This window comes from Anser cygnoides, chromosome 9, assembly GCF_040182565.1.
Source record: "Anser cygnoides isolate HZ-2024a breed goose chromosome 9, Taihu_goose_T2T_genome, whole genome shotgun sequence".
NCBI lineage: Eukaryota > Metazoa > Chordata > Aves > Anseriformes > Anatidae > Anser > Anser cygnoides.
The window spans coordinates 10654969-10937540 of NC_089881.1; the positions used below are offsets into that span (position 1 = coordinate 10654969).

General features: G+C 50.5%; 3 protein-coding genes across 21 annotated transcripts; 2 read left to right on the forward strand and 1 right to left on the reverse strand.

Moving 5' to 3' along the window:
- Positions 1 to 322: 322 nt before the first annotated feature.
- On the forward strand, positions 323 to 52607 carry EPHB1 (EPH receptor B1). Of its 2 annotated transcripts, XM_067002784.1 has the most exons (17): positions 329 to 622; positions 19466 to 19530; positions 21938 to 22619; positions 30709 to 30864; positions 33678 to 34013; positions 35907 to 36088; positions 36234 to 36396; positions 38610 to 38718; positions 38914 to 38978; positions 41190 to 41312; positions 42319 to 42566; positions 42670 to 42885; positions 44548 to 44697; positions 45173 to 45366; positions 45457 to 45612; positions 45701 to 47014; positions 52261 to 52607. In XM_067002784.1, the coding sequence occupies exons 1-16, from the start codon at positions 565 to 567 to the stop codon at positions 45807 to 45809; spliced, it is 3012 nt and encodes a 1003-aa protein (XP_066858885.1). In that variant the 5' UTR covers positions 329 to 564; the 3' UTR covers positions 45810 to 47014; positions 52261 to 52607. The 2 variants fall into 2 exon arrangements, with proteins under 2 accessions (XP_066858886.1, XP_066858885.1); XM_067002785.1 differs by lacking the exons at positions 33678 to 34013; positions 35907 to 36088; positions 36234 to 36396; ... (8 more) ...; positions 45701 to 47014; positions 52261 to 52607 and adding an exon at positions 31300 to 33645 and having other exon boundaries at positions 323 to 622.
- Positions 52608 to 64372: 11765 nt separating this feature from the next.
- LOC106039279 (uncharacterized) lies at positions 64373 to 196580 on the forward strand. Of its 9 annotated transcripts, XM_067002787.1 has the most exons (8): positions 64373 to 64683; positions 96920 to 97111; positions 97833 to 98013; positions 102883 to 102986; positions 118836 to 118966; positions 119799 to 119889; positions 120883 to 121033; positions 121652 to 123668. In XM_067002787.1, the coding sequence occupies exons 3-7, from the start codon at positions 97837 to 97839 to the stop codon at positions 120998 to 121000; spliced, it is 621 nt and encodes a 206-aa protein (XP_066858888.1). In that variant the 5' UTR covers positions 64373 to 64683; positions 96920 to 97111; positions 97833 to 97836; the 3' UTR covers positions 121001 to 121033; positions 121652 to 123668. The 9 variants fall into 9 exon arrangements, 2 of the variants coding, with proteins under 2 accessions (XP_066858888.1, XP_066858887.1); XM_067002786.1 differs by having other exon boundaries at positions 120883 to 123668; XR_007168483.2 differs by lacking the exons at positions 64373 to 64683; positions 96920 to 97111; positions 97833 to 98013; ... (3 more) ...; positions 120883 to 121033; positions 121652 to 123668 and adding exons at positions 177462 to 179482; positions 179914 to 182004; positions 192230 to 192301; ... (1 more) ...; positions 193222 to 193349; positions 195118 to 196580.
- A 25158-nt stretch (positions 196581 to 221738) lies between these two features.
- LOC125184459 (nucleolar protein 58-like) lies at positions 221739 to 276936 on the reverse strand. Of its 10 annotated transcripts, XM_067002215.1 has the most exons (7): positions 276628 to 276936; positions 241236 to 241372; positions 237851 to 237954; positions 235031 to 235242; positions 232518 to 234619; positions 226668 to 226776; positions 221739 to 225658 (listed from the first exon to the last, which is right to left on the reverse strand). In XM_067002215.1, exon 7 carries the CDS (start codon positions 223133 to 223135, stop codon positions 222539 to 222541), a length of 597 nt encoding a protein of 198 aa, XP_066858316.1. In that variant the 5' UTR covers positions 223136 to 225658; positions 226668 to 226776; positions 232518 to 234619; positions 235031 to 235242; positions 237851 to 237954; positions 241236 to 241372; positions 276628 to 276936; the 3' UTR covers positions 221739 to 222538. The 10 variants fall into 10 exon arrangements, with proteins under 10 accessions (XP_066858316.1, XP_066858310.1, XP_066858308.1 ...); XM_067002209.1 differs by having other exon boundaries at positions 221739 to 226776; XM_067002207.1 differs by having other exon boundaries at positions 221739 to 229921.
- Between the last annotated feature and the right edge of the window lie 5636 nt (positions 276937 to 282572).

A 282572-nucleotide genomic window follows, 5' to 3' on the forward strand; every position in this document is an offset into this window, starting at 1 on the left:
CCCGCCTGGCCCGGCGTGGGTTGGGGCCGCCTCCAGTACCGCACGCTCCCCGAAAGTGACGTCACGCCCAAGTGACGTCACGCCCCTCTCGTGACGTCACGCCCCCTCTCGTGACGCCACCCCCCCCCCCCCTCGGTGACGCAGCGCCGCCGTCACTCCCTCCCCGCCCGCGGCCCCGCCTCCGACCGCCGGGGGGCGCCCTCGGCCTTCGGACGGCCGCGGCGGGGGCGTGGCCGGCGGGCGGCGGGCGGGGCGCGGCGATTGGCGGGCGGGCGGCGGGGGCGGGGCCGGCGGGCGGGCGGCGGGGGCGTGCGGCGGCGGCGTGGCCGCGCGTCCCACTCGCGGCTGCGATGTGAGCCGGGCGGGCGGCGCGGTCCCGCGGCTCGGCTCGGCGCGGCCCGGCCCGGCCCGGACCGGCGCGGCCCGGCTCGGCTCGGCTCGGCCCGGCTGCCTCCCGCCGCCCATGCCCGCCCGCCGCCGGCGGCGCCCGACGCCTGCGGAGCCCCGCGCGGTGCCCGCGGAAGGCCGAGGCGGAGCGGCGGGGGACGCCGGCCCGGGGGGGCGATGGCTGCGGGTCTGGTGGCGCTGCTCTGCCTGGCCGCCGCCGCGGCCGCCGTGGAAGGTGAGGCTGGGGGCGACGCGGGGGGACGGGGGTCGGGGCGGCCGCTGTCCCGCTGCCGGCCGGGGGGGGTGGCGGGGAAGCTCCGGTGCCCCGTTTCCCCCAGTAATCAGGGAGCAGCCGCCGGGATGCTCGGCGCTGAGCCCCCTCTCCGCCGTCGCCGTGCTCGGTGCGGGGAAAAAAAAAAAAGCCCTGAGAAAGCCCCCCCCCCCGGCTTCTGGCCGTCCCGGGGGGGACGAGCCGCCCGCCGTGCCCCCCGCAACCTGTTGAGGAGCGCCGCGGGTCCCGCGGAGCGCAGCCCGGCAGCGGCAGGGCGGCCGCGCTCGGTCCCTGCCTCCCGAGCCTCGTTACCCGGCCCCGGGACGTGCCCCCGGCGCTGCCAGCAGCTTGCCCTCCGTGCGGCTCGCGGGCTGGCGGCCCCCGGCTCGCCCGCTTGTGCCCGAGCATCCTCGCAGCGTGGCAGCGCTTTGCCACGCGTGGCTCCGCCGGCCGCGTTCCGCCGGGCGCCCGGCTGCTCGCCCTTCGCCTTTCGGGTGCTCCCGCTTCGCGTTTCGGATGCTCCCGGGAGCGAAGCGGTGCCAGGAGCCAGCGCTCTGCCTCTCCGTGCCCCGCGATCGCTCGGGGAGCGCCGGCGTGCTGGGCGTCAGCTGAACCCGCTGCGATCGCCCGGAGTGCGGCAGGCTGGCGGCACGCCTCGTAACTCTGTGGCTGCAGGAGTTTTGGGGTGTCGGCGGGTCAGCCGAGAGACAGAGCCGGCCCTGCTTCGTCTGCCTACCTGCTCGCCTGCCCGTCGGCTTCCTTGTGCACGGAGCGAGCCCGGAGAGCTGGCGTAGCTCTACTTTGGCTGCTCCGTGCGCTTATCTGCTGCCTGCCTGCCTGCCCGGAGAGGACCGGGGACGAGGGTTTGGTGCCAGGGTGATGTCCTAGAGCTGGTTCCTGCAGCCTGTGAGCCCCGTGGGCATCCTCCCCTCCTTGGCTCGGGGCATGCACATCTGGTGCTCGCGTCAGTCGGGCTTCCCCTGCTTCCACCTAACGCTGCCGCGGTGAGCAGGGCGAGAGCCACCTCTACGGGGTCTGTTCCTGCTGCTGTGCCCAGAGCAGAGCCAGAGCTAAGTCTCGAGATGTTGCAAGCCCTGGTCTTCTGTGCCGGCCCGTAGCCGTCCCTTTATTTATTTATTTTTTGCATAATCTGGAAAAAGGAAACCTAAGGGGAAGAACTGGAGTGCTGGCATGACGAGTGAGCCCAGATCTCATCAGCCTGGAGGGAGAGCGTTTTGTTAAGTCATGGGAAACGGGCCCTCGCCCGCAGATGCCTGTGCTGCTTTTTTTGACTAATTGCTGGTATCACTGACTCATTATTCCTCGTCTCGGTTGCCTTCCTGTTTCCCGCGTGCTTCGAGACTCGGGGATGTAGGCGATGGGAGGACGAAGTTTCGGCGGCCCTCCGTCACTTCCCACCAAACGCTCCGGGCACACAGCAAACCCATCTCGCTGGCACTGCTCCTGCGGCTGAATTTCATCTTGCTTTTCTTCCTTAAGATGCAGGTCTTTTTTTTTTTTTTCTTGCCTTAATTAAGGCTTTGAATTTCAATTTCCCTGAATGCAGCGCAGCCTGCTGAAAGTTGAATAACTTACAGTGCTCTGGTGGCCTGTTAGAGGTGAAAACAAGCGCCGCTAGTGATGGAAAGATCAGAAAAGCAGCGCTGGAGGGGGAAGCCTGTGAGCTGGGCTGCCGTCACTGGTATTTCTGTGCTGCTGAAGATGCTCTTGGAGCAGCTCGTGCAAAGAAAGGCCACGGAGGAGCTGTAGAAGGGCAGGTGCGGAGGATATGGGGTCTGGGCTACGCTGTTTCTGCCCGCGCTGCAGTTGGTACCCAGCTGAACTCAGGAGCTGCAGACTCGTGGGGTGCCCTCAGGAGGATGCTGCAGCGCTCCGTCCTCTCTAAACACATGCAGCGGCAGAGTGGTCACTTAACAGCGCGGCGAGGCTGAGTAAATAGTTGGGGTGGGGGAATGTTTTCCCCAAGTATTCATTAGGATTTGAAAGCACACTTCAATTTAACCTTGCTTGCTTTCTGCAAATATTCAAGCCATCGAGCTTTACACGCATGAATACTTGCACAAGGAAAACGTTAAGCTGGGATGTTTGCTGCGGTGTGGAGTGGCACGTTCTGGGCTGCGGCGCTGGAAACCCAGAGCCTGTGCGGCGGGGCTGATGCAGGGACCTTGTGCTGTAGGAACTGGGGTGCCTGCGGAGCTGTAGCTGCCAGCCATGGCTTGTTTTTTGGGGTGTCTTCTATCACCAGGCGTTTTTCCAGCAAGTCGCATGATGAGAAATGGTGAGAAAAATGGGATGTGCATTTGTAAAAGCCAAAAGCCCTGCGCTTAATCTATTTATTTCTCGTAACTTTTGAATTATTAAAGTGCGTTCAGCGGAGATTAACTCGCTCTGCTCAATATTTATTATTGTTTCATTTCAGTGGAAGTTGGGACTCATAGAGCTGTGATAAATGGCCTGAAAGATTCTGCAGTTTCCTTACAGTGAATCTCAATATCCCTTTGCTGAAAAAGCTAAACTGTAATTTCCTACAGTAATGCCGCTTAGTGAATTATAACCATGTGTGTCGGGGTGTGTGTGTCTGCTTTTCCTCCCAGCCCTTTGCTGGGGGAATACCACTGACCCCAGAAAACCTCGCAAAACCTGGCACCCGCTGGTGTGGCAGTCAGAGCGTGGTCCCTGCTCCGCAGGATGGGTGGCAGCCGTGCCCTGTGAGCATCCCCGGCCAGGTCCAAAGGGAGAAACCCAGCCCGCTTATAGCGAGTGTCGTCCCTCCTCTGAATAATTGAAGAGCCTTCCTGTTGAATATTTAATTACAATAATATTTGGTTAGCAGGGATTGTTGGTCTCCTTTTGTGCAACTGAGAGTTGTTGTGAGAAAACAACCAGTTAAAAAAAAAAAAAAACTGTTGTCTATGATCATTGACTTTATTTTTCTTTTTAACTAATCAGTTATTCAGTCGAAATTGGTTAATTAGCTCAATTTCATTAAGACTCTTTGGCATTTAAACTCGATGTTTCTAAATAATTATAGTTTTGCCCGCTAAACCTGCAGCGCGGTGTGACCTAATTGCTGTTACCGCGGCCTGCCTGTAATGAGTTGCTGCTGGGCCGGAGGAGATGACGGTTCAAAGGGAAGGGGCCCGCACCCCAGCACCGCTCCAGCAGGAGCAGGGGAGGTTTGGATTGGATATGGGGAAGAATTCCTTCGTGGAGAGGGTGTCCAAGCATTGGAATGGGCTTCTTGGGGAAGGGGTGGAGTCCCCATCCCTGGAGGCGGGGGGTGCAACGTGCGGATGTGGCCCTGAGGGATGTGCTTGAGCAAGGAGACTTGGAAGGTCCGCTTGATGGTTGGATTTGATGATCTTGAAGGTCTTTTCCAACCTAGATGGTTCTATGATCATATTGGTTCAGGACTGCTGCTTTGAGCTTCAGCCTAAAGGGAAGGAGCAGGGCTGGATTCGGGGATGCTCCTTGGGGGGATGCTCCCTCTGGCATCCCTGCATGTCTTCGGGGCGGGTGGGAGGCGATGATGGCAAGCTCCGTCCTTCCAAGAGAATGGTTTCGGATAACAATTGTGAATTGCTTGCATTCGTTAATAAGCAGGCGGATTCCTTTCAAGGGCTTTGCGAAGTAGAGGGGGGAAAAAAAGTATTAAGGTTTTTTATTTATTTACTTATATATTTTGACTTGGAAATAACTATGCTGAGTAATTAGGGACTAGGAAGGCCTCAGGTATGTGCTTGTTAGCGCAGTGAAAGAAGCGTTTAATATCTGGGGAGGCATTCAGGCAGCATCGCTGGTATTCAGAACTGATTAAGCTATAATTTATGTTGCAGCGAGGCAAGGTGGTTGCTGGGAATAGGCAAGAGGCTGCGGAAATCCTCGCTTTTAGGCCATTTCCTTGCATCTGAGGTGGGGGCTTTGTCACAACTTGAATTGTTTAATATTGCACTGCTGCTTTCTCCCAGTTATGGAGTCCTGCTCCTGTCAAAACCACACCACTGACGTCCCAGACGCCCAGGTTTTGGTTACTCAAACCCAACTAACTCTTCCTTGGGTTGCTTTGAGGTTTTGGTGTCTGTATCCAGCTCTGTTTCTGTTTATTTCCTTACTTGGGCCTCCATGCGTGAGTCGCGCCCCTCTGCCAGAAACACGTTTTGTGTCAGCCCCCTTCCTGTTGGTGCCAAATCCTGCACCTCAGGTGGAGGCATTAGGATGGGGAATGGTGAGGACTGAAGTTTTATAGAGTTTTTTATTATTTTATTTTTATTTTGCAGTCAGGTGCAGGGCTTTGATTACTGGAGGCCTCCACTTGCTTCAGCCAAGGCCTAGCCACAGGGGCTGAACTGACTCATTAACATCCTCGTGAGGGTCCTGTTGATGTGGGGATAATTGCTTTTTGTTCAAAAGAAGTTAAATCACCACAGAGGAGCTGGGAGGGTGTGAATTACATCTTCCTCAGGCAAATAAGGAGCCCAGCAGAAAAGTTGAAAAGGGAATGCTGGACTTGAGGTGGGGGAAAGGAAGAGGTGCAGGGTCTTGCCAGTTTGGCCACAGGAGGTTGCTGGGCATTTTTTATTTTTAATTTTCTCTTTCTAACCAGAACTGCTATTCATATCTTGGGCCAGGTGAGAGGCTGAGCAATTTGGAGGAGTTGGACGCTTGGGAAGTCCTCCTGGTATCTGGTGCTGGAGGACAGCCATGTGCCTGTGGAGGGACTTGAGCCCTGGTGTCCTAGAGACAGCCGTTGGGGAAGTGGGCTTCTGATGCCCTTGGCCTCACAACAAGACCTGGGCTCTTAGGTCCAGGAGGTTCCCTAAATCCACCTCTTATTGCTGTCTAACCTCGGGAGTGTCTCTTGGAGCTGGAGGAGATCAGGCGAACTTGAAGCAATAGCTTCAGTTCTGTAAGTCTGAAGCAGAGGAGGAAGTGCTGGAAGTCGGGCATATGGACAAAGGAGCAATGGGATATTTCCAGAGAGTTCTGTGAGGCATCAGCTGTGCTTTTAATTTGAAACAAATGTGTTTGAAATGAACAAAACTTAGCTTTTCAAGATTACCAGAACAGCTGGCTGTATTGCCAGAAGTACTTCATGCAATGTTTCCAAGCATTAGAAGACCTCTGCACTCGAGCTGCCTCATGCTGTGTACCCCGGTGCTGTGTGTGTTTTGCTCTCCCATGGTGTGCAGCAGCTCGGAGGAGCTGTGGCTACGTGGCTGCTCTGCCCCTGCATTAATTGTTTTTGAAGTGTCAGGGGTCTTGGTGTCCTTCATCCAGTGCTGGGAATAATGGGCTGCAGGCAGCCTTGGACTACAGAGCCACGGTGTCCCCTGAGCAAAACCCCACAGGCCTGGTGAAGCTGTCCATAAGCTTCATGCAGGTGAGTAAACTCTCTGGAGATGACGCTGGGGAGGTTTAGATTAGATGTGAGGAAGAATTTCTTCATGGAAGGGGCAGTCAGGCACTGGAACAGGCTGCCCAGGGAAGTGACAGTCCCCACCCCAGAGGTATTTATGAGATAGGTGGATGTGGTTTAGTGATGGGACCTGGCAGGTCGGGCTGATGGTTGGCCTTGGTGATCTTGAAGGTCTTTTCTGACCTGGATGATTCTGTGGTTCTGAGATGCGTGGCCTTTGCTGTCCAAGCCTTTCCACTTGAGATGAAGTTGTTCGTGTGGATTGGATCTAAGTCTTCTGAGCCCTTCAAGCTTTCAGCAGGGAAGCTGTGACATGCAGCGAGGTTACTCTTGCAGAGCCAACTCGATGCACGGTGGCTGGCACAGCCTCCTGTGTCCAGGAGTGAGTTGTCTTCTCTGGCAGGCTTGGTCCTCTAGCTTTGGTGCGTGCTGGCTGGTGGGATCTGCAAGATCACAAGCTAGTCATATTCTATCTCTGTCTAAAAATTGGCTTTTATTATCCCTCCGTGCACCACACCTGGGTTATTACCAAGGCAGGAGGCTGCTGAGCTGAAAGGCCGGCTCTCCAGCCTGCTGGAGGCTACAGAAAAGCACTCATTAACTTCAATAGCCTTCGGCAGAGGCCGGAGGAAAAGGGCTGCTTTGAGGAGGACACAACTGTGGGCACCCTCCTGCTCTGCCTTTGTGAGCCATGCCCGGCACGGAGGAGTGATGTATTGGGGCTGGACCTGGTGCATGGGGCTGGCCAGCCCCTGTTTGTGTGAATGGGGACAGAAAACCCGTGCTTTTACACTCATCTGCTTGCTTCTGGTCCAGCTGCTGCTGAGGAGCATCTTGTGTCTCCCTGGGCCGCGTCCTTGATCCCGCATTAAGCAGCAGCCGTGCTGCGGGGCTTTGATGCCTCCTGGTAGGGAGCAGCTGCCGCTCCTCAGCCAGCCCGGCTGCTCTCGGGCACGGGGCCGCTGCGATGGAGTGGGGATCTCTGGAGCACCACGGTGTTTGGGGCTGCCTCACGATGCTGCACCAGCAGCCCCAGAACTGGGGATGGACGTGCTCCAGGTGGTAGTGGTGAGCCGCTCACAAAGCGCGACCAAAATTTTCATCAATTCTTCCTTAAGTGTGTATAGATGATACAAGCAATGATGCTGCTGTGAAGCCTGGAAGGAGCAAGGGTGCTTTGTGTGGTGTTTTTTTCTTTGTCAAGCCATATCCCTTTTTTGTACAGGATTCTGGTTGTGGTAGGGAGATGTTCTGTCCCGGAGGGCTTCCTGCCCCATCTCCAGTCCGGCTGTGGTGTCAACCTACCTGTGTCAGCAATTCTGATGACCCCACACCAAATGTGACAGGGACGTGCTCCACCGGGCTGGCTTGGTTGCTTCCCTATGCTGTAGCTTGAATTGCCAGCCTGGTGGATTTCGGAGGCAGTTTACTGCAAAAGTGTGTTTTTATTTATTTATTTAAAGTATTGAAATGTTCAGGGAAACTGTGATGCCTTTGAAACACTTTAAGTATTCCTAATAGGTTACCTTGAAAGCTTCCTTAAGTCTTGAATGAATCAAAGTGCAAATGTTTATAATGTAACACCCACACAGAGTAGGAGAGGCATTTTATTAAGGCAGGAGAGTCAGAAAACAATAATAATAAAACATCTTTTATGAAGTTGGTGAGAAACTTATAAACCAGGTGAAGTTTTACAGCATATGAAGTTGATACAAGTTGTAAACTTGAATTCCCAGGCTGGTCCTCAGGTTTTGCTCTTTATTACCTGAGATAACATCTTCCACTTTTAATAGTTTGCTTCGGCAGAGTGAACGCAGTTTTATCTTCCTAAATGATAGGCTGATAGAGCCTTAAGTCAAACTCTCACCTATCCGAAAGTCTTCGGTCCTTCAGCAAGGAGGCTTCCCTGGGATGTGATCCAGCGGCTGGCAAGCCCTCAGTGCCTGTTTGGTGTCCCTGTCCCCAGTGCCTGTCCCGCAGGGCAGCGAGCGCCTGGATGCCACTGTAGGGATGGAGGTCTGGCTCAGGTTATTCCTCGTTAGGAAATATGTGATTACTGATGTAAAGCTTTCTAGCTAATTGCCAGATTATTCCCTTTAAAATGGGAAAGTAATTAGGGATGTTTTTTTTTAAATAAGCTTCCCACCCTTGGATCTGCTGGGATTAGTGTACGTGGGCGTGTAAATATTTAGTTTCCAATGACTCTTTTTCCCCTCCTTGAAGAAACAGCAATGATGAGCAATTGAAATGAGGCAGCAGCAATGCTTGGACACTTCCCACAGCATCCCAAATATAATTGAAATTAAAGATGACCCACAAAGGGAAAAGAAGTAAGGCTTCTGCTTGCGTGATGCACAAAGCAGGCTTACAGTCTGCCTTTCCACATAGGGATTTCATCCCACGGGGCGCTGGTGTGCTCGGTTCCTGGTGAGCATCCAGAATCAAAGGGGGAGGCAGCTGTGCGTGCTCGGGGACCTTCCTGGGGCTGTAGGGGATGGCTCTTCTGGCCACTTTATCTTGGGAGTGGGGCTTGGTCGGGACTTGTGCCCATGGGGAGCGTGGAGCCCGCTGCTGGCTCGGTGGGGCTCACCGGCTCGTCTTGGTGCCTGGAGCTCTCTTTGTAACACCTCAGCAATTCAGGCTTTTTGCAACAAGGCGCTCTCAAGCTTGGATTCCAAATGCTCTTTTGTTTTGAAACTTGTTTCAATGTTTGCTCTGCTTTCATAAAGCAAAACTGAAATACGGAGTTAGGTGCACAAATGGTTTTAATTGAATGGTCTGGTGGAGCTGCGGGTTAAAGGGATGGCTGAAAGCAGTCATGCACGCAGCTCTCCTAGCAGCCTGCATCCCTGGAGATGCCCAGAGCCCTTCCTGCAGCCAGCTGTAAGGATCAGAATTCACCTTCCCTTTCGGATTAAAAATGTAAAATACCCTGCCCTCACGGTGCCAGAAAGCCACCTGCAAGGCGCTGCTTGTGGCTCAGGCAAAATCCCCATCACCTGCGGGGTTTGGTCCTGCACCATGAGATGCTCACAGGGGCTTCAAATGCCGTGTGCACACCTCGGTTCTTTTTCTGGCAGGGGTTATTTATCGCAGGCATCAACCTGGGGCTGTCATTTGTCTGCCTTGTGTCTGTTCTTTTTTAGCAGTTGCAGCTGTGATTGGTAACTTTGGTCTTTTTGTTTCCTTGCTTGTGCTCTGGAAAGCCTTCAGAGGTTGTTTAAGAGGAAAGGGGCTGGGGACCGTGTAGCTTTTTGTGTTATTATTATTATATATTATTATAATTAAAACATATTTTTAGCAGCTGAAACCCAAGCCCGTCTGGGTATTTATACAGCAAGATGTTTTGGATGAGGAATAGGCCAAGACAGTCACGTGGCCGGGGCCAACATGAAACAAAAGAATCCATTTATTATCCAGGCAGGAAATTTGTTCTTCTGGATGCTGTAGCTGCAGACATAATGATTTCATTTCCTTTGGTTCGCCCAGATTAATGGCTTGCGCTCTTTTGTGTGCGTGCCTGTGTTATTTCTGAAACGCGGTCCCCCCCGGCCGGTGCCTGCGCGTGCGAACGCGCCGCGGCCATGTGTCCGTCGTCGCCTGTCCTCCGTCTGCCTGAGGGAGCGCGGAGCTCCTCAGCACGCAGGGCAGGGGGGCAGAAGCTCGCCTGGTGCCAGCAGAACCCATCAGCATCGTGGCCACCGCCAGGGCTGAGGCATTGGATCAGAAACACCGGTTCTGCCAACACCGGCGCGGAAGGGGCATTTGCGCGAAGCCTGGATGGTGGCAAGAGCTGCTACGTCCGTGGGAAGAGCTGCTACGTCCATCGTGTGGAAGGCGACAGCGGCGCCTCCTCTGCTTGACCACGCTCATGGGTGTAAGTAGCTGCTGTGAGCTGCTCTCCTGGAAACCTCCACCTCTGCGCAGCCCCAGGTGTCAGGAAGAGCCGCTCTTCCCAGCCACGACGAGGCGCAGGGATGCGGTCACGGTGCTTTGGTGCTGCTGTTCCATGGTGAGCACCTCCTGCCCGTCACGTCCCAGCTGTGAGGCGCTTGTCCCGCCGCCGCCCGCTCGGCTGGAACAGCGGGCAGGTTTTTGATGCAGGCGCTACGAGATTAGCGGCAGCTTTAATTGCTCCCTCTCTCTTTTTTGAGTGTTTGGCTTTTGAAAGCAATGTGACAGGCAAACAATGCCTCTGCATTGTTATCGCTCGAGCAGTCTTGGCGGGGGTTTGGCACGGAGCTTTTCATTTACTGCTTGAAGTACGGTTGCAACGCTGTTTGGATTGATCTGGGGTGACCTAGTGGGGTCTGAACGCCTGCGTGCGAGGAGGGGCCGGAGGCGGGACGCGTGGCTGGGAGAGGTTTGGGAAGCGCCCAGCCCTGCCTCCGTCCTCCCTTCGGCGTTCCCGTGCAATCCGCCCTAAACAGGGGCGCAGAGGGGTTCTGCCGCCCTCCTGGAGGAGGTTTCAGCCCAGCGAAAGCTCTCGCTGTGGGACAGCTCTCCTGGCCATCAGGGCGCATTTGCCATCGCCTGCGCTGCGTGCTGTGGTGCTAAATCATTCCGCTTTGGGGCTTCCATCTTTTGGGTGCTCATGTGTTATGATCCCGTCTCCCATTTGCCTGTGCGTGGCAGTGGCTGCTGGTCACACTGGTCCTCCCAGGGGCTTCCCCAACACGTCCCCCCCCCGCATCCCGCCCGGGTTGCCCAGGTGACAGAACCCGCCGGGATGTGACAGCTCCGTCGTGCAGGCGGTGATGAACAGTAATGAGGCCCGGAGCACAATGTGCACTTACGGTGATTTATTTCAGCGAGGAAACCACAATCAGGGAGGACGGGTCAGTGTCATCAGGAGAAGAGGTGGTATGGAGATGATCTCACGGGGAAGTTTATCATCAGCTGGCACCACGTTAAAAATGAGCGGTGTTAGCGTTGCGTGGAGCGGAGCCGAGCTGCTCTCGCGCGTGGCAGATTTTCAGGTTGCAGGAGGGCTGCAGGACTTGGGCAGCGAGTTTCCCATGGGCTCTTTGTGCAAAGCGAGGCCTGTCCGCCCGCGTTCAGCTGTGGTGTCACCGGGATCCAGCGGGATTCAAGCCCAAGCGGAGGCAGCAGCCCCGTGACCGCAGCGGGAGCTGCTTCCTGCCCCTTCTGGATGGGAAAGCCCTGCGGATGCTGGCGCCCGTGACCTTCCCGTTGGGACTGTCCCCATCGCACTGGGGGGTGCGATGACCTCGGTTTGGGAGAATTTGGGGATGCCCCTCGGGTGGTGGCTTCCGCACCCAGCCCAGAAGTGCGGAGTGGAAATGCCGTGCGGGGAAGCCCTGCTTTGTGGCCGCGCCGTTTCCTGCCGAAGCGTTTCGGCTAGGTGTTGGCCGCTGGTGACGGTGGCCGTGCGGGAGGAGAGGAGGCCGAGCTAGCCCGGGAAAAGGGGGGTGGTGCGTGGAAAATCCATCCCCCAGCGCGCCTTGGCGCGGCTCCCGGCGCGCAGATGGCTCTCCTCCCGCCTGCTCCGCTCCAGCCTTTTCCCAGCTTGCGCTCGTGCAGGCGGCTGGGCTGGAGGCAGGAGCGTGCGCGGCCGGCCGGGAGCCAAGCAGCGCCTCCTTCAGCTTCCTCCTCCTCCTCTTCTCCTCCCTGGGGCCGGCAGTCCGTGCTGTGTAACGCTCAGCACCAGCAGCCTTGCAGCTGAAGTTTTTCTCCCTCCCGCTGGAATGTATGTGGATTTGATTACAATATAACGCCCTGCGCTGACGGCTTTTTTTTCTTATTTGTGCTTCCCCTGTCTCTGCCCCTGTGCTCCTCTTCCATCCCCACTCTCCTCTGCTTTTACAGCAGGACCAGCAAACGCTGGCCGCACACCTCGTTAATCAACGAGCCAGCGCTGTCCCACAGCTTGTTTTTCCGCTGCAGAGACACCGGGAGAGCGTTTCTCCCTCCGCCCGTAAGCGTGCCCCAGCTGGGTTTTGTGGGGCCGGGCATTGCAGCCGGGGCCCCTCCGAGGTGCGATCCCTGCCCCGGGAAGGTTTGGCCGCAGGCAGCACCGGCGTGTGTGGCTCCTAGCGTGCCTACCCAGCCTGGCAGAGCCGGCACGGGGCAGCAGCAGCACCGGCGGGCGTCTGGAAATCTTGGCAAACTAACTTTGTCATTTACTCCACAGACCAGCTGTCGCGTACACGCGTACCTAGAGACCGCTCAAATTGATAGTAAAATGTTTCAGGAGAGGATGTGGGGCACAGCCAGGCGCTGTTTTGAAGAGATCTGGAGGGGAAAAAAAAAAAAAAAAAACCTGCAGAAATGTGGATTTTGAATGGGCTCCGTGTGCACCCTGGGGCTCCAGCGGCCGGGGGAAGCAGAACAAGTGTGAGATTCTCCCCCTCCTCCATCCTCAAGCTGGTTGTAATTTGGCATGGGGATGGTGTTGGACCCGAACGCTGCTGTTGCTGCTGTTCAGCAGCTGTGAAAGCAGGCGGCCGGCGCTCCCGAGGGCTGCAGCGCGTGGGTGCCTGTTGGGTGCTGCGTTAACCAGCCCGGCGTGAGTCCGGGTGTGGGAAGCACCACTGGCTCCTTCCCTGTGCGGGATGTATAGGTTAGGGCTCTGGTGACTCTGGTGGATGGCTTTTCCCCCAATCTGTGATGTCTGGAGGAAACGCCAAGGCCCCGGCTGCATCCTTGATTCGGGAGGAGGTGGGGCTGGGCGAAGGGAAGCTGCTCAGTGACCCCAGAGCCAACGAACGGCGCTCGTTTGCTGTTTGAGCGGCCCGTTGTGTTCGTAGCTCATGCAGAATCCCTCTGACATTTTAAACTAAGATCTAGTAAATAGGAGCTGGACGATGCCAGGTGCATCTCTTGTAGCGAGGGCTCCTTGACAGCGCGGCTGGCATTTCAGACTTAGGGCTCGGAGCTGCATGTTTCTGTAGCAAGCTTGTAGCTTTTCTGGAGAACATAGGCCAAGACAGTGACTCATCCCGAATCCCTACGGCAGCGGTGGCGCGTAGGGAAATGCAGGATAAATGTTTTGATCCTGAGAGCTTCCCTCATAGGCAGTGCTATCCTGGAGTAAGGCAAAATAAGTCCTCTGGGGAAGGAGAGTGGCAGGGAAAGGGGGACAGGTTTGGTGCATTGGTTCAGCAAAGTTTATTGTGCCAGTGCCTTTGTGCTCGTGGCTGTTGAGGTGGTTGTAGGCAGGACCGATGCCGTTCCACACGTGAGCAGACCCCAGCTGCTGGGGGAATCCCGCTGCGATCCCGTGGGTGCCCATCGAGGCATGAAGACCGCATGTCCTTTTAAATTATCCTAACAAGTGTAATTGCGGATGCTGCTGACGTTTATGGCTGCTCTGTCTTCTCAGCTGACTGACTGCGTTTGTAGGCTGCCATTTCCAAGGGAATCCCAGTTGATTAGGAGCCCGTGTCCACTGGGCCCATTAAGCTTCCACCACCTTTGTGTGTGAAATCTCAAACCATGCTCCTGTTGGCGTTCCTTGCTTTCTCACCGGATGGACAAAGGTCAGTCCCACTCTTCCCAAGCGCTCCCGGTCCTGCTCTGGGTGGGCTCGCTTGCTTCCCTTCCGGCTGGCTGGAGCATGCGTGGGCAGCTGAAGCTGGTACCTCGCTTTTGGGGAGCAGAAAACATAAACTTGTCGAGTTCGGGATCAAACCTCTGTGATTGCTGTGCTTGGGAAGTGCTCGACCAGCCCTGCCCAGGGAGGAGCTGGAGGAGCTGTAGGCTGTGTGTTCGGAGTGGTGCGTCCCTGATGATGGCCCAGCTTTGCCCACAGCTGCCTGCTGCTGTTGACCAGACCACAGCAACCTCTGTTGCTGGTTTATCTAAAACCAGAGAAAAGCAGCAGCTTGGTATCTTCCACCCGAGGGGCCAGCAAAGGCTTTCAGGCAGGCAGGGAGGCCAGTTCACGTGTGCCCTTGAGCTGCTGACCTTCAGCCTTGTCTGCTTGGGAGCGTGCCCCTGGGTGGCAGTGGTGCGGGTGGAGAAGAGATTGGGCTCAGCGCAGGCTCGAGCACTGCGGCTGGTGGCATGGAGACCCCTGCTGGGGCAGGGCCACGAGTGTCCCAAAGCTGTGCTGGAAGCTGGAGCAGCGAGTCACCGAGCACCACTCACCTCCCTGCTGTGTTTCCTATGGGACGTCTTCTGCAAAGCTCCCCCGAAGGATTTCACTTCTCCGCGAAGAAAAATCCTTTATGCAAGCCAGACCCTCCCACACCGTTTAGCTGGACCTCAGATGGGAGGGTGCCACTGGTATCGAGTGGTCCCACAGCTTTTGGGTTTATTGGAAGCCTCTGCCCATCCCTGGGCGGCCGAGTTCCTCTTCCCTGCCTTCCGGAGGCTGGAAGGGGAGGCTGCCAAGCGTGACATATGGTGATTTTGGGGGCAGACTGCGGAGTTCAGTGATGCTTGTTGGCAACCCAGCCTCGAGAAAGCAAAGATGAGGATTTAAATGCATAGTGACATTGTTCTGGAAGATGTTCTCCCGAAAGATAGCCTTGTCATTTTGCAGCCCTGAATCACTCCTCTGGCGCTGGAGCGGAGGCAGAGCTGAGCTCCCGGGACTCCCGGCTCTGTCCTGGTGGCCGGCGGCGTTCCTTGAAGCCCCGTCTCAGCCCGGGATGCTTTTTGGGTTGCTAAATGCATCTGTGCTGATCTGTAAATGCTGCCACGCGGTCCCATGGCGTGGACTATAGCGCGTGCACTTTGTGCGTCTGTGGCCTGTAGCTGTGAGTAGCACGGCCCCGGGAAGCTGCTTTGTCACTTCGCCGCTGTGGGGGCAACTGAGCTCCTCGCGCCGGGAGCGCTGGGCTGCCTGCAACACGCTGTCCTGAGACCCTCGGGGGCTGCTGCCTTGTATGAGCTCGGCGGATTAAAACTTGTTCCCAAATTTTATCGAATAGGCTTATAATTTGGAAAACGAGGTATTGAAAGCACTATCTTATTTCTCTTATCTTTGTATTTGCTTTGGTCTCCTTTGTCTTTTTTTCCCTGTGATGTGTGCTTTTTTGTAATTTTCTGCTGTTTCCTTCCCTCTCTCTTATCTCTCCCTCTGCAGTTCTCTCCCCTTTTTCTCTCTGTTTCTTTCTCCCTCTCCCTCCCCCCTGCAATTTATTTGCAGGCAGGTTGTCTCTTTGATTTACTGTATCTCTCCTCAGTGGGATTATGATAAATGGCTTGTACGGCCGCGGCTGAGCTGGCCCAGCGCCGCATGCTCGCATGGGGTCAGGCCCCTTTGGAGCACGAAAACCACGCAGAGGTGCGTGCGGGGCACTGCTGCCTGTGCAGGACCCATGCCGCCTCCTGCCCCGCCATTATTTCCCTAGGTTTGAAGAGCATGAAAAGGATCAAGAGGGGAGAAAAGCCCCCTACCACTGGGGAAGGTGATGCTGAGAGCAGTCACGGTGTCACCAAGTCAGTGGTCGCTCCTGTGTGCAGCTGCGGTAACGTCTTGCTGCGTCGACAGCCCCTCCTGCGGCCGTCCGAGGGAGGTTCAGGGTTGGCAAAGGGGACTTGCTCGTGGTGGGGAACTTTTGCGCTGCTGCCTAAATTACTGGCTCGTTCCGCACGTGCTAGGCGTTGGTGGGGCTTCGTGGAGGGCTTCTTGTCTGCTTTGCTGTGCCCCACTCGTGGGCTGGTTGTGCGCGCACGTACACCTGCGCTTCCAGAGGTGTGGGCGGGTGTTTCCTCGGGCACTCTCAGCTGCACCAACCAGCATGTTCCAGTGTGACACATCCTGATACGGGTAGCCTTTCCTTCTTGTAATTAGGGCATTCCATGCAGCTGTCACAGCAGGCGCAGCTTATTGATAAAGTTGTTTTATAGTTGCTGAGCAAAGCCCCCAAGCCTGAGCTTCGTTAAGTTGTCGTGTGCCCCACGTCCTCCTTGCGTGCTGAAATCCATGCCCTCGGTGGGGATCCTGGGGAGGGCTGGGGCAGAGCTTGATGCAGCTCATCACGAAGTGACACAGCACCTTTGCACTCAGCTGATGTATGTGCAAATCCATTTTCCAACACAAGTTTTGGTTTTTAGCTGCTCCAAGTCAGCCCACATGGGCTGGTAGCGTTGGCATAGCCGAGACGGCTTCATGGAGCTGCTCCTCTCCGACGGGTTCATCACAAAGACCCCGAGGCGCTGGTGTTCCCGTTCAAAATGATGGGCAGAGAAGGTTTCTGACTTGTTTTTGTTGTTTAGTGCGTCCTCTGCGATCTGAACTTGGTTTGTTATTCTGGGGATAATCCTTCATAATGAATCTGCGGGAGATTGATGGGGATAGCTCGTTATGCACTTCCAGAGCAGTTTCACTGTAATTCTGTAGCAGCAAAATGTACCATTAAAGGCAGAGAGCCATGGGAATGATGGGACATAATTAGTTGTTGCTGTAATATTTTTGATTGAAAGTGTATAGATACTGCAGGCGGCTCTTCGGAAGCTGGGGCTCTCAGGGAATGGTGGAGAGGAGCGGTGCTTCTCCGGTGGGAGAGGGCGATCCCGCTCTTCCCCTGCCCACCTCTCTGGCACCATCATTAAAATGGGGAAGTCCTCCTGACTCCGAGATGTTGTGGGTCAGACATGTGCCCAGCAGCTCGCACGTCTGGCTTGCTCCTGCTTTGCTTTTTCTGACTTGATGGAAGCCCGGGATATGTGGAAACCTTGCAGAGGGAAGCCGGGTGGCAGCGCGGGGTTTGTGCCCTTGGAGCATCGTGGCCCAAAGCAGGGGCTGCCATGGGGGTGGGGAGTGACCTGAAATTATTGGGGTGACCTTCTGGTGTGGGCTGGAGCCCCAGCTCTCTTTGTACATGGGGAAAGGCAAGAATTAAATTCAAGCACTTCCCCTGCCACCTGCGGGGCTTCTTTCCCACCGACATTAAGAGGCTTAATCCAGGTCGGGAGCGGTGATGAAAGCCATGACACAGCCTGGCTGAGCTCGCAGCCACGGCATCGTCTCTGTCAGCATTGGTTCGTGCTGGTCTTTGCAGTAAAGCTTCTTGGCTTTGTTTTCCTGTTGTTCCCTCTTTCTGCTGCTTCTTGTTCGCTCTGGGAGCAGGACTGCGTCCCCAAGCACCCGCTGAAGCGTGCAGCAGGGAGGGAAGTGCTCTGCAGCGCATCCAGCTGCTCCCTACTCCCACCCCCAAATTTCTCACTCCCCCCAGCTGCTCAAACAATGCCAGCCACCTGTCAGCTCCCCCCAGCCCCACCACAGCACCGCCTGGGCGCTGGTGCCACCGCGTGTGGCTCCGCCGAGGGTGTCCGGGACCTGGGACTGCGCCGGTGCTGCCGCAGATGGACCCGCTGCCACGCAGCGAGGATGTTCCTGCATGCTAATTGCTGGCATCTTTACTCGTTACGAGTGTAATTGTGAGTAGACGTTTGTTTTTGTATTGATAATTAGGGACTGGAACAGATGGTGGAGGCTTAGTTTAAAGTAATGTGTCCATTAAAGAAAATCTACTGTATACAGCTGAAGATTCTTCACTCGAAGAGAGCTTGGCTCCCCGCAACAAAGCTCGGCTTCTCCACAACGAGGGCTTCAGCCCTGACTGGAGGCTCAAGTCCTGGCCGGTGGGCACCTCTCCAGGGCGGTGGGCACCTCTCCATGCCCACGCAGCGAGCTCCCCCCTGGGCAGTGCCTGGAGCCCCCCGGGCACTCCTCGTACCGGGAGGACGGAGCCAGGCTCCTTGCGGTGGCGCCCAGGGACAGGCTGAGAGGCGCCGGGCACAGACCCAAGCAGAGGAAGTTCCCTCAGGACATGATGGAGCAGTTCTTCACTGCAGGTGATGGAGCACTGGAGCAGGCTGCCCGAAGAGGTTGTAAAGCCTCCTGGGAGGCCATGAAAAGCTTCTGGATGTGGTCCTGGGCACCCTGCTCCAGGCAGCCCTGCTTGAGCAGGGGTGCGACCAGAGGGGCCTGGAGGTCCCTTCCCACCTCAGCCCTGCTGTGGTTCGGTGATCGGCCTGGGGTTTCGGTGGGGCCAGGCTTTCCCAGAGGCTCAGAGACAGGCTTTGGGTTGCTCTTCTTGTCCCTCCTCCTCCTCCCCTCAGAGGAGGGCGTTGCGGAGAACCCCTGTGGGTAGACTTGCCCTCTGGAAAAGGGTCAAGATTCCTGGAAAAAAATAAATGTGGAGGAAAAGCCTAACTGGCGGTGTGTGAATTCAGATGGAAAGATAACTTGGTTTTCACGCCTTGTTTTCCATCAGTTAACTGTCCCCTCGTCCTCATGTATTAGTTTGCCCCGTGCTCTGGGCTGCTACCACAAGAAAGGAGCTTTACCCGTTTCCTGTGGTGTAAGGTAGGGGCATGGCAGTGGGATGAGGCAGGAGCTTTTTGGTAGGGAGGCAGCTCCTCTGGTGTTGGCTTTGGCTTCTTTTCAATTTATGTATTTCTCTTTATTTCTAGTCTCCTGCCGAGGGAGCTGCTGTGTGCCGTGTCGTGCTGTTCCTCCCAGTTTTCTTTCCAAAATTCAGAGCCTTTTGGGGGCTTTTGGATCGAGGAGCTGATGGGGAGGGAAGGGCTGAGTTTTTGGGAGGGGGTTGGGCTGTGCATCACCCCGGTGCTGAAATTCTTGCGAAGCAAGCACCCCGCTTATTTGAAGGGCCATGGCAAGGACTAACGAGCACTTAATGACCTGCACGGCTGTACTAACAGCAAGGGGAGAAATAATACTTGCATGGTGCTTGTCGGTGTGGGACACAGGTGCTTGGTGGGGACATGGATGGGAGCACAAATCTTCAGCAGTGCTAGAGGGAAGCTGTGGCCGAGGTGTGTTGGTTTTGGCCAAGACGAAGAGAAGCCGAGCCCCAAAAGGAGCCGCGCTGTCCTGCCTTGGCCGTGGAGGGACAGATGGGTCGATTCTGGGCACGGGCGGTGCGTTTCCTTCCTGTGCTTGGTTGAGATGTGGGAATCGAGCAAATTCATCTGCATGTCTGCTTGCTGAAAACAAATAAATAAAACCTGGAGGATTTTTTCCATCTGTTTCTGTATGTTGTTGCTCTCACTATTATTGTTGCTACTCTTTCTTGTGAAAGAACAAGAAAAAAAAAAGGCAGGGAAATGCCAGCTGTAGTACAGCTTTTAGATATTTCCCACCAAACCTGCCGTGGAAAGCCCCCAGCAGTGGAGCACTGCTCCAGCAGCCCTGTTTTTATTCACGTGTCTGAAATCACTCTGCCAAACCACAGCTGCGTGGAGCTGTCACGGGCCGATGTGGGAGTGTAATGTGGGATGTCCCAGGTGGTCCCGCGAAGCACACGGGTGCTGGGGGGCTTCTCCCTGCTTTTCCTGGTGCCTGCGGGTTGATGCAGACACGCACCTTGGGTTTTTGCAGGTGTGGATGATGACTCCTTTATCTTATTTTTTTTCTTGTGTTTTGCCAGAAACCCTGATGGACACGCGGACGGCGACGGCTGAGCTGGGCTGGACCGCCAACCCACCCTCGGGGGTAAGTCATCCTGTGTCCGACTGCGTGCGCTCCTTCTCCTGAGGCCAGGTTGGATCCAAGCCCGTCCCCTCCCTGCCCCGCTGTCTCCTCCATCCAGGCAGGTCCCCGTGCTCACTCCTCCCCATCCTCCTGCTCGTGCCTCCCCTCTCCCTGTACCACAAGGCTTGTAATTAGGAAACATTAGCAGGCTCAAAACAGCTTTCATACCTGGAACATCATCCATAATTGCACTCAGCAGTGCTCTTCCCTGGCTATTAATGTCACTTTTATGAAGTAATGAGGAACAAAACACCCTGAGGCACTTAAAACATCTTTTTTATATAATGCGAGTCTTTGAGGGATGGAAGCATAAAATAACCTGACTCACGTTCCCCTGACAGAGAAAGTGATAGACAAAGACAGGCGCAGACAGGGAGAGGAGCAGTGGGGTGGGTGGCAGGCTGGTACCCGCATGGCGCTGGCCTTGCGCTCCCCAAAATCCACAGCTGGAGAGCTGGGCTGTCGGGGTGCCAGGCGCCTTGTTGGGTGGGTTCAGAGCATCTCCGGGGGTTTCGGGGCTGCCCCGCTGCGCTGTGTACTCACTGGGGTTCGTTGGCCACACGGTCATCCCCTGTGAAGTTTGGACAGACCTGAAAGACCAGAAGGAGGTCTGCCCAGGGATGTGCAATGAAATATGTATGTGCAGACATGTAATGATAGAAGTAGGGATGTGTAATTAAATAACAGTACACAGCACCTTACCCTCTGTCCTCCTCCTCTAGGAGATTGAACAGGATGAGCATCCTTAGGCTGTCCCCTAAAAGAGTTTTCCAACCTATAAGACATTCTTATCACCTTTTTCCAAACGCTTTTTACATTTTCTCTTTGATGTGTGACAGGGGAAGCCCCACTGGGGGTGGTTCCTGGGTTTAACTGTTTTTTTTTTTCCTGAGTATTATTTTGCTTAACTGATTATTGGTCGAGCAAATGGTGCTTCTGGGTGCACCTCGCTGCTGGGGAAAATGTGAGCGTGCACGGAGCAGGTCCTGCTGGGGCGGGTAAGGAGCTGAGGGATTGTGTTGTGCCAGACAGCACCTCAATACGGAGCAGGTGAAAAGAAAAAACAAGAAGAGAGGTGGGAGAGAAGCAGCGGATGTCTGTGGGTCCTTCCTGCTCTGTGGGCGGCACAGGGCAATGGAGAAGATGGGAGTGGATTCCTGGCTGCTGCTGGGACCTCAGCTCTTCCTCCTGGCTCTTCCCATCCACCTCCCTGGGGAGATTTGTTCCCCGGCCCCTCCTGATGCCACCAGCTTCCCCGCTCCCCATCTGCTGGGGCTGGCTCTGCCCGGCCCCGCTGTCACCGGAGCGATACCCGGGGAGGGGTGGGAGAGTTTAAAGGGGAGAGGGCAAAACCTCATCACCGTGGGGCTGGTCTTGGTTCGCCAGCTCTTCTGGGAAGAGTCGACGCTCCGTGCTGCCCCTCCACACACAAACGCCCGCAGTTGCTGCCGCCGTGTTGCCCCCAGGAATTATGCACGTATCTGACGTGCTGCTTAAAGATTGCCGTATGAATAATGCCGTTACGAGGAGACTGTAAACATGGATTAGTGAAAATGAATGGATTACGAGGCTGTAAATCTGTCTGTGGGACTCTAATTCCATCATACACCATTCACAGTTTGCTGCTGTCCCTTAATTGAAATCGTAGCCTAGATTGTATTAATGCCCTTCTATAAATCGAACTGTGAATCTACATTCTCTGTCTGTTGCGGTGTGCTTTGGTGATGCTTTATTTAGAGAGTTGTTTTTGCTGGGGGAAGCAATCCTGTTGTGCCAAGAGCTTGAGGCTGGCCTTGCTTGTCAGCCCGTGTGTTGGCTCGGTCTCTGAAGACACGGCCTCGCGTATTGCTTCTCTTCAAGCCTGTCTGAATTTAAGAAGCGATTGGACTGTGCCCTTAGTCATATCGTCTGAATTTTTGGGTAGACCTGTGCGGTGCCAGGAGTTGGACTTGATGATCCTTATGGGTCCCTTCCAACTCGGGATATTCTATGATTCATTTCTCAAAGTGCTTTGACTGTCCGTCTTTCCATTTGTATGCCCTCCTAGCCTGCTGGGGCACCTGAGGCAATTTCCCCATGTGGAAATGACGTTTTAGCCTCAGCTGGGAGCGTGGGGCAGTGAGAAGGAGGTGAGGTTTCCCCCTGGTGCTGTTTCCCTGTGTACCTGGGCCTGCCTGTCTGTGACGGTGCTCCTGGCCCCCCCTCATCAGGTGCAGCCAGATGACCTCTGGAGGTCCCTCCTGACTGTCACCAGACTGATCTGGGGTCCTCCTTTCAGGCCTTCCCTGCCTTTGGGGTGACTGGTGCCTCCGGTGCCACCTCCAGCCCCACCGCCTCCCTCTCACGGCCTCTCCTTTCCTTTGTGCAGTGGGAAGAAGTGAGCGGCTACGACGAAAACCTGAACACCATCCGCACGTACCAGGTGTGCAACGTCTTCGAGCCCAACCAGAACAACTGGCTCCTCACCACCTTCATCAACCGGCGTGGTGCCCACCGCATCTACACCGAGATGCGCTTCACGGTGCGGGACTGCAGCAGCCTCCCCAACGTCCCCGGCTCCTGCAAGGAGACCTTCAACCTCTACTATTACGAGACAGACTCGGTCATTGCCACCAAGAAGTCCGCCTTCTGGACGGAGGCACCCTACCTCAAAGTGGACACCATTGCTGCTGACGAGAGCTTCTCCCAGGTGGACTTTGGTGGCAGGTTGATGAAGGTGAACACAGAAGTGAGAAGTTTCGGGCCCTTGACCCGCAATGGCTTTTACCTGGCTTTCCAGGACTACGGGGCTTGCATGTCTCTGCTCTCCGTCAGGGTCTTCTTCAAGAAGTGCCCGAGCGTGGTGCAGAACTTCGCCATCTTCCCAGAGACGATGACGGGGGCGGAGAGCACCTCTCTGGTGACTGCCCGCGGCACCTGCATCCCCAACGCCGAGGAGGTGGACGTGCCCATCAAACTGTACTGCAACGGGGACGGGGAGTGGATGGTCCCCATAGGCCGCTGCACCTGCAAGGCTGGCTACGAGCCGGAGAACAACGTGGCCTGCAAAGGTAGGGTTGGCCTTGGTTTGCAAGGTGCTTTGTGCTTCTGGAGCTTTGCTGATGTGATGTTCATCCCCAAACAAGCTGCTGTGGGTGATGTGAGTGGCCTGGAGCTGATTTCCAAACGGATCTGCCGTGAAAGCTCCTTTTGCTCTGGGGGAACCAGGGAGGAATCTGGGAGCTGTGGTGCCCAGATCTGCTTCCAGGTCCCTGAATGTTGAAAACATGCAGAGAGCACCTTCCTTTCTGTTCCTCCCACCCCAGCACCATTGAGACAGCTGGCATGCATCGCTTCTGCCCGTGCATCCGGAGCCCCCAGAGCTTTGTGGTGTCCTCTGGGGGTGCGGGTGCTCTTGATGCTGCTCTCGGTGCGCTGTGCTGGTGTGATGCTGCAGGGTACGTAGCCCCTGGCTGCACCCTGATGTCAGCCCCTGCTCACAGTGGGGGCACTGGGTCCTCTGGGGGGACTTATTTGTGCATGGAAACACATGGCAGAGCATGGAAGGAAAACCTTTGCTTAAAATAAGGTGGCGTGCTAGGTGTTGTCCTGGTCACCTTCAGAAGGCTGTTGGGCCACTTTCCCGGTGACGTGTGTTTTATTCTGGTGCCCCTGACCTACAGTCACTGATGTCCCTTTGCAGAAGCATGAATTTCCCCTCCTGTCCACGTCTGAATCTGTCTTGGTGGTATTTGCCCCATGATCTCTGCCATGAGAGCATGGGGCAGCAGTGCTTCGGAGCAGAGGCTGCTGTGCATCTCCTGCACGCTGCCATGACCCAGCGTGGAGCAAAAATGGTAAGAGCAGAGCAAAAACCCACAGCCCCAGGAATGATTGTAGCACACAGAACCCAATCTGCATTCTCCTGGTGCTCTCCAGAACTTGCAAAACTGGCTGCGTGTCTTGGACATGGGCTTGCAGCGTGACGGGGACAGGGGCACCCATTCGATGGACCCCTCTCTGCCACCGCCACAAGCGGGCTGGAAGCTGCGGCGATTTGCTGCCTTCAAAGGGCGATGCTCGCTGGCGGAGCCGCTTTCATCTCCTCGTTATTTCCTGAGCAAAGCTGCAGGAGCTAGGCAGCCGTCGCCGGCCTGACCGCCGTGCTGCTGCTCTGGTTCTGGGTATTAATTGGTTTTGTTGTGTTTTTTTTGCTGTTTTTCTGGGTTCCCCCAGCCATGCCGCTGGTGTGCAGCTGCTGGGTTATAAATATGGAAACGGTGCTCACTGCTTGTCATCTCCTTTTGCAGTTCTGATGAATATTTCCCAAATAGGGTTGGAAGATTTTTTTTCTATTAGCATCGCAAGCTGCCCTTTCAGTCTCCTCTCCTAAATTATGGTCGTGTTTCTGTACCTTGCTTGGAAGCAGGGGAGAGCAGAGGGTTTTTGCATGAGAAGGGCTGTAATCCCGTCCATTAATCCCGTCCATTGCCGGTGGGAATGCTTGGAAAGTTGGTTGTTCCTGCTGCTTTCCTGACCTTTCCTCATGGTTCATGCCCTGTGCTCCTGCTCTGCAGTGCCAGGGCTGAAGAAGAAACTTCTGCCACTGCTCCGCAGAGCTCCAGGCCGTTGTTTTGCCTTTGCATGGTGGGCATGCATCGTGTTATGGCTCCTTTGGGTGAAAATTCAGGCCACTGGCAGGTCTAAGGGGGTGGGAATGTCTGCTGTGGGCTGGCCAGCAGCATCCTGAAAAGCACCATGGTGTTCTGCGGGTGCAGCCTGCTCTCAAAGCTGGTGGCTCAGGCAGGTGGTTAAGCGGTCCCATCATGTGTGTGACCATGGTCACCCTTTTCTGGTGGTCTTGTGAGTGCTGTCAGGTGCTGGTGTGAGGCTGTCGCCGCAGCAGAGCTCCTTTTACAGCCCCGTGTGAGCACTTCCCAGTTATACTGTGGCAGGAGGTCTGATAAAGGCTTGGGCATCATGTGGGGCTGGCATGTCTGAAGATCTTGTTAGATGCTTGGGAGAAACAGCAGACCAATAAACCATCCATTCTCTCCATGAAGTCCAGTAAAAACAGCCCTAAAAGCCAGGGTTTCGCTCAGGTCTGTTGGAAAGCTGACCACGTTTGAGTAAAAATCTGGCCTTGGGTTGGACTCTGGCTTCTTGGTGGCTTTTGTGGACCCTTTGGTCACGAAACTCCTCCTCGTGTCCTCGTGGACCTTGGGGACCACGAGGGAAGATCTGCACCCACCGCTGCTGTTCTGAAACTTTGGTGGGCAGGGGACAGCAAATCATGAGGCTAAAGAAAAAGAATTTGCCTTTCTCAGCGGGCTTTGTTGCAGCCATGGGGTGATGCTGGTTAGTGATGGGCACCCACCACTTGCTCTGGGTCTCCTGCAGCAGGACCTGGGTCCTTCCATCACGACCGCTCCTCACGGGGCATGGTGCAGGATCGCACCCCAAGCGTCGGGCGAGCATCTCTGTCGGGTGGCGCCGCCGCCGCCGTGCTGGCTCCCAGGAGGCTGGCGCTCCTGACATCTGCTTGAAGCCTTCGTCAACCTGAGCAGCCGAGATGAGCCACTTAACGAGCCCGGGGGAATTGTCACAGAAAAATCCGTGGTATTTTAAGGTTGAGAAAATGGGCTTAATTCCTCAGGGAAAGAAAGAAAAAAAATAATAAAAGGGGAGGGTTGAATTGTTGAGCTCCATCGTCCTGATCTCATCCCTCCTGCCCCAGGAGTGGAGGCAGTGCTGTGGTGGGGCTGGCGGAGTGGATCGGCTCCAGGGGCTCGTTAATTGGAATTATCGTTGTATGTTGGGTGTTCGCAGTGATTGGGGTCCTTGTTTTCCCTGCGTTTTCCCCGCTGGATGGTGGGGCTCCGTGCCTGAAGGCCCAGGTGGGGCTGCCCCAGCTGCTCTGAGCCTTGGGTCGATGCGAAGCGGAGGCTGTTCCTGAGCCCAGAATGAATAATTCATTCGGCACGGTAGCCCACGCGCCGCTCAGGTGGATATTAAACCCATCCATCTCGCCAGCCCCGGCCCTCAGCCGTGCTTTATGGCCTGCCGCCTGGTCAAGGCGCAATGCATCACCGCGCTGGGAGGAGGAGGCCTTGGGCGCGAGCGCCCGGCGCGCTTCTTGATTCCTCCCAGAGGGAAATAATTAAACCCTCCCTCTGCTGGGGCTTGACTCTGAAACCTAATGATGGCAGGCGGCTGGGCAGAGGGGCTGCCTGCTTCTGCCCCGATGGGGAAGGGGCGATTCTGGCTTGAGTCTGGGGAGGTGGGGGAGCACCGTGGGGGCCAGCCGGTGGTGCGGGCAATTTTGCCTTTCCCCATGGCCAGCTCCATGGAGAAACCAGTGAAGGAAACGATCTGAAATGAAAGCAGCTTTGTGCCACGTTTTCACTCTGCGTTTCTAAAGGCAGAGAGAAGGGGTGAGAGCGCCGTTGTGCTGCTCCTCAAGCTTTTTTCAATCTTTTTTTTTTTTTTCCCCTCCCTCTGTTGGCAAATTCCTGTTTCTTTGTCTCCGCTTCGCCTTCCCTCCCGCCCCTCGCCGTGCCGGTGCCCCAGGAGGAAGGCTCCTTCGGGTGACGTGACGGCAGCTCTGTCCCGTGGGCAGATGGCTTTAGGGAGGGGGGCTGCAGAAGAGCCCTTTATTTTTTGCTCACCCCGCGTTGGCTGCGGCCGTCCCCCTTCCGCCGCTGGGTGGAACAGGCAGCACGGCTCTGCCAGCGCTGGGCAGGGATGTGCCGGAGGCACGGAGCTCTGGAAAGGGGGTGGATAATCATTTTTCTGAAGTTATGCCTTAATGAAGACATCTGTTAACAGCCGTACCCATTTCACAAGGAGAACATCCAGGAAAACCTTGTTAATTCTTTTTTTCCCCCTAATGAGCATGGTGGGTTTTAATGGAGGTGTTAATTGGAAGTTATTAGCCAAAGGGCTCCGCGGGTGGGTTCGGGCCCTTCCCGGCCCTGCGCGGACACCCAGAGGAGCCGGCTGCTGCTGGGGCAGGATCAGGCCACCGAGGGCTCGGGGCACCTGCCCGGTGCTTCGCTTTGCTGCATGTGGGCTCTTTATTTTATTTTTTCTTCCTCAAAGACTACCGTTTATATATTCCCTCCAATTTACAGCGAGGACTTTTGAGTATTGTATCGATTTTAGTCTTAAAAGAGGCAGAAAAAGCCCATGGATTTTTTTCAATGATTATATTTTTTTTTTTCCAAGGGTCTTTTCAAGAGCCTATTTACAAACAGGGGAATAAATCTGCCTCCGACACGCCGGCTTTGTTCCGCCAGGCTTACAGGCAGGCCTGGGAGCGAGCCCTGCAGCCCGGGCTCGGCCCCGCGGGAGCCGGGATTGTTCTCCTGCACAATGGCAGGGCGGCGAGGAAGCGCAGGGTCCGGCCCGTGTCCGGCACCGCATTGTTCCCCGACGATGTTTGCAAAAACGCCGAGCACCTGGCCAAGCCGCTGACTCATTCCCGGGAGCCTGAAAACCTTTCTGTGATTTTTTTTTTTCCTTCCCCCTTGGTTTGGTGCGTTGGGTTTCTGGTGGGATGCGCGGCGGGGCGATGCCTCTGCTGCACCCATGCCTGACGGTGATTTCGGTCACGTATGGTTATCGAAGTCAGCGTGTTTGTAGGGAGCCCCAGAGTGCAAGTGACGTTTCGCAGCTCGGAAAAGCTCCTGGAGCTGCCTACGTACGGAAAATCCCGGCGGTCTCGCACGGCCTCAATGCATGCACAGCAGGTGTTAAGGATGGGGGAGTCTTTTCTCCTCCTCCCCCCACGTGTTGATGCCCCGCTGGTGTAGGTGCTGTTTGCAGAAGGGCCCTTCCCAAAATCAGGCTGGGAGGGTGGCCGGGCAGCGTGCGGCGAGGCGCGGAGGGTGACTGCCTCGGCTCAGCCCGGCGGTGCTCACGAGCAGCTTTGCTCCTCTTCTTTTGTTGGTTTTGCTTTTTTCCCCCGTTCCTTCATTTCCTATTTCTATCTGGCAGTGGAGCCAAAGTGCCACAGGAAAGCACGCTTTCAGGGGATTTCTCCTGCAACCTTTCTGGCAAGCAGGGGGAGGAGGGTGCCTGCCGTGGGGTCCGGCCCCTCATGCCCATGGGGTTGTGCCCTGCCCGGGGTTTCCTCCCCAGCCGGATCCATCCCAGTGTGCTCACCCCGTTTAAAACCAGCAGCTGCTCTGTGTCCGTGTGTCCTGGCAGTACAAGCGTGGCCACGTGGCTGGAGCCCTCCACCGGCACCGTCCCGGGGTTGCCTCATCCATCACAGCATCAGCGTTAACGAGGAACCACTTCAGGCGTAATTAATAAGCACTTGATGTTGTCTAGATCGAGGGGCTACTGCCTGGCGTGAGCGGGTGGTGGAGAGAAAGGTGCTTAATGAGCTCCTGGCAGGAGAGGGAAAGGTTTCTAACCAGCGCGGAGGGTTTGTGCGGGGCACGGGGCTGCTCCAGGCACTGGTGGCACCACAAGGTGCTCCTGGCTTCCCCGTGGGGCGACGTCCAGCGGGTGCTTCCTGGGTGCCCCCCAGGGACCCCGATGGTCACAAGGCAGAAAGCGGACGCGTTCCCAACTGGTCCACGACTGCCTGCTCCCTGCCAGCACGCCTTCGGTGCCGCCTTTTGTCCCTAAGGAGATGTGACCTTGCTTGATGCAGCCCCCTGCATCCGAATTTGCTTTTTGTTTCTGCAGCGCCTGTTTCCCATAGTGTTTCTTAAGAGCCAAGCAGAAACAAGCTTGAGCAGGCAAAAAAGAGGCTCACAAAAGTGACCTGGAATTTTGTTTTATTCCCCTTGGCTGTTTTTGAGGGCAAAAGTGAATTTTCTTGCTTTCCGCCGAGCTGGCAGCCTTGTGGCATCATCTGCTTTCCTTTTTACGTGTTGAGCTTTGCTTTTTCTACATGAATAAACCATTGTGGGCCAGGCTCGGAAGCTGCTGACTTTAATTTATGTGTGTCCCACGGCAGATCTAAGCCTATTTCTCCAGAGGTGAAGGGCTGGCTTAATTAACTCGCTGTGTCAACGCGACGAGACCGGAGCTGCTTGTAATTATGTTGGGCGGGCGCTCAGCTCCCAGCCTTTGGTGCGTGTTTGGAAAATGGGGTGAATCGGGATGGTTTAAGGCAAACGGAGAGGGCTTTCTCCTTCTGTAGATTTCTCCAGCTTCTCCGCTCTGAGGACTTGGAGGTGGGGAGGCTCTGTGGTGGCGTGTCCCCATCGTGGTGGTACGCCAGGTATACAGGGCCGGCTGGTCCAGGAGAAGACCTCACCCTGGTCTGAGGTTGCGTCCACGCACCCCCAGGCCACTGCCTTGATTTGTCCCCTAAGGAACAGTCGGGACGGGATGAGCGTGATAAATGCCCTCAGATCACCTCGGGCGTAATCGTAGCATCCTCTAAATGTCATTTTTTCCTACAACGTACAATTCCAGGTGGGCGTTTATTTGCCTTTGTAGCGTCTTTCATCCTCACTTGTAGCCTCCGTGCAGTCCGCGCTTGGAGGTGGTGGCGCGAGGAGAAACGCCGCCTCGCTGCTAAAACACCCTTAAAACACCCTCGTTGGGGCTAATGGGAAAACCCCCGCTGGGAGATAGCCGGGCTGGTTTTGGAGCGGGGGGCCTGGGGGACGGGGAGGGCCCCAGGCTCAGCCTGGAGGACTTAGGCGAACCTGCTGTAATTACAGGAGAGCAGTGCTAATTGGTAATAGTAACAATTAAGGGCCACGTGCTTGCGGATTACAGGAATTTGCAGAGAAGTGAAGTGATAAAAGAAACCTGAGGATGCTGGCTTGCGGAGCGGACTTTGTTCCCTTATTTTGACAGGTGTCACTTGGCTTCCTTGTAATTAAAACCAAACAAAGCCCTCACACCGACCCACCCGCGTGCTTAAGCCAAGGCGTGTTTGTATTAAAGCCTTCCTCTTGTCATCCCCCCTCGCTCTCCTGTTGCCTGCCCTATGGATTCAGGTGGACATCCTCCGGTCCTCTCCATCCTTATCCTCGTAGGCGCCCAGCACGCTTCCCATGCTTTTCCAAGGGGAAGAAGGGCACGTGGGGACCACTGTGTATGGGGACAGCACGGGGAGGGGTGACATTCCAGCCCTTGGCCGCGGTGGCCTCTGCTTTGGCGTCCTGATGGTCACCTTCAAGGCTGGTGGCCCATGTGTTTGGCTGTCTGTGTGCATGAGCCTCTGGCTTGTGGACCCTGCGTGCTGCCACAGGAGGCCACACCTGTGGCACAGGCGCTGTGGGACGCAGGGGACGGTGGTGGGTCCCTCTGGGATGCTGCGTCCCCACGCTGTCAGGAAGATCTGGTCCTTAGTAAAGCACCAGTGCCGTGCCTCAGGCCGGGGGGAAGATCCCCTGAATAATAAAATCGTAAAATATTGTTTTGATTTATTCCTTTTTATCATCTTTTAATATCTGGAAAGGCTGCGCGAGCAAGAGGCCTTCATGAGTTTTGAATGACAGGTTAAAGGGCTCCAATAAAGATTAGATGGTCCACTATCTCCCAAGGAAATTGCATCAAAGTGGTTACTCCTGCTTGCTCCTATTAATTTCCTCTTCATGGCTGCTAGGAGATGCCTCATATCCTGATGCAGCAGACAGGGGCTAAGAGGCACTTCCCATTATCTCCATCATCGCCGTGTTTATGAGACACTTAGTGTGGTTCTTCGCCGCGCGGTGCCTTGGGGGTGGGGGCACCGTGGGGCAGAGCTGGGAGCAAGTGGACGTGGGGCCACCACCGTACAGGTGAGGGGGAGCCACCCTGGCTGGGTGGTGGCCTGGTCCCTCCGGTACAGCCACGGAAATTTGGGAGCTCCCTTCTGCAGCCTTGGGTCTTTTGGGTGTGCTTTTGGGGGTGTCAAGGGCGAAGGGGCATCAAGGGTGAAGGAGCATCCATTTGTCAGCACCTCCTTGGTGAGATCCACCATGGTGGGGTGGGACAGGGACAAGGGACCCCATCTGTGTCACTCCATCTTTACCCTCTAGCACACGGCAGTGAGGTGGCTGATTAACGAAGCCCCCTCCTGTTAAAGGCTCAGGGGGATGGTGGGGAGCAGGGACATCCACCACCACCCGGCAGAGCCCCAGCTCCTGGCTGTCCCATCCAAGCGTGGTGCCCAGCACAAACTCTCTGCTCTACTCTTTGCAGCCTGCCCGGCCGGGACCTTCAAGGCCAGCCAGGGTGCGGGGCTGTGCGCCCCGTGCCCCCCCAACAGCCGCTCCAGCGCCGAGGCGTCGCCGCTCTGCGCCTGCCGCAACGGCTACTACCGGGCCGACCTGGACCCGCCGGCGGCCGCCTGCACCAGTGAGTACTGGGGGGGGGAGGCATGGGGGGCCGGGCTTGAGTGTGTCTGCACTCGCTGTCTTGTTCCTTGTCTTGCGGAGGGAGTGTTTTGGGGTAGGGGAGAGGGGCTCTGCCTGGTGCCATGTGCCGTCAGGGGTATTTCTGGGGTGGTGGCTATGGGTTCAAGCCTGATTTTTGGTGAGGAAAGAGCCCAGGAAAGAAGAAAGGACTGCTGGTGCTCTTCAGCCCGCTGGGAGCGTGGGTCCTGGTCTCAGCGCCTCCTGAACTGCCCCCCCCAAAATTGCCACGGACCGAGGTCTTTAAGCCAGGAGCTTTAACACCAGGATGTTACGGAATACGACTAATGAAGATGCTCTCGCTTATCCTCATTTGCAAGACCTCGCCATTTGGCTACGAGCTGCTGTGGGGTGCTGACCATCTTCTCCTCTCCCACAGGGGTACATCCCTCGTACCGAGCCCCAAAGCCCCAGTTGCACGGGTCGGTGGTGACAGCGCTGTCCTCTCGCCCTGTGGCTGCCTGGCCACCTGGAGGTCAGCGTGGAGAATGGTTCAGAGGCCGAGGATTTCTCGTCTGCATCCCCCTTGTTTTATTATTTAGGGGGTGTAGCTGCGACTTCCCATGCTGTTTCTAATCCACAGCTCCTTAGAAGATCTGTTGTAGATGAGCTTAACCTACCGAAACCCTATTTTTGAGGGTGATGGGATGTTTCCCAGGCCGGCCACCCCACATCTTTCTCTGGAGCCTGCATGGGTTAGTGCCGTTGTGCTTGTGCCTGCCGGGATGCACCTGATGTCAAGGAGTCCCTGAGAATCCCCTCTAGAGCTGGAAATGTGTTTCCATGTTGTTGCAAATCGCTCGACCTGTAGGAGCAGAAGTCGGGAGGTACAACACCTGCGGATGAATCTGCTCCTTCATTATATCTCGTTACATCGCTGATTTACAGTATTACTTTGTGAAAGGATTACAGTATAAAAAAAAGTCCATTTACTGATTTTATTTTTCCTTCTCATTGAAGCTTAGTTTTCAAACAGGCTAATTTGAGCTGCCAGCTGTTCACTGACAAAGTTGTTCTGTGTCACAGGAGTAAATACTTCTCCATCTTTGTTTAATTTATTAGTTGAGCATTAATGGGAAATCCCCCCAGTAAAGCAGTGCCACAACCTCGATGGTACCTTGAACAGGGCGGCTCCTGCCAGAAACTCTTCCCCTGTTTCTTTTCTTTTTTTTTTTTTCCAAGAGCCCTTAAAGCTCAAAACATTGCAGCTGGAAGCTGCCACCTGTGTGAGCGCCGCGGCCCTGGGTGTGCCAGGAGGACTCACAGCTCGTGGAGGAGCGAACGGGCAGTGCGGGTTCTGGGGCTAAGCATGGATGACGGGGAGGTGTGCTGGCGGCACCTTGGTTTGGAAGAGAGCCACGCTGGGCAGGCAAGCAGTAATGCTGGGAGCACAAGAAGCTGGTGGCAGGAGCCTCCATGACCAGGGCAAAAGGCTTTTTCTCCTTTTTTCTTACCTGTTAAGGGTTAGGGTCGGGGGGCATTGCCTGGCCCTGTGATAACCATGGGAAAGCTCTGTTCAGGACATGCAAATCCCACCTCTCCTTATCCCAGCCATTTTCTGTTCTAATCCCATCATTAGAGCTGGTTCAAGACTGTGTCTCCTGGCGTGTTTCATGAAGCTGTCCTTGTGGCACGGCCCCGCTGTGTGTGATGGTGACCCCATCCCCAAGAATGCCCTGCAGCCGCACCTCGAGCCCACAAAATCCCTTGCTGGCAAGGATGCCACGCTGGCAGCTGCTCCCTGACAAGTGTCTTCAGCCCATTGGACGGGGAAAGAATTAAATGGATGGATTTTTGTTACTTGATTCTATTTTACTTGTTGCCCGTTGCCTCCCATTCCAGGGAATAATTCCTCCACATCCCCAGATTCCCCAACACACATGTGGGAGGTCCCCCAGGACATTTTTCCTCTTTCAACCTCTTCTCTAAGGTCAGATCCTCCATCATTTTTATTGCTCCCTCTGAACTCTTCCTGACATGGAGAAGTCCTTTTTTTCTTCCTTGGAAGTGTAGTGCTCACACCCGAGCCCTGCCAGCATGAGTAATTAATTGTTCTCTTGGCCTTAATGTAAGGCAGCAGACAGCTTTTGGGTTTTCAGAGGTGGACCCACCTGGATGACATAGCTGTGCACTGGCTTTCTCTCCCTGGTGTGGCTGGCACCTCCTTTGTTGCTCCCTATCAATCCCAGCCGCGTTTTGCCAACATACAAAATCAGTGCTGTATTTAATTCCCTTCTTCCGAAGCATCCGCCACAGCTCCCATCTCGGTACTACCTGCGGCGTTGATCAATGAACTCTCTCGTCTGACATCCCAGCTGCTAATAAAACACTCCGACGCTGTGGGTAAATACCCATGCTCCCAACCTGAAACACTGAACACCAATAACCATTTACTATTTTTGACTCTCTTCTCCCCTTGTTCCTGCGTTTCTGTGGGGTTCTGGCTAGGTGACATGTCAGAGTCCCAATCTGAACCCCAAGCCCCTTTCTTCTGCTGGAGGCGTGGGGGGGTGGGGATGGAGACAGGAGAAGATGGGTTTGGAGGTGAAGATAGGTGGAGGTGTGGATGGGGAAAGTCTGTGCCGTGTCCAAAGAGGTGGCAATGATGTCCCTCCTGAGCCAGGAGGCAGTGGGTAGGTGGCAGGGGGAGCTGTGGGGTGTCCTGCTTGGCACTGGAGTCCGCTGGGCTCCTGCCCAGCCCCAGAGCAGGCAACGTTTGGTGCGAGGACCTGTTTCAACTCCTCTCCTTCCCTACAGGCGTTCCCTCCGGCCCCCGCAACGTCATCTCCATCGTCAACGAGACCTCCATCATCCTGGAGTGGAACCCGCCGCGGGAGACGGGGGGCAGGGACGACGTCACCTACAACATCGTCTGCAAGAAGTGCCGCTCGGACCGGCGCGCCTGCTCCCGCTGCGACGACAACGTGGAGTTCGTGCCCCGGCAGCTGGGGCTGACAGAGACCCGCGTCTTCATCAGCAGCCTCTGGGCGCACACGCCGTACACCTTCGAGATCCAGGCGGTCAACGGGGTTTCCAACAAGAGCCCCTTCCCGCCCCAGCACGTCTCCGTGAACATCACCACCAACCAAGCCGGTGAGTCCCGGGGAGCTGGTTGCGATGCCAGGACCTGTGCCTGCTGTTTATCCCCCACTAGCTTTATGGGGGAGGAAGGGGCACTAGCCCTTTCGTGCACTGCTGTGGTGGGAGCAGGGGTGTGGGGTGAAACCTGGCCCTTCCCAGCGGGGGTGGGGACCTGGCTGTGCCAGGAGCACAGCAGGCAGAGGGGATGGGGAAGAAGAAGGGGATGGTAATTTCTGCTTTGCGCCGAGAGCGTAACGCAGGCAGCCTTTGTTAACCTGCTCCCTCAGGAGAGTGCAAGACAGAAACCTGGCGTAAATTTTTTAGTATCTTCCCTCCTGGGAACGCCGATCCTGTCAGGCTTTTGTGTTATGTTTGCGCCTGGCTGTCATTGGTGTCTTGTTAACCATGTGCAATCAAACCTGCTCCTTGCACCAAGACCTTTTCTTTTGGGGAGCGTTTTGGGGGAGTATTTTTGCTGCCCCTGGCTCCTCCATCCCTGCACGTCCCCTTCATCTTCCCAGCTGTGCTTTCCTGGAGCTGGTGTGGCTCTGCCTGCTGGTCTTCCCCATCTCCTTCTTCCTCTCTTCCTTCCTGTATTTGCCTTGTGAATGCTGGATATGAGCATGGAAATACATCCGTGGTTGGATGGGCTGTGTAATAACTGCAACGCCATGTGTTGCGTTTCATGCTCTACGGGCATTGTCAGTGTTTGTGAGACTGCAAACAAATAAATACCTGCATGGGGACATCCTGATCTGTGTACTTACTGATGCACCCCAAAACACCTCTCCTGCTGCTCCACCTGCACCTAAGCATCACTGTGCGACCCCTCCCCGCCGCTCTCGGCACTGATCCTGGCTCTGCAGTGGGCTTTTCCACCTGGTTTCCGAGTGGCCTCGTGTTTGCGCACGGCCGGATCCATGCAGGTTGGTTGGCGTTGGCTCGCCCCAGTTGGGCACTGGGCGTTTGCACAGCACCATCCCTGCCATAGACAGGCAAGAACGTGGCGGGGCTGTGAATGCAGCACTTAACAGCACAGCAATCAAGCAAAGTATTTAAATTCAGAAAATGAATGTCTTGGAGCAGAAGTGGAAAGATTTAAGGGGGAAAAAAAGGATTAAACATGCTGGATAAACAAAGGCAGCACCGGACTGTCAGCATCTCCTGCAGCATGGGGCAGGCGTGCCACTTGTTCGTATGTGCTGAGTGGGAGGGAGCGATTATCCTCCCTCCTTTGTCCTGAGTACGGCGAGGATGATGATGATGATGAGGGCAGAGAGGCTGGAATATGGAGCTGGCCCTGTGTGGCACAGCTGCAGCTCCGTTGGGCTTTGGGTACCTTTCCTAGAGACTTTTGGTAGGAAGAGGGGCATAATTAGGGCCATGCTGCCTGGCTCTGGCCCTTTCATGTGCATCTTGGAGGGCAGCAGGTCTGGGGTGGTTTGAGTCCGTGCTGCAAGTTTGGGCTTTGGAAATGGAGCTCCTTGGAGGCTGGGCACTGAGGCTGAGCGCTCCTGGAGAGCCCCTAAGAGCGGAGCCGGCAGTGAGCAGTGGATGCAGGCGCCACAGTCAGGTGTCCCCTGGTGTGCTGGGGTCATGTCCTTGACTGCCCCAAGTTACAGAGCATGCCCAGGGAGAAGGAGCACTGAGGATTTCCAGATCTCTAATTAAAAAGAGTAATTGGTTTAAATACCAGAATTCCCCTGCTGGCTCGCCGCTCGGGCTCTGTGTGAGCTGCTGCACTGCTGCTCTTCCCACCGCTAGACGGGGACCTTGTCCTGTGGGGCCAACAGCCGCAGGTGCAAGAACCAAGAGATCGGTGTAAATGAGAGATTTCACCCTCCCCTGGGGCCATGCAGGCTCAGTCCTACCCCTCGGCGTTAATTTTCCCCCCTCCCTTGGCAGCACCCTCCACCGTCCCCATCATGCACCAGGTGAGTGCCACCATGAGGAGCATCACGCTGTCCTGGCCGCAGCCGGAGCAGCCCAATGGCATCATCCTGGACTACGAGCTCCGCTACTACGAGAAGGTGAGCCGGATCTGCACGCCCGACGTCAGCAACACCGTGGGCTCGAGGCCAGCAACGGTAAGCTCAGGTGGAAACCTCACCATGGAGGATGGGCAGGGGAACAGCGGGTGCAGGGTGGGCTTACGGCATCGCCACGACCTTCCCGAAACGTCCATCGCCGCCCGCTCCGGCTGACCCCTTTGTCTCCCGACCCTACCCACAGGACCACAACGAATACAACTCCTCCATGGCCCGCAGCCAGACCAACACGGCCAGGATCGAGGGGCTGCGCCCCGGCATGGTCTACGTGGTGCAGGTGCGAGCGCGGACGGTGGCCGGCTACGGGAAGTACAGCGGGAAGATGTGCTTCCAGACGCTGACCGACGGTGAGCGAGTGGCCGGGGTCCAGGGGGTCGAAGGGGGGAGGAGGACAAGTTCCCAGCCGCAGCTTCAGGCTCTAATTGGATTAAATGAACTTGTCTCTGCAAACCTCTCCCCCAGTGGGCAGCGTGGCAAAAGCCAGGTGATTTACAGGGTTGTCCTATTAATTGCCAGCTGGAGGAGTAATCTGCTGTAAATCTATCTGTGTTTGCTCCCCTGCTATTTAGCTGTGGTTTTGTCTTTCCTGCATCCATCTGTGGTGTTGGGGCTGGGTGCTCTCCAACCCAGTCAGGTCCCCTCCCTGCTCTCATTTCTCCGTGTGTTTGAGTCGTCCCTCCTATAAATCAGTCCTTCCAGCCCTTTCATCAGTTTTATTGCTTTTCTCTGAATAATGTCAATAAAAGATGCAGAGAGCAGAACAGATGGATGGAAAAGAGCCATGCCTTCTCCTGCCCCGGGTCATCATCCATGGTGTGCTCAGCACGCTGTGGTGGGGAGGAGCAGAGGGGTGCAGGCCCCCCAAAAGGACATGAAGCTGTCCTGAGGTGTTCGGAGCCACATCTGTGTCCTTTCAGGCAAACCTTGAAGGCTCAGACCCATCTCTCCTGGGGTTCCTCACCCCAAGGTGGTACACTGGAGGAAAGGGCAAGTCACAACCTTCACGGTGTCTTCTGGCCTCCTCACTAGAGTCTTGCTGTCATTCCTCTTACCCCAGCCCTTCCCAGTGAGTGAACACCCAGAAATACTACATCCCTTTAGGCACTAATAACTCATGGGATGGCTGTTCATCACTCCTGGCTTTGTAACAAATGCAGGAGTCAGTGAGTGGAACAAGGCTGTTTTCTTGGTCCTTCTGCCCCTCCAGAGGCTGAAGCCCTTCCTCTGCTGCTGTCAGCCCAGCTGTGCTCCAGCTAGGTGACACCCGTGGGTCCCAGCCCACTGGTTCACCAACCTCTGCAGGCTGGTGAATGCCCAGCGCCAGGGCTACAAAACCGCAGTAGCACTGGCTGCGGGTCCCCAGGGACCCTTGAGAGAACCCGATCTTGAGGTCAGGCTGTGTGACAAACAACCGTTTAATATCTTTGTTAACGCAGTTAAAGTTGCCTTTGTGTTGGCCATGTCTTGGTCATGAGAACTGTGTCCTGCTGTGATGAAATGGGGTCTGCGGTTGGACTATCTTGGGGTGGGACAGTGCCTTGTAGGCACCCCATGACCCCAGCCCCAATCTCCACCCTGGCATCTCCCCCCAGAACTCATGGTTTTCCCAGTCCGGGGCCAGGTACCAGCCAGCTGCAGGATGCTCAGAGCAGGGCAAGCTTCTGGCAGCAGGGAGAAGAGGGAAAAGAACACAGGGGACTGAAAGGAAGGAAATGGTAATAACCCCCCAGTGCCTTCAACATCCAGGATTAGAGAAGTGAGAAGAAAAACCCTGCCTCAAATAAGCAATTAGTTGAAATTTAATAAGAATGGATATTGTAGATTATTAAATAATTGATTGTTAGAGGAGAATTTCTTCGGATTTGAGCAGCATGCAAGGGAAAAATCTAGCTGCTGGTGATTAACTGCAGAGCAGGAAAAATACAGATAAAAGGGTGTTAAATACTTCCTTCTAGAGTGAATTTTATTTAATCCCTGTTCGTGCCTTCTGGCATGAGTGACAGGGCAGGACTGTGCTGGTTAGGTATTACTCCACAGACCTAAATAGAAACAGGTCAAGCCTGCTTCTTGTTTACACCAACATCGTTTTGCTTTAATGTGGCCTGAAGTTAGGTATAAAAATCAAATGAAAGTGGCCTTGTCTTGAAAGAGGTTTGCAGCCATGTCTGATGCTCTCAGTTGTACCTCGTCTCTGGAGGGTCTCTTCACCGCCTGCTTTCCTGGAACGTTTAGGAGCTCTGTGAGACCCCATGTTAAATTTGGTCGAAATGACCAACGGGTCTAAATTTATTGAGTGAAGGCATGGCCAAAGCCACCTTGTAAACCTCTCCCCTTTGGGAAACGGGGCCTAAGCTCTGCTGGTTTGACTTCGTTCCTAGGACCTTCTCTTCCATATTTTTAACCCAAAGCACACATGAGCTGAGCGTGACAACCCCTAGCCACGCACCCACCTTGCTGACCACCCTTCCCATGGGAGCAGTCCCCATGGGGACATTTTGGGAGCTCTGCCCGTTCCCAAGAGCTGCGAGGGAGGGCTCACCTTGTCCTTTCTCTCCTGCAGATGACTACAAATCTGAGCTGAGGGAGCAGCTGCCGTTGATCGCGGGGTCCGCGGCGGCTGGGGTGGTCTTCATCGTCTCGCTGGTGGCCATCTCCATAGTCTGCAGCAGGTGAGAATGTGGAGGAGCAGCTGGAAGAGATTCGGTGCAGGAGGGGAGGGATGGGGAAATCACTCAGGATGCCATCAGCGAAGAAGGGAGCTGGAGGTGGTCACCATGGTGTGGGCGAAGGCACCGAGGCGCAGGCTGTCCGGCAGGGAGCAGTTCCCAGTGTTGCTCATGCAGTTTTCTGGTCTCTCCTCCCAGGAAGCGTGCGTACAGCAAGGAGGCGGTTTACAGCGATAAGTTACAGCACTACAGCACCGGGCGAGGTGAGCAGGGCAGGGGAGAAAGGTCAGGGTGGCTTTGTGGGGTTGTGGTACCTCTGGTGGAGAGGGAGAAGAGTAGCAGGGGGGCAATACACAGGGGATGGGGAGAGGATGCTATGAAGGCTCCCAAAGGCCAGAAGAGGCAAACTGATCGTAAAGGACCAAAGCAGCAGCTCCAGGTGGTAATTGTGACTCAGCTCTCAGCTCCTGCACAGACCTGGCACACCAGGCTTACAGCTCTGTGCATTGTGAGCACCAGCAAACCCCATTTACACCCTCCTGGAGAAGTCTCCCAGTTGGATTTGCTTTCTCTCAGAGGACTCGGTGCCTGGGACAAATGAGATTAGGCTATTAGAAATTAATTGATAGGAGCTGATGGGGAAATGTGCCCAGGTCTGTGAGCAGATGGCAGGGAGGTGCCCATGTGGGGTTATATAGGAAAAGGTTGTATATTGCATTTTAACTGTATCCTGGTTGGCAGCAGTCCCTCTGCATAGCCTTGGAGGGGTTTTGCTGTGCATGTGGGAGGAAATCTCCAGCATGGGGCTGGGTCCTTCTGAAATACAACCCACATAGGTGCACGGAGGCTGGGATCCAGCCTGGGAGAAAGCAGAGTAGCCAGTGCCAGAGCTGGGGCTCCCCTGGGGATTTGGGGTTGGCAGCTCCAGCATGGCAGGGCTCAAAACCAGGTAGAAAACTGGTGAAATGGGTCTTGGTATTTTGTTTTTAAAGTCGTGCGATGGGAGCACAGAAAAACTCGGTCAAGGTTAGCAAGCCTCCGGGCGCGTGGTTGTTGCACGTGCCCAAGCAAAACAGGTGGGAAATTTGTGGCGAGCGACTAATGGGGAGATGAGCTCAGCAGCGGAACAAACCCGCTCGTTTAACGGCACGGCAATTAGAGCATCCTCTTACAGCTCCGCGTGGGTCGCCCGAGGGGTGTCTGCGCTGGGGCTGGTAACTTCAGATTTAGAGGTGGTGAGAAGTGGGCTGCAATTTCTCGTGCCTTGTCCCTGCATGATGCTTTGAGATAGCCTACATGCAGAAGGTGCCCTGCAGCCTTCTGGTGTCTGAGGGTTGAAAAAACAACCTATGGCCTGAGGTGCCCGAGTCCCCACTCGTTTGGATGGGATGGGAAATGCGAGTGGGAGATTTGCGGGGGGAGCTCAACCTGGTGTTTGCTGAGCCCGGAGCACGTCAGAGGGTGTTTAAAAGCCAGCCCGCATTGAGAGCAGGCAGGAAACTTTGGCGTTATTTTCTCCTTTATTTATTCAATTTTTTGATCGGTGAGTCAGTCTTGGTTACGATCCTGTAAATCCCTTTGTAATCCTGGCTGGAGCATCAGCTGCTCTTGTAAAAAAATTTATGGGGCAGTTAAAGTGTACGAGACAGAGCCGTAAAGGGATTTATGAACTGGGAGATGCACAGATGGCTTCATTGCAGTCGTTGTCACCCGCCCCAGAGGCGCAGAGCTCCTGCCCCAAACGCCCCCGCTGTGGACCAGGCGATGCCATGAGCCACGTGTTCAGCAGCTTTAGTGATGCCCTGGCCAGTGCCAGTCCTCCACATATCCTCCAGCTTAACCTCAAGGACCAAGTGTGCCCCACACCGACATGCTTTTAGGGTCAGGATTTACAGTCACCATCCCCTGCCCTTCCTGGCTTGTGGTCCGGCCTGAAGGCAGTGCCCGTGTCTTCCTGCGGTGTGGCTGGATCCTGCTGCCGCCCAGCAGGGATGGATGAAAGGCCAGCAAAGCCGCGCTTTTATGGCTCCATACAGGTTTTTGATTATAATTGCTGCACTCTGTCAATTTAGTGGCAGCCACAAAACTATCAGAGGCCTTTTTGGGTAAATAAATATTTCTTAAATAATGCATCTAGCCTCATAAAGTTGCCAATTCCCTTGCCATAAAAACCGCTAATTGTAGTTGTGGTCTGTCAGTGTCCCTGTGAGCTGGATGCTCATCAGTGGCTTCTGCCCGCCTCATTCTCTCTCCTCTCCCCTTCTTCAGCCTCTGCTCCCTCCTTTAACCTTGCTGGAGGGGACAAAAGAGGAACATAGTTGGCTGTTGGAGGTGGTGTGGAAGAGCAAATAGCAGCTGATGTAATGGACATGGGGAGGGGAAAGTGTCAGAACAGTCTTCAGGTCTTGGCCATGGCACAATGACTTCTGGTTTTCTTTCTCTTTTGCCACTTCTCCTGTGTTTCTCATGACAAGGGTCTCCAGGGATGAAGATCTACATCGACCCCTTCACTTATGAGGACCCCAACGAGGCCGTCCGCGAGTTCGCCAAGGAGATCGACGTCTCCTTTGTGAAGATTGAAGAGGTCATTGGAGCAGGTGGGTCCCCACATGCCCATCTCCCTGCCCTCTCCACCCCTCCTGGGTGGACACCTGTGGACCTGGGGCAGTTTTCTGGGGGGTGAATGAATGGTTCTTTGTTGGGAAATGCAAAACCTTTAATGAGGCCTCGGGATATCAGCCTTTCGTGGATTTTTGGTGGATTAGGGGATATGAGGTTGATTTCTGCTCTGAAAGTAAGTTCCTCTGAGGTTGGGAAGAACTTTGTTAATGTATTTGCTGGGTGACCGTGGGATTTCCTAGTTTTCTTCCATGAGGTAACAAGAAAAAGCCAGATCTCTTTCCAGTCTGTGCCATATTCCCATACATATGTATATGTACACATGCATACACGTATCTGTAAGTCATCTGTGCTGCTTTTATTGCAATTTTTAAATGACTGTGTTGTACTTGTAGAAGAGAGTGTGAAGCTGGGGGAAAGCCACAAGGAAGCAGTGAGCTGTTTCAGTCAGGATCAAGTTCAGTGATGTATCAGCTGCCTTTTGCTGCTCATCAAGGCAAAGCAGCTGTAAGCCTGGCTTAAATGTAATCCCTCCACAGACAAATTTCACCTTGGCAAAGGAAAAGCTCTCCTGGTGGAAACGAGGGGGAGCCTTCTCTGCGTTTTAAATCAGAATGCAGCAATGAAAACAGACCAGTTATTTTCCATTCCTAGATAAATGATGTGCAAAAAGGTGGCCGCGATTATCGATGCTGGCACCTTGCACTTGAGGGAGCCCTTAAGTTCGTGCTCCACCAACGTTCTGTTGGGATTCACAAGGGCAGCCCCAGGCTCCACGGTGGTCGGTGATGGGCTCTGGCAGCCTGGAGAAGGCTGTAAGCCCAACCACTTCCTCAGCGCCTTTCAAAGAGGATGGGCACATAGACTTGTGAGCACCATTAGGTGTCAACTGGTTGGTGTTTTTCAGCCGCTTGGTTTGGAGCTCCAGGTACTGTTCTGTGCAGTTGCATATGGAGGTGGTAATGGATGGTCTTGCGCTTGCAGGGGAGTTTGGAGAAGTGTATAAAGGCCGCCTGAAGCTACCTGGCAAGCGGGAGATCTACGTGGCCATCAAAACGCTCAAAGCTGGCTACTCAGAGAAGCAGCGCCGGGATTTCCTAAGCGAGGCCAGCATCATGGGGCAGTTTGACCACCCCAACATCATCCGTCTGGAAGGGGTGGTGACCAAGAGCCGACCTGTCATGATCATCACAGAGTTCATGGAGAACGGGGCCTTGGACTCCTTCCTACGGGTAAGGCGACGTGGGGCTGTGCCAGCTGTTGGTCAGCCACAGGATTTGGGGTGCAGGCTCTGTTGCCCCATCCCAACCTCATGCTTGCTCTTTCCGATCACAGCAAAATGACGGGCAGTTCACGGTGATCCAGCTGGTGGGGATGCTCAGAGGAATTGCCGCTGGGATGAAGTACCTTGCAGAGATGAACTATGTCCACCGAGATCTGGCAGCCAGGAACATCCTGGTCAACAGCAACCTAGTGTGCAAAGTGTCAGACTTTGGGCTCTCGCGCTACCTGCAAGACGACACGTCCGACCCCACCTACACCAGCTCCTTGGTACGTACCTCGCTTCCTGCAGCAGCAACCCCACCAGCCTCCTGTTGAGGCTGATTTTCTAAAACTGGCAAGTTGATCTACCCAACGTTGGTCTACCCAACATCACCCGTGCTGCACTGAGCCTGCTGGGTGGGGGCTGTGTGCAGGGTGTACTCTCTGGAGCTCCTGGCAGGGATGCAAAGTCCTTTTTGTGGGTCTTGGTGGGGGGGTTCCCACCGGCTGGTTAAGGGCTGTGGTTCCCACCATGGTAGGGGATCAGCCCATCTTGCAAGGGCTTTGGGCTTGAGAGCAGCATGGGTGCTCAGAGGGGCTGGTCCACCCCTTGTCTCCTCTTGCTGCTTTCCTTCCATTGTCAGGGAAGGCTCTACTGCTCAGCTGCTGCCTTGTTTGGGAAGGCTGGCACTCTGACTTTCCTTGTTCTTATTCCCTTTTTCATCATCCTCTTTTTCTTCCTTTCTCTTCCTCCCTTTTATGAGTTTTCTGTCTCCCTCGTCTCCAAAGCACCTTTCTGTTCTGTCCTGACCGTGCGGTACGAAGGGGTTAGGTGGAACCAGGGAGACATCACTAGGCAGTGTCTGTAGCGCATAAACCCCTGCCAGCAGGCTGGCGAGGCTGTCAGCGGCATTATGGATGAGCAGACAAGAAGGCTGTGAGTGCCCTGTTGACCTGCTGGGCTCTCTAATTGATTAATCACTTGTTAAAAGAGCTAATAACCTTCCTAACTCTTTGCAAACAATTCATAATACAGGGGTATAATGCATGGCAGGGTCAGGCCTTGAAGAAGGAGAAGGGAGGCAGCGCCTCTTCTCCAGGCAGACATCAGGGCAGCAAGCAGGGGCGATGTGGGTTGGGTGCAAGAGTGAGGACGCACGTCCTACACCGACCCCTGCAAAGCAGTTTCTTGGGCTGTCAAGCTGTGCCCAGGCGTGCTTCGGTGTGATGTAGCTTCCAACAGGAGCCCCAAGGAGATGAGACTGTTAGGATTTCATCAAATGGAAGTAAACGGATCAAGTGAGTCACGCCACAGCCAGGGGGGTTAAAGCGAGCTGCGGGGTTTCTGGCTGGGCTCGGGTCTGCTCCTGCTCCCTGCCCAGACTCGTCCTGCGGCCATTGAGCAGAAACGCAGTAGGTTTTTTGTTTGAAGACCCCAGCAGTAGCTGCTGGGAAGAGGCCTGGAGTAGCCTTTTCCCACCTTTAGAGATAAAAGAGATTATCTCATCTGTGTTTTTATTTAATTTAGGCCATAATAGATCTCCTCGGCAGCTGGGAAATGATGCTGTGCCTGCGATTACATCACTCTGCCTCCCACAGCAGGTTTCTAGCTCTGGGGAAAAGGCAGGAAAAACAACCTAGCAGTTAATTTCTCCATTTGTAGTTATTCAAATCAAATTTTTGCCATTCAGCCTTAAAGAGCAGCTGATGCTTCATTGGAAAGGCTACGGAAAACAATTGTGCTCAACGATTTACAATGCAGTTCTGCCCCGAGCACATACCACGCGTTTCTGTGGGTTTTTTTTTTCCCCTCCGTCCCTTGGCTTTCTGCTTGAAGAGCTGGGCTGTGCTTGCCCAATAGTGCTTGACTGCAAGGCACTCGCTGGCATGAGCAGGATGTGTGCGCAGGCTGCTGAGGCCGGGGTGCTCACCAGCTCCTCTTCTTGGCAGGGTGGGAAGATCCCCGTGCGGTGGACAGCCCCAGAGGCCATCGCCTACCGCAAGTTCACGTCGGCCAGCGACGTCTGGAGCTATGGCATCGTCATGTGGGAGGTGATGTCGTTCGGGGAGAGGCCCTACTGGGACATGTCCAACCAAGATGTAAGTGCTGGGAGCTCACTGCCAAAAAAAAAAAAAAAGGGCAAGAAAAAAAAAAAGCCCTGCCCAAACGGAAACTGAGGGGTCAAGGCAGTGCTGGAGCTGTTCCAGACCCCGTCGCCTTGGTTTTTGAGATGAAACAGGCTGGCGAGCGAGAGGGATGGCGGGAGGGAAGCTGGGAAGAAAAGCCAGTGGGCTGGTAATTGGACTTCAGGAAGCTGCAGTGCCTTTGAAAATGTTCAGAGGGTTTATGAGCTGGGAAAGAGCTTTGGTAGTGCGACTGCCGTACTCCGATGCGATCCGCCGAGATAACGAGTGGCAGCGCTCTGCCGCGAGGAGCTGCGGCGCGCGGAGCATCAGAGCGGAGATTAACCTCCCGCGGCATCTCCTCCTGCCCGCTTTGCCGGCAATCACGGCCCGGCAGCGCTGCCCACGCTCCGCCGTCCCGCATCCTCACGCTCTGCCTTGCTCCCCGCAGGTCATCAATGCCATTGAGCAGGACTACCGGCTCCCGCCGCCCATGGACTGCCCGGCCGCCCTGCACCAGCTGATGCTGGACTGCTGGCAGAAGGACCGCAACACCCGGCCTCGCTTCACGGAGATCGTCAACACCCTTGACAAAATGATCCGCAACCCGGCAAGCCTCAAAACTGTGGCTACCATCACCGCTGTGTGAGTCCCCGAGCACGTGGCTTCCCTCCCTCCCTGGGGATGAATCTGGGAGTCCCGTCCTCACCCCGGTGCCTCTCTGTCCCCTTCCAGGCCTTCTCAGCCCCTCCTCGACCGCTCCATCCCCGATTTCACTGCCTTTACCTCAGTAGAAGACTGGCTGAGCGCCGTCAAGATGAGCCAGTACAGAGACAACTTCCTGAGCGCTGGCTTCACCTCCCTCCAGCTGGTCGCCCAGATGACATCTGAGTAAGTCCGGTGCCTCCATGTGGCAGCAGCTCGCGGGGCTGCTCAGCATGGCTGTCCATTGATGTCCGTCTGTCTGTCTGTCTTCCAGAGACCTCCTGAGAATAGGAGTGACTCTGGCTGGGCACCAGAAGAAGATCCTGAACAGCGTCCAGTCCATGCGAGTGCAGATGAGTCAGTCTCCGACCTCGATGGCGTGACGTCCCTCACTCAACGGGGAGGGGACGGGGAGGGCAGGCGGCGGAGGCGGGAGGGGAGGAACTGACGGAGCCGCGGTGCGACGGTCGGAGAGGGGCGGCCGAGGCCGGGGGCTGCACCTGCCGGCGAAGGATGCTCCTGGGACTGGCCTCGGCCTGGTGACTTCCGTTCCTCGCCTACAGAAGCACACTTACCGATGTCACGGGGAACGGCGTATAAATAAGTATAAATATGTACAAATAGTATATTTAAAAATGAAAAAAACAAAACCACACACAAAAAAACAGCCAACAATGAAGACAAACCAATGTATGTTGGGGAAATGAACCCAAATCCTAGAGACCAGACTCCACTCCCACCGCCAGTGAGCAGTAGTCAAAACTGAGGCGGAGGAAGGGACTTTTGGGGAAGGGAGAGGCACCAGATTGAGTTCCCCAACCGGAGAAGCTACCGGCAGCGACCGCCTTCCTTCCTTCTTGCTTCCTTTGCTCTCCCTCCCTGCCCCAGCCCCTCCTGCTGCCCCTGCTCCCTTCTCTGCTCACGGCCCGGTGGAGCCTCCCCAGCAGCCTCCATAGCTGCCCCCATCGTGTCCAGGTGTCGCTCTGCCAACTACCAAAGGACTTCGCTGACCACTGCAAGGGGGGGATCCGACTCAATCCAGTTAATGTCTTCATATTGAAGAAGAGATGTACCTTCAATAGAAAAACCTTGGTTTTTTTCTTTTGCTTGCATTTTTTTGCAAAAAGGAAAAACAACAAAAAAATCCATCATGGAAAATGGAAAGAGGTGTTCCCGTGTGTGTGTGTGTGTGTGTGTGCGCGCGTGTACCTTGTCAACCTACCGTGGACTCGCTGCTTGGAGGTCGCCACCCACCTGAAGGCAGTGGACGGCCGGGTCCCAGGCCTGGATCTGTGCCTGGAGCCGGCAGAGGCCCCAGCGAGGCCGGTGCTCAGCGCGGCACAGGCGGGACCAGGACGAGGATGAGGAGGATGCGAGGGGCCAGCGGGGACAGGACTGGAGGAGTCGCGGCGTGTGGGTACTGGGTTGTGGAGGAGGAGGAGGAGAGATGCTCTGGGGAAGAGACTGATGAGGCCTCCAGAGCCTCGGGGATCTGCAGAAGATGGCTACGGAGAACTTTATTTCCCCCATCTTGTGGACCTAAGGATTTTGATATTGGGTTACAGACTTGGGTTTCATGGCTTCAGAGGTAGGTCCATTTGTCTCGTGTACTTCTCTGTCTGTCCATCCTTCTGTATTTTTCTGCTTACTTCCTCGAAGCCTCTTCCAGTGAATAGTTCCGTGTTTAATTTGATTTTTTTTCCCGACCGCTGATCTCCTTTGCAAATTGATCTAGTTAAAATTACTAGACGCATGTCAGTGTTTACACAGAATATTGTAAGTCTGGGCAATCTAACTTCCCTCTGCGGACTGCGCAGAGAGTTTATAAAATGAATGAACTCTTAATAAGGCTTTTACTTAGGCGGCTATGTGCGAATTGTAATGATCCATCACTGCGGCTGGCAGCCGGAGCGGGGGCTCGCCGTGCCCCAAGGGCTGCGGGTCCCTGTCAGGGAGGTGTTGGGACTGCCTGGTACCTCCCAGCCCTACCCGGGTGCCTCAGGTGTCTGTAAGATGCCCTCCATCCTCCTGCCCTGCAGCACGTGTCTGTCCGTGCCGTGGGGGTGCCCCGTGTCCGTCTGTCCCTTGTCCATCCATGCTGCAGGGATACCCTGTGTCCACACGTGCCATCGGGATGCCTCGTAAGGTTTGCTCCCTACCCGTGCCACACGAGGGGACAAGCCCTCCCTCTGCCTGCTGCCAGCAGCGTGTGCCCGGGCTGCGAGCGGTGGGGCCATCGGGGTCCTCTCCCCTTGGGGTCCCCCCATGGGAGAGCCAGCCCTTGGGGAGTGGGGTGCGCGGCTTGGGGGGGACAGGGGCTGACACTGCCGGCAGGAGAGGGACCCACGTGTCGGGGTGCTCTTTACTCCGGGTTTTTCTTCCCAGTCATCTAAGGAAACGGCCCGCCGTGCTGCCGGAGAGCGGGAGCGAGCGAGCTGTAGGAATGAGCTTGTTTTGAATCGCTGAGCTCCCTCCGGAGAAAGAGGCAGAGAAAAACACCCCGTGTTTACAATGGCGGGGACTGCTCCTGGCCTGTCAGATAGACGATCGCCGGTACCTCTCGGGATCCTCGCGGCCCGAATCTGTATTCCGGGATGTTGTCGCACTGCATACAACATGCAGATGGAGCGAGCGCCGTGCATGCTAACGCGCTGCCTCGCCACGTTGGTATTCACCGCAGCTGATGGATCCTTTTTTTTTTTTTTTTTAAATCATTTCTCTTTTATTAGAAGGAAGCTAAAGGCATTTGAAGGGACAAATGGCAATGACACAGGGTAAATATCAAAACTCCCCCTTTGCGGCTGCTCTGCCCCGCTCAGTGTCCTTCTGCCGCCCGCCTGGGGCTGGAGGGACGACACGACGGCACCGCTGCCTGTACCTAACCTGCAGCCCCACGCATCCCACGTGCACCCCACGCCTCCTGGGCTGCGGTGGGGCAGGCCCTTCCCAGCAACGCTCTTCTCACTGGTCCTTGCTGCGATGGCAGCATCTGCCTTGGGCTGGAGCCGCTGCGGTGGCACCGGGGCCTGGAGATGTCCCCTGTGGTGTCACTTGAGAGCCGCGGCTCAACAAGGAGTCTGAGGATGGTATGATCAGTTCTTCCAGGGCTGAGGCACGGCTGGCGAAGGGGTGGCTGTCTATCGGATGCCCAAAGGTGGGCCACCTGGTCCCATGCCTTCAGAGACTTTAGGCACTTCTTTTTCTCTTCAGACGTAGCTGGATGCAAACAGGGCCTGAAGCATCACCGGCACCACCAGTGATGAGCAAGTCTGGCTGACAGTTGTTGCCTCTGGATTTAGAGGGGGTTGCAAGCAAGCAGCAGCATCGTCCATATCGTTCAAGAGGTCTCTTCCACCAGCGATGGATGGAGAAGCTGCCCAGATGCTCCCGTTGGGGCAGGAGCCTCTGCCTTGCTGTTGCTTTTTCTCTGGACCGAGGAGGAATGTGGATTCGGGTTAGGTGGATGCTTTGCAGACTGAGAGGGACTCTGCCAAATGGTTTCAGTGAGGAAAGAACCCCCCAGAAAACCCAAACCAGAAATGAAAGCTCCCATTTCACATCATCTGCTCTGTGTCGTGCTTGGTGTTCCTTTCCTCGATCCTAAATTGGAAGGGGTGTCTTGGAAATAATTTTTTTCCCTGAAGTTTCACTTTGCATAGGAAATAAAAGAGGGGGGAAAAAAAAAAAGGCGTTTCTCATCGAAACAAAGCGACTCCCCCACTGCACTGACCTTTCCTCGGGCCCAGGGTTCACCCAGCACACCCGGTGCTGGCTCTGGGGCTCCTTCATCGCTGGGTGCCACCGGGATGGATCCTGACCCCGGCCCTGCTCCTCACCCCTGCTGTCACAGCCGTGCTCTGGGGCTGTTGGCTCCTTCTGCGCATTCCTGCAGCAACTGCCAGGGGCCCGGGGGCGAGAGCCCCTCTGCAGTTTGGATGCTTTGTTCCCCCTCTGGAACTTGCTGCTCCTTTCCCAAAGCGCCATCCCCAGCATGCGGCGTGGGGAGGAGGCGCTCGCTCAATAGCGGTAATTAAAACAGCCGCCGAGGGGAGCCCAGCGTGTCCAGGGCAGGAGGGGGGACGAGGTGCGCGTGTTAATAGCAGCATTGTGTGCCTCTTTCGAGAAAAAAGGAGGAACGCGCTTTGTGCCATTTAATGACCTTCAAATTAGCAGTTCTTTGAAAGCACTTATGTATATTTAATTTTAAATGTTGCCGCAAGTCAGAGCGGGGCTGGCAATGAAAGCAGCAGGCGGCCAGTTTTTAACTAAGAGCAAGCCCAGAGTGTTATTTCCAAGCCCGTCAGCTTTTGGTGCTTGCCTTGCTCCTTTCCCCTGGAGAATACGGGGCTGCGGCCCCATCCCCCTGCACTGAGGAGCCTGGTCTGGAGGGATGGGGATGGACACATCGGTGTCTGTAAGGGGCTGAATCGAGCCTCTGAGGCATAAAGAACAGCCCGTATATTTGGGCTGCCCTCTGTTTGTGCTGAGAAAAAAAAAGAAAAAAGGATAAAACATCACGCAGTTTCTAAGGTGAGAAATGGATTTACAGAACCAGCAGTGGAGTTGCAAGCTCTCGGGGCTGCGTCGCGACTCCAAGGCCACCCTGCTGTCCCTGTGACACCCTGCTAAAATGCCGATGGGAAGGCAGGGCATTAGGTCAGGGTTTCACATCCACCTCGTGTGTTCATCCACGTGCTCTGCGTCCCCTTCTCTGGTGGAGTCCCCACGGCATGAGGAGCTGCAAGAGGTCATGTAACATCCCTGTCGGCATCGTCTGTTTTGGTGCCCCGTTTATGGATGCTCCTTCCAGGATGGATGCCTATCTTGGTACAGCTTGAGTGCCTCCAAAATGATGCTCCAAGAGATGGAAGGAGACCTTTCTAGGTGAGGCTCCTTTCTGTTTCGGAAGAGCCTGAAGGAGCCTGAAGCACCCTGAAGCACCCCAAGCAGTGATGGAGCAGAGGCACCTTCCCCATAGCCCACCTGTGCTGGTGGGACTGCCTTGGCACAGGGTCTCACCTCACTGCTCCTGGCCCCACGAATGGCTCTCCTCTGTGTGTGTCCCAGCCGAGCTCGCCCTCCTCCAAAACCCCTCGGCTGCCTTGTGCTGCTCTCCTGTTTCTCCTGCCCATGGGTTTTGACTCTGCATTCTTCTCTTTGGGGTTTCTGCTGGTTTGGGTCCATGTTTTATCTGACAGCAAGAGGAGGAGAAGCTGGTGGCGTGGCTGCGGATGGGGTCACCCCTCAGCACAGGAATGCTTGTGGAGGTTAATCCAAAGAAATCAGCTGTGTGAATTGTAAGTGGATTAGCTGAACGAGCTGGTTCCCAAAACAGGCGCGCCCTTCCAGGGCGGCCGCGGAAGTGGATTAGGCAAAAATCTGCTTACGGCCGCATTAACTCCGGATAAGCATTGGGGGGGATTAGTGCAGTTTGTGTTATCCACTTAAAAAATGAATTTGAGTGAACTTCTCTCCATGTTCCCGAACAAAGAAGCCTTGGTCGCCTCTTCGTTCCCATTTCTTCTCCCTTGTCCATCTGTCTGGCACGCACGCTGTCTTTGCCTGGGCACTTTCTTGGGGAGCAGCTTTCCCTGCTGCTTATTCCCAGGGTCTCGTTAGGCAATTGAACCCTCGTGCCAAGGTGGGGAGAGAGGGCAAGAAAATTATGGTCAACATCAGTGCAATTATCAACGCCAATTAACGCTGAGCAGGACTGGCAGCCGGAGATACAGCCCATGCCAGAGGCTGCCTTCTTCCCTGGGGATGGCTGGTGGGAACGGTGCGCTCCCTGCGAGTAGCACCTGGGAATAACAGAGGCGTTTGCACTCTGCTCGGTCACGGGCATCTCGGATGTGCAGCAGGCTTTTGAGTTTTCAGGCTGCCTGACCACCGGCGGCGCCCCGGGGCCAGTGTGCTGCTGGAGGCGATGCCGATGCTCGTGGCACCTCCCTTGCAGGGTGGGTTTTCCTCTCAAAAATGTGTGTGCAGCTGCATCTCTGAGCGTGGCACCAAAAATGGACCTTGGTACATAATAAATGCACAGCAATAACTTTTCCCCCAAACACTGCTTGCTTTTCTTTCTGTCTTCGCGACGTTCTTTCTGATAATCTCAGTTTCTCTTCCCCTTTCTTGCGTGCCCCCTTTTCCGCCAAGCACTAAATTACTAAATAGAAGTTTTATTACTACCTGGATTTGCTAGAAATGATTTTCATTCAGCAGAATGATGAATTTTAATAGGAGCAAAATGTCAGCCACAGCTGGAATTTTTTTTAAAAGCACCGGCACATTCACGCAGAGGAGCCCTGGAATAATTATGGCAGCGATCCCCGGTTATCGGCAGCCAAGCAAGGGGTGCAGCAGTCAATGGCATTGTTATTTAATGTAGTGGCTTTATGCTTCCGAGGTGCAATTCTGTATTAAAAACATCTTTGCCTCTCGGACGGGACTAAGAAATGGGATTTTGCTGCTGTGCAGTGCTTGGTGGTTGCTCTTTGGGTTTGTGAGCCTTTCCCTCAGCAGCAGAGAAAAGCGATGGTTTCTGTTACTTTGGAAGGAGCGGTTTTTGGTGCTTGACTGCTGGCTTCTGTGTTGGCCCCAGGGGTGCTTCTATTGCAGTGTGGGGAGGGGAAAAGCACCTTTTGGGGGGTCACTGTCTTTTCTTTGTTATTAGTTTTGGAAACGCAGCATACGGGCTTTGCCGAACCTGCTCCAAACCCGACTTCTGCGTGCCCGAGGCGCTCCCTGAATGGCATCGGGGCTGTGCTAAGCCCGCACCATGCAGCTCTGCACGGGGCAGGCTCCTTCTCACCCTCGTTCCCCACTCTTCCCTTGCAGGGGTACGGATGCACCGGCAGCACCGCCTGTCCCGCGCCCTCCGCCGCCCATGGGATGAGCTGGGACATCTCCGGAGCCCCGAGCTGGGCTGCGGGAGCCTCCGCTGCTGCAGCATGCCCCATGCCGGCTGGCAGCGCCCCGTCCTGTACATAACAGTGAGGTGTCTGTAACAGGTTTTCACCCATTGTAAGTTTTTTTTTTTAATTATCATTTTTTATTTCTTATTTTTTGCCCCCTCCCCAGTTTGTCGATTGTGTTGAACTTGTCGGAGTTTGTAACGGTAACTTTCAGAGAATATTGTACTAAAGAGAGAATTGCACTCAATAAAAATAATGAAATAAGCCTGATCCTTTCTCTTCTCCTTCCCAGAGGCGGTCTTACTGCTGCCGTGTTATCTGCAACTTGGCCATGAATATTCATTTGGGGAGCTGGCAGTGCTCCATCGCTCCTTGACTTACCTCGAATTTTGATGTATATCAGATTTGGCTCTCCGGTTTGTAAATGAAGTGACTTTATTCCCATTGATCCCTATCAGTGGCTGCTTGCTGAAAAAAAAAAAAAAAAAAAAAAAAAAGCTGCAAGAAGGAATTTTCTTGGCACGGGTTTTTACACACAGCACATTTCAAAACACTCATGTGCAGTCATTTGGGGAAGCCGTGCTGGAAGTGCTGACTTGGATGAAAGTGCCGGCTGCGTGGTGTGAGCACAGAGGCTCCTCGCTTCCCCAGGCGTGCCAGGGCCTGTCAAAGTCCAGTGCTCTGCTTGAACCTATACCTACAGGTGTATGTATTTATCGGGTTCAGAAAGAGGAGTTACTGCTGGGGCAGCGTATGAGCTGAGGGTTAGGATGTCCCATGCCCCTTGTTTTTAGGTGACATAGGTGGGGCTGGCACGTCCCTGAGGTCGCTGCTGCCCTGTAATTCTGCATATGAAGCCCCCAGCAAGGAGCCTGCATTTGGAGGGTTTCTCAAATCTGGTATCCAGAGCTCTGAGTCCTTGATACGTCCCTGGGGTCATTAAGAGCTGTTTTTTCTGACGGCTGCAGTTCCTGCAGGCAGGACTCTGCTGCCCCAGGCTCTGCCCACATAGATGCATGGCGAGGTTTTTCTCCCCAGCACCCTGACACGCAAAACCAGAGCCCGTGCCATAAAACCCAGCCCCCTGGCAGGTCTTCTGACATACGCGATGCAAATGGACAGAAGCAAACGGGCAGTGGCTGACCCAGGGCTGAGCTGAGCTCGTTTGTGTGCCCTTAATTGAATTGATATTTGATTTAATGGGCTAGTGGTGTGGTTTAAACGAGTGCTCACATTTCTTGGCTCCTCTGGGATTTGGGGCGCTGAGAGGGTATATCCCTTACACAGGTCACCTGAGGTTTACCCCTTAAGTAACCAAAAGACATTTACAGCCAGAGCTTAAAGTTCCCAGAGCAGCTTGTCTGGGAATATCCTTTTAATAGGGTCTGCAGGAGCCCTGCTGACAGCTTGATGGCTTAACAGGGCTCCGAAGGATGCGGGGGGAGCCCAGGCATCACCGCGGGGCTGGTCCCTGCCTCCCCATAGCTGCGGCGGCAATGGGGCCATACCATGGGCACCTGCACACTGCCTCGGATCCCCACCTTGCCCGGAGCAGCTCCTGCCTCCCAGCCCGAGTGAAATGTCATTTAGGGAGGCCACACAGAGGCCAAAAAAAGTTTTCCTGAGCTTTGAATACAGATATAGGCGGCTGTCACAGCCCGCATGGAGACGAACTCTCAAAATGAAAAATCTCCCCTTCATGGCTATCGGGTTTGAAAAATGGAAGCGGCGTGCTGGCTCTTATTACTCCGCAGCAGCTGTGAGAAATTTCAAGGAACTCCAGTGCTGTCAGACCGAGTAAGTCCTGGCTTACCCTGGTGTAAGCAGAAAGCGGGGCTGGGGCTCCCGTCGAGCGGGCGCAGGGAGGAGCAGCGGGGCCGTGGGGTGCCTCCAGGTCACCCGCAGGGTGCGTCGCTGGTGGCTGGTGGCAGGTGGGTGTCACGGCACAGGGGCACAGGGAGCAAGGGGCAGCCGGAGGATGTCAGCTACATGTGGGGAGGAGGCACTGCATTCGGTGGGAGACAGGCAGGAGTCCGTCTTCTCCCTGCCGTGCTTGGCAGTGAAAGACAGATAAAAGACAAGCCCAAGAGGACTGTAGGCTAAATTGTAATTGGAGCAATATGGTCCAATTATAAAGTTATGTGCCAGCCCGCATTAAACGGCAGCATCTGCTGGAGTTATCAGAGGTGCCTTGTTGCCTATTAAAAGCGATCGTTTTGCCCTGGAGGGCTGGAGAGCCAGAGCTGGGAGGGCTCGGCCGTGCCCAAAACCAAAAGGGCAAGGCCGCGTGCCCAAATCTCCTTGGTAGCTGCAGGGTTTTGGGGGCTGCTCTGGTGGGCTCCATCTCACAGCCATGTCACGGTGCTCCCAGATCTTCCCTCTCCTTGTGTGCATCCCCCTGCCAGGCTCCCCAGGGGGAGATGAGCACTGGTTGGCATTCAGCACAGTGCACACTGCGGGCAAGGCTGGGCCCGAGCTCAGAGCTGTCAGTCGGGTTCTGCTCAACAGATGTGTGTCCCGGCTGTCCTCCCAGCCCCAAAGCTTTCCGCGGTGCTTTTGGGAGAGGCCGAGAGCAGGAACCTCTGCCAGGGGGAGGGAACCGGTGACCAGCAGTCGTCCTGGTGCTATGGCAACTCGTTAAGCCCTGGGTGTTGATTTAATGTGTTCTGCCGTCCTCGGCCGCTTTACAAACCGCAGCCCCTGCGCTGAGTGGGAATTGCTCCCCTGAGCCCGGAGACCACCTCGGAGACTGCTGCAGCCTGGCTGTAAATTCCAGCCGCGCGCCGGCCTGCAGCTCGCCGGGAGCCCTGGTTGCTGTCAGCCCCGGTGGCAGTGGGGGGCTCACAGGGGAGCCATGCCCACGGCAGAGGGGAAGGGGTTGGAAATGCCCCTACCTCCTGCCCTCGTCTGTGGGGACAAAGCCTGCTGCGTGCTGAGCCCCAGACGGGCCCACCAGCTGCCCCAGCAGCAGTGCCACATGGCTTGGCCAAAGGTCTGCTCTTGCCCCTGTGCTGCTTTCCCTGGTGTAAAGCCAGGGTAGGCCTGCCCCATGCTCTGGCAGCTGTGGCCATCCCCTGACTTTGCTCTCATCTGATCTGTGGAGGACAAATCTCTTCCTGTGCTGGAGGGAAGTTTTAACTCTGTGCCCTGCTACGCTCGCTGCCACCTCGGCCTGCCTGACCCCCGGCTGTTCAGCCCCTTGCCCTCTTCCTACAGCTGGCGTTTATCCAAGTACAAACAGATCCCTGGGAGCCGCTGCCCAAGGCCTTCAGGAGAGAAGCGTGATTGTTGGGTGTCCTGCTTCTGTGGGTGTCCTGAAAGGTGGGGAGCTGGGGTCTCCCCGCTCTCACAGGCCTAAGTACCTGCCCCTTGTCTGAAAATGAGGCCCTTTAAGGTGCTGCCAGTTGGTCAACCAGCGTCACTGATTGCTTTTAGGACTGTTGGCTGTGAAAGCTCATTTTGTGCATTATTTGACATTTAACGCAAAGGTCTGCTCTGAATCTGAAGATCTCTGCCAGGCTCACGTGGCTAATGCACTGGATTTCATTGCAGTCCATAGCACAGAGGGTGGCTATAGCAAGGCCCGTGGCCTTGTTACCAGCTGCTTTGGTCCTCAAAGCTAAATTAACACTTGGCTGGACTCAATCAAGCCTGATGAGAGATTTGTAGGGCCTGGGGGCTGATGACAAGGAAGTTCAACTGCTCTGCCTCCTCAGTGGGTATCCCCACAGCACCAGGTGAGGGATCCTCCACCTGGCTCACGGCTGCAGGTTGTGCTGGGCCAAAATCCATTGCTGAAAAATCACCTGGAAAACGCTGGGCAAGTCTCAGCGAGGCTTCCTGAGTGTGCAGGACTGCAGGGCTCTTGATCAGCAGTACGGGGCTTCTCCCTGGCTGAGCTGTGGGAGCATCTCTTGCAGTGTGGTCCTGTGCTCTGCATGGCTCAGGGGAGCCTCTTCTGCTGTTTTTGGCCTTTGTGAAGAGCAGGCGAAGGTGCTAACAAGCTTGTAACGCCTGCGGGGACAGCCACAGCAAGCGGCAATGATTGCACGGATGAAATAAAAGTTGTGAGTTGTTTTGCAAATATTTCTGAAGCCTGTGATACAGCAGCAGAAGTAGGCGTAATTACACGTAAAAATGTATCTACTTTGTAGTCTTTTAATTATCCACTCAGGTGAACCATAATGTGAGGGGAAAAGCTTTAAATCTGTTCATTTCTAATAAAAAAAATGAGGCGGGAGAGTGTTATTTGAATGTAATTAAGAGAAGATCCAGTTGGATGGATGAGCTAGAGAGCAGGGATCTGTGCTGTACTCCAGAGCCCTCAGGCTCTGCTGCCTTCCCCATCTCCACTTGCATCCTTCCTCCTCACCGGAGGAAGCTGCTGGGGGGAGTGAACTAGAAACTGGGGAGAAAAAACTAGAAATGGTTCCCCTCTCCCTCCACTGCTCTGCTTGCTGAGCTACTGTCAGGTGAGTGCCTTTGAAAATAAGTTATTTCCATCGAGTCTGCTGTAGTGCGTAGCTTTCCGAGAGAGGAATGAGTGCTGAACTTTATTTTTTCTTATAATGGCTCCTCAGAGCCCCAGATAAGATGGAAACCTGGCTCTCTGGGGCTGTGTCTGCTACCAGTGTGGTATGCGTCCTGTAGCGCTTGCAAGTGGGTTGGGAAATCCACCTCCCAGGGAAGAAAGCTGAGGCACGAGGGAATAGGACGGATCTCCCAGGGGAGGGGATGTGGTCTGTCCCAGGGGTGCCGCAGGAGCTCATGCAACTCCCGCAGCTCGCCCTGCTCGCCTGGGAGCCAGCTAGCAAATCGGGAAGCCTGGGCTGTTTTTAGCAGCGCACATGCTTTCCCAGAAAGACAGAAGGCCTTGCTGCCTATCTGTTCTTCTTCTGTTATCATGAATGTCAAGCACTTTACAGACGGAGGCATTAAATGTCAGATCCTGTCCCTACAAGCCCTGCTTGTAATGCGAACGCTCAGACATGCTCTGTGGTCATCTCGTTCCCGTTTCCTTCCTCTGATAAGCGTTGTCCCCTGCGCTGCCGTGTTTGGAGACGAGGCCACAAAGCAGTGTTCTTTGTGCCGCTGTGGACGCTCACCCTGACATCCGCATCCTCTGTCCCAGATATTCGAAAACACTCAGGATCAGCTCTCTGCCTCTTCTTTAGAGACTCTGATGTGTGTTTTGGCATGGTGTTCAGATCCCAGAGACTCCGGTCTCTGCCCATGCTGCTCCCGTTGCCGCTCAGGCGGGAGGCTCGGCCTCCGCTTGGTGCTGAGCCACAGTGCGGGAGCCTCCCCCCAGGGCTCAGTGGCCCCAGCTCTGTCGCTGCTGCTCTGCGACCTCCGTGGGGCTTTGCCCTCGCGGTTCCCTCAGGCGAGCAAGACAAGGCATGCTGCATCTGGCGCCAGGCTGCAAACCGTCTCGTGGCTTCTCTCCTATTTTTCTGTCAGTTCTCAGCCTTTGCTGTAATTTTGGAGAATAACAGTGCTTTGGGTGATCTGTTTTTTTGCCCTTAAAGGGATAACAAGGCTTCCCTGCTTCTGTGTTATCACTTTCCCCTTGGTATATGCCCCTAGCTAGCCCTTCTTCTACACCTCCTGGTATGCTCGGTGAGAGCAGGCACCATGGCTGCTATAGCTCTCTGGTTGCTTGTCCTTGACGTAAAGCTTCTCTGTGGGAACAGGGGATGTGCCAACTCCACGTGCATTGGTGACATAAAATGCTGAAGTATATCCCTTTTGGTGCCTTTGAGATGGGATTTCTCCTTTGCACTCTGGCAATGACACACAGTAAAATAATACACAAAATACATATAATAAATTAAAGCAAATACTGCATGCTGAAGTCCTGAAATTTGGAACTTGCTGCATGTTCAGTACAGGCTAACAAGATGCATTTTAATAATTACAAACGAACCTGTGGCCAAAAGAGCCTTTACTGAGCACACCTGTAATGAATGCTGATGCGGCCGTTCCCCACAGAATGCTGATAATCACATTTGCTAGTGCATTAGGGCTGATTTAGGGGTAAACAATAGCTTCCACCTGAATTTGCTTTACAACCTATTGACTATAGTGGGTAGCTTTTCTTTTTCTGTTATTGAAATATTTGTAAATATTTTACCAGGCCTCCACACTGCAGTTGTTGTTTTTTTTTTTTTGTACTGTTTATTGTGAATTGACAACAATCGTGTTCACCCTCTGTATGACCCAAGGAGCTCACGCTTGTCCCCCCCCCTTTGTTGGAATAATTGCTCTTCCCACAGTGACTGCCGCGTGGTTTGTAAGCTTATTTCAGGCACAACTGTGGGGATTAGTGATAACACTGCCTATTGTACCAAGGTTCATACTATTTAAAATTGGAAGCAGAACAAAGGCAATTCAATTCCAGTCCCTCACTCTGTGGGTAAAATAGCATTTTCTGACACCGTCCAGGAAATGTACGGGAAGAGCTGAGTTTCTGCCTGTTGCCTGTCTCTCAGGGCCACAGCCAGGCTGTCCGTCCTGCAGGAGGGGGCGCCGGGCAGGCTGCTCCCCAAAAACTCCTTCGTGGGACATTCAAACAGGTGAGAGCCCTGGGCCACGCGGCCCTGCATCCCGTGTCTTCGCTCTTTGAATTTCTCTTCTTGGGATGCAAGGGTGAAGGAAAGATGTTGCTGTCTCCCCTCTGGTGGGTCTTTGGGTTAATTTTCCCCGCAGCATCTGGCCCCCCACGGTCCCCGTCCTGCCCCACGGCCCTGCCTGGGCAGAGGGAGCTCGGAGCACAGGGCGTGCGGGGGGTGGCGAGGAGCTCTGCACACACAAAAGCTGGAGCAGCCACCAGCAGCTGTAACCCTAGCAACAGTGTCTCAGGATTTGAATGTAATTATACCTCAAACGTGATAAACACTCCGAAGGACTCCTTATGTGGAGATCATACTAAACAAGTCTTTGAAATTACCCTCATCAAATATTGATAGAGGGAGAGTTTGGGGAAAAAAAAAAAAAGACCAAAAAAAAAAAGGAGAGAGAGAAAAGGCGAATTCTTGTTCTTGCCCACGGGCTGCAGGTTAATGGGAATCTGTTGGTTTATCACCGCAGCGCAAGCCCCGCCGATAGCTCCAGCTCACAACAAAATTAAAAGCGGGGGCGGGAGGATAAGAGAAATAAAAGCATCAGGTGAAGCAGCCGTATCGATTGACATTTTGTTTTATGTTCGGCATGCAGGAAAGCGATCCCAATAAACACCATTTATCTTTCCCAGCCGTGGCCAGCAGGATTTAATTGCTGCGCGAGGGAGCAGGGGCCTTGCTGGGGGGCTGCAGGGACTCGAACGTGGCAGCACGGAGGGCAGGGATCCCCCACCTGCGGCGTGGGGCCTGCGGGGAGAGCTTAAAACTTCCTTGAAATGTCGGCCCTGGAGATGTGGAGGGGGAGTAGAGGGGGGGGAAGAGCTCTTCACTCCGGCTTCACGAGTGGTGAGTGTCAGGAGAAAGGCGGCTAGGGAGAGCCAGCCCTGTCTGTGGCACTGCCAGTCACGAGGCGCTCAGCGGTCCTGCGGCTGCGTTCGGTGTGGTGAAAAGGCCAGCAGCAGCGTCCTCGGGGTGGCTGGCAGCACGAAATGCTTGCGTGCAGGCAGCAGCTGCCTGGGCTGAGAGAGGCCCAGGGTTGAGGGTGCGTTTGCCCCGTGTGCAGCGCTGTGGGTGCTCTGCGTTAGCTCCCTGCGCTTGCGGCTTTCTGTCGTTCGGTTTTTGCAGAGCAAACCCGAGCAGCAGTGAAAGAGGTGGCCGCTGGCACCGTGAAGGAAGTCACCTGTGGGGCAGCGGCCAGCTGCGGGCAGGGAGCACACGGGACGCTTCTTCTGGTGGCGGCACCGGCGCTCACGCCCTGGAGAACCGCACTTTGTCTGGGGCAAGCCTGGCTGAACCCGCGCTTAAAAGCACCTCGTATAGCACTGCTGGCAAACCTCTGAGCAATAAGAAAACCACCTTTCAGCTCCAGCCGCCCTGATCTGTAAAGTCCATCTGAAGCCTGAAGATGTGCTAGAATAGATGAAGGTTTTAGAGCGTGGGAACAACAACAAAAAAAGTGGCAGGCAGTCGAGACCCTGCTGTGTGCTGGTGCCCCTAGCTCTGTGCCACAGCAAACATGCAACCGGCTCTTTGCCGAAAACAGCTGGCAAATACAATACACAAACACGATGCCTTGTCAAGCACTGCCGGCTATTTTACGGGCTGCTTATAAACAGATGAAAACCTCTGTAATGCCAGTGCTGAGTATTAGTTACTGCTGATGTAGCTGGGAGAGGAAATGGGGGGGAAATGCATCTTTAAAGATTGGTGGCAGGACGCAGAGGGTGACTTTATGCAGCTCGATTTGGCTGTGAGGAACCGGTGGAAAGGAGAGGGTCTGCAGGCTCCTGGGTGCTTGGAGATGCTGCTGAACAGCGTGTGGTGTCGGAGGGAAAAGGACTGCGTGTTGTCTTCTGGAAAGTATTTTTATGGTTTAAAGAAAACTGTGCTAACCCTAAGGCTACTCTGCCTGCTGCAGAGCTTTTGTCTGAAGCAGTTTCCAACCCGAGAGCAGAGCAGGGTGGATCCTGTGTATTTGGTGATGGTGAGCAGCTCCTGTTGGCTGGACAACATTTTGTATTTGAAGCCCCTGAAGAAGGATCCTGATGATGTCTGCATCTCTCTGTTATCAGGGGGTTGAAAAAAAAATAATTTCTGTGGCTTCCTTTCCCAGTGAAAATTGCCATAAATTTCCCTTTCTGGAGCCTTCGGAAGGGAGGATGGAAGATTCCTTTGGGTTTCCTATGGAGCATCCCTGGAAAATGCTCCTGCCATCAGCAGAAGATGTCAACAGCTGCACAGATCCTTTAGAAGGGAGAGGCACAGCACCACGGAGCTAAGAGGTGCGAACGGGAGGGCAAGTGTGGACAAACAGCACCCAGGGTGTGTGCAAGGAGGAAATGCTGGTCTGGGTTAAAAATGATGCTTTGACTTTGTGGGAGAGCTGCCGCTGTGAGGTGGCTGAGCTGCTGTGAGTCGGGTAACAGAAATTAAAGGAATTCCTGGGCTGGGCCAGGCAAGCAATGGCTCCCAGGAACGCTCCCTGAGTTCATGCCCAGGTGGTTCCTTTAGAGGTTAATTCCTCCTGGCAGCACCTGGAAGGAGACCTGGAGTGATCAGAGGGAATTAGGCTCAGTACAAAGGGTCTTAGAGTTTGAGGGTTTCTTGGTCCTCATTTTTTAAACGTTGAAATTTGCTCCTATTCATTTCTTTAAAAAAGTAAAATAGAAATCCCAAGCTTGCCTCCCAGTGCAGAGGCACAAAGAGAGAACCGTTCCTAGAGTCAGTAGCAGGGTACGCCGCACTTCCTCCTGCTCCGAGGTGGCAGAATAAAGAGCTCCTGCAGTAATCTTTTTTCTAAGAGTTGCATTGTTAAAACCTTCCTTAGGGAAATCCAGGGAGCGTAATTGCTCTGGTCTGACTCTGCCCGCTGAGCCGCTTGAATTAAGTGGGTGTTTTGGCATCCTGAGCAGAGCCTTGTGGGAAGTGACCTTCGCCTTCCGCCGCTGCACTCTGCAACCTGCCGCTAATTAGGATGGAGAGAGCCCTCCTTTGTTTTCAAATACTAGTTTACCTCTGTCTTAGCTTTCTGCCGGGAGCTGACCGGTGTGACTCGGTGCATAATGAACGGGGCGCAGCAGATGGTAGTGCTCCAGCGCCGTGAAACACAACTTTTAACACCACAAAGCAGAATGGGAGGGAAAGGCCAGGCTTTGAACTGCTTGCGGAGTCTATTCGCAGCAAAGCTTCTCATTACCCGGAGCTGGAATTAATGTCTGAAACAGCGCTTTGTTTAAAAAAATTCTTTTCCACGGCTGCTTTCATTCAGTATTTGCAAACTTGGGAGGCCTGGATGAAGAGGCAATTCGGCGGATAGGCAAGGCTGAAGTCTGCGGAAAGACGTGCGCTGTCTGGGGCAGGTGCCAGGCTGTGCTGTGGCCCCGTGAGAGGGGGCTTTGGCTGCTGCCTGGCTTCCCTTTGCGGTCACCTCTCCCCTGTAAGGCTCTGAGACTGCCTCGGCATTAGGCACTGGTGAAAGGATGATGTGCGGGCTCTGCCTTTTAGAAAGCTCCTTGTTTCCAATCTGAAAAATAGGACAGAGAAGATGAAGTTTTCAAAGGTAAAGCTCAGTACCTCCCCTGCGGCAGAAGCCGGAATATTGAGCACTTAGAGGGTTTAAGCCAAATTTGCTCCTAAAGAGGATTAGTTAAACTGCGCTGAATTTCTATGTGAACGCCCTCATTCAAATGTAATCTGGTTTATCTTAATTTGCTTTGGAAATGAATTCAGTAAACCCAATTAACGTCACTTCAATTCTGAACGAGAGCATCCCCGTAGGGATTTACTAACTTTAAAGTAATCCACTTTAAGTTCACACCTTCAGCTAATATGTACAAACTTTACTCAGCACTCCTCGTCAGACAGCAGCTAGCCACATCTGGAGGCAAGCAGACATGACCCACAAGGAGCCTGACAGACCAATTTGGATAGGTGAAAAATCTCTGCCCAAGGTCTTGAAATACCACGGTTCTGAGAAACCTCGGGCCAACGGCATCTGCACTGAAAAGCACCAGGCTCACGGTACAAGGCAGCAGGCTGGAGATGCAGGCTCCCTGTGTGGGCACTTGATCAGCTCAGTTCCCAGGACATCTGAGCAGCTAGAAATCACCTTCATGTTGCGTGAGGGTGAGCGTAACGTGCTCAGCCCTGCTTGGAGATAAGGGACAGGGAGGGCTGGCTGCTGGCTTACCCCTACGTGGCCATGCCTGCGTAGGAGGCAAGGAGGCCCCCACGATGAAACCCAGGAGGGCGTGGAGGCTTGCACAGAGCTTTTCTCTCAGAGAAGGTGTGTGGGAAGCCTGCTCTGATGTGGCCGGCACGGGAGCACCTGAGAGAAGGAGAGGACAGGAGCTTACTGCTGCCTCCCAGCCCTAGCATGCAGTGGCTGTTGGAATGAGCCTGTGACAAGCCCTGCTCTTCCCAAAGCACGAGGGAAACGCCTCAGGTTATGTGTGGGCAGGCTGCTGTGGGCTCGCCATCGTGTCGCAAGGCTCCAGATGTGCACCTGAACAAACAGCCATGCTCCATCGATCCAGGGGCAGGAGGGAACGGCCTAATGCCATACTTGTGTGGTGTAAATAGGAAGACTTCTGCAGATATTTGGTTCAGCCCCTGGTGCCCCGGGGCATGGGGCTTTGCCTGGACCCCTGCTTCACAGCAGGGCTTCAATCAGATCCCTCTGGCCCAAAGTGCAGTGTGAAACCCAGACAGACTGGTGGCACCACGCCTGGTGGCATACAGAGCTGCAGTGCTGAGCCACAGAGCCATGCTGCCAGGTGCCTGGTAATGCTGTCCTGCACCCAGTGTCTGTGCTGGCACTCCTATAACGCATCCTGCAAAGCAGTTGTGCTCCTGGAACCTAAGAAAACTGATGGACAAAGGCTGTTGCTCTAGGAAAGAGCCAGTGTGGGCTGAACCAGGTTGTGTCAACGTTGCTGCTTCCTCCGTGAGGAAAGACTGCAGCTCCAGGGAGAACTGAGCTCTTCCTGGGAAGGAAGCATGCGTGTGGGGAGCGTGTGGCAGTCAGCAGGATGGGCTGGAGTTAGCACAAGTGCCACAGCTCCATGAAATCTGTTGGAAGCACTCAGGTGAGCTCACCTCCTGTGCCAGGTGGGATGGAGCAGCCTGGCCTCAGCACAGAGGCGCGAGGCCGCTCGTGTCCCACTTCAGACCCTTCATGCAGCCGGAGCCAAGCGGCACCTCGGTTCTCACCTCCCGAGGGTGTCTGGCATCCTTAGCAGGGTCTGAGCACCATGAGGAGGACAACGGCGGTTCCTAGGTTAAAACAGTGTTGGGATAAATGTTTGAAAATTGAAGGTAAGCATTTTCATAGAAAATTATTCTCTGACCCCTTCCTCTGTGTTGGTGATGAAGACGGAAAGGAAGGGAGCTGTTTGTTAAATGAGGCCTGTTCTTCAAGCCCTGCAAAAGCTCTCAATGAGTTAATTGTTGACCAGATTATTCCTCTCTCTCCCCTCTTGGTGTCTGCTGTCCTGTTTGATTTATGCCAGCTGAGAATTTGACCTAAATGGAAGTACCCAGGTGAGGAGGAAGGCTTGTAAAGCTCACAGGTTGCACCTGTGTGGCATGGCTCTCAGTGCTGCAGTTCACTCCTGAGTTTGGAGAAGAGGGCTGTACCTATATCCTGCCCATGCTGCTGAAGCTGGAGGTGCTGCACCCTTGGAGAGGCAGATGAGGACGTCTGTAGTGGAATTCAAAGTTCCCTGGTATGCTCACCCTAGCTATGTTTTTTAGCAGGAATGATCTGGTTGCTCAGCATGCAGAGAGGTGGCTGTACCTGCACTGAGCACTCCGGTTGTTCCGTGTGCTCTGAGCCGCGTCCAGGGGGCAAGGGCTGGTGCTGGCATCCTCCGTCGTGCTGCGTGAGCGTAATCTGGCGTAGGCTTTCTAGGAACTGCTGCTCAGCAAGGGAAGTGCGTGGCAGAGCAGGGCTCGGGGCTGCCTACCTGCCATCTCCTTTGCTTGTCGCTAGTTTTCCTTGTGTCCCTGGGTACTGCTGAGTGATATTGAAGCTTGGATAGAAGCGCCGAGTTGGCAACTTTTAATATTGCTGAAACATAATCAGCTTTTGCTTCTACAGCAATTAGCATGTTATTACCCGTAATGTTTTGCATGGCAATTTTCTTGTAAACATTTGTACTAATTCACCATAACCTAATTATTTTTATGACATGTAATTATGAAATATTTTTGGAGGAGGAATGGTTTCATTTTCTATTTATACCATTATTTCCTGGAAACAGCAGATATTTTTAACATCAGGAAATACATTTTCCCCCTTCACCAGTTAGTTTTTATTTTTATTTTATTTACTGCCTCAACTTGCCTGGATAGCTCAGTAGCTTGGACTGCACTCTTACAGAGACATGTGATGGGTTCCAGGAGAGATTAATTGCACTGTAATTTGTGGTAGCATAATACTTAAATGGAAGAACATCACAGGTGTTTTTCTTCACTGCTCAGTGGGTAGATGCGGTGAGTCCCAGTAACAGCATCTGCCATAATGTCCCTTTTCTAAGTAGTTAAGGAAAGGGTGATGTGGCAAAGCTGTTTCAGGAATGCAACCCGTCTGAATGCAGGATCTCTTGAGGGAGATACTGGTGGCTTTTGGTGTCAGGAACTTACTGCTCAAGCCTTAGATCTGGGAGGGCTGGCATCCCTGAACTCTGCCAGCTTGCTTTCTGGCTTGGCGTGGCTGTGTCAGCAGGCTGAGAGGATGGGGAAGCAGGGTACCAGTAGGTGGGTGGGGATGTCTGCCACCCTTGCTTAAAGATACTGGCAGAACAAGAGCAAGGGGAAATGTCCAGGCTTCAGTTCTGGCTCCAAAGAAAGACTGAATCTGCAGAGGCAAATACAAAAATAACATCTGGAGCAGAGCAGTGGGGAACTCAATCTTTAGGGAACCTTGTGGGATGATGTGAGAGGTAATTTTGAATCCCTGCAGCTTGGGAAGGAAATTGAATTTGTTTTGCCCGCTCCCCACATGTATTCTGCTCACTTGGTTACTGCACCAAGCAGGGAGCTGCTCACCCTGCTTTAAAAGGTTGCAGCAGCAATCACGCTGGTATATGTTGCACATGCTCAGCCAACATCTAATGGCAAGAGGCCTTCCTTAATCTCATTCACGGAGCTGCTGTATAGAAAATGTGCAGAAGTCAGGCTTAATCTTAATAAGTATGAAACTTGGCAGGCTGAGAGACTTGTATGTCTTGCCTGATCTCCAGTCTGGAGAGGTCTCAAAATGGAGCAATGTGTAGCACATTGACACGCTAGAAGAATTTTTACAAAAAATGCTTTTTTAGATGACTGCATGTAATATAAATGAGATTTATTTCAATGCCTGTCATGATAGTTGAAGCAGTAACAAATTCAGTAATTGCTAACCCTGTGGTCACACAGGCTTGAATGTTTAACTCTGAGCTACATTTATAGATCCAGTCACAGCAACTTTTAAATAGTATAGCCAGTCCTTATTATAATCACCCTTATATGCAGAGAGGCGAGTGTCCTGGTTGGTGTCTGTGTAGCTGTGCAGTGTGCTAGCCATGTTGAACATGCTGAGTGTTACAAGCAGACTGCTGTCTCAGAAGTTGCCTAAAATCATCTGTTAATCCTGTGATACTGATGAGGAATGTGGAAATTGGGTTAAAGGAAAATTCACTGGCTTTTTTAATCTTTCTTGATGCTGGATATTAGTGCGAAGTCACACTTCCAGAAAGCCTACAAGTAATCAAAGGTGCAGATCTGAAATGATACAGTGATTTCTGTGACTGCAAGACCTGAGAATTGAAGTGGGCTGTTATGTGGAGAATTTTAGCAGATTTTTGCCCTCACTGAATGCCAACAGCTTCCCCCAAATTCCCTCAAAAGCAACTTGTTCAACAGCCCTTCTTAAATGATGTTGCTTTACTGGTGGGGATATTCATTGCCTGTCAGAACAGAGAAGGTGACTTATAAAGTTCTTTCATCTCCAAAACCCAGTGTTATCCTTCATCTTTCTGCAGAAGTAATGAATTGAGATTGTGCTGTAATGTCTATCTTATGAAATATCTTGAAAATGAAGCAAACTCTGCACTGAGTTGTGACGCAGCTGATACTATTACTGAGGTATCTGTTAGCAGAAGTTAGTTACTTTGAGCCCAAATGTTGCTGTGATTTTATTTATTTATTTATTTTCAGGGACTATGCATCAACAAGGATATTTGTACATCAACAAACAGTCAAAAATTTGTCAAAACCTGGTGTTGTGTTTGATGCTTATCAGCTGAGCTCCCTTAAGGCACCCCCAATAAGCATGCTGGCCAGGGATTTTGAGAATGAGTCAAGGATATCTAGGAGGTCCCAAATGGCTGGTAATCATTTCCCCATCCTGCTGATAGCATAGAAGGGTCACTTTTGTACATGAGTTTTCTACCCGGGAACTGTAAGTCATTAGCAGTACAAGTGTAGCTGGAACTGATGAAAATGAGCTAGTCCTGTTATTCTAATAGGTATAGGGAATTGTACCTTTAAACTTGCTGTGAGCAAATAGAAGGGTGTTTCTGTACTTCAAAGGTATCTACTAAAAATCGGACTTTTTTTTTGGCCTTGTCTAATATTACAGAGGTCAGGAAATTGGAAATGGCAGTTCATTGCAATGGAAAAGTTTCCTAGCTTATAACTGGAAATAACACAGTCAAGAGGTTTCTGATATGCTTTGATATTCTAGAAGTTATCTATCAGGTCATGTCACTGCTTTGTGTTTTTGCGGAAACGGGTAAAATATAAAAATAAATAAATAAAAGTATGCAGAGAAAAAGGGCATCTCTTCTCTATCAAGAATCTTATGAAAAATCCATCCCTTATCACTGCTGGAGGTCTTATGAAGACTGAGTTAACTGTCTCTAAGACCGCCTGAGCCCTGTCATACTTGGAAGTAGCCAGATCAGTGTCATCAACTCATAAAAACAAACAGAACACCCCCAGAATATCCCATCTGCCTCAACTTCACTGACAAAGCACGTTCTCCTCAGCCTTTGACATAACCTGGTGTGCTGCATGCTTTACATATATGTAAAAATAATACTCTATTAGCATATATTGCTGCGAGGCTTGGCAGAAGGGGGATAGAGACAGGCAGCTTGCAATGGGCGATCTTCTTGAAGCAGCTGTCTTAGAGTGCTTGTCAAAACAGATTTTAAAATGACTTTAAAAGGTCATGCAAGTGTCAGAAGGTTATTCTACAGTGTACCGATCTGTGTCAGCGTGGCGGTGGATGAAACTAAATGCACAGCTGACAGGTATCTGAAAACCCAAAAGTCAAATGTGTATGATCTCATAACGGCCATGAATTTCATTTATTTGCTGTGATTATGCCTGAAATGTGCTTGTGGGTTTTGTAGTGCCAGGATATTGAGGAAAAATCACAGGAGCCAACAGATGGGCCCATATGTGTACGAGAAAATGGTTGAGACATAAGTGTTCAAAATTTATGGTGGCCATAAAGACCTGTGGAAATGATTGATTCTGCTCATTGCACATGCAGATCGTGACAGATATTAGAATAAAGTAAGAACTGATAGCCTCTGATCTAGGAATTAAATTTCTCCTTCCATGATGTCATTATGATGTCATACTTTATTGCCTATAATTTTAAAATCCATCTGGGTCCAGAGCTGTTGTCACCGTGCTGAGGTTCATGTGTATGACATCGCACAGTGTGTCAGCTCCTGTCTCTGATGGCAGTGCTCTAATCATTGGGTGGTGCTTTTCATTTAATCTCTTTTTTTCCCTTATGATTGTGATTTAAAGCGCTTTCCTGTCCTGATACGGGAAGTTACTGCTTTCTCGGGGCATATCATGTTCCAGGCCAACTGTTGCTGTTTCTGAGGAGGCAGTGTAATTTGGAAGGGTCTTTGGAGGGCAGTGAGTGCAGTTCTTAGATGCAGTTTATTCAGAAAAATATGGATTTCTTTGGCCTGGAGGTCCCTGTCAGGGTGAAAATGATTGTTAGGGGATGAAAGGGTGACTGACGCATGTAATCCCTGTATCCTTTGCCTCCTCTCTCCCGAAGGCATATTAAACTGGTGTTCTCTAAGAACAAATAGAACAGAGAAGAAATATCACCTGGTCACCGAGGCTAAAACCAAGACGTGTGTGTGGCCAGGTTAGTTGGCAGATCTTCATGGCTGTCATTGGAACGTGCCATCTCCAGCTCAAATGTGAAATCCTTGAATAAAACAGACCACACGGGAGAAGTGGTGTGCTTAACCCCAAGACGTTTTTAATTCCCCTTCCAGGGAAGCATGTCTTGCCTCACCAAGGGTGAAAAAAAGGTCCGAGAGCCACGGGCCTTCCCTAAGAAAAGGCGCTCCCGAGGTGCACAAACAGTGAAACCAGGCCGCGGCGTGGGCTACTCGGCTTTAGCGAAATACTGGTGCTGGTGTTCAGTTACCATGGCGATAAGCATGGCTCCTGAGCAGGCCCGATCCCTTCTCCCTGGCCAGCGGGTGCGAGCCCGGAGCAGAGGCCTCGCTACTGTGCTCCAGTGCTTTATTTTTTTTCAGACGAGAACGGAAGGCCCGCGAGCCTTTGATAGCCTCCTCCTGCCCCTAGTGTTTCCTCACCAAGTGCCTGGCAGCACGCAGTAGCCCTCTTCATCCCTTTGGACTTCCATCTGTAAAACGATATGCTGGTTATTTTTACAGGAAAGGATTATTTTGAAACTATGGCTGTGTCCCATCTTTGCTTCAGCCTCCTTCCCAGCTGGCTGAATTGTATCTGGATTCCCTCTGACAGAAGGGTAGGCACAGGAGCAAAGTCTGTCATTTTCTTTGCAAAGCCTGTGGTAGCAGATTGCAGAGTTTTCTGTCAGTTCATTAATTACGGGGGCTTTAACTTCCGAGACTAGCAAACACTGGAAATACCAAGGTTGCCTCTCAGATGTTATAAATAACCCATTGGGTAGTTCTGAATTGGAAGAGGGCTCACAAGCTGCCAGGTTTCCCTTGTAGTACCTGTGGCTCGGAGCAACGTTAATTGAAGAGCCGGCACTTTGCTGGCACCGCAGCTCACGCAGTGTGGAAGCAGCAAAGAGCAGGCTTGGGATGCCTGGACCTGGAACGACTGGCTGAGCTTGGTGTGAGCCTGCTGCCAGGGTATGAGCATGTAGGAACCACCGTCCCAGGGTAAGGTGATATTCTTCTGGGACTGTGGCTGATCAGTTGTCTCAAGACTGCACCAGGAAATCTTAGCAAGTTGACAGCGATGCCATGAGCTTAGTTTCTCTGGTGGCTGCCAGCTACTACAGGAGGAAAAAACAAATCAAAAGCATAGCAGCAGCAGCAGCGACACTGATGAGGGGGGGGAAAAAAAGCCCCTGTGGTGCAGCTGGCTACTTGTTCAATGCAACAGCACCAGAGAGGAAATTCCTTCCCAGTGCTCACAGGTGATCAGCTTACACATTGAAGCATGAAGTTTGATTACCCTTGTAACATTTTATTAGCTTGCATAGCTGCAAATGTTATTAATGCTCATAAAATTATCCAGTCCCTTAAAATGTCTGTTCCACTGGTGCGCGTCTCCATGACTTCCTGGGCAGTGGATTCCAGAAGTGACTGTACCGGGTCAAGTCGTATTTTTCTTTTATTTGTCTCAAATCTACAGCCTTTCTGTTCCATCAAGTACCCTCTGTTTCCCTTTTAAATTAAGGGGCTGGTTAATGTGAAGCAGCAAACCGGTTTTCACTGCAGACTGTGCTTTTACTTACTGCAGTCAGACTTCCCCTATTTTTTCTCTGATCGAGAGCTTCTAGCGCATGGATGTATCCTGTACTCCCCGGGTCAGAGGGGACCTGTCTATACGTGCATGTCACATCCATCCCTTGCCCTTGTCACTGTTTTGGTAGAATGGCAGGTGTCAGAGTGGTGGCTGCTGTTTCTGTGGGCAACAGGAGTCAGCCTGCTCGCCTGCCTCGAGGAGGAGGCGGCCAGGTGCGTTTGGCAGGGTTGCATGTGCACGTAAGGCTCAGACTGAAACATGCTTCACTTGTGGAGATGGTTCTCCAGCTTTGACATGACATCCATCTCCATTTTCTACATACAAATACATACATGTGTTTGTAAGTAACCTATATATGTGTGTGTATAGATGCAGACACACTTGCAAATGTGTATGTATGTCTGTATCTATATAGAGGCACGTGTATTTACTGTGGCACCATCCAGCCACCTAAGGACCTTCCTGGGTGACTTGGGTGCCAGTGGCTTGCTGCAGGGGATCACCACCCCCTGTTATGTGCCTGTGAGGGATGCTCTTGGAGGCAGAGTAATAACAGGGAAGAAAAATGTTGCTCTGGGCTGTGTGTCAGCAGACTTCAGACACAATGGGGCCCGTGTTTCCAGACAAGCCTTTTTAGCTAATTAGCTTAGTAAAAAAAATCTATTTCTCTTCTAAAATTCCCTGCCATCTATCTACCTAATAGAGTCGAGCAGCTATATATTGTGTGTTGGGGTATGCAGTGCATCATCTGCCTCCAGTATTTATCTCATTGCTCCCAGCCTGGTCTCTCCATCTCTGTCTGCAAGAGCAGCCAGGTTGCTCAGGCTGACCGCTCGTCCTGGGAGCCATGGTAGTGCAAACATGCTGGAACTCTCCTTCCCTTGTGCTATCCTCCTTTGCTATCCCGTGCCAACTCAGCTGTGCCCATGCCCTTGCTTGCCTATTTGTGTTTCTGTAAGAAACATCCAGCAAGCAAAGGATAAACTGGTGCAACTGTATGGCCTGGGTCAGGGGCCTTCTCACCTCAATTTGTAGAATTTTTGTAAGGTTGCAAGGGTGTTACCTCTGCTGCTGCCTCTGGAGCTGGGATGGGGCTCTGGGGATACCAGTGAGGGCTGTGATTGAAGCCCGGTGGGTGAGTGCTGGATGGAGGACAGCTGTGGGCAGCAGGGGCAGTGGGCATCAGCTGATTTGCAAGTCAGAGAGGCAGATCATCCCCTTATGAAATTAGCTGCACATCCTGCAAAAGCAAGCAGGGGCAGTTAGCAGCATCTAGGCTCCAAGGAGTTCAGATCAGAAGTGGGGACAGACATGCCGGGTTCCCTTGCTGTTACTGTTGGGGGTTCAGAGCTGTTCCGTCCTAGTAGGGATGAATGCAACGGGTCCAGTCTGGCATGGTAGTGCTTTGGCTGCAGCATAACTCAGGCTGGAGGATGCAACCCCTGAATTCTGGCCACGTGGCAAACCACTTGTAATCAAGTGGGAATGTCTCATCTGGAAAGACATCTAAATGTCACAGACCCACATGGCAGCAATTTTCACCTAAGATCTGTTTCTTTGGATGTTTCAAACTCCAGCCTCCAGCTGTTGGATTGCCGTTAGCAAGATTAAAGAGCCATTAATATCAGAAATCATTTTGTGTAGGAATGTACAGACCAGAGTCAAGTTACCTTTTAACCTTCTTCTTGGGAAACTGAATTGACTGAACTCCTTAAGGTTCTCACCCTAAGGCTGGATTTTCACACCCTAAATTATTATTGCAGCTATTATTTGAACTCTCCATTTTTGACACTTTTTTTTTCCTCAGAAGTGCGAATACAGAAACTGGACACCATGTTCTTGACAGCATCAGGTAGCAATGCAAAGTACACCTCCCTGTGTGCTCCACCGTGCAGAGGACACGTGGTTAGCCTCAGCTTGGTGCTGGAAGCTTGTGTTAGTCAGATGTCTACCCTGACCTTTGCTTGCTGCCCTGAGCAAGGCTCACTAAACCCGCTTCTAAATCCCAGTGAAGTGTGTTGCACTTGATGATGATGTATGCATGTGGGTTGTCAAGTACTTAGAGATGACAAATGCTTGTTAAATGGTGAGCTGGTTGCTTCTTTCCTGGGCTCCGTTTTTGTTCGCAGCTCTCTAGATGTTTGAATAGCGTGGAGCCACCTTCTCTGGCTGGAGGAGAGGTGCTACTGCGATGAGTGGGTGTTTGTCTTGGATCTCTTTTTGTCTGTTTACAGTCTTGTGTTTGCTTGTGTGTAATTGTTAAAATGCCATTAGTTTACCAAGAGAACGGATTTCCTACGTGTTGGTGACCTGTCCAGTTACTGTACTATTTCCCTTTGCATTTTCTGCAAATGCTTTCAGCCATTTTCTGACTTATTGCTGAAAACCTTAGAATGTTAACACTGAGCTTCTGTGCTCTGGCCCCTACTTCATATATCTTTTTACTGCACTGCTTGTTTTAATAACAGATATTAAAGTGTTGGGCAACGGTTTATAAAACTGTTTAAAAACAGAACAAAAACATCAGAAAATCCTGGAACAGAATGCCTTTGTTGGCTAGAGTTAAGGTTTGTAAATATTTATTCTTCGCGAGCAAAAAATATCAGACTGTTGCGATAGGAAAAATTGGGCAATTCAAATTTAAAGTGGCAGCCCCCCTGTACAGACGGTGTGCCTGTGGAAATGTCGATGGGCCGGAACCAACCGCTGTACTGGTAGGCGAGCTCCTTCATCACCGGAATTCGTAAGAGCGCTTTCTACCCTTTGCTGTAACTTTAGAAATAAACAGCACTGCGTTTGTATTTGTTTTCTCTCGGTTCATCCCAGTTCTCAACCTGTGTTGGAGCCAGCTGCTGTCCCCAAGCCACCCTTCCAGCTGCAGGTCCCTGATGGCTGCTGCACGTGTCGCATGGTTCTGCTGATGTTCCGTCGCCCACAACCTACCAGTGCGCATGGCACCTTGCTTCCAGTCCGCTAAAATGTTTCAGAGGCAGTATTCTCTTAAACACCTTTGCCATAAAGAAGCCTGAGGTGTGTTTGCTTGTGAAGCATGTGAGAAAGGCTCTATCAGATAAGGTCGCTCTGCAGCCCTCGCTCCTCGAGTGATCGACCCACCCTCATCGTGCCAATTCTTCGCTTGGCCCCCGGGTGCGGCAGGAGCCGGCTGCACCGGCTCGCGGCAGCCCATGTGCATGTCGACCGGCGCGTTCTGGGAGATAATTCTGTGCTCTCTGGATGCAATGGGAAGACCTTGAAAATGTTTTTCTGAAAGAAAAACAATATTCTATGGCAACTGGCTGGCCTTCAGAGTGTTTTATAAGCAGAGTAAGGCACGGAGGATGTTATGCCAAGAAGGACTTACATAAATTGCTTTCTGCTAAGATGCAACGTGAAACCCTACGACGCAGCTCTGTTTTCTCACTCGCTTTTGGCTCTGCTTCTCTCACTGCATTTCGAAGCAGGGTGGAACGGTGAGCCCCAAATGCCTTCCCTGGCTCCTGCTAAGGGTCAAAGTAGCTAATGGAGCTTGCTGAACTACCGGTAATGGGGCTCTGTAAACCTCGGTGTGGTCTCTGAATGCAGATGACAGGTATCAAGGCTTAGTTTTCAGCCCCAGCACAGGTCTATAGTTGTGGGTTTTCTTGTGTGGTTGACTTCGGAGTTAAGGCCAGAGGTTTTGAGGAAAACCAGCAGAACTAAATGAATTCTGCGTTACTGTTCCAAGGGCTTCTAGTCCCAGCCTTCCTAGGAAAGATAAATCCTAGGAGCTACAGTAGGGAGTTGAAATATTTCTACCATATGTTCTGTGGACTGACCTGCGGAGAACAGGAACTCACAGGTTGCTGCCTCCCTGCTGCCATAGCTCGCACCTGAGGTTCCCAGGTGCCTCTGCCTGGCTCGGCCCTCTCAAACCAGAGTGAGGGAAAGCAAGTCTGCCATCTGGAAAGTCTGTCTGGGACATGGCTACTCAGGAGCTTTGCTCTCCTACAAAGGTGGGAGATTAGTATAGCTCCCAAAATAATCTCTTAGCTTTCTTGCATTTGCAAAGTCAGAGTGGGAAGTTGGGTGCTGGGCATAGGAAGTTTTTCCTTCTTTAAAGAAAGTAGTATGTGAGAAAGTACATGACAAGGTAGCCTTTGTTCTGCTTTGTATTCTTGCCTTGGAGTGCTCCATTCTGCTCTGCATTAATCTCTGGTTTACTGTGCAACCCTGGTGCTTAGACAGAGAATCCTCAAAGGAAAGATGTGTGGAGATATTCATGGAGGTCACTTCACCCTAGGTCTTTAGGGTGCAATTCACTTTTTGTGAGCAATAATTCATTACTGCTGTGATACCTTGATTTCCCCATCATAGCGGGTGTGCGGTATTTGGACAGCGGGAAGAAAGCTGGGAGCTGAACTGAGCAGTGACTCCTGAAACCAGAGCAGCAGCGATGAAACAGCTTTGGCAAGGAGCTGAGGAAATGACAGCCGTGAGGATTGTGGAGCCTCCTTTTGTGATGACCTTTGTGATCCTGAGCAAAAGGTCATGGGCTGTAGCAGCAAGCAGATCCCTTCAATAAGATCCTCTCTGAATCTAGCAGCTGAGAATTAGGCTTGGGGCTGATGGAGAGCTCAGCATGGGCCTCAGGCTGTGGTATGTGATGGGCATTAGCAAGCTGCCTTGTTTCCTCTCTGCCGTTCCTCAGAATCCCTGCGTTTGGCAGGAATTAATGGATCTGGAAAAGGATGCGGTGGTTAAAGCAGCCAGGTCAGGTAACAGCAGGCCTGGAGGTGACCGGGTTTGCTCCACCAGCTGTTTGACAGTCCTGCCTGCTGCTGCAGCATCGTACAATTAGAGTTTCACAGAGCATATCCCTGTGCTCTGAGCTGTGAAGCTCCTAATTTTCAGGCCCCGCTATTTGGTCCTGGGGGTGTGTTCCGCCTTATGAAAATGGCCACCTCGTGTGCCCTGGGCAATTACGCTGAGCCTGGTGTGCTGGTGGGTACATGTTTCACCGAGGCTGTTCCATCTCCCCTGCTCTGGTGTCAGGTTTTTGTGGCTGCTTTCTTAGCTTCTCCGATTCCTGCAGGACTGGGGAGAGCAGGGAATTTTTATCGTATCCCATGCAGTTAATTAGGAAGCATTCCAGCTTGTGCCGTTTGGTGGGGAATGTTTCCAGGCTGTTCAGTGATGCTAACAGAGAACAGACCTTGCAGACTAAGTAGGAATTCCTGGTGCTAGTACCTAATTTGGGACGAGCTTAAATTCAGCAGCCCATATTCTGTAACCTTTAAGTCTCAAGACTGCTGCCCTTCCTGCACTCGCTGGCACTACTGAATGGGAGGGTGAGGGAAATAAAACACTCTTCTAAGAGTGGAGAGGTCAGTCTGTCCTTGGGCCAGCTGGCTGTGCTAGGTCAAGGAAGTGGTGCAGGACTTTTCTGATAGAGGACGCTTAGTTTGGGGTGAAACAAATGGATTAGTGACTCTGAGGGGTCTTCATGCCCCAGACCACCAGCAGGTCTTGTTGGATATCTGGCGGTGGTTGGCTGAACAAATCAGTTTGGTAACCGAGACAGCAAACTGCATTAGAGGAACTTTGTGATTAGATGAGGTCCGTGATGGAATCAGGCCATGCCTGAACCTCCTTAAGAAACCCTCCCCCTGGGGAAGGCATCTCCAAGCCGAGCGTGCAGCGAGGGAGCAGGTGCAGCACCACACAGCACCCGAGCTCGCTCGCTGTTCTGCATTTTCTCACCGGCAACTGCTGGGGCTTCATGAATGAGAAAGGGACTGCCCACGCGACTCAGGCTGGGCAGGATAATCTATTTATGTGTGATTGACACCGGGAAAACGTTAGTGAAACCTTGCAGTAGGGTGGCAGCTCATTGAGATGCAGGGCCGTGCTGCGCTCAGTCGCTATTCATCCTTTGAAAAACGCACCACCTGGCAGGATCATGCACCTCGGCCACCAGCTCTCCGTCACTGCTGGGGCCATGTCACTGGAAATGACAAACTGGGGGGGAGGAGTACGGGGTGGGGAGAGAATTGCCTGGGGAGTGTATGAAGGCCACATCTGACTGAGATGAGCTCGGGGAAAGTTGAAAGAGCAGCTGCCTTTGTGTAAGCACCTTCTCCACCCTCTTCTGCGTAGGCAGGCGAGACCTTCCTGCCTGCGTGGGCAAGGGGCCTGCAGGTGGGAAGAAGTGGCGTGGGGAGCAGCAGCCTGAGAGCAGGACCCTTTGGGACATGAGAAGTGCCCTGCTGAGCCAAGCCGATGTGTTCACCTAGCCCAGCACTCTGCCCTGCAGGTACAGTAGGTGCCCTGCAAAGAGACCGTGGGGATCTGGCCCCTCTTGCCATCCCTTCCCCGAGTGTCTGTAGGTCATTGGAAGGTATCTCTCTGCCGTGTCCCTGTAGTCTCTGGTTTTTGATCTATCATTCATGAATTTTTGATCTTGTTTTGCTTCCTGGTGGCCGACTTAGTTGTCGTGCTCGCTGCTGTTGTAATGTCATGTCTGTACAAGGGTTGGGGAGCCTGGCTCTTCCAGCCTGCCCCGGTGAAGGAGGTGGGTCACCAGCACTGCAGCGGGACCTGCAGCATCCTGGCCGTGACAAGGTGAAGCTAGTTTTGCCGTGGCCTGACAGCTTGAGGGAGCTGCTCGGTGCTCTGCCATAGCGCTGTGCGTGAGGTGGCCGTGTGAGCCGTGTTCTGCACCGCTCCATTCCTCCTCTTGGCATGCTTACGTTTTTTGGCTTAGCTGGAAGTCAGATGTTGTGCAGTAGGGGTAAGCGTTGTTTCGGACCCGACTTGTGATCTTTGCCTTACCCGCCTGAGTCATGGGTGTCCTGCTCCCACTCAGGACTCAGTGGCTCTGCCAGTACTGTGGCTCTGCTGAGCTGCAGCTCCAGGCAGAGGGATGAGAGACGGTGTCTGCAGCCGGCTGTTAATCTGTGTTGACTTGATATGTAAGCTCAGAGTGGATCACTCTCCTCTGGGGTGGCACTTGTTCGCAGTCATTAACCTTTATTTGGTTTGGCTTATTTACTCACCTAGTGAATTAGGTCAAATTGAAGTGGCTTACATTACACTGAGCAATGGCCACTTGAATCTGGAGTGACCATGTCCACACAGAGGTTAATGCAGTTCAACCCAATCACTTTAAATCTACCCTTGCTGCTAACAGGAAGGATTTCCGTCGAGGTCCCTGCAGAGGTATGCCCTGCTCCCTGCATGTTCTCAGCTTGAAGAGGGGATCCCAGCCCTGCTGCTTCGACATCTCACCGCAGCCTCCCTCCCTCCTTGCCTTGATCAGCAAGCCCAGCTCTTGGCAGTGCGAGCGTCTGTTTGTGTGCTGATTTAAGATTCTAGCTGAAATAAAATGAGTAATGCTAATTGCTGTAATTAGAATCCTTTTAGTCTCCATATGAATTTTACCGCTCTTATTATACACAGGACAGGAGAACAAGGTTCCCAAGAGGGGCAGAGTTAACTAGTGAAGTAATAAATCTCTTGCTTATTGGCAGGTGCTGTAGGGTTGTACTGACACTGTAACTTTGTCAGTCTTTGGCTAAGTAATAACAAATGGGACACAGTAAGAGAACTGGAACCCTCGAACATGCTTCTCGAGGACCTGGAGGCAGTTCAGCTGCCACAGCTCCGACCCAGGCCCATCAGTTGCAGCTGCAGTGGGGTTTGTCTGGCCTGCAGGGTTCATTCTCCTGGCTGGGGATTTCAAAAGCTTCCATCCAGTTGCTGGTTCTCTGCTCCACCGTGAACTGTCTGTAAGACCTCTGCAGCTCTCCAGGGCTCACATGGTCTCTCTGTGCTTGAGTCCAGTGGAAATCCCCCCATCTCTGTCTCAGAAGGCATTGTGTGTGCACAGGCTGCAAGGTGTTGGCACACTTCAGCAAGGTTGCTTGAAGAACTACCCGAGGTATGTGTGGGAGACAGAGGCTTCCCACTTGAGATCCTTCCGAAACCTGCTGCAAACAGGAAGTCTGTATGAAAATATTGGACAGAGGAAAGGGTTTTAGGGCCCAAATGGCTCCCCAGGCAGCAGGACTTGCTATAACCTTTGTTTAGGAAGGGCAAGGTGTCATCCCTACAATGCTTCTCATTCAGCACCATTCAAAACCCCACTGCTCTCCGATGGGTGATCGGCAGTGGTGCTGTCATGGGATCATTTAGCTAGGATCACTGGGACATGCCTGCCCACATCAGTGACTGCCCCAGTGCTCAGTGGCAGCCTTAGGACTCCAGTGAGGACCTGCCTTCAGCAGCGGCTGCCTCGCGGAGCTGTGGCTGGGAGGAGGAGGAGCTCACGTTGCCATTTCCCAGAAGTGGAGCCTGGCGCTGTGCCCTCCGTGCAATTTGGCCACCAGGAGCTGAGCCCAGTGGGATGGATGCTGCACGGCTCCGGCTCTTGGGAGCCATTCTGGGTGTCTGGGACCCCCCAAGTTCATCTCTGTTCTATGAGCAGCTCCCCAAAGAGGAAAGGTGGCTTTAATCCTGCCTGCGAGCAGGAAGAAAAGAAAAGGGGAAGGAACTAGTGTTGCTGAGCGGTGTCGGAGATCAGCGGGAAATCACAGCTATCCCCAAATCTGCAAAATGCTAACTTCCCCGAGAATGAGCGCTTGATGCAGAAGGAAACAAGGAGACAGATAACTGATATTACCCTAATGAATAAACAAAGGTTTTAAAGGATGGACTCCTCATGCAATGTGTTATTTTTAACTTAGTGGCAATTTGCATGCTAGTCAATTTGCATACATTAAATACATCTCCCCTTCTGCATCGAGTCCCCCTCCCCTCCGGTATAACATCTCATTGTAGTGCTGCTGGGACCGAGGAGCCTGTGGCTCTGGAGGGGATATTAATTTGCCCAACACATGCTGTGGAGGTTTTTATCACTCGCCGCACATTGGACCTGGTGTCTTTGAAGTCGCTAGTGCCTCGAAGGGCCTTCTGCTTGAGCTGGCTGGCATGGAAAAGAAGGAAGGGGGGGAAGATGCCTGGAGGAGAGGTGCACAGGGGAAGAAAGGAAATTGTTTAGCTTGCGTTCTTTCAAGAAGAAAGGAAACGAGCAGTGCAGAAACTCTCCCCTCTGCCAGAGAGGCTGGGCACTTTGGGTAGGTAGGTGGCTGTTTGCTTTGCTCGCTGTTTGAAGTGAAATATGCCGTCTGCCTGGGAGGCGCAGAGTAAGACGCTCGAGAGCAGAAATCAGCCCATGAGATCCCCAACAGCCACCACGAAGCTGGTTTCTACTTGCTCTGCGGTGCTTGGTGGCTGTGGGGTGGGGGCTGGCTTTGGAGGTGGATGTGGGGCTGGTGGGCAGGCACCCCGCTGTGGTTCAGAGCGCGGGGCTCGGCCTGGGGGGTGGCAGGGCCCTGCTGGCCCCCGCTGCTTTTGCCCCGTGCTCCAGCTCTCCCACGTGAAAGGTGGGATCAGCAGTGCCGTGACTGTTCTTAGCTCTGGGACCCGCTCGCAGAATGTGCTGAGGGAGAGGTGAGGGAATGCTTCTCCACGACCTGGGTGTTGGTGTGAGAGATGTCTTGGTGAAAACGTGAAGAGGCGTCGTGACATTCCTCTGTCTTTGATAGACACAGAAGTCATTTGCAGCCGTAAGATCAACATGCAGGCTTTCAAAACGCTGCTGACTCTGTGGAAAAAGCTTTTGCTGTTGTATAGTGGAGCCTAGGGGTTTTTCACGGTTCCAAGTACTGACCAAAAACCCTGGAAATGTTTTGAGGAAGGAATGAAAAAGAGAATTTCTTTCAATTTGTTCAGCATTTTTCAACCAGTTCTGGTTGCAATCAAGAACATTGTACTGAGCTCGAGTGTTCCTTTCAAAGAGCCTTAAAAAAAAATCAGCTGGGGAAATGAATAGAGGAAGTGACCCAAGTCTAATCTAGACAGATACACTGCAGAAGACATCTCTTTACCGAGTAACAAGGTCCCTTTGCTCTTCCCATGCAACAGTAGTCTTAGCCAAGGCTCCTGCAATGTGGCAATTCAGGAATAAATGTCAGCAGCTCCTTCATGCCAAGAATATTTGGATGTCAGCAGAAAGAAGAAATGTTTCTGATAAACTGATGCAAATGTGATGCTGGGATCAGGGGTGAGATCAGCGCTGGGTAGCTCTGATCTCATGCAATTTCCGTGCTTTGAGCATAGCAAACCACCACAGAGCAAAGGGTCTTGTGCAGGTAGCTGACAACCTGCCCCATCCTTCTCGGGGAACGTGTAATGTAACCGCTTCTTTTATTCCTCATAAATACCAGCAAAGGGGCATGAAGAGTATGGTATGCATGATTTTTTTTAATTAGGGAGCACCCAAAAATCTGTACCACCATGGAGCAAGCCTTGCGCTGTGTGAGATTTGAGCGCTGCAGAAGAGAGCTCCCGCCCTCTGAGTTGAAGGCAGGGCAGCAGGCAGGGAAGATGGAAAAGGTGTCACAGGGTGAAACATCTCGCCCCAGATGCAGTGGGGGCTGAAGCAAGGTTGGCCAGAAATAGAAAAATCATGATAGTTGCTGGAGGGGGGATCAAGTTTGTCATAGATGCACGCTGGGAGTCCACTGCAGTTCATTTGTAGGTCTTTGGATCACAGGCTCTGAGGAGAGCATCGAGCTGGAAGAGCCTGCAGGAAGGCTGAGCTTTGCCCTGAATCGTGCTGAGCGGCTGCTGCTGACCGCTGGCCCTCGCGGAGGATGCCCAACTCCAGCCCCGAGAGCTCGTCCCTCTTGGTGAGCGACGGCTCACCCTGCCCTCTTCCGAGCGCTGCTTTTCAAAGGGAGTATCATAAAACGTGGCCTTTGGAGGCCACCCTGTCATGCAGGATATCGTCAGAGCTGCTGAGTGAAGTATCCGGCCTCACTCAGTCCTGGCTGGCCCCACCGATGGGATTGTTTCCACAGCGAGAGAACAATACCTCTCCTTCCATCCAAGAAACATTTATTACATGATATGTTTCAGATGTCTCTTTGGGGAGGAGGGGAAAAGCAAAGGAGAAATAGATCTCTTCTTTTTTTTTTTTTTTTACGGCGGAGCAGCGCATGTTCCATCCCATAATGGATTAATTATCCCCGCGCACAGGCGAGGCGGGGAGGGGACTTGTGGAGCAAGTGCCAGGGTTGCGTTCCAAGCTGAGCAGACACGCGTTTCTAGCCTCCTTTTCACAAAATAAAGGGGGTAATTAATTAATAGGGAAGGCTTCATGTTCATTATAATTCCTTCCCTCTCCCTCTTTTCCTTTTCTCCTTTGATTCTGTTAAATACAGAGAAAGGTAAGGAGTTTAGGAGCCTATTGTGCTCCTCCTTCCTCAGCCCCTGTCAATCTTGCTGTTTGCTTTCATACCTTTGTCTCATTTTCTCCCTCTTTAAAGCCCTCAGAGGTCAGAAGCATTTCCTGGTTTTCTTTTGCGTGCCCTGAAGGAAATGGTCTGGGCCAGATTATCGGCTGGTGCAAATCAGCACTGATGCACAGACTTTGCTAGCTGAGTATTTCGCCGTGCTTCTGGAAACTCCCTTCCATCCATCAGATGGTCTAGGGCGGAGAACCATCCCTCTGGGGCTCCTGCTCTTCAGCTGGGGAGGAAGACATGGGATTAATACTGACAACTGCAAACGCTACCCAGGTAGAATATAGAGGCTCCAAAGCCCACAAGGTAAATGCTGTTACGATGCCATTTCCTCATTCTTTCTCATTTTTTATTTCCACCTAGCCAAGCTGCAACTCAAGCAAGAAATATAAATCCTGCTGTCCCTGGACTCCATCTGCTCATGGAGCTAAAGAGATATAAAGCATGTAGCTGGAGTGAGCCAGTCCATTAAGGAGTATTCTGTAAAGCAGGCTGAGTTAGAGATGGAGCCAGGGATTAAAGGACATGCGGGAGCAATTGCAGCCTCTTTGAACAAAGCATGGCTCCTCCAAAGCACCTTACAAAGCCCACCTTTCCCAGGGAGAGAGGGTTGGAAAAATCCCTGCTCAGAACTGTAAATCCAGTTTCTTTTAACTCTCCGAGGCCTAAAGATGGGCTGGCGGGAGGTGTTTTCAAATAGACATCCCACTGGAAGTGTGTTTGGTTCAGGAGCTGTGCCAGGCTGCCAGTCCTGCCTTCTGGAGCAGGGCTTCCAGACAGCCCAGCCCGGAGGAGCTCGGTGGCTCCTGCAGCACGGCTGTTTTTTGCCTCCCCTTGAGGCAAAGGGAGGGATGAGGACCTCCAGCTACCCTAGCTGTGGAGCCGTGAGTTAAAGCCACTACCACTCTCTCTCCTGACCGTGCCCTGTGAATATTTGACACAGTTGGGTTGAAGGTTAAAAAACAAAACAAAACATAAATCCCCTGCCAGAGCTGCCACCTGGTCCTTTTTTCCTTTTCCTTTGGTGAAAAAAGGTGTGCTGGTGAGCAGGGAAGGAATTCACTGCATCTCAGCCTGTTTTACTCTTTCTGTTTGCCTGCCTGGTGTGCTCATGTGTCGTTTGCTGATCTTGGCAGTGGGTGGGGGTTTGTGGAATGAGAATGTGAAGTTTCTCCCTCTCCTGTGTCGGTACGCAGCTTAGAAGGATGGGTTGTCCTGGCTGTGTCTCTCAGAGTTGCAAAATAAATAATGGGAATACGAAGAACTGCTGTCCAGCTCAATGTTGCATTCAAAGGCTCTTGCTCGACTAAAGAGCGGGGAAGGCCGTTTCCAGTAATGGGTTGTCTGTTGTTCTTATGCCTGAAAACAGGTTTAATGAAGCATTTGTTCTTTTACTGCCCTTTTCCTAACTGCTCAGCTTTTCTCCAGAGCTGGGTGACAAAAGCAAAACTGTGTCCTGATGTTTGTTTGAATTCTTAAGTGAATTTGCTTGGGCGATATTCCCAACCTTCCTCTGGTACCTTTCCAAGAACATTCAGGCAATGAGATTTTTACTGGGGGAAAAAGTCATGAAAAGCAAATTTCAAAGTCACATTTGCAGGTTGTGTTGTTTTTTTTTTCTTTCCCACTATTGATACCTGCAGTGCTAAAAAAATCCTGACATGGTCTTAAAACACATTGGAGAAGATTTTGATGAATAATGAATTGTGATTTTATTTGCCTTCTGGTTCTGGTTGAACTCTTAAGCACCTAACTCTTGCATTTTTCTTTGCAGTTGTGGGGCCTAGAAACTGATTTTCTCTAGGTCTGAAATGATGCGTCTCTGTAGCTGAGCTTGCTGAAATGTAGACTTTGGTACTCCGGCATTTCTTCAAATGTTGGGTTTGGGACCAAAATAAATTTTTTTCCCCCATGTTTTGCTACGAGCAGGCAATTCTAGAGACAAACTTTTGCCAAGGTATGGTGTTATAACCCTCAAACTCTGTTGCCACTCTGCATAACCATCATTTTTGTTAGCATCACCTGCCACTGGAAAAAGGTTTCCTAGAGTCACAGGTGGGAAGGGGCTCAGTAGATCTCTAGTCCCACATGTTGCTCAGGGCAGGGTTAGGCTTGAGATCAGGCCGGGGGGGCTGTCCTTATGGCCAGTGTGTCAGCTTTTACCTGTTGTTTCCCATCTTCCTGCCATGTACTTAGGTGAAAAGCGTGGGCTGATCTTTTTGGTAGCCTCTGTGCAGGTAACCTCCATTCTGCTGCCAGTCCCCAGAGCCTGGCTCGCTTGGCCTCTCCTGATGGGGCAACTGCTCCAGCCTCTGACCTTCTTGGTGGCCTCCGCCGACCTTCAGCTGTGTCGCTGCAAGGGGGCACGACTTTGTTTGTCCCAGTTGAATTTCACAAGGTTTTTGTGAGCCCCTTCCTCCCAGCTATTTGGGACTCCCTGAACAGCAGCATGCCCCCGAGCATATCCGTCGGCTCCCCCAGTTTGGTGTCACCTGCAGACTGGATGGGAGCGTGCTCTGCCTCTCGCAGTCACTGGTAAAGCTGCCAGGTGGGACTGGTCCCAGTATAAACGTGGCAGTTACCACCTGTAACTGGCCTCAGGGCAGAGCAGAACCCAGTAACCCCAGCCCTCTGAGCATGACCCTCCAACCAGTTTTTTACCTTTCCAGTTGCCCAAGCCTTCCAGGCTGTAACATCTCCAACTCAATAGCAGGACATTGTTGGGAAACCTGTCAAAAGCCTTGCTAAAGTGAATGTAAATAAAACCTCCTCTCCCTTCACCCACAGATCCAGTCATTCCCTCCTAGAGGGAGGTCTGGTTGGTCAGGCATATCTAGCCAAGGTCCTTGGAACAACTGAGAAGTGTTCCTTGGTGCACGGACAAAGGTAGCCCTGAAGTGTCGGCCTGTACTTCTTCAGGGCCTGAGTTAAAATTGTGGGGCAAAATCCCTAGTCCCCATCATTCACTGCCTTCTTATGGATATTGAAACCTCTGCTGCATGGAAACATCATCTTGAGCAGGTTGGGAGATGGTAAGTAGGGTGAAAAATGCCTGGTATACCATTATTCTGGATCCTGCATGTTTTCCTGTGCCTCTCCAACTCCCCTTGTAAACCTGTGCCTGGCATAGGATTTTCCCAGTTCAAAGAACATCGACCAGACCAAAACTTACCAGCTTTTGGCTGAAGATGCAGAGTTAACAGGTGACTGACAAAAATGCGTGCCCATAACCTGGGAAAAGAGCAGGCAGGGATTTCTGAGGGCAGAACGCATACAGGCGCCCTTCCTTCAGCTGCTGCAAGTCATTTGACTGTGAGGAGTTTCTGATGAAATGTCTGCTTCAATGGGTTATTGCTTTCCAGCAAAATTTGATTTCATCAGAAAGACAACTGACCAGCTCCTTTCCTAATAAGTGCTGCCAGATCATCTGGTGTTAACGGTGAAAGAACAAAGCTGGTAAAAGCTGCATTTGAAATTCAGTCATCATTAATACTGGGGAAAAAAAAATAACTTTTCTACTGCACTAGGGAATAGCAGAATGCCAGGGGATTAACTAAACAGCACAGTTCATATTTTAAATATTTGCTAAGTGAATGTAGAGGCAATTGTTTGGGGAAGTATTTGTCAAATAAACTCAAACAACAAATGCATCTGAGGAAATTGGATTTGTCCACCTGATATTGCAGGAACAGGAGAAGAGGCTAAATTCATCAGATAAACTATACATCTGAACTGTTTGTTCTCCTCTATCCAGCTTCCAATCATTATTTTAGGGAGACTACAAGTGTTCTAGGCACTGCAGAAAATTTATAGGAAACAGATCTCTAGCTGCTGAAGCTCGCAGTCTGGATGATGGACGTGGCAGATAGGGCAAGATTTAGCATTCAGCAGTTTGCAGAAGGAGGGGAGCCTGTCTCAATCTACAGAGTTATGAATTTTAGCCCTACATCCCTATTAGTGATTCACTAGGTTTATTTCCTTTCAGTTGGCTGCAGCATGGTGGTGGTGACATGCTCGAGGGTCTCACAGCCGTGGTGGTTTAAGTCTGGGGGGCTATGTCATGGGCTGGTGCTGCCTGTCTCCGTCTGTTATGCATAGGAAGCCCTTGGCCAGGGACCTGGAGCAAGATGGGTAAATGTCACCTACTCCATTTTGCAGCTGCAGAAATCAGTTTTTACTCTGCACCAGCCTCCCAGTGTGCCAGATGTGAGTACCCCAGGGTTAAGTGCTGGGGTCTGGGGGTGTTGTGACTGCAGAGCAGGAGGGGTGGCCATGGTCTCTAAACCACTTGCAGTAGTGGCTGAGAGAAGGAAGAACAGAGGAGGGGGGTCAGTAGGTTGGGATTTGATTCCCAGAAGTGAAGATCCAGGGAATGATCTCAGATTCAGGAAAGCAAATTATGCGCAATTTCTGTCATCAGAGAAGAAATGAGTTCCCAAATGGCTTGGGAAGCTGAGATCGAGACAGGAGGTGACTGCAGTTTGGAAATGCAAGATGTAGGGTCAGGAGCCAAATCTTTGAGCTGCAGAAGGCAGAAAGTTGAAACTGCATCTTAGGCTTGATAGGAGGAGTAGGAGAAATGATGGAAGAGCTCGTGACAGCAAGGCAGAGCAGACCTCAGCAGCAGCAGGTGCAGCAGAGCAGGTAGAAGGAGAAATTGGGTGTGCAGCGTTTGTCACATCTACTCCGTAGGGATCCCAGCTGAGATCCTGAGGCCTGTCTGGGTGCAAGTCCTTTTCCTCAGAGACAGGGATCTCCTCAGTGGAGCTAAAATAACATGTGCTAGACAGGCAGTGGGCTTCCTCTGCTCTTCCTGTGCATGGAGGATTTGCCTCTAGGGCTGTCAAGCCAGTATTTTCCAGTGCAAGAAAAAATCAGCCTAAAGCCTCTCGGTAGAAGTCTTATTTCGTAGTAGAAATGAGCAGTGGATAGAAATAGCTAATACGGCTCCATAAAACACAATATGAAAACCTGTGGGTTAGAAAACGCAAGTCTTCCTTCAGTGTTTGTTCTTTGGGGCTTTTGGCAGCTGGCTTTCACCTGGCTGCACCTTGAGGAATTGGGGACACGCCTGCCCTGGGTGGTGGTGGGGACAGGCTCCCTGCGTTCGGCAGCATCTCCGGCTGCGTCTCGCCATGGCCTGCCCTCTGCGCTTGGTCTGTGGCACATGCTCGTAGCCTGGTTTCAGACTTGCTGCAGGTTTGCTGAGCTAAACACAGGGACTACTCGAAACCCTTTGAAGGGGGATGTTTTCTTTATACCAGCCAGGTAAGTGATAAGAAACACAAGCTTTTGCTTGAAATAGGAACCGAACACGAATTGATGGGGGGCATGAGAAGAGGTTAAAGGAAGATAGGAATTATTGAAAGGAAGCCTGCACACTGCTACTTCTCCAATTTGGCCCCGATCAAGTAACTGGATGAACGAACTGGTGTGACACCAGCTGCTTTCCTGCCACTCCCGGCCCAGCTGCAGCCTCCAAATGCACTGAGCTTACGTGGGGACAGAAAGGGCCATCTCCTCTGCCTTTAGGCTCTGTACACATAACCAAGCTTTCATTTGCATCCCCCCAAAGTAAGGGCTTTGCATGATCACCAGGAGGGGATTTGTGCTAGAGAGCAGCTTGTGTTCGCTTTGTCAGCTAGAAATGAGGTGCGAAGAAGGACCCGAGTGTGGGAAGGTTCGGTGTTTGAATGGGGCCGGATGCCTACGTGACCCTGCCTCCAGGCCTCCTTGTTGCTTGAGGCTTGGCCTCCCAAAAGTCAGGGATGGTGGTGGGTGGGAATGGCTTTCCCCCGTGGGAGCAGGCACACCAGCTCCTTGTCAGCAGTGGCCAAAGCAGTGTGGGCTGCGCTCCCCGGTTCTGTGGGATCAGCACGTGGCCCAGTCAGGGGTGTGGGAAGGATTTTCTTCCCCTAGACTGAGAACTCAGGTTAGTGGGTTTGGCTGCTTTTGCTCTGTACAGGGGGATTCAATTTCCAAGAACTTTGACTCAGCTTCAGCAGCTGAGCTTTGGATTTGGTCAAAAAATCCTGACCAGAAACTCTGAGCATGGGCTTCTTGTGCTCCAAGATCCCATCCTGCTGTCCCAGAATGTGCCCCAAGAGGTGCACCTGCCCCATCCCCATCAGCTCCATAGCCTTGGATGTCTTTGGGGTGCAGAATGGGAGTCCTTTGTGTGAAATCCTCTCCAGGCTGTCATGGTGATCCAAACCAAATCCACCTGTTGGAGCTCTGTGCTGCCCTGATGCAGAGCAGATGTGTTTGGGCAGGTGCGGTGTGGGAAGGCTGCCAGGCTCAACCATGCGCCTTTCCAGGACAGAGAGACCCTCCAAAGATAAGTCTGCAGTTCCGACGTGGGGGTATTAAGTGTTTTGCTTCAGGGCAAACGCTGCCCAGTTTATAACGCAGCTGCTGATGAAATCATGTCCGTGTTCTGGGGAACTCTGGAGAGAGGCAGATCCAGCCTTTTCTGGTCCAGTAACTCACTGCCTTACTTGTTTTCATTCTGGGGGTTACAACCTGGCTGAGAAACTTGTCTGGGTGATACGTTGCTTGATGGCAAATACCATCTGTGCTGTGGTGGGAAGATTTACTATTTCTTGATGTTGCAGTAGGGGAAGGTGTGCTGTGTGGCTTTGCAGCTGTTTCCTTGAACAGGCCTTTTTGGTTTCTTGCCCTGTGTGTTATGCTGCCATCCTAGCTTTTTAGGACTTAAAAAAAAAAAAAAAAAAAAAAAAAAAAGTCTAACTACAGCATTCTGTGCATCCAGAGACCACGAGGTCTGGAACTTGAAAAGATTCGCTGGTTCCTGAGCAGGCATATATCAGGTGCGACTGTCCCTGACACGTGCAGCATGGGGAGACCACAGGGCCACCCCTCTCATGGCGTGGCTGCCCTCTGTGTATGAGGGTGACAGAGGGTCAGACCTGCGTGGCTTAGCAGGAGCTGCTCCGTTTTCTGGCCGTACAACCTCGTGCAGAACCATCTGAGCACGGCCCTGTGCATCGAGCAGGGGAGGAGGCCAGGAGCTGAGCTCTGTCCCCTCCAGGGGCAGAAATCATTTGTCGCCTGGTCTGTTGATGGCTTGGGGTCAGAGCCAAGAGAAGAGGCAGGAGGACGGAGCCTTGCCTCTGCCTATGTGCTAGCAGCAGCTCCTTTGACACCTGCACTTAAATTCTAGGCCAGATGCCTCGTGCCACTCTAGTCCCTGGCCCAGCTATATTAGAAGCAACACTAATCAGGCTTTAAATGCTGGAGACATTAGGAGAATTATCTCCATATTTTATAGCTCTCTTGCGAATATTCCGGTGCAACGCAGATGCTAGGCTGTGGGCATGACTCATGGAGTGGGGACTCTGCTTTACGGCGTGCTGTATCCTGAGGTCTTTCCCATATCGCTGCATAATGTTGCCTAGCTCCAGAGCAGGGATATTGAGTATTCTCTAAGCCCAGATTATTGTGTATAGCCCTTGTTGTATGTGCCACAAATGAGCGTACGGGCTGCCCATCATAATAAAAGGGCAGAGAAATTAACTTGATAGAAGAGGCTGGTGAAAGCGGCTTGCTTGTGATCTCCCCTAGGAGACGGAGCCATTCAGCGCCATTATGGAACAGGGTCTGTTGCTTGCTTTCACACAAATCCTGTACATTGCTGACTTATTTAGAACTCATTTTATACCGAACAAAGCAAGAACAAAAAAGGCCTCTCCAGCACTGCAAAGCCAACCCTCTTGGACTTAAACCTCCTGTTACACTGAAGCTTCTGGAAACCTGTGCTTAACGATAATCCTTCTAGTTGCTCTGTCAGGTTCTTTTGGTGTTTGTTTTTCCTCATTTAACTGTGTGAATGAAGTCAGGATTTGCCTTCCTGACCAGCCCCCTCGCAGCTTGTTAATGAAGGAGATCCTGTGGCCTGATCTAGCAGCCAGCACCCTCTGCACCGCGGAGTCTCTGGCACAGCAGGCAACGAACAGGGGGCTGTAACTCCCCTCCTTGTCCCAGGGGGCTGTGCTAGGCCTTTCATTGAGGAAAATGATCTCCCCCTCTGCTTTAGCTGATATGTTGAGGTTGGAAGCCGATCCAAGACATGGCCCAGTGCTGTCTGTCAGTCCTGGGGTGAATTCAGGGAGCTCCATCCTCCCCAGCCTGCCCAGTGAGCCTGTTTAGATGGACTGCATCTCCTCCTCGGCCCTGTCCCAGGGCAAGCAGGGCGCTTGGGCATAGGAGGGGTTTCCGCATGGCTCTTGTCTCGATGGCTGCAGCAGGGTTTGCTGTGTGCTTAGAGCTTGGAGTGTGTTTAAACAACTTCTCCCCCTGCCCCAGCTTCCCTGCCTGCAAGAGTGAGTAGTTTTTTCCTTATTGACCTCAGCTGTGAAGATGGATGAAAAGAAATTGCTTGGAGCTCTATTTGCACTTTCTTCTGGACCTGCTGAGCAGTTTCCCTGAGAGATTCATGACACAGGGAAGACAGAGCAGGGTAGAAACCTCCCACCTTCCCCCTTTCCAGCAGCTTTCAGCATTGTTTGTTTTCAATTGCATCTTTCTGATAAATGTTTTATTTAGGAAGAAAGAGGTTAGCTATTTCCTCGTGGTCAAAAAGAAAAACATTTTCTTTAAAACAAAGCAAGAAACAGAGAATTGGAATTATTTTCCTAATGCTTAGGCTTTGTCAAAACCTCATTATCCGATGAGAGAGGAGATGAGAAGAGAGGAAGCAAGGCCAAGGAAAAGCCTCTAACTTGTGTCAGGAGCTTGTGTGCATGAGCATAATTTGTACAGTGTTCCCTTTGCATCTCCTCTTCCTCCTCCTCTCCCCGCATTCCCTCTGACAGGGCCTCCCTTCCAGGGCCTTCTGCCTCTCATGTTCTTAAAATTGATTTCTCTATAGAGCTGGTTATTTCTTCATCATACTCCAGGCTCTGTCTCACTCAGCCGTTGGCCTCTGAACTTCCAGATGGACTCTTGCCACTGTATTTTCTTTTTATATCCTTCTTACCGTAATCATTTCTGTTCCCCTCTCACATTCCCTCTGACCAAGTCAGCAGATCCATCTCTGTTTGCACCTCTCCATCACCTGCTCTGCACTGAAGCCTCGGGCACGGTGCTGCGCTGGGGCCAGCTGACAGCAGCTGACATTGCCCCCGCGCCACCCCGCGGTGCTCCCACCTGCAGAAATCTTCATTTGCAGGTGGATTTTCTTGGCTTCTCTCTCTCTGTTCCAGGCTCCTCTGCTCAAATCTGAGGCAGTGATTTAGCAGAATTTGTTTTGACAATAGCAAAGGATATTCCCAGCCAATTAAAAATATGGTAATGGAAAGATGGGAAAGAAATGCGGTGCTTCCTCTGCTTGAGGGGTTTGTTGTTAGCTGTCACTGTGCTTAAAGGGATTAAAAGTGCATGCTATAGGTCCATGTCAGATTGAATGTTAAGCTCCCAAGCTACAGCCATGCTCTCAGGAGCAGGGAAACAATAATTCATTACTGGTGGGGATGGAAGGATTACTTCAGTAATTTGCTTATTGACTGGTGTTCTTTCTCATGCAGGCACGTACATGCATATGCACAAGCACACGCAATTACAACGCTCATTTTATTAGCATCTCATGCTGCAGATGACTGAAATCTAGGATCATTTATGGAGTTTGGCCTCAGATACCATGTGCAAGATGCCTTGTGGTGCCAAGGAGGGGCCAGGTGACAAAAGCTGGAGGTCTCGGAAGACCTGAGCTCACGTCCCTCTTCCCACATGAGGGTCTGTAGTTTTGTGCATGTTTCTCTGTGTGTTGGGCTGCCATGGGTAACAGGTGGCCTGGCCCATCCTCCTCCTCCTCAGAGATACTGCAACAGGTACCTGGAGCTGTGACAGGATCCTCAGTGGGCAGCGTACAGCTTGTAGTTTCCTGGGTTTTCCACCTGTGGAAGAGCTCCATGAGCAGTTCCTCCCATGGCAGTGGCTTGTGATGCAAAAGTTGTCAAAGGAGGTTAGTATGGGCACAGGGACTGTGGTGGCTGAGGCTGAGAGAGTAAAAATGGCCTTGTTACAAGCCCCTTGCGAAGGTTACTCTCAGCTGTACGCAGGTGTGCCACGGCTGCTGGAAGGCCGTGTCCTGGGTTTCTGGAGTGGGTCAGTAGGCACAGGCAAGGAGCCGTGGAGAGTCCTGCGGTGACAGCTCAGGCTGTTTTCAGGAATGAGACTCACAGCAGAGATCAAGCGTATGTAATAAAAGGGGTGGAAAGAACTCGGAGATATACTTCCCTTTTCTCTGGGAGACAGGTTTGGTGGAGAGACAGAGGTATTTGCCTTGACAGAGGCAGGATCTTTAATCTCTTCCTTTTTTATTTTTTTTTTTTGCACTGCCTTGTGCTGTTTCCTGTGTCTACTGCTATTTGGTCATCTTCTTCATTTTCTCTTGCCTTTCTTGATGGGTTACCTGCTCTCTGGAAAGGAATGTGGTGAAAGGAGCTCGGGTGTCAGGCAGTCTGTTGTGGACCCACTCTTGGCTTCTGTGATGAGGAAGCCACCAAACGGGCAGGCCTAGCAAGACTTCTCCCACCTAAATTGCAGAGAAAATAAGGATGTGTAGGCACACCTGGAATCACCACCTCTTTAGGCTGCAGGGAGGACGGGGTGTCAGTGTCTCCTCGGGGGGTGTTTTATGCCTCCTAGCCCACCTCCTGCTTGTCCGCAGGCGGCAGACTGAGGCCGAGTCTCCCACAGAGGCTCCTGGAGCAGCCCGCGTGTTCCTCCCTCCGCTCCTGCTCTCTTGTTGTGATAGTGGCGGCATAAGGTGAGGATTTGCTTCGCTTGCCGTTTGAGGGCTCCTGGCACAGGACAGCTGAGGTCCTGGTGTCTCCTCTAAGACAAGTTGTCTCCCTGCTGCCTGGCCCAAGGTCACTGCAGCAAAATCTTTGAGGGTTGATGTGCAGAGCCATATGGGGTTGAGTTGCTTTCTCGCAGGGAGCTGGAGAAGCATATAAAGGGTTACATCAGACAGCAAGAAAAGACAGACTTTATAGCAGTGCTGTTTTTTAACAGGCAGCCCAGACTTGTAATATCAGCACTTACTGAATTAATTTGCTATGTAGCACCAGTAAAGCTCAAAGTTCTTTCAGTGAATTCTAGTTTTGAGAAAAATCAAGAAAGTAATTACTTGGTTCGGTCATTAATTACTCACTACTGGACATTTTCGAAAGTGTAGTATGAAAAGCCTGAGGCAGCTATTAAGAGTAGCTCTAATGCTATTGATCTATTTGTGTCTATTGTGAAATTTCTCTGCTTTTATGACATTTTATTGAACTGGAGGATACAGGTGCGTGGGGCCAGGGAGTGTGAGCTCTTCTCTACCGTGCTTGTCCTCTTGGTGGGGCAGCAGTGACTTCTCAGAGGAGAGCCTGGCAGGATGTTGGGACAGTGGGGACTCTGGCCATTACCTGGTCCTACAACTGGGGCTGGAAGGCTCCAGCACGGCTCAGGGCTCTGCCTAAGCCTGATGATCCCCTGGCACCGGCCAGACTGCTAGTAAGACAAACCCACCTCAGCAGGGGAGGAAGAAGTGGAGCCAAGCGAAGTGGCTTGCCTGTGGTCTTGCAGAAGACGGAGCAGTGTCCAGATCTCCTGACGTCCAGATCTGCTCAGTTCTTGAGCAGACCAGCTGGCTCTTGAATCACTTTTGCTGGCACTTCCATTACTGTGTTTGGCTGGTCTCAGTTCTCCAAATCTCTCCCCTGCTGCAGAGAGCCACCAGCACCTGCTTCCTCCATTTATGGCTCCCCTCTTGCATTTCACTCCTCTGTAGACATTCATGGACATGAAGTATTGTTTGTAATCAGATGTTATCTGGAAAAAAGTTATCTACTAAGGAATCAGGGGGCAGGCAGGGTGTGTCTAGGCAGTGGTACTTGCTGCTTTGCTTCATTCCTCTGCAACCCCTAGGATAATCTTTCCTGTTCCGTAGGCACAGCCTAGCTGCCATCTCTGAGTGCTGTAACACAGATGAGGTTAATCCTGCTGGCAAGAAGGAAAGGTGTAAGCCAACAGCAGCGTGACAGCTTTCTGGTGAGCTGGAACTGCAGCAGGGAACAGTGACAGCTTCTGGAAAAGGGTAGGATTGTCACTTGGTTTCCAGGGGGTTTCTCAAGACAGACCAAGGTCTCACAAGGCTGGTGTTGGTTGAATCGGGGTTTGTTCTGGCTAAGCTCCCAGTAGTGAGAGGTGCAGTCTTTTCATGTCCAAGCTTGGACAGAAAATGCCACCAAGCCATTATTTTATTTTTTTTTCCCATACCCTGAAGAACTGGAAGAAGAAACACACATTTAACAGTGCCAAAGGGATGCGGCTGTTCAGCTAGTGCCTCCTGGCCTTTCTCCTTCTCCCATCATGTTTGGTATGCAAAATTGAATCACACCCTTCTCACCCGCTTCCCACTGGGGGAAAGGTGGCCTTTAAATCATAATATGATTGCAGACGATGTTGCAGAAGGGGAAAATGAGATGAACTTTAAACTCCCCTTTGCTTTACAAATTTGTTCATGTCTTCCCTCATAGCTGCTTAGTCATGCCTATTAGATTTACCATTTTCTAGGAAGGAGAAGTGGAAGGGAATTTTATTATCTCTTCAGCATCTGACTTGGTGCCTTCCTCCTCTCCTTTGTCTGGTTTAATCAGAAATTTGCAGAGGTTTTGATTGGATTCTTTTGATCCTAATGCAGAATACCCCCAGGTACAGGATCATTAGTTCTCATTAGGAGAAGAAACGTTTTTCTGTGACGGTGCACATCCTTGTACAGCTAATTGAAGAATCATCACAGGGACTTTATGGCTTTGTTACTTTTCATGGGTGCCTTAGATGCTTACAGTGACTGACCAGGTTGAAAATGAGTAGGATAGAAAACAAAGAAGGGAAGGGGCCAGTTGTTGAATTAATTAGCAACTGCTAAAGGAAACACTTTGCATTTTTCCGTGCAGACTGTGCAATACAGTGCTACTGGATGAAATTAAGAAAATGAAATCAAGAACTTGGCAAGTTTTATACGGAGGCTGGGTCTGTATTTGCATATCAAAAGTAGCCAGAATTTTTGGAACAGTAGCACACATTTTGAAAGGGATTTTACACTTTGTTTGAAGAGTTAAATCAGTTTTGGGTTATTAGAGACTGCAGAAGGAGACCTGATTTGCATATGTGCTGTCGGTAGGAATCTTATACTTCAGCCTGGCACGTCCCCAAATTGGACACTAGACAAGATGGCCACGGGCCTGCTCCTGCCTGTCAGTTCTCCTGGTCTTGGATTTGTGGTGATGGGATGGAGGAAATGGAAATGAATGGGCAGGAGGGAGAATATTTAATAGCGAAGAAGAACTTCTCTGCAGCGGGCAGAGCGCCAGCAAGTCTGCACCAGCCATGTAGGAGCCTATACTCAGAGCAGGTCACAGAGCTGGATCTCAGCCCTGGCACTTCTGCAGCCATTTCAATTAATGTCATCGTTCAAGGCAGAGCTCCTGGATGGAAAATGTGCACTACTGTGAAATGTGATAGTGTTGTGCCCTGGGGTTCTTCTTTGGAAAGTGCTGAAATGCACAGTGCCATGTGAGAGGAGCTGATACCTGAAGGCTCCTTGCCAGCTGATGCCAGAATGGGACCCACCAACTCAAGTTGAAGATGACAGAGACCTATGTGTGAGCAATATGTGTTTTCTTCTTCTTTGTGTATTCCTTCTCTTTCTTTTCCTTTGCAGAAAAAGTATTTAGGTGCTGGAACAGATCACGAGAAGGTGCGATCAGTTCTCCCTCACTGGAAATCATTCTCGGGCAGTGTTGGATACCAGTGTAGAAGATATGTTGTAGCTCCACCAGGAGACACTGGTTTCCATGAGGATATTTTGCCAGGAATTGTTAAATAGCCAGACATCATAGTAACACCAGGCCTTTCTGGCCTTAAAATCTGGAGCTGGCCCCAGCAGTGTGATCCCACCGCATGTCTTGTCCCAGATCCTGTTTGAGTCAACACTTGTGACTGGATTTTCAGGTCACTTACGCACAGTTGTGCCCCTGTGTTGGTGGACAGGTTGTATATAAACAGTCAACATCTTGTGGCCCGTTCCAGCGTAAAGGGTTTCATAGAATCATTTATATTGGAAAATACCTCTAAGATTGTCTGGTCCAACCCTTAACCTAGCATTGCCAAGTCCACCATTAAACCATGTCACTAAGCACCACATCTATACGTTTTTTGAAGACCTCCAGGGATGGTGACTCAACTGCTTCCGTGTGCAGCCTGTTCCAATACTTTACAACCCTTTTGGTGAAGAATTTTTTTCCTAATATCAACCTAAACCACCCTTGGTGCAACCTGAGGCCATTTTCTTTCATCTTATCACTTGGTGATTGGGAGAAGAGATTGATCCCCACCTCGCTATAGTCTCTTTTAAGTAATTGTAGAGCATGATGAGGTCTCCCCTGAGCCTCCTTTTCTCCAGGCTACACAACCTCAGCTGCTCCTCATAAGACTTGTTCTCTAGACCCTTCACCAGCTTTGTTGCCCTGCTTTGGATACACTCCAGCACCTCGATGTCCTTCTTATAGTGAGGGGCCCACAACCGAACACAGTATTTGATGTGTGGCCTCACCTGAGTCGAGTACAGGGCGACAATCACTTCCCTGGTCCTGCTGGCCACACAATTTCTGACATGAGCCAGGCTGCTGTTGGCTTTCTTGGCCACCTGAGCACACTGCTGGCTTAGAGAAAAGTGGGGAAAGAAAATGCTTTGTAAAGCTGTTAAAGGAGGGAAGGTATTTCTAGCAGAGCACTAACCCATCACACCTTACTGTGTATGTCCGGACAGGTGCTCGAGTACTTTGCCTGGGAGGTGCAGGGACCAGAATGGCACCATGGCCATGTGCCCCTGCCTGGCTTGAAGGACGCAGCTTCACGGGCCCCTGCAAGCTCCTGGGGGCAGGCCAGCGAGAAGGATGCAGCACTGATCAGGGAGACCTGTGCTGCACAGCTGGCAGGAAGCGAACCCTGGGGATCTGTGGTAGGGGTGAAGCTGTCGCTGTTTCACACCTTCCTGCTGGGGAGAACTCCCCTATGGGGTTCTGCTCTTCAGGAGCTGGTGCAGGAACATGTGGGATGCACCAGCAGAGCAGGGTCGGTCTGGTTGTCCGAGAGCGGTGCCCTGGCCCAGCTCTATGGCACGGCCAGGGGGCTACACCTGGTGGGAAGGGGCTTACCCCTAAGGGCCTGAGGACAAGGAGATAATTCTGGCACAGCTCCCCGTATGTGCTTGTTCACAGCCTGATAAGAGCCACGGGAAGAGCTGTTTGTGCTTGCCTCGTTCAGTATGTCTTTTCTCTGTGCATCTGGTGGGGGAGATGGGGCACAAGAGAGCCCAGCCTGGCGTGACCAGGCCCTTCCTGTTGTATTCTCCCATCCCCGGCCTGCGGGTGTGCGATTTGCCTGCAGCACCAAGCGCAGGTGGCTTTTGAGAGCGGAAAGGTGCTGAGTACATACTCCCTGCTATTTATCATCCCATTTGCTATGTCTGAGGGGGGCATGTGGGCAGTGGGAGAGCAGGGTGTGAAGGAACGAAGGGCACTTCTGAGCTGCGGCTGTTTATCACCGTTACAGAGATCCTCTGGTACGGCAGCCAGACAGGCACGCACACTCCCCCAGCCTCCTGACCACATTATTATATTACACCTGATGTTTCTTTTTTTTCTTTTCTTTTCACTAATATGTTATTTTTGGCCTGACAGCTTTATGAAGGAGAAAAGAGAAATAGAGAGTGAGACACGCACCCGGACAGACACAGACAGTATTCATTCCTTATCAGCGAGGAAGGGGTCTGACTCAGACACACAAGACTTGCTGATTGAAACATCTTGCTGTCTCCAGCAGCTCCCTCTGCCACCAAAGGGAGGTCCCCAGTCTGCAGAGGTGAGGGGAAGGGGCAGGGGAGGATCAGGTCTGCAGAATCGGTCCTCCAGCACTCTCACTTTCCTGGCCTGAGCCGTTCCCTGAACTCTGCTGGGGTGTCTAGTTAGTCGGAGAAATTGTGCTGCTGTCTATCTTGGGCTGTAGCTGACCTGGTGGGAGTACGGCGGTGTGGCTGACCACATCACCTTTAGAGCCTGGTTCTCGTGTTGGGTAGACCAGGCTCTACAGACAGTTACATCTCGTGGAGAGATGTCCTGCCTGGGTAAGAGTTCAAGGAAGAGTAGTGACCCCAGTGTGTCTGGAATCTTAATGCGTGTTTCATTTTGCAGAGAGGAAGAAGAGAAATGAAAAAGTGCGTGTGTGGGAAATGCCATGTCAGACGTGGCCGCTAGTTATTGTGTTGTATTCAAAGGCCACCGGGCAGAAGGAAGTGTGTGTGGGAAGTGGGAGAGGCAGGAACGAAACCTAAAAGGCTGAGCGTTGTGATTGTGAAAGTGGAAAAAAGGAGTGCAAAATGAGCAGGAGTTCATTTGAGCTGGATATTGGCTGGCAAAATGTAAAAAGGAAAAGAGAATAAAAAAAGCTGGGGATGAAACCAAGGGGGACAGGGCTCCAATATGAAAATAATTCTGAGCTCTTCTGTCTTGTGTTCCGTGACTCATCAGGTCACCCAGAAAATTCACTGAAGAGGAGGGTACAGGCCATGCACAGGCCACTGGCTGGTAAAAGAGCAAGCCTTGACAGCAGATCCCCTTGGCCACACTGATCCCAGGAGTGTTGGCTGCATGACCTTGCAGGATCATCTTTGGGCTCTTTGGCCAGGTTGTTCCTCTGCTCACCCTGCTGCAGCAGCGGCAAACACCCTCTCCCTGCTGTGGGAAAGGGTGAACTGGCAAAATTTGTACATCTGTGTTGCTCCCCTTGGATTGCCTTGTGGTGTTTTTTATTTCATTTTTTCTCGCTCTGATTTGGGGTCATCACGTGGGCATTGACTTTTGGAACATGTGGGAAGGCAGACCAAAGGGTGCATGGGCAGGACTGTTGCTCTGCTGTGTGACCAGTCACAGGCCTGTCCAGGTGCAACAGGGGAGAGACCCCAGTCATGTTTGACTGCCAGGTTAACGATCACAGCCACAAATAGAGCCCAGAGGAGTTTTTTAAAATGCAGTTGTCAGCTGGAAAAAGAAGCAAAAGGCCAGATCAGTATGCTACTTATGCATATGTTTCTCTGCCTTTGGCCCATACGCTTTCCCCAGGATGCCTAACTTCACTGAATACGTTCTTTGCAATAATATTTGCATTGGGCAGCTCATGTACTGTCTCCACCATAGCCCTTTTTGCTAACTGCATACCGGTCTGTGTTCATTTTCCAAGGAGAAACAAGCTTCAGCCTTCTCCATTCCCACAGTTCAGTAAAAATGTCTCATTCCCAAGCATTATGGGAGAAAGACTGATCAAACAGAGCAATTAATTCAACAAACAATACAATTAAGCCATGATCCCAGTGTAGTTTCCACCCAGAAACAGAATAAACAGCCTTCCCAGCATGGATAAATAAACTCACAGATGGAGGCTTTTGTGAGTGGCGAAGTTTTCCCTCCACAGCTTTCTTGAGAGCACATAAAATTGTGGAGTACATAAATCTCTGGCTCTCCATCCTCGTGGATCGCAAGGAAGGAACTGTGCGCCTGCTGTGGGGCAGATGTGTGTTGGCTTGAGACTCAGGGAAGGGACCTGGGGACTGCGCAGAGGCGTGCGCAGCGAGGCTGCATGCAAACAAAGGCTGCTACAGCTGGCTCCTCCAGCCTCCCCTGAGGCCAGCTCTTGTCACGGTCTTGACACAAAACACATGGCGTGAAAAGCTGTGAAGGAGAGGAGTGACCTGCTTCACACTTGGCTGGACTCACTTGTTACTTCAGGAACTGATAGAAATCCCCTTTTTGAACTGGGTAGCAAAACCGCCTGAGCTGATTCTGGAGAAAAAAATGGCTTCTGCAGAGTCCTTGGGCAGTTTAGGTATGTATATATACCATGATATATAGATATGTATATATGCAGAAAGCAGAACCGAGTGACCCTTTACCCATGGAAATGGGAGGTAAATCTTCCCAGGGATGATGCTGGCTGTATGGAGGTGTAGGGATTGGGGCTGGCTGCTTTGACCCCCTCTAAAATCAGCTGCAGACCGTTCTGGGAAAGGCTTTTCTGTTACCAGTCAGCACTGGCCTCCATCCTGAGCTGTTGGAGTCCGTAAAATGTTACCTCCCTTGAGGGCTAATAGATAGCAGGATCATCAGGGCAGCGTGGGGAAGGAGGTTATGAGAGCTTGGGCTGGAGACCTACAGGAAGAGCAGTCCCTCTGGGGAGCACTGGAGTGGCGGTGCTCTGTGGGGTCAGGAGAGACAGCTGAATGGAAAGGAGCAAAGGGCAGGCTCAGGTTATGTTGCAGCTTGCATGGTATCTGGGGTAATTTCTTTTAGAAGCAGTCAAGTCGGAAGCGGGAGGGAATTGTGCCATTTCTAAGAGGTGTGAAAAGCCTGAGTGATGTAACCACGCCTGCGGTGAGCAGTCCTGGCAGCCTTGGGCGCGGATGTTCTGAAAAGAGAAAGGAGAGCCTTGCTTTTCTGAGAAGAGCCTCCATGGCGCTGTACCCTTACTATTTGGCTGGGAAAGGCTGGCTGGAGGCCACCGAGACCGGGGGGAGATGGGTGCTGCAGGGAGCTTCAGCTTGCGGAGTGTCCCCTGCTCGGCAGCGCAAGCAGGCATGGTGGAAGCCAGGGATTTGGCAGCAGCGGGGCTGAGGGAAGCTGGTGGAAGTCACTTCCCAGATAAACCCTTCCCCAAGAAGAGCTGAAGCGGAGTTCTCTCCTTTTTCCTGCTAGAGGATGTTTCTGTTTTTCTTCTTTACCTCCTTTCCTGCACCCTGATTGCTGGACACGTTGCTCAGAATCCAGGAACTTGTTGTACGCCCAAATGGCTCGATTTTAGCATCCAGGGTCTCTGAGCAGGGACTTGAGGCAGTGAACCTGGCACCAGCCCCTGCTGCTGCTGTTTGAACCTTGGCAGGCTGTTGTGCTAATGACGAAATTAGCTGGGGAAACAATTCGCGGCCTCGAACTGGGTAAATCTGAGGAGTGGGAAGAGCAGTGCCGAGGTGTTCTGGGCTGAGGGAGCGTGCTGTACGTGATGCACGGAGCTCAGGGCCGGTGCAGGAGCACCCTGGGTCAGCAGGCAGCTCGTGAGCGCCAGGAGAGCTGCACGAGCCTCGTGCACGGGCCGGTGGGTGGGCAGGGACACACTGTTCTGGCTCGAAGCCAGCCTCAAATACAGCTGGTGGTCTCTCAATGGAAAAACCTTCAGATACATGCATTAAACCCAAGTCCGTTGATAAGGGCATGCATACCATGACCTAGTCGTGGTTTTCTCATACTGTGAGCGATGTTTACTTGGGCTGATGTTATGTTTTCTGGGACCTACCCTGCTGTGGCTTCATATTTGTTGTTGCCTGTTAAGCAGCGGTTTTGATCATGGCTGAGCAGAATTTCAGGGCTTACATCTACTGCTCGTTGTACCCGAGGTAGGGTTTTGACTTGAAAGAATGGGGAAAACATTCCTTTCATCCTGACTACTGACTCGCACAGGCTGAGATCAGAGCCCTTCTGCTTCCAGATAGGAAACAGCTGCCATTACGTTCATTCTCTAAAAGCTTCTAGAACTGGCCGTCCTCCAGCTTCCCTTAGCAAAACCCTTTGGTGAGCTGGGAGGCTACAGGTGGGCCAGCTGCTGTGATGCTGCTGTGCCTGAGCCCTGCCGTAGCTGCTGACACAGCCGGATCCCGGGGTGGAGGGAACAGTGAGGATGAGAAACTCGAGGTTTTCAAGCAAGGGTGTAAACCACTAGTGGCTTGAGAGACTTCGGAAGGGGAATAGCTGGAGAAGATTTGGAAGGCAGATGCGTGCCTGTGCTCTGAGCTGACCAGAAAGAAATCACGCGGCTGCACTTCTGTGGTGCTGAGCTAAGGAGTTTCACTGGAAGGTAAAATACTTGGCTTGGGCTTGGCACCATTCTTGTTTGACTGCGTGACTTTTGGCCATCTCCAAGTGAGCTCACACCTGCCAGTAAAATGTCATGTGGCTGTCCTGTGTCGTGGGAAAGGCCAAGAGACTTGCTCTTCATCACCATAACGGCTGCTAAACTCTATCTAGCTCAGCACTTCTCAGTGTGAAAGCTCCCTTACCCTAAACCACTTCTCTTCAGAGCTAATGATTTCCAGGGCAAGGGTCTTGATCAGTGGGAAGGCTCTCCAAGTGGAGCAGATCTCACCATCTACACACAAACAGGCTCAAAATCCCCTCTTCCTCCCAGAATCTGGTTCATTTCTTGCACTGTACAGAAACCCTGGGACTCAACTGATGAGTCCATGTCAGTCCTGTTGGCAGTGGAACTGAGGTGGGAACCCATCTTCCAGAGGCTGGCAGTGGTCTGGCTGAGAAATGACCTGCTCCAGCCGCCCTGGACAGTAGTTTGGCTGGTAATTCTGCAGCCTCTGCCCAGAGCAACAGGCTTTCCAGGAAGCGTCAAGGATTGTACTTGTGCTTTCCTAGCAGTATGTTAGCACTGAGTTGTTGGGTGCTGAGTTCTGTATCCCGGATGGTACCTGGTCAGAAGCCCTGTTGGGTGATGGAGCACGGTCTGCACAGGGGCATCGCCTCCTTCCCCCGAGGAGGCTTCACTAAGGCAGATACTCCGTGTCTCCTCGATGTGTGCTTGAGCTGTACTGGATCAGAGACAGAGCAGGGAGGGGATCATAAGAAGACGATGTACTTTCTCTTCCTCTCCCACAACCAGAAATTTTGGTTCTCTTTGCAGGTGCACTCTGCTCCCAGCCTGCTCTGGCGCAGTCTGCAGGCCAGTCTGCCGCAGGGATTGCCCAGCAGAAGTCTGAGCAGCGTTGGTTTGCCCGTGTTTGACAGGTAAGCAGTGGGGGAGCTGTGTCACCCTGACCCTTAGCTCTTGCTGTTACCTTTCTGTTGTCATTTACAAATTTCAGGGCCCCTTTCAGCAAATACTGTCACTACTCCATGACAAAGTGTGCTTCCTTTGTTGGCATCGCTTTTCAGATACCTGTTGGACAGACTGTTTGTACTCATTGACATGGTACAAGCTCAACTGAAATGAAATCATTTATAAAAGTCAGCAGAGACTTTGGATAGTGTGGTTCATTTCCTGCCGCATTCACCAAGCTGCAATTAACATGGACCTGAAAGATTACACAGTGCTACTTGTATTCTCTCTCCTCTTTCATCCTCTCACTTCCTTTTGCCTTCCTCATTTCCTTCTATTCTGAGCTGGTCATATCGTATGTCTCTGTTTTTACTGTTCTTTTTTCCCTCTTCCTCTGCGCATTCTCCACTTCACCCTTTTCCCTTCTCTTTGTGCTTTTTTTTTTTTTTGCCTCTTTGCTTTCCTTATCTCTCGTATTCTTTTTTTCCTCTTGCTTTCTTTATTCTCCCTCTATATTTAAACCCAGGCAGAAACAAATTATTTATGAAGGGCTGTAATTTATGATGCGTTCTTAATGTCTTGGAAGACACAGATAATTTATTTAATGAGTAAAGACATGATAATTCACACATGATGATTCCAGTCAGAAAATTAGTTTCATTAATTTGCTGTAAATTCTCTGCCTTGATTTACTGCAGGAGGAGTTCCTGAAACCAAAGCAAATCTTCACTATGGTATTTTTTTTTGTCATCACAGAACCAGTGTGCAAGTGTGCTTGCTTCCTGACCCCTGCTCATCTCTATTGCCCTCCTGCTTTCTGCTTCTGTCCCATCAACACTAAGCTGCAGACAGCAGAAACACTTTTTCACCGTGCACGTGGCTGGGAAGCTGGAGTGGAGCGGGGATTGAGGTGGTATTCCAGTTCAGTGTATTTTGCAAAACCACATGCTGTTCTGCAAGATTTTGCCAAATAAGCTCAGCTCTAAGAGAATAAAAAAGTGAGTTTCCCTTTTTAATAGAGTATAGAAGGTACTTTTTCGAATAAATTTCAAAGCAGACAATTTCACGGTAGAATGTTGCTGATAACTGCAGTATATATAAATATTATAGGAAACCTATAGAAGTGATTCATGGTGTACTATTGATCTAATCAGATTTAACTAAGTGTTTGCATCATTCCTTATTAATCAAAGATAATAGGGCCCCAAGGACACCTTGCAGAATCAGGACTTTTCTTTTCACAAGTGAAAAATGTTCACTTTATGGATGGACAGGGTCCACAAATTCTGGCCTTATCTTGGTGGGATCACTGCAATGCATGGAGTTTCCCCAGGAGTGAACTTTCCTACAGTATGTTACTTTTTTTTTCCATAAAACAGATCTATCGAGCATGCTCTAAACCACCTTATTGGGGGTACTGCTCTGCTGTCTAATTGATGTCAGCTTACAAATGTTTTTTACTGGAAAAAAAGGATTACAACATGAACCAGTGTTCTGTGAATTGTAGAGTTGGATGGGGGAGATGTGTATTACCACTGGGACTCTTTCCTCTTGTTGCTCATGCCTGTCCTCCCCAGTCCTGCCTCTTTGGTTTATAAATTCTGTGCTGAGTTCCAGCTGTTAACTTCTACTTGTCTGTTCCAGGACGAGTTTTGTAATTCTGCTTTTCATGGGTTACCCTAATCCCTGGAGTCCCCTTTGTATCAACACTGCAAGAGAAGCCCCATCTCAATGTCCACATACAGAGGAGTTTGATAAAGAGCAGCAATAGTCTGGAGGATAACACTATTAGCAGATATTATCAGCACTGATGTTCCTGCGTGTGACAGAAAATTGAGCACAGGGTGGGATCCTCTTTGCTGCTTACAGGTTTGGATTAAGCTGGTTCTGGGACTGATGTTTTGAGTATCTAATCTCTGTTGCCTGTAGTATTCAATTCCACAGACAAAGCTGCTTCACGGGTCTGTTGTTCACGCTCGCTGGCTGCCTAGCTCTTGCAAGTTAGGTGGATTTCTCCTTGGTTTTGCCCTATGGATTGTGTATTTTGATTACCACAGTTGAGTTGATACAAGCAGTTCTTGAGATGCTGCTTTAGAAACTTATGTGCATGCATCAGACTGAGCAACCCAGTCCCCTGCTCGCTACCTATGAAATCCCATACAGAGGGCTGTTCAGGGCTATGGCGGGGCTGGGGGAGGTGAAGGATTACCTTTCACCTGAAGTGAAAGCCTCCAGGAATTTCAGAAAACGCTTGAAAAGGGGGGGGGGGGGAGGGGAAGGGGGTCAGACATCTGATTAAATGCCCAAACCCTTTTCAAAGGTAAGTGATGTTGGTGAGATTTGACTGTGCAACTCTCTCAGGGTCCTCTGGTCAGCTCAATCAGGAGGGGCAGTCACTAAGGGCTAATGATGAAGTGTGGAGGATGAAGCCTTTCAGTGCAAGGTCCTGGAGGTCTTTTATTTGGCGCTTTATAGAAGCTCCAGGAGCAGAGAACAGCCCAAGGAACAGAGGCTGAACGGCTGTGTGTGTCTCTGGGTCTGTGTGGAGGCACGCGGGTGGTTGATGGGGTTACAGGGCTGGGTCTGAGCTTGTACAGAAATGGATCAGCTCTTTGGCACCTGGGTGCTGCCCCGGTGTCCCCGTGCACTGCCTGTCCTAGTGCTTCTTGAGCTTGGGCTCACTTTCCTTTTGCTGATATTGCATGAGCCATGGGCACCTGTAGCTGCCCCCAACTTGCTCCTGGAGATCTAAGAGACATCTTCATGTCCTCTCCAAAACTGCTTCCTTTGGAAAGAGAGGATGGGGGCTTCCCTGTGCCAGAGTAGGGGTGTTCAAGGACCTTTGCATGGCTAGGCTGTGTGTGCTGGGACCTGCGTGCTGAACACCAGATGTGGGTGGGATGCAAGACACGGGTCTGCATTCCTGTTGCCTAACTCTTGATCCCAACTCTTTCTTCTCTTTGTGCAAGGGACCTGTGCACTGGGTTTGAGTTTTGCTTGAAATTCAGGTTGTGATGAGCTGGCACAGTGGGAGCTCAGCCTCTACTCAGAGTGAACTTTCTGGTTAAAGGTCACCTCAGCCTACTGCAGGTTGAGGGTTCAAAGCCTGCTCATAGCCTGGGATAGCACAATTTTACTGCACTTGGCTCTGCTGTCGGCTATAGCTCACTCCTCCTCCTTTACTAGCAGTTATCACAATGTGACTTGATTGCATTGTTCTTTACGAGGAGCCAGAGTTAGATCTTGGCAGAATTTGTCTTCCCTCCCCCACGTATGGGATGAGGCCTCCCCAGGTGCTGTCTCAAGTGTACACTCAAGCATTTGAAACCCCTGCTTGAAGCTAGACAGATGAGGAATGAATATCCCACGTGAAAATGTCCTGCCTTGCCCCGTAGCAGCGGTTTCGCGGTGTGCTGGAGCCAGCTGCACAAACATGGGAGCGCGGCACAGCCATCAGCGCCTGCCGTGCTGCCTCCTCCCTGCCGCGCTGCCTCCAGCGCTGGCCCTCTGGAGGCCGTGCCAGCTTTGGCCTCACGTCCTTAGGTGGACATCGCCTCTGCCTCCAGCCACCCTGGTGGGGGGTGAGCAGCTGGTGGGACTCTCCCTCCCAGGAGCAGCTGTGGCCCCATCCTGCTGCAGGACTGGGAGCAGCCAAACTTAGTGGTTTGACTTCTCTTCGGGCCTCTTCCCTCTAAATAGCTTTAGAAAGGACTTGATGTATGACTTGGGTACTTGGGTTTGGTAACAGGCCAGCTACTCTGCTTCAGATTGTTGCTCCTGAGCTCGCAGCACAGCCTGGCTTCGGCCTACCAGGACGATGGAGGCGGGAGAGGAGTGCTCGCCCTTCAGCCTATTTTGTGCTGCTCTTGGCCTCCTGTGGACTCTGAAATAAATCCCCATTTTCATAAAGCCAGCACAGAGCACAACCCTGCTGCTCCCCCAAGCAGCTCCTCAGGTGTCTGCCCCGAGCACCCCTTGCCCCCACCCCGTGTGCCAGGCCGGTGTCTCAGCAGTTGTTCCTGCTGAGCTGTGCGCAGGGCACAGGCTGCCATGGGCTCTCACTGGAGGGTAACAATGAATCTTTGTTTTCCTCAGCTGTTTTGAAATCTCCTTTCTGAAGGTGGTGTGAGGTAGGCTCTGGCTGTTGTGCTGGGGTGCTCGGCAGTTTTCTGGGGCTCTTCCCTCCGGAGGGAGCTCCTCTCTTCCCCACGGAGCCTGCTGCACCTGCCTGCCCCCAGGAACGTCCCATGCCACCAGTCAGGTACAGGGGCCTCGTTTCTTCTGTGTGGCTAATGCTTTTCCAGAAAGTGTGGCAGAAACTGCCAAGAGGGCACAGAAGTTGCTTTCCCTTCCCCATAGCTGGAGATAACCCCCTGGCACTCGCTGACCTGCCAGAGTCTCTTGGCTGAAAGTGGGGTTGGTGAGCTGTAGGAGGGGTTCACCACGCCGTGAAGATGTCAGGCTGTGCTGGGAGGTTGAAACACAAAGCCCCAAGGCTGTCACGGCCCCAGATTGAGCAGATGATCAGGGAGGCTCCCTGTGAAGGGCCGTGGCTTGCTGGGATCCCAGGTGAAGAAGAAATTAGGGGCCTTGCAGAGCAGCTAGTGCTGCCTGCTAAATGCAAGTTCATGTCCTGAGACCTTTTTCAAAGCACGTAGAGGAATATCTGCCTGGGGAAGTCAGTAAGTAGTGAGTCCACAAAGCAGTCTGTTTGTGCTAATCTCATATGGAACATAATAATAGTGCTGAGCACTGGCTAAGTGCTGGGCAAATATTAGTGTATTATTTTTACTTGTTGCAGAACCTGAAACTTATCTCTGTCAGTACACTGCTACACTGTCTGCTCCTGTAAGCTTGCTGCCCAGAGCCTGGCTTTCTTCTGCAACCACCTTTAAGGGTCTTGGGACAGGATGTTTCTGTGGGGTAGCTGGGAAAGCCCATTCTTATTTTCGTGTTGCACTTTTTTTTCCTCCCCTCTTACTTGACTCCAGTTTTAAAGACTGTCCTGGTTAGTTGCTCCCCACACCTACTACTCATAAAAATCCCCTGCAGAGACTCACCGGGAGGTAAGCTAGTGCCAGCAGCTACACCAGGGTGCAGCATACTGTATTTGCGTCTGCTCTGGTGTTGGCTGCCCTCTTTCTGCAAGTGACAGGCTCTGGTAAATACCAGGCTGTTCATTACCATTGCACTGCTCCATACATAATGAGGTAAAATGAAAACAACTTCTCTCACTACAGCTATGTGATCTGGGAACTCATAAAGGCTAAAGCGCTTTTAATTATGAGCTTGTTCCGATTATGCCCAGGCTTTCTGTTTCCTCCCATAGAGCAGGCCAGCCCTCTGAGGTCAAGATGAACTTCAGTTGGAGAATTTCTGGCACACAGAGTTAGGAAAACTGGAGAGTTACCCCCCCCCCCCCCCCCCCCCTTAAAACTAGACACCTGCAGTGTGTGATCTATTGTTCCCCAGAGGCCCATTCTCTTGGCTATAATATTGCTGAAAGCAGAACAAACATTTATTTCTGGACACGAAAGAGCCTCTCCTTTTTCTCTGGCTCTGCAGTACACCGGGAGCCCCGTGTTCTCCTCCCAGCTGGGAGACTGCAGGCCTGGTGAAGCAAGGGGCCTGAGCCTGTCGGCTCAAGCTTCTCACTCCTGGGCTCGGAACTGAGATTTCTTAAGCTGGACCCGCTCCCTTCATCCTGAACTTCAGCTGATGTGAAAATGAAATACCAGCCCTTTCTGGAGAGGGACTGGACAATCTGCAAGCAGAGATTCAGCCTGGAAGGGCCCCCCTTCAGTTCCCTGCTCGTGCTGACTTGGGGTGAATCCCTGCCTGTGCCTCTGGGGGTAAAAGGATGGCTCAGGTGCTAGCAGCCTCCTAAAGGACGTGACTGGGAGAGGGAGGGAGGCTGACTGTGCCTCTCGTCTTGGGAACTGAGGCCAGGTACAAGGCTCTGGGGCTGAAAGCCCAAATCTCTGGCACAGGGCAGGGAGCCCTATGGCTCGCAGCACTGGCTAGCCGTGTAGTAGCAGAGGGAGTGAGGAAGGTTCTCCTGTGCCAGAGTCCCTGATATATTTTGGTACATGTGCATTCAGCTTCTTAAGAAGCTGTTGGAACTAGTAGCAGTGCTTTCCTATGAATTTTTCTTGCAGTTCATCTGTAGGACCTTTTCTCCAGTCAAACTATATTGAAAGCATCATATGAGCTAAAATATTCCAGCTCAAATCAGGACAGATAGCTCAGGCCTTCCTTTAGGGAAGAAGGATACATGTGTGGATAACACATGGAAGTCGATGTGCTTGTGACTACTTCTCTACCAGCACTGAGGGCAAAATGTTCATTTTTATTAGGGAAACTCAGTGGTACTGCATCTCTGTCTAAGAACTGTTGCCCTATGTTTTGCTGGATGCCAGTACAGCTGTAATGGTTATGGCCAATTAATTAGAACTGCTTCCCCTTGTTTTCCCCTTATAAATCACTTCCTCTTTAGTCAGTCCACAGAGAAAAAAAGGGAAGAGTGAAATAAGTCTGAAGTAAAATATGAACCTCGCTTTTATTCCATATTTCAGACAATAGCAGTCTGCAGGACACCCAGGGAATAGGTTTTCTGAGCCAATGCTCTGTGAATTCACCCTCTCTTTATGAGCCTCTTCAGTGTATAAAGTGAAGTTTTTAATGGCTGTTGCTGTTCCTTTTGAATGGCTGTGAAGTCTGGGTCATCGCAGATCAGAGTAAATTCCCCTCCTCTTCACTGCCATCAGAATTAGCTTTTCCAAACTACAAAGCCTGATGAGGGCGGGTCAGCCCGGAGCTCTTCCATGATGAGGATCTTAATCAGGGATCCAGCCAGCGTGCTCGCCCTGATTGGGAAGGAAGAGCGGGGTGATTTTTTTCTTGTGTGTTTTGCGTTGTGTAAAGATTTTTCACGAAATGACCTTTGGTCACCTCTACAAGTAGAGAACTCTGCCACTGCACGGAGGTGGGCCACCTCCATTTGCCAGAAGGGAGGGAGCCTGTACTGGATCTGAGATTTGCATGAAGCCTTGGCTTTACACGGGCCCAATTTCCATATATTTCAGCATTATGGCCCAAACGCTTTTCTCTGTCACTCCCTGGTCAGAGGCAATGCTGGCTGGACCTTGCTTCACGCTGCGCTGTGACCTGGTATGTCCCAGGAGCAGTCCTGTGTCCTGGAGGGATGCTGGCAGGGTCTCTGGCATTGTGGGGAGGGAGAGCATGAACAAAAATGGACCAGACTTGCTGTGTGTGTAGCTGAACTCGGGCAGGATGAATCTGGGCTTTTGTACTTACGGGTTAGAAGGCTTCATGGTCTTGGCTTGGTCTCGTTGTCCCAGCTGAGGACTCTGATGACACCTCCCTGTACAAGGTCACAGGTATGGAAGTGATATGCCCAGAAAGCAGCAAGTGTGCGAAGAGTGCTGGCATCCTGCATGGGCCGTGTGATGGATGGGCCTGATGTGCAGTGCTCTTTGAACGAGTGGGTGAAGGGGAAAGAAAGAACCCAGCTCTGCTTTCCAAATGTCTTTGGTGAGGTCCCTCCCCAGAGGGAGATTTATGGTGGCAAGGTGAGAATGAATAGTAAGTTACTGTTAGCTATAGATCAAAAACTGGCTAAGAGAAGTGAGCAGTAATGTTGAATGATTGCAAAGCTCCTGCCAAGCTGAACTTTGCCAGTGTCTGTCTGTTCCCCGCGTTGTTCCCATGTGGGTTCATCCTTAACAAGTTCTGTGGCACCAGACACAGGTGATATTTCTTGGGTCTAGAAGGAGAATAAGAGCTGCAGGAGCGTGAGTATAGCCAAAGAACAGGTACCTCCTGGGTGCTGCACCCAGCTCGGGACCCTCAGCGGCAGGTCTGGGGTCTTCCTGTGCGAGCCTCCATAACTTTGCAGATTGCAGCCAAATAAACCCCACCTAGCTGACCCGGGTGGCTGTGCTAGTGGCAGAGATTCCTGCATCAGGCCGGAGCAGGTCGTTAAGAAAGATATTCAGGACCAGACTTAGTCCCCGGCAGGTGGATGATGTATCGGTACGTATGGGAGAGCATCCGTCTGCGTGACGGGCAGGTCAGGGAGTGTGGTCATCGGTACCACTGTCCTCGCGTCTGAGATGCTCGTGCAGTCCCCTGATCACAACCCCTTGCTGCTGATACATAGCTCTTGGTTACTTATGCTAAGCCAAATGGGGTGACCTGCCCTCCCCTGCTTTTTTATTCAGCAGCCATGCTGCCTTTTGTTTTCGGTAAGCTATTGTTTCCAGCTCTCTGGTGGCTTCCCAGAAGCCTGTGCATGCCACCTCCAGCTAATGATGATCCACGAAGCCACACGTCCTTCCTAAAGTTTCCATGAAAGGGGAAGTCCAGGCAACGTGTGAACTATGCTCAGGTTTCTCTCTTATCCAAAAAATGAGAAAGCTTAAACAAAATAGCCCCTTGGCATTGTTCCTAGGAAACCACTCACCAGGCAGTCTGAAGTAATCATACAGATAATTTACTTGAACGCTGCCGATATGCACATTTTAGTCTTCTCTTTCCATTTCAAAAGAAATTGGAAAGAGGGGCAGTGTTACTGTCTTTTGAGAAATAATGGAGACAGAGGGTTACACAGGCAGCAATTCTTCAATTTCTTTTGTGGTATTAAGGAAAAATCGCAGAAACTGCAAGTAGCAGTAAGCAAGTAAATTCTGTGGGTTTTTTTTTGTGTGTGTTTTTTTTTTTAATGCATAAGAACAAAGTTAATTGATTTTTTTTTTCTCTCTGTAAAAGTGTCCAAAGGGTATTTGGAGTTCAAATGAGAAATCTTATTAGGCTCTTGTTTTGTAGAGGGATTAACAGAGAAGTTTAGGTGAGAAGCAGATTTTGGCTGACATAGTTGCATTGTTGCAGTCTTTGCCCCCCCCCACTTCTAAAGTTTTCATCTTCCAAAACTACAGATTTTAATTAAAAAAAAAAAAAAAAAAGTGTGGGGGGGGAATTCTCGGCCTTTCAGCTCGGCAGCACATACAGACAAATAAATTAAAAAGTGGGAGAAGTGGAACTAACCCAATAATCCGTGAAAACCTAATTTCCCTCACAAGCGTCGCTGACGCAAGCATCTCCCCTCTCCCTTCCCATTCTCCAGTTCAGGGGCAGTGATTGGAGAAATTGGCTAACAAGATCAGAAAATTTAATTACCGTTCTGCCTCCCCTTCCCAAGAAATTGGATGTCACACTTCCTTGTAGCCTGTTTTTAAGATCCGCTATAGCTGATTTTCATGGCTTGAACCTGACTCCCTACCCTTTTCCCTCACCTTCCTCCCCCTGTTCCCCAGGGGAATGTCCATCCCGTAGTACAGCTAATCCTCGGTCCTGAAGTGGAGTTAGAGCCCACGGCCCCGTTTAAAGCCGTGCTAAAGCTCTACCTGCCCTAACTGAGCCAGCTTTCGTTGGAAGGAGCATCGAAGGGAGAGGGGAGGCTTTAGGTCGCTTCGCACCACAGAGCAGCAGCCTCAGGTGCTCCTGGTCCCTCTGCTGCTGGCTGCTATGCAGCGGTGTTGTGTTATCGTTGTTATTCTGTCTGTCTGGTCTTGGGATCTCTCTCAAGCCCGGGGTTCAGTTGTGCCCCAGCCTGTGAAAGGAGACGGGGACTGCTGCTTGCAATGGCTTAAAGTTGTATCTGACTAATGCTACCTGCTGAAAGGAGTTCAGGAGTCCCAGACCCAGCTTATGTGGACTTTGCTCGGCAGATCTTGGCGCTAACAGAGGGAAGAGAGACTGGAAGGTCCCCAGCAGTGCCGTGTCCCCAGACCTGGTCCGAGCACACCAGCTGGCAGTCGTGGAGCGTCTGCGCTGCCCTGAATGCTCCTCCTCAGCTGCCCTGCACCTCCCGGGGGTCTGTCCCCCCATGCCTGGCCTCAGGTGCTCTGCTCATTTGCTCTTTCTTTGGCTCTTTGATCGGTAGAGCTGTATCAAGGCAAAAGGAGACGACAGGCCCAGGGAGGGCTTTGGATTAGCATTATTCTTGCTCCTCTGGTTTTATGCCTGGGCCACAAACTAGCACATGGAAGAGTTTCTCTGCCTATTCAAAATTCAGGTCTCAGACCTAAGCTCCTTCTTTTTCCTCCTCACTCCCAGGCTTTTGTAGGAGCCCTGTGGATATAGAGGAGCTGAGGCTGTTACTGCTTGGCTGTTGCAAGGGTCCGGGCAGGGCAGAGATGAATGCAGCGCAGAGGAGAAGAAACATGGCTTGCTTTGTAATGTCACTTCTATCATCGGAAGGGATCTCAGACATGTAATTAACTAAAAAGGAGGCTGTTCTGCATAACACAAGCCCGTTGTATCCAGCTCAGCAGGCCTGGTGACCCAGGCTTTGGTCTCATGGCTGGCGATGTCACCAGAATCCCCTGGTAGCAGAGCAGCCTCACTGGAGACAGCTGCTCTATTTATTTTTCGATTTGTATTCCCAGCATGTCCTGTTCTGTGCGAACTGTAAGCTGGCTTAGAAATTCAGTGCAAGCGCCTTATCAGATAATGAATAATGATTTATTGAACATATGGGTAAACAGCATAGATAAGGTATAAATGCACTTCTGAAATGCAGTTGCATTTGTAAGAATGTATACCGAACCAGCCCCGTGGCTCTCGGCGCTCGTTGCAGCTGCCACAAAGGTGTCTCCTGCATGGGCTGCCGTGCGTCGCTGTGGGGCCCCGTCTGTGCCCGCGTCTGCACCAGGAGACACCTCGGGATGCTGCGTGAGGGCAAAGTCACCTGCAGTGAGCCCAGGCATGAGGTTTGATGGGATGTGAATAAAACTGAAGATGTTCATCCTCTGTAACTGAGCCAACGCTGTGGAAGCAGTGGGGTTTATGCTGGTTGGGTCGGGGCTAAGCTATGGAGCGTGGTGCAGGGACCCCAAAGTTAGCATTTGGGGACAGCGTAAGGGCTGGTGCTGCCTTGTGGCCAACAGCCTCATGTCACGCAGCCCGTTCACATGCACCAACCAGCTCGCTGGGGTACGTGGCCACGCTGTGCCTCAGGTGCCATTGCATGGCACAGCCCCCAGCAGCAAGCTTAGCTCTCCGAGCACAATGTGTGGGTACCCAATTTTTGTCTGTAGCACTGTGACTGCCTCTGGAGGAGGACAGAAGGCAGGATTCAGTTGTTAAACACAGGGTTATGTCACAAACATGGTGACTAGTTTTTGTTTGTGATGCCCTGTGCGTGGAATGGCTAACTTTCCCTTTGAAGTAACTCCTCCTCAGCAAACAGCAGCTTGCAGGCCCTGCTCCCTAAGCTAACAGCTGTCTGTGCTGCCTGTAGTCTGCTGCGTGCTTACTGCCGAGTTGGCAGCACCTGTTGGTGAAAAAACCTGCTGGAGATCCAGCACGCTCCTGGTGCTTCAGGAATGGTCTGAGAGTTGTTGTCTCTGCCACCGCTCCTCTGCCATCCTCAGGTACGTGCCGTCCTCCCCTGTGCGCCTTCTCCTGCGTCTCAGCAGCAGCCCCTGCCTGTGGCCGAAAGCCCAGTCGTGCCGAGACACCTCCAGCCCCAGGAGGCGGTCAGGCTGCCCCCCTTAGTTATTCTCACTGCGGCCCTTCAGAGCTGCTCTGCCACTTTCTGACCAGGAGCTCTGCTGTAAATGAGCCCGCATTATTTGCAGCCCCCTCAAGGTCCCAGATAAATGATAGCCATGCCTTACCCTCTGCTCTAATCAGCAGTCACCAAAGGCCATGGCACTGAAATACGCTGAGAGGAAAGTCAAACCTCACGGGGCTGGTTGTTAGGTGTCTGAACCACGAGCGGCAGGGGTGTAAAAGATGTGGCTAACCTGGGGATATTGCAGAGCAGGGCCCGGAGTTTTGATGGTTGTGATACCAGCTTTCAGAGTTGGGGGAGATAGAGGTGACACAGGTATTTTGAAGTTAATATGTGATAATCCTTTAAGACACAAAGGGGACACAGTTCGAGGCTCCTCTGGGATCATCTTTTGCATGCAGGGGGGCTGTGTGGTGAACAAGTCAGAGCATACAGCTGGGGTGGGTTCTCCAGCTTCAGCTCTGCCGGTGGAAAAATGTTTTTCTTGTGCTGCGTAGTGGTGACTGTGGCATTGCTTTCCCTGAGGCTCTTGTGGAGAATTGGGGAATTGCTTCTTTTTTGACCTTAAGATATTTCAGCGTCTTACAGCGTGAATGCGCTCCTCTCACTTTCCCTGGTTTGTGCTCATCATCACCTTGTTTTTCCCCAGCAGGCCTGGTTCACTGTCGTGTGACTTCGGGGCTAAAAGGTAAATTTCAAAAGTATGGGGACTGAGAGCTTGATAAAGCTTTGTGATCCAATCTGTTGGCGAATGTAGCCACAGAGAGAATTCGATTTGCATACATTTCCTACCCTGAATTCCTCCGGTGCTATTAGGAGTCACCATAGCTAACACAATCTCTGAACTGTGGGGCTTATGTGTGTGCAGAAGTACACCTATTTGCCTTCTTGGAAAGAGATTTACTGAAGCGTTTTTCATGTTATTGTCCACCCCTCCACCCCCCTTTCTCCCCATCAGAGGATTTCGTGCCGCCGTAGAGACTCTTTGATCTGAGTTAATTCTTTGATGAAGCTCCACAAGACAATGGAGGAGCTGAGCACGCTCTGGGGAGGATGCTTCCCTCTCAGAAGGAGTGGGACTCTGATAGCTGGGCGAGGTGGTGTGGCCTCAGGGCAAAGAGCCCCTCCGCTGCTATTTCATGGCCGGACACCAAGCTGTGAGTACTGCTCTGGGCAGGGGGAAGACGGGGAAAGAGCCCTTGCCTGAGGGGGCTGGTGGTGTCAGCGTGGCAGGGAAGTGGGGCGTGTGGTTATCTAAGTGACGGTGGGGAGCTGCTGGGGCTGAGAGATGTGGGCTGTGTGTGTGCCGTCCTTGCTGAAAGGGCTTTAGAGATCCTGGTGGTCTGAGGGCCGGGAGGACAGCCCTGCTGTCTCTGGTAGGTTCGGGAGAGACCCCTTCTATTTCAGCCGACCCAGGCACATCTGGAAGTTTCCAAGCTGAACTCTTCTTTTCCCAGGTCTGCGTGCAAGAGCAGGGCACAGGGTGAGAGGGAAGGGCTCTAGGCTTTCACATACAAATCAGAGTGGATGCAGTCATGGATTCGATTCCCGCCACATCAGACTCCTCCTAGCTGATCTTCGCCTTGGTGAAGCTTCCAGGAAACAAAGCTATGTGCCGGCGCGTGAGTCGTGTGTGCTGCGGGATCAGCTCCCGTGGGAAAGTTACCAAGCTGCGTCTTGTTGGCTGTGGTCGTTCCTCCTTCCCCTGCTTGTCTGGCTGCCCCGTTAATTGATTACTCCACTGTTCTGCTGTTGCTTCTGGAGCTGAATGCGTTGAGTTAAACTGCGAGAGCAGAGAAAGGGAACAGTGGTTGTGAGTGCCAGGCTTGCATCTGAAAGATTACGGCACAATCTAATGAGCTCATTAATTTCATTTCATTAACCAAACAGTGCTTGTGGAGAATGGCAAATATTTAAAGAAGCCCAGCAGGGTCAGAAACACATTTAATTAATGTTGTCACATGATACTGAGAACAGGAGGGGGGAATAAATCCTGATGCTATATATTAACATCCATGGTGACTTCTCTTTTACATTTTATGTGCTTCTTGGGTGAAAGTCCTCCCTCTCTTGTCTGGCTCCTATTATGGCAGCGCCTGAGCACCTCCCAGACTTGAATGCATTTCGCCTTCCTCCAGGCTCCCCGTGGGAGTGAGGCAGTGCCGTTATCCCCTGTTTATAGGTAAACACTCAAGGCGAGAGAAGGAGAGATGATTCCCTCACCATTGTGCCAAGGGTCAGTGGCAGACGATCCTGATTTCCTTGCGTTTCCTCTCTTTGGTGGGCCCTGCTCCTCCCTTGGGACTGAGACTCGGATGTTGAACAAGCTCACCACAGAGAAGAGATGACCTCCTGTGCTGGGCTGGTATTGGTACCTTCAGAAACGCACCCTTTGCCTTGCAGAAAAATAACACCCCTAGCTGCATATACCATGGCAGCACTTGAAGCCCCCGTCTAGACAAGGACTTGGTGATGCTGGGTGACTACACTGTGTGATTATCCCAGTAAATTAGTCTGAGCTCATCAGCTTCTTGTTTGTCCAGCTGGGTGCCCTAGATGCCACAGCATGAGCAAAATCTGAAATGCACACAAACAGGGAAGAGAGGGTCAACCCCTTTTTCAAACCCTTCCAAGTCTGGTGCGTTTGGCTTGGCTATTTGTAGAGGCTGGTGTGTGTCACAGCAATGTGGGATCTCATCTGATTCTCCCCCATGTCGGAGGCAGTTTGGACCTGGGGATTTTGTAATGAATGAGCTGTGAAATTATTAATCTCTATTGTTGAGGCAGGCTTTGCTAAAAGCTCGTTTTGTTTTGGGGGAGGCTATATTCCTTTGTAGTTCAGGAGCTGGATCTGCTGCGAGGCATCCAATGGAACTGTGTGTTGCTTTTCCAGTTGTCCTGGTACACTCTGCTTCTTTGTGAAAACTGAGTCCTGATGGATACCCGTAACACACCTGAAGGTCTGGCTTTATCACGGGCAAATCATTTCTGTGGTTTCTGGATCAAGAAAAATCCCAGCTCGAATGATCCCAGAGGGAGTGGAACTGTATTTGTTTTACCCCAAAGTCTCCTGGTGCTCCTGTGTTTGTGTATGTATGACTTTGTGGCACATTAGTATGTTTGTAGCTGTGGTGAGGCACCCTGCTGTTGAGAGGAGGAGAAGGTGGCTCAGATTTAGGGTAAATGGTCACCTGAGTCTGCCTGGAACATTGCTAGGGCCAAGCCTGCAGTACCATGCAAACGGACTTCTCCAAGACACTGCAAAACCAAGTCAGCTTTGCTGCTAATGGCAGGTTTGCAGCATGCTAGGAAGGAGTCCCGGCCTCCTGGGGCAAAGCTGGCGGGGTGGGGGGGGCTGTGCCTGCGCAAACAGGGACTGCTTTTTCCATTGGTATTTTCTTCTTATGGCAAATGTGCTGTACGTGGCAATATTCCTGAACGGTGATTATAGCAGTGTTAAAGAAGTGTCCGCTGTTAATGCGGTATTGATAATGTGAGGGGTTCAGAGGAGCCGTGCCTGCTGGCTGAGCAGGTAGAGAGCCGGGGGGGCGAGGGGGCTGCTGTCATTAATTGCCGCAGCTGGAGGAAGCAACCGGCTGGAAGGCCGAGCATAAATCGTGAAGTGCCTATGAATTAGTCCTCTGGTGACAGCTCTCGGTGTGGTCTGGCACTTCCGCAGGCGCTGCAAGCAGCTGGGGAGTGGCGGGGGGCACCGGGCAGGAGGAGAGGGTCTTCCTTCACCCTGCTCTGTGGCACTTTGCCCATTACCCCGTCACTCACCCCTCAGTTTCTCACGGTGTGATTCTACTTTATTGCAATAAAATGAAGCTGCACTCGGGGCTGGTGAGTTCATCCTCCGTCACGGAGCACTAACTCTGTGCTCTCAGCCAGAGGGAGCCTCGCAGGGCAAAGCCTGCTGCTACTGCTGGGGATGCCCCTGGGGAGAGGGGCCTGGCGCCGAGGGGCCTTGGCACTGCTCTGGAAGCACTCAGTACCCCAGCAGGAGGCTGTGCTGGCAGCAGGAGGGATTTGTCCCCTGCACCAGGGGCTTAGCGGTGCTGGTGACCCGGGTGATGTCCCTGGGGATGCCAAGCGACCTAGCAGAGAGGAGGGCGCAGTGCTCGGAGTTGCATTAAGACTGGATTGTAGGAGAAACATCTGATGTAAGTACCTGCTGGTTGTCTGGTGGTGACCTGAGTGTCCCTTTTTGTTGGCCTAGATGGAAAGTCACTGAAACGAAGCAGTGGGGCCTGTGTCCTTGGCAGGCAGGCGTTGTCCACAGGGAGCCCTGGGGCTTGTGCCGGATGCGTTGGATTAGTGTCCGAGAGGCAGATCGCAATGATTTCCACGGTGAGTTGGTTGGCTTGTCCTTCACGTTTCTGCCATATGGGCCTTGGGCCGGTCCAGCTCCTTCCTTGTGCTTGGGTGGATGGTCCTGGTATCAGCACAGCGTGGGAGGAGGCAAAATCCCTCCTTGCTGTGATGACCTGACTGTGCATCGGGACGAGCAATAGCGCAGCGTGACCTGGGGAGAGGTCCTGCAGGTCCAGCCCAGCCATGGGGCAGGAGAGGTCCTTGTCAGGGCTGAAGCTGTGGCCCAGAGCAGGAGGTGCGAGCAGCGGGAGATCTGGCAGGGCCGAGCCTGGCCTGCGGGCTCTTGCCAAGCACTTGCAGTGCTGAGAGGCTGATAGCATTTCTGTTGTCTCGGTGACATGCACTGCCCTTTCTCAGGAGGCTCCGTTTTTGTCCTCTTGTTCGCCAGCTCCAAAGCCTGTGCGTGGGCTTTCTCTCCCACCCTGCGGAGCGGCCGCCCACAGCATCCTGTTGAACCACTTCTTGTGCATGGGAAAAAGAAAACTGCGTCCTCATGCATGAAATCACAGGGACAAAATCTCTGGTGGCTGAGGAAACAGGTGCGCCTTTAGTCGCTTCTTTGCAGCCACGCTGCCTCCAGGATCGCAGTTTGCTTTATTGCAGTTGCACATATTAAAGCAGCGCTTCCCCGTCGCTTCCCCACTCCCTGAGAGCCAGGTCACACCAGGGATGTGACAGATTGGCTGGTGACCTGGAAGGACATCAAATGGAAGGATTTAGCTTCTGGAGGGGGCTTGTCCAGGGAACTCGTGGGTGGAAAAACAAAAAGCTTTCCAATTCCAATGCTGTCTGTTCTGCTGTTTCTCAGGGGAAGAAACTGGAGTGAAAGGAGCACCCGACAACAAAATGCCCCCTGAACTGCAGACATTTCACACAATTCCCATTCCCGGCCTCTTTGAGTAAGTGTTTGGCCATCTTTGAAGGTGTTTTCTAGTTCACTGGTGTCATCCTTGAATAGATTTTCTGGCCCTACTCTCTGAAATTTGGACCATGACCGGAAAATTGCTTATCCCTTTTACACTCAAGGTGTTTGAATCCCTGTCAATTGACCAGCTTGTGAAAGTGGAACAAACTTTTCTTCTAAACCTTTCCAGCCATACTGCAAAAACAGAATATCTATTATAGGATCAGGAAAACCCAGTGTTGGCAGTAGAAATCTGAAAGGTAGAACATAAAAACAAAATTGTGGGTTTCAACAGAACTTAAAACAATACTGTTACATTTTTTTATTATTATTTCTTTTTAGAGAGATGGAGATTCCTTTTTCACGAGCTAAAAGGCAAAGATTTTTTCCCAGCTCTAGTAGTGGCACCTTCTGCTGTCAGAATTGATAGCTTAGATTCTCAAGATACTTCAGGCTTCAATAGTTATGCTCCCTTAACTGAGGTATTACAGATACTATGGTTTTTTTGGGCACATCCTTTACTTTTTGTTGCTTTCTATGGTTCAATGGTTGCCTCTGTGGGTGAACTTGGAGCATGATCCAGAAGGTAAAACAGAAATCCTTAAAATATATAAATAAATAGAAGAAAGTGAGTCTAAATACAGGTCTGTCAAAATCAGGCTCTTCTCTGCAGCAGCATTAAAGGAGACCAATTGATTGCTGGTGTCTGTGTCCGAAGCGCTGAGCGAGCGAGCCAGGGGGAATATCCTGGTGGCTGTCAGCATCGCACTTGGCAGCCGTGGTGCAGGTGTCCGTCGTGGACCAGGAGACAGATCAATGAGCTGCACATAGGAACTGCACGAGTGAGGTCCTGGCTCTGCTGAACTCTGGGGCAAAAAATCCCACAGGCTTCCACGGATTTCATGCTTGGGGGAAGCAAAGCAAAGAAAAAAAAAAAAGGTACGTACTTTTTCTTAAAGTTTGACCTAAGCATTTATTTATCTTCCAGCTCAAGTTATTGGCTGTCAGCAGTTTTCACGTCTAGAAGATGCCCTGTACCTTCGTTCAGAAAACCCAGCAGCTTTACTCCTTGGAGATGTGCACCCAAAGGCACTAACAGCTTTTGAAAGTCTTGACCTTGCAGGAACCCACGGGATATGGTAACTTTTGTTAGCCTGACTCTGCTTCCCTGCTTCGACTCTCCATTACAGTTCTGCTTAGGCACTCTGGCAGTCATCTGAATTCACGATATGTTGGGTTGTGGCTGAAATATTTTAGTTTCCACTTTTTTTTTTTTCACTGGGGAAGAAAAAAATCTTTCTTATGGAAAAGTTTAGACAAAAAGATATTTTTTGTTAGAAATTCTCAAGGGAAAGGACTAGGAGACAAATCCTGTTTTCTGAATAACTCTTCTTTCAAATACCAAGGCAAAATCTTTTATAAGCCCTTTTAGAGGAGTGATTGTAAACAGAATTGTCCATGAAAATGGAATGCGTCTTGCACATCCTGAAAAGCACTGGGACAGTGTTGTATAGGGGCTGCTACTGCTCCATCTCCTTCTGGTTAAAGTGGAGGCAGCAACATGCTGCATTTAAGCACAGCCTTCAGGCAAGCCTTCCATATTCATAAGAAAATGGCTTTATCAAAAAGGGAGGCATTCTGGGGAAATGTCAATATAAGTATTAGAGTCTCTTTATATTGTCCCCTAAATCGTCAAAGTGAGGTTGTAGGAGATAATGTGCGATTATGCTGTCACTAAAGTTTGTGGATCCATACAGGAGCTTTTGAGAGAAATCCTTCCAGGCACGGAGGGGCCGTGTGCTCCAGTCTTCCTCTTCTCTCTGCTGCGCTTCAAAATGGGCTGAAAACTGCGTTTGACTGCATGTGGGAGACTGGTATTTGAGAGCGAGGTGTTCCCGCTGTCCTCTTCGGTGATGACAGTGCGAGTGGCACTGGGATTAGGGGATTCCAGAGGACCAGTGGTGGCTGCAGACCAGGAGGTGCTGATATCTCATGTGCCCACCTTCAGGAATGTCCTCGAGTCTTGGGTTTCCCAGCAGTCCCAGCCTCCCATGCCATCCTAAGGACACAGTAACAGAGCTCCTGCTCCCTTAGCTGATGTGTGCTGTCTTTGCATGGACAGAAAGCTGGGCATCCCATCTTGCTGGCTCCTCCTTGCACAGGGGCCAGATCTGGGAGACCTCAGAGGGGAAAGGCTTGGGAAGAGGAGCTTCAGAACTCAGGAAGAAGGGATAAAATCACCCTGGAACAAAGATTTTGGGCACCTTGATGTATTTCTGATGGAAGTCTTTCTCTCATCACATGCTGCGTTCCTCGTTTTAAGTTTCCGACAGGTTCTGTGGAGTGTTACCCCTGCTGGGTGGAGAAACCAAAGGCACAAGGCAGAATTTTGGCTGCAGTGACTCACCGGCTCCCAGAGGCAATTCTCTGAGCGGTGAGATGGGGCCATGCCTACCCTGCCTGCCAGCACCTCACAGCAGGACAGCACCGCATGCTCGGGGAGGGGAGGTAAGGCTGGTACCTTGTGCTGTGGAGTGTTACAGCCCCGGGGACAGGCTCCTCTCACCTCTCCTTTCTGCAAGTGATGTCTCCATTTAGTGATAAATTTTATTTTTCATTGTATTTATTATTCATTTCCCCCATTTTAATATTTAAACACGCGCAATCTTTAAATCACGTATCCTGTAATGACAGGAGCTAGGAAAGCTGGAGCGCTTGAGGCAGCGTTGATGCAGCACAAACATAGCCAGAGGGTGTGGGAGAGCACTTGAGGGATTGGGTTTAACTGCCCTGTTGCTGCTGGCTTGGGCTAACCTCTTCTTTGTTACTTGGATAAGCCAGAGTCTGTCCTGATGAGTATTCCCTGGGCCTGGTTCCAGCAGAGCCCTGGAGGGTGCTGAGGGCATGGTGCAGCCAGCAGGGCAGCGTTTGGTTTGGTTTATGTCCGCGTGGAATTGCACAAGGCATCGCTTGCTGCAGCAAGGACCTGGTTTTGCTTACCCAGGAGGTCTCTCCCACCTCTTCATTTCCCCCCTCTGAGAAGGAAAAATCCATTTATGCTTGACAGGCCCATTTGTACAGCAGCATGGAGCCTGGCTAATGCGTAGTGGGGATCGTTCAGGTCTGAGATGATGTGTCTCCAGGGCTGTGCAGTACCCCAGGGCCTGGGAGACTTTGCATCAAGGAGCTCATCTACCTTGTGCGGGGCTTGAAAGCTCCTGGCTGGCGTGCTGGGGTTGTGTTGAAATGTCCTGTGTGTGGGGTGATCTGCTCATGAACCTGGTGCACGGGACAAAGGCTGCAGGCGCTGTCTCCTGGTAGCCAAGATGAAGCTGCTGTGCCTGAGCGAGAGAAAGCCAAAGAGCCCAGAGGAGCAGTGGGTAAGAAAAGCCTTCTGCTGCCAAGTGGAGGAGTTTTATTGCACGTCTTAACGGTATTTACTGTGTTTTCCTAGAGCCCCAGAGCCAGATTTCATGCAGTTCAGCTGTCACTAAAAAGCAAATGTACATTTCTAGCCCTCCTGGCCTTGTTGACGTGCTGGAAAATACGATTCCTGCATGTGGAAAAGCCAGCAGGCAAATACCTGCTCCCTGAAGCATACTGTCCTCAGATCCCATAGCAAAGCCTCGCAGGTTGGGAGGCACGCTGCCGTACGCTTGGGTTCATCAATACTGAACATCTGTCCAAATTCTCCCTGGCTTGTTCAGGCTGTCTCCAAGACCCACAAGGCCTGGCCTGAAAATGTATTATTCAATAAAATTGATCTGGGTGGTAGTGAGCTGTTTTATTTAATTGCTCTCTCTTTGTTTCCGTGGGCGTTTTCATTCGTTCTTTGAAATGCAAGTCTGTCCTTGCCGGTTTAACCTTACAGAGAGGAACCCAGGGGGATTCTCCATGCCGGCACGCCAGGACGTGGCCGGGGAGCGTGGTGGGGGCTGCGTGTTGGGGACGGGTTGTGCCCCGCAGCCCTCCCAGCATCTCGGGACCCAGCATCACGGGCTGCTGCTGGCTTGCAGGGCCTGGAGGAGGTCGGGGAGCAGGGGCTGGCCAGGGCAGGCAGCGTGAGCGTAGGCGGGCAACTCAGCTGAGAAAAGCATCTGCTTTCCCTGCTGCCTCTTCTGTTGTTCCTTCCCCCCCCCCCCCCTCCCCATTCTCATTAAGATAATTAAATCAGAGGTTATGATCACGGGTGGGGGAAGGAGAAGTGTCAGACTGCCCTCCCTGGGTGGGGTCCCTGTACCTTCCTTCCTCCCACAGTGCCACCTTTGAACAGGCGTCCGGTCTTCCCCCCCCCCCCCCTTTTTTTTTCCTTTATTTATGAATAAATAACTGCCTCTGCACGGAATAAATCAAAAGTCTCTCACTGCACTGATGCTTTCCGCGAGCTGGTTCCTCTCCCTTTATCCAGCTCCGGGTGACGCCTGGCAGAGCCCGTGGCCGCTGCGTGCTCCCTGCCGCTCGCCCTTGTCCTCCCGGCCCCGTGTCCCCTGCGGCGGGTGCTGCCCCCGGCCACACAAGTGGAGGGTTTCCGAGGCTGAGCAGCAGTTCCCGAGGCGAGGCGGGTGGTGGAAGCAGCACAGAGGAGCTGTTTGTTGTTCCTTACGGAGCTGGTCACTTGGCGCCTTTTGGGGAATTTGCTCCGGGATGGTTTTGTGTTTTCCTTGCGGTGCGTGGAGCAGGTTGAAATGCGTGGGGTGCACAAAGTGGGACCGTGGTGGGGGGGAAGCTTTGTAGCATGTGGTGGGGCTTCAGGAAAAGCAGGTGTAGATGGGTTGTGAAGATGTCAACACGCTCCATCCTTGTTCCCAAAAGCTAGCAGGTATTTGCAGGAAAAGATTCCCTGCTATTTTGTATCAGTTAAAAATAAAATTAGATAAAATAAGAGCTGTTGTGCTGGGCACTCGCTAGTATGAGGAAGCTTTTGTCGATGTAAACATGTTTTCTGACAGCACTTGTGCAAACAGTGAGGAGCAAAACTTCTTTCTGACCTGTGTCTGCACGGAGGCGAGCGGGTGGGTGTGAGGATGGCAGGAACGGACCAGCACAGCGTGGAGCCAGCTGGGGACTGTGTTTCTCAGCCTGTCTGTTGGTCTGGATCTTGCTTTGGGCAGAGCTTTTCGGTGCCCTGTGTCCCCAGCACCACCTGCCCTGCAAAACGCTGAGCAGGCTTCTCCCAAGGCCCAGCACCAGCGCCTCTCCTTTGTACGTTTGAATTTTTCACCGCAGGGGACTGGTGCCAGGGTGTCCCTTAGGCAGCAGAGGTTTTATGGTGGAGGGATTTTGTGTCTTGTAGCCTTCCTTCTGGCCACCTCTTCCTTCGGTCCATGGTATTGCATAGGACCAATAAGTAACACTGAGAGACCCAGGAGCTGAGAGGGGGCTGCTCGGCTCCAGCATGCTGCGTGAGGCCACCTCGTGCCAAGCCAGGTGTGTGGTGCTGGCTGCCCTTCCCGGGGCAGCATCCCAAAAGGGCTAGCCATCAGCCAGCAGCTGCTAAATGAAGTGTAGGTGCATAAACCTCTGCGTTCGTGGGTACTCAGCAGCCGACCCCGACAAGGAACAGGTCTCTCTGAAACCTGGGCAAGCTCCTAAAGCTGTCACGCAGCCTCCTGCCAGGCTGGAGCATCCGGCTGTGGATTATGTGGAGCTTGAGTCATCAGTGGCTTGTGGGTCAAGCCAAATCTGGGCCTTGGCATTCTACCCTGTTGCATGTTTCCACGGGGTGGTGGTGGTGGTGTGAGATTCTTGTCTCAAATCTCTATTTTGCTCAAGGGCTTTGCATCTAATTTTGCAGTTCTGTGTAAACTCTGATATCACATGATGGGTTCTCAGGGAGTTGCATCTAAATCTAGAAACAATCTGGTTTTTGTGTTTTTTTTTTTTAAACACTGCTCCAATCAATTTTGGGTTAAGTTCTTTGCTGTGTTAGTCTTCAGCTTCAGGAAGCATGACAAACATATGATGTCATCAGTTGTGTACTATCACATGCTTCTAAAATGCCGTCAGACTTGCTAAATATTCAGTGTATATTTTCTGTCTCAGCAGACTGTGTTGGCTGAAACTGCTTATGCAAATGAAAAGCTGTACCTCTTCAATAGGTTATTATGAGCTGATCCTGAATAATTGGTGTTGAACTGAGCAGTAGGTGGGAGAAGTCAGCAGAGGCAATAATTAATCAAGTGGCTTCATGTCTAGCCTGGATGCGGATCCTAGAAAACCTTCTCTGAAGACAGGACGGGCTCCTTGGAGCCTTGTGTTCGTGCCTAACCATTGCAAACTCCTTGCAATAACATCTCTCCCATGTGCAGCTCGAGTTCTGTGAAAAATTCGTTTAGGTTTTGCCCAGCGACTCCCAAGGGAAGCCTGTCAAAAAGTCTTTCTGCTCTGAGCCTCTTAGCATGTATTTCTAAATTCCAGCTTATATTAATTCACAGCTGCTTTGTTCCCATTTGTTCTTCGACTGAAATGGCTTTTTTTCACCCTTGTTTCCTCTCTGCCTTTTTTCTTTCCAGTTCTCCATATATTTCTAGACCACAGCCATGTTTCTTCTCGGCTTTTGTTTTGCTAGACTAAGTGAGCGGAGCTCTTTTCATCTCCTCTCAAAAGGCAAAGCTCTCTGTTTCCTGTATTACCCTTTATTTTGCAGCTCTTTCCAATCTGAATTGGACCCAGCCGCCTAAATCACAGCTCTGAAAGACAACAGGGCCCTTTCCATTGAGCCTGAGCAAGTGAGAGCTAGGAGCCCACTTTCTGGCCATGAAGAACAAGCCCCAGAGGGAGGTAGCAGCACTAGCAAAAAAAAAAAAAAAAAAAAAAACAAAAGCAAGGAGTTCACACTCAGGCAAGTTCACTGCTAAAGGAAGAATTTTTCCTGTTGTAAAACAAGGTCTATGCAAAAAAACGTGGAATTGATTTATCTTGGTGGCCTGTTAAGAGTTAATCGATAAAATAACAGTTGCTACCTTATTACGAGAAACTAGCTGATTAGAAACTTGATTAATGGGATGATTTTTCATCACTATAATTAAAGCACTGCATGGCTTCTCTTATAATTGATATTTAATGTTTACAGGGAAGGCTGGTTGCCTATAAGAAACAGATTCTTTTTTTTTTTCTCCAGTTGTTCACCTGTGGGTCAGGCAGAGGAGGCCCACTGGCTCCTCTAGCAGTAGGGAAGAAGGGAGAAGAAGATGGGGTGCAGTTGGTCAGGATCAAAAAGCAGCCTTTCCATTGCTAGAGAAATGGAAGATCAATGTTTCATAGGCTAAGATACAGCTGGATTACAGTCTATAAGCAGGAGAGAGTTGTTGTCTTGTTTTTTTGTTTGTTTGTTTTTCTGACAGCAGAGGTCTTGGTATTCCAAGTTGCAAAGACCCAATAGAAAATCCAAACCAGAAATAAGATCCCCCCTTTTACCAGAAGATACAAGAAGGGCTCTGCCTGCTCAAGCCAGGGAGTCATCCATCCAATATCATCTCTTGGACACCAGAAAGCAGTACACGTTAGCAGATAGTGAAAAGTTAGAGAAAACATGGTTAAAGGGCTGTGGTGCTTCTCCTCGTGTCCTGTTCCAGCTCCGGCATCAATGTCAGAGAGGCTTCCTCAGCCAGAGGTGGTACCTCTGCGTTTAATTGTCCTGGAGGAACTTTTTCGTTGACTTTGTCCACAAAATTTTGGGCCACCTCCCAAGAGAGCCAGTGGAATCTGCCACATTGGATGCTTTTTCTGAAAAATCTGCTCCAGTCCCTCCAGCCTGTGTTCCCTGGGCATCAGTCCGTAATGTCAGTCATCTTCCCTGGCCTTGACGTCTGTTAACTCTTCAGCTAAAACTAACGCATTAGATTGCAAAGATGCAAGTCCTTCTGCCTAGCAGATCCTTCAGCAGTGCTCATGCCCAGTGTAATAAAGGCCTGACCCAAAGCCTGTCAGATTCTGTGCCAAGTTTAGCTGCTTTGGGGCAGGCCTGCAGGACGTAGATGTATGATGGAGATACAGAGCTATGCCAAGTGTTTGCATACAAGTGTTTAGACCATAGTTCATACTATGTTACCTGATCTAAATTAGATTACTGGGACATACTATATGCATTTTCTCCACTGAAGAGTGGCTGTTAAGTCCTAACCACCGCATTCTGTCTCCTTTAATTACCAGCATTCATCCATTTTTTTGCCTCTAACAGAAGACTGCAGCCCTCACTACAGAGAAACTGTCAGTGATCGTGCCAGTGTATGAGCATGAGGCTTGCTCCTGTGTAACACCAAGTCTCCAAGTCTCCGCGCATCCCAGGTCCTCTCTTTGTGTCGGCCAGCACGGGTGGCAGCTGTGATGGCAGATTGGGGATGGGCCAAGGTTAAGCAGCGAGGCTGCCGGCACCGTTCCAGCTCTCAGTCTGGCATCCTTCGTGCGGGGAGGTCGCGCTCGCTCCTGTCCCCTGTTGAGTGCTGGGCTCCTCTCTTCCGCATCAATCCGTCCGTCGCTGTCAGGATGGCGGCTTGCTTGGGGTGGGTATGTATGCAATGAACGTCACACCACCCCGAGCGAATCTGCAAATCTAATAATCAAAACCATTACTGATGCATTATTAAAATTGTTTTGTTTTTCTTTCCTGCAAGCAAGAACTGGAGTATTTGGAGGTGGGTAGATAGTGCTAAATTGTGTTTATTGCACGTCTGTTGAATATATAACACGTCTGTGCGACCTCCCTGAAGAGTTATACAAGCCTTTGCACAACATAATAATTCTTAAACACTTAGAAATGCATACAAATACCCTGGTGCGACGACAGGAATCTTAGACCTCACATGCTGGGTGACGGATGCTGCTGGGGGGGCCACAGCTGCCCAGATCCACAGAAGACCTCTCTTGCTGTCCAGGAGCAAATTGTTAATGCATTCTCCAGGAGCGACAGAAGAATCAGCGGTAGGTTTTAAAGCCGATAGCCCCGATTGCTTTTGAGAGAGATGCTCTGGAAACTCTTGATGGCACCAGCAAGTCTGCAGACTTTTACCTTGTAATCAGCCAAACAGTAAGAAATCTTCATCATAGAAAGTTTTCTTGTCAGTTTTATTTTGAAAGTAACGTAATGGAATGTGTGGGCTATGCCAGATCTGATTTGTTAGGATTCCATTAAAAATTCATTTTTTAAAGCTGAGAGCGCATACAAATTTTTATTTTTTAACTTTAAAACACAAATGCTTTTACTCTGGCTTCAGATGACATTTTTTCTTTAAACAAATTAACTGAACCCCACCAAACAACATTTTATCCTGAAGTATTGGCTCAGAGTGCTGACTTTTTATTTTGGTGGAAAATGTTACATTGTCTCACTGCGAGTTAGGATGGCAGGATTTTTCAGGGTTGTGATGATTGATCCAGATTCAGAAAGGAGGCTAAATCCAACACGTGTGTTTCTGGGAAGGGATGGAGCCTGGGGCAGAATTCTCTTCTCTCAATAGCTCCTGCAACTCTTTTCATGGGCAAACTGGGGTGCGAAGCTTTACTATACTGTAATTGTATATAGCATGCACTTAACCCTGATGTTAAACTGTGTTAAACCCCAGGGAGAGTTAGACTCCTTGGACTCCTTGGACCGAAATCAGTAGGAATTAGTGATACAACTTGAGTCGTGGCAAATTGAGTTTGCATATACCTGCGGTTGTTTGGTTACGTTCATCATCTCTCCCTGGCTGGCAGCTCGTGTTTACTGAAGTTGGCTAACTGAGAGTCCACTTCCATATCATGGAGTTTGCTCCTTGGCTAATCTTATTTGGATAGCTGGCAGATAGATATGCTGCAGGCTGTCATTGCCTCTGTTTGCTTTGCTAATATCAGAACAGTTTCAATATTACTTGCTCTGGAATGTGTGTTTTGACAAGATCAGAGTGCAGCTTGCTGTTGAAATGGGTCAGATTCCCACATCTCCCAAAGTTTGGCTTGGGAAGGCTGTTTCACAAAAGAAGAACTTGGCTGAAATAGCCATGAATATAAACCCAGTTGTGTATATATGTGTCGCCTGTAAAACAAGCCACCAGCATGTATTGCCACGTATAGTGGGTACAGATCTCTCTCCTGGAGTGTTGGCTGGTGTCTACCTGCCAGAGCTCTGACTGGAGAAGCCCATGCAATGGAAAACTTTACTGGTCCGAGCCTTCTGCCAACTATCAAGTAATTAGTGATGAGGAACAGGTTTGGAAGTCTCCCTGAAATACTTACCATGGGCTTGTGTCTCCCACAGAAACCCGGGATGCTGCAGGTGGACTGTATCTCAGCAGAATTTTGGTGAGTAGGCTAAAGTGGTTGTCTAGGCTCCTGGTTGCCATATTTACTGATGTGGTCTCCTTGAGAATGTGCTTGCTGCTGGGAGAAAGGGAGTTGTTAAAGTCCTCTGAGGGAGAGCAGAGAAACCAGAAAGCTTAGAAGGCTTGTACAAAACAGGACTTGGAGTCTGTCTCCAAGATGTGGTTTATGGCTCTTGCAATGAGCTTCCCTGTGGCTGTTGCTTACCTTGACCATATTTGCCTAGCATTTCCCCCTCATTTTTGGGTTCAGCGTATGGACGTGAGCGTCCGTAAGTTGGAGAGCATTCTGACTTGGCTGGGAGGGCTCGTGCAGGTACTTGCATTACTGCGTAAAACAAATTACCACGAAGCACTCAGTGCATCCCCTCGTATTTCCATGGCAAACGGGAGGTTTTTCAGCATCGTAGGATTGCCCATGGTTGTGGCCGAACTGCTCCTGTGTGCCTGTAGTCCAGGAAAGCGTGTGTGCATTAACAGTGAGAGCAGTTTGTGGGGCCAGCTCGGAACGGCTCGGGCACGCGTTCAGTTGTCCTTCCAGGAGCTGTGACAGGCAGAGGAGCGTGGTGGGGACAGGACACCCTGCGGCAGCCTGCCTGGCTCTGCCGTTCCAGCACAGCCGCGTTCTCCCTCTTTGGCAGTGCGAGAGAAATTTCTGGCTGATCACAAAGGGGCGGGAGGGAAGAATAAATTAATTAAAAACATTTAGGAAAAAAAAAAGTCCAGCTACTTTTCATTTTCCAAAGTACCCATTTTCTTAACTATTCCTCCAAATTATCATCTCATTAGATTTATTCTGTTTCCTTGATGTTGTTGTTATTCTGTTTATCCCACGTCACTCAGCAAATGTCTCCCGTCTCCTTCCAGCCAACTTGCACAATACATTACAATTACATAATTATGCCATTGTAATCAAATAATTAAGTTGCACATTAAACACGCATTAGAGCTCACAAAGGAAGGAGCTTCAGACATGGGCATGGAATAGAAGGGAGTGAGCCAGTCAGTGTTGGCACTAATTGTATCTTGCTTTTAATGACTCAAGGACTCCCGTTTTTTGGTCTCAGGTGGAAAAATGGGAGTGTGTAGAGGCTGCTGAGTTTTAAATAAGCAAGCAGGTTTAGTGAGCAGACTCCCCTGTGGAGAGAAACAAGGCTCAGTGACCAAACACACACAGAAAGAAAAAGGGAATAATTGTGAAGCCTACTGCTTTCAGGTGTATTGAAATCTGCTTTAATTGAGGCTCCGAATCAGCTCTCCCAGGAGAGAAAGAAAACCTGTCTGTTGCTGTCATGGGACACAGCCAGTCTAGCAGGAGAAGGACGTGGTTTCTTTGGGATGTGGTTATTTTAGCAGTGGTAGGGGAAGAGTGAATGAGTCTGTGGGTAAGTTGTGTGTGGTTTTTTCCCTTTTTGTGTTCATTGATTTGGGTAAAATAATGCCAAGCAGATCCAGAGCTGTTGTTTGGCCTCATCCTTACTCATTTGCTCACCACAGAGACACAAGGGAGGGAGTGTTTGGGATTTGCTGTTTGGTGTAGGTCCTAGAGGCAAAACTGTGGGGTCACTGCTCTTCATTCAGACCCTGTAGGCTGAGCGCTGGGAGAAAAGATGGCCCCGGTCTAGTCATGCCACAACCGAAAAGGTGCAGTCTGCTCTTTGAAACAGTTTGGGGTCATCCTTTTGAAGGCTCTTGTGTGAGTTTGGGGCAGTAAAACTCCCCTGAATCCTGTCTCACAGGTGATGCCTACCAAAGCCGGGGAGTGAGCAGCACAGGATGCTGAGGTGACATGGCTGCTGCTCACCAGGGTTCAGAGGTGGGTTGGAGAACAATGTGAAGTCTTTGCCTACATCTCTACACCTGTGGTTCTGGGCTAGGGATATTAGAGGTCAAATTCAAATAGAAATTGCAGACATGGGGGAAGGAACCTCTGGAGAATGACAGCAAGCGTGTGGCCAGTTTGATACACAGAGGTGAAAGGGTTTATCTGGTAGGCGTTTGCAAGTAGGCTCACGGTCCTCTCCTAAAACCTTCTGTTAATAAGTCTCTAAGATATATTTGTAATGATATATTTCAACTTGTTGTTAAAAGCCTTAAAATTAGCCAAGGTTTTTGCTCTGTAAGTACATGTGGGTGTGTGGTGGAAGGTAAGATCTCTGCGTGAATAAGCAATAGAGGGAGAAAAAGCGTTTATAAATCAGGAAGCAGTGAGTTGCAGCAGCCTGCAAGGCTCCCTGCTTCTCAGTGACCCAAAGGACAGCGTGCCAGCTGTGTCCTCTTGGGAAGTCAAAGAGGCTGAATGCTGCAGAAGCCAGCTGAGAAGTGAGAAGCAGTGAAGTACTCTTCAGAGGTCCACTGTGCTTGCCAATGGTCTGGTACCATGCTCACCACACTGCAGTAGCTGTTCGGGTGCTGGGAGACATGCAGAGCTCTTCTGGGTTTCTCGCTGTGCCACAGCTGACTTACACACCTATTCTAGAGAATCGGACTGCACTGTGGTCCCTCTTCCAGTTCAGAGGTGCCCATGTGGCATCAGATAAGCCATGCCTATCCCAGGCAGCCTCTTCCCTCAGGGAGGAGAAAGGTTGCAGCAGGATCTCTGCTCCATGGGTCTTGAAGTAGAGAAGGAGACATGGTGGCAAAAACAGAGAATTTCAGACTCCACCCAGCCACAACTTAGCACCATGTTTTTCCCTAAATCTCGAGGAAAAGAATGTGATTCAAAACAATTTTCACAAATCTCAACTTTAAGCACAAATACACACGCTTAAGTAAAAGATTGTTGAGCTTTAGATAAGAGCTCTTTGCTCTATTAAATCTGATTTACTGGGTTCCTGTACCACGTACAGACTTGACAAAATGCAAATTGTGCAGATTAGATAAGATGGTGTTTAAAAGGGGGGGAAAAAAAGTCTGGCTATTGAAAGAAGATGTGATTCGATTAGCAGAACCAAGGCTGTAAGTGGAGATCGAATGGGCTATAAACAATTTAAGGCTTGGGAGGAGGCCAGCGCTGGCTGGGTATTCATTTATGGTACAATGTGCTGGCTCTCTAATCCACTAGGAGAAAGCAAGCCAGAATGGGAAAAAATTTCTGGGTAGAGTGATCTTTCACATTGAGAGCCCATCATGTCACCTTCAAAGATTTCTGAGCATGTCCATCTAATATTGTATACGTACTTAAAATCCTAGAGCTGTATATTTCTTCAGCCCTTCTATACCTATTGGCCCTGTGTGTGTATCTGTCTTGCTTAAATCTTGTTCTTTCTATTGCACGCACATCTAGATGAACCGTTGGAGATACCTGGGTGAACTATCAGTGTGCCTCACAGTGTTATGGTTTAAGTATGGCTTTAAAAACAATGCTTCCATTAACTGCTTGCTTATTTCATTGACCTGCTCCTGGAATGCTATTTTGCACGCAGTGACAGAGTTTACTTTAAAAAAATAAAAATAAAAATTGAGAATGTGCTACTTGAGATTTTTTTCTGGGTGCACGAATACACTGCATTGCTCCTTTGAGCTTCCTGTGCTGCTGACCGGAGAGGCATGCTAGGGGCTCTTACGAGAATTAATATTTTCTTACAGCTCTGTTTCTGGGAATTGACTGTTTATATAGCTTGTGCTAAAGGAAAAAAGGCTGCTGAGAAAAAAGCCTGGGAGGTGAAAGTTGGATGTACTCTGAGGCTGGGAAATTAGGCCAACACCCCACCCCCAGGCTTTTGGGATGCTAAGCAGTGGGACTGGATTCCCCCCCCCCACCCCGAGTGACTCACCTTGAGGAATAAATACTGATATTGTCTGTAGGACCCTCATGCTGAATATCACTTATGTTGTTCCTCCTTTCCTCTATTTTCCGGACAAACAAGCAAGCAAAAAAGGGGTTTACACATGGCTCTTTTGAAGGTTAGATTTGACATGAGCTGGTCAGTAATATTTTTTTTCAGAAGTTTTCCTTTGGAAAATTTCTTTTGGAATGGAAATGTGTCTAAAATTTTGTTGTGAAGGGAACATTCTGACAATATTGAAATACCCTCTTTTGATATTTTTCAGAGTGGAATATGTTATGTGTATCCTTTCATAGTGACTGCCTTTTAAAATGTTTTAATTGTGTTGAAGTCAAAAGGAATGCTGTTTCCCAAGGCACTTTATTACGGGGAAAGTTTTGGGTTTTGTTTAACAGCACCTACAAATTTGAAATACCAAAATCCTTTGCAGAGCAGAATTTCTGGTTGCTTGAATGCTTTTGATCCACTCTGTAAATCTGTCTGGACAGACATTTTTCTCCCCTGTTCTTTATTTTCCACCCTGATTTCTAACCTGTCTTCTAATTTGTTTTATGTTCCTGGCCTTCCCTGGTGATGGCAACACCTCCTAATATAGCTTGGTCTGCCAATTCTATTATTTGCTCTTTACTTCTTTTTCCAGCTCGTTAATGTAGAGGTGACAAAAGATGGGTCTAACAGTGATCTCTGCCGAACCCCACCAGGTACATCTCCCCATCTTGACAAGTTGCTGTTTATCATTTTGCTTGGTTTATGGTTCTTTACCCACTTTCTGAAGCACACAACATCTCTCATGTCCTAGCAGATTTGAATGGCTTCTCGGAGTGATCTTTCATGGGTTGCTGGATCAAATGTCTTTCTAAAGTTGAAATACAGTTTTCTTCTCTGGCTCTGGGATGGAGAGGCGAGATGTTGACTGGGTAGGGGCTGAAAAATCAGTGGTGTTATTTAAAGTAGCCTAAGTATTGATAGGGGTAAGAAGTGCTTGTCCACAATGTCCAGATAGCAGGGGACGGACCATCCAGGTGGAGTGGTAGTGATAGACATGAGGCACAATGTGGAGGAGTTGAAGGCCTTTGAGAAAACAAATCGAGGAGGTGAGGTTATAACACAGTGCTACCCACCCATCATATCCCAACTGAGAGCTTCCTTTCGTGAGGGAACTGGTCTCTGGCCACCTCACTCCTTGATAGGCCCTTTCAGGGTGTGGTTGCCATCAGTGGGGCGAGAGAAAGGCAATAAATCCCATACGACAGGTTTCAACAAGAAGTGCGCATTGACTTTCCGTGACTTTCCTCCCCTCCCTTGCCTGGGACAAGGCTTGGGCACTGCGAGGAGGTCTTGGCCTGGCCCTCCTCAGACCCGTCGGGATATCCCCGCCTGACTGTGCTCCAGAACGGCCTCTGCTCATAGGCTGGCACAGCCAGGACTTACCTTATGGCATCTGATTATTTTTCCCTCCTCCCTAATTGGTTCCGTTAATTTATTGCGGACAGGAGCTTGCTCTGCCAAGTACTAATTGCAAAGGTTATTGTTCCTGCCCTTTTTAAAGCGCAGCAGGAAAACCTACAGTTCCATCACATGAAAAACGAGACAAAAAAGGCAAAAAGTTTTTGGACTGGATGTAACTCCCCCCCACCCCACCCCCCAGCATGTGCTGCTGGGCCACTGCCTTCCAGTCACAGAAGGAAGCCTCCTGTCTCTGGGACACAGGCTTGGGGTCGTCACCCTTGTCCCTGCTGTAAAGCCCCATCAGCTTGAAACATGCCCTTGAGCAGAGGTATCCTTCATCCTCAGAGCTGTTCAGCTCTGGATTTCGGAGGCAGGATGGGTGCATTTGAAAGCTGGCCGCTGGTGAAGTGGTGCGGTGGCTGATGTGGCTGTCCTTCCTGTCCCTGTGCACACTGCAGCCTCTGGCCAAGGAACAAGCCTGGGCTCACACAGGGTGGTGGCAGCCTGTCCTCAGCTGCTGTTCGGCGTGCCGTCTGACATTGCCTTCTCTGCTCTGTTAATGATGCTCGCTTTGTTCTTAGGCTGGCTGAGATGGCTGTAGTCCATCCCTTTCCTGGCGAAGGGAACTAGACGTGCTTTGCCCCATGGAGCTGCTCAGGAAGAGTTTTCCTCTTTTCCTGGCTGGAGAAGCTGGGTGCTTTGGGTGAAGTGGGATTTTTGCAAAGCCAGGCTCTTGCCTAGCACGTGAGAGGAGGAACAGTTACTTCTTGGCTGGCTTTTTTGGAGCCGCCGTTTGCTGACAGACCCACAGCATCTGCCTGGATTAACCTGGATTTTATCGTCGGCAGAAGCCATCTAGCCCAAGTGCCCAGCCTTGCAATTCTCTTGTATTTTGAAGGTGACAGTCCCCTTAGGAAAAGCCTGGATTCCTTCTAGGGCATTGCTATGTTACTCTAAAATGTGGCTTGGTTCTCCACATTGACAAACCTGGCGTTGCAGCCCTCAAGGCTGCAGCTGAGTTCTAACCTTTGCTTGACAGTAGGTGTTCACACCATGCACGAGAGTGTGCTTCGCTCGTGTTTTGTGTGGTATCTGTCCCTTGTGGCTCTGTATTTGCTATCCCAGGCTTTGTTCCCACTGCAGTATTTACTCTGGCTTGTTTCCTGTTTATCACATATCATGGCTGGAGTTTGTTTTTGTTCGGCAGCTCAGAAGCCTTTGGAAATGAGTGTTTATAAACAGAGGGATGTTTGGGACCACAGTTACATCCACAGTAAATCAGCAAACTGCAGCGTTGTTTTATACTGATTATGAATATGACTTTGTACTGTTTCTTTTCTACTCCACCCTCTGGCACAATATCCTTCTCATTCAGTGTTTTCTCTTTTTTAACACTCAACCCCCTTACTGGGCAGATATGTACCAGAGTATGTACTGGAGTACCAGATAAATGAAACGTACGGGCAGTACTTAGTTTCCTCTGGGTGGCAAGTCTGGGTGGCATCTGTGGGCAGTACTTTCATGCGAAGGAAGCACAGTTAAAATCTAGATTCTAAGGGAAGAGGAGTGTATATCATATTTAAAAGAGCTTTTGAGCTTACCATATGAAGGAGAGTTATGTTTTATATTGTAATTTTAATAGTTGAGAAGCTGTATCTCATAGTGCTTTACGAAGCAATGAGGTAGATAGTGATAGTTCAAGCAATGTGTAGGAAAATGTGCCAGCCATATGTGTAGCCATATCTCACATGCAGCCTTGGAAATCATTTATTTTTATTGAAGGGATGAATTTGCCAGAATGTCAATGCTGTCTTCTGCACTTTTGAAGAAGTGCCATGCTCTCTTTAATCTACAAAGGCTGGAGACGGGAGGGGAGCAAGCATTGCCTCACCAGGTATCTCCTTCTTTTTCCAAAATGTTCCTCCATGTTGGTGAACAGGGACCAGGCTCAGCTTCAGCACATGGCCTTTCTGCTGTTCAATGAAGATTCCCTTTTTTCCTGTCAGGCTTCTTTCTTTCTGTCCATCCTTCCTTCCATCTGACCTTCTGCTGAGCAATCCTTCCATCCTTCCTCGCAAACTTGCATATCTGTTTTCCTCTTCTTCCCAAATCTTGGCTACATTTCATTGCATCCTGTGATGTGTGCTCTCACAAGGCTTAATAACACCTGGCCAGGACAAAAGTTTGACCACGTGCAGCTGCCTGTGAGAGCCAAAGGGTGCAGCAATTTCACCATGTTGGCCAGAAGACACACATCCACGTGTAGATCTTCCAGGTGTCCCAGGACTTGTCCTAGGACTCTTAATATATTTGCCAAAAGCCAATTGTAAAAGAAAGACAGCTCCATGTGGTGCATTAAATGTTTCATTTTATGTGCCTCAAATTGAGCAAAAAAGTTGGAAGTCAAAAATTCTATCACAAAGAAATCTTTCTTAGTTATCCAATTTGTGCAATATCATATTATAGGGAAAAACAACTGCTATCTGCCTCATAAAGGTTAATATAATAATAAGCAGATACTGACTTCTATTGAGATGAACATGATGATTTATTGACCCAAGAGGTAAATATTCAGTGAAGCGAGCCAGGGTCAATATTTACCATGAGGAGAATAAATTCTTATATTTCCTATGGTATGGAGACCATACAAACCAGTCACCAGTAAAATGTCAGCTGCTTTTATGGTGATCATTGCCATTTGCAAGGAGACAGCTAAGCATGGCAGACTACTGCCAGGTGCTTCACCTCATACTTTTGTATGAGGTGAAAAAGTCAATTTAAAAGCATTTTCTTTCCATACTTTTAAAGACTTAAGAAAGTATTATTAAGAATAAAAATACTTTCCTAAAATGAAACAAACAAAAATGCAGCTCTCAAGGGTTATAGTGGTTTGGAAAAGCTGGGTGTATTTCTTGAATAACTATTATAATTTTATTGTGTTTTATTTTACTTTATTAGAGAAACATTCAGCTTCCAATTTATAAGCCTGGCAACTTTCAACCAAATTGGAGATTTTCTGCACACGTATTCATTTTGATTGCAAAGCCATTTTTCATTTAAGAAATGCTTCAACACATAAATGTCAAGCATCTCTTGTAGTTACCATGGATAAAGACAGGCTCTGAATGTTGGCACCTGCTCCAGTGCTCTGTTCCCTGGGCAGGATTATCTTTTTCAGACATCAAAATCAAAGGGGAAGGGTATAGCACCGTTGTCATTGTCACTACACCAAAGGCCCTAAATTATCCCACAGGGAGAGATGGGAAGAGTTTGGGCCATTGAGGAACATGGGGCAGATTTGGTAGCACGAGGGATCCTATGGCAAGAGAGATGTGATGTGTACTGGAAGAGCAATACATTCATGTAGGCTTTTTCTCTTTGTTCCCAGGGTTGTCAGAGCAAGGCTGCTGGATGCGGGCTGTGTCCTTTACACCCTGCTCTGTCCTGTTCTCTGCTGGTGCTGTGTGGTGAGGAGTGACCTCCTGCAGAGTCTGGCCTGGGGTAAGGCATCGGGGTTTGTTCCTGCCTCCAGCTTCATGGTCTGGGTCAACTGCACCCTTTTTCACGACTGTTATTCTAGGAGAAAGTGCATGTTCACCTGTGTGAAACCTGCAGCCTGTCCCTCTAATGCAGTCCTTCATCTCCACATAATCGGTCTCAGAGCAAAAATGGCAAAAGGGCAGTGGCTTCAGCTGGTGGCATCCTGGTTTTTGCTGCAGCAGTAGGCTCTGCTGGTTCTGGGTGGGTTTTGTGAACAGCGAGATGTAGCACACCTGTGTGCAGACAACTCGTGTTTGTCTGGGCCATGGGAGTAGCACCCTTCTGCAAGAAGCCTCAGGCGTGTTCTTCAGTCTGCCAGGCAGTGTGCTTGGGATCACAACCGTTTCCCCACGGATGCCCACAAAACATCATCATGCGAGATGATATCTGTCAGCTGCTCTCACCTGGGTGAGAAATGTGAATTATTGTGTGCTCTGCCTGCCTTGTAACACATCAAGGTCTTGTTTCACTAGTGATGTGAATGGTAGAAACCATAAATACACTTCGTGGGGGGGAGAGGGAGGAATTGCACCATCATTTATCCAACTCGAGCAAAGTGACATGAACAAGGATATTATTTTAGAAAGTTTATCTCTTTTGTATCTATGGTGACAAGATCCTTATCGGAGCAAGACAGACTCACAGGCTTTCTGCTCCTTGTTATCTCAGTGTAGGATGACAGTATAAGTATCATGGCTAGAAATGTTATCTATCCTTTATTATTTCACTTGTGAGGGGCTAACAAGAGTGTTATCAGGGTGTTTACAATCAAAACACGTGCAGCTCAAGTGATAAAAGGGAGAACAGACATCTGATCTCCAAGGATATGAAGACAATACAGCCTTGAGCAGGAGGAGATGGATCTTATTATTGAAAATGGTTTGGCAGGCTGGGAATGGACAAACAAGCCCAGGCGACTGCTCACATCATAAGTTTGAGAGACAGGGTGGGGAGAGAAGCACACATACGCGCGCACATACTCTTGCAGAAAATGAAAAGGCGATCGTATCAACAGCACTCTCAGCTGAAAGAGAAATATTTTCCAATAATTTTGTTATGATTTTTTTTCTGTACTCTCCTCTCACTTGGAGCGGTAATGTGGCAAGCTGTCAGGACCAGCAAGTGCAGTGGAGTTGCTTCAAGTGAGTCAGAATCTGAGAAAGCTTACCCAGGCTCGGAGGGTGGAGAACAGACAGCTGCCAAGATTACTTGTCAGGGGTTTCATTCAGATTAGCACAGCACTGACCCGAGTTTCTGCAAGGTAAGGAATTAATTTAGGGGTGCACAGACACAGGGTTAGTGGTGACCGTAAACATTATCCTAGATCTCCTCAGGGTCAGAGAGGCTAAATCCCTAACGGACAGAAGTCTGACCCTGGGACGCTTCTATTACGGATCACTGAAAGAAGTTCAAAGATGTCCTAGAGAGCAGATTCTCATTAGTCTACAGCATGAGCAAACCAGGTGCAAGATGGTGTCAAATTCTGATTTTCTTATTTGACAGGAATTACCCTCAGCTGCTAAGGATGGGGCTGGGCAGTTCAGCACTCCGTCCAAGTCCAGGCCTTGATCCTGGAGGTGGCTGTGTTCTCAGGTCGAGTTCATTGGCTATCTCTTCTGTTGGAGAGATTATGGCAGGGGACGATTCCTGTCTTCGTTCCCCTTTTGGTATTAAAATTTTCTTAAGCAAAGCAGAGGGCTTTTGTCCTGCAAAATTAATGTTTTTCCATCATCTTTTCTCACTTTCTTATCTGTCTCATGGCACACTAGGGCACAGAAGCTTATTCCCTGGGAAACAGCAGGATCTGTAGGCAGGAGAGGACCCAAGCTGAGGGCACAAACACTAGTACCAAGTTTCTCCCTCTCCCATTGGGAAAGAGATGGATGGGGGGGGGGGGGGGTGTGAGTCTCTGTGGGACACAGACGGCATCAGGCATTGGGAAGGACAAAAGACGGGGCAATTTATGGGCTGCTGGTGACAGCCCCATCTCTGAACATCTCAGTTTGACTGTATGGCTGGCTGAAAATGGAAAGTAGGTAGCTTTTTTGGATAATGGGTACAGAATAAGCACGAACATCTTACAAGCAGCATTATTCTGCATTAGCCTGTCTGCTTAACTCCATATTCATCTTGATTTGGGTATCAGATAAAGCAAGCTGCTTGCGACCTGTCTAAATGACTCTCACATCACTCTCTAATGGCTGTCAACTCCAGGTAACCCTTCTTCACCCGTGGGTACTGGCAGCAACACCTCTGCCTTGTTTATGAGAAATAATCTCTGGTTGTAATACATGTAACGTTTTTATTTGAACCCCTAGCTTTGGAGGGCCAGTGGGGCCATTTTGTATGGTAATGTATGACCCATCACTCCTCTCCTGCCCTTCATCTCTCGCACCTTTAATTGCACTTGTGTTTCTGAAGCATATGGAATTCATTATTCAGCAAACAGCATCCTTTGCAATATCAGCCTTAATTAACTGTTCCCCTCTGCATTTTCATGCTCTTATCCTCTCCAAATCTACACACTGAGACAGGCTTGATGGCCCCCCACATGCATCAGTGCCAGCCACTGAGCCATGACCAGATAAGAAGAAATGGAATTCCTTATCTCTTTTTTCTTTTTAAAATACATACACACACAAACACGCAAAACTGGAAAAGGTCAAGGTTGCTGGGAAGGGAGAAGGCCCTTCAAGACAACAAAACCCCCTTCTCTTTTAAGTCTCCATAGCAACTCGATGGAGCATCATGGGATGTCAGGATGAGAGAGGCCTATTCTTTCCGTGCAACACTCTTTCCACTTCATTAGACTCTTTATCAAGTATCTCTGCACTGGGCTGAGTATATTTTTTTGTGTCAGGGAGCGGTGCGGATGACTCAAAAGCATGCTGACCTTTTCAGTGGGACCTGGGAGTTCCTTGTGGGAGTCGCATCCTCTTCCCTCGCCTTCCTCCCCCACAGCCCCCTTGTCTCCAGTTCACATGACCCCGGTCTGCATGGCCTTCTAATCAAAACCCTGTGGCTGGTGAGGTATGAAGGGTTTCTTTATAAAGAGAAAGGAAGAAAAAAGCAAAAAGAAGAGTATGAGAATGTCCTTCACTGGAACTGGAGGTGTCAAGACCCTAGCTGTCAGAGCTGTGCGTCTATGGGGAAGATTAATGACTCTGCTCAGAGAAAATCCAAATAAAATGGAGGAGAATAAATACCAAGCGACTGTGTGGAGGATGAAGGGAAGGGTGAGGAAGGAGTGAGGGATTGTGATGGGGCAGAGGTATTCCTCAGTCTCAGAAGTGTTTTAATTCCCCAGGGAGGAACAAGTTAGCACAGGAAAGCTCTGTGGGTTTAGTCCTGTGGTCTTGAAGGGATGTGTCAGTCTGTGGGTACTGATCAGTGAGCATGCTTACAGAGCGCTGGTTTTGGTAAGGCGCAAACACTGAATATTTTTATCTTAGCTTCCCTGGAAAAGTACCCACTGTAGAGAAGCCTTTTGTTTTAAGCTTCTCACCACACTAGCCTGTGTTTCATCCTCAAGGTACCATGAATTGCTCTGCAAATCAATGCACTGGTCGGTCTTTGGAAGCAAAGTGACAGTTTTATGCCGGGCAGTAGCGCAAAGTGCAGCCTGGGGAGCTGTAGGCCTGGCTCCGTGGGGGGTGTCAAGTGATTGGGACCTTGCCATGGGTGATGACATTGTACTAGCTTGCACCACAGATGCAGTAGGACCTTGGAACCAGCCTTCTTGGGCTTACCAAGACACCGTAACTACATTTAGTTTTTAAAATGATTCTTTGGATTTTTACTTCTTCCAGGGAGCCATTGCGTGACAGTTTGCAGCTTAATTTGAACAGACTTCACACTACGAGAACCCAGCTGAGCTTCTTACCACAACAGCTCACGGTGTGAAACTCCGTATGGTTGGAACCGTATGAATTGGGCAAGGAGAGGGGCTTGTTAGTATGGATGACTGACAAGGCCAAAGTCATTTAAGCAAGTGTTTGTAAAGAGCCTTGAACCTGGGCATGCTTACACCGTGTGTTCCCGAGCTAGATGATTTACATGGGTGTTTTTAGGGGGAAAAAAGGTAAAATAAAATGCTCTGCACTTACAGAAGGAGTCAGGGTTATGAATATCCCAGTCCAACTGCTTCAATCCTCAAAGGAGTAATTTTGAAGTGGGAAATCCCATTAATTCATAATAGGACTCTTAAGTAGTTCCCTCTGATGAATTTGTGGCACTCTGAAAGTCCCATAATTCCCAATATACAGATGAGGAAACTGAGGTTAAGTGACTTAGCCAAGGTCACGTAGGAAATCAATAACCACTCCAGCCCGGGTAGGCAGCACCTCTCACTGACTTCATGTGACTCCGACTCCCGCAAGCGAGCTGTCAGCGCTGACCAAGTGGGAATACCATCCCCACCGTCCTCCCGGTCCCGGTGAAGGAAACACGGGATGAACACTGTGTGGTGTTACTAACCAGGTGCACCCCTGCTCCGGCACAGCTGGGCTGTGGGAGCACAGTCGCGGTGTTTATTCGAGCTTTGCAGCTCTAACGAACGTCCCAAGGCCTCAGATGAGGCCTAGCCATACAGACCAGGGTGGTCGGTGGTCTCCAACCCCAACCAGAGCAACGCTGCTTAAGTGTCCCTGACAGATGGGTGTCGTCTTGCTCGCAGGATCCTCAAATATGGAGACTCTGCAGTCTCCTGGTCCCCTGCTGTCCCAGTTTATCCCAGTGCCCTCTGCCATCTGTCATAGCACCGTTGCTTTCCCGTGGCACGGCAGGCAGGAGCCCGAATCCCATACGCTCCATCTGTGTAAGGTGCTCTGGTTGCGCTTCACAGTGTGTTTCTTGTCATCTGCAGCTTGCATCTGAAAATGCAGCAAGAGTGTCTCTCCTGCAGGTGGTGCGATCCTGGGGCAGGATTGTCTTCTGGCAGGAGAGGGCCTCGCGCGGGACCTGCCTGCGATGATGAGTGAGTGCCTCTGCCAGCATCTGTGGGAGGCCTGTCAGCCGGTGCTCCGTCCTTCCTCCCTGCTGACCAAGTCTCTTCGCTCCTGTTTCACCTTCCTCTGCTAGCTGCTTTTGTCTTGGGCTCGTGGTGGGGATTGTCCTGATTTAGGGGTGTTTCAGGAGTGGGGATGTGTGTGTTCGATCTAACTTCCTTCCCACGTGTGGCTGGTCCTGCAGAAAGGGGCTGTTTGTCCCAGATCAGGCAGGCGGGCTGTAATCCTGTGATCCTTAGCTTGCTCATTGCAGCAACACTGACGATCACCTACGTGTCGTCTTTATCTTTTGCCCTCTTACCAGCACTGCTAGCTGGAATCACACGGGAGCGAGAGGTGCCAGAATGGATGCAGACTTCTAGCATGGCTCAAGTCTCCAGAAGGAGTCCTTCTCTGTCCAGCAGTAGCTTGCTGCCCTGTTCTTTTTTCTGCAGCTTTTCTTTAGCTAATTCATAGCTATTTGAATTGCTGATTCTGCTCTTGCTGTTATCGTAGCCCAGTGCTAATGATCTGGCTTTATTTCCTTCCCAGGTAAATGGTACAAAAGCACAGCAAGCAACCTGGAGCCTGCTGTCTGAACAAGCACGTGTTGGGATTAACCTGTTGCCAAATGGCTTCACTGTATTTTCTGTAGTGCTTCCTGCAGCCGCACCTGACAGTTCTGCAGAAGGCTGACGAGAAGCAGTTAATGATAAGGTGTTGTTCTTGATGCCAAGCTCCTTCCTACTTTGCTCTAAGGTCCCTCGAGGATAGTGTGCACTTCACGTTCGCCTCTTTTCCGATCAGCATTTCTACACTCATTTGTCACTTTCCAGACCTCTGACATCCTCTCTCCTCTTTAACTTAACCTGCAGAAAAGGAGAAACCTTCTCAGGAAGGGTGCAGGTGGACTTGGGAGTCTCTGGATGAAGGCTGAAATGCTCATCTGGGCAGGAAGGTGGGTGGGAGACCCTGCAGAAGAAAGCTTGGCCTCGTGTAGCTCCTGGAGGCTGTCCAAGCCTGGCATTGAAGCTGGCTAGCTTGTTTGACACTTTTCTTGTCTTTGGGCAGTTTTCTGAACTTCTGTTGGGGTTGGGATCGCAGCAGTCCCTGCTGATGCTGGGAGAATGCTCAGGGAGAGACGCAGCCTTGAGGACGTTCCCCCATTCTGCAGTGCGTGGCAAAGCACTGGTATTTCGGATTCAGTGGGTGGCAAAGGAAATATTTTGGGCTGCAGACTGTAGCTTTAAAAAAACCACTCTGCATTTGTTCGAGGTTTCCTTCCTGAAGCCTTACTGACTCTGAATATATATATATATATATATATATAATCCTTTTTTACATGCAGGTTTTAAGGCAAGATGGACTTATTCTATTGATTATTATGACTGCAGGTATTAGCTGCTCTTTTGAATGAGGGATAGCTTAGGTCCCCATTCTCTGCTACTGGTTTGACTTCACGTTCATTCTTATTACGGCATTTCTGAGAAAGCTTCTTGTTTTATATAGCAGCTGTGTTGTCTTAATGCAGCTGTAATGTGTGTTTGTCCAGGCATTGCCTTTGGGGGACAGCAGGACTAGGAAGATATTTTATTAGATCATTCGCAAGTCCTAATAATCTCTGAGTCTCTGTAATATCTCTGGATGTCAGCTGTGCGGCTTTCACTGTGTGGTATGGGGTTGTAACCTGGAGATGGGAAATCGCTTGTGTATGATCCTGTATCAGTTTCATCTTGGTTTTAGCTCTACCCTCCTGGCTGTTTCTAGCAATCAAAGAGGAGTCAGTCCTTGTATGCCAGATCTTAAACCGTACGTTGGCAGTTCACACATAGAGCGGTGTAGCAGCATCAGAGAGGATCCTAATTGCTTGGAGCCTGGCTCATGCAACTTGCTGGTGGCACAGAAGATCTTCCTCTGCAGACTGGATGCCGGACAGCATTTCCATCCCTGCACCTCCAACTGCCAGTGTCTAGGCTATGGTAAGGCTGCGGCTTCCCTGGCTCTGAAGTGTGTGTTTTGTTTGTGCTCTGCTTCCAGAGCTAGACTTTGCCAAATCCTATTGCTTCTGCCATAAGAATTAGTATTTCCTCAGCCAGTTGTATTTGGATGGGAGCTCTCTGACCAGTGCTGAATTTGCTCACTGGCATACAAATCCATTATTTGTTAGGCTCCATTGCCTTGCATCTTACCCAGTGTGGGGGAGTTCTCTAGACCAGAAATGTCTATTGCACTAATGATGATCTTTCCCTTTCCCTTTCCCTTTCCCTTTCCCTTTCCCTTTCCCTTTCCCTTTCCCTTTCCCTTTCCCTTTCCCTTTCCCTTTCCCTTTCCCTTTCCCTTTCCCTTTCCCTTTCCCTTTCCCTTTCCCTTTCCCTTTCCCTTTCCCTTTCCCTTTCCCTTTCCCTTTCCCTTTCCCTTTCCCTTTCCCTTTATCCCCTCTATATATTGCTCTCATAAAGTATTGCTATATTGCTCTCCTCTCACCAAGTTCTGGTTGTAGTATGCTTGAGAGCCATTCCTCTCCTTCAAATACCATTTGATGTTTTCTCTTGCAGAGGTGTTGTGGGGACTGTGGAGGTCATTCTCGCTTTGTTTCTGGTACTTGTGTGTCTGTCGTATATTCGTTTGCTACAGCTTTTGTATCACAGCTTTGTGGATGAAGTTGTGTTTTAGGCTAATGTAGTAGTTCTGCACTGACTGTGCTGCTCGGAGTTTCAGTCTCTGTAGTCTCTCTTGGTATTCAGTTATGACTCGTATTGTCTTTGTGGTATTGTGACTGGTAGAGTCATTTTAATTTGGCTCTGTTTTGTTACCTTTGCGTCTCCTTCTTTGCGGAGCACTGTTGCTGTCCAGCATGGTCACTGATGTTATACTTCACCGTCTTTTTGTCTGCTTGTTTGTGAGCTGCTGGTTTCATAAAACCCAGCCTAGAAATGGATGCACACCATAGCCATCGACTGTTCCAGTCTGCGTTTGTGGCAGTTTGGTGTGTTGTGTGGAGAGTAGGGCTAAATAGTCAGCGGGAGGCAGAGGAAGTCTTGTTAAAACTGCCTCAAAGCACTGTGAAAGGGGAAGAGGCTGGTCGAGCCTGGAGTCTCGAGAAGTGAGTGGGAACAGGAGGGTGGCCCTGCATGTGATGGCTTCTGCTCCTGCCCTTCTCGAGTGTAACATCCATGAATGCAGACACTTCTCATGGTGGCTTTTGCTCGGGGATGTGACTTTGCTTTAGCACAAGAAGCTTGCGTGCTTTCCCTGAGCTGCTGCCTGAGGCAGCTGTGTCTGCTGCAGCCACGTGCAACTCAGACTTCATCTGGACATGCATCTTCGTGGCAGTTTTGGGGTCTTCCCTTTGTGGGTTTTACATATTTTTTGCCTATTATACATGAAGCAGATCTATATCTCTCGATTGTTTTTTTTTTCCTGTGGTGGGTTCATTATGCTGTTTTGCAACAAGAAGGCACATTTAGCATTATGTTTACAAGGGCTGAGATGATACCTTTTGCATTTAAGGTTTGTGTGGGCCAAAATGGCTTTGTGGAGCCTATCCAAGATTTTATTTTATTTTTTCCTCAGCTTGCTGCTGACACAACCAGAGGCTCTTGCCGCATAAAGCAGCTTTTCCCCGCTGCACCTTAGTGGTGTGCATGCTGTTGTTTTTTCTCCTTCATCCAGCCCCTCTTGTAATTGCCTCGTTTTCCCATAGTGAGCTAAAGAGCACCCTATTGCTGAAAACAACCCCTTTCAAGGCCACCTGCTTAGGGGGACAGGGTTTGGGGCTAGTGGTTTCCTCTCTTTGTTTGGGTTTTCTGTCTTGCCACATTCATATCTTTCAGCTTTCACGTACCTGCAGGAGCCAACTTGCTTCAGACTCCAAGTTCAGTCTCCAAACATAAAAGAAGAGAAAGTAAGGACAGAAAGACATTTAGTCTTTCTTCCTTCCTCCACACCTGCTGTTCTCACTCGTCAAGCACTTCCTAAGGGTAGAGTTCTCCAAGTTCCTAGTCATTACCCTTTATATAAGCATAATATAGTACTGTAACACTCCCTATGGGGAAGCTATCTATTGTAGCAATCTGTAAAACAAAAGCTGGATTGATCCTTCTCCCATTGCTCCCCAAAAAAGCTGCATGCTGTTCCTCAAATGGAATGTCTGAAAGCCTTCATCAAAGGGTAGTTCATTTTTACACGACATTTTTACACTCAAGCGAAACTGAAAGCAAGGCATAATTTGAAACAGCTAAGCTAGCCGTTAGAGCAGAACCACACAAATAAAATGCCTAGGATGATGTAGTTGAATATGTTGCAGTTAGAAAAATGACAGTGTACAAGGAACAAGAACAACTAGGCAGATGAATGTGAATTAGTAAGGAGCAGACTTTCAAAGCAGAAAAATCAAATTGAGTACATAGAGCATTGTATTTAAAGGAATCAGGTAAGAAGTACACTAGATTGTACCTTAAACAACAAAACAGGTGCCTCTGCATCCAGAGAGTGATAGAGCTGTGGTTGGGACCAGTGGGACCTGGCTCCCCTTGTCTTTGCCATAAGGCTTTGTGACCTTGCTCAGATCATCATGCCTTCTGGTGCATTAGCTTCTGAGCCTGCAAAATAAGGCACGCACCTGACACAGAAGATGCTTTTTAAGATCTGAAAATGAGCCTTGCTCTGAAAAAGCTACCTGAAATTTCTTTCTGAATGGACCACCTTGGCACCTGTCGTCTTCCAGGGACATTGCTGATTCTTTTGCTCCTTTTTTCCAGAAGACAAACACCTGTATGAGATATGAAGGGTTGGTTTCAGTGATGTTGAAGTTTAAAAAATTAACTTGTCATGATTATACCCAATAAACGGAGGCAGAAGAAATGCAATGCTCTTTGCAGTTGTGAGAAAATGTTTTGCGGTTTTGGACCTGCACAGGAAAATCTGAGCTGGAGGAATTTGTGTATTGTTGAAGTCAAATCCATAATTTTCTTGAACAATCTTGCAGGTCACTCTGTAACTTGTAACTTAAGGTCATACTTCTTGAGATGACTATGAAATGCCCCAGATGTTCAGTGTGATAATCTAGACAAAGCTGCCAAGGGAGAGATGCAGAAAGTGGTTCCTCTGATTGGTACAGACAAGAAAAGCCCTTGAAATGGACAGCTTGCAGGCAGAGCTTCCCTTTGATGCTTCTATTTCTCCACTCATGTAAAGAAAAGACTGATCCCAGTTGAGTCCTACCTAAGGACCAACTTGTGGTCACAGGTGAACTACCCTCTTCAAATCCTGTTGGGCTAATTTCCCCAGTCCCACATCCGAGGTTGAAATTTCACTAGTTCTGACAGAGAGAGATCCCTTATACTATAATATCTGAGCAATTTTTGCTCAGATGCTTCAGCAACTGTATTATAGAACAGTCTTGGTTGGGTGTATTATCTGAATTGTAAAGAACAGTTCCCTAGCAGTAGCTGAAATGCACAACCTCTTGATGGGAATGTAAGCTAACACATCCTTTACAAAAGGCAAAATTGATCCAGTAGTTCCTGTAAGAACCATGTTATGATTCTTATGTTATTGGTATAAAATTGAAGGAAATGCATTATCTGTTTTTCCAGGTTTGGTTACACAAACATAAGCAACAACTGACCTGAGCATGGAAATCATAACGTATGTCCTTTTAATCAATTATGTCATGTTTGTTGTTGTTTAAAAGTAAGCACGTGGGTGGTTACCATGATTTAGCTGGGATATAGTAACTCGTTATCTAGGTGAAACATGTTGGAGCTTGACTGAACTCAAGATTGACTAGTATAACCAAATACAACATACGCTGCATGCTGTTTCTTACACCATCCCCAATAAGATCTGAACTTGGGTACTTTTTAATCATTAAAAAACAAAACAAAACAAAAAAAAACCAAAGCTAAATTATAAAGAAATATAATTAAATACATCAATGAGAAGATGAATTAAAATAGAGAACACCAGTATTAAAAGCTTCTTCAGGGCCTCCCCGGGGCCTCCCTCCCTTGCTCACAGCCTGTGGTTAAGGTCAGGCTCCTGCTCTGGGCTGTGTCCGAGCTATGCTGTGGTCACACACCTGCCTGGCTGGGTGCCCCCAGCAGTAAGCGGGGAGCACTGCGAACCAGATCAGAAATTGAGCGAGGTCTGCAATGGCCATTTCTGCCCAGGCTAGAAGGAGCCAGGGCATTCTGACTTGCCCACAGAATTCAGCTTTCAGCTGCTGTTCTGGTCCAGTTCCCCCAGAGATAAATATTTGAGCTGGGTGTGGGTGGAATGACTTTCATCCTAACAAGTAACTTGCTGTTTTGTTGTTGTTGTTGTTGGTTTTTTTCCCTTGTTACTTTGAGACTTCACCAAGCCTTCACTTTGCTTTGTTTATCTCCATCAGATAGATGTGGATGAGGTGAGTGGGGTGAAAGGTAGCAGGGAAACACAGGGACAGCCCGAGGTGGTGATGCACAGACTCAGAGCAAAAGTGCTTGGGGTATAGCTGCATGGGGAGAAACAGCTTTAGTGCTCATCTAAAGAGGTGAAAGCCTCTGAATCTAAAGGGGTGAGATACCAGGGGAAAACCAGGGTGCTCAGCATCTTAGCAGAGGTACTGCTTGATGCTGCAGGTTGTTGCACTAAGTAGAGAGTGGGAAAAATCTCAGAGACAAATTTGCTTGGGTGTAGAATGGAGGTAGTGCTGCAGCTAAGGCTTTGGTCATCATCTTCCAGCTGCATGATTAGGAGGTGCTCTTACTTTGGTGGTCTTTATGGTGAATCTCATATTTGCTGCTTGGTGAATGCTGCAAATGCTTCGTGTCTTCCAGACATTCTTATTTTTGAAGGCATTTTAAATCTGTGTAGAACTGTAGAGTCCTGGTTGTCCCAACCATGCTTGCAGGGTGAAAAACCACCTCACCCTCTACTGCAGTCACTTGGATCATCTTTCTTTCATTGGCTTGACTTGGGTTTTCCATAGTTCTGGAGGATTCTTCTCCTTTTCTTTCTTTAATAAATACTGTAATTTTTATCAAAGTCTTTATTATCGAAGACTTTCAGCATGCCCAGAGACTTCCACTTCACCACCTCCTAGATTTAAACATGGTGTTGCATCCATCACAACTCGTTTACCATGAAAGATGTTACAGTGTCTGTTTGGGCAAATCGGTCTATGATGTGGCTCCATACAGCAGTTCTTAAGAAAATCTGTTTGTTTTTTCCCCTTTTCTATTATTAACCCTTGTTCATCCATAACAAGTGCTCTGGCTGCTGTTAATGTTTGTTAAACTCTTACCAAGCGGTTAGTGTTTTACACTCATCTCTATCAGCAGGTGTTGTGTTTTGTGTTTTTGTTTTTTCTTTTTTTCTGTCTCCAGTGATGCTTATGGATGCATTTCCTGTTGTGTCCTCTAACTGTATTTTACTCTTTGGTCATTTTCTTTGTGACAGTTTGCTGCTGGTTTTTGGAAGTGATTTTCAGTGAATTAACTTGGCAGTTAATACCAACCTGCTTCCTCGGCTTTAACAGCTGCTCGTACCCTGGCTCATCCTGATTTGAAAACGAATGCTGTAATGAATTTTCTGTCAGCCTTTTGCGGTCAATAGTTTTGGCTTTTGCTGTATGTCATTCACTCCTGGCATAAGCTCCCCTGTGGCACTCTGCGAGGGAGCTGAAGCACACATCCACCCCAGGGGCTGGTTCGGGTCCTGCCGGGGGCTCCTGTGACCCAGCAAATGGCAGAGATCCAGCCACCCTCCTTAGCAGAGGACGGGCTGCATGGAGAAGACCTGAGCCCACGGGGCTTGCCTGGGACAGTGCTAGCTACAAACCCATGTTCTCTAATTTTTGAGTGCTCCTCGGAGACCACTTCACCTTTTGCAGAATGATTTAGGAGGGTGTGCGGGGTACAGCGCTGTTCAAACAAGATTCCTGTGCGAGTGTTATTTATTACTTCTGTAGTGTCTTCCAGGCTGCTTTCTTCGGTGTCATGTTGATTCTCTGGGGACAAAGGAAACAAAGGAAGGAAAGCGCTTGCAGGAGTGATAAAACAGGAGTATGACTAATATCTTCTCTCTCTCTCTCTCTCTCTCTCTCTCTCTCTCTCTCTGCAGTGTTTTTTCACAGATCAAAAATCAATTAAGGGTGAATTTCTCTGGGAACTCTTTAAACAATGTAATATTTCATTAGAGATTATTGCAAACTCTTTCACATTTGTAGCCCAGGTGTGAATTGCAAAATTAGCCCCGTTTTAATAATTTTCTCAGAGGTAACGTTTCTCCGGGCACCCTGTGTTTGGTGCAGGCTGTGCAGCAGCTGCTGGAAAAGGCGCATTTGTCGTCCTTCCCCACACAGAGGTAGAGGACTGAAGGAATGGGCTTCTTAGTGTGCTGGCAGCCCAGTCGGTCACAGCATTATGGTCTGAAAAGAGGCCTCTTGTTTTCTGCAGTTTTTGCCTGCATAACAGCAGGTTCTGCTGTTATGGGAGAACAAAATAGTGACTTTGGGATGAAAAGGTTTGTTTTGTTTTCCGAGCCCTCCTTCAGCCGTCTGGCTAGCTGTCTGGCCCAAGCCTCTGCCTCACGTCCCACCGTTGGGAAATGTCCCCGTTTCTGTAACTTGCGACCTCTGTCTTCTATTCCTGGATCCATCCCTCCTGTCTGAACCTCATAGAACTGAGATAGGAAGACTCTGGCAGGAATATGGATTCCTGACTGTGTTCAGTTCTCTGGACACAGCTCTCCTTCCAAAATGTTCCCTTCCTGAAGGCCTGAAAAGCTGAGCAGCAAGGCTTCCTCTGCTCCGCTGCAAACTCCCCCTCTCAATCATTTGTCCTCACCAGGGTTTGCCCTTTTCAGGATCCATTTGCTGCATGATGCATCTTTCCTCATTCCACCTGATTATCGATTCCTATCTGGGTATCATCTGTCTTACTGAGACTCGGGGAGTCGAGGCTGGGGGGAGAGGTAGCGTCTGTTACTAGGTCAAGTGTGGTGGAGTTGGGGCAGGGCGGGAGATGAGCTTTGGGATGCACAAGGCCCACTTCAGATTTTTTTGCTGACTTGATAAAGGGTTTTTGTATGTCCAGGAGGCTGACTGCTTTCCCCACCTGAGCAGATGACTTACTTGAAGAAGTTCCCTTTCTCTGTAAAGTTCACCTTGCTCTTCTAGCACCATCACAGCTAAAACAGCACAACTGCAAATGCTCAGCCCTCTCCTCCCTCTCATTTGAAGTTAGTTAGACCTGGATTAGAGTCATAAGAGCCACCTTATACAACTGTGTTCATCTGTTTGCCTCTCAGTCTGCCTCCCTTTTTTTCATTTCTTGTTCCCTGCCATCAGATGGCTTCTCTGCGTCTTTTTCTTTCACACAGTTCTCCCCTTCTCCAGGAGAGTTGTGGGGGTTAGCTGGGTCAGGTTGGTGCCTGGCACTGCATGGAGGACCCAGTAAAGGCAGATTGCTTTAAAAGTAGAAAATAATAAAAGAATTAACTCTCCATAAACCCACTGGCCATAATTGCTTTCCTGAAGAACAGTGAGAAGAGGCAAGCAGCTATGATACTTCCCTTGAGTACTCTCTTGGGCTCTAATTATTTTCAGCTCAGGATATTTGCTGTGTCTGATAAGACTTCTCTGTCTAATAATCCTTGCTGGCTCTCCCTTCCAAGCACTGGCCCAGTTTTGCATCGAACCCCTGTAAACTTTCTGCACCCACAGCATCTCACAAGCATCTGCTGCCTATTATATGATGAACCACCTCCTTTCACTTGCTGTGGACCTGTTTCTGATTACTTTCCTCTGATACTCCTAGTTTGTGGGTTGGATGAGAAGGTTAACAGGCAATCCCCACCCACCCCTCCAGTCAGCTCGGGATTTTGTAGACCTCTGTTAAATTGTCCTGATCTTTTTTATTTTTTTTTTTCTAGGCTGAAACTTCCCAACCCATTTGGTTGTTCCTTATATAGAAGCTGTTCCAGACCCGATATTGCACTTGTCCTTCTGTGAACCTTTCCCAGCTGTATTCCTTCTTCTTTGCACTTCTGTAGCTATGTGGTGACACTATCCATGTAACTACCTGGCTGCTTAAAGGGAATTTATGGGCACAGTGTGTTGCTGCAGTGACCAGAATTAGCTGCGTGTTTTGGAGAAGCTGGCCCTTATTTGCAAAGGCTTTTATTACATGAACCTTTTCAGTGAAACTGCAATTATTATGAATCCTGAAAGAGGACTCTCTGCAGCTTCCAATTACAATTCTGGCTGCATCCAATTTGAATGTCATTTGCTATTTAGGGAACATTTGAAAATGCATTTTGGGAGGTGTCTTTCATTTCATTTATGGAGGCTAACATTACTTCTAATGCTAAAGGAAATTAAAAAGTGCTTCCTGCTTAGAATCAATTAGTTTAATGAAAAAAAGTTGGTTGCTGTATGGTGGCCACATGGCAGCATCTCTGTAGAGAGGAAACCAAGGTGACTGGATGCAGTGCCAGGGTTGTGTCTGAGCTGCTTTGCAAGTTCAGCTGCACCCAGAACCACTTATTATAGCTTTGTTGGATTCTGAAGCAGGAGACACGAGTGCTTGCTGCAAACCAAGCTGGGTCTGCAGTGAGGAACCACCTAGGAATGGTCAATAGCTGACACCTGATGCGAAAGCAGGTAATTTAGTTCAGATGGGCCAGTTTGGTCATGTGCCACTTCTTGTCTTCACCTGTTGGGAATTCAGCAACGTGAGGGGGTAATGAACCAAGAGAATTTGGTCCGGGGAGCTCTGGTGTCAGGATCGGGGAATTTCTGATTAACCCTGTCACATGCATTTCATTCAGATTGGGTGCTGACGTGTTGTTTCACCTTTGTTGGATTATCCAGACCTCCTGCTGCAGGATGTATGTTGGCCGAGGGAAGGAGCTGACCCAATATGAAACCTGCTGCTACGTGGTCTGAGCAGACTTGAGCCACCAGCGAGAGTCTGAACTGGGTCAGCACTGTGCACTCCGCATGAGGAACAGGATTCACAGTGTCATCTAACGATGCCTGAGAGTGCTTTCTTGTGCTTGTGTTTGTATTCACTCCTTCCTACCTGGAAAAATGCACAAGTAGATTAAAAAAGCTGCTTAGTGGAGTCCAGCATTTAGTCAAGTGACTATTGGCTTTTTTCAAGGGTTCACCAAACTCCACTAAAAAGCAGGTTGTTATGTGTTAGTCTGGAGCCCTTTTGTTCAGCCTTAGATGTTTTTTATTCCCTTTAGGGTATTTACTGAAAGAACAAGAAGAAAATAACTCAAGGTGGCACCATGCAAAAATTGTATGTTAAGAATGAGTGTGTTACATTTTGGCTTTTCCTGGAACACAAGTGTGATACCTTGCCCCCTTTTAAGTCAAGTATCAGTTTAGAAGGAAAGGAAGAAAGAAAAGGAATAATCCCCTACATCAAAATCCCACTAAAAGAAAACATTTCAATGCACATTTTTCTTCTGTGTTTGGGGGGAGAGGTGGTAAGAGGAGGTTGGGTCAGCAGGACGTGAGGGAAGGCAGCACACGTGACAGATGTTAGTCATGTTGTTGGACACTCATCTTGCACTCACATGGCATTGGTGAGGATGAGGAGATGCAGGAATGTAAACAAAGCTGTAAATAATCAATCATAATTGAACTTGTTCATCCAATACAGTATTACCTGATTATGCAGCAGAAGTGCTTATGTTTTTATTTTTTTAATTTAAGATGCATGTTATTAAGGAATAAAGTAAAACATTAATTTAATCTCTGGGAAATATTCCTAACTTGGTTTGCAACTCAGAATCCCAAAAGCTTATTGGCTGGAAAACTCCAGAAATATTTGAACCTATTCTTAACTGTATGTCCTGGACCTTTGCCTTGATTGGGATGATGTGTTTAAGCCGAGGGGAGACTAACACAAGCCTGGCCATGTGTTATGTACAATGGATTTTGCAGGCAGAGATTTAATAAGAGAGATTCATTATGTTTTGTTCAATGGCGCTGTTATCCATATGCTGCTTTTCAAAGCCTGGGTGCTTCCTGAAAGCATCTCAGCGTACTTTTAGGCTTGTCTGGTGTTTTGATTTTGCTTGAAAATGGAGGGCAGAGTTAAGGTTATTTATGTTATTTAACTCTGACCATAGCATCTCATTTGTTTTCCTGACTTGTTTTTTTTCAGCACCACCTCGTTACTGAATCTTCTGGTTTTCAAGATGAGAGTATACTGCTTTATTTAAGGATACCTTTTAGGTGAGTCAAACATATTTATAAAGCATTCATCTGATAATATGTGCATGAACCGAAATTATGTTCCTTTTCACCCCAAACTGAGTGACCGATTAGTTAAAGCTTTCATAAGTGCAGCCATGTGTGGTTAAAACAAGCTGAAATCTAGACCTCATGGAGGTGATTAAAAAGATTTAATCAGACACTGCATTATGCTACATCATCCTAGTCCTGACATCTGAACTTGAGGGATGAGAGTCCTTGGTCTGTGCTGTCCAGCAGAAGTGGAAGATCAGGGATGGGGCTGGGCACAGGGAGGGGCTGGGCTGGTGGCCTCCAGGCAGGGCCACGAGGTGAGCTTGTTTCCACATTGTTGTATCTCAGCAGCAATTTGGTGATATACAAAAAGCCAGCACCACGGTGAGTCTGTACCTGCCAGCCATGTGAAGCGTGCTTTAAAAGGGCACGGTGATGGCATGTCTCTCCCATTTGTTAAGGTCCTGGTGCGCAAAAAGAAGCACACCTCTGGCTAAAAACTGGCCTTGCTGCAGTCTAGTGTGTGCAAGGGGAGTGCTGCTGAGAGGACTCGCTAACAAGCAAGAATGGAGGAGCCTGGCACAGGCAGACGAGCCCTTTCCCGTGATGGAGCCATGGAGTGTGCAGCAACCTGGTGCCCAGGAGCTGGAACGCCCCACTTAGCCCTGGGGATGCAGTTTGTTTCTGTGTTCTGGCCTTCTTTCCCCCTTGCTTGTTTAAACACTGATAATCTCTTTGGTACAGTGGGTATTTGTTATTGGACTTAGCTGTAAAGCTCCTGCAAAGCTCAGGGGAATGCAGGGAGCAGCTGGAGACATTCCTCCGATGGACTCAGTTAGCCCTCCGTGCCTCGTGTTCTTGTCCCCCCTCACCTCTTTATTTTGCCTACTCTCTTTTCACTGCTGTCTGTTGGCTTTCTGTATTCCACTTCATTTTCACTTTTCTGTTCCTGGAGCCTGCCACATGGCTTGCAGGGTTCCCATCTCCCAGGAGCCTGTAAGACAGCACCCTGATGGGACATCCCTACCCAGAAGCAGGAGAACCTTGGTACTAGGTAGGACAGATGCAACCAGCAAAATATAGTTTCTTTTCTTTTTTTTTTTATTTATAAATTTCAGACTTCTGATAGTCAAAACGGATGGCAAAGCTCATTTCTTCTCCATCTCTTCATTAAGTGAAGGGGAAGAGCAAGGATCAGCTTGTCCAGCCCTTTGTGCCTGCTCCCCCCAGGGGGAATGCTTCACCCGTGGCCATTGTGGGGAGGTCCTCAGAGAAATCCTGCCGGATCTAAACTTATTCCTGCATAAAAGCATGTGGCCTTCTGTTGCGGATTCACAGCTGCTTGTGGCACGTGCCTCTCTCTGAGCCGGAGGGATGGGCCTGAGCAGGAGCCCGCTGGGATGCTGCATATTCACACTGACTCCAGTCAAGATACTCACCACCTTTCTCTGCTCTAGTCAGGTGGCAACGTTAAATATGACCACAGGCAGCTATCTGAAAGATTTAAGCACATCAGGCTTTTGCCAGCCATGCAGGTGAATGAAATTTTCCCCTCTCTCTCCAGCTCTCCATAGAGACCAGCTCCCTGCTGCCTGGGTTGCCAGCCAGCCACACGCTAATTGGGGCTGTCATCAAAAGAAATGAGTTTCCAGGCGAGCTGAGTTCAAGCAGGTCTGGATCTGAAGTGTGCAGCTGCCCACTCCCTTTTGTCTCCCTTCCCCTTCTGTCTTTACTTTTTCTTCTGTCTCCTCTGCTTCTTTTTTTTTTTTTTTGAGGTTATTAGTGTAAATGTCCCCCTGTTATTAATTTTATTATTAATTAATGTAAAATGCCCCCTGACCAGGAGGGGTGAAGTTGAGCACACAGGTACCTCCAGAAAGGCACGCAGGTGGCACAGTGCGGTGCAGGGCTCTGCTCTCTGAGGTGCGGGTGTAAGGCTGGGTACGGGGACGTGTTTCATGTCACGGAGCATCCCTGCCCTGCAGCCAGCCGCCCGGAAAAGGATGGGGAGGAGAAGCCCGGTGGGGCGGTCTCAGGCATGTGGTTAAGGCATCACAAAACTAGTGCGCTTCTGTGGGCTGGGCATGGGACCACAGAGACAGTGGTCATGCCAGAAGCTGTCAGCATCACGCATAGCCAGGCTGAGGTGAGGACACATCCCCAGTGCCGTGGGAATTGAATTCTCCTCCAGTCTGCATCTCTGAATCCCTCCAGGTAATCTCTGACTGCTCACTTGAAGATGCTCTCTAAAGCTGTGCCCCAAACAGGGCGGGTTTGCCCCCTCCATCAGGAGACTGCGAATCTTTGGCCTCTTAGTTGGTCCTCAAAGCATCAGACTTGCACATCGATCTTTCGTACCATCTTGGTCACACAGGCCACGTTGCATCCCCTTTCCGTGCTGGCAGTACCGCTAATGGAGCTGGGCTCAAGCTGGATTTCTTCAGCATTTCATCTTACTTTGTTCGGCTTTAATGGCTGGGCTTTGCTGCTGCCCTGGAGTGACCAGCACTGATCATTCCTCTTTCAGGCTCCCTTCTCGATGCAGTGCAAATGTAATTTTTGTCCTCGGAGCATTACCAGTTTTAATAGCACTCTTAATGCTCTGTTGTCTCGTTGTTCTGTGACTACAGTAAGGGTGGAAGTGTGATGGGGCCCTCGGTGTTGCACCCGTAAGGAATTTGGGAATTTTTCATTTCCATCACAGAGAACATTGAGCCGTGCCTTTCCAAATGCCTGTCCCCTCCAGGCTTGTCTGGTATGAGATATCTGGGCCCTGATGTTCCCGAGAGACTGAACTGGGCAAAAACTCATCAGAGACATGGATTTTGGCTGCAACTCCAGTACCTCTTCTGAGATACCCTCCCTGATACCACCCTTGGGGACCGAAGCCACAAAAGCCTGAGGGAGGGAACAGAGAGAGGCACGACTGATGGAGAGGCTGCGTGGCGAGAGAGCCAGCGATTGCTTACTGGTCGGCTCGGAGGGTGGTGCTCCAACTCTTGCAAGTGGCGTTTTGCTCCAGAGCAGGTGCTGAGAGAGCACTGGCATCGGGGGCATGGGATTTATGTGGGGAGGAAGGGTGAGGAAGATGAGGGTGGATCACACCCCAGCAACAACGTGATGACACTCAGTCCTGTGCTGACAGCCGTGCTGTTAATGGAGTGAGAGGAGACGAAGGGTGGCTGATTGGAGGTGAGGAATGACACCGGTGGCTCAGAGCTGTGAATGGGATCTTCCTGTGAACATTTTTACCCTGCACGTCACCACATTTCTGAGTGCTGGACTAGGGCACCATTGGAAGCCATCTCCCCCAAATCCCAGTTTTGTAGGGGAGGATCATCTCGGGGAGCCTCAACCACCACTGGGCGCTCCTTCTAACCCACAAAATTCATGGTTTGGGAGGTCACGAAGCCAAATGCTACCAATGGGTTCCATAAAGGGCTGGCTGATTTTATGGCCAATAATAACATTTGTAGTTATACATGCTACAGTAAGATAAGGCTAATCAATTCTCATGCTTCAGGTCAGCAGCTGATTGCTGCAGGGGTCAGGAAGGAATTATTTCCTCACCATTTACAGCTTTATTTAATTGGCCAGATGCATTAAGAACCTTTTAATTATTTTTTTCTCTTCTGTCCTCTGAAGCATATGGAATTAAGCACTTCCAGAGACAACATTCTGCATTGCTAGGGCACCGCTGCTCTTGTCTGGTCGGGCAAATCTTGCCTGTATTAATGAACCCTTTTAATGCTGGGATTTTTGCTGGAAGTTAGCAGCCTGTTTTTATTCATAAAAGGATGTTTCATTAGTGCTTCCTGATAACTCAGAGGAAAATTCATTTGTTTCTTGTAAGTGAATGCTGTGTGCAGGACCTGCTCTGAATTTGGTTCCAGAACTGGATGGGAATTTTCCGCCCTAGTGCTAGTTACATGGGCATAGCAACTTGTGTAATTCTTGATTTCTATCTTACACTTGAAAAAATAAGTTAAAAAAAAAAATCCATCTGGGGCAAATCCAAATTGAAGAGCTTTGTTTTGAGTTGAGTCAAATTGTTTGCTTTAAATGAACCAAAGCCTGCAGCTAGGAGCAAATGCAACACCAGAGAGCTTCTGCCAGAACTGATTTGGGGGAACTGTAATTGAGATGCTTGGTTCCTTGGTGCGGGCTGTCCTCTTCAGGGTGAGCTCATCTCCACTGCGCTCTGCTGTCCTACCTGCACCCAGAGGAAAGGGGCATCATGGAAAGCAGTCTGATAATGCCAAACTACCGCTCCTATGGCTCTACATGGCTTTGCAGAAATGCACACTAGTCATGTCCGGCTCTGAAATGACCTTCATCATCCTAATTAGGATTAAAAACAACTTTTTCTTGATTCTGTTCTGAACCTCACTTTGGGGGAAACTCCATTACATCAGTCTGCACTGGTTAAGCAAGCAGTGGAGCGCTGCACAGCTTCCTCACTCCATTTCCTTGCTGCTGGCTGGAGCTGCACAGGTTATAGCCTGCCCCCAGGCCAGCTCAGGATTTGTCCAGAAGCACCATTCTCTTTTATCAGGAAAGAAGACAGATGCAATCCATTTGAACTAAAAAATGCAAAGCCTTTGTCTCTTTAGATGAAGCCTGCAAAAGAATTTTTCATTTTGGAAGCTTTGCACTGAAACCTGCTTTTTTCGCTGGGAGTGCTTTAAAAAATTAATATTCTCATTTGATTTAAAAGAAAAAGAAAGCAAATCTGGGATGTTTGAAATATTCTCTTTTAAATTAAAGTTCCAGTTGCTCTGTGAGAATTCCACGTGAGCTGAAGTTTGCCCTGTTTCAGACTGAGCCACCATTATCTTTGATTCTTTCCTGGAGTCTTTTTGTTTTCTTGTTTTGGCAAATTTTAGGAATTGCTGAAATTTTGTCTAACTTTGGGGAGGGAAAACTATCAAACGTCTCCCCTGCTCTTGCAGGACAGCAGCAGTATGCCCTTCCTTACCATAACCTGACATGTTTCTTTTAATGTGTATGCATAGGAAAGCTCCTGCTTTTATCCTGGCTGCAGTCAAAGAAAGATGAAATGCAAAATTCATGCCCCACGGGCTGGATTTGTTTGGACATGGGCAACACGTGGCATCGAGTCTGTTCCCTGGTGGGTTGGAGCAATTTGGAGGAGCAGATTTCGGGGCTGTGTGACCGCCCGTGTGAGTTCACCGTCACTGTGCCTCCCACAAAGGGAGGGACCAGGCTTTTGCTGAGGGCGGCGGGGAGGGAATCTCCATCCCCATTCTTCAGCAAATCTTTTCCCAAAGGGTTTTGTTCAAGCCATCCATGGAGAAAGAGAGGGGGGCTAAATGAACGCTGCTAAAGCCCATGTATTCAGGACAAAATCAGTTCTACTCTCTGATGCAGGATTTGACTTTGCCAAGAAGCTTAGTGAGGACGGGAAGGGTTGCACACACTTCGAACGTACGTGCTTTGAGTGAGCAGGAGAGCACTGCGAGGGCTGACAGCGAGGCCACCGGGCTGCTATGCATCCTCCTCGCTTGGCTCCTGTCCCTCCGGTGCCTGAGCGCATTGGGGATTTCGGGGTACATCTCGGAGCCAGTGTGCTCCACAGCCCCGTGCTTGCAAGAGGGGTTAGGAGAGGCGAGGAGATGCAGGGATGGTGCCTGGGATGAGGTGACAGAGCGGGCTGTCACTAATCCATGCTGTCACCCTAAAGCTGTCAGTGCTGCTGGGCCATGTCGTGATCTGCAGCAGTCACACCTCTCTTTTGCACTTATTGAGAGATAATAATAAATTAATTGAGGCTTATTAGATAGATTAATTGTAAAACTGAGGTGAATTGCCCCCTTCTTTCTCCGTCTGTATTCACTAGCCTTCCACAATCAATTAGATGCTGCCCATTGATATTTCAGCCTTTTTCAATACCAAGGCGGCAGTACTACGGTTTGTGCATTGAGCTGGAATGGTGTAGACCAAAAAATCATTATTGTCATTGCTTTAACATAGATTGGGAAGAGTGGGGTTCACCTGCTACAGCTTGAACCTCTGAAAAATGCAAGAAAAAAATCATAAATTGAGTTAATGCTTTTTGTGGTGGTTTGTTACCTGCTGAGCAGCGAGGGCTGAAGGGATGTGTCTGTTTGCTCACTGGTCAGAGCCTCCAAAAAGGCTGTCAGGGCCTGCTGGGGAGGTGCTGGCCCCGTTTCCACCTCTGCAGCCTCAGTTCTGCCCCAGCTTTGGATGTAGTGTTCAAGTTACAGCCAAGTTTCCTCTCGGTGGAACTGCACAGAAGAGAGGGAGATTTACACCCGTTCTCCCAACTGGAAAAAGATCTGCTATTACAGATTAAATGTTGAAACTTTAAAAATGCAGGTTACTTCTTCATTTTGATACTGCATAGCATACTGTACAAATGGGAAAAGCAATATAGCTAGTAATTGCAGACAAATTCTCTATTTCCTTTAATTGTTTCCGTAACTTGATTTACTTTTGAAATACTCTGTGGATGCCTTGCTTGTTTACCACCTCTTTGTGTTGCTATCACTTCTTCTGCCTTGACTGATGAAGTGCATTCATCATTTCTTTTCATTTGCTGTAGACAGACACAGTTGCTGTTAACAGCAGCTTGCTCAGAAAAGGAGCTTCTGGTAAAAACGGTTAATATCAGTCTGGAACAGAACAAGGGATTTGTAGGGAAAAGGCAGAAATAGCGTGCATATGAAGAAAGCATTGTCTGAGCATCATTTCAAGAGCACTGAGGAAAATGTAAGGAGGATGCAGCAAGTCTGTGGGTAGGGGAATGGAAGGTTGGGCAGTAGGTGTAGCTGGGGAAACTCGAGGAGTTGTTGCTGAGAGCAGGTCTCGCCTAGGTCCTTGGACCATCAGGGCTCCATGTCCACGGCATCCATGAGAGGTCGATGCCCCCTTGGGTATCCCGCTGCTTCCCCTCCCCATTGCTGCCTTTCCCCTCCCGTCTCTCAGCTCCAAGGATGTGACTCTTACCTAAACTGACTTGGCTTGGGCCAAGTTCTGTGTCCTGCGTACCACTGGTTGTAATGGTTTGTCTCCGGACAGTTTTTCTCCCTTGTGTGGGGTTATTCTCCTGATGAAACTCATGGATATTTGTTAGTTTCCCTGGGGATGTGTCTTGAGACACTGAGCCTACTGGACAGGCTCCTCACTTCTCCTTTACTGTGCTTTTTTTGCCTCCCGTGCAGGCCACCTCTGCTGCAGTGCTGCTGGGTTCCCATCTCCTTCCCCTCCTCTTCCCCTTCCCCTGAAAATGTTAAAATGATCAGGGCAGGGAGCTGCCTTGTCCCTGCTGCCTGCACTGCCACACGTGCTTGCTTATGGTGCTCTCTGCAATAAGCACCACAAATAACCCAGAGACCCACCTCGGTCTTTTCCAGCTTCAAGCACTAGCCTCTCTTGCAGAACCGTGCCTCCTCTCACCTACATTTCTTCTGCCCTGGGAATCTTGAATTTGCTTCTGTGCAGCAGTCTGGCTTCGAGTGAAAGTGCAGACAGCTATCGGCCTGCTGAGACTGGTTGGTAGCTGCGAATCAGGGTGTTTTCCTGGGAGCTTTGCAGGGGGAGAGCAGGGGAGATATGAATTACATCCCTGCAGGCTGTGGAGGTATCTGATGCAGGATTCCCACACCTCCAGGGGTTTTGTGTGAAGTTGTTCCTGTTTCAATCAGTGCAACCCTTTGTGTGTGGTGCCAGGCTCGGGAAGCCCGATTAGCTATAACTGGCACATAGGTGAAGGAATGACTGCGTAATTTTGCCTCTACAGAATTTTAGAGTATGTTTCTTGGTGTGATAACTTGATTGTCTGCAAGCTGCTGCCCATCTCGTGGGCTAGTGTGCCTCATGTCCATCAAAGCTGTATTTTTTCTTTAAGATCTTTGCTTGGATTCTGCCCTGTATGCTAGCCTTCATTTCTCTCTCTTGTTGGTGTTTGGAGACTTCCTGAGATTTGGGATGGCTCAACCCTTCCAGGATGGAAGTGTGAGCAGCTGGCTAGAGCACAGCTGAGCTTCTACATGTGCTGGTAAATCCCCTAAACTTCTTCTAAGTGTGTTTTTGGTGCCTGTGTGTTCAGTGACTCTGCCAGAAATGAAGAAGAGGAAGGATGCGACCTGGAAGATATGTCCATAATGTGGTTCTTCAAAGAGTTCACGACTACCCTGGTGCTGTGTGCGGTTTAAAGAGGGAGGTAAGATTTCTGAAGGTGGTTATTTCCATGGAGCAGTGTTTGCACAACACGTGCCAGAAGTTGCTGCTGTTTTCTGGGGACAGCTGAGTGCCTATCTCCACAAAGCTGCCTGCATGCAACAAAGGCTGTCTGGGGATGCTGGCTGATTGCTTTTAATTTTGCTGTGAAAATAACCTAAACTGACTGAAAAAAGCATTTCTAAGATGACTTCCTGATTGTAAGCCAAAGCTGGGGGCTGCATTATATAGATGTTTCCTAAGCATTTTCTTTGGCAATAATCAGCCCAAAAGCTGGTCTCAGAGGAGGGTCACACATGAGAGTTATTAACAGAGGTTTTTACGAACATGAGACTCGCACTCAAATTTCAATTCAGATAAAATATGCCAATTGAAGTGTATCTTCCCCTGTCGCTTTTGCAGAGGGAGATTTTATTAACACCGATTGCATGGAAACGGAGGTCGGCCGTTCTGCCCCCACGTAGATAAAAAGACATTAATGCACTTAGGCTGTGACAGCGAAGAGCAGCTGGTTTTATTTTATGTTCCTTTTGACTTCGGTGGGAGTTTCGCATGAGTAGTGCAGGACTTTTGGGACTGGGTTCAATGACAGATCCTGCTGGTGAGAATATCTGGAGGAAGGGCTGCGAAGGAGCAGCCTGCTGTCAGCCCGCAGTGCGGAGCAATGATGGCAAGATATAGGGTGACCCCCAGCACTGCGATGGCACGGATAGATGGTGAGGACCTCAGGAATGCTGGAAATGGAGGAGTTCTGGGATGTGCAGGTGCTCCTAGGTGGATGAGGTGTGGACGCTCAGCCCAGGTGTGCTGAGTGCTGGTGCACCTTGCTTCAAAGGGCTGGGGACGTGCATGGGGTCATTCCTGCTGCTCACCCCGCAGGGCTCGAGCCGCGGCCGCTTGCTTGCCGTAGCTTGTGCATCCTGGACTTCTCTGTGCAACAAATTCATTTCTCAATGCCTCACAATAGAAATGGAGAGATGAGCTTTCATGTGGCCCAGGCAGCAGACATGGAAAACTGTGGGAAAGGACTGTGCCTGATGTGGGGACGCCTGTCTGAATCCAGCCGTGAGCCTGGTCCCGTGCCATGGGCTGGTGCTGTTCAAAAGGGCGAGGAATTAAAGCCCCGCACGCTCCGCTCCCGCCTGGCGCAGCCAGCTGTGATGATGGATGTATCTCTCAGTCCTCGGCAGGAATTGTACAACACCTCATGACTGCGCTGCCCGATCGATTAGTACATCTCCTTCAATCAAGCAGACTATTTTGTGCGAGCCTGAAGCTGGCTTTCCGAAACGCGGGCTCCAACCTGTCTGCGCATTTTGCAGCTCATAGACCACCTCCCTGCTCGAGGGGTGGGATTTGCTTCGGCAAAAGCTTTCTTCTTCTAGGTCATTTAATTCGAAGCTTTCTGATAAATAGGCTGCTCGACATTTTTTGATATAAAGGTCAACATCCTCTGATAGACTCGAGGATTTTAAGATAAGTGGAGGAAATGGCATTGGTAGGCTGATTTTGATAATGATACTAATCTTGTGTCTGATCTTCGATAATGATACTAACCCTATCGGTGTGCCGCTCATATCTCTGAAAATGCGACTGGTATTTTTTTTGGCAGAACCAATGCCGATTAGAACAGAGTAGCTTTACTGGAGACTCTAACTTGTGCATGGGCTGCTGTATAAAATGCAGAAAAGGAAGCTTGAATCATTTTTAGGGCAGATTCAGTCAGAGTAATTGTTTTTGGCTGCATATGGTCACAATCTCCTGAGTCAGCTTTCCCAAAACCATTACGTATTTGCTAATTAATTATTGCAGTGATGAGTACACATTTGATATACCAATTGAAATGCATTTCCGGGGGCAGACTCTCTTTTTTTGGAGAACAGTTCCAAGTGCTAGAAATCCTTTTATTCAGGCAGAGGACAGGGACTGCCCTATATCAGTAGTACTGAGGAAGGCAAGGGGGCCGAGAGTCTGGGTGAGCTCTGTGCTTTGGGAAGCCCGAGAAGTGCCTGGGATGTGGAGATGTGGGTTTAGACCTTCTCAGGCTCAACAGCACTAGGACCTTGGTCTCTGTGGCTGGATGCTTGCTGTTAAAACAAGGTTTTGCAGTGAACAGAAATGGCAAGCTTTCCTCCCAGAGCTGCTTGGCCAGTCTGGTTGTGGTTGTGCTTCTGTGGGGCTGAGCATCGTCCCCTCCCATGGGAGCTTTCTCCTGGTATAAGAAGCAGAGAAGGTGGGTTATGGAGGAAGCTCCTGTCACCTTTGGAGACCATGGCAGAGGCTGTGTGAGCACCAGACTGCACAGCACACTGACTGACGTGTTTCTAATTCCTTAGAAGACTCGCCCAGCAGAGCTCTGAGCGTTCCTGGGGACATCAGGGCTGGCGAGGTCTGGTTTCCAGTGTATCTGTGCACCTGGGGGCTTTGGTGCCTCTTGTGAACGCTAATTAAAATTTTCTCAAGGTAGGGTGATATGTAAATGGCCCTCTGGTTTCTAACATGATTTATAACATCAGTTTTGAGGTATTCTTAGAGCCAGGTAACTTGCAGTTTGTTTATCTTCCCTGTAAACTCCTGTTTTTCCGAAATCTGTAAGGACATAATTATCCCTGATGCTGTCACCTTTCTGTTGAAGCTTGGTTGAAATAAGTCAATAGCTTCAAAAGTTACCAGGGATGCACACAACCACACTCCTATGCAGCGTGAGTGATTCCCTTGGAAATTAGGCTGAAAATGTAAGATGGGCTCACAGTAATGCACAGTCTCTTTTTTTTATTATTTATTTTTGTGTTGTCCTCCGAACAGCATCTGAGTAGCATGCTGCCGTACTTGCCTCTTTGCAGAAGTGCTGGATCAGCAGAAACGTAATGGATCTTTCTCCTTTAGTAATGTTTAGTGCAGAGAAAATGCTTCTCCCAAGGGGAACAGCTTGTGCAAACCCTACCATGGCATACCCTGGCCTGGCAGGGGAGCCAAGCACGAGCGATACCCTCGGGGGCTGTGCAGTGCATGTGGCCAGAGTCTGCGCTGCGAGGGCACCCGCCTCTGCCCGGGCTGGTAAGCTGCCTCCAGAGCTGCAAAATGCAAGCAAACCTTTCCCTCTTCCCAGCTGTCTCATGAGAATGCTGATGCTTACGTTACCCTTGTCGGCATCCTTGGGATTGTCTCCTCGGTTAATTGCCTAATTGGTTTGAGTCGTTCATTTGTAATTGTGCTGCCTTGGCCACTAATGCATGGAGAAACATCCCGCCTGCATTGTCCTCTCTTCATTTTGACATTGGTGTTTTTTTCTTCTCAACAGTTTCGTGTCCAGCATTAGAGCATGGCTCGTGAGGGGCTGCTCTCTGCCTTGCACCCTTTGTCTCTGTGCATTGCCACCTGCCTCCCACAGCCCCCGCAGCATTCGTCCCTGCAGCCTGTGGTCTACCACAGGCATGCATCAAAGTCCGACGAGTGTCCCCCATCAGGTGGGGCAGTGCTGCTCTGAGCCTGGCTCACGCCAAGGACCTGTAGGTGTTCGATTCCTTTTACAAGGTGCCCAAGTGACTTTCTGGTGTCTGAGCCAGAACACTGGAGTAAATGCTTTTCCCATCTCCCACCACAGTAGACTCTGAAATCCCAGTAGAAGCAACTTATTCATGTTACTCGGCTGTTGCTGCCAGGAGTTATCTGCCCTAGCGGAAGGGAGTTCGTTTTCTGTGTGTTTGTTAGGCTCTTGCAATTGCTTGCTCCCTGTAGAGAGAAGTATAAAACTCCTTCCAGGTGACATTTGCAGAAAAAAATCAATTGTTTATCAACATCCTGGCAATCAATAAATGCAGTGATAGGTGCAACTGTCTCTATTGGAGCTCGGCCTTGATTGCTAAGTAGCCAGCTTTCTGCTAAAGCCACTTGTGGCTGGAGCGTGGCCATTTCTGTGGGACCGAAGGATGGATCTTGGAGCAGAGATCCTGGGAGGAGCAGAGACCTGAGGGGTGCCTTGTGCTGCCCGAGCCCATCCCTTCCACGAGGCGGTGCTGCTTATTGCTTGGGGCTCATTCTCTTTGGCCTGCTGGTCTCTGCTCTCTGGCAGACCTCGGGAGATGCTTGGGTACGTGTGGACAGGTAGCCAGCGTGTCTGGTCTCTGGGAATTTCCACGCCAAGCTGCAGTTTCACAGTGAAGAAGGGAAACACAGGACCAGAGACAAACCCCAGTTCCTCAGTCCCAGAGGAATTCACCATCCATTTCTGAAGTCTAAAGTGAAGCTGTGCCCACTCGTCCATCTTTACTTGAAGTCCCCAGGGTCTCCTTGCTGCATCCGAAGTGTCCCTATGCCTGTATTGTTTTTCTCTCCCTGATTTCCTCGGCAGCCTTGGCTTAGCACTGGAGCAGATTGCATGGACGAGGACCTGATACGAGGCTTGGGTTCCTGCTGGCGGGGCAGATGATGGTGCTCGCTTTCAGCACCCTGTGCCAGCATCTCCAGGCATCCTTCTTCCTTCAGTGCTGCCGGTGCCCAGCGGGAGCTGGCTGTGCCCAGAGCTGCTCCCTCTGCTCAGGACACCTGCAGGCATTCACACTTGCTTGCAGCTGACTTGGTATCTCACCAAACAATGGAATTCAGGTGGCTCTATCTGCACAGGGTTCCTGCACCTGAGCTTTCCCTTCTAACCAACTCTGAGGTCTTCCAGTAACAGCCGACGTGGCCAAGATACCCTCTTACAAAAGATACAGCACAGGAGTAGGGCTGGAAGAGTTAACACTGGCAGCTCGCAGACACGCTGGAGAGTTACATCATGTTGCTGTGGAAACTAACTTTCTGAAACCACAGTGATGTATGGTAAAGCTTTGGGTCAGCGGGTAATAAATTCTGTTTAAAAAGTGATTTTTTCCCCATCTGCTGATGTAAACATCATTAAGAGAAATGACGGCTGAGAGATGGATTTCTTTTTATATCAATTTTCAGACAAAGAAAATAATTTTTTTTATAATAAAAAAAGTTGCTGGAAATCAGAGTGTGCTATAAATAATAAAATAAAGAAAAAGCACCGGTGATGGAACAGAAATTTTCCCTGGTGATTGGTTTACAGCTTTCTGTGATTTAATGGTAACTTGCAGTTGCCTGTGGGAAGAAGCTGCAGCAAAGCCCTGGATGTGCTCCGTGAGCTGGCAGCCCGGCTGGCCTTAGGAGGAGGCTTTTCCACTGCTGTCAGCCCAGGGTGAGCGGTGTTTGCAGCGATGCCTGAGCCCTGTCTTTCTCCTTGGGCTGCTCTGCTTGGCTCTGGCTGTGCAGGGCCTCTCCTGCCAGACCCGCTCGTGTCTTGGTAGGACGCCGCGAGCTGCCCTTGCTGAGGATGTAGCCTGGGTGAGTCTCCTCAGCATCCCGCTTTCTCTGTTCGGTGCTGGTCAGCCTGGTCTGATGCTGGCTTTACAAATCGCCGCCTAAATTCCAAGCTTTGAGGACTTCAGAACATCGCTGCAATACAGTTCCTCCGTGCTGTGTGTTTCCTTGCCCTGCCCATTGCCACTGAAGGGTATGTTTCCTACTGCCTGCACTGTACCAGGGCCTGCCCTGCTGCTCTTGGGATGCTCTGTAACACATGGGTTGATTTCTATTTGTTGTTGTTACTATTAATTATTTTGTTCTGTTTTGTTTTCTTTTTACCCTTTAGCCAGGAGGGTCTGGAGCAAGGGAGCAAAGCTCACTCCGTTTACACAAAGCAGTGTGACAGTCCCAGCTAACTGCAAGTGTGCCTCTGGGAATGCAGACAAAGGTGTCACCGTGATTAATGGGGTAATTAATAAGCAATTAATGTGCTTTAGAGCATGGCTATGCCTCTTATCCCAGACATCCACTAAGCACTGATGCACTTTCTCTGGTGACAATCAGAGTTCAGAGCAGCTTGGGCTGATGAAGATGATGCTTGCAGATTGTGATGCCACCAAGAGCTCCTCAGTGCCACTCTGCACTGACACAACGGGAAGTCTGCTTTGGAGGGAGGGAAAGGAAAATTGTGTTCTTTCTTTCTTTCTTTCTTTTTTTTTTTTCTTCTTCATTTTTTAGCTAATTGATGGGATTAAAAATAGTTCAGTGGAATGCCCTTGAAATGAGTGCTCTGAAATTTCCTTCTCTGGTGGTTCCTCCGTTCACATCCCTGAACTCTGAAAGCTGGCCCACGTGCAGACACCCCACCTGGCGTCACAAATTCACATTCCCCTGTCCGACAGCGCTGCTCTCGGCTGGTCCTTCTGCCTCTTTGCTCTCCCAGCTCAGCCTGCATTTTCACGTCCCCTCTCACAGCCCACACAAGCCCAGGGCTCTGTCGTGCCTGGGTGGGTTCCCTCAATCATATTAAATCCCATTGAGGTGCTATGTTAATGTCTGGAGCTGAGCAAGAAGCGTATTTTCCATTTCATGGCAAAGTTGCAGAGTTTAATTTAAATGTATTTTTTGTTCTGAAATGTCCCTGTGAAACCATTTAAAAATTGTTTACATATTTTGACTTGATTTTTTGGCATTTAAAAGCAATTGGAATGTAAAAAAAGCTTCTAAGTGCAAACTTATTTTAAAATGAAAATCAAACTATTCCATGCCCTCAAAATAATGAAACATAATGTTTTGATGTTATCAAAACACCTGGGTCATATTTTTGTCTGGAATCAGGAACGTGTTGACACCGACGTGTCCAGGTGAACCATTTCCTTTGCCAGAACTCAGTGCGCTCTGGATGGGAAATCCCCAGGCAGCTCTGGCAGTAGCAGCCAAACCTGGCCTGCTTGTGTGATGCCATCCTTTCAACTCCTCAGCCTCAAAGCTTGTGCTCTACGAGCCATCCCAAAGGTGATAATTAATCAGCAAAGCTACTTCGTAGAGAAAGAGGAAAGATGATAGCAAAAAAAAAAAAAAAAATAACATTCATGAGCAATGGTGTAGCCAAGGAGGGGAACGAGGGCTTGCTGAGGCGCCCAAGTATCTTAGAGAATGTGAATGTTATAATGCAGTGTGATAAAAAAGAAATGAATGTGATAAAAAATGTTGCCCAGGCCCAATCACGTATGTGGCTTTGAGCTGTCTGGTGTGCTCTCCTGGCTCGCAGACACTCAGCTGAGGAGTGCCTCCAGGAATGCAGGTCGTGTCTCTTCCCTGTGCTTGGATTTTGCAGGCTTTCTTCCCCTGGCTCAGTGTGAACCCATCTCTCAGTAACGGATGGAAGGAATTCAGGGGAAGGAGGTGAAAGATAACACAGCTTTGACGTGACAGAGATGAGAAATTTTGCACTTTGTCATCGACTAATGGGAACAATAGCAGGAATGAAAGCTGACTGGTTGCTTTTGAAAAGCAGAGGAGAGAAACAACCGACGTGCGAGATGACAAGAAACATCTTCCCCTGAAGGCCAATATGTGTGTCATTTGAGCTCGATGTTCTGGTCATCCCAGTTATTTAGGTGGCCTCCAGTCACAAAGAGCTGGAGCATTGCTGGGGAGCTGCCCGCGTGCTGCGTGAGGACAAAGATGCTCGGCTGGGAAGACCCTTTTCTTAAGCACGTGCCTGAATTCGCTGTGGCTCAGACGTGTGCAGCAGCACGGAGACCAGGTGGCCCGGGCCTGGGGCATCGGAGGGGGCTCCTTGCCCACCATGTCCTTGTACACTGGCCTTCAGGAGCTGGGTCATCCCTTTACACCCAGCAGCTCTCCCTGACCTGCCTGTTGCGCGTGGCATGCCTCGTAAGTGCGCCCCTTTGTGTTTTTATTTCTCAGGTCCAGCCTGGCATGTGGATATTTGAAAGGCCATTTGTAGTCAGCCCGTGTATCTGCAAACACAGCCTGCCTACTGTAACCAGCTCGCTCGTGTCATCATTTACTGCTCCTCCAATATTTGTGTCAACTGTGATCTTTGCTGGCAGCAAGCTCATGTTTTGCCTTCCAGATCGTGGAGAAAAATCTCCCAACAGCCTTGGGCTGAGAACAGAGCTTTGTCTGAACCTCACCATGCTCGCCTGAGCTCCTGAGGCACCGGTGGCTTCCCCCACTTTGGAGGAGTCAGGATTTCTAGTCGAGATCCCCAGTTCTTCCGCCTCCATTTTGCCTGCCGAGCAGAACGATAGGCCATGCACTGGGGAAGTTGTTTTAGCCACGGTCTTAGCTTGACAGCAGTGACGAGAGGGCAAATGATCTTTCTGTCAGTGTAGTGAAAGCCATTGCACGCTATTGATTTTTTTAATCACAACACCCCATTCAGAGCAGTGCAAAATGCTGCTTTAAATATTAATGCTTTTCCCACTGCTTTCTCCCTTTGCCCCCATGCCCTCCCATTCCAGCATGGGTCCCAGGCAGTGGGGCAGCTGAGGGATGCCCACCTAATGAAGGAGGGCTGTAGATAAAGCACTCGGCAGTGCCCCTTTAACGTTGGAGCAAGTTGACTTTTATTGCCAGTGCTGAGAGCATCTACAAACGTAGATTTAGCATCAGCCTCCAGGCTTAAGATACAGCTGTTATATTTTTTCTTTCTCCCTTTAATTTTTTTCTCTCTCCTTTGTACTAATGTAATGCTTATTTAGGAACTGCAGCCATCTGTGTCTGCTATGGATGGCACTGTTAAATTTGCTATTGCTTTCTTTCCCCTGGTTTGATGAGACTCCCAGTGCACAGAAAATTTCCCAGGACAGCAGAGACTTTCTTTGATTGCTTTTTTGATTCCCTCCAAAAGAGAATGTTCACAGTGCTCTTTCTGTCCCAGAAAAAGGTCAGCAGCCAGAGAGCTGAGGATCCTGCCTTACGTCGGGTTAATGAGGTGAATTTATGAAGGTCTGGCCAGACAAGAATGTTGTTGAAAGTAGAGGTGGTGGTTTTATCTGCAAATAAAAAGGGAGGGAAGGAGGAAGGGCTGGGACCAGAACCCTTCCCGTTCCTCTGAGCAGCTTGTGGCTGATGGTGAGACAGCTCACGTGGGAATTGGGACAGTTGCTGTACTCCAGGGAATTTTCAGTGTTTTTCAAGTGGAATAATTCTGACTCGACAGATGGACAGGGACCTATCCCAAGTTAACAATCTGGCGATCAGCGCGCGCAGCGGGAGGCTCAGGCACAGCTCCGTTCCAGCCAGGCAGAGCAATGATGGGTGTGTGGTTTTGCCATCAGGCACTTGGCGTCAGGCGAGGCAGAAGTTGATTTCTTCCTGTTTTGTCGCTGAGTTGCTTGCAAATGGCTCATGTTCACCCTTGTGAGGGAAGGTAAATCTTAAAAATATCTATGAAGAGAAGAAAAAATATCTTTTTCTTTTGGGCAAAGCCCTTGTAGAGTGAATTGATCCAGAGAAAGTCACAAGTCCTACAAGTTATTTACATTTTAATCCCCTTCTCTTTGTTTTCATTTAGTGTTTTCTCTGTCATCTGCTCCTTTCTACTCTTCCCCATGGAACCATAGCTTCTTTTGCACCCCAGGCCCTCTGCCTTGCTAATAGCCCTCTTTGCAGAAAGGTTAACAGCAAGTTGCTCTGAAAATACTTTACCATCTGATGGTGACCAGGCATCGGGTGGTGGAGGTGCTGCTTTATGGTTTGTAGGAGCTGAGGAGTTGTCACTTTTCTTACCACAAACCCTTTGGCTGCATCGGTTTGGACACCCAGGGCTGTTCCTTGTCCCCTGCTCATATTCCTCCTCCAAAGCAGTTTTTAAATTGCCTTGCCATCTCCCAGGATGGGACAAGGTGTTGTTTGAAATGGTCATAAATGGCCCGGGGTTCAAAACCACAGTAGAGACTGTAGCAGTAATGTGATGGTGTAGGTGGTTAACTTCCAAATATCAGGAATATTGGTTTGATTTTCTAGGGTGCCTGAAGTCACAGGCTCATTGGAAGCTGTCAGCTGTCCCTGGACTTTTATTGATGCCTCTCCATCTTTCAGATCCAGGTAGTCAAGAGCACACGGTCATCTCCTTACGCTGCTGCCATGCATCGCAGAACTGTTCCCTGGGATTTGCTGCTAGGATCCCATGGAGCCTGTGGCACATCAGCTCCTGAGCTGGCAATTTGGACTCGTACCTGCAGTGCTGAAGGTGCATACACACACAACTAATACTTAAGAGCTTTGCAATATGGTTTTGCAGCTGTCAGCATGATGAATGGATGTTATGTTGTATTTCCTGCTTTATCAAATACTAATTATGTATATGATAATTCTGAGCATCGTGGTTACTTTTGGCTCATTTGTTTTTCAGTTTCCAGAGACATAATGGGATATTTCGACACCCCCACTCCCATTCTTGAAATTCTGCTTTAATTGCTTCTCTTTGGCGTTTGCTTAAGGTTTCCAACTCTGATGGGTCAGTGTATTGATCCTGCACTTTGATAAGGTCAGCAGAGATCAGCTGTGACATTTCGAGGAGATTTGCTCCTCCCCTAATGGGCTTAGTCATCAAAGAGTTTTTCAGGGGACAGGGCAGGGGGGAGATTGAATTTAAACTCTTACATATGTTTATTTAGGCAGTCTTGTAAGGCTCTGAATGGCGATATCAGTTGAGAGCCTAGAGTGTCTGCTGTGCAGGTTGAGAACTCTGCACAGCAGAGTTATTGAAGCTCTGTGTTTATGACCCTCATTAGAGCAGGTGCTGTCCGGGTAACTGACCAGGTGAGATGGCACCAACTGAACCCAAAAGGATTCATGATAGAGCAGAACCAGTGGCCCCGCTCCCCAGTTCTGCAGAGGCTGGGCTGCGCCTCCAGCGTGGTGCCTCCAGCCACAGCTAAGCTTGGATGATTCAGAGGAAGGTGAGAAAAAGAAATAGCAAGCAACATCTGTCTGGCCAAATGAGCCTGGAGGAGGAAAATAAATAAATGAATTCCTTCCTTATGTCTGCAGGCGACCAGCTGAGGTCTTGGAGAATGAGATTTGACTACAGCTATCGGCTCAGTGAGGAGCTTCGAGGCTTAGCAGCAGATAATGCAGAATTTCCTGTTCTTGTCATGGCTCGAGGAAGGAGGAAGCGAGCAGGGGCACGCATCGGTTCCCGGGCCAGAGGTGTGCCCTGCGCCATCCAGTCCCACTCCCTCCAACCCTGGGGCTTGGGCTTTCTCCCAGGAGCTGGAATAAAGCCTAGCTGCTCAAAAGTTATCTCCTGCTATGCTAAAGTTGTCAAAAGATGAGGGCCCACACCCTTGCAAGGTCCTCCAGTGTTCGGGTTCCCTCCCTGCTGGGAAATTGCACTGTATTTTGGGATTTATCTGACCTGAACTTCCAGGCATTGAATCTCACCACGTCTTTGTCGAAGGCCTGGGAAGTCCCCTGCAACCTAGGATATTTCCACGTTTAAGATGTCTAGACATCTTGTGATCTCCTAAGCATCTCTCTGACAAACTGAGCTCAGCTGTTAGTTTTCCCAGCACTCAGATATTTGGGTGGCCTCCAGTTGAAAGCCCCTGGTGTTTCCCCCGGCTGGACACCGAGGGCTGGGGCACAGACTGGGAGGGAGCAGGCGGTGGGAGAAGGCTAGCTGCTTGCATGTGGTGGCTCTGCAGCAGCCCCACGGGGCATTGCTGTCACCCATGCATCCTGCTCGGCCAACCCCAAGTTATTTCATGCATTTGTAGGATCGAGCAACTGGTATTGAGCCCAAACCTACAGTTAACCTGCCCCAGCAGGCATACCTGCCCACAGCCCCACAGCTCTCCTGGGAGGGGACATGTTGATCTGCCCTGTCTCCAAGTGGTTCATGAGGTTGCTGAAGTAGACACAGTTGTTTTTCCTGCCTAAGACCTTCACATATCCCCTGGAAAAGCTCTGCAAATGCACTCTTGTTAAAGTCAGGCATGTTGTTTTTTTCATAAGGAATCACGTAAATGGGGGTAAAAGAGGGAGTTAACGAGGGACAAAATGGGGAGTAAAAGAAGGAGCAGATGCAAATAGCCAGAGAAAACCTGGTTCCTGTCCCTGCTTGGATGAATATTCACTTATTCCATGGAAAGCATCTGCAGTCCTCAGTGGAGCTGGTGCTTTCTGAGGTAATCTCTCCCATTGTAAGTAGCTGTAATTTGCATGCGTTGTTCCCAGAGGCATCCTCTTGCATTTGGTTGCATCAGAACATATTTCTCCACGCGGCAGTAATGTAAGTAGGCGGTGTAGATTGGGGGTGACCAGCTTGTGGCTGAGGGACCGCACACCGCTGAACAAATCTGCTCGTGTGTCACGTCATCTGCTTCGTCCACGTAGGGAGGTTTATCCTCTTGGATCTGCTTGGTCACACAGATCAAGGGGCCGTCAATCGGGGCAGACTGACACCTGGTAGGTCAGGGAGATATAAATGTATTTAGTAGTTCTCTAACAGGCTATGAAGCCTGCTCCTTGTATCTGATCTCATTTACCCTCCTCTGCAACCTGTCCTGTCCTCATTATGTGACCTCGCTTTCTGCTGTCTATAAACGTTCGCAGCCAAGAGTATCACTCCAGCAAATGGTGGATAAAATGCCAAATGGTGTGGACAGGGAGCAGAGCGTTTGCATTGATCTAAACTGCCTAGAGAACCCTGCCGATCTGAGAGCAAATGCTTTTTGTTGGTGTTTTTGGACTATGAAGTGAGGCCATCAAGTTTTCAGGATATCCCTGGCAATGGCAGAGCAATTCAATCATGCTGCCTTATCAGATTCTCTTTGTCTGTCTTATCTTTCCCCTCTCTTCACCGTCAGGATAGGAACTGCTTTCTCTAAAGGGTTAGTTACGTGTTGCTACGATGGGCAGCTGCAGTCTTTAGCACGGTAAGCAGATACCAGACTATGAGGTAGCTTAAAAATTCAGCTGTGTATATGGCCAATGAAACATCTGGCCTCCAGGTCCACCCTGACTCACGTCCTGCACACCCTTGTGCCTTTTCAGCACGGGGCTTGCTGTCAGACTCCCCCAGGAAGGGGAAGACGTGTTTGCTGAGATCGTTGCTGGAGGAATGATCCTCACCGTGGAGCCTTTCCAGGGCACTGCTCTCTGGAATGCTCCTGGCCCTTGCTCTTCTTGGAAGCTCTGATGAGACATCTGTCAGCTCAAGCCCACAGAGGGAGGCCAAGGTAGGTCACTTTTTAGTCACTTCAGCTGACTTTTTCTTACGTGGATCTGAATTATCTCAAGGAACAGAACAGCTTTGGGTATTCTGGCTGTGGTCCCAGCCCTACCCCTGCAAATTCTGCACAGCTCTGTTAGGAGAGGGCAGTGTGAGGGAGCGGGGTCGGGCGGCAGGTCCCTGCCAGCTGGGATCTCACCAGATCGTGCGGATGGGTTGAGTTTCATGACGTACTTGGGTTAATGCTTTACAGACACTAATTCTGGACAAGAAGCAATAGCTCCAACAGTGTTTAAAGATGGGATGAGATCTGTAGGCCTTGTTTTATATGGAACAGGACAGTGGAGTGCTCAGAAGTGGATTTAGGACATACAGCTGCCTTGTTTCTGGTTTGCTTGGACTTAGAGCAGCCACAGGGCTCCCACAGTTCAGAATTTGTCCAAGGTGCCTCAGTATCTCCAAGCTGAAGGGTGCTGAGTGTGCTGTGGTGGTTGGAGCCCACTTGAGAGCATTCCCATGTGTTTCTGGCTGCTGTGACATGGTGCGGGCTGCGCTGGCAGTGGGGCTGCAACGAGCAGTGAAAGAGGTGCAGGATGGGCCCTGAAATGCCTTGGTAAGCTGGTTTGCAAAATCTCAGTGTCAGCGGTGCAGTCAGCATCTCCCTGCCAAGAGAAGCAGGCAGGCAGCTGAGGTTTCCCATTCTTTCCTTCCTTTTCTTTCACTCTAATGCTCCTGTTAAGCTCTCTTCACTGTGCTCACCGTAATGGTCCCTCGCTTGGTTTATGTCCTTCAAACTCTTCCCTTTAAACACTTAGTCATCACTTAGCTAAACTACTATATACAAATATAGCTCTTTTGATCTTCCTACGTAAATCAATACCTCCTGCCCTTTAATCTTCTTAGTGGCTTTCTCTGAACTCCCTCCAATTTACTATCTGTCTTTGAAAGTGAGTTGTCTTTTGGGCCTGATTCTCCACAATTTCAAACTTCCCCAAGTCCCGATACCTGCCCACAGCAGGAGGACGTGGTGGCTCCCCACCACTCTGTTTATGTAGAAGGGATACAAAGACTTAGGTACCAAGCATCACTTGTCCCCTTGGACTCCTGTGGCTCCCCACAGGCAGCCTCAGCTGTGCCAGAGCCGAAGGGTGATGCAGCCCAAGGCTGTGATCCCAAGGCAGGTCTTGCAGGATGCTGAAGGCCACGGTGAAAGCCAGCCTCAGTGCTTCTGTGCCATTTGGGGTGAAGGAGAGTTGTCCCACTTGAGCTATGGAGAGGCATTTCAGTACTGACTGGTTGCTGTAGAGATGCATCCCATCTTCTCTGCAGCAGTAGAGCCCACGGGTGCAAGCAAGCCCAAGAGAAGTGAAGGTTTGTCCCCTCAGAATGGGTAACGCAGGTGTCCCTTCCTGCATGGGGCAGCTCCTCCTGCCTGCCTGCTGGTGGGACCTCTCCAGCCATGGCTGGTGGGGTGAAACCACCGGGATACTCAGCTCAGCAGGAACCCAGAGCTGGGAAACTCATGTGTGGTGTTGGTGAGCCGAGAGGCACTTGTCATTGCTGCACAGGGAGGGATCGCCACGTCCGCTGTGTGGTAGCAGCTGGAGCACTGGGAGGTCCTGCTGGCATGTGGTAGGAGGTAACCTCGTGCCTTGCGTCACACAGGGGGCAAGAATTAAGGCCCTTTGTATCATAGAATCATAGCATGGCTCAGGTTGGAAGGGGCCTTAAAGATCATCTAGCTCCAACCCTCCTGCCATGGGCAGTGATGCCACCCAGTAGATCAGGCTGGCCAAAGTCCCATCCAGCCTGGCCTTCAACAGCTCCAGGGATGGGGAATCCGCAACTTACCTTGGCAACCTATTCCAGTGCCTCACCACCCTTACAGTGAAGAATTTCCTCCAGAACTGTAGGTCTTGAAGAGGCCATTGCACAATTCCTCCTACTCTCCCAGCCTTGACGGTTTCTCCAGCCATCCCCTGAGACCATTCCACTCTTGAACTGGGAATGCTGGGAAAGTCATTTAAAACCATTACAGTAAGTCCTTTCAGTAAGTCCTTTTTTTTTTTTTTTTTTTAATGTCTTTCAAAGGGAAGGTTTATAACAGCAATAAGCCCCTTCTTTTAGCATTTCATTATGGGTCAAATGAAAGCTGATTGGAACATGAGATGGAGGATCTCACCTCTCTGCTCATCCCCACTGGATAAACGTAGTAGTGCTGCCGTGGGCCGTATAGCTTAATTAGTCACTATTCTCTGCTGTTCCTAAAAGGGAAGAAAAAAACCTTTGCAAAGCCTAGGCAGGCTGTCTGTGTCATATTTCCTGTGTTCTTAGAGGTGTTAATGAATTCATTAATCACTTAATGGCAAGGAGGGTCTTTGGGGACCAGCATCGCAATTTACTGCTCCCAGGAGGCAGACTCTCTGTCACTGATCTAAAGTTTCAGCTCCGCTAATTTGTGCCAGCAGAGCCGCCGAGCGCCTGCCTGCAGTCCTTGGAGCGTGTGCGAGCCTGCAAGCGTCGTGGCCACTGGGAACACCACAGCAGCATGCAAAGCGGCGGGACGCATTCGCTGGGGAAGAAGAAGGTCTTGTGATGAGTGATGTTCCAGCTCTGAAGTGTTCGGAGTCTGCACAGAGCAAAGGAGACGTTCCCCCAGCCTCGCGGTTGTGCTGCTTTCATTCTTTTCACTGGGACAGGCTTCCTGAGGAACTACTGGGAGAAAACCCCCTTGCAACAGGCTGGGGAGTGCACCAGGAGCCTAAGAGGTTTCTTGCTGACTTACAGGAAATCTAAGCTATGGAATCGTGGCTGTATAATCTGGCCTGGGACCGCAGGCTATGCAGGAAAAGGAGTCTGTGAATCTTTTCTGATTGAAGAATGTCAGGGTGATGTATTTTGACTGAAACTGTCAGTTAAAATGTGAATTTGGATGTTTGCATTTCTGTTCTGCTGAAAATGTTGATTATTTCAGTCTCTCGCCCTTGTTGCAGGAGTGCAGCTCGTGGCAAAGTTCCCTACAAAATGGCTCTTTTGGCTTATTTCTAATCGCACGGCAGTTCAGGGAGAGGAGGACGTGAGCAGAGCCCTCCTCTCTGCTAATTTCGTTCCACCAGCCTGTCATCACTTCGCAATTGCACCTTTTTAAAGGTTTTTCTCCCTGCTTTTCTGTGGCTGAGTTCTTCTCCTTAACTTCTGCCCTGATTTCTCTTCCCATCTTTCCCCACAGTCTGGTGCTGTCACTGGCTGGGAGTCAGGGAAGGCGAGGTATGTCAAACGAGGGGCAGTGGGGAGGGCAGAGCCTCTGGACTGTGGCTGTCCCCGTGCACATGCTTGCTCCCCATCCCTGGCACCCTCCTTGGAGCCATTCCCACACTCGTGTTCCTTGCTCAAGAGTTGCCATGGGGTGGAGCGTGCTGAGAGGAGGGACAGAAGCTACGCATCAGATTGAGGGAGAGGAGAAAGGAGGGAGAGAAAGCAGGAACACAAAACCACTTCATCGTAGAAAACACAAAGGGAGGCAATTTCAATAAATGCCAGATGGTCAAAATTAACCAGAGACGTGTAGAGCCCTGCATGTCCAACTGTTTGCTTTGGCAGGCATTCTTCAGCTTTTCAAACGAGAGTCTCCCAGGCGCCCTTTTCTTCTCCTTGGCCTTCCTCTTCCCCTTCGCTCATCCTCTGGGCCCCACTTCTTAACCCCACCCTTCTTCTCCTCCCTTGGGTCCGTTTCCAGCCCCTCATCTCTCGCTGCTGCCCTTGGTTCACGTTGCACTGCAAATTGGGTGTAACTTGGGTTATGGTGAGGGGGAACCTGTGCCTGAGAAGCAGTCGTCGTCTTCCACTGCAAATAAAGGTCCTCACAGCCTTTATTTAATTTTTTTTTTCTTTCAGCCCTAAAGCCAGCAGGAACCCTCGCAGCTCGGCAAGTGGAAGATCCTGTGCCACTTACCCCGGCGGGGCAGGGGATGTGGCAGTGCTAAATTTGGGCCCACAGGAGGACTCATTCCTCCCGACAATGCAATCAGGAGGGCCCTTGTACGCCGCAGACGGAGTGCTCTGGCTAACGGCGGGCTCTTTTGTGCGCGCGTGTGCTCTCTGCATTCGAAACATTTATTATTCTAAATTGCCTTCTGCACATTTTACAATAATTACGACTAGTGTTTGCCTTGTTATCTCCACTGTTACTAACAAGAATGCCATCATTATTCCAGTCATTAGCAAAATGGATGTTGTTGTCCAGAGCTGCCGGCTGTGGGCCTGCTCTCAGAAGGAGTCTCGTGCTCTCCAACCCTGCTTGCTCCATCTCTCTTGCAGGGGAACATTGTTGTTCTCAGTAGGTTTGGACCTGAGGGGGCGGAGGGGGAACGGAGATTATGTGAAGAAGAATTGGTTTGAGGGAGTGCTGGTGGGTGTTGAGATTAGCAGCAGTGAGTGCTGGGAAGCTGCTAATGGCAACATCAGCAGGAATGAGAGAAAAGGCAGCCATTTCCTGCGCTTCCTCGGCCTTCGGTGTGTCTTAGGCCTGCTCCTGGCGTTACAGTCCAGCAGCTCTCCCTGTAAGTGCATGTTGCCTGGATGGGAAGAGATGCTTTTGCTCTGACAATGGATCTTGCAGGTGAGGGAGGAAAGGCTGGAATTAAGCTGACAGCACTCAGCTGCTGTAAGGTGGGCCCAGCGCTGTGCAGTGCCACTGCCTGTGCAAGAAAGGCAACTCCTGGCACCTGTCCCATTATCAGTCGGATCGCCCAGCAGATATTTGGGTTGTGCTGAGTCTCCTCTGACAAAGTCAGAATAGGTTGGGGGGGGTTAAATTTTTCAATGTGAGCACTTCTTCTGTGGGCTCCCTCCCAAGAATTTGACAACCCTGAAACATTCAGGAATTTGTTTGGATTTTGCCCATTTCAGGGAAAGAAAGAGGAAGGGGTTTTTAACCAAAAAGATCCTGTTTGACCTTGAAGCCTTCCATTATGTGTTCTAATTAAAATGGAGAACTTCAAGTTTCAAATCTCATGTACCTTTTTATGAAACCTGACAAAAATGTTTACAGAAGCTAGGTGACCAAAGGAAGCATTTTGGTTTTAAGTTGAGTAATGTGTTTCATTCAAAGCTAAAAGATTGTTTTCCTTTTTACTAAAATGAGTAAAACAGTCTTTTAAAATTTTCCTTCCGTCGTTTTTGAAATCTTGGCAAAACCAGAACTGTTGCTTATATAGCTTACTATGAGACTCCAGAGGAAAGGTCTTACTTGCTTAGAGTGTAAAGACAATATGCACAAACACAGAGAGGCAAAAAGCAAGAAAGAGGTTTTTTTTCCTTTTTTTTTTTCTTTCTTTTTTTTTTTTCCCCCCCAAATATACTGATCTTTTGGGCCACAGTGCAAAAATTGCAACGTTTTCCCATGGTTCATCCTCACACGGCTCAGTTTCTCACTAAAAACCCACTTTGCAGGACAACCATGCCCTCAGTATTTATTAGCCACAGAATCACACTGTCTGTCCTTAGCTTTTATAGCAAGCAACAGAAAAATAATTATGGGCATATTTTCCTCCTTTCTAAATGCAAATTATCAATTCAGGGAAAGTTGTATAATTGTTTCCTGATAATGGTATTTTTAGGTGTGCTCACATCTTAATGCTAGCTAGCAGTCCTTTTTCCATTGCACTCTTGAAAGAAAAACAAATTTCATTAGAATTGTATTTGTTGAATACTGATTAACTAAACAGTTTGGAGTTTATGTGGAAAGTAAGTCACTCATGTCATTTTCTACTTTACTGATTTAAACTATTTCCTGTATCTTAGAAAACTATCACCAGAGTAAACCATAACTGTGATTAAATGTAACACAGATGATAGAATAATGTTACTTATAATGAAAAAGGAACTTTTCATGTTCTACCAAACCTGGAATACAGCAGAGCAAGTAATATATGCATATAATGAATGACCCAGATCTGTGACAGAACAAGTCATATGTGTGTACATTCTGTTACCCCCAACATGTGATATTAAAAGATGCTAAGGGTGGCATTCAAGGCTTGTGTAAAGTCAAAAGAAACAGTGATCTATGATTTCAGTGGAAGTCAGCTTGGCCCCTGAGATGATGAACTGAGACAAAATTTGGGCAGTTTGGGTGATCCCATAGTGTAGATTCTTAAAGGTGCCTATTCCTTGGTCCAAAACTTCAAGCCCTTCTGGTTTATGACATCTGTAGAAAATCAGGTTCCTCAGTAGTTAGGATTGCCACCAAGGAAACCTGTTCTGCTCCATTCCACCTCCCTTTCAATGTGTGTGACCTGTACGGGGCTACCGATACTCATGGGTTGGTTTCATTAGCCTGCTGCTGATTTGCAACTGGTATGACCCGGACCCCACAGATACTGCGACCACTGTGTGTCAATGTCAGGCGTCTTTTGACGGCTGAAACTCAGATTAAGATGGGAGCTGGGGAAACTGATTTGCATCTGTGGCTTTGAATGAGGATAAAGTGGATTAGGGGCAACATTGCAGAAAGGATTGGTTGGAACGAGTGCTCCAGAGCCTCCAGTGCTGTGCTGCAAGGCTTCACTCCTGCATGCGGTGCGTGGCCTGTGGCCTAGGAGCACTGAACGCACCCTCTGAAGGGGATGGAGCTTGGTGACTTCGGTGTCCCCTGCCGACCCAGGGCCTTACATTAGAGTACTGGTAGCAGCCTCGCAGTGACTGGAGACCCAGCCCCTCTTGTCCTGGACTCTCCATCCGCCTCTGTAAGAGCTGCTCCTAAGGCATTATGCTTAATTAAACAAGATAAAGAGGACAAGAGAAGCAGAGGGATTAAAACTAGGGATGAGTAGCTGGGAGTTGCCGTTGCTCTTGTTTATGCTGAGCCTCTCCGTGGGGGATGTTCTTCAGTTTGTCTCAGCATGCCGAGAGTCCTCTAAGTGAGAGGCAGCGGTTTACAGAGTCAACAGATTTAAGCAGGCTACGAATATTAATTATTAATTACTCTTGGAGAGTGCTATACATTAGATTGGTGAAGTAGTTAACAGCTCTGCCTCCTCCTCCCCGCAGACACACTCTTGCTGTCAGATTTCTCTCCCCAGCTAAGACCCTGGTGCTAGAATTAGGCCAGAAACTATTTTCCAGTCGAGTGGCTTTTAATGGGCTCTCCAGACTTCTTCTTTTGCATCCTGTGAGTGACGAGATATGTTGAGAGGAGAGACGGTGGGATTGATTCATACCGTAAGAAGTATGAGAATTTAGCTAAGTGGGGCTCCGGCACTGCTAGAGCTGTGTGAAGCCCCGCGGTAGTTGCGTCTTGTACTCCAGAAGCACCCGCTAATTACCCACAGCAGAGGAGAAAGCCCATTTGCAGGAGTCCTCAGGGAAGCTGTATTTCTGATGGAAAGCAAGGCAGTGCTCTTTTGGACCTTCTCCATCTTGAACATTGCGCCTGGGTTCGGCATGTTTCTGGGTGTTCCTTGTCCACCTCAGCTACGGCAGAATGAGAGAAGTGGTGCTTTGTGTAATGAGCGTGGTGGTTTGGAGATGGTGGCAAGTCCCAGTTCTCTGCAGATGTTGAGGAGGGGTTTTAGTGTCTCTTACAGCCTTAAAGCCATTCAGGTACCGCTTCCACCTGGGCTCTCTCCGTGTGACGCAGCGTGGGTTGGCTGGGCACATGGTCCCTTGTCATCACCTGCACCTTGCTGTGATCTGAAGCTTTGCCTGTGGGAGAGGATGCCATGAGGGAAGGCCCTTTGGGATGATGTTGGTATGGTTTTCTGTTGACCTAAACCATCATACAGCTCTGCTGGCTTCAGGGCAAGCCTGAATTGAGGCTGATGTTGTCTAGCTGAAGTGGATGGAAAAGATGCTCCAAAATTAGAAATAAGCCAACAGTGAGCTGCATCTCCTCTCTGGCAGCCTTATTTCACGCTCTGTAGCTGCATGAGGAGCTTGGCACTGCTTCCCAGCCAGTTCCCCCTTCCTTCCTGACTCTGCTTCCCAGCCAGGCATCGCGGAGCGGTGACCTCCATGGAGCCAGAGGCCGAGCAAAGCCCTGCAGGCTGGGCTGAGCAAGGGAGTATCCCAAGCAAGGGATGAGCCCCGAGCTGCTGGGGAGATCCTGCTCCCCACTGTAGTAGTCAGGTTCCTCCACCTCCCGGGATAAATCCCTGGCGTGGCAATTTGGGCATGAAGCACAGCCCTAATTTTGGAAGGCAGTCATGCAGCAACAAAAAGGGCAGCGGAGAGCAGGCTCGGGAGCTCTTTCTGCGAGAGGAAGGAATATTGTGACTTGTTATCATCTGACTTGTTTCCAAACACCTAGCACGCTTTGTTCGTGCACTGTATTAAATAGCCCGTGGAATTTAATTCCTCTGGGAAAACAAAACAAAACAAAACAACCTCCCCACCCCCAAAGTGCAGCGATTTTGTAATTGGACTGTGACAAAGCTGAATGCCTCCTGATCGGGGGGGGTTATTGTTTTTAATTTCTGCATCATAACAGGGATGCGGCACAATCCTATGTCTAGGCAGACAGTTTGGCATGGAAAGTCACAGCTGGGTGATTGCAGCTCCCCCAAGCAGGGGCTTTTAGAGTGAAAATGCTGACAGATCCGTAGCAATAGCGGGCAGGACTCTCATAATTTATTTTTAATGCCATGCTGTCTTTAACTGTGCAATTTCCTCCGGGGTGTTTGCTTTGAGATTGCAAGATAATTACATCTCAGAAACCAGGCTAATTACAGTTAACAGCCTGAAAAGTGAAGGCCCCCATTTCCCGCCCCCCCTGCCCAGGTTCTTCCACCAGCTTTCCTCGCGGCCGCCTGCCCGAGCCACAGCAGCAGGGCGAGGAAGTCGCCTTGGCACCGCGCTGGGACGTTCGCTTCCCGTCCTCGCCCCGCGGAGGTGACGCCCCCGTTGATTTGTGTTGGGTGGGGACGTGGCAGCCCCACCAGGACCGCGATGGGGAGCTCGATAGCGGGGAGGTCAGTGCTGGTGCGGCGGGGAGGAGAAGCTGGGGCTGGTGGGGATGGCCGGAGAGGTGGGTGGCACGGTCAGCATGTCAGTGCCCTCTGTTGGGTGCTGCTGGCTGGCTGTGCTGTGCTCAGCCGTGCGCGTCGCTGTGCCAAAGGAGAGGGGTCTTCCTTCAGCCAAATGGGGGGGAAAACATGAAATTTCCAAGCCTCACCATGCAGCATCTAAGTTCAGCACTGCATGCGAGCAGTTAGCTGGGGAGCGTGTTCTCTTGCCCCAGCCTGCGTACCTGCCTCAGTCCGTCCCTTCTCGTTATCACCCTCAATTAATTACTCGTGGGTGCACGGGTGGCAAGCTGGGTGCCGGCAAGCCCATGCCTGGGGTCTCATGGCCAGGCCTGCCGCTGCCTTCCCTGTAAGGCAGTGGAAGTGCTTCTCCTGCCTGTCCCTCCACTGTTTTGTCTCCATTTAACGTAGCTATTTATTTGTAGCAGTGGTGAGGTTATAATTGTAGTGATCTATGGCTTTTGTACGTTAGTTAATGCATTTGTTAGTCCAAATGGGGAAAAGAAAAAGAAAGCCCACACCTGACAAACTGTCTTGGCATCTCGTGAGATGGGCGTAGAGCACTCATCCAAGATACGTCCTTGTTTTTTGTCTCTATCAGCTGGTCTAATAAAAGCTCCTAATATTTCCTTCAGGTCTTGCTGCCTAAATTTTTGAGTTTGGTCAGGGAGCTGGAGCCTGCTCGGCTGGGACACAGGGAGGCAGCTCTCCCTAGGAACCCCCCAGAAGCCCAGGGGTGGCAGGTTGTGGTCCCAGTCCCAGCGGTGCTTCTGCTCGCCGTGCCCAGGCTGAACTCAGCACGCTACAGCCAGAAGCTCCCGAACATCAGCTACAATGCTCAGCTCAGCCCGTGCTCCTTTGGAAATAACTCTGAAAGCTTAAAAGGCTCATCCTTGCTCTGTCACAATGTGGTTGCCAGGCTCCTTGGAGAATGACAGCAAAGAGCTTCAAAGCAATACAAAAAAAAAAAAAAGAAAAAAAAAAAGCCTTCCTCCAGCAGCCTTAGATGCTGTCTGGCAGAGTATGCATACACTTGCTTTTCGTGTTTTTACACGATTTGGAAGGTTGGCCTCTAATTCTTACAGTCTTGAAAAATAATTCATTTTCTCTTCTGGGATTCCAGATCAGGGATTAATTTAATGATTTTTCTTTCCCATTGTTTGTTTTTAATGATTAAGGTGATAGTTATAAATTGTTAACAAGTTCTGGTAGAAATGTGATCCCTGGGAACTTTTTTTTACGCTGAATAAAATAACAGTGAGATTGATTTAGCAAAGCCGGGTGAGTTGCTGTGTCTTCAAAGATTATCTTGGTTCTGCATGAAGGACCAGCCTTTTGAGACGTATTTAGGCCTAACCGAAATCAGGTGCTTAAGCACCTTCCAAATAAGAGAGGCTTCTGTCTGTAGGGAGTGATAAAATTGTGTGTTAAATCAGCCAGTGCGTTAGACCTTACTTTTTTGGCTGGGTAATTTTTTCAGGCGGATCGTTTCCTCTCCCAGACCGCTGAGCTGGTGCCGAGTGGTTATTTTACGGAAAACCTCCCTTTGCTGGAAACGGTGCATGGCCCCGGGCTCGCTGGGTGGCTGCGTGGCTGGGGCCGTGCCTATGGGCTGGTGTTTCGGCACGACCGACTACCAGCCCGTGAGGATGCATGGAGCTGGAGGTGGTGGGGTGGCGTTGGCTCGTTTTGCTCCCCCGGTTTGCTTTGGTCTCTTTGTTCAGTGTTTGCTGATCTGTGAAACGAGTTCTGGCCGTCGTTCCCATGGGGCAGGGGCTTATCTGAAAATGGCAAACAGAGGTTTCTGGAGAAGTGTCTTCCAAGGATGATCTTCTTCCGATAGAGGTTGTAATTGTTTAATGATTTTCCATATGGATTTCCGTGTGGGCTGCTATAGGACAGCCAGCGCTGGCTCGGCACTGGGGAGTTTCTGCCCGTGCTTGCTCTGGCTGCCCTCTCTTCCCCCAGTGCTTAGTGGTGGGACTGGATGCAGCCTTTGGGCGGGCCAGCTGGCCTCTGCGCACTCTCACAGTCTTTTGATTTATATTTACCTTGAATTTTACTGCCCTGTGTCAGGCCCAAGTCTGAAACTTGTCACGTTTTTCCAGTTAAATCAGTTGACCTTGTACAATTGGATTGTCTCTCCCAGCACACCTTGCCTCTTCACCATCCTCGGTCTGCATGGCTGCAGTAATGCTCCTTTAAAAGAAACACTGTTTTTGCACTACATCCAAGCCGTTGCATCCTGCTCCCTGCTATTGCAGACAACCAAGCTTCTCTTCCCTTTCTTAGGCTGAAAAAAAGCCTTTCTTATTGTACTGGCTTTCCTCCTAATTGTTTGGACAGTGAAAAGCCTTATTCTAGTTTCTCACCTAAATTTATTCATGGATGGTTTGTGACCTTTTGCTGATGTTGTCCTTTCACCTTAAATAGCACTTTCTCTTCCTTCATGTTAAACCTCCCGATACATGAAGAGAGAACAATTTTATCACCTCTCCACCTTCATTTTCTTAAACTAACAAGTCAGGGCCTCCCAGCAGCTGACTCTTGTATAAAGGCCACCTTTGCTCTGATGCTGCAGATAGCCTTCCGCTGAGCCAGTTCCAGCCTGAGCTCACCATCCTTGACCCCAATTTTGGGTGACAAGGATTGCGTGGTGCTTCACACAGGGTCCTGCCAGGCTGTGTACAGTGACCCTTGTCCCCCCGAAGCACACACAGGTACTTATGAGGCCCCAGTGTTTACATGGGGCTTCTGCAGGATGCAAGACCACTCTGTGTGAGGAATGGGATTTTAAAAGGTTTGATCCCTTTCACAATGAAGTCACAGTTGAAATTCCCATCGATTCCTAAGGTGTGTGCCCAGGACTTAATAAGTCTTGTTGCTCTGTGCCAGAAGTGGTGAACTCCTCTGACATGATAAATCGCATGCCAAAGGTGTTGATGCATCTGACCGAGGGGAGCAGGAGCTCCAGGATCATGCGGTTCAAAGCAGGTGGTGGCAGTGTGGGACCAGGGATGGGTTCTCTCCTCCTGCCCCCTTTTGCTTTACTCAAGGAGTAAAGATCATATAAATATTGTTAAATTGTGTTTTAAAAGAAAATAATACAAAATTGAGCCCTTGGCACACTGGTGGAGGCGAGAAGGATTTCCATGGATGGGAGCGGAGCCTGTGCGACGCTGAGCAGGTGGAGAGGTTTCGGACACATCCAGAGCTCTGGGCTGAGTCTAAGGTGTTTGAGCCCTACACAGGTGGGAGCGCTGGCAGCAGGCAATCGGGAGGCAGTGCCATGAGGCACAGGAGGATCCTCCTTTCTAACCATCGCATGTGAAGCTGGGAACCGCGGTTGAGTCCTGAGGCTGGCTGGAGATCAACCAGAGATCCTGTCTGATGGAAACAGAATCCTTCTGTTTCCTGATCTAAGCCCTGTAACACAAAGCAGATGTAAAGGTCCAGCTGAGATCAGGAAATCTTTTGTGTGCGAGGTGGAGGCAAAAAAAAAAAAAAAAGGCAAAAAAAAATCACTGCCAGCCCACGGAGCCTGTGCAGGGGGCAAGCAGGTATGTGTGGGGCAGAGAGCTGACCGAAGGGGAAGGGGCACTGCCTGCTGAAGCACAACCTGCCCTTCTGGAGTGCTAACGATAAAAAGCAGCACCACGGGAATAAAACAGAGGCAACCCAGCCCGCTTGCATTTCTGAACCTAATACCCGCTAAGCCCTGCCACCTGGGCTTCCTGAGGCTGGGAGGGACCTGCCCTGCCCTGCCTTGTCTTCCCCGCTTCCCGCAGGGGCGCGTGGCCGAGTGAGGAGCACTTGGGTTAAATAACGTCTGTGGCATGACCTACGTCTTCTGCAGGACCAGGTGGGTGCCGGGCTGGATTCTGCGCTGCCTCCAGCACCCGTCGTCTGCCTCTCCGCGCCGCGGGGGTCCCAAATGCTGCGTGGCAGCCCCACAAGTTGCTAAACAAAGCAAGGGGAAAATCAGGTGCAAGCTGTGCAATTTGCAGATGATCTGTGTACCTGCTAGTTTGTAACAGATGTTTTCCTTTGCGTGACCATTTGTGAGCAGCTTCCTTGTCACAGTCTGTAGTAGCTGCAGTGCTTGGGAGTGAGTGATACCTTGCACCTGCACAGAACAATATTCCTGAGCATAAACCAGGTTTACAATTCTGGAAAGCTGCTGTTGCGCAGAGTTTTATATCCAGTGCAAGCAACAGCAAAATAAAACCGTATAATATTTTTGAAACATGTTAGAAAAAACTAGAAGAGGGAAATTGCATGCGTGGGATTGGGTCCCCACAGCTTTGTCCTCTCCGACGGGTGGCCAGAAGCGGATGCTGCAAAGGGAGGTGCAGCAGAAGGCAGATCTGCCCCATGTTAGATACGCTTATCACCCCTAATAACGGGAGGCTGCCTTGCAGTATCATTAGCACTGTCAACAGGGATGTTGGTATTCAGTTGTCGTAACTCTGGCTATTCTTGTTATCCGTATACATGCCTGCTTCCTTTCCGAAATGTCACAAATTCTTGGCCACGACAACTTCCCGTGGAAGTTAGCTCCATAGTTTAATTATGCATTGTGCAAACGCAGTGTTTCCTTCTGCGAGGCCATGCCAGGTGGTGTCAGCAGCACAGAAAAGCCGGGTCAATTATTATAGGGTTGCTTCTGAACAGTGAAACATCAGCACAGCCTAACTAGCACAGGAACAGGTTATGCCAGGCATTTCAGACAAGCCTGTAACAGATAAAAGACTGCAATTCCTCGTCTCCTGGGCGAGCTGGCAGGTGAATGGGAATGTAATACCTTCCTTTGGGTTACCCGCAGTGGGGAGAGGGGGTCTCTGGCTCAGAAAGGCTGATGATTTTTCCTTGCTCCTTTTGAGCTGTACCAGTGGACTGGGATTTTGGATAAATGCACAACAAAAAGAGGAATGAGCTGAGTCGTGCACTGAAGAGACAAATTTTGCAGGGAGCTTTCTCCCTGGCATGTGGCACTCTCCCAGATAACAAAGGTCTTTTGGTCACCTGGGGCTTGGAGTGCATGGGGATGGAGTGACAAGCACACCTCTGTGATGGGAGGAAGCTGCCCTGCCTGGGAAAGTAGCGCTCACCCTGCATCAGCACGCTCCCACAAACGCCATTCTCACCCAACCTGCTGGGGGGTGATGCTAAACCACCTGAAGTTTGCTCCTGTGCTTGTTTTGTGCCGTGTTCCCATGTGGACTCACCTGCAGAGATCTGTGTGAAGCTGGATTCCCTGCAGGCACTGCCAGAGCTTGCTGCAGTCTGTTGGGATCGGCCCCCTGCCATCTGCCGCGGGGACGGGCAGCAGAGAGCACGTGCCGTGACGGGGGGAGCGAGGTACCCTACGGCACAGCAGCCTCCAGTATAGCTCTGTTTGCAGCAGCAGGACCAGGCCTCTTGCAACCCTAAGCTGAAACCAGAATACAAATGTCTCTGTGTAAAAGAGAAAAGAAACCCCCCTGTGCTCATAGAGATTTGGTGGCAACTGGGAGAGGTCGCTATGAATGTGTGTATAAAGCTGGTTCAGCTGGCTAGAGCATGTTCTCAAGCCCAGAATTTGAGGATTTTTTTGAATGAATCAGGCATGGGCAAGGTTTGTTGTGCTGCCAGCCTGCTAGCACAAGCCTGGCTTGGTGGGGATGCCTGGACACCGGCTGGGTGAAATGGGAAATGTAGCTATGGGCAGTGGGAGGCATCCTGCTCCTCTTCCCCGGCTCAGTGCCTCCTCTCTTCACAGAGCAAACCGGCCCGCTGTGACAAGAAGCTCAAGGGGACTGAAGACGGAACCTGCCTTTTGGGGCGGGCAGAGGTGGGTGACATAGCTTTGGGGGTGAAGGACTCACTTTTGGGGGCTGCGGTGAGGCGCAGTGCTGGCTTGGGGGATGCTCGGGTGCCAGGAGCTGCAGATGCGGGGGGCCTTGGTTGATGCAGCCATGCTTTGAAAATAATGGCCTTGCAAGGCAGAACAAAAACGGGGAGGGGGAGGGAAGGCAGGGAATATCCCATGTCTTGGTGAAGGCAAGTGCCGGGGGGCTCTGCCAGCATTGCCCCTCTTTGGCTCTTTTGGCAGGGGGGAATTTTTCATTCCTTCCTGCTCATGTTATCAAATTCATGCCCAGCTAGCCAACAAATCCAGCTCTTCAGAGATCAATTACAGTGTCTGGCTGTGAAGCCTGGAAATCCAATTAACTCCCCCAATTTTTATTTTTTTTTTCTGTTAAAAAAAAAGGGAGGGAAGAAAGAGAGAGAGACAAAGAGAGAGAAATACATTGATGCGGGGGCATAAATCACCTCAAAAACATTCCAAACATTAAAATAAACAAGGACAGATTTCAACTTCATTTGTCTTTTTTTGAAACTCTGTCACTGATTTATTTTGCTGCTCTAAGCCTCATTTCTGTCTTTGCTCCCTTTCAGAGTCAGCTGCTGCCTCTGGAGCAAAGCTCCAGGACCAGATGCCTCCTGCAGTGATGCCAGGTCCCCTCACCTGAGATTTTAAGGTGTTAAACTGTTTCCTTCTGGTAGGGCATTTGGGGACTGATTAAAATGGATGCTCAGCTCTGTCTGGATGGGGCTGGTAGTTTGGCTGAGGAGCGTGACCCACCTGGCTTCCAAGGAGGAAATAACTCTGCTTCTCAATCACTGATTTCTGACTTTTTGCAGCCACCCAGAACTGGCTGTTCAAATTGAACCTCTCCATCCTGACATCACGTCGTTGGTCTTTTACAGGACTTACTCCATTTCACCAACTCTGTCACGTCCTCAGGCCTACCAAGGGCTTAAAGGAAACTCTCCTCTACAAGACAGGGAAGTAGTGACCATGTGGAAACACTCTGCATCCGTGCCAGTGCCTAGAGGTAAGCAGAGCCCAGGTGTGTCTCAGGCAGATGGTCTCACTGAGATATTAAGAGAAGCACTGGGACACATTGCAAGGAATGTAGAGGAAAGAAGTAGACTGACAGATCTGTGACGTTTCCGGATTCGGGAGCTGGCCAACAAAGGGCCTAGCAAGTGACCAGTGATACAACTGCTTATCGAAACAAGCAGGCAGGAATGGTGGTCTAGAATGAGTAGTGTGATGCACATGTGAAAGAGGTAAAAAATCCATTTGACAGGACTCTTTGCTGCCACCAAGCCTGATAGTTTGTCTGGTGGCTCCAAAGGTTTTCTCCAGTATTTGGGAGTGGTTGCAGAGGGACACAGCAGTGCTGCTGGTGTCTGTAGCTTGGAGTCATGGTGCCAACGATGTGCATAGGTCATCAGGTGCAGGCGTAAGGGTGATGGATAACCTAGAGATCCTAACGAGCCTTTCTTGTAAGGATCATACCTTAATGAGGAACACTGGCACTGTCAGTCCTATCTGTTAACTTTGATCTTGGTCGCTGTCAGCCAGTGGAGTCAGTAGGAGTAGTAGGAGTCAGAAGAAACATTTTTGCCTAAATAAGAGGTTCTTCTGTCTCTCAAGTGCCTGCTATTTGGCTAATTTATCCTAAGGGAAGGTTATTTGTTAACTGCCTCTTAAGAGTTTCCAATAGAACTGAAGGAGGGGTGACAACTTCTCTTCACAACCACCCCTGAGGGGAGGCAGGGCTGGCAGTGCAGGCACCTACCCAGGCTGGTTAGCACCGGTGGCAGGTACTGAGCATCTGCAGGGTAGCTGCAGATATGATTTAGCATCCTCGGTATGCTGGTGCCCATCTGGAGTGGCAGCAAGCTGGGAGGAGTACCCTCGGACAGCCCAAACAGAATGAGGTCCTTGTGTTTTGGCAACTGAATACCACCCATCTGTTTCTAAAGAGGGCTTTTGAATTCAGAGCACTCTGAGGAAGGAAGAGAATTGATTATGGAGCAGAAGGAGAGCAAGTGAGCCTCAAGTGCTGGGCAGTGAGAGCAACTTCAGGAAGGGTCAGCCCTGGTTTCTGGGGCTGGAGAACCTCTGTCTCAGGCAACAGGGAGTTGAACCTGCAGCATCTCTGCTGAGGTCTGTAGTCCCTGTCCCTCTCCGTCAAGCTTTAGTTTTCATTCCAGAGGAGAATGAATAATCCTTGGGGGTAGCTGTGAAGAGGAATTGTCACCCTTCCTTCAGCTCTATCAGAAACTCTTCAAGAGGCAGTTAACAAATAACCTTCCCTTGGGATAAATTAGCTCTGAATCCCAATTCAATAGATGCTCATTTTAAGATGTCCTTGTTACCTTGTGTGAGTGGCTGATCTTCCTTTGAATCCTGCTGTGTTTTCAGACCCCGTGATTGCTGCGAGCAATCATGAGTTCCACATTAACAGCTCATGCACTGATTGCACTGAGCAGTCCCAACACAACCTTTTGTGAAAAGTTTTTGAAAGTTGAGCTCCACGCTATGCTATCAGAAAGCTACACAGATCTCACTCCATCACATATTCTGGCAACTGACTTCAAATGAGACCTGGTTTGCAGGGGCTGGTGTGCAGACAAGAACTGTGCTTCAGAGTCCAGCTTTTGAAAGAATATCTTTTAGGCATTGTCAAGGAAACCTGGTGATGATGCAGAGTTGGCCAACTGCGCCTCCAGGCAGCCTGGAGCAAAGGCTCTGAGATGTTCAAATAGTAACCCTAACGGATTTTTTTCTCCTGCCCAACATTGTTCCAGAGTAGGAGAGTGTCATTGGATAGCTACAAAGAAGAAAGAACTGCATCAGAAAGAAAACCCTCCTGCCATGTCATCTTGCTTAGACCTTCCAGTGAGACAGCCTTTCAACTCAGAGTAGGACTACGTCTCGTGTACTGAAAGTATTGCCACTGTTTGCAAAAAGCAAGCCATCCTTATTAATAAGCCTCTCCAAAAACAATGAAATGAAACATGCAATCTTGCACAGATGCTCTAATATATAGCTTTGACTTTTGAGACAGTTGATAGATTTTTATTTCTCTCACACCAATGGCAGCTGTAGTGTAAGGTATTATGTCGATTAAAAATCTATTTAATCAAATGCTGTCAGGGGAAGAGTTCAAAACATTTGAAGAATGACTCCTAAAAGCTGTCCCTTGACTGTGAGTGAAGTCATCCAGAGATTGGCCTGGCAGGCTGGAGTGCAATACAAAATCTCTGCTCACCTTTATTTCTAAAGCTACCAACAAACTACAGTGACGAGTATCAAGAGAAACCTTTGTCCAGCAGAACAGTGTAGGCTGTGGTCATTTCTTTTCTGAGAGATATTGCCCCAAGAAACCTTTCTTATAGATAAAACCCATTACTCAATTTATCAATCCCTACTTACACTTCAAATTGCTATATCCCAAATCCATGGGATGGATTAGATATCTTAATGTGGAATGTAAAAGTAGGCTGGAAATCATTGCTGTGCAAATTGTGTAGAGGGTTTTTTCCTGTTCCGTGCCTGAAACGGACTTCAAAAGAATAAATAAAATCCATTCTGGTAGCCCCCCAGTGAGGACTACACTTCTTTGCAGAAAGGGAAAAAAAACAACAACCTCCCAATATTTTATTCAGCCCAGAGTGAAATGTTTTGATATGGGGGAATTTAGCTAATTTTCTTACTTCTCAAAATAGGTCAACTTTGAAATAGAAAATGTCACATTGAAAAAAAAAAAAAAGCTGAATGGATTTGTTTAGAAAATGTAAGAATATATATACATATTTTTGGAAGTTTAACAAGCTTTTGAATAGAAAGAAAGCATCCAGGCAATTTCTAATTCAATTAGACTTGGATTTGGGACTAGCTTTCACTCTCCATAAAATGCATTTCTTTTTCATATAGAAAATCCCCTTCCTCCATCAAAGCCCCTTCTAGCTATAGCTGGAAATAAATAGGTATAATGTAGTTGGAACGAGTGAGTATGGCCATACTGAGTTAACTAACCACTGTACTTTTCTTTCCCAAGGCTCTCCAAGCGTCCAGGCATGTTCACCAGGGTGTGCTGGCATTTGGGACTGCTGTAGGGAAAACCAAGGTGTGCGCTGCTGGGACTGTTATGGAGGAAGTTTTGTTCCAGCAACCCCCTCCTGTAGGACTTCTCAAGGCTTGTCTCTTTTCCCTCATTACACCACATTTTTAATTCATTACAATAAAAAGCTTACAAAATAGTCCTTCCTTCCTTCCTTCCTTCCTTCCTTCCTTCCTTCCTTCCTTCCTTCCTTCCTTCCTTCCTTCCTTCCTTCCTTCCTTCCTTCCTTCCTTCCTTCCTTCCTTCCTTCCTTCCTTCCTTCCTTCCTTCCTTCCTTCCTTCCTTCCTTCCTTCTTCCTTCCTTCCTTCCTTCCTTCCTTCCTTCCTTCCTTCCTTCCTTCCTTCCTTCCTTCCTTCCTTCCTTCCTTCCTTCCTTCCTTCCTTCCTTCCTTCCTTCCTTCCTTCCTTCCTTCCTTCCTTCCTTCCTTCCTTCCTTCCTTCCTTCCTTCCTTCCTTCCTTCCTTCCTTCCTTCCTTCCTTCCTTCCTTCCTTCCTTCCTTCCTTCCTTCCTTCCTTCCTTCCTTCCTTCCTTCCTTCCTTCCTTCCTTCCTTCCTTCCTTCCTTCCTTCCTTCCTTCCTTCCTTCCTTCCTTCCTTCCTTCCTTCCTTCCTTCCTTCCTTCCTTCCTTCCTTCCTTCCTTTTCTCTTCTTTTTTTTTCCTTCCTTCCTTCCTTCCTTCCTTCCTTCCTTCCTTCCTTCCTTCCTTCCTTCCTTCCTTCCTTCCTTTCTTTCTCTTTTTTTTTTTTTTTTGGTAGCATTTCTGTGTTGCTATACCTTCTCTCTTTGCTACATCATTTATGTATGTGTAAGTTAGTTCCTATTCTCACTCTGGGGGGTTGGGTTCCAAACTGTTTATTGAGTAATAAAAAGAGAAAATTACAAGCCATTGCCCAGGGATAATGTGCTAATAATTTTATGACTGGACAAACGGTTCGAACAGCCCACAAATGGTGGTAAGCAGGAAGCCTGGTATCTATTGCTGACAGAGCCACCCCCAAGGAGATAAAAACACCTCACTTCTGGTAATCAAAGTTGATGCAACAACTGTGATCTGTTAAAAATTACTTTGGGGATGGGTAGGATGATCATTATTCCTTTTGGAGCAGGGGTAGCAGATATGCTTTGGAAAGTGTTCAGAAGTCAGTCCTACCCAGAGCGAATGTAATGGACCACCGTGCCTGCTCCCATCCACACGGCCCGCAGCTGCAGGCTGGGGATTCTTGGAAAAACAGAGATTAAAGGGTGTTAGTGCTATCAAGCAAACATGAATCATCCCAGAGATAACAAAGGGTTTAGGTTTTTTTAGACACTGACTGTATGGCACTCAAGTGCGCTAAGCAGAGCCCCAGCTTTGGTGCTGCAGAGCACGGAACCAGAATCTGCTGCCACAGGTGACCCTTGGGTCGCACCCAGCTGTGTGGCAATATGCCCTGTACCTCTCACCCCAATACCTATGTTTTTAATGATTTTTACTTTTGAGCCTGTAGCTGTAGCTGTTCTGATTCCTATCCAGTAAATCATCCAGCCCCTCTGAGACTCCTGATGGGCCCCTGGCCTCTGTGTCACTGTGTGACAAGAGGTGACATGAGCTAGCAGCAAAGCCTGCCTCTGACCACTGAATGTAATCAACAGGTGCCAGTTAAATGTTTCCCTTCAGTTGCTGAAGACTTAGGAGTAAAAAGCACTGCTCAGCTTGCCTGTCTTAAACCATTCTGGGCCTGGGATGTCCCCAGTGGGCTGTCTCAAGGAGGATGTCCCCCTCCTGGGGACAGAACATCACACCTGCACTAACCTTTCGGCTGATGTGGAGTTCAGTGGAGAACTGGGCGAGGAGGGCCCGTGAGCGGCCGCTCTGCCCGTCTCCCAGCAGGCAGGAGGAGCTGTACCCCTTCCAAACCCACAGCAGCTCCAGCCCTCGAAGTGGGCAGGAAGCCACGCGACGGGGAGTAGCTGCTCGCGGCTGCCAAGACCTCACATTTGTATGTTAGTGATGCAGATAGATTACCATAAACCAGTCTCCATCCTGCTTTACTGCTGATTTAATGGTCGGAGGAAGAACTTGACTGTTTATTAAAACATTAGACAGTAAAGTTTAACAATAGACAGTAAAGGGTTTTGTTTTTCCATCCCTCTGCCTGTTAAAGCAACAACACGTTGGGCCAGAGAGGGGCCTGCTCCTAACCTCTGAACGCAGAATGTGAGGGGCCTGGACAGCGCTCCTCCGCCAGGCAGGACGAAGCAGCTGGCATCGCCTCCTCCATGCGTGGCAAATCCAGCGTCTGAAATGGGAAATCTGAAGTAGGGCAGGGCCCCATCCCCACTTGGTATGGCCCACAAGGCTGGCTAGGTAGTGGCAGGGGGCTGCAGCAGCACAGCTGCCTCTGAAGCCCTCTACGCTTGCTAATTAGCAGCGCTAACTCCACAAAGCTTGCCAAAGGTATCTGCTTCATCACCCGTTCTCCTTCCTCCCCAGCAGAAGGCATCTCTGCCAAGAGGCCCTGATGGGAGCCAAGTTGTGCAGCGTGCTGCGTGGGCCTGGAGGACGGACGCTGTCCTCACAGCAGCCTCAGCTGGCCCAGGCCCGCGGCCCACGCGGAGCCTCTGATGGATGAGGAGGGAGGGAAGCGAGCTGGTTTGTTAGGGAGCTACATCCAGAGACCTTAGGTGCAGCAGTACTGGACCCCAAATGGGACAGGACGGTAAGATGTGCCTTTGCTAGGCTTGGAGAGAGCAAGTGTACCCATTCACTGGGAGGAAAAGGACGGGTCTGATTACTCATAGTCCTGGCAGTACTTGCTTAGAGCATTTTGGATGCTGAACTGCTTTTCTGAGTCTTCCAAAAGGGCTTTCACAAGGAGATACGGGATAGGAGCGAAGTGTGAGAGGGGGCCATCCCCTGGCTCTGCGGGCAGGGGTTATGAGTGAGGCACTCCGGGGATCGGTGGTAGGGTTCGTGCTGTCCAACATGCCCACAAGCAGTCTGGCAGAGGGAGCAGACAGCAAACAGGATTTGTAAGGCAGCAGCAGCATTAATTCAGGAGAGTGCCAACAAAAGCTGACTGCGAAGAAGTGCAGAAGGATAGCAGCATGCAGGTGATAAAATGGCAGAGGAAATTCATTGTTGGTAACTGCACATGGAGAAAAATCAACAGTGGCTGTCCCTACACAGCGACACAGTCTAAATGAGCTATTACCTCTCTGTAAGGAGATTGTGGAGGCATTGCAGGCTGTTTCTGGAAATGTCAGCAGCAACCACAAAGGCAAGGGCGAAGCTAGGAGCTATGGGGAAAGAAATGGAGAATAAAGCCGCTTGTCATCACGCTGCTGCGTACATCCATGGTGCTCCCCCATCTCAGGTGCTGCCTGCAGTTCTGGGGGCCGTGCCTTGGGGGCCATGCCGGAGGGACAATGTGAAAGGAGTTGCAGAGTCCTTCACAGCAGGACCTTGAGAGCTCAGGAGTCCTTGGTCTGAAGAGGAGAGGACTGAAGGAGCGAACGAGAGGAAGGAAGCCCTGCGTGCCTGGGAGGAGGTGGATGTGGGGCTGGTTGGTGCTGGTGCTCTGCAGTAACCCCAGCCTTGGCTCTCTGCTTGACATCTGGGACTGCTGAACTGGGCCAGCACCCAAAACACAAGTCAATGGAGGGCCATCAGCAAGAGGTGACACACCTGACCAAACCCATGTTGCCATTGCCTTCTGTGACAGCAAGTCCTGCCTCGTCCCCTGTCCTTGTCCTGGCCACTGCTGTTCCAAACACTTCAGTGAGATGGGCAGCACCTCGGGAGCCCCTTGGTGGGTACAGACAGTGGGGAGCGGGGCTGGGGCAGGACCGGGCTGCAGGCTGCAGGTGCAGCCATGGAGCAAGAGCTCCCCGAGCAGAGACAGGCAGCAGGCAAGGTACTTTGCTTTTCAACCACCGAAATGCTGTCAGTGTATTTCTGTTTGTGTATACGCAGCTGGGAGTGTGTTTGTGCACATATATTTACATACATATACATACATACTTACCTCCCCACAAGTACATGCACCAAAATACGTGTATTTCCCCAGCCTGCATCTTTCTGTAAACTGCAAAAATACAAAAGAATAAAATTAAGTCCCTTATCATTGCTAAGTCATCAGAAACTAATATTACATCTACTGGGCATTTTTTTTTCCCGAGCCATCCCCACTTTGTGATCCTAATTTAGTGATTCTTTCTGTAGCTCTTTACATTCTATTATTTATAAGAAACAATATTCAGTCCTCCCTTGACAGTATTTGCAGGGCTGCGGAAAGCAGTGCGGCAGAAAGGTGGTAGAACAATTTTGGTTATGTTTCCATAGCTACCTAGCTGCTAAATGTGGTTTATTCCATTTTAAAGTCAACCAACACACACGCGCACCCGCACGCACACACAAATCACCAAATGAAGTATATTCAAACTAATCCCTGGTCTGCCTATTACAGCCTAATGTCCCTGCGATCTGTATATTTAAAGGGGTACTTGCTGCAGGAATAAATGGCAGGGCAGCGTTCTCGCTGGCTATAGCAGGATGATAAACATATTGTTTCTTTCTTGCTCTCCTCTCCGACGTGTGTGTTCCAGTCGGTCCCTGTAATATTATTATGGATATTTTTACTGAGTGCTGTGTGCTGAGGAAGTCGGAGGTAGGATGGTGTCCTCTCGTGGTAAACAGCATCTCTGCAGCCTCACACCAGTGGTGCCAAAAGAGAACTGGGACCAGGCTGTCCTAGACCTGCGTGGGCATCAAAATGCAAAACTCTTTGGCCAGAGCTTCCAGCTCCGTGACCGCATGCGAAGCCAGCCCTGCAGCCCACGTCCCTTGGTGCACGCAAAACCAAGCAGCCCTGCCCTTGCTCCTGGCATGTTGTTCCACGTACCAGTGGAGGCTGCAGGTTGCACTCACATCACCAAGACCATCCCTGGTTTAAGTTAGGTAGGAAAAAAGTAAAGCACTGGCAAGGGAGCTTTGGCTTCCGAGCTTGCTCCAGCTTTAAGCCCTCTGCCCCAGTTGTTCCCCGAGCAGTCCCAGTCCTGCTTTCCCACCCGTGGTGGGAAACCACCACTCTCTGAAGGTTTCCTGCCAGTGGCAGGAGGGCACAGAGCCATGGGGTTGGCCCCAAGACAGGCTGGTGAGCACAGGCACGAGCTGCTCGCACCTCATGGCTTGGCTGCACGCCTTGGCATGCAATAGTGTATGCATGAAAATGCAGATGTGAACCCTTCCTTGTCAACTGCCCATGCCCAGGTCATTTTCAACCACTGAGTGAGATCCAGCAGCGGGCCAAGAGATGCTGTTATTAATGTGTGCGACGCAGGTGTGGACACATTCCTCGTTGACTTCCCCTCAACATTTCTGGACATTTGTCAGCGCTGCTTTCTCTTGGGCTTGTTGTAAATCGATTCCCAATGGCCATGGTGCTCTCCTGCGCTATCATTATGTGTGATTATAAGCAATAGCAATAATCATTGTGTCACTGCTTCCAAGACAGTCTTTACTGTCTCTGTATTGGCACTCTTTCATCTCCAGCTCCCCAGCAGGCAGATGCTGGCAGGTCCATGTGTCCTCTTGGGTCGGTGGTGACAGGTAATAATCTGAAGCCAGCAATGTCTTGAAGGATCGCGCTCCAGGCTCTTCTCCAGCAAGATGCAGGTACAGGAGCATTTCTTCATGCCTTTTCTGCCCCTTTATCCAGCAGCTCTGGGCAGGGGACTCTGGGGCCCTGGCAGAACCCAGTGAGATGGGTCCCCTTCCATTGCCAGGGAAATGGCAGAGTTTATGCAGAAAGCCTCTTCCGTGCAGCAGCGACGCGGCTGGCTGAGACATTCATCCAGCCCTCCTCTCTGGATTAAGAAGGGCTTATTATTATTATTATTATCAGTTCAATGTTTTACAGCTAAAATTCAAATAGCAGCTTAAGAGCTTAAAGAATGAAATATAAAGATATGTTGGCTTGGACGGGACGTCTTTCCTCTTCCTGCATGCTGAGCTCTGCTTGGTGTTAACCTAGGGAAAAAATACACGTGCCTCACCATTAGCAGACAGCCCCTGTGAGGTGCAACCCTCCCAGGCTCCTGGATGGCTTGCTGGGAAGGTAGGACAAGTGGGGAGACCTTCAGCTTCTCCATCAGGGTTCGTCCCAGATGGGTTGTGCCATCTTGTGCTCGATCTTCCTGGCATCTGAGCCCTCTGCAGGGTTTCCCTGTCTCCACATGCCAGTGTCTGGGGTTTTGTGGGAGGATGCTCGTTTGGGGAAAGCTGATGGACCAGATCATCACACTTAAGGGCCACCTGCTTGCTTTAACCTCCTGAGGCTCCTTGGAGCTGTGTATCCTAGTTGTGATGTTCCTTCCATTCTTGTCCATCCCTATCCAGGGCTATCGCTATCGCTTTTGCTTTCTCTTTTTATTTGTATGTGCTCAGTTGTCAGCCCCTAATATTCCCTAACAGGCGAGCACGCCTTCCTGATCACCTTCCTTCATTATGAAAACTTCATTTCAGCGCTGATGGAAAACAAATTGGCTGAAAGAAAACATGCCACCCTAAAACAACCGTAAGGTTTCTTGCTGGATTAAATTTTAAAATTAATAATCCAGCACTGCATTCAGCCCTGTATTTATGTTAATATTTAATTCAATAAAAGCCCACATATTAGAACATTTTCCTATTTGCTCAAAGCTACAGATGAAATTGAGCTCGCTGTGTACCATAGAACACCACGTGGCAGTGAGGAGGCATGGCAGCTCCCAAGCCTCCACCTGGAAGGGAGCGGAGGCTTCGGCAGTGGGAGAGGCTGGTAAGGCTGCCGGGGAGTGAAAATCCTGCTCGGCAGCGAGGAGAGCGGCGGCGGGTTGGGCAATGCAGTGCAAAGCCCAGGGACGGCTTGAGGGTTTTTGTCCCTGCAGAGGATGGATGCTTGGGACGGCTGGTGAGGAGCCAGGTCCTGGGCTGGAGACGCATCCCTGCTGTCAGGGCTGGCATGTTGTGGGCTTGAAGTCTGTAGGTTTTGCTTTCGACTGATTTCCAGTGAGTAGAGCTATCAGGCACCTCCACTCAGACCAAGGGACACGTCTGGAGACCTGTCAGGTTCCCCACTCTTCACGGCTGGGATGTCTTTGCCAGCAAACCCCACCTGCAGAGGAGTTGGTGGATGTGTGGCCACAAGAGGTTTGAGATGCAGATGTGAACCAGTGTCAGACAAGGATGGGGCTGTTTGTGGCAGAGGCTGTGTTCTCTCCCACCGACCCAAGACACCTGATTTCAGCCTGATGCCAGGCGAGGTGCTCTATATGAGGAGCTGTACCAGGACAAGTTCATTCCCTTCTCCAGTGCTGGCTGAAGCAGACCCAAGGCGCTGCCGCAGTCCTGCTTCCAGCCTCAGCATCCTGGCACCAGAGCATCCATCGCCCCAGAGGTCTCGTATACCAGTACAGGAAAGCACCTGGGAAGGACGTCAGGAGTCCCACTGGGTTGTTCACATTTTCCAAGGGATTGGTAAGCAGAGCCCCTGGCAGAGGCTGCTGCTTGATTTTGCCAATGGGGAGATATTACAAAAGCCACGTAGATATTTTTTTAAAAAACATAATACTTTCCCAGGACAGCTGCAATTGAAATACAGAATAATTATATTGCCTGACATCACACGGAGAAGAACGTGGAGCACGTAGCAGTGATCAGTAAAAAATTAAATGATTTGGAGGTGGAGTACAAGTGAGTTTTCTGCAGCTCAGATATGTACTCAAACTTCCTTGAACCTTTTGGGGCCTAATTATATTTGAGGGGATTTAAGCAAAATCTGCATAGAAGATAATACTTTCTTTCTATTAAGAAACTGCTTAATAAAACAGATTATGTGTAAAATAGAAATACAGACCCTGAGATTGAAGAGTAAAAAGACATTAATGAGCAATGTCTGAGTGTTAATGAATTGTATTAGCATGCCATTACCTGCAAATACTATAAATGGAGCGACCAGCTTTATGTTCCCTTCCCTCCCAAGAGCTTCATGTGACTTCTGAAGGTGGCTTGGCGTAGTGAGTCCGATTCTGTAGAAGGGGAAACTGAGGTAGAGGCGTGTCACCTGTACTCACCCTTCAAGCCTGTGGCAGAGGGGGACGTAAGCACGTTGGCTTTTCATTTCCACACTGCATGCTTCCACCTTTGGGCATTCAAAAGGCACCAGGAAAGCAGAGAAGGGGATTACTGGATTTTATTTGGGCTCAGCGTGTCCCTTTGGGAAGGAAGGTGTAACGGAGCCCGTGTGCTGGGGAAGGGTGGGTGGGGACGGGCGGCTGTGCCGAACCCACACCGGAGCACTCCCTCCTTGCTGCTCCTTGCAGCAGCACTCCCATTGCAGTGATGGACACATCCAATAATGTGCCGGGTAAAGAAGCTGGGAGGAGACACTGCTAATAATTGCGAGGGATGTCAGAAAGGAAGAACAAATGTATTTAAACATATGGCCTGGGATTCCTCTCACCTCACCAGGCGTGTAAAAATTAGGTGCACGCTCATTTTGCTGCTCTCTGTAGTCAGTGCAGGAGCAGGTTCCGTGCAGAAGACGATTTGTCCTGGCCCAAAGGGTGCCCGTGACAGATGGGTTCAGTTGTTCTCTGGAGGTTTCTCCTCCTGTTGATGGTAGGGAGGGTGCAGACAAGTTTTAGACTCAACGTGTGTCTTTTAGTCGGTGCTGTTAGCAGAGACAAAGCATCTTCCCTCCTGGAAAAGGTACAAACAACTGCAATTCCACAAAATTTCATGTTGGTTAGTGTTCATTTATTAAACAGCCCTAGCTGTGGGGAAAAGATGATGTATTTGAGGATGATGTGTCATGGCTGTAACGTGGGGAAAAAACTGCTGCTTTGTGGCTGAGTGATGGCAGTGTGGATGTTCTGCTTTGGCTGCGGGGTTGGATCCCGACCTTGGGCTCCCTGAGAGCATCACTCCTCCCGGCGGGGGGACCAGGAGAGGAGACGCTCTCGGGTGGCTGTCTTTGCTGTGTTTTCCATTTCTTTGTGAACAGATGAGAGGGGAAAAGGCACGGGTGACAATACTCTGCCTTCTTTTCCTGCTGGAAACAGCGATGAGCAGATTAGCTTTACCAGACGTGTCTCTGCAGGCTCCTGGCAGGTTGTCCAGGAGCCACAGCTCGTGGTGGCAGTCCTGGGGACTCTGCAGGTGGGAGGAAGGCTTGTGCTCCCCTTTTCTTACACACACAGCTTTGGGAAGTCTCCCTTGCAGTCACAGCCCCCCGAGGGCCCCTGCAGCTGGGCAGAGCTGGGGGTGCCCCGGGGAGCTGCAGGCAGTGGGTACCGAGGGGCTCTGGCGCTCACCCACCTCAACGCACCACGCGTGGCTGTGTGGTTTGGGGGCTGGCAATCACATCTCCTGGGCCAGGACACGCAGGCACCTGCATACGGACACTTGTTCACACCAGCAAGGAGAGGTTACTGGCCGCCAGGTGAATACGATGGTGTTTGTGGTTCACCTCCCACCACATGGCGATAGCATCCATATCCTAAAGCATCCATAGAAGCCTAAAAAAACCATACAGACCTAAAAAGCCCTTGGATTCAGAGCAAGTAGCATCCGCCCTCCTGCAGAGATGTAGCAGAATTGCAAATGCCCAAGCCCACAAGGATTTCGCTACGCATCCAGCAGCCCTGCGCTTTCTTTTTTTCTTTTTCCCACCTTAGGGGTTTCCACTGCACAGCGAGTCCAGTAATGAACTGTTACTCTGGAAAATAAGACTTTCATTAGGTTAGGATGCTGCCAGTGTATCGTGTCCCTTTATAATGAACCGTGATATCGTGTGAAGCGTGCTGTGGAGCGGATGATCTTGCCTCCACTGAGCACCACTCCTGGACCTGAGGCAGAAGGTCTGCGGCTCTCTGAAGGCTTCCATCCCATGGGGAAGCTTTTTGGGGGTTCCCTTCCAAGTGCAGGTCAAGCCAGGTTTTAGCTGTTGGAAGTAGCCCTGGCTTCTTGTTACCCATGTCCTAAAAACAAATGCTGATTATTTCTGCTTTATGTGTTCATTACTCATAACTAGCAGGTACTGAAATTGTACTGCGTTTCTCTTCTGGAATGAAAACATTAATAACTGCTTTGGCTAAGCGCAGAGAGATCATTTATTTTACAAACACGCAGAAAATTCAGGCCGGCTGGGATTAAAGCCCAGCATTTCTTCGCAGGCGGTGGTTTCAGTGCTCTTTCACCCAGTGCTGGGTCCCTACGGTGCTGCTTCAGCCCCGACATCAGCTGGCCCCACGCCTCCCATCCCTCCGCCGGCCATCGGGTGCGCTCATCCAACCTACCTCCATTGAGGACAAGGAGCAGTAAATCCCAGCAGCCTCCTAAAAATGTTTTCTTTCTTTTTTTTTTATTTATTTTTTATTTTTTATTTTTAAGACAAAATGGGAGCTTTAAAGGACATGAAAGAAAACAGCCCCCCTCCGTCCCCCTCCCTCCGCAGCAGTCCTCATTTCAAGCTGCTTTGATTTCATCAGCTTGGGCTCCCTGCGGTGGTGCAGGGTGCTCAGCACCACAGCCTGGTCCCCTGGCCTCGGGCTGGTTGCTGGTGGTGGTGCTGGTCCCAGTGGCGGCCGGCTGCAAGGACTGCTCCAGGTGAGGCTGAGAGCTGGCCAGGAGAACAAAAGCGATGTCTTTTACCCCAAATACATTACCTGAGACCAGCACTCGCAACCTCAGTGCAGCGCTGAGGGCTTCTGCCCATCCCTTCTTCCCAGGGGATCAGCACACCTGAGGGTGCTCACGCTGATACGTGATTTGAGGGCAATGCATGACTTGGGATTGAGAATTAAAGCAGGCATGCTGACTTTTAGGCAACCGAGTGAAAAGGGGAAGCCCCTAAAATGCCTCAAAGCGGGCGAGAAGGCACCGCTGTCTCCCTTTGACGCAATGGACTCCTCTCTGCCCAGCCTGTCCAGCTTCTCTGGCTGAGTGCAAGCAGGCAAGCCATTAAAATGGAAGAAAGAGCAAGGATGTCCTCTTCCCATTGAGCCCGTTCCTGCTTTTCATTTTGCAACTGGAAAGTACTCGCTGGTTTGGGTCTTCCAGTTAGAGTTGCACAGATGAGAAACTTCCCAGCTCACTGCCCAATCCTCCTGAAAAAACTCAACCAAGAAGTGGTTTGGATTAATGCAAAGTACAGACCCTTTGATTTTTTTTTTCCTACCAAAATAAACCCTTCTCCTCCCACCCCGATTAATTTTAGATCAAATGAAATGTTTTATTCAATTTCAGCCTGCAATGTCACTTCAGTACATTAGCTGTAAGAATATTCCTTTTCGAAAAGTAGCAGAGCAAAAAAAGTTCAGCGTTTTAAAACTTTTTTCTCCCCAGATGACTACATGAATTTTTTGTTTGTTTGTTTGTTTTTTGGTTTTGCGTGTGTGTTTGGTGTTGGTTTTATTTTTGATGCTGTTTCTCATGGACATTGGTGCTGAGCACCCCAGGGCAGAGAAAGCCCCCAGTGTGCCCAGATCACCTTCCTTCCCCCAGAGCTCCCTCCTCCTTCTCTGCTGGTTCCTCTGTAATCAACTATTTAAAACCCAGCTCAGAGACTGTCCTCGCTTTCCAAAGCCCGAGGAGCTGAGAAAAATCAAAGAAAACAAGAGAAGAAGTCATTGGCCAGTGACTAAACTGTGCTGCTCCTGCCTGGAGAAGTGGGCCCGGGACAGAGGCGGATGGGGAGCTGTGGGGGCCTGAGCAATAATTTGATTTTCCTGGAGTGTGAGGCCACATTTTCACTGCGGCTACAACTCGCATCACAGGCAGATCTGGAGGCAGGGCTCCAAAGGGATTAGTAAAGATTTATTTTTCTTTTCTGGAGTGAGATGAAAGGGGGGAGGCGGGGGGAGAGACAAGCAAAGAGTCCTAGAGAAAGGAACTCATTATTTTTTATCTTTTCCAATGACCTTGTTTGTTTTAGTCTGACTTGAAAGCAGTTTCTTTCTTTGCAAAAGTTTGGCAATATCTGGAGATTGAGGCCAGCAAGAAAGGGAAAAGGGAGCAGGGCGAAGAGAAGCAGCATGGCAGAAAAAGAGAATAAATGTGAACTGAGCTGGAAGAACTGCTTCTGCGAGGAGGAACACCCGTCTGGGGCTGGAATGAGATAAAGTGCCACGTCTGGGGAGATTTGATGGAGGACAGCTGCCCTGGGGCTGGATGGGGAATGCGCTGCCTCTTGCTGCGTGTGTGGGGAGCTCAGGACTGCGCACATGTGCACGTGTGTGTGAGTGTGGGTGCACATGTGTGTATGTGCGTGTGTGCGCATGCATGTGTGTGCACGTATGTGCACGATGGGCGCTGCAGCTCCAGGCAGGGCTGACGAGCGAGCTGCTGTGCAGAGGGCGCAGATGCATGAGGACCACGTCTGCATCTGGGGGGGAAGGAGAGCCCCCCATATCCCCTGCCAGGGCCACCGTGACCCTCAAGCCCCCCCTAGGGCTCCCTGTAACCTCCACAGCCCCCAGGCCAGCTCTGCAGCTGGGCTTTGTCCTTGACTTGCAAAGACACAACCGTGTGTTCTTCCACGCAGTCATGCTAACAGCCTCTTCCTTTGCATTAAATTGGTGACATTTAACCTTTAACTCATACTGCGAAAAAATAAAAACTGAAAAGCAGACCTCCTCAAGGTGCAAGGACAGCTATTAACCTGGAGAAAAAGACCTCTCGCCAGCAGGCGGGGTGGCTAATTTTAGATAAAACCCAGCCCTGGCTTTCAGTTGGCAGCTTGGGTTGATCTCCTCCTGGTTACTCATAAATACTTATGAAAATGCTTCAAGTGCTCAATTTGCATAGCTATAAAGTCTCATAAATAATTCTAGGTACTAGTATTTAATTATCTGACCTATATTGTGGCAGCATTTTTACCTCGTTTATGGAAATCGGAGTCGTGCTGAATGGAAACCAGGGCATTAAGTGGTCACATTGAGTTGCTGTGTAAAGAAGAAAGGGATGGGGACCCAGCTCAAATGCTTACCTGCAGCGTCTTATCAATACTAGCACTAATTAGGGATAATTTAGCTTAACTAAAACTCTTATGGCTGCTATTGGGAGTCACATTTTAACCATCAGGAGCCCCTGAGCAGCCCATTTAGGAGCAGGGCTGTATTTCCCAGTAATGTGGTACCGGGTACCTGCTGGAGTCACCTGCTACTTTGCTCTGCACGCTGGGGGACCCTGTTACCTCTGTACATCATGCTTACAAGGAGGACATAGCCCTTATGCTGTGCACAGCTCCGAATCTCCGAACCACAGCAGGGCTGAGGTGGGAAGGGACCTCCGGGTCCACCTGGTCCAGCCCTGCTCAGGCAGGGCCACCTGGAGCAGGGTGCCCAGGACCACATCTAGGAGGCTTCTGCGCATCTCCAAGGAGAAGACTCCACCACCTCTCGGGGCAACCCGTGCCAGTGCTCGAGCTAGCAACGCTTGGAGAAACTCCAGCAAAACTACGGGGCTTGGGGCTGGCTCCGACAAGCACTGAGCTCAGTGGGAAGTCTGCCCTGGCTTTAGCCCGTGGCCAGCTGTTTGAAGCCAGCGCAGCACCAGGCTGCATCCAAAGCCTAGCGGTGAGAAGAGGAACGAGGAAGGGCATTGGGCTGGGGAGCAGCGGGGGAGAGGGGAAAGTGGGTGAGCAGGTCTGTGTAGTGCCCGTGCTCCAGTGGCCGGGGGCTGGTGTGTACCCATGGGCAGATAATCTGGGGAGCAAACAATCCCAGCTCATGAGCTGCCAGTCAGGCAGGCGTTTTGAAACAAATTGAAGCCCTGCATAGAAGAAAATGCCTTTTTTTTTTTTTTTTTTCTTTTTCTTCAAGGGGAAGAGTTCCCTGCCAGCATCCAACTTCCCCTGCTCTGCCTGTCTGCTAGTGCGAAGCAGTGAGGGCGTTATAAATAATTTATTCTCTGGGAGGGGGGGAGGAAGAGAGAATGAGCTTTTAATTAAAATTATATCTTACAGATCAAATAAATATGAATAAGATGCCAAAAACAACTGTACAAATCCCAAACATTCTCTTGTGTTTTAATTATTTGTGTTGATAAAACAAGAGCGAAGGCGTTTTGCTCTGCTTGGAGGGCGAGGAGGCAAAAGGTTATGCTGGCATTTTTTATGTTCTTTTCGAGGAACAAATGCTTCAGAAGCACAGATCTGACAAACTATAATTCATATCAGGAATTAAATTGGAATTTAGAGAACAATTGTTAATATTTCAAAGTAATTGTTTAAGAAATTATCATTTTGGTATCTGCCTCAAAAATAATTACCCACCACTAATTTTTCTTTTTCAAAGGCCGCTATTTGCTGGAATAGTGGAAAGATGAGGATTTTTGCTGTGGGCTATTTATGTAGTTCAAATGAGGAGATAAATAGGAAGGGACTTTTATGTTCCTAGGCAAATGAGTCTGACTAATGTACGGCTTCAAGCTCAAAAGCGGGCTCTGCATTTATTTGAAAATCCGGGAAGTTCTTATGGATGGGATTTGCAAGTCACAGCAGGCAGTTGGAGAACCAAACCCTGCGCACGTTAATTAGGGACTGGGCCCCTGAGAAAACCCCTGCCACGTGGAGAAACCCTGCCTGTGGCATGGGGGGGGCAGCAGGAGGGGCTTCTCCTGTGCACATGGACCTGGCTGGGTGCAGCCCAAGGGGCTGCCAGGGAAACAGAACGGTTGTGCCTTTATCACAGCCCAATGCATGACCCCACAGCCCTATGGCCTCTGCAGCAGTTAGGGGTGGGAGGGGAATCGCTAGCTCTGCTCTTTTGGATAGGGCACGTTGAGACGTCTCCTGGGGTATTTGAGTTTTTGGAAGACCTTGGGAAGTCTTCTTCCTAAGGCAGCAGGAATCCTGAGCATCGCCTCCCGCCTCCTGCCATCTCAGGCTGGGGTCATCCGGCCCTGGGGGCTCACAGCCTGCCCCTAGCCTCTGCTGTGCTGCTCTGCTGCGTTCTTCCCTCCCTTCAAACACGGCGTTTGCAAAGGAAGGAGCAAAACTGCAGTGGTGACAGCACCGGGAAAGGTTCAGCAAATGACAGTTTAAAGGAATTGCTGTAAACTTCTCTGATCAGAGAAAGTATTAAAAGGGGAACTGTTTTTGTGAAAGCACGTTCAAAAGGAAGACGTCTTTTCTGGGTTTTGTTATGTGTAAATATATATATATATTTTTCTGCAAAATGATTAATCCATCTTTGTTAGGAACAATTCTCTAATGCATTTTGAAGTATCTCACTTACTGACACATGCTTTTTTTACCAGCTACTATTTCTCTCAGCAACGCTGATGTTGATGCTAATTTTTAAGATGCAGAGGGAGAAGCAGCGTTTTGCACCGAGTCTGCTGGGAAAGGCTATTTCTCCCTGCAGAAACCATTTTGCATGTGAACTTTTTTAAGCACCCCAATGCCAGGACACCCTCCGGCTTCCCTCCAGCTGTCCTGTAGGGCCGGCATCGCCCACCAGGCTGGGCCCTGCACCCTGCAAAGGACCAGAGCTGTAGACAAAGCTGTCCAGCAACCTCCTGGAGGAAGATCCTACGGCTTTTGGGTTGTTAATGTGTCTCCCACCCCCCCCTTCGTGATATACCTCTCCCTTCCCTTAGATCTCAAGGACTTCAGAGTCTCTTGAAGACGCTGGTCTGGAGGCTAATGAGGAATACACTTGACCTTTGCAGACGCCACGATCAAAGATTACTGCAGAACGTGGGGGAAGCAAAAAATAAAAGCTCCTTTTGGCTTCATCCTCCCAGCTTGTTGCAAGCATCCCAATTACGAAGCAGATCACAGGGGCTGTGTTGGAAGACATTGGTATCAGCAAATTAGCAGGCTGCGGAGGGAGCAGTAATTAAGGCAGCTTTGTGTTTGCCCGGGTTTGGGGCTGTGGCTGCTGTTTGCATGCTGCTTGGATCCAGGGTCCCCTTGCACGCCTGGGGTTCGAAAGCCTGCTGTGCAACGCAGTGGCTTGCGTCGTCTCTGCCGTGCTTTTTAAATAATTGCCATGTTTTAGGAATTAATTGTAGTGATTGCAGGCAAAGGACAAAACCAGGCAAAGCGGTAATGGCTCGTGTGGTCCCACTGCTGCGGCTGCCCGCAGAGACAGTGGTAAAACACCGCTGTCTGCGGGCGAGAAAAAGCAGAGGAAAACAGCCTCTGCCTCTAGGTGCAAAAGGAAGGATGCAGGATCGCACCCTCCCAGGATCCCAGCTCTCTGAAGGCAGCAGGTAGGCCCCCTGCTGCATGGGGGGGCTTGGAAAATTTGGGGAATCGATGGGCACCATCCGCTGCTGGGGCAGAGCTGCTCAACGCACGGCTGTGCTCTGCTTCCAGGGGAGCAGGGCACGGGGTCTGCGGCCCCTGCCTTTGGGAGGTCGTTTTGTAGCATGGATCTGTTCTCAGCAGGTGCCTCTGCCAGAAAATTTCCCCCTACTATTAAGCCAATATTTTCCTACTGTTAAATTAAGCCTATTTCCCTTGTTTTTTGCGTGGAGGCATTAAAAAAAAAATCTCCCTTTCATGTTGTTTATCATCTCTAAATATCAGAGCTAACAGCCCAAGTTTCCTTTGCTCTTTACGGAGTGCCTCATAAATCACCCGCTGACTGCCAGGATCTCTTCAGCTGCTCCTCCTTCCGTCTCCGTCCAGGGAACGGGCCGCACGTCTCCACATGGATCTGATCTGAATTGGTTGCCTTAACCCCGAGGTCAAGGGAACTGCAATCCCTCTCCTGCAAAGCACTTGTTTCACAAAGGATAAACTCTGGGTTTGTCTTGTCTGATACAGCACAGAAAGTTTTTATTATTATTATTTTATTTTACTATTTATCTCTTTGTTTATTTATTTATTTATTTTGCAGTAAGATTCATTATGGGAAAAACCAGGGACGGCAGCGCGGAGAATCCAGTCCCACCCTGGGCAATGCTGGCCATCCCCACGTGCACCCACGTGCCGGGGCTGGAGGCTGGTGGCTCCCCTGCGATTTCCTCGCAGCTGCTCCAGGAGTGCCCTGCTGGCCGTACAGACCATGCCAGCAGGCCAAGCAGCTCCTTGGGGTTTTGAGGCAGGGTTTCGCCACTCAAAGGGCCTGGTGCTCCGTACACCAAGCCATTTCCCCCGGGGAGCACAGCACTTGGTGGAAGATGTCTTCAGCAGCAGTCAGGGGCCGGGTTTCGAAGCGCTCCTGCTTGCTGAAGGATGCTTGCAGGGCCAGCCGGGAGGATGCCAGGAGAAACGGCAGATGCCCAGATAACTTTTCACATTGATTTCCAACAGCCCAAATAGTCCACAAAATATGCTGCTGCTTCCCACCGATCTCTACCTTGGAGCGTGCCTTAGCATAACAGCATAACCTGTTTGCTGGAGTTCTCACTTCCCTCTTTTTATTTCTTAAAGACTTTGTAATAAATCAACTCATTTGAACTGGATTGTGCTAGGTCTGATAATCCACGAGCATCTGCAGCATCTTCAGTTCTGAAGAGAACAGCCACCCCGTCTGTATCCAAGGCAGGTCACCATTGGGAAGACAAGAAAATAGAAGAGTTCATCCATTGTGGGACATCTCAGGCACACAGGACACATTGTCTACCCACTTATATGTTCACAAATGATGAATGTAAGCCATGGTTCCTCAGTAAATGCATCACAGGCACAGTGCAATTCATCATAACAGTGGCGGGGTGCAGCCACGGCGACCAAAACTACAAAGCTTAGGAAGTGCTAGTTTCTGAAGAAGGCTTTGAAGGAAAGCAGCAGAAGCTCTCAGACTGTCAGGAATGGATCAGCAAAGCTCCTCAGAGCAATCACTGGGCATTTGGGGAGTGCTGGCTAATTTAGCAAGGGAGCAACTCTGGTCCAGCTGGGCAAAACTGAGTGAAGAGCTGGGGAGTGTGGGCTGATGGAGGTGGGAATAGACGCGGCAAACAACATTATCCCTCCTGGGAAAGCGATGTATTTGCACCGAAGATGGCTTAGAACAGAGATGTGTGCTCCTTTCGTGGAGCTGGCGATGCAGCAGGTCCCAAGAGGCTCTCTGGGTAGCGAAGGAGGTGTCCATGTATTTTCACATAGAGGGGAGCTGCTCACAAGGAAAGCGCTCTAATTAGAGGAAATTATTTGATCTCCATAGGCTTTTGGTGAAATATCTTAGAAAGGCAGCAGATGTTCCTGAAATCATTTTTTTCAACCATTCCCCCCCCCCCCTTTTTTTTTTATGCAGTGCATTGAATTTTAAATTAGATAGACAGCTTGTAGCCATTTATTGGGGGGTGCCAAACACTTGCTCTAAATTAAAGCTGGTGCCTCATCCAAAGCAGAGTATGTGCCCCCACCCCAACATCCCTCTGCCTTACTTTTGAAAGCCACAAATTATCCAGTGTTCAGCTCACCCCAGAAGCTGTAGGCTCCCCAAAATCTGTCGTAGCATAGCCAGCCCATATTGCTCCATTGGATCTGTTGTCACCTCGGTAAACACAGCATCATGGTGATATGGCCATTCTGTACTGTTCTACCTTGTATCACTCTTTTGCCCAATAATTCACCTTCTGTGGCAAGCTAGAAGGCTACAAATCTGACTCCTCAATCCCAAAATAAAACCAGCACAAATGTAGGACTGCCTTAAGGCCATTCCAAAAAGCCTCATGGAGGTATCTGTCTTCTTCAGAGTGGCTTCAGATGAGGAAATTTTCAAGGCAGGAACCTGAATCCAGGTGTGAACTTTTCATTGCAAGGAGACTTGAGAGATGGAAAGCCTTATTTTTGGATTTTTAGCCCCGTTGTAGAATATTATATCACAGTCCTGGCTGCCTTGGCCATGGTGGCATGAAGCCAGCTCTGAACCGACGCAGTGAGAGTCAGCACCACCGCAAGCTCCACAGAATGGGTGGAAAAGCAGCAAAGCTGTCCTTGTGTAGATGAGGAAATGAGACGTGTATGTGTGGCAAATCTATAGCAAAGGATGGGTGGAGGCCAAGAAACACAGAAAACAGTATCGTAGCTCCGTGGGCAGTTTTGCCTTTAATGCCAGAAGTAAGGGGATTTTCCCCAGAGGGCTGTTGTTCCTGAACCCCAGCAGACCACAGTGTGTCTTACAAGTACCGGCACCACCATTCTAGCAGGGAATCATCACAGGCCTTTCTCCCTGAAATGCTGTTGTCCCAGAGTCTATGGAAAACCAGGTGCACAGCCTGGACATCAGACGCTGCCTCACGTCAGGAACCCCGTGGGTTTTGTTGTAGAGTCAAAACAAGCATCTTTATGAGTTTGCTTGTCTTGTGTCACCCAAAAAGCATCTACAGGACACTGCATTCAACCCCACTGGACAGGTCAGTTAATTATGTTGAGAGAATCAATAGATTGATCAATTTATCAAATGATAAACGGAGTTTCTGCTTTCATCAGGGCAGTGAATATTAATTGATTTGACAGGCTGAAGCTTGGTAAAACAAGTAGAAGGGGCATCAGGGCATCACTGTATTAATTAGCCATGTTGAAGCTGCTTTTAGCTGCTTCCGAAGTTTAATCAATATGCTACATTTGAGTCCCAAAAGGCTTATGAAAACAGCCTTTGAAATCCTTTAAATTGTTGCCTCTGTGAGGTTTTAGACTCTTTGTGTATTCTTGCTCTGCTGTTTCTCTTCCTTTTTTTTTCCCCCTCCTGAAATCAATAGTGACCCATAAGGATTGGTAGGGGCGGGTTTTCTTATTTGTATCACAAATTTGCATTTGCTGGGAACAGAAATAAAATGAAAAAGATCTTCTGTTTTAGTACAATAATAATAATAATCCTAGACATTAATGAGCTGCCCTCTGCCTTCCAGTTTCTATATGCAGTAAATTACCTCTATAGACTTAATCTGATGTGAATGGGCAAGGCACCAGTTAAATCATGTTTTCCTGAGCCCTTGCATAGTGCTCAGACTTTGATTTAATACAAAGTAAGGTTTGAGCTTGTTAAGACATTTTGCCGAGAGGGGAGCGGAGGAGAAGGCCGCCCTGCAGAGACATCCTGGCGGCTGCCTTCCTGCAGACTTTCCTATGGCTTTGAGACGATCTCGGCGCTGAATCTGCGACACCCTGCTCTGCCAGGGGACTCCTTGATAGCTGAAGTCCTCACGACCCACGGCATGCCGGGGAGAGGTGGTGCCGCTGTGGGGCAGTGGAGCCCCAGAAGAAGACCCCCCTCATCAGGACCCCAGACCAATGCTCCAGCAAACCTGAGAATACGCGGTGACCTGAAAGAGATTTTCTAAAACCATGAGTTTCTGACCTCGTAATTTGTTGCAGCTTTCTGCTAGTTTGAATTCTCATCCTTTTTGGGGACAAAACCTCCCCAGATGTGCCTGTAGAGGGCTTCCAGCACACTTCCCCTGTGCCTTCAGCGATTCTGCTCGTCTGGGCTCCCCAAGGTCGCCGCTACAGATGTCACACCAGCGCAGTCAACACAGGACAACCAGCAGTGCTCGAAACAGTGCTCAGGGCCCCAGCATAATTATAACAATTACAGAGTCAGGCCCTGAGCTGTGCTCTCCGACGCACACATCTGCCACGCAGGCCTCACTGTGTGCGCGGATCCTGTCCTTAAAAATGGAAGATGCCCCAGTCTCTCCAGTGGCAACACTCCTTGCTACGGGCAAGGCACTAAATCACATTTGAAGTTTCTAGGCCAAAATATTTTATTTTAGAAGAATAAAGTTCTGAAAAAGTGTGAGGCAAGTTTCCAGGCCTGGCTCATTGGGCCTACCTGGTGGTGGGCAGGAAAGGAAGCAGCCTTGCGGGAGGTGGAAGCGAGGCCGCTCGGTAAAGATGGCCTAGAAGTGATCGGATGGAGTCAGAGGAAAATGGGGCAGAAAAGCACACAAGTGCGTGCCACTGTACCCCAAGGCAGAGGTAGCTCTTCCCCTATCACTTCCAACCCAGAGTCCCAGGAACATCTCAGCACCATGCACAAAGACAGAAGTGGCTTGTTTCTCAGGTCTTTGTACCTGACCACCCATCAGCCCTAAAGGCACCGTGAGCCTTGGTGCCAGGAGAAGGAACAAAGGAGGCACCATCCAGCTCTGCCTGGGGCGGGGTGGCCCACCAGGTCCCCCTTTGCAGCTACTGCGCCCCTTCTTGTCACACACACGTCCTCGGATTCGGTGACACAGCAAAATCCCGTTTTCCATGAGGGATGGCAGTTTGGGAAGCTGATCTTGATGCAGGTTATGCATGCCTGTGATTCTCTGAAACTGATGCTCTCCTGAACATGTCTGTATGTGCAGAATAGGCTGCACAGGATCAGGATGCCCTCCTGGGCACACATACAATGGCAGTAATGAACATTAATAGCTCCTGCTGAAGGGCTGGGCCTGAACACTCAGCAGACCAACTAGTCTGTGACTCCTCCAGAGAGGCCTCCTGGAGAGGAGGACAAAAAGGCAGAGGTGTCAGAGTAGGGCAGAAAGGGACAGAGGAACAGAAAGGAACAAAAACTTACATTCTGCAGCCAAGCGAGCCCCTTGTGCATGGGCTGTCAGAAGGGCGGTCCGCGGCTGGGGCACCATGGCGTGGGGAGCAATGAAGGGGACGTCTGAGGGGGAGGCACTGGGCAGTGCCGCAGTGCTCAGGCCATGGGGGTGGGAGTCCAAAACGATGCCAATTGCATCCAGCACCACCATCCTGAGCAATGCTGCCCAAACCTGTCCCTGTGATTTTCCTCTGGAGGGCCTTGGAGGGTTGGCCTGTGCACTGGGGGAGGTTCCTGGACCCCAAAGCAAGAAGCAAAGCCACCTGATGTATGGGACACAGGTAGGCAAGGCCAAGGCAATGCTGCAGGATAGCAGTGAAGCTTCACCAGTTTTACTGTCTCTGTCACTCCTCCTGCTTGCAGGAAACCGGAGGGATGTCCAGCAGCGTGCGTCACCACTTATGACAATCAATAGCTGGGATTTGTCCAGAAAAAGAGCAGCCAAATGCATGTTCCTTCCCAGAGGTTTATTCAGGGGATGCAAGGAGTGGTGTCAGAAGAAAGCTTGGTGAATGTGTGTATATAAACATACATATGTATATATAAACGCATATACTCACCTGCTTTTGCTTTGCTGTGCAGCAGCCAGTGCTCGCTGCCCCATACCCCGCTCCCTCCATCATTTTAGTGATGCCTACCCCAAGGGGCAGGTGCGATGTAGACCCACCTCCCCTGTGGGGGTCAACGCTTCCTCTCCTGCTCAGATAACTCTGCCGGTGGAAGGCCCCTTGCTGAAGAGAAATAATATAAGCCTCATGTCACTGATAGTTTTAAAATTATAAAGGAAACCTTCCATCAGTGGTGGCACAATTACCTTCCCATTTTCCTGCTTCACCTCATTAAAAGGAAAATGTTACAATTAAGGCACGGGCAGGAGGAACAGATTAATGTTCTGTTTCTAATGCATTGATGAATCGGCACTTAGTCAAGGGGCTTAAAAATATTAAATCCTCGCAAGAGCCATCCCAAAGGGGAGCGTTTCTTGCTGGAGGGGCTTTCTCAGCACGAACTGGTGGCTGTCACTTATGCTATGTATGTGTTGTGCAGCTCGGTTTGTGATGGGAGCGGGGTTTGCTCAAGTTTGCCTGCTGGTGCTCCACAGGGTGGTCGCACGCTCCATGGGAAATCTTCTCTAGGTGTTCCCCTTAACATACAGTAACTTATTTTTGGTGTGCATGGGGTATTGTACATATCATTGGACATCATCTGTTCTTATTCTTGTTTTTCCATCCCATTTCTCTCCTTTTGGCATGTCTTCGTTAGTATCATGGCTTTATTCTGCCAAATGCAAAATTGCTTCAGGTTTTTACTCTATTTTTCAGGCCAGGTCCCTGTTGCATGAAGGGAGAAGTGAGTAGGGGATGGGTCATTCCCAGTCCCCAACCCAGAGCTGTGTTGCCTTTGGGAGATCCCTGGGCCACCTCTGGAGCCACCTGGAGAAGCAGCGTACACCTTCATCAAATGACTTGCTCTTCTAAAACTGCTTCAAGGGGGGCATGAAAATCTGCACCCATTTTCAACATATTTTAACACAATTTCAAAGCGATTTTGTGGCCTTGAGCTGAGACTTGGGGCCCGCCGTGCCCACGTTCGCTACACCGCTGGCAAGTCTCAGCCCTCCTATAATGAAAATGTCACTAATTATAAATATTTAAAGGGATGCTTATTTTTATATTTACTACCCTGACCTTTATCTATTTGGATTTTTATTTTACATTTTATGTGGCTTGCCTTTGCTTTTCCACAGCCATGCGGTGCCACAGAGCAAGAAGCACTGCAACAGCTCCAAGATCACCGCCACATTATAAATACGCACACAGTACATACAATTACAGAACTTTAATGTCTGGTATAATTACTGTCTGCAGTTTGCATTAATGCTCAGGGTGATATAGTGAAGCAAGCCGCTCAGACACTGCGAGATGCACGTCCCGAGGGGCAAAGGAAAATCATCGCTTGCGATCCTACGATTAATTATTGTGCTGCGCGTGGAGAAGCTGAGGTTTTCCCAAGCACTTCTTGTGCCCATGGTTGATTGAAATGCCTACACAAGAACAACACTGCTATGCATAGCCTGCGGGCAGGGCTGTGCTTTATCATCAAGCAAGGGTCCTCAATATTATTCTTGTAATGCTGAAAGGGAAAATTGAGGAACACAGCAGGAATAAGGAGGAGAAAGTGAGCGTAACAGGTTGAGGCATCTTAAAATATGATGTGTGTTAATTTGCAGGACTTCCCCCATGCATCGCGTGTCCCGGGACCTGGGAGGTGAGCTGGAAGATGCTGGGGGTTCATCCTGCTCCAGGATTTATCATTACTGAATTCCTGAATTGAATTATTGAATTATTGCTGAAGCTCAGCAGATCCACAGCAGCACCTGGATCGCAGCATCAGGGATGCTCCAGGCTGAGTGACGAACCCTGGGATATTCCTGTCCTTTCCATGCCATGGAAGGACAAGGACAGGCAGTGCCAGGGGGCTGGGGACAGGATTTGGCTGAGGAACCCAACAGCCATCCAGGAACAGAGGAGAAGGGAATTCCCCAGAGACTGGTGTTTGGCGGCTTTACCCGAGCCCCATGGAAGGGAGGGACAATGGAAGAAATGAGTTAATAGGCTTGATTGGACCTTGCTGAAAATCTGGAAAAAAAAAGGCGAAAAAGAAAGTGCTGAGGCGGCTTTCTGTGTCTTTGAACTTTAGGCTTTGAAAAGAGGTGGGGAAAATCTTAAGGAATTAACGAGGACAACTGGGAAATTACTCAGGAGGAACTTTCAGTGCTTTCAGCTTGGAAAGAAATAAAAAAAAAAACCCTTATATATATATACACCCATACAGACATATACACACATACACATATATAGACGCTTCAGCCAGCCATTAATCTTCACCTCTGATTTTCTCACTCTGTATTAACGGCTGGAGCTGTTGACAGGGCGGCTGGGGAGGGGGAGAGCTGCGCTCCCCCCGCGCTGGGGGCTGCGGAGGAGACAGAGGCAGCGATGCCGATAGCCAGGGCTCCCTGGCAGCACTTGCTGAAGCTCAGCCTTGATCAGAATAAGTCTCCTTACAGGAAACATCAACTTTTTGTCAAAAAAGCCTGGAGATAAATATTCTTGGATGAAAACCTATAAAAAGCCCAGACTGACAAACTATTTTTTTAGGCACTTCTTTTTCTCCCAACAAGAATATATCTGTCAAGAGAAACAGATGTTCTCCATGAAAAATCTTCTTTAATTACAAGTCTGTCAAAAAAAGGCGAGGTAGATTTTTTTTTTTTTTCTTTCTCCGAGCCCATTAAAATGTATGTGAACGGCCAAGGTTTTAAAGCCACGGCTCCTTCCATAATACAGTATTTAAATGAAAAGTTTCTCTGTTGAGCAGGCTGAGCAGAAGCAAAGCCACAAGCCAAAATGTAGGGAGACAGTCATGCAGCCAGTGGGGCCAGGTGAGCCGAATCCCCCCTCCAAAGCTTAGGACTTTGGCACATCATGCCAAATATCACAGAGAAAAACAAAAACATTCAAGTTCCTGCGTTCCCGGGCATTTCTTTAAACACTGCACTATATTTTCAATCCTTCTCTTCGTGTGCCCAGTAAATACTTTAGTTAATACCTTCGAGCACTAACCAGGAGTCCTCACCTTTTCAGTGCTGGTCTGCTCGCCAGGAGCCTGCAGACGAGGGCAATGTGACATAAATGTTAAAAGAGGTTTCTCCTGAGGCTGGCACAACACGTGTTATCCAGGGGAATAAAGTTCTGCAGGAAGTAGGAGCGGGAACATAAGGTTGGTATTTCTTTATTTATTGGTTCCAGTAATTGGCTAGAATATGGCTGAGCAGTTGGATGAAAATAATCAATAGTTCTTGTCCACTAATGAATGATTTTCCAGCAGTCGCTAGTGTAAATAGGTTTCATTAAAACAGCAAATCCTCCCAAACAAGAAAATTAACGAGAGCTTATGAAACCTATGAAATTGCATGGGTCTGAATTTCTGACAGCAATGACAAATATCCGCTATTGTTATTTTTGGTAAACAGATTTTCTTTTCAATTCTCAGTCTTGTCACTTAAATAATAACAATACTTAGCAAATCCATTATTCCTTTCCCAGAAATATTCATGTGCTTCAGGCCTTAAGTCTGCAAACCGTGTCAGCCGCCGGCCAGCAAAAGGCTCCTTTGCCGAGCAACCCCCATGCTCGACCACCGCCCTCGGAAACGGCGGTGATCCGAGTTCAGCCTTCAGACGAGCTGCTTCGAATCAATGGAGCTGTTGCTTTTCCTGACTCCCGGGAATAACACGGTGTGGAAACAACCCATGGTTGGGTCCAAAATAGAAAACTGAAAAAAATTATTGGTTTTGGCCAACCTGGAACATGCCTCTTTTTACCTTTATTTTTTCCTAGAGGAAAGTGAAACTCTTCATCCACAGGTCCAAAAAGCCCTGAAGCCACTTGGTCAGACATCTCCCAACATGTTTTCTCAGTTTCTCAGTTATTGCTGGATGAATCAGAAGTTCTTCAGGGAGCAGTGAGGATGTTTTTGCAAGTGGCAAAACCCAGGTTAAATCTCAGTGGCTGAAAAAGCTCAATTCCAGTATCTGCTTCTTGCTCCCAGAGGAGATTTCTTCTCCTTCTCCTTCTCCTTCTCCTTCTCCTTCTCCTTCTCCTTCTCCTTCTCCTTCTCCTTCTCCTTCTCCTTCTCCTTCTCCTTCTCCTTCTCCTTCTCCTTCTCCTTCTCCTTCTCCTTCTCCTTCTCCTTCTCCTTCTCCTTCTCCTCCTTCTTCTCCTCCTTTTCCTCCTTTTCCCTTCTTCTCCCATTCTTCTTTCTCTTCCTTTTCCTCTTCTCCTTCTTTCTCCTTCTCTTCCAGCTCTTCTGCCTCCTCCTCCTTCCCCCTAACTCACCATCTCCCTTTGGTCTCCCCTCCCTTTCCTTCTCCCCATCACACATCACATGGTGGATGCAGGAGGCTCTCAAAGGCAAGAGCAGGCTTTGGGCACCATTATCCACACCAGCAGCATTGGCCAGAAACCAGGGTGTCAGCCAGGAAATCGTGTTGGTAATCTCCTTCGAGGAGGAGCTCCCATTTTTCAGGATGGTCAGTCCTTGCAGGATGTGGATGAAAAGAGAAAGCATTTCATTTGCTCTTTGGAAGCTGGAGCTATAGATCAAGACCCGGCTCATTCCCCTGAAGGCTGGAAATGGTGTTTTTTTTTTTGTTTTGTTTTGTTTTTTCAAGAATTGAGGCTATACTCTGTGAAAACTAAAACAGTTACCTACACTTTCATCTAGAGGTCAGCAGTAGAGATTTTTCTCTAACAGCTGGATAAATCCAGGCTGTTAGGGCTGCTCCTTCCCACTCTCCTCGGTTATTGCTTTTTATTACATGAAGGGTGAGGAACAAGCAAATACCTCCTCTTCCCATCTTTGCCCTTGCTTGTTTGCACAAAGCAGCCAAATGTCGTCCTGCTGACGCTTGGGACCCAAGCCCTTTTGGTGGCCATGATGTTGCTCTTTGGATGCCACGGTCTGGATGCAGATGCTCAGGGCTGCTTATTCCTAGCAGATGGCATAGAAAGGTTATTTTTGTACAGCAAGACACAGACTGGTGGGGACGTAGACCTTTGTCTACCATGAAAGAGGCAGCCCTGCACCTTGCCCACCAGGGTGGTGGGTTGTGCTTCTTCAGAGCCTTTAGGGATGTCTTGTCACCAAGCCAGCACATCGTCCTGCCACACATCACTTGTCCTGCGCTCCCTGTGGGCTGGTCTGGGGAGACAGCAACCTCTACGTCAGTCGCATCCTGCTCAAGGAAAGCAGCTCCTGGTCTTTTATGGACACCTCCGAGATGCTTCTTCCCAGGCCCGTAGCTGAGGACAGGTCCTTCAGCCCTTGAGATGTTCCCTGGGAGATGAGTGGCTCAGCCAGAGCCTCACAGACTCCACTCTGCATCTTGGAGACTCAGCTTCACCACCATGGACATCCCAGGCTGCTGAACCTCTCCCTGTCCCCACTCCTCTCGCCTGGCATGGGTGCCACGGGACTGGGCTGCCTTTTGCTGCCTGATCTCAGATCTCTGGCAGGAGGTTTTCTGAAACCACGCTGCACTCCTGCGTCCGTGAGCCTGCAGCTGTAAATCCTGTGCCTCTGCCATAAGCGGTGATTGAGCCTGTCTAGCTTAATTTATTCCTTCAGAGCCCATGCAGTTATGGCAGAGATGATTGCCTGCTCAAGGAGCAGCGCTTGGGATGAAATCTTTCCCTCTTGAGAGCTCTGCTGGAAAAACACCGCAGCATTTGTGAACCACCAGCATCCATACATACCCTGTATCCTTGCCTGGACACTTTTCTGCGACATCATCATCCCTCCTGACCTCCCTTTCTCTCCCTTCCTTAATCCCTTTTCTCTCTGTTTCATTTCTACCACTGTCCCCTACTGTTCGGGCTCCTCATTAGGTGATGGAGCAAATCATGACAGCGATGCTGCTGACTCAATAGCTCCTTGGGGTGCCACCTGTGCAGCTCGTGGCTGTCCCACACAGGCACCCAATTTCAGGCAGCAGAAGGGGAAAAGGAAAGCATGGTATAGGCGTGCATTGAGCAGAGATTTCAACCCCACCTTGGGGTGATGAATTATGGAGCTTCAGTGGTCTCACACCCCCATGGACCTGCCCTTCCCAGCAGCTCCATTACCAAATAGCCCAAATTCCCTACCTGGGACCCAGAGAGGGGCTCAACTTAAGCTGTGGGTGCTGAGCATGAATAATTTGTCCCTGGGGGAAACCCCCCCATGCGCCCCCGGCCCCTGCCTCGGTGTGGCTCTGGAGCCCAGTGAGAAGTGCGCTGTGTTGTTTGTCACCTGAAGCACTTGAAAAAATTACACAAATCCATCAAAGTAATGAATCTTCTCAGTGGTGGCAAATAGACAGAGACAGACAGGCACTCAGCCGAAACAAGTCATCTTTAAAAATTAATACAAAATAAACAGCTGGCCTTTTGCTCCATTTCCAGGTGACAGCTGCGTGGTTTGGGCGAGGGAACGGGCTGGGGATGGGTGATGGCTCTCAGGGGGACCGCATCCCTGGGGCAGGGACGTGTCCGCCTCCGTGTCCCTGTCACTGTCACGGTGTCACCTCCATCCTCAGCAGCATCTGGCTGCTCCGGGAGCGAAGGAGCAACACAGCAGTCGATGCTGCATTATGCTGATGACTGCTTAAGAAATAACCAAATTTTCAGGAGCGCTGAAGCCTCATCACCTTCCTACAGCCTTGTCGGGCTCCTGCCAGCCCTCGCAGCTCTCGAATCGGTTTGTCTGCCTCTGATGGAGCTGGTATGCTCCTTAGGGGACAGACTGCGCTTGCTCTCACGCCTGCATGCTGCTTCTCACAGTGTGGGCTCAATAAATAATTAATAGTGGTGCTGCTGCCTCCTCCAAGCTTTCATTTCATTACCCAGGTATAACGTATCTACCTATAAATGTGTGTATGTGTGTGTGCACAGATATACATACCTCTCTAGGCATTCAGTGTATACACGACCAGCACACAGACCGAGAGGTGATGGGGGTCCCGGTCCTGCTCCCACCCCATCTCCTTGTGCTTGCACCCTGCTCCAAAGCCTTGGTCCTGTTCTCAGCTGAGGCAGCGCAGCAGCGAAGCACATCAGGATGGGGGCTCCTGCTTCAAGCTGCAGGAAAAGCAGTGCATACCTGGGGAGGTGCAGAAAACAAAAAATTGCCTCAAAATGCGCAGGAGCTGACCAGAAGGTGGTGGGAAAAGATTTCCTGAGCCCTTTGCAGCAAACAAGTCAGTTTTCATTTTCTCCCTTTTTCATTTTTTTTCACAAAAAAAGCCCATCAGTGGGGAAAAAAAAATCAAACCCAGCTCTCATTTGAATAAAAACCCAGAGAAATTTAGTCATTAGCTTACTGGCAGAATGAGTTTTAAGTGGGCTTCTGTACATTTTTAAACATTCTTGTCGCTGCTTGATCCCAGCATTGCTGCTTCTCCATCGGCCACAGTCCGGCCCCTCCGATGGTCTGAGAGGCAGGAAAGCAGCAGAAGGCAAACTGCTCTCGACCATAAGCATCCCTCTTCTGCTCCAGCCGCTCCCATCTTGAGGCTTTTTTATTTATTAGCCTGCAAACAGGCGGGCGCGCCGGTACCTGCGGGGCTGCCCTTGCCCTGCAGAGAGCGCGGGGCTGGAGAGCGGGGAGAAAGACGGATGGATCCTGAATTGAGTCGAATTTATGGGGCTCCGTGATTCCTGCTGCCGTATGTCTCCGGGAAATGACACCACCACTTCAGGAGCAGAGATTAATCTGAGCCAGCAGGAGAAGGACAAAACAAATCATCTACTGCAGGAATCTCATTTGATGCCTGTTAGTAAAAGCACCGGGATGAATGGCTTTTGTAAAGACCGTACTGCAACATGCTTTTTTTTCCCCCTTTACTCTGTTGTTCTGCAAATTGAGGTCTATGAGGTGTGTGGCGGAGGCAATCCCGGGGTCGCTTGCGGACAAGGTGCAGGATGAGACGTTTCCAGGAGTTTTTGCGCTGAGGCTGGATGAAACGCAGAGTGTGGGATGTAAGAGCAAGAATGGAGCTGGAAGCCAAGCTAGAGCCGGGATGCTATGAGTGTGCACAGGGATGGGGGAGAGGTGGACACATCCTCACCATGCCATATATCAAACCCGCTGCTTTTAACCATGGGATCACCTGAAGGTCAAGGAGAAGCAGCAGGTTGTGAGGGAGGGACTGCAGGTCTCCGGGGACAGCACGGCCTGTGCTTCCAGGGCGTCACCTCCATACGTCCAAGGAAGAAATCCTTTATTGAAAAAACAAAAACAAAAAAAAACATTAATTCTCAAGTTCTGCAGAAAATGGGGTCAGGGCAGCCTGCAAATCCAGCCCCTACAAACCATCCCAATGATGCTCCTTTTCCTGCCCAAGCAGCCCAGCTGGATGCAGCCCCGGGGCGGCAGCGGTACCCAGCGCTGAGCACTGCTCCTGCACGATGCTTCGTGTCCCAGCTCGATACAGAATCAATTCAATTGATCTTTTTTTTTAAGGTGCAGCCTCACAACGGCTGAGACTGTGTAAGATGCAGCTAAGCATGCACTTCCACAAAATAATTTGTCAGGCCCCGCTGTAGAAACCTAATGACGGCTGTAATTTATTGCTGACAGATGATATTTATCACAGCAGCATCCCCTCTTTCTCTTTCTCTGTCTCGTTAGGAATGGCATCAATAATGTTTATTGTAGCTTTTAATTTTTTATCGTTGGTATTCTTACCTGCACTGATGATGGCTGGCTGGAGATGAGAAAAGGCATTAAAGCAGACAGAGGCTTTGATAAGTATTCGAGGGTGAATAATGAAGTTAGAAATTCTTCCTGCATGCTCACACTGGGTGTACATGGTGGTGGAGCACGCCCCAACAGCAAGGAAAAAGTGGGGTGTTTCCCCCCAAAAACCTCACCCACTGAGTCCTTCTACCTGTGCAAGGTCTGCAGGGATGCTCAGAGCTAGGAAAAGCAGTGGGATTGCCTCTAGTTTACCCCCAAACACCTCTCCCACAATGGTGCTACAAGCAGGAGCATCCTCTGCAGCGCTTTCCACCCGCGCTCGTCTCACTGCTTGGTGCACAGCCTTGCAATCGAGAACACCTCCGAGTAAATGTTATTTACTTGTTTTTTTCTGCCCAATTTGCCATTGCCCCGCCACTAAATGAAGCTCGGCATTCCTCGATAGATGTTTGCATTTTGCACACAGCCGCTTTTCACACCTATTAAGTGATGCCCTGGTTAAGCTGAAACCCGCGCGTGTTGGCAGTTGCTTCGCTGCAGGGGGTTGCTCGCTGCCTTGCTTGAATTTTCAGGTGTTTGGACGGGCTGACAGCATGACGCCCTCATGAAAAATGGTTTCGTGCAGGCTGTACCTCGCCATTGAACTTGCACCGCTCCGATTATCCCGCACCTGATGCCAAGGGGTCAGAGGACTCGTGTCCCTAAAAACAGCTGACCCCACCACGCCCCCAAAGTTTTCCCATTTCCCCATTTTCTTGCACTTTTTGCTAACTCTCAAGGAAATGTGTTGCAACAGGTTTTGATGCCCTCTGAACCAGCGGGACCAATGCTTCCCAAAGGGAATTCCTTCTTCCCTTTCCAGACATGAATAATTACCAACCCGGCGGTTATTTTAGCACCATTATAGGAGCCTCCCAGACTAGCTGGTCATTTACCGATTAGATAGACGTTGCTCACATTGTTCATAACTGATTACAGGATTGACAGTTTGGCTTTCACCCAAAATTCGGAGTTCCAACTTAGCATAATTAAAAGTGAAAGGCGGAGCAGGCTGGGGGAAGGGGATAGTGCCTGCTGACGATTTAGCTAACACTGGTTTTATTGATCCCTGAAAAGCCTCTGATGTTGCAGATCACTCTTTATAGGGCAATAAAGTTTATGGCTCGGGTTGTCTGGGGGGGAGTAACTTCTACGTGTCCCCGGTGGCTCTGGGGCGCTGGCAGAAGCCATCTCCTGCGTGGTCCCTGGCCTCTGGGAAGGCAAAAAGCAGGTCACCATTCCAGAAATTTGGATTTGCTGATTTTCTACCTAGAATCCCCACCCCAAAGCTGGAATTTGATATTTGTCTTGAAATCAAAATTCCAGAAAAGCAATGATGATGAAATTAGAAAATTAGAAAGTAATCCCTCCTGTGTCACAGTGCAAGCTTTTCTGCTCACAGAAAATATTATTTTACATTATTCTACTTTGCACTATCCCATCCCGTCCTTCTACCACATTCTTTCTTAGTTTACCCCACAAAACTTTGGAATTTGTAATGCTTAATATATCCATAGCCTTCCCTGCATTTATTCTCACAACACCTCTCTGCTGCGGGCTGGGATTGGTAACCCCTAGCAGCACAAAACAATCCAGCAATTTGTCCACAGCAATAAAAATTACCCACAGCAGGAGCAAGATGGAGCTTCTGCATTCTCCACAGCCAGCACGAGCGATGCAGCAGGCGGCTCTCGGTCTGCAGCCTGGGGAATGTGAGTGATGGGGACAGCGAGCGGCCGGGGGCACTTCGGGAGGGGGCTGAGGGCTTTTTTCTCCTCCCAGCCCCTCCACACCTTCTCTCTGACCGCTGCAGTCCCGATGTGCTGGCGGAGCTCTGGTTCCCGGCCCTGTGGCTTTGAGCTCATTTGTCAAACCCAGAGATCTTCATGAAGGGCTGTTACCAGAGCATTTACTTCCCATCTCTCATCCTACCCTGTCATCACCTTCCTAGATTAATTAAGGAAAAAAGACAAGGCATCTTGCCTCCCTTTTGTTTCTCCTTTCCCTGCTTTTTTTTTTAACAGCCCCTTCTTCTCCATTCATGCCCTGAGCACCGCTGAAGAGCAAAACAAGCAACACTCAACAGTTCCCTCTTTCCTCTCGTGGATAATATATCTTTTTTTTTTTTTTTCCTATGTCTTTGTGAGTGTAATTGGTTTGGTGAGCTTTGTCCTGACCATCAATCCTCCCCAACAGCCTCAGCTGCTAAAGCTAAGCCAGGAAATCTCCCCAGGCCATTGACCTCGGGCTGCTGTAGCGCTCGTTCCAGACTTACAGCCCCAGACCAGGGGCTGGTGCCCGGCCCTGCAGCACACCAAGGCTGCATGGTGCTGTGCGCCCCAGTTCCTACGAGTTAAAAAACAGGATATGGTTCTAAGAACAAGGTGTTTTCAGACAGCAGGGACACTGTGAAGGTCTCTGTGAAGGACTCTGTGAGCACCACCCTCTTCCCCGAACTGGCCTTACCCTCTCGTGCCCAAGGAGGCTTTGTGTTGGCTTCTGCTGTGCCTCTGGAGAGAGATGGGGACAGGTTTTCCAAGGGTTCGCTCAGGTGTGCTGGCAGTGGTCCAGGGGGGTTGGTTGGCCAGACCCAGCTGTACCCGTGTGGCTTGGTTTCAGCCCTACCTGCAGGCACAGGTGACTTGTGGAGGGTCCCTCCAGGCCCATCCTGGCTTCTTCATGTGCAGCTGAGGCAGGAGGGCTTCCTCCTCGCTAGCAGGGGCCCGACCCGGCTCACTAGCCCATGATGGTTCTTGGAGATCTTGCATGAAGCCTTCAGTGGGCAGCCAGGGTGCTCCCATGGGACATCACCCCCACGGCATGAGAGCTGCCATCACTGTCACAAAGGCTGCCCTGGCTCCCTGCACTAAAGCAGGACCCTACAGGAGAGGGGGAAAACATCCTGGCCCCTTTTCCCTGCTCTCCCAACGACTCATCTCCAGCCCACTCAAAGCAATGGAAGTCTCTCCCTGACTTTGCTGGACTTCAGAGCCAGCCCTGCCTTAGTGCAAGCTTGATCCCATGGCTTTGTGAAGCCATCAATCTCCATCATCTCTGTAACCCCAAGCCACACATGGCATAAAGATGCGAAGCAGCAGGTCCTCAGCTGATGCACATCAATACGGATCTCCTGTAGTTGGTGGAGTTAACTTACAACCAGCCGGGGAGGTAACCCAAAATGCTGCTCGGTGGAGCAAAAGAAATTTCTGCAGTAATTAGATCTGGAGCATGATTACCCAGAGGGAAACAAAAAACAAATGTGGGTGACAGATATTTCCAGGATAACTGCAGTTATTAATGCTTTTCTCTACCAGTGACAGGCACCAGGGATTAGTATTGCCTGAAAAAGTCTGGTTTAGTGTGGGAAAAAATGAGGGCTGGAAATGAAGCAAGTAGAAGGCCATATGCTGCTCGGTGTGCTCAGGGGGTCCTGGGAGGATAGCTTTAGCCAAAACAACAAAAGGCAAGTATGTGAGGCATATGTGAGGAGAAACATGAACCTGTTGCTTATAAGTTACCAGTTTAAAAGAAAAAAAAAATTAGGAACCTGCTATTCTCTATTGCACAAGTTCACCCTGAATTAGTGACCCTATTTGTGAGCGCCCATCCACCGCTCAGCAGTCCTGGGTGATAGAGCTGGGTCTTGCGATAAACATCTTCAGCTTGGCCTGAGCATGAAGCCGTGCCTGCCCTACTACCTCGTGTTATTTGGGTGGTAGCACGAAATATCAGCCTTCCATCACATACCGTGGAGCCTTTTCCTCTGTGTTTGCTGCAAGAGGAGACGTCCTTCCCAGCCTGAGGATGGTGGGAAAGGCACGGGAAGAGCTTGCATTCAAATGAGCTGGCCCATGGCCTTGCTGCGCAGCTTGGGCAAGCAACCACGAGCTCAAAATGTGAATAAAAGCACAGCTGAGAGCTGTGTGTGGGCTGCTAAGGGTATGGGAATAGCACGGGCTCAACCACCCTAGGGTTTGCTGTGGGGTGTGCACACTTGTAAACATCTCCCTCTGCTCCGAGAGCGTCAGTCAGCGCGGCTGGCTACCGAGAACCATATGGGCTCCCTGAAAAGCATCAGGTCCTGTTTTAATAAAAGGTTTGGAAGCGAGTACGGCTAAAACAACAACATAGGCTAGGCATTAAAATGAGGACAAGGACGTGCTTTTTTTTTTTCTTTCCCCTTTCAAATGTAAGGAGTGCTGACATTTAGGGAGTAATAAGATTAATCCCTAACATGGTGATTTGCCAGTAAGTGCAATTTGGAGCAAACTGTTTGTGTTCTGCCGTCTGCCCTGGCTCATCCCCAGGGGTGCTAGCAAGGGCCTGGCCTGGCAGGCAGAAGGTCCACCCAGCTCATCATCCATCTCCTCCTGCAGCTGAATGCTTTGGGGAAAGCACAAGACCTTTACAGCGGGCAGCTGCACGATAACCTGTCCACAATGAAGCTGAAATTTAAGCTTAAAATCAGATATTTAAAAGACCATTCAAAATACATGGCACCATCAGGGCTCCTAACCATAATTAGTCTTCTTGGCTGCTGAAAAGCCACTTTTATCTTCATTTCTCCTGTGGATTTGATTGGATGGGCAGCTCCTCAGCTGGAGTATATGCATGGGGTAAGGCACAGTGAAAGCCCATGTACAAAGTATCCCACCTGCATCGCTGGAGGACCCACTCCAGGCTGACGAGGTGACAAGAAGGTGCAAGATGCTCCTGGGGAGGTGGGAGCAGCCCTGGCTCATGGCATCAGCACTTGGGATGCAGACAAAGGAAGGCAAATATAAAAATGGGAGAGAAGAAACACTTTGGTGTGCTGGGAAGGGGGTAGCTGCCACCAAAAATACTTGAGCTGGATAATCATCACCGTCTGGCTTTTTGGGGTATTACTAACCACCATAATCTGACCTTGTCCTTGGGCATTCCTCCATAGCAGTGCCATCACCCATAGCAGACAGCCCCATCTGCTACAATGTCTTATTCTGCAGGCTGTCTGGTTTATTCCAGCTTTTGAGGCATTTAATGGTGATTTGGCTTTTTTTTTTTTTTTTTTAACAATGAGATCAGTTTGACACAAATTGACTTTTGCTGCTGATACTCTGGTTCTCCACAGGACACCTGGCTTGGAAATATGGGAAGACAGGACCAGTGTTTCCCACCTCACAGCTGGGCTGGCTTTCACAAGCTCTGGTAGATGAGAGCGTTTTTTAAAAGTGCCACTTACCTCCCTTCTGTACTTCAAATTGTCTCGAAACATCCCTCCAGGTACTTAGGAAACACCAAATCCTGGGCTGAAGGAAAAGCACTCCTAAATCCTGCAAGACAGTCACCAAATCCAAACATCTCACAAAGAATAATCAGAACATCACATAAACACCAAAACCACAATGCAGAGAAAGACAGAACCCTGTCTTCCTCACTCTGTGCACTGCTTTTGGTTTGGTCCTTGGTTGGAAAAATTCTCCCCCAGCTGCTACCTAGCAGAGCATTTCACTGAACATGGGGATTCCTATCCTATCCTATCCTATCCTATCCTATCCTATCCTATCCTATCCTATCCTATCCTATCCTATCCTATCCTATCCTATCCTATCCTATCCTATCCTATCCTATCCTATCCTATCCTATCCTATCCTATCCTCCCCTTTAGAAAACTGTGATTTGCTATTTGACTTGAAAACTGAACATCTTTGGCTAAATGATAACAAAATATAGAAGCTGGTGGGTGTAAACTGCTGGAACCCTGATCTGGTGTGGCTCTTTTTAACCTTAAAAAAGGAAAGGAAAAATCCCACAAACAAACAAACAAATGCAACTCTTCCACATTTCTATCACCCAAGATGCGGATGAAGAAAACTCAGACAGCTGGAAAGCTGCATCGAGGTAGGAGCTCCTGGAGCTCTTCCCATGGGAAGGCAAGATATTTATTTAAAGACAGGACTGAATTCCAACAGACACAGGGAAATGTCAAAATATTGCACAAGCAGGAAGAGGAACGAATACAATTGTCTCTGCAGCCTATGCATAATGAATAACTTATCGCCCGGGCAAAGCAAAAGTCATAATAAAGCAAGTCAAAGGAAAGCACTGCTAAATCAAGTGTTTACAGAGGGGAATAGCACTTTGTTCCCTGGCCAAAATGTATTTAAGCAGATAGTGTAAACAGAGTGCTGATAGGGCAGGTAGCAAAAAAAGCCTAACGGAAGGAGGGACAGCAAGAACCGGGCAGCAGCTGTGCCTTCCCCTGACCGCGGTCAACTGCACGCAGAGCATCTTGCCTGAGGGAGCTAGAGGAGGGGCTGGTGCTGCTGGTGCCAACCTCCCTCCAAATCACCAGGGAACCATGACAGTAAATTTAGGCTTAAAACCTCATTTTTGAATGGCTGAAGCCAGGTGAATGCCCACCCTCCCGCGTGCAGCGTGACTGATCCGCAGTAGAGCCGGCATATGATGAATTAAAGCCGTTGAAAATACCTGCTTGAAGCCATGTGAGAACTGCTTTCCAACAGAGATGCATTTTTGGGATGACAGCTGCATTCAGGATTTGTTTTGGAGATCACAACTGAAATCACCTAGAATTAAATTTTACTGCGGTATAGAATGGTGTATTCCTACCAATTCCCATTACAATGCCTTATACATTGCTCTTATAAATTTATTTTCTAAGCATAAATTTTCAATGGGAAAAAGTTTTGTTCAGCTGGCTAAGATTTTCACTGTTCAAAATATTAAGAGTACTGAATTCATTAAAAAATTCTTTTCAATTTTCTCCATTTTTTCCAGTTACTTCAGAACTGGCTGAGTGTCTAAAACAAAACAGAGGGAAAGAGATGATTTTTTCCCCCATTAACATATCTTTTTTTTTTTTTGTGCAATTTTTGTTCTCCACACTGCACTTGCTTTCAAGTTTGCATCCAGCCTGCGAGTCTGTGCACTACACATGTTGCCTCTGGGGGTTTCTTGGCTAGGACCCTGCAGAGTGAAGCCCCTGTACAGGTGTCCCTCTCTGCTGGAAGCTTGTTTTGGGACATGCAAATGGGAGAACAACTGGCTCATGGCGAACCGCATCTGCCTTTCCGCAGAGTCATGCTGTCTGTGTGCTGACGGCACGCCATGGATATAACGAAGATGAATGCTGCTGCACGCAGTACTAGAACCCAAAATAGAGTCCATGGGGGTGGAAGTTTTTTGACCCTCTGACTTCAGTGATGGGGATGATAATGACAAGAGCAGCACCGGTCTCAGCTGCTTCCCATCGGCTCCGCTCGGTGGAGAGGTTTCGGCTGGAGACTTCCCAGCTGCCTGGCATTTGGGAGGATTGCGGCGCTGATCGAGAAGGGATGAATTAAAGAAAAAAAGAGAAACCGTGATGAATTAATCCTTCACCATGGCATTAGCACAACCCCGCACCTCTCCTCCTCGTCAGCGGTGAAAAATGCCTCCTCTCCGCCAACAATTACCTTGCTTCGGCTCAGCCCTTCCAGCGCCGGCCCGGCGGTGATGGATGAGCCCCGGCCCGGCCCCGCCGCCGCCGCCATCTGCCACCCCCCCACCGACACCCTTGTTACTGCACCATGGATCAAGGGCAAGCGGGGGAAACGGTGGCAGTGATAAAAAGCGCCTGGAAAAGCATGAATTAGCCAAGGGAAGAGAGGAGATGAATGAAAAGGCGCAGGGCAAGGAAAAAAAAAAAAAGAAGGAGATGGAAAGGCAAAAGGGGATGGAGCTGGGGACAACCTGGTGCTCGTCCAGACCCCTTGCTGCACCCAGCTGGTCATTGCAGTGAGCCAGGAGGTGGGCGATGCTCGTGTAGGCTCAAGGGCTTTGGGGATGAGAAGGTGTGTAGTCACTGCCAAGCTCACCCAGGGACCAGCCTCCGTGGTGCCTGCAGGACAAGGCCATACGTCCCCGGTGACACAACCCTCCCACAGGCAGCTCCTCGTCTCCTCCTAGGAAAGGAAACCGAACCAGGTACAGTGAGTATCTATTACCTTACAGCAAGGGATAAAAGCTCTTTCCTTTCTAAAGGACTTCGGATAACTGTAGGGTTTATCAGACTTGATATTTATCTTGGTAGCAGGAAGCCAAACATCTTCTGTGGATTCCTCTTGTTTTGTTCTCCATAGGGATGCACTAGGATGTCGGTGAGGGGGAAGCTGGAGGAGCCTGGTAAATCTTTGCAAACCTCCCTTCTTCCTTAAGGAGAGGGAGATACAAGCCTCTGTGAAATCATGGTTTCGCTGAGGGAACTTTACCAGGCTGGGTGGAGAGCTTCCACCTCCAAAGACAGCAGACTGGGACCTGGTTGTCCAGCCCCTCCCTGGTAATTTTCAGTCTTATCACGTCTCTAAGACCTGCAGCTTGGGAAGCTCTGCCTTAAAGCGGAATCATTTTGGAGGGTAGCTGGTTACTTGCACTAAAAGCTCCGGATTAAATTTATAAGGGTAATAAGCCCATTTCACTTCACAGGTTTGATCCCAGATTTGCCCTGTGCTGCTCAGGTCAGAGGAAGCTTTATGTTTGAGCCGAAATCCTTCTTCAGTCGGAATTTACAAACAAAAATAATACAACAGAGGAGAGGCTGGGGCTTATAAAGATGCTCTGAAAATGCTCACACAAGCAAAAAGGGACCCACAAGAATTATTCTCCCCACGCCAGCTATGCCAATGCCCAGGGCACCGTCCTTGCCCCATCTGTCAGCCCAGCTCCTGAGACTGAACAAATCTCATTAATGGTCGTCAGATTTTGCCAGCGCTGTACAAGGGCCGTAATACAGCAAGCCTCTTTAAAATCAGAGATAAACCATTCTCTGTTTCAAGACACCCTGGATGCAAGGAACATAAACAACAACCGCTCAGGGATGCTGGAGAAAGGGCAGGCCAGCAGCACACCAGTATCTTGCTTGCATTAACTGTTGGGATGAGCCCACGTGTGAGCAGCCAGCGGCAATAAATGATCATTTCCTAAGTATGGGTGGAGAAACAAGCTTTCCTCAACTTAAAGCAACCACCAGCATTAATGCATTAACAATTAAGAGAAGATCCCAATTAGCAGAGATAGCCCTATTTGCAGGCAGAAGTAGCTGGGTTTACTCTTTGCCCCTTCCATTTAAAAGTGGCTTTGGCAATACTGCTGTGGAGGAGGCTTCCAGGCACATTCGGCAGCCCCTGCAAGGCCAGGACTGGTGGTGGCTTCAGGACATCCAAGGAAAAATCCCAGAGGGAGAAAAAGTAGGGGTTGGTCACAACCAGAATACACAGAGTGACAGAATAACAGAATGGTTGAGGATGGAAGGGACCTCCAGGGGCACACTGGGTCCAAATCCCTGCTCTAGCAGGTACACCTTGAGTGGGTTGCCCAGGGAACATTTTCCCAGGAAGCATTAATTTAGGAATAGTGAATTAAGTGTCAGGAATTCTTCATTCCAAAAAGCACATTTTGGAAAAACTTCCTCTGAACATTGCACAGGTTCTGAGTAATTTTGTCTAGGAAGGATGTGTGTCTCAAACTAAAGTTTGGGAATTGACCAAAAGAAAACAGTGGGAACAAGGAGAGAACAAGTTTTGCACATGACGCTTGTTTTTAATGGCTCCTAATTTTGGCAAGCCACCTTAACACTTGTAAGCTAAAATATTAACTTTAAAATAGCAAAAACACTCTCCCCCTCCTTCCTCCTCTTCCCCCAGTCCCTTTCTCACACATTTTTTCACTAATAGAAAGAGCAGAATAATCTAATTTGACGTTTTGGGATATATTCCCCGCAGGAACTGTAGAAATGCCACCTGCTACCTGCATGCTGGATTTGATCACAAATCAACAGCACCCAGTGCTGCACAAGATCTCTTGATATTTTAATGGCTATGAAATACCTGGCCACTAATGACAACACATCCTGAACTGCACGCATTTTTTAAATGCCAAATGCCACCTCGCTACTTGTATGTCTTAATGGCACCTCCTTAATTATATGAATACAAATAATTAATTATATTCAGTGCAAATGGCTCCAAAACCTTGCATTTGAGGCTTGGCTCCTCTGCGAGTGCAGAATTATTCCTGGGAAGGGCACTTAGTGGCTATGTGCCCCAGCTCCACGCCATTCAGCTGCCCAAGGGAGGAGTCTTGCTCGCTCACAACCTACTGACACCGCCTGCAGCCACTGCACCAACTGGGCAGGAGCAGCTCAAGCCTTCTGCTGAACCCAGGCACCTCTTGACATGCCACGAGCACCCAGGAAGGCTCTTCTGAGCACCTAAATTGTTGATTTGTTGCTTCACGTCCTGTTCTTTTAGGCACACCTGACCAGTAGCCACAAATATGGGGAGTGGGGGGAGAGAAAAAGTAAAATTTCACAGCTAAATACAGTGCCAAGACTGATGCTAGTACATCAGTGAATGTGACAGTAGGGAAAGACAGAAAATCGGCCAGTGTGGCCGTAAGAGACAGGAACTTGCTTCACTCGTATATTACGCTGCTGCTGCTTAAACCACCAGGTACTGGCCCTTGGCTGGCTGCTTTGCTCTCAAGGAACCAGAGGTTGAGTGGCTGGGTACTCACCTAACTCCCGTGGCAGGCTACGCAGCCAGCTGCAACGCCATCAAATGAGATCCCCACGCTGTGGTTTCTGCACCCTCGTTGGCCATGAAACATTTGAGCCTGCGCTGAAATAGACAAGTTTGTGCTATTTTGCTCAAGGAGCCACAACCTTTCTGCTCCTGGCTGCATGGCTGGAAGAAGATTGGGTACAGCTTCCAAGGGTTCAAACTAGGGAAAAAAAGAATGAATTTGGTATTATTGGTTTCAGCCCCAGTCTCAGATCCGGGAAACACCATTCCACCCTGAGCAAGCACAGTCCTCTCTGGAAGCAAAGAGATGTCAAACGATGTATTCAAGGGAGACACCAATTTCTGGGGCTGCAGCATCGATCTGAAGGGATGCTCCCACACAGCACATCCACCACTACATCTTTGGACTGCGCTGACTTTCCATCACCCCACTTCTCCGAGGACCTGGGAGAAGCCCCGAATGCACCTCCCAGTGCCCTAGGCTCTTCTGACACTGGGAGAGGAGCATCTCAACTGTCTTTGGGCCCAGCTGTATTATAAGCAGCGCCAGAACCATTCACAAGCCTTCAAAGTTTCCACATGCTTATGTGAGCAAATATTTGGACTGGAAGTGCTGTTAGTCATTATTTGCAGTTCATTTTCTCGTATTTGTTCTGTCTTCTAAATAATAAAAAAAGAGAAAGCCAAGATGACAGCTCACAGCATTCACATCCAGCAGCAGAAACAACACCTGTTTTTTTCGGCAAACACCTTGGTTACACAAAGGCAGCCTCTGCAGCTCCCTGGGTAGTGCTGCAGCACAAGCAGCCTGTGCCAGGCAGGGATTTGCCCCCTTGCTCGGATCCACCAGGACCCACAGCTCTGAAGGGTCCTGAGCATCCAGGGTGAAAACCCATGCTGTTGGCCTGACTTTGCTGATGCACAGAGGTTTTCTGGATTTACACCCCAGGGCACAGAAACAAGAATTATTTTCCCTGGGTTGTTTTTTTTTTTGGCCTCGCTGGGGTTTGGGGGCTTTCTTGCTTCGTTGCTATTTGGCACCTCATTTGGAGGCCTGATCGTGGCAACAGCTGTTACTCAAGCTCGGGGCTTAGCGCTATTAATCATGTCAGGAGGCAGCAGCATTACCTACAGCAGGACATAGTGCAGCTGGTGGCAGGCGTCTGCAGAACCAGCCCCTCGACATGTTTGCCAAGGGAGGGTTTCCACCTGCCTGTGTAAGTGCAAGGCTCCCTGGGCACAGAGGCATGAGAGAAGCTATTCAACAGCGGAGGAGCTCTGTGGCAGTGCTGGCATCCGAACTACTCAGGCATCTTCATCTCAAAAAGCACCCCTCCAAAACACCTACAAATTACAACTCCAACAGCCTGTTTCTCTGCGCCTCCGGCTGTGTTGAAAGCAATACGTCCCGAGACTGGGCAGCATCTACAGGCGAGCCAGCGCTTCAGTATAAGTAAGCTGCAAAGAAAGCATGGTGTTACTCCTTTTGGCAAAGGTAGTGACTGGGGGGAGCAGGGGAGCCAGGACGCAGGCCTGCATCTGGCACCTTCTGCACCAGAGTCATTACAGCCATCCTGGCACCTTACTTCCAACATGAGTGGCTAATTTCTGGTTGCTTCCACAGGAATGGCTTGTTTAGTCCCAGAAAAATCTAGACGGAAGACAGATTTGTGTCTAGCAAGCATTTCAATTCTAACAGAAGCCCCCGAGGCAGAACGACTCCCCAAAAGGCACCTGCTCCCTTGGACTTGAGCCCACTGGGAAGATCAGTGACATAGGTGGCTACAGCACAACCCTCCCAAATGCCACCAAAGCCCTCCACCTACAGGGAGACTTTCAGGGCTTTCTGTGGTCGCTTGTAGAGATGGAGAAAGGATCTCATTCTGAGGAAAGTGTAGGCTTACTGCAAATGCTCGTGCTGAGAACAAATGGGGCTTTCTGCGGAAATGACTTCAAACATCCTTATTGACAAGGAAAGGAGAATAATCCCAAACTGGTGGAAATACGTGGCCCAACAGAAATAAAGTTAATGTAACATGGCAATATCCCAACCAGCCTCTATTTACCAGATAGTCTCTCCTCTGAGTCATGCATTGATGTGACTATTAATAATGCACTGTTATAAAAATCCATCCTTGTAGGAGGAAGGATGCTGTCAAGACTCGAGCAATTTCTTGTTTTCAGTGAAATATGGGTAACATTTGTGTTGTGTTTTCAATCCCTCTTTTCAGGTTATTTTCCATTTCCACTTTAATAATAATCTTTAGGCCTAAAATAGCATCTTGCTTTTACAACCAGAGTGACCTTTTATGTTACGTGCTGATTAGCTGGAAACAAACAACTTGTTCAGTTTCAGGTTGACAACAGATACTGCTGCTTTCGCCTCAGTGGGTTTCACCAGATTAAGTTGGTCTCCACTGCTTCCAGTCTGCTGATGGGGAAACTGAGGCAGGGGGCAAGAAAATCACCTACTTGGCAATGTCGGCCAGCTAGGAAGGGGTCTGGGAGCAATGCTGGTGTGGTTGCACTGGTTAGGGGATGTTGTCCTTGGGAAGAAAATCTGAGAACCCTGAAGAGTGTAATTCACTTATCGGTATTTTGCAGAATTCCCACCCCTTGCAAAATAGCGAAAATTGTAGGGTTCTCCTGGAAAAGGGAGGCTTCTCTCTCACAGAGAATTGTTCTAGGATTACAAAAGTACCTGTTTCTTCCAAAAACCCACAGTTTGCCATTAATGGACTTTGGTACAGCACCAACAGGACATTTTTTCCTCAGGTTTCATACTTTGGTTCATGTACGATATTTCCTTTTCCAGCTGTCATAACAGTTCCTCTTAATTTTGTGCTTTCCAAGAGCATTTGAATTCAGTGGGGACTAAAGCACCAGGTAACACTTGCCTTTAATATTAATAGCTACTTTTTATTCTGGAGTTACCTGGGTTATTTTAGAGAAGAGATTCTCCATGGTAAAGCCCTCGTGCTTTGTTTCACAATGGACTCCTGGAATATTTCAATATTCCCATCTCCTTGGGCTGCCTCTTCTAAGAACCCATATTAACATTTCCCGAAATACTATTGGAATTATGTAGTAACTTCAGGCAGGCAGGATGATTTTCCTGGCCAGCTGTAATTAATGCCCTGATGATTTCCCCCCTAAAAGTCAAAGCAGTGCCACATGAAATGCCCAAACCTTTTGAAGAAGAAATACTCCATTCACCCAACACACGCTTCAGGGCTGATACACAGGGAGAAAAGCACGCTCAGCATTACATCTACAACCTTAGTCAGCCTGTTGCTTCTTAGATACCAACCCACGCCTACAGGGAGCTCAGATTTTCTTGATAGAGAGTTCAGGGCTATCCTTGAAGTAAATGATACCTGAACACGGCTCTTGCCTCTTCCGAGCTGCAGCCTAATGCTGGAGAGCAACACAGTAATGACACTGCTGTACTGGAGCAAACAGATGAACAGGTGACCTCGGCAGGATAAGCTGCTGCTCCCAAGAATTCAGAAATCTGTGAAATCAGAAAAGCAGGCATAGTAGCTTTAAAAAAAAAAAAAAGTTATTAAAATAATAATTAAATGCTGCATTCTCCGAAGGACAAGAGGCCAAGGAACAAGACACAGGGGTGACTCATGCTGGTAGAGCATGATGGCCATGTTGATCAGATCTTTAACCAGTTCTTGGTCTGCTCAGGATGCATTTTCCTGTAGGCATCCTGATTTAACCAACAAGGCTTGGACAGGCAGCTGCAGCTCTTTGCCCATGGGGCTCAGCTGTGGACCCTGAGCTGAGCAGCTGGGGCCCACAGGAGGTCCAAGCCCTCTGCACCCACATCCTGTGGCTCTTGGGGAGCGGAGGGCACTCCTCCATTATGAGAAGTGACCCAAGTTCTCTCAGTAAAGCCTTTCTCAGACACAAATGGATTTAATAGCAAACAAAATGGAAATTTCCAATCTGCTGTTGCCCATTGATGAAAGAAAATCCACCCCACCACACACCCCGAAACAGTTTTCCACCCCCTCAGCAAGCCCTTGGGCTGGAGACAGAGTAAAAAAGGACAGTTGGAGACAAACATCTATGTGGAATGCATGGGCTGCCTGAGATGGTTTTTAGGACTAACAGGGTGATCTCAGCAGCTGTGTGACTGCCAGACTCCCAGCCGTGCAGCGATACAAGGCATATTTGGAAGTTTTCCCACCTGTCATCCCCCCCAAGCTGCAGTCTCACCACTGCGCTTTTTCCTCTAGGTGTCCCCTACCTTGCTTGTAGAAGTATGATGTGAAGGTGAGGGAGCCCGCTCCTGGTACCCAGAAGGGCGAATTGAGCACCATACGCCAAGCTGGGGCGCATCCCTTGGACACAGCCACCCGGACACCATGAGAAAAACTGCACCAGGCTGCCCCTGCTCCTCCCTGCTTTACACTTAGCCTCCAGCATGAATTAGCAAAGTATGGATTTTTTGTTATTTAAACAAAAGTTCTGCAGTGAGTAAATAAGAAAGAACATCGTGCCAAGTGACCCTTGCATGCATTTTAACTCCAGGAACGTATCTGGAGTGAGTTAAGGAGCAGTCAGGTCAACATTTATGCCAGCAGGACTAAACCAGCAGTAACTTCTGATCAGGAGAGGGAGGTTGATGACACCGAGGAGCCAGCATCAGGGCAGAAACTGCTCAAACCAGATTAGCCGGCAGCAGGAGGGATTGCCTGCCTGCATGCCCAGCTCCAAGCAGCGCCCTAGCTCAGATGAGTATGTGCAGATCAGTGCTGCATCGTGGAACACGTACTCTTATCTCCTGGCATGCATCCCCTGACGAATCAGCCTGAGGTCCTGAGCAGCACCCACTTGCACAGCACTGGTGTTGCTGCTTTGAAGGGCTGCCAGAAAGCCCTGGAGGCCTCCACACCCCACAGCTATGGTTAGCTGTGGTGACACCAGCGGATGGAAGTCACCTTCAATGACTGGATGCAAGACAGCCTTTCAGGGTGCAGCTGCAATATCTTCTCAGCCTCATCTAGCTTTCCAAGCAGCAGGATCTAGCTTCTCATCTGCCTCTCCTTTGCAAACAGACCTATTCCTTTTTTCAAGCGAGAGCAAGAGCCACCAGAGCTAGCAGATGTCTATTTTCTTTCATGGTCAGCATTTCTCCAGGCTTAGGTCTCATCCTCTCTCAACATGACAGAACACGGCTGCCTCTCCTACTTCTCCACCTCCTCTGCAACAGCTTCATCCTGGCATCACGATTTCCTGCCAGCCTTGGGAAAAGCACCCTGTGTCCCCTAAGCCTCCTTTGAAGAGTGTGCCTGGAGGGACCTGAAGAGCTCCCAGGGACAAAGTGGTTTGTCCCACCTCAGCCTGTGGTCCTCCCGGCTGCTCCCAGTCCCACCCTGCAGCTGGAACGGAGCCGAGCCCACCCAGGAGCCAATTGCCTGCACTGATGCAAGTGTTAATTTTCACCTATGGTAAATGCTCCTTTGAATAATTTATTGGTTATTTATTCTGCCTGAGAGGAAGGTTGGACTGTGCATGTAAATGGAAACGCTCTGCAAAAGCTACAGAACAGTTTAACAATGATCAGTAGTTCTCAGCTGGACCAAGTTTTAAAGACTGACTGATGGAGAAGATCTGACACGTGGTGTTCATCTCAGGTCAGACAAGCTTCACCTACGCTGCTTTGCAGAGGGTTTTCCAAAGCATGCCTGACATGCATCCCCCGTCCCTGAATAACCTGACGTCAGCAGTGTCCCCTCCTCACCACCACACCCACAGAGCTGGAAAGGGCTTCTCCACCCTTCAACAGACAGCTGACTTGCACAACACTGAGGTTAAGGCATGCCAAGCCCTCTTTTCCCTCACCACAAGCTTGCGTGCCTCCCTGTTCTGAGCCAGGGCTGCTGCTCTCTGACTGTCATCATCTTCACACAGGGGACAGCCCGAGCACCGCCCTGAATAGGCAATGACAGGAGGGAAAGAAGGAGCAAGAGGCTAGAAGTGACATGAACCAGACACAGCTGCAGTGAAGGACCAGCAAGCTTGCCCATAGATGCTGTCACTGGAGAAGGTCCCCAGCTTTGTGGTATGATGAGAGCTAGGCAAATAAGCGCCTCCTCGATTTTCCAACCATTCCTGACAAAAATGAAAGCCCCCTCCAAACTTTGGTTCACTAAAAAACAGCAGTACTTTCTACTTCTTGAATAACTATATTTTAATGCTTTTTTGTTTACACAAAACTCCTGATATTATCAATCATTTGGCAGGACAGCGGGGAAGACAGGTCCCCAAAACAATCTGCCACTGATGATAATCATCTTTGTTACCCTGAAAGTAAGCTTTTTCAATCAAAGAAAGTTTTCTCCTTCTCTGGTTAAATCCTGCCAGCTCCACTCATGCTGACAATGCCAGCATGTACATCTGCAGCACAGATTTCTCTTGGGACTTTTGCAGAAAGCCAGAGTTGGGTGGGTTTGATCACTTTAAAAAATTGTTTGTTAAAGTTAATAGCATCTACTTTCCTCCCAGAATAATGTCTGCAGCAAAATGATCCTACTGGGGTCCATACGAAACAGCAGCACCATATAATTAACTGGGATACGGTAGAGATATTGGGGACTTTGGGTGATGATATTGCAGAACTGTTCTCTCATACAGACAAACAGATCACTACGTTGTAACAGGGAAGACACAAAGGATATTTATTATTATTGTCTTCAAGCAAAGCTTGGTTTAATACACAATAGTGGATGGAAAGCCACAAGTGAAATAAAAATCCTCTAATTCACATCCTCACTGTTAAAATTACAGATAAAACAGTGATCCTGCATGTACAGAAGCCCAACAAAATAGCAGGATAGATAAAAATAATATATATGTGGCTGAAATCCAAAGTACCTCAGACAAACCCTATTGGATGAAACAGTTTACCATGAAGGAGAGGGGGAGGCAGAATGAAGAGGCCACAGCAGAAGAGGATGAATGATTTTATGGGCTTTGATACTTAATGGTCCAACTGGAAATGATATGAAAGTCCCCGATTTTCAAGGTGACTGGTTCGAGCTGCCTCAAACATCAGCTGCCTCGAACATCAGTGGCCACTCTTGGAAGCCTCAGCTCGGCACTCTGAGGCTGTCCCCAGAGACCTGCTCAGCAAGAAGGCAGCCGGCCTCCGAATTTGGCCCCAACCCAAACTCTTTAGGCAACGGCTGATCTTGGCAAAGTTTCTGCTCTGTAGATTGAATTCAAAGAGCTCCTTCATGCTTCCCGACCTGGGATTAGAAACATTTTCATTCAAGAATTTAAAATTTATTACATTTTTACTCCCAGCTCTGGGGTATCTGGTGTATTTTTTCTAACAAGGTTCTTTTTCCCCTTTTAACCCAAGATAAATCCTATTTCCTTGGGTGTCATGAAGCCACAGGCATGATCAAAGCCCGTTCATACCTGCCAGGAGGACGTCTGTCTCACACTGTGATTGTCCGGGTGGTGCCCACATACTTGAATTATCGTCTTGAATCCAATAGTTATTAGTGACCGCTGTCATTTCTGTGCCTCTGACCTCCAGTGGTTTGTCCATCGCATCTGCCAGGGCTGGGGGAACAGGGACAGCCCAGCCACTTGCCACGATGCAGTCCCCGGCCCTGCTCTGACACCCGACATGTGCCAGGCCACAAAGGGTTCCCGCTTGGTCTCCTCACTCCCAAGCGACCCCTGCTCCTTTGAGGGGAAGCTGAGGCACAGCACAGACACCAACGGCCCCGGTTACAGCCCTGCTCTGGCCCACCACCAGCCAGCCTCTGCCACCGACAGGCTGCCTTCAGCACTAAGCAGGGCTTGGACCCGGCCCACCTTCTCCTCACGAGGGTCCACCACCGTGAGGCTGCCCCGTGCCTTCTCCTTACCGAGCAGCCTTCAGTTTTACACACCTCAAACCCTTGGGCGTCCAGGTATCCTTGAGCAAAGGACTCCTGGGCTGAACAAGCACAGCCAAAAGGCAAATAAAATCCAAGGTGGTGCAATGGAAGTCACTGGAAGAGCCCTCCAGACTCCTCCAGCGCCTGCAAGTGCTAATTGCCAGCAGTCCAATTACATTCATGTCTCCGATAGATTTAATTGCTGAGCTGCTGAAGGGAGAAGTGACCTATTATGGATCATTGTTTACAGCAAATTAGTTCAGAAATTCCCATCCTTCTGACTGTCATGCTCAGAGGGCAAACTCCCTCAGCTGTGCCAGCCAAGGGCTTCGCTGGCTCCAGCAAATGCAAGCTCATTCACAGGGAAGAGCTGAGCATCCAGGAACACAGCCTGGCTGCTCAACAAAAGAAAGATCTGAGATGAAAAGGGTCTGACACAGAAAGCAACAGCTCAGATGAAAAAAGTCTCCAAGGAAAGAAGCTACAGAGGCTCTCTCTGCAGCAGCTGCTGGGGGATGACACAGGCACACCTACAGCATCGCTCTGGTCAGACCTGAAGGCTCAGATCTGAGATTAAATGGAGCTGGTAGAGCAGTGGGCTGGGTGGAGGGCCCAGGTGAGGCTGCTCAGGGCTACTGAGGCCTTCAGAGCTCTGACAGCTTCAGAGAGAGGAAGTCTGCTTCTTGAGGGTTCCTAAAAGAGGAGGGAGAAGTCACGGATCTCCAGGCTGTTTAAACTCTAGAAGTAAACAAAAGGAATGCCTTTGCAGGATGCATATAGGGCTGGACTGAAAAGGTATTGAGAAGGATGCTTTTTTGTTTGTTTGTTTCAAACGTACATTTCTGATGGCTCTAAAACTCCTCTCCAAGTCAAGGCAGGTAGACTGAAGTTTTGGGCCAATGGTAGACGTCTCTGTCCTGCTGCTGAAGTCTCTTGGTGATGTAGCTCAGTGCAGTACTCCTACCGGAGCCCTTATAGTCTTTGAGAGACAGCCCCTTGGGATGCAGCAAGGTTGTGTGCTGCTCCCTGGGCTTTGTTGCTATTGTGCATGGATAAATACAACATCAGGACCACATTATCTGGACTGTTAGCTAGAGATAAAAAGAATTAAAGCAGGGGAACACAAGAAGCTTAAAAACAGGCCTGCCCTTGACTTGCACAATATATTTCAACAGACCCATAAAAAGATCAGGGAATTCACTCAAGCATGAATAGTTACAAGCATAAAAGAATGGCGGTATTATATTTATTATTAAAGCCCTTTTAAAGCCCCCTTATTGCAGATGGATTCTAAGCCTCTGGGGAAAGTCAGGGACAGGATATTTAGCAAAAAATGTTATTAAAAATAGAAATTGTTTCCCATGACTTAACCTTATTGCCTGGGGGGAAATCACTTAGGTGATGTTATTGGAGAGCATACAGCCAGGAGACTGATTGTTATGGAAGACTATGCAGAAGGTTTCTGGAATAGCTGCAGCATTTCTGCTTCCAGGAAAGCAAATTTACCTGTGAACCCCCCCAAAAATGCAGGAGACTTCTTCCTCAAGTCCACATGCCTTTAGCCATCCTATAGTTGCTTCTGCAGCTCTCATCTGCTGCCTGAAGGTGGTTCTGAGGATGGGAGTACTCTACACCACGTGTCGCAGTAAGTGGAGAGCAGACAGGGCCATCAGCTGCTCAAGATAAATGCAATTCATCACATCATCACCTGGCAATTTATCACAGAGATAACATTCACATGTGTCAAGTCCCCAGCCCCAGGATGCTCCAGTTCACTGTTCCTTCCTGGTCCAGAGGGACTTTGGACTGGTGGTGAAACAGGACGTGCAGGATGGTGCCATGGTTTGCTTGCTGCTCTAGTTCCAGCCTAATGTTACTAATAGAAAGCGCCTTTTTTTTTTTTTTCTGACTTTCCTTTAGAAACTGCAAAAAGGTTCAATTATGACAAATTGGCATTTTCTGTTGGAAAACCTCCTCTGCCCTATAGCCGTGGCCAAAGGCTCCTTGTCAAAGCAGTATCAAGTGTGACCCTCCCTTGCACAGATGGCCTTAAGTTCTTTGAGAAATATGGCTCCAGAGGCCACAGAAATGCCAGCGGGACTGCTGAGCTGATCAAGTTGTCTCCTGTCCTCCTCCTGGGATACATATCAAGCAAGATGGGCAGATATCAAACATTCATCACAAGCGCTTGTCCCTTCAACAGCTGACATTGGTGCAGCAAAACACTTTTTGATCACTTGAGCTTAATGTCACTGCAATCGTTGCCTAGAATGTAATTTTGTCTTAAAAAAAAAAAAAAAGAAAGAAGGGGAGGAGGATAAAAAATTAGACTCAAAGGTCTCCACGCTTTAAAAAAGCTGGCTCTGAAGTTTTGCAGCAAGCATCAGATCTCAGCAAATTCTGTAAACTCCCCCCCCACACCTCCCATATTTGGACATTTTCCTCCTGCCTAATGATATTCCATCCATTATATAACTTCACAGATACTAGAGATCAGTATTAGGGAGTTCAGCTTCATTATTAGTACAGTTATTGTCCTTTGGAGACTGAGCTAATGGCCATTTGTCTTCTTCAATACAATTAACAACAATCCTCGCCGGACACCATGTAGGTCACACTCGGTGACACACCGCTACACCCCCTCCTCCAGCAGGACATGACCCCATCTCTGCAGACAAGATCTGGCTCCTTTCTCGCCAGCTGCACGCTATACATTTTAGCAGTGCATCAGGAAATGGCGCACTAAATTATCCAAGAACTCAACTGGGCAGGGCTTGAGCCAAGAAAATCCATTTATTGATGGCCATTCCCCCTCTGAAGTGCTTGAGAAGGTTGACAAGACAGAAACGTGCCTTTCCTGGTCAGCCAAGATGGCTCTTCCTGAGGAGGATAAGGTCACATCTTCACAAAGGATGAAGGGTAGAAGCTGGAGGTCAGGGCCAGATGGAGGAAGAGTCGCAGCTTTTTTTTTTTTTTTTAAGAGAATGGAGCTTATAGCTGTGCACAGATTCATTGCTCAGGTATGTCAGTGTGACTCTTCTGCACAACTGCAGGCCACAATATATTTATTTCCCCCTTATCCTGGCCTCTGCTCCACAAATGCTCGTGCCACCAAGTTCAAGGAGCCTCATGTAGGAACTGTTCAATGCAAGCATGCTCCTCCGTGATGTTCCTGCCTTCCAGCATGTGAACAATCCTTCCACGTCTACAGAGCAATGGCTTGTCTTTGCAGCCTCAGCATGTTCCTGTTCCACTTCCAGCTCCATAGGGGCCAGCACCATTACCCAGAGGTCTGCAAGAGCGGCGCTGTGTGAGTTTTAGAGTGGTTTGGCCTCCCTTGGAGTCAGGTCTGGGACTCTTCAGCTCCATGTGGTCACTGGGACACAAGCCACTGACCTGAGGGGTTTTCATGGCTGGTGCCCAAAGCCTTACAAGCAGAGGGAGACACGGAGGAGCACCACGCAGAGCTCTCCATCAATGCTCTGCGAAGCCCTGCAGCGGCATGTGGCACACAGAGGTCGGAGGCCAGCCTGCTGTCATAAATAAGACACCCTCTGCTGCTGGCATGCGGCAGTTTCAATGGAAAGCATTAATTGCTGGCAAATCACGCTGGTAGCAATTCAGCCTGACAAATCCTTTATTAGATCAAAGCTTACACTGAAAAGGTGCGGGATCAGCTTGTAATTTATGGGCGCAGAGCATCATACTGGGAGCGAGCAGGAAAGGCACCAAGTCTCCTAATTACTCCACAGCAGTTATTCCCTCCACTTTCACCAGCTGGACAGTCAGCAAACCTCTCACAAGGAGAGCTACCGGTGCAGACGACAGCCAAGCCTCAGCACTGGGGTTTATATATGCTGGGGTCCAGAGCCCCCCTCTTAATCATGTGCTCCCTGTGCTGGGTGTGGGGAGTAAGGTGGAGGATCTGAGCTGAACACCAAACCCACCTGAGCTTCATGGCAGTGAGCCCCAGAGGTTTGAGACCCCCAGTATCAACAGCCCGTATCACACCCAGGGCAACACCGCCGGAACCAGGGCTCAGTGCTTTCTCCTACCTGAGGGCAGGCGGCGAAATGTCCATTTGGAAACTGTTGGAGAAGGGTGGCCACTTTTTTCCATTGCATACTCCATATAATAAAACCCCAAAAGCATGGGGCTGTAGATCTTTCCTTTGGGGTTTGTGCCCTGCCAGCAGGCAGCTTGATCACGAGGCTGGTCTCGGGACCCAGCGATGACACCAGTAGCCTGTGCTCAGCCTCCCCAGGGCTTGCTTCCTCCACTAAAAACCACCAGCATTCATTTTGTTAACATGTTTTCTGCTTTTAAAAAGCAAAATCCAGCCAGCTCATCTATTTATTTAGGGGCCAAGTGGAAGATCTCTGCTGTATCCAGCTAAGTGCATGCTTGCCTGACTAGCAGGGGTGCAAGGCACGCTCCTGGAGATGTAAGGACCTGCACTGAATGTGCCACAGGGCTGACCTTCAAAAAACACTCCTGAATGACAGGGACACCTTCACCTGAAAGGGCAGGGCTGGGGCTGGCCGGGCTGGCGGGGGGACACCAGCAGGAGCCCCTCCAGCTTCCCCTCCAGCTCCAGGATCCAGGGGGAAGGAGCAAGCACAGCCTTGCACCGCTGCGGCTGTAAGTAACAGTGATGGGATCACTGAGACGTAGCAAGATTTATCACTTTCTCCCGAAGAACGATTGCCTGCTTGGTGTCCTCAGTAAATAATGCTCTGCCTGCATCATCTGGGGACATCATTAACCCAGGAGACAGTGACACCGCTTAACCCCTCACAGGCTCACCCAGCTCCGTGCAGCTGCCTGGGATGTATGGTTACTCACGGACAAGGTGAGGGGGCACCGCCAAAACTCACACTTGGGAGGAGGGAACACAACGCAGCCATCCAATACCATGCAGGGGGCAATGCAGTACTCAAGGGCTCTTACGAGCAGCTCCGTCCTCCACCTGTAGCTGCTGTGGTGCTAGCAGGAACCTATGGTAGGTCCGGGCTACTTGGGCCACTTCGGCTTCAGTAAGGTCCTCGGGGTAGGGAGTCACACAGACCTCAGCCGCCGGGCACATCAGGCTGTCCCCCAGCTCCGGGTGCCTCTGCTAGAGGGGGTCTGGACCAGAGGTGCCTTCCAACCCCAACTGCATCTTAGTGGCCCTTCTCTGATCCTTTGCCAGAGAGAGCTTCGTACTGTCAGCATCTGCTGCAGCCAGGCTTCCCGCTGACGCTGACCCGTAAGCCGAGCAGCCAGTGCAGGGAAATTGGGCGTGGGTGAGGAACTTGCTGCATGGACACAGTCCAAGCTGGTGGGGAGTTGTCACACACTCATTTGAGTAAGAAAAAGTTGTACAAAAGCTTGCTAGTTAAAGAAGTGCTGTAGGAAAGGCTTGCAGGAGCACGGCAGAGGGGTTCTGATGCTCCCAGGAGGTGGGGGGGTCCGGGCAGAGCCCAAAGCTTGGGGGGACAAGCAGGGGACAGGAGCCAGCCTGGCTGCACACGCCAGCCCTCTTGGTTTCAGGCTGATAGGGAAAAACCACAGTTATTTTTCCTCAGAGCCTTGTTCAGGCTGGTTCACAACCAATTACTCGCAGTCTCTCCAGGAGGTGCCTTTTTGCAAACCACATCTTTCCAGCTTGCAGTATTAGGGGCCAGCATAAAGACCTGTTTTTTCCTAGGAGTCAGTGACATTTTAATCAACTCTTCTGGATGGAGTTGCACATTTAAATGTTATGCTGTTTCCTTCAGATTTCCCCAGGCATTTCATGGTTTCAACATGGTTTCACTGTTTTCCATGTCCCTCCAGTTCCAGACCTCATTTCAAACCAGCCTTTACAACTGAGCTGCTCCAAGCTGATGAACACTGTGAGAGCCCGCGGTCTTTAGCTCGGTGTTTAAATTGTTCCCCACCTCTGGGAGGAGCAGGGGTCGAGCCCATTCCCTCCTCTCCCCTCCTCTGCGAAGGGTGGGGAGCTGTCGGCAGCTTCTCGGTTTATTACCCGTGCTCTGTACATCCATACCTTCCACATGTGTTCGGCAGTGAAGTATGCCCGCTGCCAGCTGCTCCCCGACTTGCTGCTTTCCCTGTCACACTGGCTGTTGGCGGTGCCATTTGTCTCCAGCCTCCTCTGGACGGCACATCCCCACGGCACGCGGTTCTGCCGCGGCCGGGTCCCTGCCCTTGCCCCACGCAGCCCCATCCTCGCTGGATCGGAGCAGATGGACCTAGCGTGAAAATCCTTTCAGAGTAGAGAGCAGCAGATGCTAAATATTCATGCAGCTACTGGTTCGCAGCACAGGGCTACGTATGCAGGAGGTATTCAGGCTCCATCGACCTCTGGACGAGCGTCCCATCCTCAGCAGCTCTGGGTCTGAGGCAGAAGCACCCCAAATAAGCAGTGCTGGCGCACACATCGGCAGGAACCGCTGTAACCAAACATGCACTTACGAGCCTTGCAGCCACAGCAGGACATACATTAATCCTTTCTGACGACCACCTATCCACACCCCAACTTCTCCTTGCTACAGACCCGTAGTCATCCCTTTCCATGCCCCGGACGCCTGGCATACCCCAGGCAGACTGCCTGATGCTCAGTAATTCCTCTTCTTCCCCATCGAGATCGCTTCACTGCCTTAAGCTCTACTCTAAGGGACCTGGGAAGCAGCTTAAGCCCTGGTGCGTGACTCAGTCCTCCCCCTTAGCTCTTAGCAAGGGAAGCGTGAGTCTCTCCGCGACCTCCAGCAAGGTCTCTTGCGTGGTCCTGCAGTGCCACAGCTCACTGCAGCAAAGAGCATCCCAGGCTTTCTGCCCCTGTGCGACGCTACCTTGCTGCCACCTATGGTTTGCCAAGGCTGGGGCTGTGCTGAAAGCCCTCGTCAAGACTGCTGGGGCACTGCTCCTCCGGGAAGCACTCGAGCTGCAAGGAAGAGTTCCCAGAGCTGGGCTCAAGGTGCGCGGGGCCCAGCACCAGGAGGTGCAGCCCAGCGGGCTGTCCTGCAGCCCGGCCGAGCAGAGAGGTTCCACACTTGCCAAATCTTTTTGCTCTGAGCCCATCAAGCAACCCTCCTGTGAAGTCTGGGGCACAGCCACTGCAAAGGTGCCAGGGAGGCTCGCTGAAGAGCTTGCAAACAGGCTTGGACTGTACTTCCAAAGCTCCCATGGTTTGCTTTGTAAGAAAAATCCCTCCCATGTGCTACTATAAGCATCTTGCCGGCTGCGGCATTGCCCCTGTTCCCCTGGTGGGTGCCCAGTGAGACTAGGTGGACAGACATGGTGACAGCAGAGTAGCTTTTGGGAAAGACAGACTCCTGGAAGAGAGAGGGTGTTGGAAGCCTTTTCTCCCCCTCCTTCCTCTGGACAAGACGGAGCGATCACTTCATGCCGCTTGATTTCCTGGGCTGCTTCCACCACCCTCAGCCACGGAGAGCTGCTACGGCCACACTGCCACTCCTCCACCTCACCCTCTGCAGTGCCCAGCCTCATTTATCGGCCTGAAACCAGGCACGCTCCCTGCACAGCTGCCATATCCCTGGACAGGACCGGGAGCCCCCGCCTCCCACAGCACCTCACATCTCACCATTAACAGCCACGGCCACAAGGGTGGCATTTCAAAGCCTCCATTTATTGTCCCCCGTCCTGCAGCCTCCCCAGGCACCACCACCCAGCGGTTTTTCTGATCCAATTTATCATCGGGTCGTTTCGCCCAAGTCAGCAGAAGCCCCTCTCTCTGCTCAGGTTACTGACGGATCGATCCACGTCGAGGCCTCCGAGTTTCGATTCCCCTCTTGACTCGGCGAGAGGAGGGGAAGGGGAGGGCAGAGCCCAGGGGACCGGCAAGGGACAGGGGCGGCGGGTCGGTGCCGCAAGGGCAGCACCTGCCAGCTCCTGCACCCCTCGGGAGCAGCCTCCCATCGCCTGCGTGCTGCCAACACGCGATGTGCTGCGCTGCTGGAGGCACCCGCCTTCCTCAGCCCCCGGCACGCTCCGCGTGAGGATGCTCAGGTTTGGCACCGCAGCATCTGTCGTTGCACGGAAAACCTGGGGGGTACTTACTGGGATTTAACAGTCCGGCCCTATAATGAGGACTTTTAGCACTTCTTCCTTTTGGGAGTGGGGCGCAGAAACGTGCTAGGCATTTCTGATAGGGAAAACACCTGGGGGTCGCAGCCCAGCAGTTTTCACACTCGGGGTCCTTAATGGATTTCTCCCCACCCCTTCATCCTCTGGTACATGTGGTTGGTCCAGGCTCTATTTTCTCAACCCACAAGCGTTTGCTGAATTTTCAGTTAGGTACAAAACCTCTTAAGGAGTAAGACAAAGCTCCCAGAAGTGGTTTTATAGCATCCAAGGCACAAAGCCCTCCTCCTCAAAAGCACTCCCCTGACAAATACTCATTCCCTGGCTGCCCAAGAGCATTTTCAAACCAAAGCCTCAGCTGTGAGAGGCGACCTGGAGAGAAGGCTGGCCTTCTGCCCCACTTTGCTGTTCTCCTTGGAGAAGACCTTCAAGGAAACTAAAGGGAAATCTCTGTTTGCTTCCCCTGCCCGCCATGAAAAGCTCTTAACTGTTGTGGTGGTGGCTACTACATAGCTGGGAAAGCTTTCAGTATCCTTACCAAGGGGGCAAAAGAACCGGCCCTAGCAGGGTCTCCCGGCTTTGTCCCCCAGCTTTAGGGACGTGCTACTCCCCTCCAAATGAGAACGGCAGGAGCGAAGTGGCAGCACGGGGACAAAAGCTAAAGCAATGACATTGGAAGGACCGGGACAGACTGCATCAGACCCATGCCAGAACTGCCACCTATCAGCAAAATCCGTTGAGATAAAGAGTTTCAGTTATGCATTGTCATGGTGTATTAAATAAAGGTGTCTGCCCTCGAGCCCTCACTCCTCAAGCCCTTCACCCCGCTCCCCCTGGGAGGGGTGGGTGTGCATCATTAGGATGGCACGCCAGCCTCAGACCCGGGGGGTCACGCTACCCGGAGCTGGTGAGCTCAGCACAGTATAACCAACTCTGCTGAGATGCATCAGAGTGACAGTTAAGGTCTTTGCCCTTTCCATTAGCTTTATTTTAATTTGAAGCCGCGCTGTTCATTACTTCCATTACATCCCGCCTCGGCTGGCCGGCACGATGCCTTACTTTGCTGCTGACTTTGGGCAAGAGCCTGAGGCTCCAGTCCCTGGGGTCCCAGCTGCACTGCCAGGGGGACAGCCTGGCCAGCAGTGCCACCTGGGCACTGCTTTCTGCAGGTGCAGGTGCCTCGGGTCTGCCAGGACACTGCTCCTCTCCCTCTCCATGCCCGGATCTGCAGCAGGAGGCTGCGCGTCTTGGCAGACGGGGGGATAAGTCCATTCCTTTCCCACTCCCTTGTTGCATTTACTAAATGACAGAGCCTGCGTGATGTGGGCAGTCAGGAGTCGAGCTGTTTTTGCCCCAGACAAGTTTCAAAGCTTCCCAAAGTCGCTGGAAAACCAGAGGAGCACACACAAGCCCCAGCCAGCTTTCCTCCCTGTGTCTCACCCCTGGCATAAGCTCTGAGCCAGCAGGGGCTGCAGGCAGCCTCGTGTCCCTGCTGGGATTATCAGACAAGGCACTGCACTTCTCCTCGTGGGGTGGATGCGTGGTTCTGGGGGCTGCCTGCGTGATTTCCTGGGGTGACGGCTCTCTCCCCATACCCCCCCCCAACAGGGGTGCTGGCAGAGAGCTGGGGATGCAGGTATCGCGAGCCGGGCTCCAACACGGCACCACGAAAATGAGGAGGGAGCTTGTAACTGAGTCTGACACCGGCTTCAAGACAGGTTGATCTAAGGAAGACTTTCTGCTTTTCTTTGATGTAAAAGGAGGAAGCCGTGAAATATAATCTTCCCTTGATAAAAAATGCTAGTCTGCAGCTCCTGCCATCTCTAGTCCATATATTTACACAGATCCTTGAACAGAGACAGAGCAATTTGCTGTAATGAGCATTCAGGAAACCGAAGCAGCAGCTTTCCTCACAGAGGGCACATCAACATGCCCCAGGCATCAGCCGAGGCCCATTGCCTTGGACTTCCACTCCTACAGGACCCAAAGGAGCCAAAGAAATGCAGGAGGCTTGCTAGCCTACAGCAGCTACAGCGGAATAAAGCAGCGAGGAGGGAGAGGTCTTTCCAGCACGACAAGAGCCTTTGATTCCTGCGAGCGTGGCTCAGCCGCTGAGGTATCTGCACAAGGCAGGCGTGGAAGGCTATCGGTGTCTGGGAGCCCTGTCAGCCCAGAAAATCCCCATTTCGCTGCTGTCTGCAGCACAGCGGGAGAATTCAGCTCCCCATCCCATACTGCTCCCCGCCACCACCGGCCGGCAAAGGGGGGGCACGGCGGGTCAGGGGGAGCAGACCCCCAAGGCATTCCCTTGAGCCCTGCCAAACAGGGAAGACCACAGAGCGCTTAAAAAGTAAAACTGGAGTCGAAACAAAAAGCAGGATGCTCACCAGTGGCATGCTGCTAGAGCTGCGGGACATGCAGACCTGAGGCAGTGCCCGGTGGTTTCTGGCCTGGCTCTGCACGTCGACCCCTGGTGCCTGGGGCCTGAGCACTGCCCTGGTTTTGGACATCCCGGTGGGGTGTGCGGTTGTCCCAAGCATGCCCAGAGCCAGAGCAGCCGCTGGGCCCTGCAGGAGGCTGGGCAGGGAGGAGAGCCACCACAGCTCGGCAGCGAGGAGGCTCACAGGGCTGTTCTGAGCTGAGCTCACCGGGGAATCTGTAAGTCAATGCATGTGTCCGCCTGGATCGGCCGTGGAAAGCAACCTGTTTCAGCAAAACTTGCAGCAACTTTTGGGGTGAGACCAGTTATACTGAAGCAGTTGACAATTAAAGAGCATTCTCAAGCAACCTTTTCCATCAGCATTGCTTTTCAGGCCCCCCGTTCAGGCACGTGGGGCACATGCTCCCCAGGAGGTTACACGGTACCTCGTGGAGCAAACACACAGGTTCCTTCCCCGTCCCACCAACGCCGCACTTCAAGTACAGGCGCCCAGCCAGGGAAGTCGAAAGCAGTAAAACAGCTTCTGAAATCATGCAGATAACGAGAAAATCCTCGCAGTCAATGTTAAAAGGTTTTGTTTTGCAGTAAACTACACGTTTTTGTTTTGGTTTAGTATTAGCTTATTTATATATTGTTAGTGCAATTTGTTGAAGCTGTTCCCTTGCTTGCAAAAGCCTGGGTTTAGCAAATATTGGCTGGTTAACTATGTTGTTACTTAGCAACCCTAATTGGATTTCAAATTGGAGATTTTGTTTTGGAAATATTACCTGTATCACTTAGCACTGTGGAATAAGTTCCTACCTCCATCGTGCAGATAAACCCAATCAGCATTCCTCAGTTCACGGAGGCTTGGCCTTGTTTACCCGCCTCCCCGCCACGAACCGACACCGACACCCCACCGCAGACGGCTCCAGGGCACAAAGCTGGGGCTCAGCTGCAGCTCCCGGGCTGCCGGCAGCGGGTGGGCGCAGGTCCCGGCTCAGGGTGCTCGGGGCAAGAAGGAGAGAGCTGAACTGGGTACTCGCCGCATCCCGCCAGCCTCCACGCCGAGCTCTCCACGCCTGCGGAGCTTTGTTTCGGGTGCGAGGGGAAGGCGGCTGACGTTGTGCCATTTAGTGGTACCAACCGGCCAAGCCAAGCATTAAGCCGATTACAGCCTACAAACCTCTGCACAGCAGGGCGACGCTCCGGCTTCAGCCACGGGCCAGCGGCTGCAGGGACCGGCAGGGACTGAGCATTGATCGGTGCCCGGGGGCCCGCCACAGCTCCTATGGTCCCCAAAGAAGAGCTGAGAAAGGTGGGAAAAGAGCACGGGAAGCACAGCAGGGAGCTGGGCCCTGCAGGAGCCGGGCGATGGTGCTCTTGGTTCAGCCAAGGCGCTGGCGGTATTTTGAAGGCCGGGAGGCAGGCGGGGCATTTTTAGGATGTGCCGTTGCAGGAAGGATTCATTCTGCCCAAAAGGCTTCCTGCAAAGCCCCGTAATTGTTTAGCTCCTTCCCCTGCTGCCTACCTGCAGAGATAAGGGGAGATGCTGAGGTCCTCGTGCAGCACAGCACAGCAATTACAGCCTGCGAACCGGGCTTGCAATGTTCCTCAGCTGTTCATCCCCATTCCGAGGAGGGACGGAGCAGTATTTTCCCCATGGGAAAGACCCTGGAGAGCCTGGGGGTGCAGAGGTACAGTGAGGCAAGGTGCTCAGGCCCACGTGATGGGGTGAGGCCAGTCCCATCGTGGCAGAGCTGCTGCTGGGCAGTGGGTCTTGCAAACGCATCCTAGCGAGGTTCATGCACCTCCTTCCTATCAAGGGCTCCGGGACCAAAGCACAAGCTTTGGCAACATCTGTGTGGCCAGACTCAATTGTAAGCAGATGGGTTTGACCCCTAACCACAGGTGGGTTTTCCCAGCAGAGAAAAAGTGGGGTGACAGATTTTCTGGACCCTGCCCCAAAAGAGGAGAGTACTTCTCCCCGTGGTAACTCCACACACCCTTAAGACTAACCCAGGGTACAGCAGGACCTTCCTGCTCCTGCTTGGGCTCCTCCTGCACAGTGAAAAGGCCCTTTCCAGGAGCTTCAGCGAGAGACTTGGAAGCAGGGGAAGATCGAATGAGAGGAGAAACAAAATCATTTCCAGAGTGCTCTCACCTGGAGCCAAGACACGAGCGTGCCACGGACAGGGTAGGAGCGGTGTTGAGCACGCTGTAAGCGAGGGCTGGCTCTGTCGGGTGGAACCGGACCACATATTCAGAGGGGAAACGAGCAGGAAAAAGCAGCAACATTCTGCTGAAAATGTAAATGAAAGTAGATTTATTTTGTCTTTGTTCAAATTCTCCCGAGACGGTGTTGACTTATGTGTTAGAAAACCAAACCCTGCAACTAGGGATTGTTGTACTAAACCTGCCACCTCCCCCCGAGCCCTCCAGCAAGCAGAAATCTGATGGAAGCTGCTGATTTCTTCTTGGCTCCAGCCCCTATTTGTTTGTCAGGTTCCAGATGCATTTTACAGCGGTTGAGGGGTTTTTTGTTGTTGTTGCTGGATGATTTTATAAAATCAAACGTTGAAGGAGAACAGATCTGAAAGCGAAAACATTTCTCCAATAAAACTCCGGTTTCTACCAAAAATTGTCGGGGAGTTTTCAACCAGGATTAAGCTACAATTACACGGGATCTATCTTAGCTGTGAATTAAACAGTGTGCTGAATGAATAGAGATGTTGTTGTGTTCTGTTTGAACACCCACAGCCCCAAGAACATCCTTTATCTCACAACGCGCGCTAGTTTTACCATATATTATTACTTCAAAACCAGTGCTCTGTTGCAGCTGGGGCTGCTGCGCCGCCTGCTATCTGCCAGTCGATCTTCCCTCGCTAAGCCCGTCAGCGTACCTAGACAGCTACTATTTTAAGATCTTAAAATGATATGAAAAAGAAAGCGTTAAGGAGAACGAGCGAGGCTCCCTGCATAAACTCTGCCTTTACAGCCCTATCAGCATTCAGCTCGCTTCCCAAATGACCCTGATCGGCAACAATGTTCTGTATATTCCCACAATTAAACAACATTTGAACTTGTGTTAATAGCAATAGAACAATTATCTGAAAGAGCCATCCACCGAGTAAGCAAGCTGTATCATCAAGAGTCAATCCTGGAGCAAATAAAGAGGGTAAAGGAGTGAAATCTTCAATATAAGGAATAAAGATTCTGTATTCCACCAGTGGCACCGTAAAACCGGCACACGAACGATGCATTGAATGTCAGAAGCAAATATCTCCTGAAATACAAGCAGCATTTGGTTGCTTAATTGTAAACCTTACTGTTTCCACTGGAGAAAAAAATCTTTAGTATTCTGAGACTGTAAAGAGACATTTGCCTGGTCCTGGTATCAAAAATATTCTGATTACGTTAGAGCTTTGTGTGGGAAATGCAGAAGCAGCACAACAGACTGTAATAATGTGGGGGGGGAGGGGGGCAGTGGAAGGCTTTTAAGGGCCTGAATTTATTCTAAGAGCTTAATGAGAGAGACACTCGTCATGTTTCTGGAAAATTTAGAAAGAAATGAGTAGGGGGCTAACTCAACAGGAAACTTCCCCTGGCAGCTTCTCTTGTGTTTCTCATTGAACAAAAATCTTCCATACTGATGGGAGGGGAAAAAAAGAAACTTATTTTTCCAGCATTAAAAAAAGAAAAGCAGGAGAAGCTTACCTTCTCCCATATTTTTCCTGTTTTTCCCCATTTCCCCTATGCCAATGACATGAAAAATGTTTTCCTCCTGAGAGTGGAGGAGCAGAACCTGGCTCTGAAAAGGAACCACGATTTGACCAAGCTGACAAAGGCGCCGTAGGCACGGATCCCTTGCAGAAATAATAATAACGCCAGAAAACTTTTGACCGGACCCTTTGAATTAGGCAAGTTGTGCTCGATGAGAGCCCCTGCAGCTCCATCCCTTTGGGTCCTGGAGGTGCTGCGCTGCATACCCAGCCGGGGTGTCTGTCTTGGGCACGGTGTGGGGGGGGGGCTTTTCTTATTGCATTTCTCACCTTTTCTTCTAATAAAGCTCATTGCTCATTCCCAGCTGGAAGAAGACATAATAAAAATGATGGGAGGAAATTGAAGGCTAGCTGGGGTTAAGAGAGACAATAACAGAACTGCTTTTACAGGGTAATCTGCCATCCTTTGGTAGCTAGAGCTAAAGAGGGTTTCGAAATCAGCAAGAGAATTAAAAATATTGAGATCAGCTAAAACATTCCTTTCCTTTGCACATCAAAGAGGATATCCACAGGGACAGATTTGCTGCTATAGAGTCATTTCCACCATTTTTTACGATAAAAAATGAAAGAGTTTGGTGCTTTTTTTTTTCCTCTCCGCCTCCCTCCTTTAGCAGAAAATCATTGTACAGGGCAAAATCTCCTTTCTGTGCTCCCTAAAAAAGCCTCCATCTGACGTGAGCAGTGATGCCAGTTAAAATACGGGGTCTCTCACCCTGGTGCCGGGTCCACCCTCCTTCTAGGTTGGAAGAAATCCTTTTTGGGTTGAAATCCCTGAAAGCCATGCAGGAAAATCTGCACACAACAGGTCAGTGAGAATGAGAGAGGGCTTGTCCCTGCGTGTAGAATAGAGGATGTGTTAATAAACTGGATAACACTAAATACATCTCCCCCATAAGTAAAGCAGTCCCCTTCCTTCGAACCAGTCTGAATCTATCAGTTTTACTTTTTCTTCCTGAAAAGCAGGTTTTGTTTCCCTGGGACATGCAATCATCAGGCCCTTCCCTTGGAGGAGTGGAAGTTTTGGGGCTCAGGGCTGCTGTTGGGCTCAGCAACCCCCATTTCTGCTGCCAAACAGCAAAATTCCTCCGAAACCCGTGTCAGGAAGCCATGAGCGCTCCTCTTGGCTGCTCTCCATCAGCCCTTCCCTAGCGCGTGACTTTACCCTCTGCTTTCTCTGTTTCTTTCCTGTCCTGCTTCTCATCTCCTGCTTTTTCGGATTTGGGGAGCCGTCAGCTCTGCTGCTGACGCTGCGAGCGGCATGGCACACGGCACGGTGCACGGCACGGCACGGCACGGCGCGCAGGCGGTGGGCGCACCGAGCCATCCAGATGCTGGTGCAGCTGCGGCGGGGATGCAGGAACCCGTGCGACTCGGTGGCCTCCAAAAGAGCCCCGCAGCACGTCCCATACCCATATAAAAGAGGAGCTGAGCGCGGACACCACGCGCTGATATAAAACAGACAGCCCCTGTGCGCTGGTTGGAATTGGCGCTCATAAACACATTGCCTCTGTGCGGCACAGCTGCCCCCACTCTCTTTATCTCCCTGCCCCCCAAATAACACCCACAGGCGCCCTTCTTGCCGAGCCTGGTGACCGCAGCAGCCCGAACGTGGTCTCGGAGCATCTGGATGAGGCTCAGGAGCCAGCAGCTCCTCAAGTATGAAGCAGGAGGCAGCCGGAGGTCGCAGGGGCAACTGAGGGCTTGGCTCCTGGGCCACACCGCTCCAAAGCGGGCTGGGGTGGCGAGGGACCATGGCTGGACGTGGGGCGGGCTCCTTGCTCCCCTGGCTCTACCCAAGGCCAAGGGAATGACTCAGGGACGTGCCCGCCTCGAGACACCAGGAGCCCAGCCAGGAGCCCTGCCAGGGCCGTGCCCAGCCTGCAGAGCCCCTCGAGGAAGCTGACACCCGAAGGCACTGGGCCAAGCCGTTTCTCCCCAGACCCTTTTGCGCTCGCTGTTTCCGTCGTCATCCCCCCTCCATCCCCTGCACGCAGAGCACGGCCGCCGCTTCTGTTTTAGCATCCCCAGGGACAGCTCTGCACCAATTCTGCAGCCGTCACCGACGGAGACGCTAATTAAATTGTTCGGAAATCCAATAAAAATGCTTTACGAGAGTGTCTGTCATTGGCAAAGGTTTAGGGAAGAAAATTAGGCTTCTCCACAAGCAGAAAAAAGTCCTTCCTCTCTCATTAGACCCTTTGTAAGCGGCTCTCGGGCGGAGTTTCCCAGTGCGGGGCTAATGGGGAAGGCAGGGGGCTTGGTTGGCGAGTGTCACTGACACAACCAACTACCACGATAAAAAGCAATAGGTAAAAATGCATTTTTAGGATGGTAACACCATGATGTCCCAGCTGACATCAAGGCACTGCCGTGCCCTTGTCCCAGGGTACGGGCACTGACCTGCTACCACCCCGCAGGGCTCCCCCCGCTCCCGGCGGGCACAGCAGAAGCTCCCCAGCCCTCCTGTAGCTGGTCCCTGGCCACAAGGATGCTGCGTGCACCCCTCGTTTTCCACCCTTCGTTCCCCAAAGGACATAAAAAGTGAAGGAGTGTCTCTGACGACATCCATCGCCAGGACATGCTCAGGTCTGGCCCTCGGCATTTGCTGAAAATGCTCGCAAGTGAAATTACCTACTGCCTGGGGGGGGATTTCTGGGCCGCGTGGGGAGGTTTAAGAAAAGCAAATATCATGAGGCTTATGATGTAAATACTAAGAGCGGGCTAAATGCTCTGCAATTGCTCTTAATTATGCAAATATGGAAGAGGAGTTGTACAGGAGCCCGCTTTCCACCCAGAACAGGGAATAATTGTGCAGAAGCAACCGTAAGCATGAAACCCGTTTGCAGCGCGAAGGCGAAAAGCGTAAATCCACAAAAACCACGAGGCACCCCCGCAGATGAAACGCCCAGGAACCAGCCGGGGCCTCTCCTGGTCTCCATTTGTTCCCTTTGCGTGGGGCCGAGAGCTGAGCATGGAGCCAGGGGCACCCAGAGCAGGGGGAAGGGAGACAGGAAGAGTCTCTCTGGGAAGACGCTTCATTTTAAAGGGGTTTTGGCCTGCCCCTGGATGTGGGGTCGTCCCTCTGAATCTTCGGGGAAGAGCTGCTGAAATCAAGCCGACTGCTGCAGCCCTTTTGTTCACACAGTCTCCTGCTAGGAGGGACTCTTATTTTATTTCAAAGGCTCAGCAATTTGGATAGGTTTAACCTTTTCTGCGTTCCCTTTGCACAATAGCACAGATGAGCTCCAAAGCCTTCTTCAAGAGCTCGGGCTGAAACAGGAGATCGGGGGGGAGGGAGAAGACACCAAGGAAAACCAAAGGGACCGATGCTGTCATTTCCAGACGTGATTTGCTTGCCAAGCTCCCCTGATATCTTCAGCTCAGGCAGCGCAGAGCCGGCTTTCCCATGAGAAAACATCACAGCGTGACCCCCACCAGCCCCTTGTGGGGCTGCGGTAGCCCAAGGGGGCCCCCCAAAGCCACGGAAGAGCGGGGCTGAGCCAGGCTGGCGATGGGGGACCTGCAACAGGAGGAGAGAACCCCCGGGGGGGTACAAGGTGCAGGACCCCCCCAGCCCTCCATCCCTATGGATCCTCATGCCCGTGGCAGCATCCCCACCCTGCTGACACCTCTTCCAGCCGCGATTCCCATCCCATCCCCAGCCCCTCCGGGCTCTGAACCACGGTCCGGCCCCGCAAATGCCCCCAGTAGCGGGGAAAGGCGCCTTCCGCGCGGGGCAGGGCAGCGCTTCTTTGATGTTAGAACAACAAAGGCGGGCGCGCAGAAGGGAAGGTAATCTAAATGCCGGCGAACAGCAGGCTGCGTTTCAAAAGCAACATCAATAGCTTTGAAAATCAATTTCTCCCAAGGAAGCAAGCTGCTCTTCCTGGGCTCCTCCAGCACCCCGAGTGCTGCTCTCCCCCTCGCCAAGCTTGCTGGAGCTGCTCCTCTTTTAACGGGGCCTTTGGAAACCCACTGCTCCCCAGGCTGGGGCAGCCCCAGCTCCCTGCAGCAGGCAGGGGGCTCGGGGCACACGGGCTGCTCTGCTGCCTGCTGAGCCAGGGCAGGAGCCAGGGCAAGACTCATTCCGGGTCACGTCACCTTCCCGGCCCCACGGTGCACGGGGAAACCTACAGAAAGCAATAATTTCATGAGCAGCTGGCGAGAGGAGGTTTGCAGAGGGAAAGACAGGAATAAGGCAAGCGGAGGGAGCTGAGGGCAGCCCCGGCATCCCCAGGGACAAGCGTGGCCTCAGCCGTCACTGCACAGGCCTGCCCCTCCCCAGCATCGCAGCAGGATTTGTTCATTTTCCGCATTTCAAGCCCGCTTCCATAATCAGGAAAGCCACAGCTTTTGTGTCTGCTTGGTTTGTAACACAAGCTGCAATCCCGCATGCTCAGGGCTCCCGGAGCTGGGGCTTAGGAGCAAGCAGGGAATGCTTTTGCTACCTGAACACTGCCATTGTTTACTTTGGAACAGCTCCTTTAAAAAATAAAATGGTTTTGTGTCGACGTTTCCTAAGCAAAACATTTTGAGTGTTTTGATTTGTTTTATTTGCAATGCTCGTTTGCACAATCTTTTAAGATCAGATGCAATTAACATGAAAAAGTAGCAAGATCTCGCAGTTGTTCCTCGTGATCACAAAATGCTTTAGTTTTACTTCTTTGTCTGCTATGTATTAAAAAAAAATAAAAAATAAAAATAATCTGTTCCTAACTCCATCGCATTAAAAATGGCCAGAAGCTTGAAAAAGCTGCCCGAGAGCCTCTCAGCTCAGCCCTGTGACCCCCCCTTGCACCAGCACCACATCGTCGTGGGGCCGCTCAGCCAGGTTCACCATTACCCAATTGTATTGTTTTAGTGGTTTATTATTTTGATTTTCATGCAGAGCAGCCTGTTCCAGCTCCTCATAACAAAGACAATTATGCTAACTTTATTGGATTTGCATTCAGGGCTGATTTGTCAGAATTGTATATTGGTTCTGGGAGATGGCAGGGGAGGGAGAAATGGTGCATTTGCTTTTCATGATTACAAAAAATAAAAAATATAAAAAAAGGTATAAAAATCATCTCTGTTTCATGCTCTCTTCCAGCCAAGCCCCTTCCTGGTGCTCAGAGCCATCGATGCTGCCCGTGACCCTCCAACCCCGCTGCAGCGCAAGCTCTGGTGCCAGGCTGCGGCAGCCAGCAGGACGCGGTGCAAATGGGGTAGGAGAGGCTGCAAACTGGGGGTGCCTTTGTCCTACCGGTGCCTGGGAAGGGGCCGAGCCGCAGAGCTGAACGCTCGCAGCCCTTCCTGGGCTGGGCACGCTGGGCACGAGGAGGGGGCTTCACACTGGGCATGCTGGAGAGGAGCGGCTGCGCCTCGGAGGGACGCTGCCCAGACCGACTGCTGAAAAACCCACTCCTACGTATTTTCTACTGCTCTGACACCATCGTCGATGCTCCGACTCTCCCACAAGTCCCACTTTTGAATTTTTATGCCCCTGAGGTGTAACAAGGAATATGCCGATGTTTTTTTCTTTTTTTTTTCCCCTCCTTTACAAGACAGATCTCTTCCACCTGCACTTCGTCCAGATGTTGTGTGCATGACTAAGAAGGAAGGTTTTTATTGTCTCCTTGTTACGGGTTCTGTATTTAAAATCACCGAGTTACTTCATTCTGCCTTTTGGAGCTTCTTGATGCCTGCTAGTAATTGGAAAATGTCAGGATTTTTCCAGACTGTCCCATGTTTCTTACTCCATTGTCAGGGAAGCGCTGTCAGGGGGATCTTTTCCATGACTCCTCACACCTAGAAAAAGCGCTGAAGCCTGCAACAAGAGGAATGACCCCCGGAGCCCGACAATGCATGCCAGAACCTGGAAAGCTCTCCTCAAGCATCCCAGCATGTTTCTGGTGTAACGAACCGCTGCAGAGGGACCAGCAGCACGGGATGGGTGTCACGCCATCACTGGTGCTGGGATGCTGTGCCACGCCGTTCCCCACGTTGCGTGGCTGTGGTCCTTTAAAAAGCTTACGCCCTGTGTACTTTCTGCACTTGGTGAAATACCCAGATTGACCCGATTTGCAGTACTTGGACTACGGATAGCATGCAGGCCCCCAGAGGAACTCCAATATTGAGAAATTTCCCACAGAAGATTTATGTCCCACTGGCATTTGAACTTTTATTTCCTTTATTGCTGCGCTGGGCGTAGAACAGAGATGGAGAAGGAGTTTCAGAGAGGACAGTGCTAATACCCTTCACGTCAACGCAGAGCATCCAGGACATGGTTCCCATGACCATGCATTTGTTCCCATCCCACAGCCAAAACTCTTGCTCATAGCATGGATCCTTCTGGGTCACGCTCTCGAACTAGTTCCTTCCTAGCCCTCCTGGCTAGAGCACTAATGGAAAGGAGACCTAGCAAATATGCTTAAATAACAGACTGCAAATGATTGAAAAAGGGGTTAAGTGAGTGATATGAATCATTAAAGGCTGTGGGTGGATCCTACAGCGGGGAGAAGAATGGAGGCTGCGCAGCCCCCGGGCGTGGGGGCTGATCGTGGATCTGCCCTCCTTCCCCAGGGACCCGGCCCTGGCACTGAGCAAGCCTACGCAGCCCCCCAAAAAACCTGTCACTGCTGCACTCTGCTGCTAGGCACCACCAGTACCCGCAAACCTCCGCAGCAGGTCTGAGTGGAGTCGTCTGATCTGGGGGGAAGTCTGCAATCAGTTGCTTTAAGAAGCACAGAAAGCTTCACTTGTAAAAAGCATCCCCCTTCTCTTCCACTCCATACACGTTCACGTGGCCGTGTGCTCCGTGCTGGTTTGGGTGTGCTGGTTTGTCCCCACGGCAGCACCAAGAGGCTCTGGTGCGAGCCGAGACGCTGCACCGCGCCGTCCCTGCTGCCTGGGGCAGGGGGCATGAAGGTGTGCGGTGGCACCCGAACCACGGGGCCTGCTGGAAGTGCAGGGGAGCACAGGGCTGCAGCAGATCCAGCGGCGATGGATGCTCCAGTGACACCTCAAAAAGGGCCAGGCTCACCTTAAAAGTCTCCTCTGGGGACTGAAGCAAGAAAAAGAAACAAGTTCTCCTAGGTCTCTCTGTACGTGCACTTTTTTCTCTCTTGGACTGGGGCACTGCTCCTCGTTGGCTGGCTCAGTACAGTGCCCGTTTCCAGAGGCAATCACTGCAGCAGCTGAGCAAAGCAGCTGCTGGGGAATTTCTGGGTGCTCCAGCTCTGGCACCCTGCTGCGGGTTGCTTCAGCAGAGCTATTTCCAGCTGCTTGCCTGCCTGGATGGGAAGGAGCCAACAGTTTGGCTCCACAGTTTATTAAACTTTGCATCTTTGTGACAAGGTGTGAACCGGTGCTCTACATTAATTTTCCAAAGCTTTTACATGCCGGGGAAATTACCAGCCACGGAGCAGGGAGCAGTGGGAAGAGAGCAGGTTTCACGCTGGGGACGATCACTCGGTGGCGACCAGCGAGGCGAGCAAGCGATGTGCGAGGAACCTCCGTGCTGCAGCCCCGAATGAGGTCTGGGAGCGGGGACTGTCACCTCGACCGTGGCACGAGGGGTAGCTCGGGGTCTGCTCCCCTGTGGGCACAGCCAGGCGGGGCTGCAGGGCTCGGGGCTGTCCCAGCAGGGATGTGACCCAGCCTCAGCAGCTGCTCAGCGGCTCTCTTGCTTGTCTCCATTCCTGCTCCTCCTTCAGCCGGCTCGCCTCACTGACAACGGCAGAGGATGAGTGCCACAACCCGCAGAATCAGCTCTCTGCATGGCTTGGCGTTTCACATGTGGGGAGTTTAGGACTGGTGCTCCTGCTCCAGAAGCAGAGCGGATCCACACGCAGGTGCCAGCCCTGCCAGCTCACTCCTCACTCATCTGTACCCAGCTGTTTGGGCCTGTGGGTTGGGAAATCCAGTCCCAGGGCTGATTAAACACCTGTATGCCCACTTTGCTGCTCTCCTCATCTCTCTGGTAGTGGCCAAGCACCAGCAAGGAGATGCCACAATTTTCAGTTCCTTCACAAAGCTGAGATCTTGTGCTGTTGGCACTGCTGGCTCTGCCGAAAGACTCACGCAGGAACCCTGCTGTGTCACAGAGGGCTTTTTTTCCTGACTTTTCACACACTGGATTAATTTAATTTCATTTTGGCAATAGCAATAATAGAGCAAAAATCCATTTTGACATATGTTCCACATCGTGCTATGGGGATTTCAGTTACAATACTTACTTCCCATAGGCCTAATGCACTGCTCAGAAATCAGTGGGCACTCAAGACAAATAACGTGTCCTAGAGACCATGAAGGGACAAGGCACAGCCTGTGTTGCACAGTCCTTGTGGCAATAACCTCACCTTGCCCGTTTGTCTTGGAGCTATAGTCTCTGTCTACACGTACTGGGGAGAGCCTGCCCTTAGGACCCTGCTGTGGAAGGGCAGGACCATCTTCTGGAGCTGCCTGCCTCTGAATATAGGAGATTACAGGGCCCTAAAAAAAACAGGTTTGCCTGGAAGCCTAACTTTGAGGAGCCCAACAGTAGGTGAGATGGATCTTCTACATCAAATCAACTGGATCCCATAGTGATTTCTCTGGGGAGCTGGCATGGGAATTGCTTTATACCGGTATTACCCTGACTCCCTTACAGCATTTGTGGCGTGAGTTAGGGGATGTTTGGAGTGATGATTTCCACAGTGAGATCTAACAATACCCCTTTCCAGCAAAGTACCAGCACAGAGAGAGGATGGGATGAGACAGGCAGCTTCTGCATGCATTCAGTCGTGCTAGTCTTCATTTGTGCCTCCGCTGGGCCTGAATTAAGGCCTGAGCCTATAGGCCCTGGTTATGTTAAATCTCTTCAGAGAAGTATCTACAACTGAGAGCAAAACTGAAAACTGCTGCTTTGGATGAAATCCTGGAAACACATCCTGGACTCCCCGATGCACCATAAAGCTGCTACGTGCCCAACAAACGACATTCCTCTGCTGTGGGCCACCACAACCTGTAAGTCTCATCACAAATCTGCAACTCATCCAGCATATGGGGACCACACCGCCTCTAAGACTTGTGCAAGGATTACTGTGAGCACAAGGGGACTTGCACCAGCGGAGATGAGGCTCAGTGATCGTGTCCATTTGGTCACACAGCCTCCAGGCGCTTTCGTGTGGTAGAAAGGCTGTTTCGAAAGCCCACCTCCCAGTGGGCCACATACCTTTCCTCGAGTTTTTGTCCTCGGCGCACCACCTGGAGCTCATTCAGTCCGGTTTTAAGGCAGCGACTTGGATTGCAAGAGTCTTGCTGACATTTCGGGATCAGAATGAATGACACGTCAGCAGGTAACTGCTGGGGCTTCTGTCCATTTCTCTCTAATAAGGCACTTCTGCCTATCAGATGAGGGCATTTTGGAAACCTTTACAAAAAAAGCACTGCTCACTCTATTCTCTTCAGTCCCATTTTGCCCAGTCTCTGCTTACAGTGAGTGCTTTGGCAGCTTTCATTTCTCTGTCAAGCTAATCAGATCCACTGGGAACTAAAAAGGAGGATTGAAGTGAGGTGAGGTGCTGACAGTTCAGTTTTCCAAGTGGCTCCTCACAGGACCTGTGGACAAGTCTTCTACAGCCTGATCTTCCAGGCATGGGATGAACACAAATCCCAGGAGCTCTGCTCTTTCAGTGTAAGCTCTGAAACACCCTTCTCTGAGCTCTGAGCGGTGGAAAGGAGAGAGGTGGATGTAGAGGAAGAAGCTAATCTGAACGCGAACGAAGGACTCGTTATGCATGTGGAGGACGTGGTAGCCTCAGGGATATAACAGAGGAAGGCAAAAAGGGCTGGAAGAGTATTGCTGGCTGCAGGGAGACGCCTGCCTGGCCACTGTGTGCTGCAGGGAGCCCCAGCGGGGAGGTGCAGCCCCTGACGAGGCAGGGGAAGAGCTCTGCTCTCGCAGCTGAGTGTCGCAAGGAGGCCACGCCAGTGATGTTGTTTGCACGAAAGCCTGGACAGCTCAGGAGCAGTGAGATCGTGTTTGTGGACAGCTATCCTGGCTGGCTGCCCGCAGGCAGTGATTGTCTCCTTGGACAGAACAGGAGGACGGGAACAAATGACGGATGGCCAGGTTTTGGCGAGGTCCCACTTCCATAACACCAAAAGCTCAGGAATAGAGCTGGGAACAATTACTTCACAAACTCCAGAGGTTTGGTCTCTCGCAAGCCTCGCGGTGCACTCAGCAGAGATCTCTCTCCTCCATCTCTGGCCACTTGCTCCTGGCTAATGGTGCACAGCCTGTGTAGCAGCAGATGTGCTAGAAGGAGACAGAGGCTAAAAATAAAGATAATGAAAGCAGTATGTCGCATCCACGCTGCTGGCTGATAATGAAAGAGTGTGCGGCGATGCTCTCTTGTCTGAAGGGGGCAGGGATCCAGCGGATGTGAGAAATGCTTGGAGGCCTTCCTGGTGGGATACACCCAAACCGCGGCAGGAACCTATGCTTCCCCCACGGCACAAAGACTGGTTCTCTCTCCAGCCCTGCTCCACCACCAGAAGCAGCCTGAAGACAAGCTGGACAGACAAGATGGATCCAAGCACCAGCTGTCTGCAAGGGGCTTCCTGCCTCGCCACACGACTGCTGTCAACATGGGCCAGCGCCTGGCCAACAGCAACATCTGGATGGAGTTGACTCCAGCCAAAGTTTGTCGATGCTGGTTGGCAGAGAGAAGTGCCTGAAGGAGACTCCGGTCTCACGTGGGCTCTTCAACCACAGTCTCCCCAGGAACACGAGGCACCGTGACCGGTCTCTTGTTTTTTTCACACCTCCTCTCTAGGAAAAAAACAGCTAGGACAAGTTTTTGCATCTTTTGCATCCTCTACAGGTTTAGGTGAAAGCCTAATGCCTACGCTGCAGAGCAGAAACTGGGACAGGAGCCTCTCCAGCACCAGCCCCACGTGTGAAGACCGTTCCCTCACCGTGTTTTCTCCAACACAAACACAAACCTGTGTATAGCTATGAATAAGCAATGGAAAACAAACCAAGTCTTCCCCTACCCCCCAGCACTCTCCTGCATTCACTTCTGCTGGGGAACTGGATGGGAAAACAAACCACATGAAGCAGACACTAGTTGAATTGCTCAGGGCACTACCAGAAGGTGTTCAGATAGCGAGGTGTTAGGAACACGCACAGGCAATTGGACAATGAAAGGCACTGGCAAAATAATGAATTCTGCCAGCATTCAGGACCTGCTGGGTAAATGACTCGCTGGAAGCAGCCTGCCTTGCCCGAAACCCCTGAGGAGATGAGATGGGAGCTTGCAGCTGGTTGTTATGTGCCCAGCTCCAGCCAGAAGGCCAACGTGCAGCTGCACGGCCTCCCCCTCCTTCAGCCCCACGGGAAGTTCTGAGCAAGATCAAAAGCTCAGGGGGGAAGAAGAGGAGGACAGCAAAGGCCAGCACGACAAACACCCTCTCTTCCTTTCTCTCCAGGGAGCTCACCGTCCCTCCACATTTCCACCCTGCCGGTGGGAAGCGCGTTTTCCAGCCATGTCCACTGCAGCGCCTCGAGCACAGGCACATCAGATGAGTGCTCTGACGTTGCCCACAGGAGCAAGCATAGGAAGAGGTATCCCTGTGGTCACTGCTTCCTCCTCAGCCCCCTTCCACTGCCTCTGCCGCCAGAGGGGTGAACCCATCCCACGGCACGGCACTCTGTGCCGACAGCAGCTGCCCCCTACAAGAGGAGGCTCCACTGCTAAGGTCGTACAGCATCCCCCGTTCATCCGCAGCCTGCCAAACTGTAATGGCTCATGAAAAAATTGCCCGTGCCCACAGCCTGCTTTGGGCTCAAATTTGTTGTTGATAACATTAACAAAAGCGGTGACACCGCATTTTCAGTGGATGCCAGGAAAACGCTGCCTGTGTTGGAAGAACATGAGGCTGTTGTGTCACACGCTTGAAAATCAACAGTAATTTAGTTCTCTGTGATCAAATCTGCTGCTATCACAAAATCCTATCTAGATTAGATTAAAATAAGTGTATCGTTTCTTGCTGCTTTCACACAGAGGTGCTTGAGAGAGGTTGCCTCCATTTTGGTCCTTCCACGAGCGATGAGTGTATGCGTGAATCGTGGCAGGCCTCTGCAGCCTCAGAGGCCGCGGTGCACCCATGAGGTGGGCACGCAGGGGAAGCGACCAGTTAACTCCTGCTGCAGGGAGCAATGCTGGGTGCCAGCCGGCAGATCCTGGGCGTAACTCTCACAGCACACCTCTGCTAGGAAAGCTCAAATCCTTGCTGCAGGAGGCTAGCAAATAGCAGCCTCCAAAATTTACATATGGCAAGTAACTGGAAAACTAAAATTCATTGCTAGGGATGGGTGGGAACAGGCTGCCTGCTGAGATACACCCAAGTCAGTCCCTTGGTCACACTGCCACTTAAAACCAGTCTGCCAAAGCCATTGTAACGGGCACTAGAAGAGAACTCTTCAACAATACCCACTCTTCGTACCCACCATACTCAACTACACCCTCTTGTCGTACCAGCCATACTCAACCATATCCACTCTGTACCACCCATACTCAACCATACCCACTCTTCATACCAACCATTCTCAACCATGCCCTCTTGTTGTACCAACCATACTCAACCATACCCACCCTGTCACTTCAGTGCTTCTAGTGACTAGTGTGGAGGTGCGGGACTCTCCGCGTTGGAGCTGGCCCCTGGGATTTTTCATGAAAGAGCACTGTGTTCTCAGACTTACTGACATGAGGATGGTCACACGGAATAAGACATGATTCCTATTGCTCTTCTCTCCGTCTCTCCCAAACTACCTGTCTTTACTAGGAACATGACTGGAGGAAATCAAGCAGCCCTGAGCCCCAGAACAACAAGGGACAAAGAGCCACCATCCTAACCACGCAGGGACAGAGCGGGGAAGGTCACGGGTACTGCCAACACCCTGAGATACTTTCAATTTAGAAATATTCAGAAAAATAAATTGCAGTCCTCAAGGTGGTGATTGGCAAGAAAGCTTGAATCATCTCTCCTATGCTTACCAAAGACTGCTGTGCAATGCATTAAATGACCATGCTTATTCCCCCAGCCTGCTTTTCCCCACCAAAAGAAACTCTATGTCAAAAACCACAAACAAAGATCACAGCCTCCCTGTGCAAGTCCCTGAATAGGTCCTCTGCCATCGCAGAGAAGGGAAGCTGTCAAGTCACAGCCCATAGCGTCCATAGCGTCGGTGAACCTATTGCAGCCACCTTCTCCGTGTGCTTAATACACCGACATTTAATAAGGTCCCTTCTCCAGCTCCCAGAAGCCGCCTTCATGCCTCACTGACTTGCATCAGACAGTGAGAGCTTCACCAGGAACAGCTGCACTAAGTTTGACAGAGCTGGTTTGGCAAATGTCCTTTCCCTTTGCCTGCTAACAACATCCCCCCCCTCCGTGAATGCAGCATGCTCCATTTCAGTCCTTTTTCATCCCCATCACTAATGAAGCTGATGGAAAGCAAGGAGTAATTGTGTTTGCAGGTGACAGGGTTGGAAGTGCATTGCTGGGAAACACGTACTTGGCAAGAAGTCCCGGTTCGGAGGTGAGGGAGGGCAGCCAATTGTGAAATCCCTGGCAAAAATGTTTGTGTCAAAGCAATGCTGCTCTGCTCAGCCCAGCTGCCGCAGAAAATACAGGAGGAAGGTGCTTGGAGGAAAACAGCGCAGTCAACAAGAGCTACACAGCGCTGGAGAACCTTCAGGGCACAGCAAAACCCCTGTGACAGCTTTGTGACAGCCAAAGCGTTCCCAGGTTTGCCCGGGGCCACTGGGGTCACCCTGCAGAAGGTGCGTATCTTGTAAAGTGGGGGTGACCACGGCCTGTCAAGAAATCTGGGGGATGGACTAGGGAAGTTGCAGTGCCTGAAGAAAAACACGGTTACCCACAAAACGCACCTGGGTGAAATTCCTCCAGGGCCCAGACCACATCGGGGAGGACTCAGCAGTCGCTACAGCCTGGGCTGCTCCTCCACGTGGGCGCCCGCCTTGTGCACCCCAGCCTCTAGCAGTACATGGATGTGCTGGCACTGCCTGCAGCCACGGCGCCGTTTGGGCAGGTGTCCCCATGTGGGCTATGAGCTCCTGGGCATGCAGCGCCAAGCAGCAGGGTTGAAGGGGAGACGGCCAAGAGCCTGTAAAGGTCCTCCCTGGTCATCGAAGTATGGTGTGGTTGTGGTTTCCCCAGTGCTACCCAGCTGTTTTCTTAGGTGTTCCACCCTGCTGCTTCCCTCTTCGCATTTGAGTTAATACCTGGTCTTTCATCCACGAACAGGCAGCGGAGACTGAGGCTAAATTATTTCTGCAGGCAACTTTCTCCTCGCCTGCACGCCAGTTAGTTATCTGCGTCATGTCACAAGTTTGGCTGGAGTAAGGGCAGGGACGTTGTGACCTCTTCAAGGCGGGGATATTGTCCTGTGCTTGCTGTGAAGTGCCACGCACATTTATGGTACCGTAGAAATAATAAATAATAATAGTAAGTCATCAAAGAAGTGCACCTCAGGGAGGAGTCAAATCATGGACTGCAGCGAGAAGCTTTCACTTTGGGCATAACTATTACACACGAGCTGGTTATTGCAGAATGATTTCCTTCAAGGGTGTATAGCCTGAACTCTATTAAAATGGATGTTCTGGTGGTGACTTATGAATTTAGAAACCAAGAGCTGCACTCTGCTTCCAGCTGCACAGGATGGAAATCTGGGGTCGCTCTGCTGGCCTCATTCATGCATGGAGGCTGTGATTCCAAGAGCCAGAGCTACCGAAGTCACTGCTGCCAGAGCACGAAGGACTCTGCATCCAGCTGCCAGACACCATATTGTCCCGAAGCCTGCCCAAATCAGCTGAGATTTGCAAGGATATGGAGGACGGGTAAGCACCGAGTCAGAAATCAACTTGGTTATTGGGGCAGAGAGGATAAAATGCGATGGCACAAGGTCCCTTTGTCTCAGGTTTAGCTTTCGCTCGCATTGGACAAGAGCACAGAAATGAGAGCCCACCAAGCAGACATCCCGAGCAGAAAGCATTTGATCACGAGGCCCAGCTGCTACACCTGACCTTAGCAAAAGAGCAATATTTTATTAATTGAGGTCTTCCAAATTAAACAAAAAGCAAAGTCTAACTTTGCAGCAAACGAGACCTTTGCGCCTTCCGGCTGCTTTTGTGAGCCTGCTCGGTGAGGAGCAGCAATTAAAAGCACTTTGAGCAGACAAATGGTGACTTAAGCAGCTGGGGAGGGTGCAGTGGTTAAAAAAAAGGGGGCAAAGCGAGGGGCTCTGCTCACCGGGCTGCTTCCACCCCGCAGACCTCAGGAGAGCAGAGCTATGGGGGCTGCACCTCGCTGGAGGAGACGGGCTCCTCTCCTGAGCCCTGGCATCCTCCGGAGGCAGCAGCTCGTAGCAGCCCTGGAGATGAACCTGCAAGCTGCCTTCTAGGGCAGGGAAAGCCCAGCACACAGTGGCCAGAGGCTGCTACGTGCTAATTGTAATTGCAATTTTAACACGGTTGTTAAAACGTTTCCTCCCTTCTCGAGGCACCCAGCTCTCCGTGGGCGTCAGGGCTGGCACCTCGGAAGGCCTTCGGGTGCTGGGGGCCCATCGTTTCCGAGGGGTTTTGGGGAGACGGTAGGAGCTAGGTGTCCGAAACGCACCAGGAACCCAGCCTAGTTGGTAAATCCCTCCCTCGACACTCACATTTTCGGGATGCCCTCAGGACAGAACCGGCTCAAGCACTGAAGAAGCACAGGGGGCACTGGGCACATTACTGGGGAGGCGGAATCCCAGGTTTACGAGAGGGCAAGTTAACAAAGAGGTTTCTTTCCCCAGAGCAATAATGACACGAGAGGGGCTGAGCAGTCAGACAAGACCCGGTGCGGGGCCCAGGGGTGGCAGGCACCCGGACCCCCATCCTCCTGACACGCACCCCGAGCCTAAAACATTGCTGTTGTCCTAAAACACCGGCACATCGCCGCAATGCTGACTGGCACGGACAATCCGCACTGCTTTGAGGAAAAAAAATACAAATTCTAATCCTCTCCCCTCCTTTTCTTATTAGCAGTGTGCAGGCTGCCATGCCCTAATCCCAGAGCCGTGGCGGTGCTGGCGGGGCCCCGCACGCGCGGTGCCCGCTGCGGCTCGGCACCAAAGCCCTGTGCAGGCGGCGATAAGTGGATTCCCCCTCATCGCATTAACAGAAGTCACAAAAAAAAAAAAAAGAAAAGAAAGAAAGAAAAAAGGAGGTAAAGGGGAAAAGCAAAACACGGCGCAGCCACCGAGTGAAAAACATTTCATTCTTCTCGGCAGCTGGAAGCAAGGCAGATAAGTGAGCGCTGGCTCCCCTCCAGCGTCGGATTTTCCCCCTGCGAGGCCGGGGCTGGGAGCAGCTCTCAGCCGAACCCGCGGCCACGGCAGCCCCGGCCAGGAGGAAGGATCCGTGCTGGAGGAGATTGATGGCAGCGTGCTCCTGGGGGGAGCTCAGCTGTGTCGCGGGCTGTCAGGGGTACTGGAGGGCGAGGTATTTACCTCCCCACAAACCTGGGATGATTTACCTACCTTTTCGCTGGTGTTGCTGTTCACAAATGGGTGTCCAGGCGGTGACAAGAATCCCAGCCAAACGCACGGAAGGGCTGACGAAATTTTACATTTCGTGCTGGCTGAGGGGCAGAAGGGAGAGCTGCAGCCCAGGGGCTGGGTTTCCTTAAAAGCTGCCCCCAAAAGCTCGGATCTTTTAGCATCAGGAGAGGAGGCCGGCGCTGAAGCTGTGTTTTTCCAAAGCCAGCAGGAGCGGTACCCTGAGTGCAGCCTCTCCACGGAGCTGCCCTCGCAGCAGCCCAACCGAGGGGTGTCCCCGAGATGCACGCCCCTCCGCCAAGCACTGCGGTGCCACGGGCAGTGCCTTTGGCCCCACAAAAGTTTTCCTGCCCTAAGCCCCCAGTGCTCAGGGTCCAAGAAGCCTGCCCGAGTGGGGACACCAGACGCAGCCCAGCCAAGAATGGATGGCAAAGTCCAAAGCCTACGCAAGCCTCATGGTAAACCAGCCTATTAAACACCCTGATGAAGCAGGGAGGCCATGAAAAAGCAAGGAACCAGCATCCACAAAGCCAACAAAGCCTGGCAGCTGGCTCGGTTCCTCCCCCACCCCGTGCCTTGTTTTCCCATAGCCTCCCCTCCATCCAGCAACGAACTGCTCCTGCAGCAACCTAGCTGCCCGCTGCGATTATTTCTGGCCCTTTCACAGTGGTTTGCAGCATTATTCCTCGTATCACTTTGTTGGGCTTGCAATTAGAAACAATCCAGCCCTATAATGGCCACCATCATCCCTGGAGGGGGTCCCAGCAGCTTTTTCCGTCCCCCTCAGCGCCAGCCCGGGGACAGGAGGGCAGGGATGCTCTCACTGCTCAGCCTGCCGAAGGTCAGGGCACGGCGCAGGGCAGCACAGGGGCTGGAGGCAAAACCAAAGGAGACTAATTCCTGCTCGTGGGAGAGGTGACCTGCAGGGAAGGGCTGGGGATTGATTTAAAGAGGGGAAAGGATGGAGGGAGACGAGGAAGACCTTTTTATTCCTTTCACTAAGTTCTGCAGCTGCTTGACAAAGCCAGGCTCCAAAAACGCCGAGGCTATCAGCCCAGAGCAGCTGTTTTCCCCTCTCTCAGCCCATATTTAATGTGTGTTACATGCTGCCCAACCACGCCAGGCAACTGCAGCTCTCCCCCTTCACTTGCTGCTCCTTCTGGGTGAAGGCAATGCAGGAACGCCGCTGCCAGCGCTGCCTCTGGAAGGGCCTTCGCACGGAGAGGACGAACCCATGCCACTTCGCCTGGCTTGGTATGGACCAGCTCCTGCCGAAACCCTAGTTCGGGGAGGAAGATGCTGGGGCTGGAGGAAGAGCAGTGAAGGTCCCCAGGGCTGGCTGGCCAGACGGTACCCGGAGGAAGAGTTTGGGTTAAGTGCTGCAGGAACAAGCCCATGGGGACAGCAACGGGAGAACATTTGCTGGAAGGAAAGCGGTTGCTTGGGCTTATCTGCGCTGGGGTGTTGCTGTAAATGTCTACGCAAGCAAATGTTCTTGGCAAACTCGAGGATATCCAGGACCAGAGATAGCCTCCTGAGCCTGCAGCCTCATAAAGCTGTAGTTAACGTTAAGCATATGCCGAAACCCCAGCCGGCTTCAGGAAGAGCAGCACATGCTTTAAATTAGCCATGTGGTTAAGCACCAAGCCGGAGGAAAACCCAGCCCGATCCCCTGCGCTGGGGAACAGGAGCCCCAAGGAGCAATTGCGCCTCTTCCCTTGGCCCTGCCAGCCCCGGGTACAAGAGGAGGACGCTCCACGGCTGCGTGCAGGATGGCTGAGGCTGCCGGCCCCAAAGGAGCCGTCCCCGAGCACCGCGCTGACGTCGGGGCAGCTGCAGGGGATGCCGGGTGTTGCGGACATCGCGGCTCAGGGGGGGTCCCATAGGCGGGGAGGCGTTTTTAGGAGTTGTTTTTTTTTTTTTTAACTTTCTGGCCTCAGCCAGAGAATGTGGATTTGAAAGAGAAACTCTTGATTTCGACAGGAAGGTTTCCCAAGGCCCGGGTGACAAAGATGGGGAGAGGCAGAGTGAGGAGCGCCGCAGGGGTAATGGGAAGCCGGACCCCGACCGGCGCTGCGTCACCCCCGAAGCACGGGAAGCTGCAACCTCCCCTCCCAGCCTCACCCACTGGGGCTCTCCTGCCTCTCGCAGCCGAGTGCGTGCTGGGCGAGAGGCAGAAGGAGGAGGAGGAGGAGGAAGGCTCCTGACCCTAGAGATGGGATGCGGGGCACTGATGTGGCTTCCTCCCCATACAAGCCCTGGTTCCAAATTAAACACACCAGCTGGAGCCTCCTCATGGCTTCCCTAGGCAGGGGTTTCCCTGAAGTGCTTTTCCACCTCTTGTTTTATGTGAAAGCTTTTGCAAGACTTAATGACCCAATGCAGAGCAAAAGCCAGAGGGTGAGGAACGGGATTTGAAACTCCCAAACCCTATTTCTTGTGCAGTCCTCCCCAGGGCAGCCTGGACAGATGCTCGGGATGAGGCGAGCAGTGCTGCGGGCTGCCTCCGCCACGGGCCCCTCCGCAGCACTGAGGATCCCGCACAGCGCCTCCCTGCCCCGCTCCAGGCAGTTCAGCAGCGTGGGGTGCTCCTGGCTTTCCCTCCCCACCTCCCGTGCGCACACCTCCCGAGGAAGAGCTGCAGAGAGGGGCGGCAGGCGTTTGTCGTTCCAGGGGAAGGCGATGTTTTGGGGGGAGGAGGATGCGCAGAAGAGAAGAAGTCGATGGTGGCCGCATCCTGCCCGTTGGCATGGCGATGCTCCGTGGCGAGGTGGGGACCACCGCAGGATGCCCCCAAAACGGGGTGCGAGGGGCTCCTTAACATTCCCCCCTGGGAGCCGTCCCTAAAGCAGGTTGCTGCCTGGCGTGGCAGGTAGAAGCCCTCGCCTTTCCTCTCCTCCTTCCCCCGCCGGCGGCTCAGCAATCGGTAGATAAAGTTAATATCATGCAGGAGCAGCCGCGGGGAGGGAGGCCGTCGTGAGCCATTCCCCCTGACTTTGCCAGCACGATAACGCTGTCCTTCGTCAGCACGGGGATTAGGAGCGCCAGGATTAATGCCTTCGCTTTTCAAGGTCACACGCGGAGCTCAGGGGGCTGGGGCCGGCGTGCATCGGGGTCCTCAGCCGGGGACACGAGGCTGGAGCTCCTGCAGCACGCAGGGGGCAGCTCTGGGCACATCTTCGGTGCCGTCCTGCCCCTGCTCCCTCGGGCAGCTCCTCCCGGCTCCTGGAGCCGGTGGGAGCACTGGGGGCAAACTGGGGCGTGGGGAGCGTTTCACCCCTGGGGCGGAAAGGGAAGCGTTGGGGCAAACACAATTGCCTCCTACGTTTTCAGCTAGCCGGCTGAATCTGAGCAAAACTCTTCAGGGGCTGTGTGTGGTTCCATTTTCCAGCTTGCCTAAAAAAATAGCTTGGTTTTCTCCACGCAGCCATGTGAAGTGGCAGGAAGTTGTCGCTTTCTAATTGTTTGTTTAACAGAAAAACTACCGCTGCAGTGAAAACATTTACTCCAGCTACTTCTGTTTGGTTGCAAGAGACAAGTGCTTTCGACAGGGAGAAAAAACAGCTAGGAATGGCAAAAACAAGGCGTGCGAGCAAGTGAAGCTTTCCTGCTGGAGCCACAAAATAGCTCCGGGCACCAAGATGCTGCTGCAGGAACTTCCCATGGCTCATAACCACGTCACACAACCCTACCCCGTCCTGTGCTTAGCTCTACAGAGAAAATCTGATCCATCAGAGGTGAGATTTAAGCAGGGCCACCAGCACCCAGCAGAGAAGCAGGGATGAGTGATGAAAAGGCTGGTGGCATTTAGGAAGCGAACACAGGCTTTGGCGAGCGCACACCGACTGTTCACACAGGGGTTTTCGCATTAGGTTGAAGGCAGGCTGATAGTGGGCACGTTCCCTCTCCTGAAGTGTTAAAAGGAAAATAATTTAACCTGATTTATTAACCAGTAATTCTATTTTACCATCGCTGCGCTGAAGGATAAATGGAGCCTTGTTCCCATTCCTGGAGGACAGAATTCAGAGAGACACAAACAAACACACCTCTCCCTCACCCCCTGTAATGCTGTTATGGGATGGATGTGCAGACGAAGCAGAGGACGAAGGAACGCTTGAAAAGATGGCATCTGCTGCTAACAAAGCCTCCTCTCCCATCCCCTCCTTCCCCTCGGAGGGCTGAGCAAAGGGGAGGCTGGAGCTGTGAGGATGCTAACCTTGAACAAGTAGGGTTAAACCTGGAAAACGTGACCTCTGTTTAAAGAGGTCTGAGGGATTTTTGCTGCTTTTTTTCCCAAATCTGCCCCAAATCTTCTTTTTTTTTTTTTATTTTTTATTTTTTACCATAAAGCCTTTTGCATTTGGTTATAGTTATTCAAGGACTTTGTCTTGACTGAGGAGGACGAGAAAGAACACAAGCTGGCTTCACAGGCTGCCAGGTGGGATTCACACTCAAAGGGCCCTTCCTACCTGCGGTACCCACACGATTCCCACTGCGGGCATGCCTGTGTCCCACACCGCCTTTAACGCAGCTCTGGTACAACACCCGCGTGCGGTGGGTGAGCTCTACAAATGCTCTCCCTGCTACGAGGGACACCGGGTGACTTTCTCCCGCATCACCTCAGCGACTCCTGGAGCCCAAGGGCCATTTCTGCGCGCAGCTCTGTGTCAATTACAGCGACCTTGGCTAACGAAGGGCCGGTTTCTTCCTTCTCCTGCTGCCCACCAGGATGCAAACGCCCCCCAGGACCTTGAGCAGAGTGCAGGGACCAGGAGAACCCTGAGCGTGTCCAAAATTCACCACGGGGCTGGCCAGGTCAGTGACCACCTCCAGCTTACATCCCTCCATCTCCCTTGTCTGAGGCTTGACGAAGACGAGCACCCACCGCTGCCTTCTTCACGAGGAAGGGGCAGATGCAGATCTAATGCCTTCCTCAGCCTCAGCTGTGTCTTCTCCCCCCTCTGAGGATGCCCCAGCACCTGTGCTTTTGGTAATGAGGCCGAGCTGGGCTACCACACAGCGACAATGTCAGACACTTAGGAGCAGGGAGAAGGAGGCAAAGTCTCCACATCAGGAGAGGTTGGCTCCCCAGCAAGGAAAGGTTCAGTCTCTTCTAAACCAGATAACACTTATTTTATACCACAGCCATGGCATAAAGCAAAGCAACAATCCCTGGAGCAGGAATTACAGAGCAGGACCTCTCCTCTCCCAGCACCCCGCTTGCAGCCTGCCCATCCTTCACCTCACCGCCTACCCGTGGCCCAGCCTGTGTGCTAAGGCACTCACCAGCACCGAGAGCCTTTCCAGACCCTGTGTGCAAGAACAGAAGTCCCTCTCTGTACATTTGTGCAAATACAAAATATTTGCATGGACACGGTCGGACTAAATCCTGAGCTGGAGCTGGCGACCATTCGCGATTCCTTTATTTGCTCTGCTCAGCCGAGTGTAACCACGGCTGGCTGAGTGCAAGACGGGGAATTTACAACTCCTTTGGCTCCTGACTTTCTCCTGCAAAGAGTGTTATTTGTGCAGGATGACCGATGTGCGACTGGTGTGTCTAACAGCAGTAATAGTAATAATAATGATGATGGCAATGTCTTTGGTTTTACATAATTCAGTCCATCCAAATATTCCCATCCATTCAACAGATCTTTCGCTATATAAGAATCACTTCTACTGCTACAGAGATAACTATTAGAGATGTGAAGGATAGGTGTACAGCTAAAGGAAAGGCCCAATTTTCAGGCAGAAACACGGTATTTTTCAATAATGACATGTGGGACGGGGGGGAAACAGCTGAAAGAGCTTTCTACAGATCTCCACGTTCCCTCTCCTCCAGGGGGACACAACCCATTTACTCTCCATTTTACAGAAATGGAAATGACTACACTGTGTTCCTTACTAATGTCCATCAGAAGGTCTTCCGG

Bases quoted from the DNA above. Each gene is read 5' to 3' on its own strand.
- LOC125184459 (XM_067002214.1), bottom strand. From the start codon at position 223,135: ATGAGCCGGGTCTTGATCTATAGCTCCAGCTTCCAAAGAGCAAATGAA.
- EPHB1 (XM_067002784.1), top strand. From the start codon at position 565: ATGGCTGCGGGTCTGGTGGCGCTGCTCTGCCTGGCCGCCGCCGCGGCC. The intron at 22,620-30,708 runs GTAGGGTTGGCC...TACTCTTTGCAG, and splicing joins GAACAACGTGGCCTGCAAAG to CCTGCCCGGCCGGGACCTTC. The intron at 38,979-41,189 runs GTGAGCAGGGCA...TCTCATGACAAG, and splicing joins GCACTACAGCACCGGGCGAG to GGTCTCCAGGGATGAAGATC.
- LOC106039279 (XM_067002786.1), top strand. From the start codon at position 97,837: ATGAAGGAGAAAAGAGAAATAGAGAGTGAGACACGCACCCGGACAGAC. The intron at 98,014-102,882 runs GTGAGGGGAAGG...TTCTCTTTGCAG, and splicing joins GAGGTCCCCAGTCTGCAGAG to GTGCACTCTGCTCCCAGCCT. The intron at 119,890-120,882 runs GTAAGTGTTTGG...TTTATCTTCCAG, and splicing joins CCCATTCCCGGCCTCTTTGA to CTCAAGTTATTGGCTGTCAG.